The sequence below is a fragment of the Notamacropus eugenii genome, chromosome 1, assembly GCF_028372415.1.
Source record: "Notamacropus eugenii isolate mMacEug1 chromosome 1, mMacEug1.pri_v2, whole genome shotgun sequence".
In the NCBI taxonomy this organism is placed as follows: domain Eukaryota; kingdom Metazoa; phylum Chordata; class Mammalia; order Diprotodontia; family Macropodidae; genus Notamacropus; species Notamacropus eugenii.
In genome coordinates, this window is record NC_092872.1 from 601878918 (window position 1) to 602167275 (window position 288358).

At 38.8% G+C, this 288358-nt stretch overlaps 4 protein-coding genes and 2 long non-coding RNA genes across 13 annotated transcripts; 3 read left to right on the forward strand and 3 right to left on the reverse strand.

Moving 5' to 3' along the window:
- Nucleotides 1–4144: 4144 nt before the first annotated feature.
- On the reverse strand, nt 4145–63232 carry APMAP (adipocyte plasma membrane associated protein). Of its 7 annotated transcripts, none has more exons than XM_072634631.1 (10): nt 63105–63232; nt 62710–62844; nt 40179–40295; nt 32366–32481; nt 25723–25815; nt 24145–24261; nt 15524–15698; nt 10492–10626; nt 8770–8962; nt 4145–5274 (listed from the first exon to the last, which is right to left on the reverse strand). In XM_072634631.1, the coding sequence occupies exons 3-10, from the start codon at nt 40268–40270 to the stop codon at nt 5065–5067; spliced, it is 1131 nt and encodes a 376-aa protein (XP_072490732.1). In that variant the 5' UTR covers nt 40271–40295; nt 62710–62844; nt 63105–63232; the 3' UTR covers nt 4145–5064. The 7 variants fall into 7 exon arrangements, with proteins under 7 accessions (XP_072490732.1, XP_072490733.1, XP_072490731.1 ...); XM_072634632.1 differs by having other exon boundaries at nt 63100–63192; XM_072634630.1 differs by having other exon boundaries at nt 63068–63192.
- Nucleotides 63233–64040: 808 nt separating this feature from the next.
- Nucleotides 64041–129931, reverse strand: ACSS1 (acyl-CoA synthetase short chain family member 1). 2 transcript variants are annotated; one of them, XM_072634625.1, is made up of 14 exons: nt 129437–129931; nt 114594–114690; nt 94176–94375; nt 91849–92024; nt 90731–90883; nt 83701–83848; nt 82003–82140; nt 77396–77488; nt 76229–76341; nt 74936–75062; nt 72942–73069; nt 72678–72741; nt 66290–66408; nt 64041–65316 (listed from the first exon to the last, which is right to left on the reverse strand). In XM_072634625.1, exons 1-14 carry the CDS (start codon nt 129828–129830, stop codon nt 65140–65142), a joined length of 2127 nt encoding a protein of 708 aa, XP_072490726.1. In that variant the 5' UTR covers nt 129831–129931; the 3' UTR covers nt 64041–65139. The 2 variants fall into 2 exon arrangements, with proteins under 2 accessions (XP_072490726.1, XP_072490727.1); XM_072634626.1 differs by lacking the exon at nt 129437–129931 and having other exon boundaries at nt 94176–94407; nt 114594–114660.
- On the forward strand, nt 107422–112178 carry LOC140520616 (uncharacterized). Its single transcript, XR_011972598.1, has 3 exons — nt 107422–107536; nt 110090–110181; nt 112097–112178. It is a non-coding gene; the product is annotated as an uncharacterized lncRNA (long non-coding RNA).
- Nucleotides 128652–134347, forward strand: LOC140520615 (uncharacterized). Its single transcript, XR_011972597.1, has 3 exons — nt 128652–128801; nt 130415–130567; nt 134069–134347. It is a non-coding gene; the product is annotated as an uncharacterized lncRNA (long non-coding RNA).
- Nucleotides 134348–189013: 54666 nt separating this feature from the next.
- VSX1 (visual system homeobox 1) lies at nt 189014–197617 on the reverse strand. Its single transcript, XM_072634637.1, has 5 exons — nt 196758–197617; nt 193677–193755; nt 193021–193144; nt 192057–192237; nt 189014–190186 (listed from the first exon to the last, which is right to left on the reverse strand). Exons 1-5 carry the CDS (start codon nt 197203–197205, stop codon nt 189972–189974), a joined length of 1047 nt encoding a protein of 348 aa, XP_072490738.1. The 5' UTR covers nt 197206–197617; the 3' UTR covers nt 189014–189971.
- Nucleotides 197618–217979: 20362 nt separating this feature from the next.
- Nucleotides 217980–219349, forward strand: LOC140520618 (DNA polymerase beta). Its single transcript, XM_072634638.1, has one exon. It carries the CDS (start codon nt 218180–218182, stop codon nt 219182–219184), a length of 1005 nt encoding a protein of 334 aa, XP_072490739.1. The 5' UTR covers nt 217980–218179; the 3' UTR covers nt 219185–219349.
- Nucleotides 219350–288358: the final 69009 nt, after the last annotated feature.

The following is a 288358-nucleotide window of genomic DNA, read 5'->3' on the forward strand; positions in this document are numbered from 1 at the left end:
GTTTAGATGAAAGGGACAGCTGTTTTTCTAAGAAGGTTTATCACAGGGGCAAAAAGCTAATGACTTTCATATTCCCGTAGCTCTGCAAAAAGAAAAAGAAGATTCAGAGAGAAGGGGATTGCCGGAAGAGAGGGAGCAATTTTGCCTCATATGAACAACCAAGTAATTTGAAAATTGTTTGATAATAGACTGCAATGCATGTAGGCATATACAAAATTCATGTGTATATAACAAAAATACTTGTGACTCCCCTAATTTATAAATTTGGATATGACTCTTGGGAAAATCCTAGTGGAGATCATGAAACTAGATGACTTTTTAGGGTACTTATAAAATTACAACACTGCTAGTATATATTTTGATATTACTCCAGCTTAATTAAATTTCATAGCTTCAGTTCAGGAAGCAGGATCAATTGCTGACTGTTACCAGCAGCATTCACTGAACTATTTCCCCACCTTTCTTAGTTTTACAAGATGAATAAAGTCATCTGTCCTAAAACAGGCAATATCTCAAAACTGAAGTCTCTAACCACCGAAAATTCTTTGGCCATTACCCCCAATTTGTCTTCATAAAGAGATTCAAGTACTGCATTACAATAAAGCATAATTAATTATAAAGTTACACTAAAAACAAATCTTTTGGGTACAATATACACATACAAAAACAGTCATGTTCAAACCTACTAGAGCTTTTGGCTTTTTCCACTAATTCCAAATTTCTAAATAAAGCACAGGAAATGGCAACTTCAGCATGAAAGAGACACTGTAAATATTGATTTGCGGCAAAACTGAGACTCCTTTTCAAAAAATGGTGAATACCAGCATCCCTAGGCTTATTAATGTTTGTGAAAATTAAGGCCTGAAAAGCATAGCTCTTCATCATCCATGTAGGATGCCAGAGATTGACAGAGGTTAAAAGTAATTTGCTACACTAAAAAGTCAACCCTTAAGCATAAATAAGATATTGATTCAACATACTACTATTAAATGACTGTTTTAAAATTTTTTTTAAAAAGGGCTTCTGGAACAATGCTTACCATCAGGCAAAGACACAGAAATCAAGGATTCTGTGTCCCAGCCCACCCAATGGGCTCAGGCCATGGAAGAGCTCAAAAAGAATTTTGAAAATCAAGTTAGAGAGGTGGAGGAAAAACTGGGAAGAGAAGTGAGAGGGATGAAAGAGAAGCATGAAAAGCAGATCAGCTCCCTGCTAAAGGAGAACCAAAAAAATGTTGAAGAAATTAACACCTTGAAAACTAGCCTAACTCAATTGGCAAAAGAGGTTCAAAAAGCCAATGAGGAGAAGAATGCTTTCAAAAGCAGAATTAGCCAAATGGAAAAGGAGGTTCAGAAGCTCACTGAAGAAAATAGTTCTTTCAAAACTAGAATGACACAGATGGATGCTAAGCACTTTGTGAGAAAGACAGATATCACAGAACATAGCGAGAAGATTGGAAAAATGGAAGATAATGTGAAATATCTTATTGGAAAAACAACTGACCTGGAAAATAGATTCAGGAGAGACAATGTAAAAATTCTGGGACTACCTGAAAACCATGATCAAAAGAAAAGCCTAGACATCATCTTCCATGAAATTATCAAGGAAAACTGCCCTGAGATTCTAGAACCAGAAGGCAAAATAAATATTCAAGGAATCCGCAGAACACCACATGAAAGAGATCCAAAAAGAGAAACTCCTAGGAACACTGTGGCCAAATTCCAGAATTCCCAGGTGAAAGAGAAAATATTGCAAGCAGCTAGAAAGAAACAATTCAAGTATTGTGGAAATACAATCAGGATAACACAAGATCTAGCAGCCTCTACATTAAGGGATCGAAGGGCATGGAATAGGATATTCCAGAAGTCAAAGGAACTAGGACTAAAACCAAGAATCACCTACCCAGCAAAACTGAGTATAATACTTCAGGAGAAAAAATGGTCTTTCAATAAAATAGAGGATTTTCAAATTTTCTTGATGAAAAGACCAGAGCTGAAAAGAAAATTTGACTTTCAAACACAAGAATGAAGAGAACCATGAAAAGGTGAACAGCAAAGAGAAGTCATAAGGGACTAACTAAAGTTGAACTGTTTACATTCCTACATGGAAAGACAATATTTGTAACTCTTGAAACATTTCAGTATCTGGGTACTGGGTGGGAGTACACACACACACATGCACACACGCACACATACATAGAGACAGAGTGCACAGAGTGAAATGAAGAGGATGGGATCATATCCTAAAAAAAAAAAAAAAATGAAATCAAGCAGTGAGAGAGAAATATTGGGAGGAGAAAGGGAGAAACTGAATGGGGCAAATTATCTCTCATAAAAGAGGCAAGCAAAAGACTTATTAGTGGAGGGATAAAGAGGGGAGGTGAGAGAAAAACATGAGGTCTACTCTCATCACATTCCACTAAAGGAAAGAATAAAATGCACACTCATTTTGATAGGAAAACCTATTTCACAATACAGGAGAGTGGGGGACAAGGGCACAAGCAGGGTGGGGGGGGGAGAATAGAGGGGAGGGCATGGGGAGGAGAATGCAATCCGAGGTCGACACTCATGGGGAGGGAAAGGATCATAAGAGAACAGAAGTAATGGGGGATAGGATAGGATGGAGGGAAATATAGTTAGTCCTATACAACACAACTATTATGGAAGTCATTTGCAAAACTACACAGATTTGGCCTATATTGAATTGCTTGTTTGCCAAAGGGAAGGGGTGGAGAGGGAGGGAGCTAAAGAAGTTGGAACTCAAAGTGTTAGGATCAACTGTAATGTTCTTACCACTAGGAAATAAGAAATACAGGTTAAGGGGTAAAGAAAGCTATCTGGCCCTACAGAACAAAAGAGAAGACGGAGACAAGGGCAGAGAGGGAGGATAGAAGAGAAAGCAGATTGGTCACAGGGGCAATTAGAATGCTTGGGGTTGGGGGGGGAGGGGATAAAAGGGGAGAAAATTTGTAACCCAAAATTTTGTGAAAATAAATGTTAAAAGTTAAATAAAAAAATAAAATAAAATAAAAAAATAAAAAGGGCTTCTGATTTCATGATGTACAAGGACTGTTAACTGTTTTTATACAGTACCTGTCACATAAGAAACACTAAATAATTGAAATAAACATTCCTCTGTGCACTGAACACCTAAAAGTTCAAGAGTCAATATTAATTATATGCTACACTATGTAGCTTCATAGAGTGAAGATTTTATCTACCTCAATTTCCCATCAGCTTTCCTTACATAAAAAAAGACAGTACATGAGTAACTCAACATAATAGATTAACAGTATAGTCCTATATCCCAGTCACCTAAGGATATGCCTAAAGGTATATTCTGTATGAGGGCAGTCCAGTTAAAAAAAAAAAAGCCAGATAGTGATATAATTAGCACTTATTTGTTGTTGTTCAATCATTTTCAGTCATGTCTGACTCTTCATAACCCCATTTGGAATTTTCCTAGCAAAGATAATGGAGTGGTTTGTCATCTCCTTCTACAGAAGGGTTAACTGACTTGCCTGGGGTCACACAGCTAAGAAGTGTCTAAGGCCAGATTTCATCTCAGGAAGATCAGTCTTCCTGGTGGCAGTTCGGGCACTCTATCCACACTGTACCACCTAGCTGCCTAAGTAGTACGTATTGTTTGTTGTTTAGTTGTTTTTCAGTAGTACTCACTCAGTACATATAGTCTAAGCTTAAAATACAGCTAATTAAATTATCAAACTTGAACACCACATTCTATTTAAAATAGTATCTTTCCCAAAGTACTTCAGCAATTCCCTAATGCATGTCTATAGATCGAAGGGAAAGTGGGGAAAAAAAGAACAGAAAAGCAACATAGCTAGCTACAGGGCTACAAAGAATGGTGAGGAAAGGTAAATGAATTCAAGCAAATTCTTCTGAACTAGGCTGCCTCTCGAGGTATACCACAATTTCCCATGGAAGAGCGTACTATTCTCTTCAAGTGGCATCGTAACTATTAATTTCATACTAAATCTAACATTTCCTCCTAAATAAAAATATGTTAAATGAAAACTGGTCTCCTGATACTAATGTGCAGAATTTAATTTTCAGATATAATTATAATAATTACACTGTATAATAAATAATTTTCTGGGTGACACAGTCAAAAAAGCCAAATATCAGAAAAGCAAATTTAATATATTCATTATTACATAGTTCTTATTCCTGTAGTTTGCCACTAATATAACAGACAACTGCTTGTCAAGATGGTAAGCAATGCAAACATGACATTGGAACATAGTGATTTGAACCATGTCTGCAGTTCTAGATGGAAACAATGTAAAAGACAAACAAATCATGTTCTTCTAAGGAAATCACTGTTGGATTGAATCTACTAGGTGACATTATTCCATTCTAATAGGTAGTTTTTGGAAAGAGTCATTGGTATTGACTCTCAGTGTTATTGAAATAAGCTGACTTTCACCAAAGAACCTTCCTGCAGCACCTAACCTTGAAATAGTTGAAAGGAACTGAGGTATCCTAGAAGCCTTTAGTGCCCCTTGAGAGGTAAAGCTCTGACTACCTAAAAGCTTAGCCAGACAAACCCCTCCAGTTGTGCAGGGGGTGCCTTTCAGATTGCTGCGATCAGGGTTCAAGCATAAATCTTTAAAATGTAACTCTATTTTCCACAGCTTCTTTCTGAGTATAACAAAGCATCCCCTCCCAATGTAGTTCTTAATCCCATTTCACAGATAGCAGAGCTAAGGATGGAAGAACAGAACTGAGAGCAGAACTAAGTTCCTTAAACCGTTTAAGTGTATAAAGGAATTCTCCCTGGAGAACAGCTACACAAGCAGACATCCATCATCTCGTGTGCTCACCTTTAGAGAAGTAAACCAAGATGAAAAGATCCTACCATGGAGAGGTAATCGAGGAGCAGAGTGCTGTGGTATACCCTGCTACACTGTAAAGGGATGACACTGAATATTGGTAAATGCACTTCCATGACTATGGGTAAAGGAACACCCTGGGTACTTAGACCACTAAAATATTTGAGCATAACAATTCCCAGAGCAGTAGCACTAGATTTCTTTGTTGGTTAAAGGAGAGCAAGGTTAAGCTTGCAAAGAAAAGGAGATCTGAAGGAGCCCAAGTAAAGGTGTCCATCCTGTTCATGCACTTCACTAATGTAGGCAGCAACCAGCCCATTGGGATCATGTAAACTTCTCTGGTAGGCTCCATTTTCTCCAAGTTCCAAGACAAGGCTGTATCGAGGCACAAACTTCAACACTGTTTCAGTACTCAATAGCTAGAAAGGAAGTATATTAGAAGACTTTAGTTTCTGATTGATTCTATGGCTTATCTAATTTCACACAATAGTTTCTTAATAGCTCAAATGTTGATACGTAAGGGATCCCCAGATCAATTACAATGAAGAGTACAAAATTATAAATTGGACAAAACATAGTTTAAAAAGATAATTAAATAACTTCTACAAATTGGGTCCAAAAAAAAGAGATATAATTAATTTACAGTGACCTATGGCAGCACATATTAATAAGAACAGTATAACTATTAATAATAACATGCTAAAACTAAATTAATAACAAGTATTAATCTATAAACAAGTAGAAAATATAAACATTTTTATCTTTTTCTGCTTTAAAGACAGAGGATGTTAAGTTGGGAGAGATTCTGTACCAGGCTAACAATAAGGTGTTTGGTCATGGTGAATCTCAAATATCATCACCAAATTATAGGGGAAGAAATTTGTGTCAATGGAGGGAGTACTGGCCCCTTTTGAAATTACAGAACCTTGACATATTGACAAAGTTTCCAGAACCATTGTTGAGATAACTGAAAATCATAATATTATATTGCATGAGGAATTCACCCATTAGAGTAAGTAAAACATTATACGTTGTTTTAATGGTGACCATCAGCAGTTCTAGTGCACACTGTGCCCTGCAACTCTGAAATAAAATAACAGGTTTTCTTTGACCTACAATTCCGGACAACTCCTGTTCCTGAGGCAACAGAAGTCTTAAGGACTTTGAAAAGACCAGCATTCCAAAAAGTGATAGGGCTGAATATTGAGAAAGTAGGGAATGAAGCTTGCAAGCCAAGTTCATTGTTTATCCGTACTGAGTGCTGCTGCTGGAATATACAGGATAAGGTACCTAGAATAGTAGGTTGTTTCTCAATAAATAATTGTTGGCAAATTGCTTCTCAGGAACTTAAGTAACCAGAAATGTCTTTTTTTTTTAATAAAGTTAAAATAAAAAAGTAAACACTCTCCCAGTGGGCATCGTTTTTTTTTCCAATTAATGTTCTATAAAAAATTACAATCCCATTAAATATGATTATTCAGTACAATGCTATAAGCAACACTAAATATGTGTTACATTTTAAATGCACACATTACCATATATACAAGGATAAAATAGGATACTGGTTATTTGACATTATGCTCTATTTTGCCAAGTAAACAGATATTTTCAATGCATTTTAAGAGTAGGCAATGACACATTATCCAGGCCAGTACAAGGAAATACAATGAAGAGGAGTTATCCTTCATAGAATCATATATTCATACACTGAACACAATGGTTCACAGCATTTTACATAATACCACGTAATTACAGTGAAAGCCTTATCACATACAAAGCACTCAGGGAAAGGAGAACATTAAATTCTAAAATAGGATTTAACACCTGAATCAGAGCATTTAAGGTTTCCAAAGTGCTTTCATACCTTATCTTAACTGTGATCACAGCCTAGGCAGGTATGAAGGACAGATATCATCACTATTTTATAGAAAAGGAAACAGAAGCAGAAAGATTATATGACTTGCTCAAAGTCACAGAAAAAGGCAGTGGCAAAACTGAGACTAGAACCCATATCTGTAGGGCTCCTAGTTTATGTGGGGGTTTTTTTTCTATTATAGTTTTTCAGTTTTAACTGGAGTTTCTCCAATTGAAGGAAATATCAAACTTAAGTGCCAATATTGGGCCCATAAACAAAGCAGCAGTTTTCTTGGAATTAACCAAATGGTAAATAATTTTTAGAAAATCATTATTATAAATGTGATTCAAATATAGCATAGCTAATTGGCAGACTGCAAACATTTTAGCCTAATAACTGAATTCAATAAAAAACAGAAGTGCCACAGAATGGGTCACATACAAATATTTTGTGCATATCTTATACTGTTGGAGGGCAGCTGGGTGGCACAGTGGATACAGCACCAGGGGCTGGAGTCAGGAAAACTCATCTTCATGAATTCAAATCTGACCACAGACACTTACTAGCTATGTGACCCTGGGCAAGTCACTTACCCCTGTTTGCCTCAGTTTCCTCATCTATAAAATGACCTGGAGAAGGAAATGGCAAACTACTCTAGGATCTTTGCCAAGAATACCCCAAAAGGGATCATGAAAAATTGGACATGATTGAAAGGACTGAAAAACAACATACTCTTGAAATTCATCATCTCATGAGACTAGGTACTACTTGGCACAATGGGGCATAGAACTGGAGCTACACAGAGGTCTGTCTAGTTCAATCCCATAATCTCATAAAAGACAAAACTTGAGGACATAAGAAATGATTTGTGGGTCATCATACAGGTAAATAAATAGTGCAGCTGGGGTTCAAACCCAAGGTCTCTATCTCCAAATCTATCTTCTTTCCACTCTATCACATGTTAAAATAGAAGTAGACTAAGACTCGATTGATGGATACTCCTAGCTCTACCACTAATCTGTTCAGCTCTGGGCAAATTACTTAATCTACTTAAGCTTCAGTTTTCTCATCTTTAAAATGGAAATGTCAATACCTTATCTATATCACATACATGTTGTGAGAATCAAAACAAAAAAAAAATCAATGAGCACATTAATGCTATGCAAAGTACAAGATATTATATAAATATGAGGTGCTACTATTATTTTACATCACATGAGGGCTTTCATAAGGTAACTATACTCATCAGCTGATGGAAGGGGGTGCTCTGTTGCCATGTCTGTACTCCATATCAAACTCCAATCTGTACCAATAAACTAGAAGAGAGTGGGGGTAGTTCCACAGGTCATGAAGCTGCTACCTGTCAAAGGAGACTAGGAATCCCAACATAACAAGAGTCAATGTGTCAGAGGAGGCTAATGTTTCTACTCTCTGTAGCACAAAACAGTAAGAAAATGTAAGGATGGGGGGGACAAAACAATCCACTCCAATCCACATTTATTAAGCACCTACTGTCTGTAAGTCTTAGGTTTTGAAAACTAAAGTTCTAGGTGTCCAGCTCTTAGATTGTGAGTGTACCTAAATCAAATGAAAAATAATGGAGTCAGTAGAACTATTGCACAATGGATGCCTTATGTTAAAAGTGAGAGACGAGATTTCTATTACAACACCAACCAATTTTTTCCAAATTTAGCGTAAAATAAAATCTGCCTTTAGAACATGAGCATATGAATACACCCTATAATTACACATGCTTCCCTGCCATGGACTTCATTTTTTGTTGTCAGTCTGAAAATAATTTAAATGAGGAAACTGAGGAAGGATATCTCATGTTTTAAACTATACTACTTTATTCTTTCTAAAACCAAATTGCTGTATTAATTTACTCCAATCTTACACTTAATTTCCTATTCTTTAACATGTTCATTTGAATTACTAAATTAACTGACAAAGAACTGTAGAACTATAAAAACAATAGAACTTTTAGTGCTCAAATGGAACTTTGAAATCACAATTGGGTATTTTTCCATTTGTTCACAGAACTAAAGATTTTAGTTACCTTAAAAATTAAACTTTTAATCCATGGTTTTTCTGCTAAGAAATCCATCATAGAAAACCCAGGATTGTGTCGAACAGCTGACATGGCGACCCAGTATCCTCCAGAGCTGCTTGGTCGAATGTTATCTGGAAAACCAGGCATGTTTTCCACAAACATGTCTGCCCCACCTTTCATAAGCCCAGACACATAGAATCTGGAAGGAAAAAAAAAAAAACAGAAATCAAGAGGCTTTACCCCAACCTGACCCTCAGGAAAGGAATCTAAGCTTATGGAAAATTGTAGGAACATCGGAATTTCCATTTTTTAAAAAGCCTTATAGATATAAGCTATATTGGTACAGTGAAAACAGTGCTGATTTTGGAGTCAGAGAACCAGAGTTCAAATCCTGGGTTCATTGCTTTCTACTTGTATAACCTTAGACAAGTCACTCAACTTCTTGGACTACAGTTTCACACAAAGAAACATCTTTCCAACTACCACAATGGCAAGTAAAATAGGATCTTTTGCTGTTTTTGTTTTAGCATAATCAAGTTGTGATTGGGGAGGATCTTTCCCACCCATTGATGGGCCTGTCCATAGTGGGAGTTGTTTTGTAGGAGGGTCTTAAGTACCTTTTGTTTTTTCTGTTGAGACACTGGGTCAGAGGGTTATGCCCTCTAGCTCTAAAACTGTATAAACACTCTGAGGGTAAGGTTTTACTTTGGTACTTAGTTTTTGGAAGGTTTGAGTGTCAGATGAGAGTCTGGGAAGCTGCTAAGCTGCCCCCTCCAACCCACTTTGAAAACCTAGATATTGGTGCTTCCCTTTCTGGTAAACATGTGTGTATGTTTATGATCAGGCAGTCTGGAAGTGCTGTCTGTTGATTTTTTATTTCTCTGAAATTTTTACTTTGATTTTCTGTGATACTTGCTTGATTAAAGTGCCTGATTAAAGTGATTGTTAACCCCTCAAAAGCAGATCAAATAACCTGTAATAGCAGGGCCCCCTGTGTATGTTGGGATGCTTACTGATACAACTACACATAACAGTAAATTAGGGGAAATGAAGTTATCATAAACCATAAAATCTCTAGTCAAAACTAAGAGCACATAAGAAGAATCAGGGAAACAGCTGAATTGGTAGGTCAGAAAAAAGATCTATAATGAAGTAACAGCTTAATCTGTGTAGGATCTTACAGGAACAAATTTTCAACATATATATATGTCTCTCTCTCTCTCTCTCTCTCTCTCTCTCTCTCTCTCTCTCTCTATATATATATATATATATATATATATATATACACAAGAAATTTTTGTTATTCAATTTTTTCAGGCACGTTTGTCTGTGGCCGCACTTGGGGTCTTCTTGGCAAAGATACTGGAGAAGCTTGCTATTTCCTTGTCCAGCTCACTTTACAGATAAGGAAACTGAGGCAAACAGGGTTAAGTAACTTGCCCAGGGTCACACATCCCATAGGTATCTGTCTAAGATCACATCTGAACTCGGGTCTTCCTGATCCCAGGCCCAGCACTCTATCCATTGAGCCATCTAGCTACCATATATATAAGAAATAGGGCATAGAAAATAAAAGTGGCCCTGGATAGTATGGGTTAAAAAAAAAGATAATCTCATTTTTTTATTTATTACTAAAATATTATCAGTAAGTATTTGATAGAAACATAGTGATAGAGGAAAAAGCATAATAAGTAATCCTCATTATCTCATCCTACAAGTATCACATACCTTCTTATTCTTGCCATAGTAGTTTCTGCCACCAAAACAAAATCTTCAGCAGGAGATAACTGAACTCCATTGGGAAACCTTAATCCCTCCATTAAAACCTTTGCTTCTCTTGTTTCAGTATCATATTCTAGCAATCTGAAAAATAGCAAAAAATGAATTGCCAATAATCATTCCCCTTCAACAATATAAAAACAGAGATAAATGGTATTTGATGATGTTCTTAGTAGTATCCTACTCCCCCTACTGAACACTTTAGGAGGTTGATCTGATACTGAAATTCATTCACTTCTCAAGATGAGGTGGGTTCAAATGCCTGATTGAATTACAGATTAACATCAAAGATATATGTTTGGAGCCAAGAGACTACTACTATTGCATAGCAATACCAAACCCAGAAGAGCTTCCATAGGTTCCCTAGCTACCTTATGAGATCCAAGGTTTCCAGATCAAATCAGACACAAATTTAAGCAGACACCTAATAAATGCTTACTGAACTTCTCTACCATCATTACAAAAGTGCCATCACAAAATAGTTCAGAGTTCATTTCTTCAGTAAATCAGAAACATATCTTCTTGACTCATCTAAATAAGATGTCTGTATTTTCCCAGTTCTTCTCATTAGAGGCTTTTTTATACTATCCATTCTACATCTTGTCAATGTTGTCTACCAAACTCCACCCTCAAAATAAAAAGAGAGAGAGAGATTACTGTTGAAATGTCTGTTGTATCCCTGGAATAAACCCAAATCATCTGAATTAATGTTAGACTCTCAGGAACTCTTGAGTACAGGGAGGACCTGAACATCAAAGTAAGCTTTTCAGGTCTATCCCACTCCAGAAGATTCCTGAACCTGGTCTGAATACAAATCAGCATCAATGCCATGCTGAAAAACCTTTTCCTCTAGAATTTCATGGATGCCCAGTTACAAGGTCAATGAAAAAGTCACTTTTGTTTTGCCGTGCTGGGAGTGGTTGGGGCTTCTATAATTTGTAGCTTCCGTTTAGCTGTTCACTGTCACTATCATCTGATAAGATTTGCATTTCCATAATAAACCTTGGTTTCATCCACCAAAAGGGTGTTCACTATCTCACCTGTTGCATCAAAAGCTTGCTTAGAATATTCACAAGATTTTAAAAAACAGTCTTTTTGCACTATAAATGTCCGTTTGCATGTTAAATGAAAAAAAAAATTCCCTTTGTGTAAGGGAAAATACATAGAGGGAAGTCTCTAACGGCAGCAATTCAGGATCACATGAATCTCAGCATGTTTCTGAGACTCCGCAAAACAAAGAGGCCACAGAGCAGAGATGAAATAAGTGGATCCTCTGGACAAAAGATACAATTGCTACACAGGCATATTCACGTATAGCTATCTTCAGTCTGACTAAGAGATCTTTTGCCATTTTTTTCTCAGATGAGATATGATTCTTAGTGGGGGTTTTCTCCTTCATTTTTCTCACTAATTGCTCCAAAATGGGATTCTAATTCATGGAATGTACATATAGAAATTGCTTTTCTTATTCCTTTTTTAAAAGTTTTAGTCCCAATTAAATGTTTTACTTAAAAAATTTTTTTTAAGGTTCCTGTGTTTGGCTTTGTAGAATAAGATGTGGTTTTAAAAGCTCTTCTTAAACAAGAAGCCTCCCATTCAAATGTTTAGATTATATAAGATTCCTTGACATATATAATAATCTTTTACAGATGTAACTGTATGACAATCCTCCAAATATCAAATAAGGAATAAAAGCAGGGTGACAAAGAACCATCAAAAGTGTTCATCATTTTCACAGAAGATGACCAATTTAGAATATAAATGTGAAAGAAATTACTTATATATGATGATATTCTCCAAATGCTGCTTTTTGCAGATGGTGCTGTGCTGATTACATTAAGTGCTGAAAATTACACAAAGCTTTTTCAACAAAATAATCTCCTAAAACTCAAAAGAGATGTGCCTAACAGTCCAGGTGGGAAAACCAAATAAATGATGAATGCACATTATTCAGGCAACAAGACACAGTTGGATGGGCAGCCCACTGGGGTGGCCCATCCCTGCAAATATCTTAACACTGCAGATGGACAATAAGCTAAGTCCAGAATTGAATAAGAATATGGGAAGCATATGGATTGCATTTATGAAACTGCACAACACCTTCAATGATTCCAAATTTCCCCTAAGCCCAAAACCTCCCTTTTAACATCTGCCTTCCTTTATGACTGACTCATAGAACACCACATCTTTAAAAAATCAGACTTACAGGGGACCAGAAAGGCAATGGGAAGATGTATGGTAGGTATAAGAAGGCAACACATGGACAATGACTTTCAAGAAGTGGAGTGATTAGAAAGTGAAGTAAGCCAGGCATGTGGCAAGGATGAGGGATAAGAAACAGAAAGCTCAAATGCTGTATGAGTACCAATGAAACATCTAAAGACCCAGAGAAAGATCTGCAATTTGATGGTTAAGTTGTCAATTAACACCAACAATTATTTCATAGCACAAAATGTGGATGGGTTGTAATCTGTATAGTTGGAAAAATAGCCACTTGGATAAAATCATGCATGCACTTAAGTATTGTGTTCATATGATTATATTTCCACTCTATTTTTCTTCTATGTAAGGAACATTGCTATATCCATGAATAAGTGCTGATAAGCCTGACCTCTTATTCTTGGGAATCTATGTATAATTGATCGAAGTTGCTAGTGAAGTAAGTCTTGAATAATATCCCAAGATAATAAAACTAGGTAACAAAAAGGAATACATAAAAAAATCGTAATTTTAAGCATGTAAATGGGTCTGTAGGATTCTTGCATAATCTGAATTCCCTAGAGAATTCAAATCATATGCTATTAACTAGTTCCAAAAATTAGTCATAATAGGAGAATTCAAATCTCATGCTATTAACTAGCTCTAAAAATTAGTCATGATGGAACTAGTTCCCAATTCATAGTTTCAATATTGAAGTATCTTTGTACTAAGATTAATAAATAAACAATTAAAGGCAACAATTTTGTATGTCTGGCCTTGTGTCCCCTCCCTCTTCAAACAATTGTTTTTGGACTAGCTATCATACAGATATGAAATTTTAAGCAAAGAATTACTGAAGTATAGCCCAACATCATGACTGTCCATTTTCTTCATACCCAATAATTCCATACTAATTTCATACCTTCCCTAGGTCTACCTTATATGGAGATAGGCTAAAACAGACAAACTTGAGAAATACCTAGTGCTTGTGGTGGTCCTACATAATTGTGCCCATATTAATGCTACAAAAAAGTTACATATTTGTTTTCCATCTTATCTTCACAAAAGCCTTCTCCAAGGCTATGCATTCCAGGTAGCAATGAACACTTCCAACTAAACAAATTAAATAATTGTAAGTAAGACTATAAAACACAATTGTACACAGAGCTCTGCTCCCCAAAAAGAAAACTAATATAATGTTTCACCAACAGCAATGTGAAAACTTTATTCAGAAACATCAATCACAGGGGAAAAAATGCCTATTTTATTCATTCAAGAGAAAGGCAAGACTTTCTTGTTTCTTTGTATTTTTTTTTCCATAATTACTACCTATTTAACAAAACCTATTAGGGATCTGTCTCAAAACTGAAATGCTTTCTTCACAACTGTTCCGAGGAGTTATGAATGGAACCAACCTTTCTAAAAAGTAATACAGAAATATATCTATCTATAATATAAAGTTATTAAAATGTTCATACCCTTTAAGCCCAGAGATCTCACTAATGGGTGAACAGACTCACCTTCCTCAGGGAAGTCAAATACAAAAAGAAAGTTTCATTTGTACAACAAAATTTCCTTAGAATCACTTCATGTGGTAGAGAAGAATTGAAAACGCATGTAGATGCCCATCAACTAAAGAATGGCCAAACAAAATGTAGTACATAAATGTATTGGAATATTATTGTACTACAAGAAAGGACACATAAACTAAAGTGAAATAAGCAGAATCAAGGAAACAACTTCAGCAATGACTTCAACAGTATAAAGGGATTTGTATTTTTATAATGAAACTGAATGCTATTTGCCAGGCCTAGAGGCCTGAGGGCTACCCGAGTCTTACCTTACCTATTGCAGGTCTTCGGCTGGCCAAACCGGATAAACGCATGAGAGAAGAGACTTTCCAGAGTCGAACAAGGGTTAGGCTTTATTCAGGGTCCTGGTTACATGTGCAGGGGGAACTCTTCCTGGGGAGCGAGGAATCTCCCCAGGAGGCAAAGATCTTACAGTAAGAGAATGAAAGCAGAAGTGGAAGTGGGGAGAGAGGGGGGAGGGAAGAGCGAAGAGAGAAAAGAGGGAAGAGGGGCCTTCTGTCTTCTAAGGGCCCCTCAGCGCTAAGAGCGCCTTCAGGCTTTCCTGACCCTACTTAAGCTCTCCCGCCACATAGTTTGCACCTGAATACCGTGCCTGTTAGATAACAATAGGTGTGCTCAGATCCGGGCCAATCTCGAGGGTGGGGATGCTCTCTCCCAGGTTTCCCACGGGAAGAGGCGGAAATGCACGAGATAGCTCGGTCTCACACCTCAATTCCCTGCTGTTCCCTGGGGGGCCTCATGAGAACTCTAAGGTTTAGAAGTCCTCACTTTTACCTGCCCGAGACTGTCCACATGGAACTGAGTTTACACCCCCAACAGCTATTGATCATTATAACGACCAAAGCTATTGATCATTATAACGACCAAACTTGGCTCCTGAGAACAGAAAATTCCTGAGAAGTGAAGGCCACAGGTATGATGCACTGTGTTTTACACTATCATCAGATTCAGTTGATGGATTGGTTAGTTTGATCTAACTGCTTTTTTTTTCTTTTTCTTTAAAGTCACTGTTACAAGAGAAAGTTTACCTGGTAGGGGAAATATACATTTAGAAATGATGATGATGCAAAAAGAACAGATGTCATCAATGTTTTTAATGCTCCAGAAGTTCCTTTAAAAGTTATGAACTGTACTTAAGTTACCTTCTTCGATATCTATAATTGAGTAGAAACACAGAGATAAACACTTACCGTCCATCATCTGTACCTTCCATAATCAAGAACAGATAATCTCGTCTTTGCCATTTACTGCTAGAATCCGTAAAATAAATTTTCCTCCCATCCTGAGTAATTGTCAGATCATTCACAAATGACATTTTCTTTCCCTCAATGGGTATTTCGGAAGACAAGAGATGGTTCACTCCACCTGAATGGAAAAAAATAATACCTGGTTTCATTTTAAGCTTGATATTTCTAACCTAAATGTCAAAAAATATGACTTTAAAAACATAAACGCAATTATCTTCAAAAAAAACTAAGGAAGGAGTGAGGAGCCAAGATGGCGGAGTAGAAAGATACACATATGCTAGCTCCGAACCCATATCCCATAAAACACCTGTAAAGAAGAACTCCCAACAAATTCTGGAACAGCAGAAGCCACAGAACAAGCGAGTGGAGATTTCTGTTCCAGAGAGCCCTGAAAAACTGACCCGAAAGGTCCGCCGCGCCCTGCACCCGGAGCAGAGCCCAGCCCTGCCTTCGCCGAGCTGTACCGACAGGAGCAGATCCAAGCAAGCTTCAGAGATGGAGTCTCCAGTGGCCACACAGGTCCCTCCACCCACAGGCGGCAAAGGTCAGTGAGAGAGTCTCTTAGGCTGGCCCAGAGGGGAGTGGGGTGTCCCCCATAACTCAGGCCCCCTCGGGCGGCAGCAGCGGACAAGGGCTCCCAAAGCAGGCAGGAGCCTGGATCCATTGTTGAAGGTCTCTGCATAAACCCCCTGAGGGAAGTGAGCCCCTTGTGGAAGCCCTGTCCCCACTCGAGCACCTGAACTTAATCTCATACTGAAGAGCAGCCCAGCCCCTGCCCAAGCCCTAAGGCTAGGAATCACCATTTGAATCTCAGACCCCAAGCAGATCTGGAGGCGAGGTGGGTGTGGAGAGGACACTCAGAAGTCAAGTAACTGGCTGGGAAAATGCCCAGAAAAGGAGGAAAAAAAAAAAGACCACAGAAGGTTACTTTCTTCGTGAACAGATATCTCCTCCTTTCCTTTCGGGTGAGGAAGAACAATGCTTACCATCAGGGAAAGACATAGAAGTCAAGGCTTCTGTACCCTAAATATCCAAAATAAATATTCAATGGGCTCAGGCCATGGAAGGGCTCAAAAAGGATTTTGAAAATCAAGTTAGAGAGGTGGAGGAAAAACTGGGAAGAGAAATGAGAGAGATGCAAGAAAAGCATGAAAAGCAGGTCAACACCTTGCTAAAGGAGACCCAAAAAAAATGCTGAAGAAAATAACACCTTGAAAAATAGGCTAACTCAATTGGCAAAAGAGGTTCAAAAAGCCAATGAGGAGAAGAATGCTTTCAAAAGCAGAATTAGCCAAATGGAAAAGGAGGTCCAAAAGCTACCTGAAGAAAACAGTTCTTTCAAAATTAGAATGGAACAGATGGAGGCTAATGACTTTATGAGAAACCAAGAAATCACAAAACAAAACTAAAAGAATGAAAAAATGGAAGATAATGTGAAATATCTCGTTGGAAAAACCACTGACCTGGAAAATAGATCCAGGAGAGACAATTTAAAAATTATGAGACTACCTGAAAGCCATGATCAAAAAAAGAGCCTAGACATCATCTTTCATGAAATCATCAAGGAAAACTGCCCTGAGATTCTAGAACCAGAGGGCAAAATAAGTATTCAAGGACTCCACCAATCACCACCTGAAAGAGATCCAAAAAGAGAAACTTCTAGGAACATTGTGGCCAAATTCCAGAGTTCCCAGGTCAAGGAGAAAACATTGCAAGCAGCCAGAAAGAAACAATTCAAGGATTGTGGAAATACAATCAGGATAACACAAGATCTAGCAGCTTCTACAACAAGGGATCAAAGGGTGTGGAATATGATATTCCAGAAGTCAAAGGAACTAGGACTAAAACCAAGAATCACCTACCCAGCAAAACTGAGTATAATACTTCAGGGGAAAACATGGTCTTTCAATGAAATAGAGGACTTTCAAGCATTCTTGATGAAAAGACCAGAGCTGAAAAGAAAATTTGACTTTCAAACACAAGAATGAAGAGAAGCAGAAAAAGGTAAACAGCAAAGAGAAGTCATAAGGGACTTACAAAAGTTGAACTGTTTACATTCCTACATGGAAAGACAATATTTGTAACTCTTGAAACTTTTCAGTATCTGGGTAGTAGGTGGGATTACACACACACGCACACACACACACAGAGACAGAGAGCACAGAGTGAATTGAATAGAATGGGATCATATCTTAAAAAAATGAAATTAAGCGGTGAGAGAGAAATATATTGGGAGGAGAAAGGGAGAAATGGAATGGGGCAAATTATCTCTCATAAAAGAGGCAGGCAAAAGACTTTTTAGTGGAGGGAAAAAGAGGGGAGGTGAGAGAAAAACATGAAGTTTACTCTCATCACATTCCACTAAAGGAAGGAATAAAATGCACACTCATTTTGGTATGAAAACCTATCTTACAATACAGGAAAGTGAGGGAGAAGGGGATAAGCAGGGTGGGGGGGATGATGGAAGGGAGGGCAATGGGAGGAGGGAGCAATTTGAAGTCAACACTTGGGGAGGGACAGGATAAAAAGAGAGAATAGAAGCAATGGGGGGCAGGATAGGATGGAGGGAAATATAGTTAGTCTTACACAACATGACTATTATGGAAGTCATTTGTAAAACTACACAGATATGGCCTGTATTGCATTGCTTGCCTTCCAAAGGGAATGGGTGGGGAGGGAGGGATGAAGAGAAGTTGGAACTCAAAGTTTTAGAAACAACTGTTGAGTACTGTTCTCGCTACTAGGAAATAAGAAATACAGGTAATGGGGTATAGAAAGTTATCTTGCCCTACAAGACAAAAGAGAAGATAGGGACAAGGGAAGGGAGGCATGATAGAAGAGAAGGCAGATTGGTGATAGGGGCAATTAGAATGCTCGGTGTTTTGGGGTGGGGGGAGGGGACAAATGGGGAGAAAATTTGGAACCCAAAATTTTGTGAAAATAAATGTTAAAAGTTCAATAAATAAATAAATAAATAAATGAAGTAATGAAATGTTTAATGTCATGTAAATTAGAAGACTCAAAATTCTGAAGGCTTTTTAAAGTTTTTTTCCTAAAGTACATCAAAATATAATAACATTCTTAGACCACAAATTCACTAAAAGCACATATCCTACACTTCCTCTTTGGCAAGGGTTCTTAACCTTGCATCTATGTATACCCAAAGGAAGTGAAAATAGATTTCAGGAAGTCCGTATATCTTTATTTCAATATAATTTATTTCCTTTGTAAACCTATCTATTTTAGGTATTTAAAAGCATTATACAAAGGTCAAATTGTCAAAGGAGTCCAAGACACATGCAAAAAGATGAGGAACTTCTTTTTTTCAATTTAGTGCCACTGATATGAAAAAATATATAATCAGTAACCATGGAAGTTTTAAAAAATCAACTTAGTTCAAATTTGAGAAAGAAAATATTTTTTAAAACCCTTCATTTTTGTCTGCTTCTAAAATTCAAAGCAAGCCCAAAAATTTGACAAATACAACAAATTTTTTTAGCTTAAGATCTAAATTTTAGTGAATTAAGGGAGGAAAGACAGACACTGACATACACAAAGATAAATGGAGAGAGAAGTAGACACTCCTTCAGAGTCACAGAGACACAACAACAAAATGATATGAAGAGATAGAGACATTCATAAAATAAGACCATCTTATGAACTATTAGATTATTGAGGCTAAAAACTGTTATTTAACAAGCTGTTTTCACAAATGTAGCCTCCTTTGGTACTTGCCCTTCCAGTCAGATAAAATTTAAGAAGAACTACAGAATCCATCTCAATGTTAGTAATACAGATGCCATGTGCAATGTCTTGCATATAAAGATAAATAACCTAAGCTCCTTAAAGGCAAAACTGTTTTGTTTCAGTCTTTGTCCACCTTCCCATTCCACTCCACTACAGAATCACATATACACCATGAGAAAAAATGTGGTGTAGTAAAGAAGCAGTCTTGAAGCCAGGAAGAACAGGGTTCAAGTCCTGACTCTGAAATATACTAGTTTGATGACCACAGACAAGTCACCTAATGTCTCAATGCTTTAGGCACTAAGTCTATAAATTGCAAAGAAAAGGCCAACCTACGTCAATGACTTAAGGGTACTAACTTAGAATCAGAGACTTGGTATTTGAAGGGAGGGATCACCTAGACATCACCTAGTCTAAACTCTTATTTTTACAGATGAGCAAACTGAGGCCAAGAAATTTTAAACAGCTTGCCCAAGATTATGTAATCATGGGATAGTTAATATTGAACAGACCACCTAAGGTGTGGCCACTACTCTTTCAACTCCAAATTGCTTCATGCTTCCCATTATATCAAGCTGTCTCTTACTAATCAAGACGTATGAAAAGACCTTTATAATGAATAAAATGATTTTGATAGAATTCAAGGGAGAACTGAACTGCTTATGATCAGATCTCCTAAATATGGTAAAATGGCAATACTTCCCATACTAACTTAGATACTTAATACAATATACAAAATCTAATATACAATATGCAAAAGTGATATGTTAGTCTATAGAATTAGACAAAGTCAAAGTAAAATTAATATTGAAAAACACAGACAAGAATGTTGAGAACTATGAAAAAGAATACTGGGCAAAGGAGAAATAATAAAGCTGGATATTAAAATGCAACATATAAAATAATTTTTAAAAAAAACTACCTGGCACCGGAAAAAGAATATAGAAAACCCATTAATTGACCTCAATGAATATAAAAGATCACTGCTAAATAAATTCCTCAAATACTAGTGAATGAAATCAATACTCATTAAAAACTAATGGAAAAATTAGATAATTGACAAAAAATGGATTTGGATCCACTCCATATACCACCACAGTAAATTCTTACTAGATCAGTAATCTAAATACTTTTAAATCCTTTTTTTTGAAAAACTGAAAAAAAGAAAAATGTCTCAAAATAGGGAAGAGGGACTTTTAATCAACGAGAAAAATTACTGGAGATAAAACTTAATGGGTTTGATTACATAAAGGGAAAGGGATTTTGCACAGTTAAAAAATTAACGCATGAAGAGAATTACCCTACTAATTACTACTAGTTGGTTGGTTGGTTGCTGTCCTTTGTCTTTGAAGAGAACCAAATGAAATCAACATTGTAAAGTGAAATTTCAACGTGTACAATGGTGGCTGATCAAACCAATATGAGCTCAGCATGCTCTACCACGGGTTGGGCACGTATAGTCCGCTTGAATATTTGGGGTGAATATCCCAAATTTGCGTATCCTGTGTTTACTTTGTGCCGTCTCAATTCCGCTTTGCACAAAGAGCACAGCACCTTTTCTTATGTGCGCACACCATGCTGAGTGGTCCTCCTGTGCCAGTGTCTCCCATGTTGCACAGTCAAATCCAAAGCTCTTGAGAGAGACTTTGAGAGTGTCCTTGTATCATTTCTTCTGGCCACCATGTGATCACCTGCCCCATGCAAGTTCTCCATAAAATAGTCTTTTTGACAAGCATACATTTGGCTTTGAACAACGTGGCCAGCCTATCGGAGCTGCACTCTATGAAGCATAGTTTGAATACTTGGCAATTCAGCTCGAGCAAGGACTTCAGCGTCTGGTACCTCGTCCTGCCAGGTGATCCTCAGAATCTTCCCAAGACAGTTCATATGGAAACAATTCACTCTCCTGGCATGGCACTGGTAGACTGTCCATGTTTCACAGGCATACAACAATGAGGTCAGCACAATGGCTCTGTAGACCTTCAGATGGTAGTCAGTCTAATACCTCTTCTCTCCCAAACTTTTCTTTGGAGCCTCCCAAACACTGAGCTAGCTCTGGCAATGCTTGCATCAACCTCATTGCCAATGTGTACATCCCTGCAAAGTACACTACCAAGGTAAGTGAACTTATCCACAGCATTCAAAACTTCTCCATTTGTTGTAACTTATGGTTCCATATATGGATGGTGTGGTGGTGGCTGATGGAGCATCTGTGCTTTTTTGGTGTTATTAGGCCAAAATTAGCACAGGCAGCAGAGAATTCATCCATACTTTGTTGCATCTCAGCTTCAGAGGCTGCACCGAGATCACAATCATCTGCAAACAGAAAATCATGCACCAATACTCCCTCCACTTTGGTCTTGGCTTGTAGCCTTTTCAAATTGAAGAACTTACCATTAGTACAGTAGTTGACCTTGATGCCATGTTCACCTTCACTGAAAGCATTTGTCAACATGGCTGAACACATCATACTAAAAAGCATGGGAGCAAGCACACAGCCCTGTTTCACTCCATTGGTGACTGGGAAGGCACAAGAACTTTGTCTATTATCCAGAACCTGGGCAAACATGCCATCATGAAACTAACATACAATATTGATGAACTTCTCCAGGCAACCAAATTTTGACATAATTTTTCATAAGCCTTCATGACTAACAGTGTCAAAGACCTTGGTCAGATTCACAAACATTGTGTACAGACCTCTGTTCTGCTCCTGGCATTTCTCTGGGAGTTGTCGGGCAGCAAACACCATATCAACTGTTCCTTGGCCCTTTCTGAAGCCACACTGGCTCTCAGGTACATGACCATCTTCCAGATGAAAGATCAGCCTATTAAGAAGGACTCTAGCAAGAATTCTGCCAGCAATGACTAAGAGAGAGATCTCCCTGTGATTGTCTCAGGACAATCTATTCCCTTTACCCTTATAGAGATGGACAATGGAGGCATCTTTGAACTCCTGGGGGATAAGCTCCTCTTGCCATATAACCTGGAAAATTTCATTCAGCTTTTGTATGAGCAATGGTCCCCCTACCTTGTAAGTCTCAGCTGAAAAAGAATCAGTACCAGGTGCTTTGCCACATGAAAGGAGCCTAATGGCCCTCAAAACCTCTTCTTCAGTTGGAAGTTCAGCTAAAGAGGGATTGACTTCAACCTGAGGTAAATGGTCAATGGCCTCAGCATTGATTGATGATGGTCTGTTGAGAACTCTACGGACGTGTTCAGTCCATCTCTCTAGGATCATGTCCTTATCACTAATCAATGCGGCTCTATCAGCACTGAGTAGTTGTGATGCACCATAAGTTTTTGGTCCATAAATAGCTTTCAGGGAATCATAAAAGTGCTTTGGATTGTTACTGTCAGCATAAAACTGAATTTCATCTGCCTTCTTACTGAGCCAAGAATCCTGCATCTCTCTAAGCTTTGCTTGTACTTTGCTTTTGATGGAATTAAATGCTGCCTTCTTAGAGGTGGATGAACTATCCTGCTGGTAAATCTTGTGGAGTTCTCATTTTTCATTTAGCAGCTTCTGAATTTCCCCATCATTTTCATCAAACCAGTCTTGGTGTTTGTGAGTGTTCTGACCCAGATGAGCAAATGCAGTGCTGTACATCAAATCTCTGAGAGCTGCCCACTCTTTTTCTGCTCCACTGTTGCCAACTGTGTGTTGGCTCAACTTTCCCTCCAAGTCAGCAGCAAACTGTTCACGCTCAGAGAAGAGCTCTAATTTGATGACATTAATTCTTCTGGTAGTCATTTTGCCTTGGGGGCAGCGCTTTTGATGAATGCAAATATTCACCTTGGAAAGGATAAGTCCATGACCAGTCCAGCACTCTGCACCACACATTGCCTTTGTCACTCTCACATCTTGTCTGTCTCTTCTCCTTACAATCACATAATCTATCAGATGCCAAGTAATACTACCAATAATAGTCAAATAGAATGAGTAGACAACTTATGAAAGAAGAAATATAAATTGGTAATAACTGTATGAAAATGCTCAGAATTCTCAAAATAATCAAAGGAATAGAAAATTGAGACAACCTGCATATAGAAAACTATACTCACTAGCATAGCAATTTTTTAAAATTCCAAATTTAGATGGTCTGGAGAAACACTATTTGTAAAATGGCATGCTACTTCAAACATTTTGGAGAGCAATATGACAATATGCAAAAAGAACCTCAAAAGAAATCACACCTTTCAACCCAGTGATCTCATTGCTAGGGCTCTATCCCCAAAACACCATGAAAGGACCTAGATATATAAAAACATTCACAGCTACTCTATTTAGAACATTAAAAAAAAAAACACTGGAAATAACCCATATGACCAATATTTAGAGAACAGCAAATCGTGGAAATTATGAAGCTGTAACAATGAATACATATGAAGCATACAAAGAATAAATGTCTATTACGAGGTGATGCAGAGAAAAAAAATCAACAAAACCAGAACTTTATATATAGTTACTAAACTATATTTTTAAAAAAGGAAAGAAGGAAAACAGAGCCAAAGAAGGCTTCAACTTCAGGGCAGTCCATTAAACTGACATAGAACAAAATTATTTTGTCATTTTCATGTGTTTATTTTGTTGATTATTATTAAGTTTATAGTTTTAAAAATAAAATGTTGAAATGAATTGTTGTAAGTTAATGATTTATATATATATATATTTAAGTGAATGAGAAAACATTGCCGAACGATTTGTTGTAATTCAAATTCCAACGTCTAATGTCTAAAGTCAAGGAATATAAAGTTAATTCAAAGCAAAGTTTGAGATTACCAAAATAATTATAATATAAGAGGTCACAGCATACCTGTACTGGGATCCACTTCAAATATTCCCTGATAAGCATCTACCACAAAAAGTGTACCATTAGGCCCAACTCGTATGCCAAGAGGTCTCCCACAAGCAGGCTCATCTTCTCTGGTTTCTATGAAGACAAATGGAAAGGAATGTTAATTCCCAAACCAGAATTCTACCCATAACAGATTAATTATCTTCCATGGTCTTCATTACTACTCTTTTCCTACACATAATACTAATAATAAAAGACTAATATATAGCTAAGGTTTCACCAGTTTAATGCTGTCTTGTCAGCTCAGTCACGATTTCTGTACAATACACTGACTTATTGAAAGGGTGAGAATGTGCTTAGTAATAACCACCACTATCTAGCTTCATCTTTGTCTTAGGATTTTCAGACTTTTCTCAGTTAATAAAATAAGTTAGTGATAGCCTTCAAAAGCTACCATTTATCTTAGTGGGCTATACCATCTCCCTAACCTAAAGAACTTTTTTCTATTAATCAGAAAACACAAAACTAACCTTTCAAACACAGTTTTATGTCAGTCTATGGATCTATTTTAAGTGTTCAACTTCTGTTTCCAAAAGCTAAATCATTTTTGGACAGTTCCCATTTCAAACAGCTTTCAACTCTATACAGAGTAATGTAACAGCTACAGTGCCATCTAAAAAAAGACAAAGGATTTATGTGGCAACACTGAAGTCTACATTGACTATGAGGTTCACAGAAGAATGATTACTGGTCCATGAAAATGAAGAATGCAGTAGAGGATATTTCCCTATATTAGTACTGTATATAGCATCGATACAACATTCACAGTGCCTATGGTGGCTATGAATATGCCAGCATAGTTCTGAATCGCAAAATATAACAGACTCTTCATATGAAAGACAAAACCAAAACATTTATTCAAACACCAGAAAGCCAAATCCCAAAACCAGAAAACCAAATCCATCATAGCAACAAAGAAATCTACATACAATAACAATGCAAGGGGCACTACCATCCGTCCCAAGCCTTCCCTCTGTCAGGCTTCCCACAAACCAGCTCCCTTAACCAAATCACAAACAGGCTCCCTTAAACAAAATCACAAACAAGATCTCCCACTCACACTAGTTGCTTTCTGCTCTTTCCCAGATCTCACTGCTCTCTTTCACTTCCTCTCATTTCTGCTCCACCCTTCCTGATCCCCCCCTTCCTGTTCCACCCAATCAGCAAGCTCCTCCCACCACAGGCTCCATGTGACTCAGACTTCTAGACCCAGGCAGGTCACAGGGGTCTATTAACGAAGGGAAGGATCTTCCCATTTAAATTATCATTACACTGTACTTTGAGAAAACCAAAGTAAAGAGAAGCTGGGCAGCATGGCTAAAGTTATTCCAGTAGTCATTAGGTCATATGGATAGTCTTAGGCAAGCTGTTAGTAGAACCCACGGTCTCTCAACTTCCTGACCGTTGCTCCTTCCATTGGTAGACCATGCCTCCTTGAAAGTTTATCTGATCTCTAACTTCAAGTAGTTATATGAAATAATTCAGTGTCTCTCCAGAAGATTTCAAGAAATGTATGAGAACTTTTCATTGACTTACTGCAAGGGCCTTTACCAAGTTTGGCAATTGTGATTACTTCTCCATTTTCAAGTTTTACAATCCGACCATCAGCAGTACCAGTAAACAAAACATCTGGAAAAAGATAGGGAGGAGATGTTACTTGACTTCTCTACCAAGTTCCAACATCATAAATATTCATACATCTAATATATGTGATCTTCCAAAATGATGCTCAAAAAAATTACAAATGATTTTTAACTCTTCACTATGCCATAAGATAAAAGGTAGTCATAGGAAAAAAACTTTTTGAGGGCAAAACTCAGCATATTATGCTTAAAGGATTGTCTCTTTGGTCTGAATATAACTCAGGATGCATATGATCAATGGTGAGTGTTTAGAGGAATGCCGAGAGAAAGTCATATAGCCACTAATCTAAACATCAATAGAAAATTAAGGAATACTTCAAAGGACCTGTAATCTCTTGGGTACTCCCTCCAGTAACACAGAACACAACATAACTATGTCTTCTTAGACTGTGTGATTCTTGTCTTTGTCCTCCCACTACAAACTTATGCTATATATGCTATATATACTGGGCCCTTACTGCTATTAGACAATCCTACTATACACCTCCCTTATCAACTCACTATTCCACTCTCCACAGTGGCTCTTCCAAACCTTTTTACCCCTTTTCAAACCTCCTATGAGTTCACTCCCCCTCCCTCCACTCTTTCAGTCAAGAACCTACCTCATATTTTACAGAAAAAAATTGAAGTCATTCACCATGAACTCCCTCTTCTCCCCTCTTCCTCATCTGCTACCACTCAGATGATTTCTGCAACTATCTCCATCATCCCTGTCTCATCTGATGAAATGACTTTACTCCTTTTCAAGCCAACCCCTCCACCTGTTCAAGTGAACCTATTCCAACCCATCTCCTTCAAAAGATTGTCCCTCTGACATCCTCTTTATTTTCAATCTCTTCTGCTCTGTTGGTTCGTTTCCTATTGTCTACAAATATGCACATGCTTCCCATCCTAAAAAAACTTACTACTTGATCCCTCCATCCCCATTAACTACTATCCTATATCTCTCCTGCCCTTTGCAGCTAAAATCCTTGAAAAGACTGTCTTCACCTTAAAAAGGTGCCTCCACTTTCTCTCTCACTGTCTTCTTGTAAGAAGTAAAGCCTTACAATCCAGTTTCCAACTTTATTCCACTGAAACTACTCTCTCCAAAGTTACCAATGTTCTCTTAGTTGCCAAACCCAATGGCCTTTTTTCCTTCACTCTCCTTGATCTCTATGCAGCCTGTGATACTGCTGATCATTCTCTCCTCCTTGATTCTCTCTGCTTTCTAGGTTTTAGAGACATCTCTTTTGGTTTTCCTCCTACCTATCTCACCACTCCTTCTGTGTCTCCTTTGCTGGATGTTCCTCCAGCTCACACCCTCTAACTACAGGTGTACCTCAGGGTTCTATCCAGAGACCTTTGTTCTTCTCCCTCTATACTACTTCACTTAGTGATCTCATCAGCTCCTATGGATTAATTACCATCTCTATGGTAATGATTCTCAAATCTACCAATCCTGCCCCAACTTCTCTGCTGACCTCCAATTTTATATTGCCAGCTGTCCTTCAGACATCTCAAATTAGATGTCCACTAGACATCTTGAACTCAGTATATCCAAAACAGAATTATTTTTCCTCCTAATCTTTTCCCCCTTCCTATCTTCCCTGTTAATACAGGAAGTAATGATTGTTTTAAAAGTTCCAGGTTCTCAGGATGGAAACCCCGTAGTCATCTTGGATTCCTCACTATTTCTCATCCCTATATCCAAGCTGTTGCCAAGATCTGTCCATCTGCAACATCTCTTCAATATGCCCCCTTCTCCCCTCTGCTGCTGCTACCACTTGTGCAGGGCCACAGCACTTCATGCCTTGATTACTGCAATAGCCTGCTGGTGGGTCTGCCTTCCTCAAGTCTCTCCACACCAATTCATACTCCATTCAGTCACTAAAGTGATTTTCCTAAAATGCAAGTCCAGTCATGTAACTTCCTGTTGCCTATAGGAGCAATTACAAAATGCTCTGCTTGGCATTCAAAGCCCTTTACAACCTAGCTTCCTCCTACCTTTCCAGTCTTCTTACACCTTACACCTTCTATGCAGAGACCCTGATCTCCTGACTGTTCCATAAACAAAGCACTCCATCTATTAGCTGTGGGCATTTTCTCTGGCTATTCCCTATATCTGGAATGCTCTCCCTCCTCTGCTCTAACTATTGACCTCTGTGTCTTCCTTTAAGTCCCAACTAAAATTCCACCTTCTGCAGGAAGCCTTCTCCAACCCCTCTTAATTGTAGTGCCTTCCCTCTGTTATTTCTTATTTATCCTGTATATAATTTGCTTTGTATATTTGTTTGCTTCTTGTCTCCCCCACTAGATTATAAGTTCCTGGAAGGAAAAGACTGTCTTTTGCCTCTTTTTGTATCCCCTGTTCTTAAGAATAGTTTTGGTATATATTAGGTACTTAACAAATGATAAATAATCCATTAGAGATCCATTCAATATGTCTGGATGTTACCTATTTAAAATTAACATATGTAATATCCTCTCTGCCTGGAACACATTTCTCCTTATCCACCTGGTGAAAATATTCTCTGCTTTCAAGGTCAAGACCAGGCTTTGTCTAGATCTCCCACATTCCCCTATCAAAACATACCTTGGGTTATGTGTGTGTGTGTGTGTGTGTGTGTGTGTGTAATTTTTCATATTAGGTTATAAACTTCTTTAGGGCAGAGAGTACTGCATTATTCATCATTGTGTCTACATGCTTAGTAAAGGACCTTGGACAAAAAAGGTGTCAACAAATTTCTGCTGAACTAAATGTCAGTCAAGCAAATATAAGGTGGGGTACTCTTTATTCATATCACTATAGATTTAGAACTAGAAGGGATCAAAGGATACCTAATAGAATCCACTGTGTGTGTATATATATGTCACACACATACAAGTACTATGAATACATACTTTTTAATATTTTAGATATACAAAATCCATCATGTAACTTATTGCAAAAGAATCTGCAACTTTCCTTCCTAGAAGACTGATTGCTAAATTAAATTAACCTAGAAATAAAATTTTCTATTTACTTTTAAAAGATCTAGGAAGCACAGTGGATAGAGTACTTTATATGGCATCAGGAAAACCCAAGTTCAAATCCTGCCTCAGACACTTACTAGCTGTGACCCCAGGAAAGTCAATTTAACGTTTCTCAGCTTCAGTATACTCATCTGTAAAATGGGGATAATAGTATCTACCTCACAGGGCTGTGAAGATTAAGGGAGATAGCATGGAAAGTGCTCTGAAAATCGCAAAGTGCTATATAAATGCTATTATTATTATTATTATTATATTATTATTATTAATTGGAAAACTAGAACAGAGAGAAAGAAGCATGACATACCTAAAGAAACAAACAGTTCCACTGCAAAAATCTCTCCATTTAACACCTCCCATGCTCTGAAAGTTTGGACCCAAAGAACCTTCTTGCGCCAGTGTTTATTATTAATGTTGACCAAATGTCACAGAATAACTACTAGAAATTTCTTTCCGTATAAAATATAAAAGTATGATGTTAATGATTGAGAGTCACTGATATGCCCTCCTCCTTGCCAAGGCAAATCCCTCAACATGCACCTTTGATCCTTTCCCATCTTCTCTAGCAGGTTGCCACCACCATCAAAACCCTCCTTCTCTCTAACCTTTGATTATTCCCTGTTTACTGGATCCTTCTGTGCTTACTACAAATATACCCATGAAATCTTTCATCCTTTAAAGAAAAAAAAATCCTCATGGATTCCAACATCCTCACTAACTATTGTCTTATATATCTCCTCTTTTTCTTAGCTAAACTTCTTGAGAAAGCCATTGACACTCTCCTAGATTCTGAATTGCATGCAATCTGACTCTGACCTGGTCATTCAACTGTAACTATTCCCTCCAAAGTCACCAGTGAGCACTCAATTGCTAAATCTAATGGCTTTTTCTCAATCTTCACCCTTCTTGACCTCTCTATAGTATTTGGCAGTGTTGCTCCTTCTGGTTACGCTCTCTTTTCTAGGTTCTACTAGTCTGACAACTCCTTCTCAATCTTCTTTGCTACATCTTTGTCCTGGTCATGGCTATTAACCATGAATGTCTCTCCAGACTCTATCTGGACCTGTGTGATAGGATTAATATTTAACAGCATTTCCCTGATGCAGCTTCTTCTCTGCAAACTCTTATCCCTTCTCTTTTACTAACAAGGTTTATTTTCTCTAAGTGGAGACAAAACTGTCCCCAGGACAAGATTAAATAGGTCCAGCTTCCCTGCCACAGCTTTGTAGTCACATAAGGGTATTAAAAAAAAAAAATCAAAGACACACAAAGTCTGAGCCTCACCCTTTTCTTAATTGCTCAGTGATTTGGGAGAGCCTCTTCTCATTCCAACCTGTTCTAAGTAAGTACTGGCATTGGAGCCACCCTCTTCTGTTGTCTTTTGACCAACTACCTTATCAGTTTCCAGGGATTCAATGATCATCTCTCTATCTATCTATCTATCTATCTATCTATCTATCTATCTATCTATCTATCTATCTATATGTATATATATATGATTCTTAAGCCACATATGACCACTTTTTGAACATCTCAAACTGGACTGGATATCCCAGAGGTATCTCAAATTCAACATATCCAAAAGATAAGTCATTATCTCTTTCACCAAAAAAATTTCTCCTCTTTCCAATTTTCCTAAAGCATACCACCCTCCCAGTCACCCAGATTCACAATCTTCATGCCACCCTCAGCTCTTTACATGTACTTGCCCTACACATCCAATAGTAAGGGCCCGAAATAGATTTTAGAATTAAGAGAAAAGAGGAGAACTGAGGTTTGTGAAGCAGTAGCTAATAATAACAACAGTAATAATAACAACTTTTAAAGCAGTCAAATTCCATCTGAGCTTTTGTCTTTTATTTACTTTTTACCCAAAGAACAAAAACAAAATAAATTTTCTAAAATTCTAAATGTAGTCATTTCTGAAAGAAAATTAAAAGTTGTATTTAATAAAATACTTTACAAGAATACCATACTAACAAAATTTTATGCTTCCATAAAGAAAAATGTCCAATACATTAAAATTATTTTTTCAAGCTAAAATATTGCATAGCTCTGAGCAAAAGATGGCCCAAAATTTGGAAATGGAGACTACCCAAAATAGTCAATCAGGAAAGGAAGGACATAAAAACAGCCTAATAATCAAAGTTTGTCTGCAACTATTTCAATGACAACAAAATTGAGATTTTTGAAGTGATAAACATTATATTTAAGCAATGCAAAGTGATTTACCAAAATGAACTGCTCATTATTTTTCACATTGCTGTAGGGTGCATTATCCTCTTTATTGGTCCATTATTTATTCCTATACATAACTCCAACTTTATATACCCAATAGATACCTGAGATAGAATCTGAGCTACATCGTGATCACTGACTCCCAGTTTATCACTGCAGTAAAATCAATCTTGCTCAGCTAAATTCTTGTACAAATTAAGTCCACACAAGGCTGCTTTTAAGTGAACTTTCTAGATTGGGCAATTACATTCACTCTGTGCTAGGTGGGTGGGGACTTGTTGCCTAGTCTATGAGCTCCAGGGTGAATTGGGTTTAAGGCTTGATCTTTGAGCAAGAAATGTAGCCAGTAAACCCAAAGGAAAAAAGGCAGCTTTTGGCCATGGATTGTGCCTTCCCCTGGGTAGAACACTGGAGAAGAGATGAAGGGAAAGGGGAGGTAAAGGGAGGGAAGAGTTTGATTTTTTTTTTTTTAAATTAAAGGGGCTATCCTTTGAGTAACTACTTAAAGAAGCCCATTCATTGAATGGGTGTATCTCACTCAAAGTGAGAATGTGATAAGACCTTCGCCTGAAAGGGTCAGGGTCTCACATTGCATCCTGGTTCATCTCCAGTCATCCTGATGAATTTAAGGCCACTGGACCCAGATAGCTCAGGAGAAGAAAGTGAGGTTGGTGATCTTGTACAGCCCTCCCTCACTCAAATCAAAGTCAACTGCAAGTCATGTCATCATCTTGATGTCATGGTCCTCTTTGAGAACAAAAGACAAACACAATCCAGATAGGCAAAGAAGTTCTACCAAAAACAGTTAATACACTAATTGGAAATTGTCTCTTCATTTCAACAAAATTAATTAAGAGGAAGGCAAACTGGAGCTAGGCAACAGTTATCCTTTCAATTTTGCAAATAAATTAAACTTTCATAACTAGACCATCAATGTTATTTTTCATCTTCTTGTATTTCAAAAAATACACACACACACACAAAATATATCATGATACCCAGCACAGGTCACCTTCAAATTAATTACTATTAAAATTGGGCTTTCCATTTTAACTGACTAGGCTAAAAATTAAAAACAAGTTGTCCAACTAATTATATAAATATTCCAAAACTAATAAGCAATATAGATTTCTACTTGGAAAGTTGGGAAGCCAACAACATTTGGTACTGCCCCAGAATAGACTTCTTCCAAGAAATAAAAAATAAGTAATGATATTTCTCAGCAAAACAAGAAAATCAGAACAATTTAAAAGTAATGGAAGAATTTAATGGTTTCACATGCTTACCACCAATGCTTGCTATGGACTCCGGGCCAATAAGTTGGTTTTCAAATAACTTTTCTGCCTGTTGCAACTTCACATTTGGTCTCAGAACTCCAAGTAGGAAGGGAGGCTCTTTGAAACTATAAAGGAATGAAATTTAATTTTTTCAAGTAAATAACAAATATAGCAACAAAATATGAATTGAGAGTGTACTATGAACCTAGGACTACATTATTTGATGTAAGAGATACAAAAACTACTAACGTGGTAGTCGTTAGTTACGTTAGCATTACCAATCATAGCTCTATTAATGGAGAAGATGTGTTCCTTAGACATATTTCATTGTCATAAACTTAGTAGAAGTAACCAAAAGCATTAGAAATTATTCAGGAAGAAAACTAAATTATAGAATGAAAACATCATTTAAAACAAAAATGTAAAGCATTAACATTTATGCCAAAACCATTTTATGAATGGCTCAATAATCATTTAACTAAACATGTCTCTTCAAACTTTCAATTCCTGAATAAAAGAGCAAATTCTTCCACCCTCCCTTTTTCTCCCCTAATCACTCCAGTCATCTCAACTTTCTTCTCCCTAAGCCCAATCTATCCCTGAGAACTTTTATTACTCTTTCCACCACATCCTCTAGAACTTCCGTTTTACTATACTCCTCTCAATCCCCTATCACTTCTTATACTTCTCTACATCTTCAAATTGGCTTCCCCTTATGACACATCAAACTTTGCAGTGGTGGCCATGATTCCCATTTCTTCCAGCCTATAAAGCAAGAGAGAGGCACACTTCTTGCTCTCCACTCTCAATTCTGGTCCTTTGTTCTGCAATCACCATTTAATAGTCTTCTTTGAAGCCATGCCAACTATTTATACCACCCTGACCCTATCCTATCTGATGAATCTGCTGACTCCAGAGTCCAGACTTCTATCTTCTTCAGTCCTCCTTTCCACTTTATGTCCTACAAACATCCTATGTGATCCTTCATGTCCTTTTTGATGACCCCCATCATACACTGATCATGTAACTCTTCAACCTTTTCAACTTCTCTACCCTCCAACTGACCTTTATTTTAGCCACACATCCAGGGCACATCTTAGACTTCACCATGCCTTCAAACTATTCTGTCTTCAAGATTTTGTATTCTGAAATTACCCTTTCTGACTACAACTTCCTATCTTTCTATTTCTCCCATGACCTCCTTCCTATTGAACCTGTTCTTTAGTTTTATCATGAACTTGGTCCCTCCTATTTATTTACCCAGTCCTTCATCACATGTTCTAACTTCACTTATTTTCCTATCCATTTGACCCCACAATAAGCTTTATTAACATTGCATTAACATTATTGTATTATGAGAAATGATGAAACACAGTTTCAGAAAAACTTAGGAAAATTTGTATAAACTGATGCAGAATAATGTGATAGTACTGGGAGATCATTTTATTGAACAACAACAATGTTGAAAAACAAGTATGAAAGGCTTAGGAATGATCATGATGATCACCCACAGTTCTAAAGGATTCATACTGAAATATGCTGCCTGTCTACCTCATAGTAGAGAGCCAATAGACTCAAGAGTATAGACAGAGACATAATTTTTTTGGTCATGGCCAATTTGAGAATTTGCTTTATTTGATTACACATGTTTGTAACAAGGGTTTGGGTTTAGTTTTTTGGTGTTTTATTTTGTTTTGTTTTTTTGCTTTCTCAGTTGGGGAGAGGGAAGTTGCAGAAGAAAGGAGACATGATGTGTAAAAAGTCCAAGAGACATAATTTCTGGGTAATTAATCATTTTATCAATTATAGCTACTGAATAATTAATAAAATTATGGTCATTTGGCTTTCTCTCATAAATCTATGACTCCTCATGGAGGCCTCTTGACACTTATATACCCTTGGAAGAGTGGGTGTTCCCAACAGGCAGGAATCAACTCTGATTAACAATTAAAGAAAGAATGAATATTATAATGAGAGGTAGGTTTCTTTCTAATGAGGGGCTGATTCTGATCATATTAATCATGGACAAAGAGAGACTCATCTCAAGCCAAACTACTCTCAATCTTTACAATCTATACAAAAGGATCTATCCTCCACTCGGTAAGTGAACAATGAACTGATAGCAGAGTAAAAATTCCACCTAGACTGGATAAGATCTTCTCATTGGGTAGGGTAAGAAGCACAGTAAAGCACCCAGAGGATTTGTTCAGTCTCATCTATCAGCAATGTCCTTTACAAGGACTGGCTGAATAACCAACAGTGTTTTGTTTCTGAATGAGAAAATAGTTTAAAAAAGAAAGTAAAACAACCTGGATTCCAGCCCCCACCCCCAATAATAATTGGATATTAATATAAGAGAGATTTTCATTTGAAAAGTTTTAAAGTTTTTTTTAATTGCATACACCTTTACCTTTAAATCCCTTATCCGTTAATATTGCACCACTGAGACCTTGTTCACCACTATCAAATAATTTGTACTTCTGCCTTTTCCATTTCATATGCAGATCTACTGATGGATAAATTCACAAAACCGTGTAGACTGGGTCCACTATCAATTCATGCTATCTAATCTCAAATGAGTTCTCCACAGGGCTACGTGATGATGTATTTATTTATTTCTTCCTACCCAAACTCCAAATTTCCTTAATAGTATTCATCATCATCTAAACAACTGGAGAAATATTAATTATTCCTGAGTAAGCCAAGCCAATATCATAAAACTGACAATACTACCTGTTGTAGTTTGGAGTGCTAGGAATCCCTAAATGTAAGAGTATTGGAGGGGTTCTTCCTGGAAAGAATTCAAGCACTCTAGCCTTCTTTCAGTCAAAGCAGTAGGGTTTATTGTCCAGCCAATAGGAGCAGGCTAGATTCCAAGTGAATCTGAAACTTAATGGAGCTAAGACTGATGCTTATATACAAAAAGGCCAGTGAAAGGATCTGGATAGGATTGAGGAGTGGTTGGTATATGAAAATGGGCCAGGTGCAACAGTGAAAGAATATCAAGTAATCTAATTAGGTGATCTAGGTGGGCTGGGGTGAGCCAGTTGCCTTGGGCAGAAGTGCTAGTGATCTGGGTTGCTGAAATGTATTGGAAAATTCAGGGACTGGGTTGCTTTCAAAGACACATGGTCTTTTCCTTTCAGAGGTCCAGGTCCCATCACCCCATCACTACCTAAGTTAATTTACTTTATTCAGTGCCAGGACAATCAAACTAATGAAGTATTATTTTATAAAGCTAGAAAAATAAAATAAAATTCATATGAAAGATCAAAAGGTCAAGACTATCAAAGCAATCAATGAAAAAAATGTTAAGGAGGCCTAGCAGTTTCACATTTCAAACCATATTACAAAATGATAATCATCAAAACAATCTAGCACTGGCTAAGAAATAGAGTGGTGAATCAGTGGAATAGTTTAGGTACACAATACACTAGTAAATGACCATAGTAATCTAGCATTTGATAAACCCAAAGCTTCAAGTTTTGCGGATAAGAACTCAATATTTCATAAAAATTGCTAGGAAAACTGGAAAGCAGTTTAGCAGAAACTAGTATACCAAGATAAGGTTAAAATGGATAAATGATTTAGACATAAAAGATGATACTACAAATAAATTAGGGAAGCAAGGGAAAATGTACCTGTCAGATTTATGGATAAGGAAAGAGTTTATGACCAAACATGAGACAGAGAGGAAATAAGATATTTTAACTATATGACATTAAAAAGCTTTCATGCAAACAAAACTAATAGAACCAAAATTAGAAGGAAAACAGATATTCAGAGAAACAATTTTACAACAAGTTTCTCTGATAAAAGTTTCATTTCTTAAATAGAGAAATGCAAATTGAAACAAATCTGAGGTATTACCTTACACCAATCAGTTTGACTAACAAGCCAGAAAAAACAAATGAGAAAAACTGGAGGGGATATAGAAAAATGGGTACATCAATGCATTGTTGCTGGAGTTGTGAACTGGTCAAACCATTCTAGAGAATAACTTGAAACTATACCCAAAGGGCTATAGAACTATGCATACCCTTTGAACCAAGCAATACTGCTATTAAGTCCTGTATCCCAAAGAGATCAAAGAAAATGGAAAAGGACAAACTTGTAAAAAAATATTTAATAGCATCTTTTTGTGAAGGCAAAGAATTGAAAATCAAGGGGATGCCCATCAATTGGGGAATGGCTGCACAAATTATGGTATAAGATTGTAATGGAATGTTAGTGTGCTATAAGAAATGATAAAAGGTATAGTTTCAGAAAAACCTGGAAAGATTTATATGAACTGATACAAAGTGAGATGAGCAAAACCAGGAGAACACTACACAGTAACAGCAATATTGTAACAAAAATCAACAAGAATCTTTCATACAAATAAAGTCACATCTAAATAACTGGAAAAACATCAGTTGTTCAAGGGTAGGCCGAGCTAATAAAATAAAAATGACAATTCTACCTAAATTAATTTACTTATTCAGTGCCATACCAATCAAACTACCAAAAAGTTTATTTTATACATCCAGAGAAAGAACTATGGAGTTGGATTGCAGAGTGAAGCAGACTCTTTTCTCTTTTGTTTTGTTTTCTTTTGTTTCTCATGGTTTCTCCAATTCATTACAATTCTTTTATGCAACATGACTAATGTGAAAATGTATTTAACAGGAATGTATGTGTAGAATCTATATCAAATTGCATGTCATCTTGGAAAGGGATGGGGGAGAGAAGGGGAGAAAATGTAAAACTTATCAAAGTGAATGCTGAAAACTAAAAATAAATTAACTAATGAAAAAAATCAACAAGAATCAATTTAGCCACTCTGATGAATAAAATAACCCACAAAAATTCCAAAGAACTTATGAAAAAACACTATCTACCTCCAGAGAGAAAACCGATGAATTCTGAGTGCAGACTGAAGCTTATAGTTTTTCACTTTCTTTATTTTTCTTGTTTTTGAAACATGGCTAATATATTAGTTAAAAAAAAAAAAAGAGTACTTATCTTCCTTGACCTCTCTGCAATATCTGACACTTGTAATTCTCACTCCCATAATACCTTCCTCTCTCCTGGCTTCAGGGACGCTGCCCTCTCATAGTTTATTTCCAAAACCTTTGGCTGGTCCTTCTCTAAGTGCTCATACTCCAAAAATACAGGGGCCCTACCCTACGCAAACTTCTTTTCCATCTCTACACACCCCACCTTGGTGATCATGCTTATCCCCACAGTTTTAACTACTAAACTCTCATCTAGAATTATCTAAGAAGATAATTCCCAAATCTCTCTATCTGTAGATCTAACCTTTTTTCCCAAATTCCAGTCTGCCATCTCCAACTGTAAGTAGAACATATCCACCAAGCTCAACGTTTCTAAAACTAAATTTATCATCCTTCTCCCACCCCAACTTCCTTACTTCTGACTCTGTTATCCTCCCAGGAATCCAAGTTTGAAACTTTAGAATCATTTTTTACTTCTCCCTCTCACTCATTCCTCATATCCAATCAATTGCCAAGTCCTATAGTCTCCACAAAATCTCTCATATCCATCTCCGTTGTTCCAATCCAATTGCTGTTCAGGCCTTCATTATTTTTTCCTGGAATGTTTTGATAGACCTCTAAATGATGCTTCCACTTTCTCCCCACTCTTATCTACCCTACAACTTGATGATTGAGTAATGTTCCCAATGTGACCTCTGATCACATCACTGTCCTAACCAAAAGCATTCAGTAACTACACTGACTACCAAAGTCTATACTCCTTAGTCTAGCAATTTATGGAGTATAGCTCCAACCTACTATTTCAACGTTATTCCATAAACCCCTCCTTCACATACTTTATAATGTTGCCAATATACTGACAAAATATTCATGGTACTTATTCTATCACACTTATTTGTGTAAATGTATTGTAAGGTCTCTGAGGGCAAGACCAAATCTTATCATAACAGTTCTAACTAAGGGGGAGCCTTTGAGATTATCTCATCCAATCTCTTCATTTTACTGAGGAAGAAAATTGAAGTTCAGAGAGATTTAACGATTTGACCAAAGTAGGAAATAGCACCTCCTATTAACTACCACAATATCTTGCTCATATCAGGCAATTATTGTGTGCTGAAATGAATTTAATTACTCTGTAACACATAAAAAGCTTCTCTGAACACCCATAGAGAAAATTTTCCAATTATGCTCAATTATGAAAGCAGGACTGCTACACACAGGCAATATTGATTCAAAGTTGACATAACAAAAACTATCAGATATACTATAGTTGCTATGACAGTACAAATTTTTATTGACTTTCTACCAACTACTTTAATAATTTCATTCTCTCCTTTTCTTGCCCTAAATTTACCTCAATAAGTCCTTGTCATCTTTATATTTCTGTTGACTCTCTAGCTCTAATTACATGTATCTATAGCAAAAAAGAAATATAAAACACAAACTGCAACAAATATAAAATACAAACATTTTTCTAAGGTTAAATTAAAAATCATTTTTAAAAATCTATCCTAAAAACATCTCATTTTTTTAATACTATTAGTTCACATCTATTTTGCATATGTAATACGAGTGTTTTAATGGTTCACAGAAAATTTATACATATATTCTTCTATACACATTCATTTCTACTGTAGAGGAATATCTTTTTCCTTCAAAAACCAACTATCTACAGAAAAGTTATGGTCAGAGATTGGCTGTATCAAATACCACAGGCAATACCAATCATTATTTTATATGAAATACTTTTGCCATCTACATGCAGAAAAATCACTAGCCTAAAAGTTTGTATTACTTCAGATTGTTTAAAAGAGGCAAAAGAATCTTAAGAGTTTGAAAGGGGTCTTCAAATTCATCTAATTTGTCTTCCCACCTCATACAGGATTTTCTCCTACAACTGAAGAGACAGTCTTCTATAAAACAGAACATGAAACAGAACTCACTACACCTAAAAGGAAAACCATTCTACTCTCAGGATAGCCTAAATCGTCATAAAGTTTTTCCTTATACTCTACACTGAAATCTGCCTTTCTATAACTTTTCTACTCACTGGTCTTAGTTCTGACCTCTGGAACAACATACACAGAATCAACCTACTTTTTCCAGATGACACCCCTTAAAATATTTTATGACTGCAACTATGCTCCACTCCACCCCCAGTACTCCCAAATCTTTTTTTCTCCAGGTCAAACATCCCCAGTTCCCTCTATCATTTCTCATATAACATAATCCCACCCACTTCACCCTACTCCACTCTACTCTGGACACATTTCAGTTTGTTGCACCCAGAATTGAAAATACTACTCAAGAAATAATGTGACTGTAAAAAAAGGAAGAAATAGTTTGACTAGAGCAGAACACAACTGAACTATTTGCTTTTGGCATTATACATCTATTGACTAAATCTTATTAGCATTTTTAGCAAATTACTAAGGAAAAGTAAGACACTAATCATGTAAAAATATTACATGGATACATAGTAGACTTTAAATAAGTTAAAGTTAATTTCTTTTATGCTTAGCTTTATTCCTACTTCAGAACAAAGCCTGTTTTTCAAATTTAAGCCAATTAAGTTCTACTTAAAGATATTCTTATAACTATAAGAATGGCAGAAATTAGATCATTATACATACATGCATTGTATATAGTACTTTAAACTACTTTTGGCACTCAGGAATTTTTTAAAAATCATCTAAACTCCAAAAATTATGTTCTGTCTCATAATAACTTAACATTAATTATAGATTTGCTTCATCATCCCCTTTTACCCTATTCATTATATTATCTTTAGAAAATCAACGTGGGGAATTGTGAATACAACTCACCTGAGTGGTTGAGGATCAATGGGGCAATTCAGCAGAGTTATCGCCCCAAGCAAGGGAATGGTGAGGGACGCTGCTAGCATCATAAAAGTCATCTGGAAAACTCTACTGCTGTAAGTGCTGCAAAAAATAAAACACACAAACGCGATCAACAGACTACAAAAACAGCTATGAAACCAGATCTCTTTAAACACTATTTCATTGCTAATGAGAGATCAGGAGCAGAAGAGACTCTCACCTAATTTCATCACAAGTGGCTATTTGCTTTTGCTACCTGTGTTAAAGTTTAATACTATTTCCCCTCCCCCCTCCCCAGCCTTTTACCAGCAAGCATGTTGATTTTTTTTGGTTCTTCCAAGTGCTGGAAGCACTAAATTTCCTGGCATATGCCAGACAGTTACTGGCTTTAGCTTTACTACTTTGGAAGAAAGGATGTGGGGAAAGGGTCAAATGAGAAAAGAAGAGGGGATAGAAGGGAACAAGCATTTATTAAGGGTCTATTATGAACCAAGCACTATCCTATGCGCTTTAATCCTGGGGTAGGTGCTATTTTAATCCCCATATTACAACTGAAAAAACTGAGGCAGACAGTACCAAGAAGCTAAAGCTGCATTTGAATTCATGTCTTCCTAACTCCAGGCTTAGCACTCTATCAACCTTGCCACCTAGGCACCATTAAAGAATTGAGTTCTAAATACTGCAGGACAAAGGATCTGCTCAAGTCATAATTTCAGCTGCTCCAAATCATGCTATTTTCATAGCCTCAGCAATACATCTCACAGTAGCGAGAATAAAAACAATTAAAAAAGAATTAGGTGATTTTTCTCAAGACTACATGGGAAGACAGGGAAAACTTACTAGTTTTATTCCAGATTCCTGGTCCCATTTGTACACCACAGCAGATTTAAAAGGAAAAACCAACATACTATTTTAAGGGTGAAATTTGTTGAACTACGCTGTTGTCAAATTTTTTCGATGTGTTGGTTTTGTTGGACTTTTTTACCTCTTTTTTTTACTGTATTTTACAGGAAATAACTCTCTAAGATGAGAAAAAGGGGAAGGATTCAATGGGAAATACATGTAAAAACGAAAAATGTAAGTACTCTAAATAAATTTCTCAAATCTGGTTCACAAGCATAACATTCCATATGCTAAACACTGAGAGGCTGTCAGTGTCTAAAGAAGCACTGGTGGTTTATGTTAGGTGTGTTCATGCTAACACAAGAACATATATTATCATACTGCAGTAACTTCCTAATTGGTTTCTTTAATCTCTCCTGTTTCCAATCCATCTTCCACAAAATTACCAAAATGATTTTCCTAAGGGTGAGTCTAACTTACCCTTAAGTATGTAAATCATCCTGCTCAATAAACTCCAATGATTCCCTGTTGCTTCTAGGATCAAATATAAGCTCCTCTGTTTAGCTTTCAGAGATCTTTATGACCTGGCCCCAACTTACTTCTCCAAACTTATTATATATTATTCCCCTTCCCAAAGTCTGTGGTCTACTCAGAATGGCCTTCTTGCTGTTCTTTACACGTGTCAACCACATCTCCCATCTCCATGCCCCTGTCCCAGCTTTTCCCCATCCCTAGAAAGTTCTCCCACTTCACCTCACCTCTTCCTCTTAAAATCTTTTGTTCTTTTGAAAACTGTTCAAGAAACATTTTCTACACAAGAGAATCTTAACCTGGGAAAAATTTTTTAAAAATATAGATAACTGTATTTCAATATAATCAGTTTCTTTTGTGATCCTTTGTATTTAATTTGATACATTCTGAGAAAGAATCCACAGGTTTCACCAGACTGCCAAAGAGGTCCATGACTCAAAATGGTTAAGAATCCTGTTCTACAAAAAGTTTTCCTGATTCCCTCCCAGTTGCTAGTACCCTTCTCTCACTTTACCTCCAACAACAAAAAAAAATTTGCCATGAATAGTTTGCATGTTTTTGTATACACATATATATGTATTATATGCACATACACATACCTACATTTTTGTATGTGTACATATATATTGTCTCTCCCATAAAAGGACCTTAAAGATAGAGACCATTTCATTGTTTTGCCTCTAATCCCAGCCAGACAAAATTTAATGACAGGTGAGATGGGGGCAAATTGAGTTAATTCAAAAACTGTATTTAAATAAAAGCTACCTGAATTTTTTTTACTAAATAGGAATATCAAACACAATAAAGTTAAAGCAGAAATATAAAGTCCCACTGTTTTTTGGGTTTTTTTTAACAGTGTGACCCTATCAAAAAGTAGTTAATATACTCTAAGTTCCAGGGTGGAAGCATTAATTTGCTTATTTTGAAAATTGAACACAAGAATGTTTTCAAGAATATAATCATCATTAGAGGGTCCCACTGGAATTTTTCAGACGTTAAAACTAAAGCTGATGCAACAGACTAAACAACACCATGTGTTGCAAGAGCTCCCCAGGCAATAATTGCGAAAATCTAATCCCTCATAAGGAAATCTTTCACCGGTCCAACTGTCTTAACCTTTAATAAATTCACAAACTGCTCAGTTCACGTTTTATTGTAAAGAAAGGGGAAATTCATTGTTTCTACATGTAGTAGAAGCCCTACACTTTCTCTACAGCATAACAGAAGTCATCACATGTAGCACAAATGGAGATGGGCTTTAACACATACATGAAGGTTTATTTACCTCAAGTGTATTCCCAGATCTCTAATAAAGTTAACTCTATTAACCATGTTGCATTTATCCTAAAAAAAAAATGTTTTTAACTAGAGGGTGCTGGAGCCAGCTGCAACTGGTACAAGAGCCAAATTTTAAAATTTTAAAACCATTTACACCTCAAAAATTGGCAAACACTACAAACCAGGGCTTGATTTACTGTTTTGATTTCTAGATGTAAGAAAGTGACAAAAAAGATAAATAATGCTGATTATACTTAAAAGTGTGTCATGAGTACATTTTTTTGGAGAGCTAATTGCTAAACATTTACCAATACACATTTGGTTTAACTCTCAAAGAAGACATTAAAGCATTTCACTTAATATTATTTGGTTGCCATCTCACACAAAATGCTGATTATGATCAATACAAAAAATTTGTTGTCAATAGTGTTGTTAGACAACGCCAAATATCTTAACCTGTCAAAGTATTTTTTATAACAGTCAGCCATTATCCTATCAAGCACAGGGTTGTAACCATAACATATTTATAAAATCATAGACTCTGTAGATGGAAGGGATCATTTAGTCCAACCTCCTTCACAACATGGAATTTCACTGTAATAACCCTAATAGTAATTTATACTCTTCCTTGAATTCTTCTAGTAACAAAGAAACCTCATTCCATTTTGTACATCTTCAGTTGTTGGAAATTTCTTCCTGGTACTGAGCCAAAATCTGCTTCCTTGTAGCTTCTACCCATTTCTGTCCTGTGAAAGAATGTACAACAAAAATCCAACCCTAGTTCTATATATCACCTTCAAATAAGTGAAGTTAGTTATCACAGTTCCTTTTTCCTCGCTGCCAAAGCTTTCTCTTTTCCTAGCTAAATAACTCTACTTCCTTCAAAGTCTCATAATAGTACATGGTTCCCAGATCTTTTAACATATTAATTAACCTCATCTGGATAGGTTCCAATTTGTAATGTCCCCTATTAAAATGTGGCATCCAGAATTGAATAACAGAGCTATTCCCTGACAAATACATAGAACAGGATTATTATCTCTCTGGATCTAGAAGTTATACATCTATTAACAAAGCCTAAAATTGTATTAGTTTGGGGTTTTGCGGGGGGGGGGGGGGGGGGGGGGGCAGTTGAGTCACACCATTGGCTCATATTGGGCTTATAACTGGTTCTGTATCTTAGAGCATGAAGTTGATTTGTTGAAACTAAAGACTACATAATTTTTACTAACAAAATGGCTGAACCATTTCATAATGTTTTTCCTTCCTAACTTGTGCAGACATGTCTAGGCCAGAAAAACTGGTACACCTTGCCTTTTAGGTACCTCATGAGATTAGAGAAAATATGTTGTCTTCAATCTCTGGAGAAAATTTCAGCCTCAAGCAGTCTCTCTATCCCTTACCAAAAAAAAATATAAACTAAACAGTTCATATATTCTCTAACAGTAAGTAAACAATCATGATGATACGATTGGATCTACCAAATATTGAAGGCTCAGTCTTGACCTACAAAATTTTCTGTGGACTTATATGGAGAGTTCTACAAGCCAAATTAAAAGGTTTTTCCAGGTCCTCTGACAATGACAGCATGGTCTATTGGAAATGGTACTGTACTCAGAATCAAGAAGATCTAGGTTGGCTGGAGTCCCATGCTTCAGACCAGAGGCAACACACAACTGAGTTCCAATATCCACTTCTATAAACTATAAATAATATCTATAGTACTCCTATCTCACAAAGTTGTTATAATGATCAAATAAAAGTGTGTATACAAAGCACTAAGCAAACGTTAAAGCACTATATAAATGTCACCTATGATCATCATCACCCCACACCAAGACTGAACTGAACAGAAATACTTTTTGTCACGCTGTCATGGACTCAGAAATAGGCTTTTGTTTGACTGGAGAAGACCTGGTGGAGCACCACAGAAACTCTGGGGGAAAAAATGAAGAAACCTGACAGTCTTTCTGGATCAGGGCTTATGTTAACCATATTGCATTAACATATATTAACTATAACAAAGATCAAGGTAATTACTGGAGCTAGAACTACCTGTAAATGTCAAATATGAAGAAAATGTAGAAAGAAGTGATTATAACTTAAATATACCACCATACTTCTCATATTACATTAAACTTTAGAGCAGACCAGAAAACATATTATTTTCATTTTATGGATGAGAAATTTTAGGGGGAAAAAAATTAAGTAATTCAATTTTACTCAACAAGTGGCCAAGCTTGAAAAAGACCCAGGTCTCTTGAGTCATCTCAGTGTTTTTGACTATTCCACACTGCTCATTTACAAGGTTAATAAAAATAATAATAATAACAACAACAAAATCTATTTGGGATAGAGAGTGGAATAGGAAGAAGATAGGAAATCTACTTGAAGGGAAGAGTGGAACAACTACTGAATTTTTTAACAATATTCAACAACTTAATTCATCTTTCGCTTTCTCTCCTATATAGTAAAAAACAAAAAGCTACTGTATGCTATCTATTACATAGTTGCAATCTTCCTAGAAATAACTATGTTTCAAAAGACAATGGTTTCACAGTATACATAATTTTTATTGTCAATTACATTTGTAAAGCATTTAAAAAAGATAGAGTAATAAAAAGCTTTCATTTATATACTAGCAGGCTTCTCTTGCTGATTTTTCCATGTAGAATGGAGGGAATAAAGACTATATCATTCTCCTTCACAGCTCACAGAAATTTAAAGCTATAACAGCAAATATAATGTCTAGAATTACAGCTTTATATATGGGCTTATCTAGCACTGTTCAACTTCTATGTCCATTAAAGAAAACTTTCACTAAATTGGTTCCTTGAATTGTCATTAAGATTAATTTTTCTTTTCATTCCACCACTTACTGTGTAAACTATGAGCAAATCACTTAGCCTCTTAGACTTAAGATACACCTCATATTTAAAACAAATATAATGATTTTTCACCTGTCTGAAAGTAGGGAATTATACTCAATTGTGGTGTCAGGGAATTCTAAGATCTATGATTCTTCTACTCTGTTCTTTTGAATATGTACTTTTATGGATTCATAAAGCATATCTTTCATCCCAACCAAAACCATTCTTAAAGCCATTCTTAAGTGTCAACATATTCCTATTACTACTCTTTTCCTTGATTCTGGACATTGATTTCCTTCTTTATTTCATTTTGATATTTTATAGCACTTGACTTCTGAGCTCACTAAAGAAAATAATCAGAAAAAATGGAAAGACTCCCTAAAATTAACTATTTGGGATAAAAATCTCAGACAAAATCAACATAAATGTGAATGATAGAATGTAAACAATCATAATGTTCTTTATATATTAAAAGACTCTCTCTAAAAAGGAAGGTAAACAGACAATAAGTATGTGGTTGTTAATAAATTTTTCCTGTGAGTTCAAGGCCCTCAATAATGTTTCCCCACCCAGGTGTTACATTAGAGAATATCAATACTGATGTGTAAAAATTGTATCCAAATAATAAGGAGGAAAGGAGGAAAATACAAGGACAGAGAGGCAACAACGACTGATAAAAAAAAGTTAGGAAACCTATCAAAAAAACCCAGTCACTACAAAGTACATATAAGATGAGGCAACAGGATAATACAATCACATTCATTCAGTTTAAACAAATGTAAAGAGTAAATCCCAAAAGAGAAATGTAAGACTAATTTAATTAACTCTGCAATAAAAATGTAACCTTCCCCCTTCCTCCATTCCCATTCTGTCCTAGCGACAGAAGTATGAAGAGAGATCTCAGAATTAGATTAGCCACCTACTACAAACCTCCAAACAATAAAAGATACCTGTTAAAAAAACAATCTACTTCTTTCATCTTTCTTTTCTGAATGTGCCTGAGTAAATCTTTTTTTATATTTGTTGCTACAGATTACTGTGTTCATTGATTAGGATTTTCTATGGAGAATACTATTTTATAGGAAAGAGAACTGGACTAAGCATTAAAAGATGTGACACTTATAAGCTACTTGACTTCAGGCAAATCTCACAATCTCATGGAGCCTGTTCTTCAATTAGAAAATGGGTATTGTGTTTGTCCTGATCATCCAACAACTGTGGAGGATTAAATGAGACAATGAAAGGGAAATTCTTCTTAAATTGTGAAGAGCTATGATACTATATTAGGGCAGCTAATGAATAGATGCCAGGCCTGGAGTCAAAAAGACGCAAGTTCAAATCCAGCCTCAGATACTCACTAATAGTGTGACGCTAAACAACTCTCTTAACCCTGTTTGCCTCAGTTTCCACATTTGTAAAATGAGCTAAAGAAGGAACTGGCGAACCACTCCAGTATCTTTGAAGAAAACTTCAAGTGGGGTCATGAAGAGTTGGACACAACTGAACAATAACAATTTATTACTATTGATATTTCCTATAACTATGCTCAGAGGCCAGCAATAAATGCTAGTAAATACAGTAAATGATGTGCAATGTGGGTTAATGACAAAAATATAATTTGCACATACTGAATATATATTTTGAGGACATCAAACAACTCTTAACTCTGGATCTGCAGTCAAAGGAGGCAAGTTCTAATCGTAGTTTTTCCTTGAGCAATGACTTTGGGCAATGTCACTTCAGATCTCTAGACCTCAGTTTTCCTTACCTGATGTAAAATGTGCAATTCAGACCAAATGGTCTCTCCTTTCCACTTCTAAATCATATGATTATGCACATCATAAAGTACAGGATTCTTATAATCACACACTTTAACATTTACAAAGCACTTTCCTCAAAAAAAAAACCCTCTAAGTCATATTATACAAGTATTATTACACTCATTCTACAAATGAGGGAACTGAGGCTTGGAGAGGTTACATGATTTATCCAATAATTTATTACTAGTAACTGTATGATCTAGGATTCAATGCAGGTCTTACAACTCTTAAGAAGTATACTTACACTACTACTATACCATAATCACTGTTCTCCTCACAAGTCAAGTGTCATTAGAAGGTATTCTCCCAAAACTTAAATTGTCTGGAATCATCACCAATGAGAATATCATTTACTAACCTCTCCCTTCTGCTAAAAAATACCTATCCCTAAAATGCATTATCATTCTTTCACTTGTAAACAATATATGTAAGCTTATTCAGACAGTTCTTATTGCATTTGGTTCACTGTGTGCTATATCACACTATATACTGAGTCAATATCTATATATCCACAGAGGGTTGTAGAAATTTCACTTAATTAAATTGTGATGGGAGTTTTAGATAAAAGCTTCAAATTTAAAAATGACATTGGGATCAAATGTCTACCTAAGTTCTCCTAAATATGGGGTCAAAAGAGCCCTAGCCAAGGGCAGAACATGCCTTCATTCTTTTTTTCTCTCTCTGCAGCATCCTAATGCCATTCTCAATCTCCTTGACCTTTTTGCACCATTTTGACCATTTTGACTGATTGCTCCCTGCTCTGGATACTCTCTTTTCTTGGCTTCCATAAACATTTCACTCATAGCTTTTCTCTTACCTGTCCAACCACTCCTCCTTCCTTCTCCTTTGTTGGATTTTCATCTTTTTCCTGCCCCTTAAACTTGAGTGTCTCCTGAACGTGCTGTTCTTGGCCTTTTCTTCTCTGTTTCTACATCATCTCTCTTGACAATTTCATCTCCTCTACCATAGCATCAATTATCACTTCTGTGCAGATGATTCAAACCAATACCTCCACCCCTAAACCCTCCCTAGAGCATTAATCTCATAATCCAACTGCCTAGTGCCTGTGCCTTAAATGCTTGTCCAAAGCTGAATTTATCTCGCCCTCCCCCCAAAAAAAACTATCTTTAACATTTCTATTTCTGTTGATGACACCATTATTCACTCTCTCATGCAGGTTTCTAATAGGATTCACATTCAATTGCCAAGTCTTGTCAACTCTATCTTCAATTCAATTCAGCAAGCACCATCAAAAGGCAACTCCAAGGGAAAAGTACTGTGCTAGACCTTACATACACAAAGATAAAGATGAAATAGTTCCAGCTTTCAAAGAGTTCGTTTTCTACTGGGTGACACAACAGGTACACAGACAAGCAAAAATAAAATACATACTAAATAAATACACAAAGTAATTTCAGAGTTGACAGGGAAAGATCAGAAAAAACCTCCTGAAAGGAGAGACACTTGATCTGAATCCTAAAGGAGGTTAGGAATTTTAAAAGGCAGAACTGAGGAACATGTACTTTCCATGCATAAGAGATGACCTCTGCAACATCTATTGAATCCATTCCCTAATTTTCTCATTGTCACTACAACATCTCAATTTTAGGCCTTCAATTCTTCTTAACTAAGGTATGGTACAACCCTTCTAACTATTTAGTCTTCCTGACTCATCCTCTCTTCAATCTACCCTTCAAACTACTGCAATTATTTTTATTAATACAGTGCTATAATCACATCATTCCTTCAAAAACCTCTGAGTACCTTCCCAAAGTCTAGCAAAACAGTATAAACTGCAGGTTTTGGCATTCATTTCTAGATATTCACGATCTAGTTGCAATCTACATTTCCTACTTTATTCATATTACTTCTCTTTATCCGATTTGTTTCAGTCAAAATAAAGTATTCCTCATTCCTTCATTCTTGTGCTGCCCTCTTCCACCTCCATACCCTTGCATGTGGCCCAAGTTCAAACCTGGAATAGACCTCTAGCACATCATCATCGCTACCTGCTGAAATCAAGGCCCAATTCGTAGGCATCTCCAATCTGTGATTCACATCATCTTCCACCCAAATCCCTCAAAAGGTGATCTCTCAAAATTCAGAAGGCAAAAGGGACAAGCAGGGCAATGCTATCATTAAATATAACATATACTTTTTAAAAAAGTCAAATTATACATAACAGAGACTCAAGGTCTTGTATAAAATCCTTTTTTTCTATCCTTTGTATATGTAAATGTTTATGTCTGTTTATGTTTGTTAAGGTCACAACAACTTTTTTTTAAGTAATCTCTTCCTCCTTAAATTTCTCGTAGCATTTTGCCAGGGTTCTCATTTGTCCCCTCCCTCATTTCATATTTATTATTGTATGTGTACTTCCACACCGAATTAGATTCAACTCAACAAACATTTGTTAAGAACCTGTGTGATTAAAAAAATAAAATAAAACAACATAACCTATGTAAGTGGCTTAATAAATTTTTAAACTGAATTCTCACCACCACCTCAGAAGTGACCTGTTTCTCCTCAAATTTCTTGTAGCAATTTCTCCTCTTCTCATACTTATTTCTGTGCATGTGTCCCTCACCCATCACTATACCCATTACTACACCTATTAAATTGTAAGGTGATTTAGCGCAAAGCCTAGTTCTTCTTTTGTAGTTAAAGCTCCCCCGGAGTGAGTTGAAAATTAGGTTGTTTAAAGGCACAAGGGTAGAGAAAAGCCTGGGGACAGGTGTGTGTAACCAGAGGCCGGAGGGGTGAGACCAGCCGAGGACAGCAAAGCCAAAGAACCAGGAGGCAGATAAGGAGGAGGAGGAGTATCTGGGGTGACAGAATCCACACTCAGGGTGGCCAAAATCCTAGGAAGCAGGAGCTTCAGGGAAAGAATGAGGGACAAGGGGCAGACGTTCTCTGCGCTCACACGCGCACGCACATGCAAGCATGCACATACATGCACACATACATACATATATACATATATACTCGTGCATGCAAACACAAGCCTCCAAGCCTGGCCCTGGGACCACAGAGCCCACCCCATCCAAAGTCCCGACGGCCGGAAAGGGGTGTCGGGGGAGCCGAAGGATACCGGGCCGAGGCGGCTCGACCTCTACCTGCCCTGCTTGGCCTCCTGCGCCTGGTTGTCCTCAGTGATGACCTGAGGCCGCAGGGGCCGGCGCTGCCGCAGCCCTTCTGCCTCATTCATGGCGCTGATACTGCGGTCTCCCGAAGCCCAGACGGAAGCGACCGACTGCGGCTCCCGCCTAGAGGAAGAGGGGTTCGGGAGCCGTCCGCGGCCCCGCCCCCGCCGGGACGGCCAGCTCCACCCCGGCCCCGCCTCTTCACCTCCGTCCTGCCCGCCCTCGTCTCCTGGAGGGCCTGGGCTCCGCCCCGACATCCCAATAGCCGCCACGGTTGGTTCGGCCACTGGCGCGGAAAGATGACGTCCAACGGCCGAGGCCCGTCGCGTGCCGACCGGCGCTGGGAGATGACGTAAACGGCGGGAAGACAGCCGCGATATTCTTGTTAGTTTCCGTCTTTGCTTCCCAGTCCTGTCTGCCTCTCTCGGTGTCTCCACGGGGCGAGGACCTGGGCCCGGCCCCTCGAAGATGAGTAGTAAAGACAGGAGACCTGTAGGCGAGGCTGGCAGAGCTAAGTCTGGGCCCTGCGGCCCCCTGCCGGGCGGAGGACCCCGGGCAGCTCCCGAGATCCCATCCCCCAGCGGAGAGGGACGGGCCAGGCCACCTGGCAGTTAACGGAGTGGAAGCGAAAGGAAGATGGTGGAACGTCGTTGGATCGAGCTCCTAGTGTCGGGGATTTAAAGTTGGAAGGAGTTCGTGCAGAAATAGAATCCAGCCTCTTTGTTTTACGGGGAGGAGCCGAGGAAGGAACTTCGTAGGCCCACGAGGCCCTAAGCCAGAAGAAGGGGCTGGATTTGAACCCAAGCCCTCCGCCTTTGATGGGGTACTTGTGCTTGGACCCACTTCCTAGATCACGTTTCTACCTCGCCTCAAAGCACCCCCTGACAGCTTTCTCCCCAGCCCAGTGAGGCAAACTATCTTTTCCCTGTTATAAAACACGACCTCGGTAGAATTTCGCTTGTATGAACAGGGCTATCTTGTATCAGTAGAATTATCATGCATTGATTCCCACAATTATGTATACAATCCAGAGGTCAAGCTATAGATGGCAGCTCCCAAAGCTGTCTTGCTGCAGACATAAAAGACCCAAGATACACCACTTAGGAAGCCCCCACCCAGTTTGCCGTAGTATATGACGCCCGTGGCCATGTTTGTTATCACCTAATGGGCATATTGGCCACATTATCCACTCCTTTTCCTAAATAAGCATTAGCATCATTCTTGTTAGTTTGCAATTTCCTTAAGGAGCTCTTCTCCACCGTATTAGCTTTATAATAAAGCTTTGCTAGCTTGACTTAAGGAACGCTTGATTCCACGAGTTCATTCCAGACAACACTCTCCTGTACTTCGGTCCTTGAGGGGTCCCTGAATCTCTAAAGCAGCATCAACTTCAAATCCAATACTTATTCTCCTGTAACATTGTTGGTTTGGACTTAGGGCAACAAGTAGAGTTTACTATGAGAAACATCTTGTCAGTCAACAAGCGTTTCGTTAAACACTTCATATGGGCCAGGCTCTGTGCTAAGTGCTGGAAATACAAACAAAGGCAAGAAAATAAAGTTTTCTGCCCTGGAGAAGGCTACACAAGAGATATATGCAGAGTAGAGAGAAGGTAATCTCAAGTGGAAGGCAGGAGCAGTTAGGGGTGGGGAGGGAGGGGCAGTGACCAGGAAAGGCCTCCTACAAAAAGTAGAATTTGAACTGAGTCTGGAGGGAAACTAGTAAAGAGGTGAACTAGGAAAGTGAATGTCTGTTGTGAGTAAAGGCAGAAAGGTGGAGTTGCCAGATTGTAGAATATGAAAGGGGAGTAAAGTAGTAGGACTGAAAGCTGGAAAAGACAAGGTTTTAAAAAAGCCTTTAAATACTCAGCAGATTACTGCAGTTGACAGTACTGAATTTGAAGGCAGAAAATGTTTTGTCACCTACTATCTATATATGACTCTGGGCAAGTTCCTTAACTTCTCTGAGCCTCAATTTTCTCATATGTTAAAAAAAAAAAAAAAAGAGGGGGTGGTAATTAGGATGGGGAGTGAAGAGTTGCATTAGAAGATCTCTAAGGTCTCTTCTAGCCCCAAATTCTATGTTTTTAGATTTTGCATGTCTGTATTTTATAGGTTTGCAAAATGTTTTTTCATCAGCTTGTTCATTTAAATAAACTATTATCCCCATTTTACAGATAAGGAAACTGAGACTCTAATCCTAACACTAAATGCACACTTGGGCACTTGAACCCAGGTTTTGGAATTCCAAGTCCAGAGTTTCTTCTACTTACTTATATACTTACTATGTTGCCTGTCCAGATAACAGAAATTGTGTTGGATATCCAAAAGATTAATTATTCATCATGTTCCTAAGCAAAAGGCAAAGCAAATAACTGCACATTAAAGCTTTCCTTCTTGAAGTGGTAGCTCGTTTAGAGAATTTTGTTTGGGTTCCTCACAACTCTCTGAGTTGAATAATGTAAGTCTTATCCCCTTTTTACAGATGAGGAAACTGAACCTGAGAGAGGCCAAGTAAGTAACATATTTTTTTTATGTTTTAGATGGATTCATGCTTTTGGAAAAAGTTGGACCAGATATATCTGTGGACTAGATATGATTCTAAATGTCAAGGACTTGAACTTGGAACCCAGGTTTTCTGATACCAATATGTTCTCTGCTATACGAATCTCTATAGCAGAGCTTTCATAAAAAGATTTTCAAAATCCTTCAGAAAATAACTACAGATACATACTATTACTGAGACTACAGTGGAGGGAAAATATAAAAAAAAATGTAATGATGCCTGTCAAGTATTATACTACTATCCACAAACTTTTGTTATTGTTGTTTAGTTGAATACTCTCGTATTCATGGCCCAATTTGGGATTTTCTTGGCAAAGATCCTGGAATAGTTTTCCTTTTCCTTTTCCAGCTCATTTTATAGATGAAGAAACTAAGGCAAACAGGGTTAAATGACTAGCCGAAAACTCACACAACTAGTGCTTGGGGCCAGATTTGAACTCAGGAAGATGAGTCTGACTGATTCCCATCACTCTATACACTGTCATCTAGCTGCCTTAGACACATAGTAGATAAACCCTAAGGATTTGCGTGAGTTACATAGAGGCGTGTGTGTGTGTGTGTGTGTGTGTGTGTGTGTTCGTGTGTTTGTCCTTAGTTGCTGAAGAAGACCATGCCATCAGAGAAATAATGACATGACTTGCACTTGCCTTTGTTTTGACTGAGGGAGGGCTGTGCAGGTCTCCAGCCTCACTTCTCCTCTAGGGCCATCTGAATCCAGGGACCAGATATTCATCAGGATGACTGCAGATGACCCAGGGTGAGGCAATTGGGGTTAAGTGACTTGCCCAAGGTCACACAACTAGTGAGCGTCAAGTGACTGAGGCGAGATTTGAACTTAGGTCCTCCTGACTCCTACACTGGTGCTCTATCCACTGCACCACCTAGCTGCCCCAGACATTCAGCTAGGTGGCACAGTGGACATCAGACTCATCTTCCTGAGTTCAAATCTGGCCTCAGACACTTACTAGCTTTTTTTCACAATGCCTCACAGCTATTGTTAACCCCAGATCTTCTGACTGCCAGCCCAGCACGATCATCTGCTGCCCCTATTGTTATTGTTTATGATGACATCAATAGGTTTGGCCACATAACAGGAAGACAGGACTCATTGGAAAGACTGATGTTGGGAAAGATTGAAGGCAAAAGGAAAAAGGGACAGCAGAGGGCAAGATGGATAGTGTCATGGAAGCAATGAACATAGGCTTGGACAAACTCCAGGAAATAGTGGAGAATAAAAGGACCTGGCATGCTAGAGTCCATGGGGTCACAAAGAATTGAACATGACTGATCAATAACAACATATCAATAGGAAAATTCAAATAGTAATCTAAACTAATAAATCCTAACCAAACTAGATCCTAAAAATGAAATAACTGAATCTTTTGGCTTTCCCTTGCATAATTACCTTTAAAACTACTAGGTGGTGCTAGTATTCCATATAAACAATGTCAAATGACAGCAACAGAATTGAAGAATTCATTTATCTACTTCAGCAAGGCTAGCCCGTATAGGATTCAGGCCTATAACTTTGTTTCAGCAAATATATGTTTCGTGAAATTTAAGTCAGCCTTGCCAATACATTCGTATAGAATTTGGTCTGTTCAGTACATCTGATACTCATGATTCCAAGCAATAATAATAAAAGTAGTATAGGATGCCTTGCTTTTAAGTATTTCTTTGGTAGATTGAGTCCCTTAGATTCTAACATGAGCCCTTAAATCCTTTGGGGAAAATATAATGAATAAATGGGAAAGTGTTCATTAAGCATTTAACTATGTGCCGGGCTATCATAGTAACTCATTTTTATGCAGTGCCTTATCTTTTATGAAGCACTTTTATGGAACAGCCTACTGAGATAGCAGTACAAGTATTATCATCCCCATTTTAGAGTTACATTTCAATTCAACAAGCATTTATTAAGCACTTACTTTGTGTCAAACACTGTGCCAGACCCAGAACTAACTTTCTACTGGAAGAGAAAGCATCTATACAAATAACAAAATACAGAATAAATACAAATTAAATGTGGAAGTGAGTAGTGAAATAACTGGAGGAATCAAGAAGGTCTCATGTAAGAAATGGTGCAGCCCAAGTGAAACCTGAAGGTAACTAGAGACCCCAAGAGGCAGGGATGAAGGACAGCATCCTGGTATAGAGAATGGAGAGTGGAACCCAGCTGTGCAAAGACACACATAAGGGATAGAATGTTCTGCATGGGGAACAGCAAACAGACCAGTCTGGTTGGAAAATAGATTTCATGAGAGATTATATTCAATGGAAGATAGATTACATTATTTCCCAGTGAATATCTCAGTAAATTCCAGTAACTTCTTATCATTTCCAGGATCAAATATAAAATACTATTTGGCATTTAAAGACTTTACCAGTCTTAAATTTCACTCCCTTTCTTCCCACGCTGTGATCCAGTGACACTGGCCTCCTTGCTGGCTGTTCCTTACATAAGACATTCCATCTCCAGATTCTGGGCGTTATCACTGACTTTCCCCCATGCCTGGAATCCTCCTTCCTCATCTTCATTACTTGACTTCCCTCTGCCTACCTTCAAATCCCAACTAAAATCTCATATTCTACAAGAAGTTTGGCAGAGGGAAAAAAGGAGAGGGGGCATTGTAAATGACTCTGAATGCCAAACACAGGGTTTTCTGTTTGATCCTGGAGATGAGAGAGAGCTACTGGAGTTTATTTAGTGGCATGGTCACACTTAATGCTTTAAAAAGATCACTGACAACTTAGTGGAGGCTAGACTGGCATAGGGAGAGATTTTTAGCAGTGAAATCAAGCAGAAGGCTATTGAAATAGCCTGTTCCAAGTGTGAGATAGGGTGAGGAGGAGGAAGGACCTGGGTAACTGAAAGGATGATGGGGTCATCACCAGCTCTAAGGAAGTTTAGAAAAGGGAAAGGTTTGGGGGGAAACAGTGAGCTCAGTTTTGGACATGTTGAGCTTAAAATGTCTACAGGACATGCATTTCAAGATGTCCATTAGTCTGTTGAGTTTTGAGACAAGAGGTCAGCAGACAGGATAGTGATGGATAAATAAATTTTAGAATCATCCCCGTGGAGATAATAATTGACTCCAAGGGAGTTAATGATCTCATAATTTCATCAGGTTTAAATATAAAGAGAGAAGGGGACCCAGGACAAAGCCCTATGGGATACCTATGGTTCGTAGGCATGACTTAGATAAAAATCAAGCAAAGAACACTTAAGAATGAGTGGTCAGAAAGGTAAGAGATGAACCAGGAGAGAGGATCCCGAAAACCTCAAGAGAAGAGAATATCCAGGTGAAGAGGGTGTTCAGTAGTGTCAAAGGCTGCAGGGAGGATATGTTAGTAACTTCCAAAAGAACAGTTTCTGTTGAGAGTTAAAAAGAGAGCAAGAGGGAAAATGGAGGCACAGATTTTAAACAGCCTTCTCAAGGAATTTAGTCACCAAAGGGAAGAGAGATATGGGACGATAACTAGTGGGAGACATTGTCTTATTGGTATGTTGTACAGAAGCTGCTAACAGAGAAGAGTGGAGATGCTAGAAGCAGCTATCTGTTGGAGATGAGATGAAATAGGATCACTTGTGCATACCAAGGGGCTTGCCTTGAACAGGAGAGAGGGGTGAAAAGGGAGCAAATGGAAGGAGGCATCTGAATGGTATCAGATAAACTGAAGGGGAAAGGAGTGAGCACAGGCAAATGGTCTCAGTTTTTTCAGGAAAATATGAGGCAAGGTTCTCAACTGAGAAGGTGGAAGAGGGGACCCTCAGGAAGACTTGAGTGATGAAAAGGTTTGGAAGAGCCATTTTGGTGAGTGGGATAGTGAATTTATTAGGGAGGCGACAAAGGATTGCCAGGAGGCAATAAGGACCTAGCTGAGCTTATGTAATAGGAATTTATAGAGGACCCAGTCTTTTACAACACACTTTTTTTCTCACAACTACCCTATCAGAGAGTAACACGAGTGTTGTTATTTTCTCCTAACAGATAAAGAAACAGGTTCAGAGGTTGACATGTCCATGGTCACAGTTAATAGACTTTAGCTTGAAATACTAAGATATCCCAACTTGTAAGCACAGACTGAAACAACTGAATGTAACGCTTTTCCAGCACACAATACAGTCTCTTCACAATTATCCTTCCTGGGGAATCACTCCCAACTACATTAAGCAATTTCAAGTGCCTTTTACTATTCCAGGTGGTTACTTAATCTGAGTGTGCCAAGGAGTAAAATACATCTACTGAGGACTAATGGGAAGTTGAATAGTGAGTCTGGCCAGGGAGTCAGGAAGACAAATTTAAGTCCTATCTCTAGCATATTGGCTGTGACCCCTGGGAAGTCACTTAATTACTTAATCATAGTGCCTAAGACAGTTCTCCAAAAATTGCAGAATAGCCCATTTAAACTTTGGTAGGGGGAGTTTACTTACCATGAGTTCCCTAAGGCAATAAAATCACAGTCCAGGCCAAAAACAAAAACACACCAAAAAAAAAAAAGCCCATTTAATATTATTAGACCTCTCATATGTCTTCATCTTTTTAAATGGCTTTGTTACTCCTGGAGGAAAGATAACAGATTTGATGGTTTAAGCCTTAAGAATTGGAACCTAAGTGTCACAGTGGATTGAATACTGGGTCTGGAGTCAGGGAGGCCCCTCTTTGTGAATTCAAATCTGGCCTCAGACGTTTACTAGATTTGTGACCCTGAACAAGTCACTTAACCATGTTTGCCTCAGTTCCTCAGTCTGCAAAATGAGCTGGAGAAAAAATGGAAAACTACTCCAGTATCTTTGCCAAGAAAACCCCAAATGGGGTCAAGAAGAGCTGGACATGACTAAAAAACTATTGAACAAGAACAACAAAAAACCTTAAAAAGAGCAAACCCTCAAATATTAGAAGTCTGATTTATTTGTAATACACAAAGTGAAATAGCATTCTATTTTTTGGAGAGCTTTAGTTTCATCCCACTCTTAAACAGATGAAAACTAATCTAGAGAGGCCACACTTTAGGCAAGAGAATCACTTCATTTACTTTTGTCTTCTTTCCTCCCCATCTCCAAGCAAGCTGTCTACCAAGACAGTTCTAGGAAATCAGTCACACCAAAGAGAACAGAGCAGCCTAACTTACCCAGGAGAATCCTTGCCATTCCCAACCACAATTCACCCTAATGTAACTACTGACCTTGTGTTTAAAAAAAAATTAGTTTAAAAATAGTAGCAAGCTTAAAAATCCCTTTTGCCATTTTAAGTTCCAGTAGGAAATGAATGTCAAAATACTCAATTTCTGGTCAGATTTTCTAAGAATAAATAGAATTTATTCCTAAGAGTAGTTAATGTAAGGGCTAAATACTTTTTATGCTGAGTACTTAAGCTATCTGTACAAATAGGAAATAGAAAAGGACAATCTTCAAAAAAGTTTCAAATTGAAGTGTTAAGGAGAAAGTTTGAAATAGCCAGGAAAGCTGTACAGAAAATAAGATCCCAATAAATCATGAGTCAATGGAATGAAATTCTATGTAATATATCAGAATATATCAGAATCTGATATTTCACATATCAGAATCCTGCTTTTATTGCTGTGAATCTAAAATTTTAAAACCTTCATGCTACCACTTTTTAAATACCTTATTTCTTAAATACAAACAAATATACCATGCTATTGAATCTCCAGGGTTGAATTAAGCAGCGATCACAATTCTCCAAGGAAGGGGGAGGGTAGTAACCATTAAAGAAATCATGTCAGAAATAATTGGATTAAATTTAGAGAAATAGAAGGTATTTGTACCCAGAATTAATAACTACTTTTATAATCTGAGTGTATTGTGTATAGTTACAAGCTTCAATTTAAAATTCTTGATTAAGAAGCAGTCATATGTTCCTCACTTTGTTCATCTTAAGGAAGCCCCTTATATATCCATAATATACCTCTCACTCATAGTAAACAAAGACTTCCTTAAGTAAAATCAATGGATTCTTGGACTTAATACATGAAAAGTTGCAGGTGTACAGCTCTAGAGATATTAGCCTATAGGGCTTATTTATACTAAGGAATGAAAAGGTAATGATGAAGGCTTAATCAGAGACATGTCTTTGACATCTCTGAAAGCCAAGGAGGAATCATTCAGGTATATAAATAGAATTAGTGTCCTTTGAAATCACTGATCAAACAAGGATATGTTCTAAGTGAACCATCTAAGATAAACATGAACTTCTCAGTACTTGATGATTATTTCCTAGCTGTGTCATCCTGTTGCATAATGCAGTATGGTGTTGTTTTAGAAATGTTATGCCTCCTAGTGAACAAATGTATAATTGATATGAGACTAAATATGATAAGAGTTGATTACTTCATCTTCTTGTTTCTTATACCACATCCTCAGGTCCCTTGGAAATTATAAAGGAATTTTACCATGTATTGTAAAAAAAAAAAGAAAAGAAAAGAAAATTCAGCTCCGATCATGAACTATATATTTGTTGTCCAAGGACCAGCCTCACTAAATTTCGAGGTTTATCACCAGGTTGGATAGAGGAGGTTTTTGGTCACAGAAGCTTTTAAAGACTACCTGCTAAGTTACAGAGGGGTTGCAATCTGTTGGTGGAGGAATACTCATATTAATAAAATTATAAGTTCTTGAGGTATTTTAACTTCCTTGAAGTATAAAAATAATGTGCATTGCCAAATATACAAAAGAATATTTGAATCTTGGGCTTCTTTGTGCCCAACACAGGTGAAAATGCTAAGAAACTCTCAGGCCAACCCTTTTTGCTAAATATTTCCATAGTAACCAGCAGAACATTAGTAAGTAGCCGGCTACATTAATTTACAAGTAAATACAAAATCATAGGCAAATAAATCTTAAAACTGGAAGGAAGTTTGAAGGTCACCTACTCTAACCTTTTCCATTCAAGAATTTCCTTTACAATATATGAGCCATAAGATCCTATACTTGAATACTTCTACAGCCATAGAGCTCCCTATCAAATGAGGTAACCCATTCCATTTTTTCTATAATTATTATACATTCTTACAATGAAACAAATACTTTCCCCCTGTAACTTCCCCATATTGATTCTAGTTCAACTCTGGGGCTATACAGAATAAATAATCCCTGTTAGACATGAAAGTCCTTAGGAAATAGATTTTTATGTGGCCCTAGTTTAACTCATTTCTCATATGGCATGGTTTGTAGCCCTATCTTCATATGACTTCATATTTTTTCATTATCTCTTCTCTAAAGTACAGAGCCCAGCATGGAACACAGTGTCCCCGATGTGTTCTGACCAACCTAGAATACAGTAGTAAACATTAACAAGTATACAATGTCTGGAATGAGTGAAACAGTGTATCTTAATGACAAAGTATTGTGGGTTTTTGTTTTTTTACTCCTATGATACAATATTAATCCATATTGTTTAAATTCAACTAAAATTTTTTGATATGAGTTGCTGTTAAAGCAGACTTGTCTCCATTCTATACACAGTTGAATTTTTTAACCAAAGGGCATTTTTCTGCTTATCATCTTTCATCTTATTAGATTCATTCACGGTTTCAATACATCAGTAACTTTTTGGATATTGATTCAAAAATTCCAAATCAACAAATACTTAACTTTGGGATGGCTTTTTACGGAAGTATCTGTTGCCAAAATAAAATTGTGTCAACAAACAAATAAATTAAAAAAAACAACAAATACTTAAGCATCTACTAATAATAGATATTTAAATATACTGTACTGGATACTGGGGATGCAAAGACAAAAATATAGCCCTTTTCCTAAAAGAATTTACATTCTACCAGGGAAATACAACATATGCATGTCATAAATACAGAGCACATACATAGGTAACTTCAAGAAGGAGAGAGCACTGAGGGGAATCAGGAAAGGCCTTGTGTAAGACAAGTCACCTAAGCTGTGCTTTGGAGAAAATTTAGGGATTCTGTAAGGTTAAGGTGAGAAAGAAATCCTTTCCAGGTATCAGAACAATACCTCTACTAAGGAAAATAGGAGATGGAGTATCATTTAAAGATTAGCTAGCAGACAAATTCGACTGAAATGGAGATTGCATGAAAGGGGATTATATGAAATAAAACCAGAAAGGTAGCCATGAGTCATATTTAAATGCCAGGTTAAGAGATCTGTATTTAATCCTAGAAGTAACAGGGAGTCACTGAACATTTTTGAATATGGGATTGAAGTAGTTGATGAGCTGTTTTTTGTAATATTAATTGTACAGCTACCAAAATCATTGAGCATTTATTAAGTGTTCCTTACTATATGTATCAGGTAGTGTGTGGAGGACAAATTGGAGAGGAGAGAATGGAAGAAGCAGGGAACCAATGAGAAGGCTATTTAAGTAGTTCAGGGAAAGATAATGAGGGCCTGAACTAGAATAAAGAATGTCAAAGGGAGATAAGCAACAGATGTGAGAGGAGATGTGGGGGTAGAATGGATAACAATTAATAATGATATATGGGATGAGGAAATAGTCAGGGATGATGCCAAGTTTGTGAACATGGGTGGATGGAGGCATGGTGGTGCCCTCAATGGAAATAGGGGCATTCTGGGGGAAAGGGAAATATTAATTCTGTTTTGAACATGTTGAATTTGAGACAACAATAATATGTGACATTTATATAGCACTCTAATGTTTACTAAACAACTTATCTACATATTCATTTGATCTTCCCAACAACCATGAGAAGTAGGCCTTACAAGTAAGATTATACCCATTTTACAGGCAAGAAAAGGGATCAGAGAAAGGTATAGTGACTTGCCTTTGGTTACACAACTAATCAGTGTCTGAGAAGTGATCTGAATCCCTGTCTTCACAATCTAAGTGCCACAGACTAATCGTGTTACCTGTCAAAGATGCTACAAGTCATAAAGGTAAGATGTCTACCAAGTAGCTAGTAAGGTGGAACTAGAGTTCAGGAAAGAGATAGAACTAGATATAGAGAAATGGAGTCATCTTCATAGAAATAATCATTGAACCCATGGTAAAATCCCTAAGAAAGATCTAAAAAGAGGACATGTTAAATATCCTTTCCAGCATTGTGTCATCTGTAAATTTGATAAGCATGTCATTGTGTTTTCATCCAAAATAAAAATGTTGAAATAGTGAACCACTCACAAGATACAAAGCTTTTCATCTTGAATTTCAAGGCTCTTGCCCCTCAGAATTCTTTTTAGTGATAGAGATTATTCCTACAACTCAAACACTTTTTACTACATTTTCTGTACAGTGAAAAATTAGAAATCTGTGTGTGTGCCTACAACATTTTCTGGCAATCATTTCAAGTCCAACTGGTATTCCTAGAACAGGAAATTATAGGATTAGTTACTTAAATTATTCCTAGTACCTCTCCAGGCCTGTGATACAGATAGATTTCCCTCTGCCAATCAAGATTTAACTGCTGCTTTGGACAATAAAATCTCCACCTATGAAGAATTATACCCTTACCATGAAACAGAAAGCCGACCTCCCTTGTCTTCTACCAAAGGTACTCCTTTACTTGAAAGGCCCTAAGCCTCCTCTCCCCAGGATTCAAGGATCATTGACACAGATGCTGCTCCAGCTTCTCAAGTTTTCCAGCACCTAGGAGAAATATTACACCCCACACACGCACCTTTCTTTCTATTTCAGATAGATACTTTAAGGTCAAAAAAATTTTTATATGCAAATAAGCAAAATTCACAGGACAAAACTGAAATGTATAATGTTATCATCCTGTAATATTTCACTTTCCAGAAGGTTTGCTAAAACTAATTCATATATTTCTCCCTTTTGTTTCTATTTCCCACTCTTTTTTAAAACTCACCAGCTTTCCTTTCCCCCTTCACTCTGTATTACCTTACCCTGTCCTGTCCTTTTTCTTTCTTGGGAAGTTACAGTCAAAACTCTGACTGGCTCAAACTTGGTGGCACAATTAAATAAACATTTGTTAAGCATGTGCCAGGCTTTGTGTCCTGAAATACAGAGATTTGAAAAAAAACCAACCAATCATCTCTGTTAACCTGAAAACTTTTATGATCTAATAAACAGGCTACATACAAGTAAGTATGATGCAAAATGCAATGTAATATGGCAAAGAAAAGTTATCTATGAAAATATGAGGGATTGATAACTTTCAGCTAGGGCAATCACAGGAAAATAGGATGCTAACTCTAGAGCTAGAGTTATTTTGCAAAAAAGCCCAGAGAAGTTAGATGACTTGCCAAAGACCATAGAGGTGTACCTCTGTGGAGATAAAACCACTGGTGAAAGCTTCATGGAAATGACATCTGAGCTGGGCCATAAAAGCAACAAAGAAGAAATGCACAGAGGTAGGAGATCACAGAAAGTGTTAGGAGAACACAACTAGTGGTCTGGTTTGTCTGGAACATAGAATGTAAGAAACAGAACAGTATGGGGACGAAGCAGTAATTGTAGGTTGGAAATAAGTTGTGGATAGCTGTGGGCAGCTTGAGGTAAGGTATTATTGCTTTCAAGACATGAGATTTCAGAGGGTTTCCTTCAGCCTTCCTGGTCCGCTAAGAAACCAACTCAGAACAGCACCAAATTTAACTAATATTCTTTGAAAGTATTCTCTTACATTTTATCAACCTTCAGGAACTCAGGCAGTATCCAGCACTATGCTTCTTCATGCCCAGAGAGAACCAAAATGACATCACTATGTTGGGGTCAAGGTACAGTGTATCCAACCGTGGCTGATCAGACCACTACAAACTCAAAAGGCTCTACCACAGGTACATTTGGTTAACATTAAGGTACTTTTATAAAACAGACTTCTGTTTGGTTTTTCATTTGTTATGTTTTTAATTTCTGATCAGAGCTTTGAACTGCCCCTATTTTCCATATACCCCCAACAATGATGTATAGCCAAAAACATTTTTTCAAGAATACAACCAGTTTCTTCCAAGAACATTAGTGCTTATTATAATAGGTCATTTGAATTGTTATTGATTACTTTTGGCAGTGCCACAGTTTGAAACATTAATGACCTGTAACCAAGAAGTATTCTGGAGGAAAGAAAAATCCATCCAGGACAATGCTAAAAAAAATAAATAAAAGTACTGGCCAGAACTTAAGGGCAAACAAGTTTATATCCAAGCTTTTTAGAAAATTAGCTTTGTTCTGTGTGTATAATAAGATGTAGTCCTGATGGGCAAAATGAAATCATTACATATGTTTGAAAGGCATCAATATATAATTAATATGATTATATTGATTAATCAATTTTCAACACTTCTTTCTAAAATTCTTTAGAAGTTATGAGTAAAAGTGTGCCCGTGCCATTCACACTCCACAAGAGTTGAAATGAATTTTTATAACTGCATCTATCTACTCTACAATGATGTTACAAAGAATGTACACAAATAAATTCACACATTAAACTTCTCTGTATACTGTTCTCAAATAAGATAGTATAAAAATAAAGACTCTAGTGCTATTATACTTAGGACCACACAGGAAAAAATATTATTGCTTCTAATTTTAAATCTTCTGAGAAGGCACATTGTAACATTTCCCCTTTTGTATCTCAAGGGGCCACAAATATTTGAGAATGATAAATAAATTCCTTTCACCATCAACCCACTCCCCGAAAACTCAAATTAGATTCCATTTTCATGGAGATGAGTACATCAAAACTTTGGTTTTGCCTTGTCAATAATATTTCTAGTTCCTCTTCCAGGGAAACAAAAGGGGAAAAACACAACAGGCCTTGTGTATGATCACTAGATTCTGTGGTGATTGTGGAGAACTTTTTCCTGATTTGGAAATAAACCAATTTCAGGAATATGTCCTGAGAAAAGATATAAGGAGCTACTGCATTTGGTTTTGGCCAAACACGTTTTTTTGGAACTTCCAGGCTGATGTATGTCTTCTCTATTAAGAGTCAGGTAGCTTGGCTTTTTGTTTCTGATAGGCATTCAAAATTTCAGAAATCACTGAAGGGTCCTCCAGAGTGGTAATATCTCCCAGATCCTGAGTATCGTCAGTGACTATTTTCCTTAAGAGCCGCCTCATGACTTTTCCAGACCGAGTTTTTGGAAGACGTTTTACCACCTAATAAGAAAAAAAAGGGGGGTTGGGGAGAAGAGACACCATTATTAGAATTTGGAAATGATGCCCTGACCATTAGGAACTGAAGCTGGCTATATACTAGGGTGTACTTGAGTGATAAAATGAGAAGGTATTTGCTCTGGACCACCCTACCACCTCAGATAAAAAAGCAATTTTTACAGTTGGTTGATTTTTGTTTCATCCTCAGATCGCTGAGGTAGCAGTTCCCTATGATATGCCATACATATATGTATATACCTTACAGGACGATACTTTCTAGTCATAGTTCTTCCAGGTTTCTGTGTCAGCCTACAATGTAAAACTAATCTTGGAAAGTAGAAAGGGAGCTCAGTGTTGAAAACAACTCAGAGATTAGAACTACCAAATTTTTGGTGGCAATTTAAGGACTTGAGTACTTCCATACACTTTCTTAGCTGGGAAGCACAAATTTCACTCAAATTCACAATTGACTATCATTTATAAATATTTATTTTTTTCTTTAATTTCCCTTGCTTTATGGAAATAGTTGTCTATACCATACAAGTTTCGGTCATGGTAAATAAAAACATCACGTTTAAATACACTTCTCTTGGGCTCCTACATTCCTTCCCTAGTATTCACTGTATTTTATGTGTAAGGAGGTCACTTGGGATAATGGATATAGCTAGAAACCAATACTTCCCACTTAAAATTTTATAACTTTTTTTATAATTTCATAATTTTTATAAATTTTTTTGTACAACAGTATGGTGTTAACAGAGTAAGGTTGGCACCCAAGGCCCCTTCATACCCGAGGATATATAACCTAAGAAGGTCTTAACAGGGCTCTTCTAAGCATACCTTCTACATTCTTCCCTAATTAGTGCCCATAGCATCGAGATCATGAACCACTGGAATATAATAAAAAAGCAAAGACTCTCCACTGAGCTGGAATAAAAAAATTAAATTGTGCAGTTAATAAATGTTTATAACTCACCAGAATTTGATCAGGCACTGCATATTTGGCTATCTTGGCAGCAACAATTGATTTGAGCTCATTCATTATGATGTCTGAATTATCTACACCATCTTTCAGTACTATGAAAGCATATGCAGCTAAAAGAAAAGGAAAGAAATGGAATGTTAGAAGAGATAATTTTCCAAAAACCATTTCTTTTGCTGATTGTAAGTTACTATTAAACCAATAATTTTGACCAAAGTCATTGACAACATAATTGTGTATTAAATGGTAGTTTAAAAATTCTAGCAGAAACACCACCACCATAATGCGAAAGTACCTACACTGCTACCTTTCCCCCAAATTCAAAGATGTGCCTTAGTACTGAGAAACCTTTTATTACTTTGAAATACTAACTAAACAACTTATCACCTAGAATTACAGAATTTTAAAGGTGGAGACTCAGTGACTATCTAATGCAATTCATATACAAAAAAGGAATCCCCACCTCCACCCCGTAAAACGACAAATCATCATCCAGCCTCTGCCTGAAGACCTCTGATGAGTGGAAACATCTCCCAAGGCAAACTATTCCACTTTAGTACAGCTCCAGTTTTTAGGGAGCTTTTCCTGAAATCAAGCCTAAATTTTACTTCTAGTTTTTCCCTCTAGGCCAAAGAGAACAAATCCAACACTTCTTCCACATGACAAGCCTTCACATACTTAGAGAAAGGTATCATCACGTCCTGTGAAGTCTTATCTTCTCCACACTACCTATCCTCAATTCTTTCAACCACTTCTGCTACTACATGAACTCTCTACCCTTCACCTCCTTTGGACATTGCCAGATAAATCTTCTTAAAGCCAAACCCTGATCATATTAGCTCAAAAATGTTCAATAATTTCCCCATTGTCCACAAAATAGTCTCAACCCCAGACTGCTTTTCAATGACTTCTATGATCTGCCTCCAAAACCAAACTAGATTCATTGCCCTTTCCCCAAAAATACTTCATGCTTCCTTGTCCTTTTATGGAATTCCTTTATCTTTCTATCTCCATTTATAAAAATCCAATCATTCCCTCAAGGTCAAGCTGAAATAGTACATTCTCCATGAAGTACTCTCTTCTCCATCAAGTAGGAAATAATCTTGGAATGAACATGAACCAAACTTCTCAATACATTTGCTGGCAAAGCCTGACTTCTAACCAGTCCTACCAAGCTGAGAAAGTCTCCAGGATTAACCTTTATTTGAGAATTAGCCTAATGAATATTAGAGAAGCTTGCCACCAAATAGGCCACATGCTAATAAATTTTTCAGCCAAATTAATTTTCAGTGACAACCTTTCAGCTTAGATAGGTGAAATATCCGCATCAGAGAGTAGGTACTATGATTGATCTTTGTAACTCCTCTTCCCTGAATGTATGTAAGGCCTATGACAGTACTTTGCAGATAACAGGCACTCAATAAATGCTTATTGAATCAAATGAAGTAAAAATGAAACATCACCTGGAAGTTTCTCAAGATGAATTATAGAAAACAATCTCAAGTACTATGAATGATTCTCAAATATCATTTTGGCGTTCTGTAATATCACTACATAATTCATATGACATTTTGATAACTATACATAAGAAGGTACCCATTTTAAAACTATCTCAAAAGTAATTTGGCTTAGCATTCACCCCCAGAATGCTTTGGAAGCTATCTGTGTTTTGAAATACATGGTGAACAAATATTACCTGTGTAACAGCTTTGGAAGGAATATTAACAGGAAGGCCCTAATCACAGGTTCTTGGAATATTCAATTATAGAACGTTCAATACTTTTATTTTTTCTCCAAAGAAATATGTCAAAACTTTCTAGAATTTGTTCTTCCAATCCTTCAACTCTGGCTGAATTGCATGGGCAAGTAGAAACATGAATGTTCATTTGTTGTAGTAGGCTAGAACTGAATTTTTCTCTCTGCCTTTTAACAGCTTGGATGGATTTAAAGGGAGAGAAGGGAAAAAGTTATTCTGATAAATATGGATGAGGGTAGTCCAGAAACTAGGTGGAGAGTACAGGAACCATCATAGAGGGTACAAACCGTAAAGATCATATTATATTAGATATCAATGAACAATGATCCTGAGGGGAAGAGGATCTTTTAGGTTGTAAAAGCTTTAAGGACTGGAGAGAAATTGAGGAAAGAGTGATGGAAATGGGGGAGGCACTATGCTCACATACCCAGAAATCCAGTAGATTCCTTGTCCTTTCTTCCCAATTGCCTGTAACTAAAAATGTCTCAGGTGAGGTGGGGTCAGAACTGAATTTCTGGTAGATGGATCTCTCCTCAAATCTTTCTCCTTATTTCCTTCCCCTTTGGACTTACCTACTTACAGGTCACCAAAGCAAATAAATGTTCAAGCCCTAAAAGGGGTATTCATTCATTCAACAAACATTTACTCTTTCCCTTCTCTCTTTAGAGTAGTATGATAGGTGTGTGGGGAGATATAGCTTACAGTCTATTTAATAGGGGATGAAGATTCAAATAAAATACAAAATAAGTGATATGTGAAGTCAAAGGGAAAAGGAAAATAATTTCTTTCTGTGAGAAGACAAGGGAAAGGGGAGATTTATCCCAAGATAAAGTGGAACAATCAGTCACAGAGAACCATGTTTCCTTTAGCTCAGAGAACAATCATAAAAAGTATTGTAATGTGTTCAAGATAGTGCCCTGGATTTAGACTTTAGAACTAATATGATGAAAGCAAGATAAGGAATTCCTTTCATTTCCAAGCTCTTGGCTATTTGGCAGTCAAAATTTAATCTCTGTACACTGAGAAATCATATAGAGATAAATTTCATACATATGTAATGTTTTCCGTGGCATAAGTACCACAATATTCTTACTTTAGGCTGGATGTCAGCCAGGTGCTGAGGAATCTTTCATCTTTTTAAGGTCCTTATAGGGACTGTATTAACTCATATGAATATCAGCCTCCTATATGCCTCAGGACTTACATCATAATTGACGTAGTTATAGAGCAAAGGAGTTAAGAAACCTCCAAATGCCTATGATATCCCAATATTTAGTCAGCTAATAAATAATTATTTATTAAGTGTCTACCATATACCAGACATTGTGCTAGGTTCTAAGTTTGACAAAGTCAAAGCAATGAAATGATTGCTATGGGCAAGGAACATACATTCTTTCAAAAGAGACTATGTATACATAGATAAGAACACACAAAATAAATACAAGGTAGCTGGGGCATGGGAGGAGGCCCCGGCAGTTGAGATCAGGAAAGGTTTTTTCAGAAGGTGAGCTTTGTCCTGAAGGAAATGAGAGGTTGTATAAGGTAGAGATAAGGAGGAAGTATATTCTATAACTCTGGGTCATGACCCCATATGAGGTCATGACCAGTGGAAAAAGTGGAAAAAGTCGTGCAAATCTATACACACGTGAGGTAGCCAATGCAATGGTACACAAAAGGGGAGTTTAGTGAAGATGGAATGCCATGTATGAGGAACAGAAGAGAATGCCTTCTATGGCTGCACTAGAGAGTGTGAAAAAAGAAGTAATAAAGTAATATGTAATGAAGGAAGAAAAACAGGTTGAAACGCAGTTGAAAGGGGCCTTTAAAAAGAAGGAACTCAAATTTCATCCTAAAGGGAATAGTTTATTGCAGTTTTTTGAATAAGGGAGTGAAATACTATTGTCAGGTTTCCTGATAATCACTGGGCCACAAGGGAGCAAATATGTAAGATTTCTTGAGTAGAGACAAAGAAAAGAGTCTTAACATCTTTTAAAGCCCTTTCAAGAATATATTCTATTTGAAAGCAAACTTTACTGGTATTTGAAGTAAGGAAGAAAGAGAAGAAAGAACTCAAGTGATAGGCTCAAGGGGCCAAGACTATTATCCAATATACCAACAGAGGTTTTAGAATTGGGAAAATATAAGACCATTTATAAATAATCAAAGCTCACATTCATATAGTGATCTATCAGTTATTTTCCTCATAACTGGCCTGTGAGGAAAGTAGTTAGTATACATATTGTTGCCCCATCTTATGGATAAGGAAACTAAGATTCAGAGAGTTTAGGAGGCTGAGTAACTTACCCAAAGTCAAAGACAGCATGGAGCTGCGACTAAAATCCATATTTCCTAAAGTCCAAACTACTTAAGCTGACCATTATTAGACTCTCCATGGCCTGCTGCCAAATTACCTTTGCATCTTTAACTCCTTTTACAAACTTTATTCCCCTTCATTCCCCTTTATTCCTCTTCACAAACTCTACATACCAGCCAAACCAATCTATTCACAAACCTCTAAGAATATCTTATATTTTCCTGGATTTGTGCCTTTGCTCACATGCACTCCATAATTCTTGATTGTCCTCACCATCTACCTATCAAAAATTTTATTCATTCTTCAAAGCTCAACACAAAAATCTCATCTCCCACAAGAAGCCATGGCTGGCTATCCCATGAAGAAGTAATCTCTTGAACTATAAACTCCAATAGCATTCATATATGATACTTATCATATACTACTTATATTTTGGGTCTGGGTGTAGTAAGCATTCAATAAAAATTTTCTGAATGAAATAAAAAAGAATTTCAGCCTCATGTTCCAGCAGTTGACTATTCTAACACATTATAAGACAAAACAAAGCTGGAGAGTTATAGAAATTTTCTTGGCAGTCAAACCAGACTCAAGAATAGAAAAGAGAGATAAAAGATAATAAAGCAACAGGAAACTACTAACTACCTTTGGTGGATTAGAAATTTTCTTCTGTAAGACCTAAGCCCAAAATAGATGAGTAACCAAACATACCACTGGAAAAGGTCTTGAACAGATTTTTGCTTAAAGAAAATTCAGAAATACCATAAAATTATAGCTGTTATATTTAGGAAACAGCAAGAAGGAGAAGAGAAAACTAGAAAGGATAAATGGCAAGGTTGGGGAACCTGCAGCCTCAAGGTCACATGTGGCCTTGCAAGTCCTTAAGTGTGGCTGATGGGGTGGTTGGTGGCATGTACTTGGGCCCCAATTCTAAAATCACATTTCTCTTTAAAAATCACATTTCTCCCTAGCCTCAAAATACTATCTCAGGCAGTTTCTTCCTCAAGGACATAGCCTGCCCTAGCAACAGCCGTTATCGCCTTTCCTGCTCTAGTAGCCAGCTGCACCCATAGAACTCATTAGTTTGAACCAGCTGTGTACTGAACTGGCTGTGTACTGGGTCATAACGACATTTACTACTCACTGACCAGTCATATGTATTCTAGACTTAGACATACCTATACTCCCTTACATTAATTTTGTCTAACAAGACATTGACCAGAAACTTGGCTTTTCCTGATCAGCCCTGACCATTTGTTGACTTAGTGACATTTCTGATCTAAAACCACACCTCCAGCCCACCTCCTTGGGCTATTTTCCAATGAATTTTGGGTAAAATACCTGCACAGTAGATATCAAAAGTGCATGTTCCTTTAAGAACTGACCACTCCTTAACCACTCCCTAAACCCACCCCAAAACACCTAGTTAGCATATTTGGCACAAGTAATACTATAGAATGTACTATATAAACTTTCCCTGTACCCCTTTAAGCTTGCAGGTTCCCTAAGAACTCTTGCCCGCTCAAAAGCGCAATAAATAATGCTTAAGTTCTTGAATCCTTCTCCAGACTACCTGCCCCTGGTACCCAGGTCTTTGTGAGGGTCTCACATCCCCTTTCCAGCCCTTATCACGGCCTTTTGACCGAATCCAAATTTTAACATAAAAATTTGGATTCGGTCAAAAGGCCACACTTAAGGACCTACAAGGTCACATGTGGCCTTAGGTCTCCTCCCCACCCTGAGATAGGGCATACTTAGAAATTTGCCACCCCTTTTTGGCCTTTTTAAAAAATTTTCACTATCTTATCCATGGTCAAATTAGCACACATCAGCAAACTCACAGGAGGTCACCAGGATATTTTACATTTTTGAAGGAAACAGTAATACAAACTTTTAGGTATTTGGCCTTTCTTTTGGAACCATAAAACAAGAAATTTTGGGGACTCTATCATAGGACAGAACAGTAAATAGACTTTGGAAGGAGAAATGCCATGTACTCTTTTCATGAGCATTCAGAGGACATGAGAAGGGCATAACTTCCCCCCAATGATGCTCAAAAGACATTCATTTCTCTAGTACTGCCATCTTCAAATAATACCCATTTAGACTCAAATCAGTTTCAGAAATCTCTTACTACATAGAATGCCTGCCTTTTATATCAAATGATAATTCTCCTCCCGCCTTTTTTTTTTTTGAAAAAAGAATTTGTTTTATACTCTTCTTGTGGTACCTAGGGACCTCTATTTTCTATGTTCCTTCATAATTTGTATATGAAATTAGAATAATTTGTAAATTATCTCTTTTTTAACACTCACCTTCTCCTTTTATGCCATGAGGATAGCCAATCACTGCTGTTTCAGGCACAGAAGGATGGTTAGCCTGATAATACAGAGAGAAAAGAAAAACAGAACATGCAAGACTAGATAAATAACCAAACTCAGTTGATTAATTACATACCTGAATTTGATGTGTACTAACACATCTGCCTCCCACCCCATTACATATGAAGAAATGAAGTGCTGTAGCAGTGTTTGCAGAAGAGGCAATTAGGGAAAAGAGAACTTTTCTTTGTGAATTACCATTGCATCTTCAATCTCTGCAGTTCCTAGTCGATGACCACTGATGTTTATAACATCATCCATCCGGCCAGTTATCTGGTAATATCCTTCCTCAGTCCTATGAGCACCATCTCCAGAGAAATAATAACCTAGTATAGTAAAAGAGCTTGGCATCAGTAAATGCAAACTTGGCCTTGACGTTGAAAAAGTCCTGCCAGAGTTAATATCCTTCCAATGACCCAATCCCATCTTCTTTCTGCTTAAAAACAAAAATTTCAGTGGTCAAACTGAATCATCCCTGGATTCATTATTCTAGAAAATATGATAAATGGCTTAGAAATTAAGAGCTAAGATCAGAATAGCCAAAAAAATGAAATGCATAGAAAAGTATAGCAGAAGGGGACATGGAAGCAAGAGGACACATTTGTTAGTATTTTGTCTAAAGTTAATATACACATTTTTAAAACAAATTATTAATAACTTTGAGCTTATTATTTCATACATGGTCACTTTTTCTCATGGGAATTAAAACTGGAAGGGACACTAGAGATCATCTGGTTTAACCTCCTCACTGCAAAGATGAGGAAACTAAAGCTCAGATGATGGAAATAGCTTGCCCTTAGTCATACATCTGGTCACTGGCACAGCTGGAAGTTGAACGCAGGTCTCCTGATTCCCTAGTTCAGTGTTTTTTCTGTTGTACTTCTTTCCCATCTTCTCCCCACCCTCCCTATGAAAATCTTGAGACTTCTGTCTAGAATGCCTTGTTCTTTCACAGCCCAGCTTATGAAGGATGGGGTTTTTTAAAAGTCATTCTTGTAGGATTTAGAGCTATAAGGAACCCAGGAAATCAGCAAGTTCCACTCCTTTATCCCAAAGAAAACAGAGGCCCAGAGATTTTAAATGACTTGCTCAAAGTTACATAGTTAATATAGTAGCAGTCTTTTCCTTATTGGAAAAGAGGCCGAGAATTCCTCCATCCCCTAGTTACATTACCCACAATAGGTGGTACAGTTGAGGGAGTGCCAGGCCCAGAGTCAGGAAAACATCTTCCTGAGTTCAAATCTGGCCTCAGACACTTACTAACTGGGTGACTCTGGGAAGTCACTTAACTATTTGCCTTAGTTTCCTCATCTGTAAAATGATCTAGAGAAGGAAATGGCAAATGATTCCAGTATCTTTGCCAAGAAAACCCCAAATGGGGTCACAAAGAGTCAGATATGACTGATAAAGGCCTACAATAGGGACTTGCACTTTTGTTAATACATAATGTAATAGGTCAGGAATACAATAGTATTTAGCTAGGACTCTAACCCATCTTATTTATTTCAACATTTTATTTGAATGCTTTCTATGCTAAAGATGCACTCTAATGCCTCACCATGATAAGAAAAATAATCTTGCCTTTTGAAGGCTATACTAGCAGAGTATCAGCTCTAGCAGGTCCTAATAAGCAAGAAATGGTTTCAAGTACAGTCCCAGAGATGGACCTGTTTGTTGTCTATTGCCCAAAAACCAGCCTAAGTAATCCTGGAGGAGTCCTGTCACTAGGTTGACTTCAAGGGGAATGAATTTTTCAGCCACAGGAACTATCTACTAAGTTACAGGATGTTGCAATCTGTGTTCCATTGTTGGAGTGCCTACACTAACAAAATTAAAGATCTTGGAAATACCAAAGTATTTCAGTGTTTGTTTAAAGGTGCCTAAGAAAATGAGGTTCAATTAATATTTCTGAATCATTCTAAGATCCTTGAATGAAAAACACTAAATAAACATTCCTTCTAACAAGGAACAGGAGGTAGTATGTGTTGTCTTTTCAGTTTTAAGTGCAATAATACAAGATGACCCTTTCCTGCCTTAATTATATTTTCCATATTTATTTCTTGGCTCTTTCCTTTAGAAGGTTGGATTTGGCTCATTGGAACTTTCTGAGAAACAAGAAACTGATATTTTGCTGAGTTGAGATTCTGTCACATCCCTAAGCTATGCCAGGTTATCCACTTACACACTCTTACCTGGATAAACTTTGAAGTACTCATCAACAAATCTCTGATGATCTCCAAATATTGTCCTTGCCATGCCAGGCCAAGCCTGAGTAATACACAAAGCACCAGAGGCATCACCACCTTCTATGACTTTTCCCTAAAAGTCAAAAGATCAAAAAAGAAAAAAACACACAAAAAGGCTCAGTAGAAAACAAATCCTAGTGGAGATCTGAAGAGCTAAAGAAGAAGCCTGCAGTCAACATTGTTTTCTTGGTTGTTTGATATGAGGTAGAGAATAAAAAGCACATGCCCCCCAAAAAGAATTCCCTTTGACTCTTCATTTTTGATAGGAACCCCTCCCCCAGACTGAAAATTATTATTAACTGCACGATTAAATGCATTATGCCAGGAATTATATGAAACAAGGTAAAGAAATGTGGTCTATGCCCTTTAGAAGATGTAAATCTAAGGCAAATGACAGTATCAGTGACCTGAAAGAACTTTGAGGGGCATATCATTACCAAATACCATTATAACATGAATTACATATTAACAAAAGAACAAGAGCCTATTGTGGGTGTGAAATGTTATGGTGAAATCACAGGAATTCCTTGTTAATGCTAACTAGGGGCTGGAGGAATTCTCAGCCTCTTTTCTAATAAAGAAAAGACTGGATTTAGCAGGCTAGGCCAGGGTGAAATTGTAGAAGAGGATATTTCACTGAAGTACAATCTCTAATTGTTAGGTTCTAGGAACACTTGCCTCAGAAGGCTATGCATGGAAGACAAAGAAAACTTGAAGCTGCCCATAACCATCCATTACTTGCTGAACTTTTAAAAAAGCTACAAGACATTCTCTTGATATTAGTGATCTCATGTTGGGTGAGCAGGGTGGTAAGAGACCTAGTAACAGCATTTGAGTTGGAATGTGCAGTTCATCTAAAAAATTATCTGGGAGTTATGGTAGAATATAAGTTCGATATGAACCTTGGGTTATGAAGTATGGGGATAATTGGTGTTGGGGAAGAAAAGGCTAGTAGGTCCCATCTGTTCCCAAGCCCTGAGATTGTGTGCAACTCTGGGTCTGGTGCCTGCCCTTCCCCTACGCAATATTATAAATATTTAGGGAACAACAATGAAAGAGACCTTACAGATATTAGAGATCTAAATGTCAGAGTTCTAAGCTCCTACCAGTATTCCTCAATGAGAAAACAGTGCAGCTGGCAGAACACAAGTAGATTCAGTTGTTGAGGCTTGAGCAAGATTGGCATGAAAATGAGGAGGTCTATAAGATGAATAAGGTGTGAGCGGAACTTAAACTCACCTCTTCATCCACCAAAATTGGAGTAATTCCAAAAAAGGGTCTCATAGCCATACCAGGGATGATCTCAGCCCCCTCCTCAGAAGGCCGAGGAGCAATACAAATGCCTCCTGTTTCTATATAAAGAATATTCAAGTAGGGAAAATTGTAAGTTAGCACAGGGAGCAAGTGATGTTTTTTCCTTATCTAGAATTGATTTTAAGGGGCCCAAAGAATGTCATACAATCTCACTCATCCATTCTGCAAACTTCAGAATACATAGAATTATTCCTATTTTATAGATTCATGGTGATTACACACCTGCAAATTCAGGTTTAGGATTTGAATTTTCTGAATTTATACATATTCTGTTTAAGAAAGGAAATGACCAGTAAATATACTGAAAAATTAAGAAATATCAGAAAGCAAATTAAATTTTGTGGTACAATGGCACAGATGACTCCCAATTGCATGAGTTTTTCTGATGCCTCTGTAGTTCCTGCATTTGTCGGACAAAAGCTAAGTTCATTAAAGGACAAAGTAGCATGTTGAAATTTGTATATGTCTTCCAATGACATAATACAGAATTAAATAATGCCTTTTATTCAACAGCAAGTGTAATACACACAAGCATGTGACATACATACACACATGCATGTATAAGCAAGAACAGAATATACAATTTCTCACCTAAATCATTTTTATATTGCTTTGCAGAATCTCTGTGCAGTGTTTGGAAAAACAAAATTACTCTGATTACATAGAATTAGAATGTCCATGCTATTCTGAAACTGATGAGATTATTGTCCATTCAAACTGACCATTCTAACAAATTTCTTCACCAGTCTGGCTTCATCTCTACTCAGACGAACTTTATAGCAGATTGATGATTTCCACTAGCTGTATTCAGCAGATTAGAATGGTCTTCTGCAATAGATGCCCTAACACTGATTCAAATACATATGAGAAAAAGGAAACTATGTTCATTTAAAGGTGAAAAACTAGATAACACAACTTTTCTTACTGGAGTTAAATAAAGATTTAGCATCACAGACATCTTTCTTAAAAAAAATAGGACCATCCTTATTAAAATTCACCTGGGTACATAAAATAGCACGTAACTCACTGCTTCCTCTACCAAACTAATCTTAGCCATCTCTTGACACACTGTTAGTCATAATGCTTTGTTACCTGTTTGCCACCAGGTGTCAACTAGTGTGCACCTGCTATCCCCCACCACCTTGTAGAGCCATTCCCAGGCCTCCTGGTTAATTGGTTCTCCCACTGAAACCAAAACAGTAAAAAAGAATGATGTGAAAATTTCAAGATTTGGGTTCAAGGAAATTAACTGGATTTGTTATCATTTTTTTTATTGATCCTATTTACCATGAACTGCTTTTGTCCTGTAACTGCCCAAGTTATGGCTCTCTTTTCTCTAAACTTCGCTCAGAAATTCAACTGGTCTGTTATAAGTTAAGTTTGAAAACCCATTTCTTCTCATTGCTCTATTCTCGCCTCAAGGGACTCTGTTATGGGGGATCCATGTGCATATCGGGAAGTCTGGTCTAGTATCTTTACACCACCAAGCTATCCTTCAAGGATGTCATGTTTGCTGTCCAAAAAAATCTCGCCCACTCACTATCTTTTGACCTTACAGGTGGGTTCAAACAGTGAACGCATCTTAGTCACAGGAGGGAAGGAAGGGGTTTTGCTAGCCACTCAGTTCCCAACTTTCAACCAATCATATTGTTCCTTCTTGACTCAGGTATATAAACAGTCATATTGTCCTCAACTATATTGTGTCACCTACCCCATTTTACTACTTGTTTGAACCTTGTAAAAATGAGGTAAGTCTTAAGTTTGGCGTCTTAGGTCTAGAAACTGAGTCAAAGATCTATTCTGTTGATAGGTTTGTGCCCTACTAATAAAATGCTATCTTGCTTCAAGAAAATTGAATTTTGTTTAATTTTACTTGCAACAGTTTTGAGTTTGGGTCACTTGCCTTTCCCCCATAGGCAAGATAAAATGAAATTAATCTGTTAAGTGTCAAAAATCTAAAAATATGGTCCCCATCTTTGGCCCCCACATTCAAGCCCCTGGCTTATCCATATGGCTCAAAAGAAGGTAGGATGTGGATACCCTGTCATGACCTATAACATAGTGAATAGAGGTTCCGGATTAATGACCAACCACAGTCACGTTGATATGGGGAGTCCAGAGGCAGAGAGAAATGACAACAGAACTAAGAGGATCAAGTCATAGGGAAATACGGGAACAGAAACTAAGGCACAAGTCAGATTTAAAAAAAAGACAAGACTGTGTATGGGATGAAGCAGAAAATCAAAATGAAAGCCCAAAATCCAGGACCAGAAGCTGTCAGGTCCTTGATTTTTGGCTTCTGTTCTCATTCTAACTCAGAGAAAGAAGATAAGTTCCCCTGAACCAAGGCGGTTGCGAGGAGGGGATGCTACAGTTGTGAAATGGTTCAAGCACTTTCAAAGGAGGTGACTACAACATTTATAGATAATGGGGTCTCATAAAAAAGCAGAACTTTCAAGAAAAATTAATAATATAATGTCAAAATAAAATACTGGTTGTTACAAAAGAGTCTTAGAAATGGGTCCTTCTTACAGAACCATCTTTCAAAGGCTTTACCATGTTATAACATAATTACCTTCTTCGTGAAGCCTTTCCTGATTCCCCAAACTGCTAGTGCTTGCCCTCCCTAACTACCTGTTATTTCACTACTTTCTGCATTTTTGTACTTATTCTTTTTATATAATACATGGCATCCAGGTGGCACAATGGATAGAGCATTGAGCTTGGAATCAGGAAGACTCCTCTTACTAAGTTCAAATCTGGTCTCAGACACTTATTAATTGTATGACCTTGAGCAAGTCACTTAATCCTGCTGCCTCAGTTTCCTCATCTATAAAATGAGCTGGAGAAGGAAATGGCAAACCATAGCAGTGTCTTTGCCAAGAAAATCCAAAACTAGGTCACAAAGAGTCTGACACAATTGAACAACATTTTTTTTATCTTTATTCTATATTTAATTATGAATCAGAGATTAAATTATCCTATATGAGCCATCACCAGGATTGTGTACCTGGAGCTCACCTGCAAATTTCTGAGGGTGCAAGGGACATGGTGGCTCAGCATTTGGATGCATTGGAGATAACAAATTCCCTAAGTGCTTCCAGCCATGTAGTGGGTCAGCACTAAAGGAAATGGTCACTTTGAAATAATGAAGCAATCCCTTCATTGACTGCTGACACAGATGAGCCAGTGACTGAACGGACTTCATAAAAGGAGAGACAACTTCCTACTCATTCTCTTACTTTGACTCTCCCATGTAGGAAATAGTGTGTTCTTTCTCTCAGCTCCCTACAAAGGTGGGAGAGTGGATTGCATTCATTTCTTAACTTTGCTGTCATTTCAACATAGAGCATAGATTCAACTACCCAAGCTTACATGTGGAGCTCTAGCAAGTCTCCACTGTGTTTTCTTTCCTCAGCAAATGATGGAGCTTTTTCCTTCAGGTAGATGTGTCCGGCCTTATACAACCAAGTGAGTTTGAGAGATCTGGAGGTATTGTATCCAATGAGTGAAGCTAACTGCTGGCAAGCAAAGCTTTTCTACTAATAAAAGGGAAAGTCCAAACCCTGACCTGGCTTGTCAAAAGACATGAACTTTGAGTGCAGATTTGAGGTGAAATGTAAAATGCAGAAGAAATATAAAATAATCAGCAGTCCTGCAAGCTCCTTTAAATATCTTTAAGTAGCAATCTCCTGGCCAGGTATTATCACTTCCTCTTGTTTAGTTTAAATATGATTGCCAATCCACACTTGTGAAAGTCGTTTGTGACTTAGCTTATTGTTTGTGTATAGGAAATAAACAAGTCCCATACTTGATTCATATTGTACATTGAGTATCCTTCTATTCTCTCAGAGAAGTCCTAAATGTGAGTGTAAACCTTAACTATAAGTAAATCATTTTTAAGGAACTGAAGGTGGGGTTAACAAGCCAGAGTGTGAGAAAATGGAGCCTACCCCCTCTCTCATTAAAGATCACACACCACCACCCTCAGGACTGAACCCAAGTCAGACTTCATGCCTGTGTCCAGAGCAGAGGGGCCCTTATAGGGAAAGGAGATAAGTATAGTGCTCCAGCCCTATGGATCCAGTAGTTTATTGCTAAGCATTAAACTTATATTTGTATTTGTTTTCTCTCCAATTAGAATGTAAACATTTTGAGAGTAAGGCTTATGGAATTCCCTGAGAAACAAAAGATATATTATGCCAATATATAAATCAAACTACCAGCTAACTAAAGGAATGAATGGCACAGTGACTAGAGCACTGGCCTTGGAGTAAGGAGACCCTGAGTTCAAATACAGCCTCAGACATATACTACTTGTGTGATCCTGGGAAGTCACTTAGTTTCCTCAGCTGTAAAATGGGGGTAACAGCTGCCTCACAGGCTTGTGAGGATCAAATGAGATAGTATTTGTAAAATGTTTAGCACAGGGCCTGGCACATATTAGGTGCTATGTAAATACATATTCTCTCCTCTCCCTCACCAATTCCCACCCAGTAACCTCAATTATCACCTTCCTATAAGTCAGAACCCTAAACAATTGCCTTGGGAATATCAGTGTACCCAGACTACCATTCCTACTTCTAGCCCAGTCCCTACAGCCATCATCAGGGGAAGCAGTTCCCATGGAAAGGGATTAGCCACCTCCATCAACCTACTGGGCAAGCAGTCCAACCTAGCTGAAACAGGAAGGTATCCTGAGAGAGAGATAAGAGGTGGGATGTGTGAGGTAAGTCCAAATACCAACATTATCACTATCTTCCTTTATACTCTACTCAAGATAACCCGAGATCCAAACCCAAGAGCCTTGAGAATAGAAGCTCCCCCAGGACTCCCAGTCCTACCAATCTACACAGCACTCTTTGGGGGAAGAAATCACTGTGGAGAAGGGTCCCATCTTCCTCACCACCATCAAAACCAACCACTGACCAACTAACCCATAGGCAGATAAGCTCAAAAGCCCTGACAGCAACAGCACCTTCCTTCCCAACCCCAATTCACTGGTCCTGCTTCCAGTCCATCCTCCATAGCTTAGGAAGCAACCTGTGCAAAGATGAGACCTGAAAACAGCTTCTGAGAATGATGCAGCAACAGCAACACAAGATAAAAGGGGGAAAGTTCTTGTCACCAAAGTCCTTGGTTCTGTCCAGATGATGCAGTTATCAGAAGCTGATAGGGTTTTATCAGTGCAAAAGACTGTAAAGATAATGCATTGCATCTGTTTTGCTGCTGCACTGTAAGGACCTTGGGTCTTAGAGCTGAATCACTCTCTGTGTGTTGTCTCCCTCGCTGGAATGTGAGCTCATTGAGAGCAAGGACTATCCTTCTCTTCTATTTATCTACCCAGCACTTAGTACAGTTCCTAATTTTTTTTCATTCATCCTTCCTTTGTTTTTGTATTGCTAGTATCCAGCACATAGCATATTGATTAATGATGGTATCAACTCTAAGGCAAGAATAATGTAACTCAGTGTTCCTCAAAAACTACATACTATTTTTTATAAGCATAACATTCAAATATACCCATTAAAACATGTTCCTTCTTCATGAAATGATTGTAATTCAAAATGCAAAATCCATATTTTCTGTTGCTTTTTCAATTATATGATGCTTTACAATACTCACTTATTCCCTAAGTGTATTGAATAAGAAAAACCATACCCCAAACTTCTTCTAACATAAGCAAATGTGTGTCTTACCTGATCCTAAGGTTCTTAAGGAAGATCTGTCATACTTCTTAACCCAAGCATCTCCACAATTCAATAGTACCCGGAAAGCAGTAGGAGCACCATAGAACTGATTAATTTTCAGTCTTTGTACTGTCTCCCAATATCGACCTACAAAAATGCCCCCAAATTCACTGTCATTCCCACAGGTCATAGAATGGTTTTGATAACTCTAAACATTTCTAAATGACAAAACAGTAGCTACCAACAATATGATGCTGGCAGAAGTCTTTTTTCATTTGTTTACTGGGTGATTTAACATATCCTCAGTGCAAAGCTATAAATCTTAGGCTATATTAATATTTTCCTATTGTCTAAGAACACTAAGTCCCCTGTGGATAACATTTTTAGGAAACAAACTTCTCTTGACACTAAATAACCATAACTATCTGGGGGGAAAATACAGAGTTTGAATTAATGTTCCATTGAAAACAGTGATAGCTATATTATATTTTAATAAAAGTTATAAATAAGAATAATCTCCCTGTTAGCATTTTAGAGACTCTCTCATAAAATACACTGTGTTGCCTTAAATTATTCTTTCGTATAAGGGCAGAATTTTCCATTAGATCTGAAGGAACCAATATTCATTTACAAAATAGGATTTCTAGCTGCCCCTGAGACAGGGGAAAATTATAGTCATTATTATAGATATAACTATGACTTAAGAAAACTCAGAATATTTTCCACTCTACAAAAGGATTGACCACAGGGATTTTTGAATAGCCACATTTATAGTATGGTTTACAGATTTACAAAGTATAGTTTATAATTTACAAAAATTTAATGTATCCACAACTTTTCAGAAACACAACTATCAGGTAAAACTCCTAAATTATCTTTGTTACATGATATTAACAATTGGCTACTGTGTCATTTTCTCCATCTTAATGTTGCAGTTTACCAAAAATAACGGTTTGTAGTATTGGTGACTTCAGCAACCAGTTACCTAAGAAGATATTTTAAGTGGATAATTAGTGTCTATTTAGTGCTTAATCAAGAGAAGTATTAAGAACACTAAAAGCACTGAGCATCAAGTCATAAAAACCTAAGCTCAAATTCAGACTCTGCAGATTTCTATTTGGCCCTAATCAGCTCCGAGCCTCTGATAGCTTCTGAGTATCTAATGGTCTCCTTATCTGTAAAATGGAACTGATAATAATACCTATTCTGCAGTCTTCACACGGTTACTAAGAGGATCAAATGAGATAATGGATGTGACCTTTGTAACTATAAAATGCTATACAAGCGTAAGCTTCATTATTCTAATTATTTCCCTTCAGTCAAGGTTCACTGAACTGCCCCTTTCATTTGTTGGCTGGAGAGGGATGAAAAGGAACACACTGTTTCTACTCTGCTGCTCTCACAAGTGAAAAGTAGTATTCTTTGACTGTTTTCCCAAACCTCACTATACCTCCAAATGCTTCTGACCTCCCTTTACAACTCCTAAAACCTCACTGCTTTTCCTCATCCCTCAGATGCTTTTCTGGAGAGTGTTGATTCCCTCCCATTGAAGGTCCTTGAGCATATGCAAGCTAACCACTTTTAAGATATGTACAGGAATTATTTTTCAGGTATTTGTTGGACCAGATATTCTCTGAGGTCTCTTCTGATAATGGAATTCTGTGGGCTTCTACAATCTGATTGCAAAAGGAGATCCGGAGACCTCACCTGCATTGGGATAAACTGGGGTGCTCTCAAACAGGACACTGGTGGCTCCATTGCAGAGTGGACCATACACAACATAGCTATGACCAGTAATCCATCCAATGTCTGCCACGCAGCCAAATATATCTCCTTGTCTGATATCAAACACGTACTGGAAAAAGAACAGATGTTCAGAGATAAGCATAATCATTGTAATGATGAAGAAATAGTCCTTTAGACACAAGGGGCAATCATTTTTCATATCCTGTGTTTGTAAAGTACAAATAGAAAAAAAGGAAAGCCAGTTCAGTAAAGCAATTTAAATTAAAAAATTACAGAGATATTGTGTGTGTTCGTCCTTTGTTGCCAAAGAAGACCATGCCATCAGAGAAGTAATGACATGACTTGCACTTGACTTTGTTTTGAGTGAGGGAGGATGTGCAGGTCACCAGCTTCATTTCTCCTCCAGAGCCATCTGAATCCAGTGACCAGATATTCATCAGGATGACTGGAAATGACCCAGGATGAGGCAATTGGGGTTAAGTGACTTGCCCAAGGTCACACAGCTAGTGAGCGTCAAGTGTCTGAGGTGAGATTTGAACTCAGGTCCCCTGACTCCTACACTGGTGTTTTATCCACTGCACCACCTAGCTGCCCCAACAGAGATATTACATAAATGTCTGTGTTAGGAATAATGGTGATGGTGGTGGTGGCAGTGGTAATGGTGGTAACAGTAGGAGTAATGGTGGTAGTAGTAGCAGTAGTAATGGTGTTGGTGGAATGGCATTTACTTGAGAGGCACGTGACACCAGGGGCTAAGAAGGAGAAGCTAACAAGTCTAAACAAAACTAAAAACTCTGAACTCTAATGTCATGCTCTAATAAACTGAACTATCTAATTCAGACCATAAGATATTGAAATTATGCTGAAATCTCATAGAAGTATGGGCTTATAACTTAGAAATCATTAAGTCCAAACCCCTTCATTTTACAGAAGAGGAAACTGAGGCCCACAAGGTTAAGTGACTTGTCCAAGGTCACACAACTAGTGAGAATCTAAGGCAAAGTTTGAACTTGAATCTGTCTGGCTTCAAGTCCGTTGTTCTATTTTATTAAACACTGCTTCATGTCAGCAACATGTCCTTTCTTTCAAATAGTATTTCCTGAGGAACTTTCTACCAAATGCAACATCCTCTGCATAGGTCACAACATTTCATCAGCTAGAGTAATAATATTTCCATAGTGAAACTTGGGAAAAAAGGAAGATGGAGAGATGTAACAGGAGGGACAGAGGTGGGGGTAGGGCTTAAGGGGAACAAGAGGAATAGAAAAGGCCTGTTACAACTGTTCTCAGAAGTGAAGGAATGGGAATATTGATTCTTTCCATCTTCCTCCCTTCCACCAGGATGTATGTTATCATACAGAGAAGCAGTATGGTGTGCTGGAAAAGACACTAGAGTAAGAGTCAAAAAGATCTGAGTTGTATTCCTGACACTGCCCCATACAGCCATGAACAAGTGATCTACCCTCCATGAGGCTCAGTTTTCTCATCTGTAAAAAGAGAATAATAAGATTTTGACTACCTACCTCATATATTTATTGTGAGTAGAGCTCATTTATGAAAATGAAACACATTATGTAACTATGAGTTATCATCTAATAGTGAGAGAGGAAGACCTGGATTCAAATCCCTCTTCTGATCCATAATGGTTCTAAGTGAATTACTCACCCTCTCAAAGCTCTCAACAAACCCCTAAAACTGTAAAGTACCAACCTGTATTAGCAGAGGGAGTTTCTTCACTTGGAAGTTCTGTATACTAATGAAATCACAGGCACAGTTTGTATGTTACCTTTATTTTTATCTCAGTTTTACCCTTTGTGTAGGGGGTAGGCATTAGAGTTTTGTGTATTCAGGCTACTTCCTAACAATTAATGCTTCATGTAAAAGGAAGGAATGGGGCACTACAACATCCCCTCCATTCCAACACACTGACGCCTCTTTCTGAAAAGCTTTATTAAGCACTTAACACTGTGTTTTAGGAGGTGATGTGGAAGATGACAAGAAGAGGTGAAATCTACTAGAGAAAACAGGATGGAAGCTTAACTGAGTGGGAACCTGGGAAACCAAAAGTTGCTCCAAGCACAGCCCCTAAATGAAGTTACAGGTATAAGGTGTAGGATTTAAGGGGAGCCCTCACGGTGCTCTGGCATTGTCTCTTGAGCCAAATGGAAAGCCACAATGCTTTCAAGTGTGTTCAACTCACAGCATCATATGTATGTCAACATAATTTATATATACCTCCATATATGTGTGTATGTCTATGTGTATATGCTTGTGTATGTCAACATCATTGACTGTTGATTATCTGTTGGCAGGAAGTGATGGTTTCTCCTACTCTCAACAACCCTCCAAATGGCACTTTCCTTATAATAAGACTGCTCTAGGAGCCAAAAAGAACTCAGTGTACACTGCCTGAGGGACAGGCCCAAAGTTTTCATTTATTAAATGCCCTGTAAAGCTCCTTGCACCTAAGTGATCCCCATCTCCTTTATCCCTCTTCTATTATTGAGGTAGCCAGGTGTTTCAGTAGACTGAGCATGGGACTTCGAGTCAAGAAGACCTAAACTTGAATCCTACCTCAAACACTAGCTGTGGGAGCAAATCACTTAACCTTTCTTGAGCTCAAGTTTCCTCATCTGGAAAATGGAGAGGATAGCAGGAGTACCTATCTCATAGAGTTTTGAGGATCAAGTAAGTTAACATATTAAAACACTTTGGAAACCTTAAAATACTGACTGTATCTAGCTGTTATTATCATTTATTTGTTTTCTGCTCAGGTGACAAATCTAGCCCAGGTGAGATTGTAGCATGAGAGAATTTGAGGGAAAAAAAAACCCAGTAACCATTGGATTTAGCTCTCCCAAATGCTCCTTTAAAATGTGAAAAGAGCACCTTCTCCAAGTATAGTATAAAAGAAAAGGAGACATATGCTTCTCTTATTCTGGCCACCATTCTCCATGATTCTGTCAGCTGACTACACTCAGTATCAGAAGACCAAGAGTCAGCATGTCTTCACAGGACCCATAAAACACACCCCACTGACTTTTCTATCATGTTAATATTGGCTGCAAATAATTTTATTTGCAAACATGACTTGTGCTCAGCACATCCTCGTTTGTCACGTAAATGTAAGCCAATGAGAAATCAAATGCCTAAGCAAAGGGCCAGGCAGTTTTCCAAGCAGTAAGTTCCATGATCATTCCCAGAAGGCAGTTAATGACCCCAGTAAAAAGAATTAGCAGTAAATGAAACCAAAGTGAAAGACAGAAACATTTGGGGAGTTGTTAAAATCACACAAGCTTTGCTAGTAGTACGGAAAATGTGGTCATTTCAGAACCTTGAGGACAGTGACTAAGCAGTTCACTGGAGGTCTTCTCTTCTCCCCGTGATCCGAGGAATTCAGAGAAAGCAGGTGGAGTTCTCCATCAATGAGGTAATTATGTAGGACAAGCTATGCTGGCAAAGTCTGGGAGCTCTTTCCTGACATCGCTCTCACTGGTTCATCTCACAATCACACTAGAAGATTAAGCTGGCGCCACCTCTTGCCAGATGGAAAACAAAAGCCCCAGAAGCTGGCAAAACCAATCAAAGAGTCAGCCTTGTATGTTATATTTTTTTTAGGTCTGTTAGTATCCCTGGAGTCTCCGGCTACTGAATACAAAATACCAAACTCAATCCTGAGATGCACTAGGAAACTCACCAGACAAAAAGTACAATCAAGTTACTGTGGTCAAAATTTCTTTAATGCTTGTACTTAAGGGGATGGGAAGTATTTTTAAAAGCGAAAGTTTTTTTTTAATCTGTGCAAAGATAAAAATCTAGGGAGCTGATAAGATCATGATACCTAATATGTCCCAGAGGGTTTTCAAAGGGAAAAGACTTTCATACCACTTAAGGATATAAATTCCTACACCTTTGTCATGGGACCAAGGATTGCTTACTGCATCAGATGACTCAGAGAAGAACCCTGAACTAGGCTGTCCTTTGTCAGTCAGTACCTTTGAGTATGTGATCTTTTTCACAGAAGGGGCTGCTGATCCAATCCCTTCTCCCACACCCTAATCTTTGACACCGATTATTGCATTACTCTATCATCCCGATGATTTTATCTGGAAAAATGATTTTATCTAGACAGAGATCCAACAAAAATGTTAGCTGTTCCATCAATAGCGTACAGAACACATTGAACTTGGGGTCAACGGTCCTGAGTTTGAATATGAATTCTGCCACTACCTGTGCAATCGTGCTTGACAAATCTGGGTCTCCCTTTTCTTGTCTATTAAATGAAAAGGACAAAAGCAGCACTTTGAAAAAAGAAAACAGAGAAGAGTTGCAAAGAGGAACGAGAGCACCCATAAGTGCTCTTGAAATGAACTACATGTGCTTGTGGCAACAAAGGAACTCTGGAAGAAAGAAACACCCTGGGATGATGGGGGAAATAGTAAAGCCTTGGAGGGAAAAAAGGACTCCAACAGAGATGGAGGGGAGGGACAGAGAGGAGAAGTAAGTCCAGCACTGGAGGGAAAAACAAAGCCCATGGCAGGGAACTAGAGAGAAAACCTGGGTGTGAGAGATAGAAGTGAATGAGAATAATTGCCATGACATAGGATTTGTTCCTTTGTTTCCCTACTGTTAAAACTGTTTCGGGGGGGGTGGGGGGGGGGCGGATATTCTGCTATTTGAATTGAGAAGGCCAAGATTAATATCTTGCTTCTAATTCATACTAATTATGTGACCACAGGCAAGTCACTTAACCTCTCAGGTCCAAGACAACTAAATCTAAATCTGCATGGTAGAATTTCCATACCAGGAGTTCTCTACATCAAGCTGTCACAAATATGTACTGAGCTCCTCCCTCCCCCCAAAAAAGATATCCTACATGGGGAATATGGCTTCCCACATAATAATGGTAAAGAATACTATAATAACTCACACGCACACACACACACACACACACACTAAAAGAAATACAGAATTTTTAAGTTCTTAAAATAAACATACTCAATATTGTTTTACAAAATGATATGAGTTCACTCTAGTATAGAATGTAATTACCATATGCTACATTTGTTTTTTGAAAGAGCTAATCCCATTTTGTTTAAGGATTCTGAAATGCTAATGCTAGAGAGGACCTCAACAATCACCTAGTGTAAGCTCTTCCTCCTACAAATGAGGGAATTGAGGCTCAGACGGGTCACAGAACTGGTGACACAGCTGGGCCTAGTATATGGATTTCAACTCCCTCTATATGATGCACTGCACTGCCTTTATCAACATGACTTTAGAAAAGCATTGTGGAATAACGAGAAAAATCTTGGCCAGAAGACTTGAGTCTATGTCCTGAGCATAGACAAGTCTCTGAAACCTCAATCTCTTCACCTACAAAAATGGAGACAACACCTCTCCTGCTTACATTACCCGGTTGCTAAGCTGTAGTTGTGTACGGTTTGTCCTTCATTCCAAAAAGGACTATGACATCAGGGAAATAATGACATAACTTGGAATTGAATTTGATTTGTGTCAGGGAGGACTATACAAAGTCTCTAGCCTCACATTTTCCTCTGGAGCCATTTGGGTCCAGGAGCCAGATATGGTCAGGATGACTGGAGATGGCCCAGGATGCAGTGGGAGACCTTGACCTTTTAAGCTAAGGTCTCTTCAAGTTCTCACTTTGAGTCAGACAACACCCATTTGATGAATGAGCCTTTTTAAGAAGTGAGTAAAGGGATGGCCCTTTTAATAAAATCAAACTGGGAGGAAAAGACCTTCAGGGTTGCTGACTAAAAGAGAAAGTTACTATTTACATTCACTCTGAGCCAGAAGGACTTAAAAAGACCAAAGTCTCCCACTGCAAATTCAATTGCAAGTCATGTCATTATCTACCTGATGTCTTGGTCCTCTTTGAGAACGAAGGACAAACCACAACTGTATTGTTAGGAGGACCCAACAAGAAACATCCCTGAAAGCCCTTAGCAGACTGTGAAGTGCTACATTCAAAGATGTCACAAGCATTATCATTGCAGTATCTTTAAAACAATCCATCACTTCACATTTTCCTTTGCCCTTATCACATTTCTTAATCTCAAAGTGATGAAGCATCTGATGTGAGTATATGGCACCATATTTTTTTCATTAAAATTCAGATGTCATTATAGGCTGATTCCTAAGTATCTTGGAACCAGTGTTAATTCATACCACTGGTTTGATACCATTGAAAGGACAAGCAACTAAGAAACAGAACACAAGAATTCTAGTTCCAGATGTCTCACTAACTAGGTATATGACCTTGTGCATATCACTTTACTGCCTTAAGATTGTTTTCACATCTGCCAGATGGGGAGAATAGTATCTTCCTACCTCACCAGGAAAACTAGGTGGTAAAGTAATTAGAGCACTAGACCTGTACTCAAGAAAACTGGAGTTCAAGTCCATCCTCAGATTCTACCTATGTGACCCTGGTCAAGTCACTTAATCTCTGTTTGTCTCAGTTTCCTCAACTGTAAAATAAAGCTAATAATATTGCTTACCTCCCAGGGTTATTATTGTGAAGATAATATTTGTAAAGTGCCTGTCACATCACAGGTACTTAATAAATGCTTGTTACCTTCCTTCCATCCCTGTTGTAAGGATGAGGTAAGAAAATATATGATGATGATGATGATACATTTGCTTTGAAATGCCCAAGGGATAGTGGTAAAACAGACAGCGGGCTACCATTATAGTCAGGAATTCTGATTAGTGATGTGACCATGTAACCCATCAGGGCCCCAGTCAGGCACTAAAAAGTTCATCCATTTCAGATAACTCAGGATATCTGCTATCAGCAGAAGTAATTTACACACCAAGAAGGATATGGAACATGTTTGGGGGAAGGGGAGACAGAGTTATTATTTAACAGTTAGAGTGGTTCTTAATCTGCAGCAGAGAATTTTAGCCACAAGTCAGGGATTGTATTGTCTTCTTTTTCAATACATAACAGGATTGCAATAAATACCTTATGTGTCACAGCAGCATAGAGCAAATAGCCAGCCTGGGTGTGGACAAGTCCTTTTGGTTTGCCTGTGCTCCCTGAAGTGTAAAGCATAAACAGGGTGTCTTCACTGTCCATGATTTCAGGAGCACACACAGGATTCTCCTTGGCCATCTCCTGACAAGGCAGAGAAAACAAAAAGAATTACACTGGGGAACTGCCAGCTTCTCCCCTAGATTTGGAATCCTCCAACTTGTTTTCTTTGAAACTGATATCTCATTAGTGATCAAAGTTCTCAGCAGGGCTCAAGGAGTGGGAAGAGCCTTGGGGTGAGGAGAGATCTGGGGGGCATTTCTTTCTCTGACCCATAATAACTGTGTGACCATGAGCAAGTTATTTAATCTACCTGAGGCTCAGTTTTCCCATCTGTAACATGGAGTTAATAACTGCAGTTGTTGTCAACAAATGTGATACCATCTTGTAAAGCTTAAAATGCTGTATAAACACCAGTTATTTTTAAGAGGCAATGTGCCATGGTAAAAAAAAGTTTTGAAGTTGGTGTCAGGAGAAGTGGGTTCAAATCCTGCTTTGTACCCTTAGTTGTATGGTAGTCTTGTTCAGCTTTAGAATTGCTACTTTCATAGAGGAAGTGACAGTCCATAAAGCTGCAATCAGAGCCCTGACCAGGACTGGGTTCTCATTGACCAGTCCATTACTGGTTCATTACATTAAAGATTATTTGCAGGTACATCAGTACTGATACACAGATTTAGGATTGTAAAATTAGAGCCAGAAATAACCTCAGAGAAATATAAATCCAAAGTTTATTGCCCAAAAGTAAATTGCCCAAAGTTATACAGGGAGGCCAGTGGAAAAGCAAGGACTTGAACTCAAGTCTTCCAACTCCAAATCCAGTATTCTTTCCACAATTGCAGAGGAGAGATAAAGTCCTGTTTAGGGATTAAAATTCTTATGATTTTCCCTGTGGCCAGATACCTCTATCCAGAATCCCCAGTGAAAACACAAAACCTTCTTGTTAGGGTATATGAAGCTGTAATCAGTTAATCCTTTATTGGAAATCAACTGCTGGGAGAGAAAAAAAGCAACATTAATCCAGAAACCCTGACACTGAATAAACTTACTTCTTCAAGAGGGACATCCAGCTTCCCCAAGTGGGTTTTGTTGTCCGTTCTCTGAGCTACTAAGATATGTTTAATTGTCGGGCAGTTCTTCACAGCTTCATCCACTATCTTCTTCAGCTCGATGATCCGTCCTCCCCGGACTCCTTGGTTGAAGGTGATGACCACTTTGCATTTTGCTAATTAAAAAGATAAATTTGAGGTTGGTCAATTGTATTTCCACTTTGCCACCCAGATTCTGTTCTAATTAGTCACTGCAAATCACAATGCTATAAGCCTACCAAGGAGAATGTCTATCTTTCAGTAATAAGGTTATGTCATTTGCAAGCTTTCTATCCAAAGTAGGGTGTAGCTAGATGGTGCAGTGGATAGAGTGTGAGACTTGGAGTCAGGAAGAATCATCTTCCTGAATTCAAATGTGGTGTCAGACACTCGCTAGCTGTGTGACTCTAAGCAAGTCATCTTACCCTGTTTACCTCAGTTTCCTCATCTATAAAATGAGCTAGAGAAGGGTAAACCACTCCAGTAGCTTCACCAAGAAAATGCCATATGAGGTCAAGAAGACCTGGGCACAACTCAACAACCCATTGCAAATATTCAAAAGGTATAATGTATAGAGTTTAGAGTTATCTTGTCAAACTTGAAAACATCAGAGAGGGGAGGAGTAGGTACTTGTTCTTTATCCACATGTCCTTTAGACTAAGGGTTCTTAACATTTTCTGTGTCTTGGACCCTTTTGGAAATCTAGTGAAGACACTTTTTCAAAACAATATTATTCATAACCAAAGAAAATGCTAAATTTCAGTTAGTGGAAATAAAGATCAAATTTTTCCCATCCAAGTTCACAGACTCCTTGAAATATATCCACAGACCTCTTGGGGATCTAAAGACCCCAGGTTAAGAAGACCTTAGACCAAATATTTCAATAATTCATAATCAACTCTCTATATCAACCTTTGCTCAGCTTTGCATTTTTTTGTCTCTTTTCAAAGATTGGTAATAGTGATGTCAATGCAAGATATTTAAAATGCCCTTCCATTTATTCTGAATTTAGAAGATATCATCCCAATAGATGTGGGTTAAAGAGTCTAGCACTGAGAAGAGTTCACCTTTGTAGATGCCCATACAAATGTTTCCTAATCTTCTCAGTCACAAAAGTCACTCCGGTGTTTGCAAAGATGACATGAGTCTTGAACAGAGTCAGCAAACTACAAACTACCAGATTTAGCCTGCAGGTCCTAGTCTAGGGGATTTCTGCTTGAATGGCTCAGCCTTGAAAGTTGTGGCTGTATACACTGGGTCACTCCTAGTCCCAAATCTCCTAGGGAGATAAGAGAGATAACCCCAGAGTTCAGGCTTACCGTACTTTGGACTCAAGAGCATCTCAATCCAAAATGGACCTCTGGCCTACCTAAAAGCAAATAAGAGCTCTCAAGTATCTTCCTAACCTAGAGCCAGTTTAGACCTCCCAGAGTTATTCTAAAGACCTGCAACCTGCTATCAAGGAACTACTGAGGTCACCTAATCCAACCTTCTTCTTAAATAGATGAGGAACTATAAACCCAAGTAGGTTAAGTTAATTGCCCAATCATACAGATAAACCAGTGGATTTGAACCCAATCCTTCCCAGACTGGTATCAATAAACACCAACTAGAAACATAACTCTTTAGAACTAAAAGGGGTAATAGAGATCATATAGTTCAACCCCCTCATTTTACATACCATTCCTGCCTGCTCCTCTATTTAGTGTGTAACTATAATAACAGACATTTTGGTGATAATCAGACTCTGAGGAAGCTGCTATAGAGACCCAGGACTGGGATAGAAATCTCAGGAAGAGGTGAAGAAGTGCTGCCTGTATGCTCCAAATCTTTAATCTTCATAAAAAGCTGAAGAAAGCTACAATTAACAATTGCTAGAGAGTGGGACAGATGGAACTCATAGCCAGGTAGATTACATGGGAATTTTTGGAAAGATATATTATAGAATTTCTCCTTTTATCCCATATGATCATCATCTCTCACATTTATTCAGCTTTCATATCCACTATCTTATTTCATCCTTTAACAATCCTGTAAAATAGAAGGAGAAGCATTATCGTCCCATTTTATAAATGAGGAATCTGAGGCCTAGGAGAATTAAATGGTTAAATCATACAGCAATCTAATTAGTGACAGAGACAGAACTAAAACCTAGGTGCCTCACCGATTCTGAAAGGTACACTTTCAAACCATGAGGGAAGAACTATGCAGGCTGAATCAGAAAAGAGTCAGAACTACGGGGACCATTGAGTCTCCCCATCCCCTTGTGTCCCCAGAGACATGCTTACCATCATTAATTCTTCCAGCTAAGGACTCAGCACTAAAACCAGCAAAGACGACTGTGTGAATTGCCCCAATTCGGGCACAGGCCAGCATGGCTGCCACAGCCAGTGGAGACACAGGCATGTAGATGGCCACCCTGTCTCCTCGACGTACTCCATGCTTCTTTAATGTGTTGCCCAGGCGGCATGTGGTCTCCAGAAGTTCCCTGTGGCACAGGGAAGAGGTTAACATCGGTAACTATGAAGAGGAGACATAAAGTAAATTTGTCAGGCCAACTAGAATCCCCATAGGCAGAACTGGTTTTGAATATTATGTTCATGCCTAACTTCACAAGGAGATTACTAATTATTTTGGATTTGAGAGTGATCTGTTCTTGGGATATTGAGGTAAAAGTTGCTTTGAATTGGTTTCCAGTACAAGAGTTAGAGTTAGTTTGGGCACCTGAATTCTTTCAAATGGTATCTTCTTATTTGTGAACTTTACAGATAAATATCCCCTTCTAGTAAAAGAGTCTGGGTTGTAATTTTTTAAAAAGGAAAGAAAAGGCTTCTACTTTCTGTATCATTGTATGACATAGGTTACCATCTAGTAGTTCATGAAAAGAACAGGCATGACTCTTACCCCAAATGTCAACCCAACTACAAACACCTTATTTTCAAGTCATGTGGGGTATATTCCTTGGTGTCAGGGAAACAGGGAGGGAAAAAAGGATCATAGCTTTAGAGCTAAAAGAAATGTAGAAGTCATCTAGTCTAGTTCCCTCATTTCACAGATGAGGAAACTGAAGCCCAGTGAGGATAAGGGATTTGCTTAAAGTCATACAGATAACAACAGTGTTGGGATTTGAACCCAGGTCCTCTGCCTCCAAATCCAGTGTTCTTTACATGACACCATGCTGGAGATAATGTTTAATTCAGTGACTGAAGGGGGAGGAATTCAGAGTTATCTAATGAATTAATATAAGCAGACACAAAAGAGATAATATAAAGGAAGGATATAGGAAGAAAAAACTCATCTCCCCTTTTACTCCATTAATAATGCCTCTTTGTGCTAGATACCAAATTGATTTCACTGAATTTCACAAGAGTTTTAACACAATAAGTGTTAAAGAGTGGAAGGGAAAGAATATTTTAAAAACAGAAAGAAGCCCTATAGCTTTACAAGTGCACACAAATACCCCACTGCTTGCAGCTCCCAGCTGCTAATGTGTTCTTGGGAGTGGTTCCTGCAGACATTGACCTCAGTAGGGCATAAATGCATCACTTGACCAAAGGCTAAGAACTAATTAGTGCACCATGACACGTTTTACATCAGTATTTACATAGTTCCTATTATGAGTCTGCTATTTAAAAAAGAATATTAAAAATTCATAGCTGATTAAGTCAATGGGATCCGTAATAATGAAGATGCTGACACTTTTCAAAAAGAAAATATGTATGCATAATGAAAAGAAGGGGAAACGTTATTTCCTGTCTAGCAGAAACCACAAAGAAATGTTATTTCTTATGGGCCCATTGAAAAGGAAGCTAGACCAGAAGATTTACATTTCACCCCAGTGCTAAGGTTGGTTCTACATTATATAAAATGTTCACTATGATTCTGCTACAGTTCATTCCAATGGATTATTTTCAAGAATCATTTCTCCCCAAAGCTTTCAGACTAGGGGCAAAAGCACTGCTAGAAGCCCAGCTACTACTGGAGGAATTGTACCTTTCTTCCAAACCAGTCACCGTAGTGCCCAATATTCCAGAGTCACTCCATCTCATATTAGCAGAGCTAAAAGCAGGAGGCTGCCAGGAGGCTTACACAGAGAAGAGGGTGTCCTTCTCCAAAAGAGCTATGCCATGCAGGGACAGTGGAGGATCCTAGGAAAAACTCTAAGGGGAGGAAGCCCATGTCATTATCCGTTAGCCAGGATCTACTACCAACCAGGGCTGATTGTGCAAATGCAACCTGGAATGGAGAACTAAACTGTGGAGTATACCCAGTATCAAGCAGCAATTGGGGACATGTGCCAGACTCAGGGAGTCCAGAGAGCTCTGTTTCTTCTTCTTTCCTTAATGAGGAATTTATCCCAAATGGAGGAATTCGCAGTTTTAGTTCTTCACGTTAGAGTGAAATACATCAGTATGACAGGGAAAGAGAGATGAGGAATTTGAGAATTAATGAAAAGCTTCAAGCATGTTTAATTTAACTCCCTGTATCAGAGGGAATCTGGTTAAAATTCAATTTAAACCACATCTAGCTCTTGTACATGCTACAACAAAAGTGATTGAGCTCTTTAGTGAGGCAGTCAGAGGAGAAATAAGGGTCAATCAAGGAATTGGGAATAGATGAGTATGTACCTACCCATCATCAGCTATAAAAATCAGCGTGATGTATGACCATCTGCATAGTTCAGTAATTATTTTGGTGCTCTTTGAGAATGAAGAACAACCAAGCAACCAGTTCAGTGATCTGAAATCCATTTGCCTTCATATCAATTCCCCTTCTTGGTGTGGAGGCATTTTATAAAATGAGTTAACAAGTGGGGCATGATAGTTGTATTTAAGTAAATGAAGGGCTGTCATGCGGAAGAGAGGTTACTCATAATTAGGAGTAATGGGTTGAAGCTGAAGAGGCAGGTTTTGTTCAAACTCATCCACCATCTGTTGATGGTCATTTAGTCAAATGAGTGGGAGCATAGCCTGGTGATGAGCAGGGAAGTAACCATGGACAAAGGAGACCCGTGAATGGCCATACCAGAAAAGAGTGCAGCTCTCCTGGGAGGAAATACCTGAGGCCAAATCCCCAGTTGTCCTATACTAGTTATAGCTGATGCCAGGTTATTTGCATACATTTATTCTTTACTTTTCAGTATCAAGACAGATTCTGCAAGGCAAATCTATCTACCTTAGTCTTTTGCGAGTAAGAGCACTCTATAATGGAGAGTAACATTTCTGAAAGGCTAAGGCAACAGACCACAAGCAAGTGCCCCCAGAATGGAAAGGGTAGGTTTGAATATTCACCTGAGGACCAGTCTAGTTAAGGATTTAGCTGGTACTTAGTACAACCTTCACTGGTTGATGGTAAGTGCCAGAAAATTGGCTACTTCATGACGAGTTTTCTGGCCAGGGCAGCTAAACTCACACATGTATACACATACTCATGTGTACACACACACACACACTTGCAGTAATTTAATGTACTTAAAATACATGGTCTCCATGGATTCACATTTTTTCTCAGTGTGTGTAAAAGCACCAGAAATATGTAGACAGTGCATTTGTGGCTGTCAAGGAGAAATTATGAAAACATATCAAATGCAAACTGGGTCCTTGTTCCCCAGTCAGCTACCTTCCAGCCAAAACTAGCTGCTTCATAACAACACAAGGCTACCAAATAGAAAAATCATACATGTATTCTCTCCCCAGTGGATTCATGATCTATATTAGATCAACAGACAAACAGGAAACAGAAAGTGGCTGTTATGCAGGAGAGGGCAGGCAGCAACTTGGTTTTCCAACTTGTAGAAGTTCAAGCTAATGCTGAGTACTTCTGTGTTTATTTAGTTGTCTAACTCATAGAGGTAAGTCACACCTGGTTTTTCAAGGTTATTCTGAAGCAAATTAATTTGAATGGACCCTTTCCCCCCTCTTTCTCTGATTGTAGGTCCAATGAATTATTTAAATTTATTTTTATTTATTCATTTATTTAGATTTATTTTTTAAATTTATTAATTAAATAATTTAAATAAACTATTTAAAATTCTTTATGTATTTTTCCTTTTTAAAAAAGTCTGAAAAGAGTATGTTTTGCTGTAAATATTGTTTAGGATATTTGAGTCTACTAGACATGTGGCTTCTTGAGGGAATCGTGTAAAGTTTTGAAGTGAGGAAAGAGGCAAGATCCTAGTTTTTATCAGGTTGAGCTCAAACCATCCCATTGTCTTTCAGGAGACTTAACTAAAAGGATTTTGTCTATAGATAAATTATATGGTAATTACTCCTTATGTGACCTCAGACAGGTGATTTTACCTCTGCGGAACCTGGTTTCCTCATTCAAAAAGGGGAGTTGGACTAGACAGCCTCTGTGAGCCCTTCCGAGATCTACAACATGATCTAGTTCTTAGAGATAAAACAGGATTCAGTCCTGAGGGGGACAGCTAGGTGGCTCACTGGACCTGGAGTCTGGAAAATGAGCTATATGACTGACCTTGGGCAAATCACTTAACCCTGTTGGCCTCAGGTTCCTCATCAGAAGGAAATGGCAAACTTACCTAGTATCTCTGCCAAAGAAAACCCCCAGTGCGGTCAGGGAGAGGCCAAAATGGATCAACAACAACAAATAGTCCTGAGGCCACTGATCATGTGCTCCAAACCAACCAACTACTTCCTTTTACAGAAGAGGCAATCCTGCCTCTCCTGATCTCCCATTGTTGCCCTTTTTACCCTCGTTTCAAACACTGACTCTACAGCGATGCCTCAACAATCTGTGAACACCAGAGAACTACTCACTTCTTAATGAAATGGGCTTAGCCTGGTATTGCAGTTTATCTCTTCTGAGTAGGTCATCACCCGCCTAGTGTAATTTGAAAGGCCAAGAGAAAAGTTCCTAATGCCCAGGTTCTCAAGATATCAGCCAGGAGGGACCTTAGAGGCCTCTGGTCCATTCCCTTCATGTTACAGATGAGGAAACTGAGGCCTGGGACAGTGGGGTGATTTAGAATCACAGGATTATCAGTCAAGAAGTAGTTAGACAACTAACCATTCTGGAGAACAATTTGATTTGGAACTATGCCCAAAGGGCTATAAAAAATGTGCATACCCTTTGATCCAGCAATACCATTTCAAGGGCTGTATCCCAGAGATCATAAAAATGGGAAAAAGACCCACATGTGTACAAAAATATTTATAGCAGCTCTTTTTGTCACAGCCAAGAACTGGAAGTTGAGGGGATGCCCATCAATTGGGGAATGACTGAACAAGCTGTGGTATATGAATGTAAGGGAATACTATTGTGTTATAAGAAATGACCAACAGGCAGATTTCAGAAAAATCTGAAAAGATTTATATGAACTGATGCTGAAGGAAATGAACAGAGCCAGGAGAACATTATACACAGTAACAGCCACAGTGTGTGAGGACTGTTCTTGGTAGACTTAGCCCTTCACAATGCAAGGACCTAAAACACTTCCAAAGGACTCATGATGCAAAAATGACATCTACATCAAGACAAAGAATTAGGGAGTTGGAACACAAAATGAAGCAGACTATTTTCTCCTTTGTTATGTTTTGTTTCGTTTTTCTCATGGTTTCTCCCATTTGTTTTAATTCTTTTATGCAGCATGACTAATGTGAAAATGTGTTTACCAGGATTGTATGTGTAGAGCCCATATCAAATTGCATGCTGTCTTGGGAAGGGAGGGGGAGAAAAATTGGAGCTTATGGAAGTCATTTTTGAAAACTGAAAACAAATAAATTAATAAATTTGGAGAAAAAAGTAGTTAGACGAGGGGTAGCTAGGTGGTGCACTAATCCGAGTAAGGAGGATATGAACAGTAGTTCAGATCTGACTTTTGACACTTACTAGCTATGTTGCCCTGGGCAAGTCACTTATAACCCCAAATGCCTCAAAAAAAAAAATTTAGTTGGGCCATGAGAGGCCAAATAGTTAATTTTTTTAATATGTGGAAATTGAGACACAAAGAAGTTAGATAATTTGTCCAAGGACACACAAGTAGCGAGTGTCTAAGGAAGAGTTGGACCCCAGATCCTCTGACTAGAAAAGCCAGTGTTCTTTCTACCATTCCACCCTGCTTTTCATGCTGCCACAGAACTACAATACCATCATTAGAGGTTTATTCTTTTAGATTGCCTTCTTTTTTCTGGACTGGAGGTCAAAGAGGCTATGTCCTGGCTCTATCACTTGCTGTGTAACCCAGATATATCCCTTCACATCTCTGGGCATCATTTGCCTCATCTATAAAATGAAAGGGTTAAATCAGATGATCTCTAAGATCCCATCTAGGTGGCACAGTGAATAGAGTGCCAGACCTTGAGTCAGAAAGACCTGAGTTCAAATCTAGCCTCAGACACTAACTGTGTGACCCTGGACAAAGTCACTTAATCTTGTTTGCCTCAGTTTCCTCATCTGTAAAATGAAAGGGTTAAATTAGATAACCACTAAGGTCCCTTTCTAGCTCTGGTGAGGTGTGATTTCCTCATTCTAAGTTGATAATGTCTCAGGGTGATTAATTGTATCCCATGATAAGAAGGACCTAGGAACAGTAGGAATTCTGGGCTTCTGGGGAAGGGGATATGTGACCACTAAAAGCAAACTGAGTAACCAGATAACATTTCTGTTTCTGCTCCTCTTCATTTCCCATGTCCCCTGGCATCAATGTGATCTATGGGTCCATATTATCATTATACACGATGCATCCTCTTATCTCTAGGCACATACCTACTAACCCTCTCTCCCCAGTCACTCTAGCTGTAACAGACGTCAGAGGGATGAGTTAAGAGGAGCAGAGAATTTTCCAACAATACCCCTAGTTTCATGAAACAAGTTGCTCAATTATTCTAATGGCTAGTGAATTACTTTGTTCTGCCAGCAGAGTCTAACTTGTATCTCTTAAACACTCCCAGCAATGCCATAACCCTGGCTAACAGGAAATTAGTTGTTGCTGCCACTTACCCCCAGTTCCTCATAATCAACTGTTCTGTTGCTGCTCTTGAACTCTGTCAGCAAATAAATACCAAAGCAGGAGATGAGCTTCAGGGAAGAGGAAGAAGGAAACACCTTTGTCTCTGATTTCTCAAATTATGATTTCTTTGGAGCTTTTTAAAAATAACCAGAAGGATTTACTCAATGCCATGCTCACCCACTGGAAGCTCCAGGAAAACAAGGCACAACAATGTCTTCTAAGATCTCATGTCCCTGCCCCCATGGGGAAGATATCAATCAATATCTATCAAATGAATCCAGTTCCAAGATTCCCATAAGGCCTAAGTTTTGTCATACTGGATTGATGTCCTAACCAAATTAATGGGTATTTTCTCATATGATACAAGTCCTTTTTCCCAATCATTCCATTAACTTGGAATTTCTAGAAAAGGGATGCAAATTTGGACCAAGTCTGGCATTTTGGATCCCAAATTACCTACAAACCAGATCTTGTTTAACTTTTGTTAGCACTGGAAGGAAAAGGAAAACAATTATCCTCTTTGTCATCAAATCTTCCAGGGTGATAAAAACAGGTATCATTGCTTCTAATATCCTACCCAAAATGAGATATCAAAATTTTAAAAAGTAATAGATGTGAGATTCTATACTTTTTAAACCCTGACTAGTCTGACAATAATACTTCTGAAGGACACAAATCATATCACCTAAGCAATCTTATTTCTCCTCCCTATGACTTCATGAAGCTGATGACAGGAAAATATTAACCTTATTTTTTATAAATAAACTAGATAATACATTGGTTATAACACTGGACTGGAGTCTCTAAGACTTGAGTTAAATTAGACTTCAGACATTTGCTAGTTGTATGACCCTGCACAGGTGTCTTAACCTGTCTGCCTCAGTTTTCTTAACTGTAAAATGTGAGTCAATAATAGTACCTACCGCACAGGGTGTTTGTGAGGATCAAATGACATAAAATTTGTAAAGTCCTTAGCACAGTATCTGGTACACTTGTCGTAGTTCAGTCACTCAGTTGTGTCTGACTCCTCATGATTCTATGCACCATAGCATACCAATACTGTCCACAGAGTTTTCTTAGCAAAGATACCAGAGTGGTTTGCCATTTTCTTCTCCAGTAGATTAAGACAAACAGAAGTTAAATGACTTGCCCAGAGTCACACTGCTAGTAAGTGTCTGGGGTCAGATTTGAACTCATGTCCTCCTGATGCCAACACTCCACTAGACCACCTAGCTCTATCTAGTAAACCACCTAGCTGCCTCAGTCTGGTTCAGAGTAAGTACTTAACGAATGCATGGACATATTGGACCAGATTAGACTGAATTGCACTAGAATGGGCTTAAATATGCTTGATTGGTCCAGAGAGGACTAGACTGGATTGGATTCATTGGATTAGATTGGATTGAATTAGACTAGATTGAACTGGAATGAACTGGATGAGATTGGACCAGATTGGACTAGATTGGACTGGTCTGGACTATATTAGGCCAGACTAAACTACACTGGATTGAACTGAATTACACTGGCCAGAATTGGACTGAGTTGGACCAGGCTGGACTGCATTGAACTGGATTGGATATAAATTTACCAGACTGAACTGAAACAGAACAGATTGGATTATATTATTCTGGCCCAGACTTGATTGGTCCTACCTAGACTAAATTAGACTACACTGAATTAGCTTGGACTAGAGCAGATTAGACCAAGCTTGACAAAATTAGACTAGATTTGACTGGACTACACTAACTTGGACAAGATTGGGCCAGTCTGGATTGGACTGCACTGGGTTGGCCTGGATTAGACTGGTCTGGACCAGATTAGAATGGAATATACTAGATTAGATTGTATTAGCCTGCTCTATACCAGTCTAGATTGGTCTAAACCAGATTTGACCAAATTTGACTGAATTGCACTGTTCTAGACCAGATTAGACTAGATAGGACAAGACTGGTCTAGACCACATTGTATCAGTCTATACTGAATTGGACTGGTCTAGATTGGATTAAAATAATCTGAACAAGATTGTATTAACCTGGATTAGTTTGGACTGAACTGGATTGAATTGGACTCAATTAGATCAGACCCAACTAGATTTGATTTGATAGTCTTGTCCAGCCTGGACTAAATTGGGTTACTTCAGGCTGGACTAGATTGGACCCGACTTGAATGGACTGGATGAGATTGGAATGGATCCTGGACTGAACTAAATTAGATTAGATTGGATGCTGTTTATTTCAGTTATGTGTTTTCTCTAAAGCTGTGTTTCAAAAAAGTTTTTCTACTTAGGAAGTGTATCTAAACTTCCAAATACTGGGGGGAGGAAGAGGAATTGTTTCTCCAATTGTAAGGACCTCTGTTTTGTGCTTTCATTCAAAAGTCCTTCAAAGACAGATTAAGTCTGGAAGAAATTTTATCTTGTTTTTTCTTTTAATTCCTTATTTCCCATTCCTGACTTTTTTTTCCAAAATGGCTGAAGATAATTGAACGACGTGATAATTCCTTACTTGGAATGCAAGGAATATGCATTGATATGAGATGAAGAGGAAGAGAGATGGGGAAATCTCATGACAAGTGCCCTCAATTTTTTTAATGACTATACCACAAGGTCTTCAGATGAGAGGAGAAGGGGAAAAGATACCATGGAAGGCTTGAAGAGAAGAGAAGGTTTGAAACACTTTCTGTGGAAAGTATGATAATCAGTTAGGAAGAAGTAGAGGCATGATTCTTGTGTATTGAAAGCCCAGTTAAGATTACAAAACATAAATTATCTCTCTCCCCTCTAGCAATTTTGCTCTTGTGTTTGCTTCTGGGTCCTAGTCTATTCTAGGTCTATTTGTCTATTTTTTCCAAACCAGTACCAAGTAAATAGATAAAATAGAAGGTGTGGATAACTAATAACATTAAAAATATAAACCAAGTCTTTGTTCTCCCTTCTGTATTTTGTCTATTTTTGAAGAAAAATATTTTCTCTTTTTGGTGAACTCCTTTTGACCAAATAACAACAATAAGAAGAAAGTTCTATGGGAGGAGGCTTCTTCCAGAGGGAATCTTTTAATCCCATATAAATTTTTCCTCCCTAGAGGGTAAGTTTTGATGATTTGCTTATTAGGGCTCATTAGAAAGGATCTGGTTCTAAACATGGGATCAAAACAGAGGGCCCGCCCCTAAGTAACTCTATCTATATCCCTCCTTGACCCTGAGCATATTTTGAGAGTTGTACTTGCTGTATAAAGACTGCAGGGTTTACTCTGGTGTAAAAGGAATTCTTGCAATGTTCAACAGACTAGCTGGCCTCTAAGATCTTTTTCAGACCTATAATCCTGCAATTTTCAGAAGGTAAAACATTTCCCCCCTCTCCCCACTACTCTCCTTTAAAAACAAAAACAGGGAGCATATGGTAGGCAGAAGGCAGGGGAGTGAGTGTGTGTGTGTCCCTCTGAGGCCACATGCGTCAGTTAGATAGTACTGGGGTAGCTCCTGCCACCTCTCTGTAGGACAACAGAAGTATTCTCATCCTGCTGTTACTTCCTGATGTTGCTAATGTTTATGTTTCCTCAGCAGGGAGTCTATTTGAAATTGACTCTCTGGTGCCCTGGAAGAGCATTTCACTTGGACCTTATTCAAGTGGGCTGGCTTTGCAGATGTGTGAAAAAACCATGGTTTTATTTCAGACATGATAATACTTTATGTGAGTGAGTATGGGTCAGAAAAAAGTTCAAGGTCCCCTATCCTCAGGCCTTCTCCAATCTGGCTCTAGTCTATCCTCCCAGCCTCATTTTATACTATTCTACTTTGTGACCTCCCCATCCTAGCCAAACTGGGCTACTCACTTTTCCCTCATTTTTTCCAGTCTACTACTATCTTCTTGCATTTGCATGAACCACCACTTGTGCCTCAAAGAGAATCCCCATATTCCTTTACTTGTTGAAATATTTCCCTTCTATTAAGTTCTAGCTCAAATACCATTTTCTTCACCATCTCATCCAGCTATATTTCTTCCTTTCTTGTGTCTCTCATGCCACACAACATGAATTGTTCTCTGCTATGCACTAATCAAATTCCAAAGTGTGTGTGTATGTGTACATGTTATCCAAATTTCTCAAGGGTCTTTACTGTATATTTTGTCTATTTTTGTAGCAGTGTCAGGAAGACTTGGATTCAAGTCACACCTCTTTAACATACTGGTTTAATAATGCCCTAGGCAACTCTCCCAGAGTGTTAAGTTACAGAGAAGGTCCCTACCTTCACTGGTAGAAGGAGTTGCTTCATCTGTAGGTTCCCTATACCAGTGAAATTACAGGTCCAATCCAGTTATTCATTCCCAGTAAAGAGCACAATACCTTGCATATAACATATACATTATAGATACAAGAGATATAGATACATATATACATACACATACATATATACAAATATATACAATGTGCATATATATGTGTGTGTATATTACATATATATACATGGGGGGAGAGAGAAGAGAGAGAAAGAAATAGATAAGAGGAAGAGAGACGGAGACAGATGAGACTGGAACTCGGTTCTTTCTGGCTTTGAGACTTGCTCTCAATCCCACTCTCCCTCTGAAATAGGATAATTTATTCCTAACATCTTAAAATAAAACACTTAGTGCTGGTTTTCAGCTCTTGAAAAAGGAAAATTAAATTAATGACTAAAACTCACAAAAAGCATCCTCTTTTACTCCAGCAATACTATGGAAAATTACCCATCACTGATGGCTGCAATTTACAGATTGGTGGGTTGCTGTGTTTTGAGGGGTTTTTTTGTCAGCAGTTGTTAGAAGAGAAAAGAACTGCAGAAGCAATTTGTCACATTTTGGGAAAAGTATAAAAAGATTGTCCATTAATGGAAAAACCTTTAATCATAAATCAATACATACATTTTCACAGGAATTTGTTTCTAGATATTGAAGCAGGGGAGAGGGTAGGGCTTAAATCCACGTGAGGGGTTTATTCCTTTTTGGGCATTCTTTTTTGGCAGGTTTGTATTCAGATTCTTTTGGATTTTTAAATTTCAGACTTTTTTAACAGCCAAAGAAAAGAGCTCCTATTTTCTGGGCAGCATCTCTAAAAATATCCATCAATTCATCCCAGGAAACATTAATTAAGCACCTGTTGTATACAGAGAACTATGCTAGGAACACACATGGAAGAAAGGGAAGGTACCTGCTTTCATAGAATTCAAGGGAAACTATCTCAGGTTTAGAGATGGAGCTGGGGCAAGTTGGCTAATTCTTTCCCAGGCTATCATTGTAAGGGGATGCACTTTCTCCCCTTCGGGTCTAACCCCTGCTCAGATCTTGGCTACCACACCTAGGGTTTAACATTATGTTTCTTTGGAGGATACACTTTTCCTCCTCAAGCCTGTTTCTATGACTTCCTCATCCTTTCTGGGGTTTGGGGAATTTGAAGACTCTTGACCATGTTTTGCAGGTTCAGGATGGGCCCTCTGGGAGACAGGCCATTACCTCTTCCTGTGTAACTGTACATGAGATAGATAGTGCTTTGGCATGCCCAGGCTCCTCCCCACCACACAGCCAATTGGCCTGAGCACAATTCCCAAACAGTATTCTGTGACTGCTCAGTTTCAATTCTCTCGCTTATACTCTTGGTATAAACAGCAGCATGGGTTTAAATTTGGAGCCCCAAGTCAGAAAGTTAGAAAAGAGCCTTTTACACTTTATTACAAGATAAATGACCACTTGCTTTGGTGCTAACAAATTGTCTCAGTGTCGTGACTCCTGAGGTTGAAGCTTATGGCCGGAGCTACAAGCCCTGCTGGAAAAAAAGAGGTGAGCAAAGGAAGGCCCCTGGTGCCCTCTCTTAGCCTGAGCTAAATAACTGTGTAAATGGGTAGATATGAACCTGGTTATGCGGGAATGTTAAGGGATTCTTTCTTCTGCTGTTTCAGGCTTAAAAGCAAGATTGGGAATAACGAACTGTGACTCACTCACAACTGGTCTGCCAAGTGAGCTACTGGCAAAGCATTTGGTTGCTGTGCTGTGTGTTTTTCTACATCTAAAGCAGCCTGGAACCGGTAGGCAAGTGGGAAGAGGGGGGGAGAACAACCACCGAGAAAAACAGCTTTGGACTTGCATACATTCTTTCTCCTCTGTATTGGGCCTCTGAAGATTTCTCAACAGGCTTTCATGCCTCTCCAACCTCATCTTCCCCTCTGGTCTCAGGGAAGACAAAGCTGCAATAGACACGTGCAGAGGGGGATTCCCATGAAAACCAAGTGAAAAGGAGTCAGAGTTCATCCCTCCTCTCAAAGGCTGGCTGTCTGCTGCTACTTTTGGGGGCCAGCTCCTAATGCCTTTGGCACATACTAATTTGTGTGGTCAACTTGCTACCTTACATCAGAGGGGTAGATGGGGTGGAAGGAAGATGAATAAATGAATGATTGACACCTAATTAAACTAAAGAAGGATTAAATGCCTGCCTGCTATGGGCAAGGCCCTGAGCTAGACAAGGGGAGACCTAGGATATCTTCATAAAAAACTGAAGCCCAGAAAGATGAAATTATTTGCCCATGGTCACTTCACCAGTCAATCTCAGGGTCATGAGAGTACCTGCTGAAGAAGAATGGCTGCCTTGGTCACCACTGGTCAAAAGTCAGTGTGTTTGCAGTGGGGAAAAACCATGCCCCCTGAATTCAGAGACTGTGAGTTCTCATTTTGACTGTACCTTGGACAAAACACTTCACTTTAGCTAGAACTCATCTAGGCTACCATATTGTACATACGGCATCACTGAGATAAGAGTCACCAACTCTTTTCCTTCCAGTAACATGGAAGACCACTAGGTCTTATCATCTAGCCTACTACTGCCTCCCAAGTTCCTACTGACCTTACCACTTGCTTTGCCCTTTTGCCCTGTGGACTCATAGCACTGTCATGTGACCCACTAAGGTAACCTAAGGATCCCTGGGCTTTGCCAACCATCCAGACATCACACTCTTAGAACTCCCAGGCCTCTTCATCAGCAATGTAACTGAACTGTCTTTTATGTATTGTCTCCTTCAATTAGAGTAAGAGCTTCTTGAAAGCAAGAGGTATCTCAATTTTTCTATGTATATCCCCAGCACTTAACACAGTGCATGGCCAAGAGAACAAATGCTTAATAAGTGCTTTTTCTTCATTAATTCCTCCATTGTCTCACCCTACCTCCTTTTAGGGATCCAATATTTCTGATAAACTAAACTACTCATGTTTCTCTAAGCATGTCCTGTACTTTCTCATCTCTATGCCTCTGTGCCAACTCTTTCCCATGCCAAGAATGCCCTCTCATCTCTGTTCATACCTATCATACCTATCCTTCAAGGTCCACTGCAAATTCGACCTTTTCCATGAAACTTTCCTTAATCTTCCCCAGGAAAATCTGTTCTTTTTCTAAAACATCTGAGAACATTAGGAGAGATCTGTGTGATGCAGAAATGACCACAATCAACAAACTTGCCCAAGGTTATAGACAATGACTTTGTCAGTCTATATCTTTTCATTGCTGGAGTATCAGCCCAATAAAATACAAATGTTGTTTTCCTTGAGGTGGTCTAGGAAGCAGAGGCTCCCTATTCTCAAAAAAATGGACAATTTTGCTTCTCAAACATACTTTCTATTGTCTCACCACCATACATTTGTTTAAACTATTCTTTATGCCTGGAATGTCCTCACTTATTCTGTTGGCCTGTTGAATTCTTGTCCATCCTTTAAAACCCAATTCACACACACCCATCTCCATGAAGCCTTATCTCATTGCCTCACTTGACAAAGGCCTTCCCCGGGCCTCACAGTTTGTTCAAATCACTAGAATCCAATTGTTCTATAATATCGTGCTTCATAGATGTCTGTCCATGTTGGCATCTTATACCCTACTAGGGTATAAGCTCCTCGAGGGAAAAGACCTGTGTCTTAATAACTAAATCTTATCTGGCAAACCTCATTCAGCACAGTGTTCTGTACCTATTCATCATACTTGTACTTTGCCTCAATTATGTATTTATCATCTATACTTGTATTCATTTGTGTACATATACTCTCTCCCATACCAGATTATAAGCACTTTGAGGGCGGGGAGAGTTTTCTTTATATCTTTGCTGGTGATAAATATTTGTCACACAAATGAATGAATGAATGAACGAATGAATGAATGAATGAATTCTAAGGGCTGCATGCCGAAGAGGGAGAGGTGATGCTATATAATTTACTTTGGTGGGAAAGGGAAGATGGAAGGAGGAGGGAGTCAAGAATTATTTGAAATGAAGCTCAGATCATGTTTAATTCCAGTTTCCACCCTCCTTACTTCCACTGCTGAGTCCCTTCCCTCCTGTTTGGCCCATCCAAAATGTCCACTCCCTTAATAGTGAAGCAGCTGCTATACAATAAAGAGTTCTGGTCTTTGGAGCCTGAAAACCTGGGAATGAACCTCAGTTCTGCTACCAACCAGCTGTGTACTTTAATAGACCAAGGGAAGAGTCACCAACTCTCTCATCCTCAGTTTACTCATCTGTGAAATAGGAATCATAATATTTGCATTCCTTATCTCAGTGTTATAAAAAGTGCCTTATAAACCTACATCACCATGTAAGTATCAGATATGACTATCATTCCAAGTATAGAGGGTCAAAACACTGAAGAATAAGATTTTGCTTTCTTTCTTAGACGTAGTAAAGCCCAACGATGTTTTTCTCAATTCAGCAAAATGTGGAAACTCCCCAGACTGAAGCAGGCTTTTTGGCAAAGTAGCACCACAAACAAGCATGTTGATTGTTATGGGCAATCTAATCTCCTATCTATAAAGTAAGCATTTTGATGTTTGTTTTTTTTTCCAGTGGCAATGGTAGGTCTGTGCTGATCACTCATCCTCGTGACCAATGGTATGCTAAGTAAATTGCCTTGCACTTGGTTTCCATTCCCATTGGCATCATCTTAAGTTAGGCCTTTTTTGGATTGCTGCAAGAGCTGGTTATTTATTTACTATAAAGTTCCTAGTGGCCCGTGTGTTAGGTGGGTACATTTCTAAGTTGACTCCTACACTCTTTGGGGATTCCTAACACAGTATGGTATAAGTCTTACCCTTCAAAAAAAGTCAATGGAGAAACAGCACCTGAGCGGGTGATACTGAGATTGAGGAGGAAGTTATGCTTGAAAATATTATTTACATAGAGAATGTTTAAGTTCATTCAAGTTACTTGTGCAAAATTTTGCTTGACTTACAGAAGTTACCACCATCAAAATATTAAATAAATGCTCACAAGGACATATGCGAACAGAATACAGATAATGCAGCAGCAAAGCCCATAAGTCACAGGTAAGTATTTGTAATATCTACGTTAATATGTTCTATTTAAATAATGTCTCTACTTCTAAAGCATAATCTAATCTTTCCCTCATTCGAATCTCACATCTGGGGGACTGTATACTAAAAGAGAAGAGCAGGATGGTGTGGCAAAAAAAGCTCTGAACTTAGACTCAAGTGAGCTGGATTCCAGTCTAGCTATGCCACTCACGAGCAGGGTAGCCTCAGGTAAACTACTTGATGTCTCTGAGCCCCAGGATCTTTGCTTTTAAAAGGACTATAACACACCACCTACCTTACATGGTTGTTATGAGATTAAAATGTATATAAGCATATTCTGTAAATACTTATACAAGAAAAGAAGGAAGGAAACAAACATTTATTTGTTGTTTCACTCATGTCCAACTTTTTATGACCCCATTTGGTGTTTTCTTCACAAAGATACCATAGTGGTTTGTCATTTCCTTCTCAAATTCATTTTGCAGATGAAGAAACTAAGGCAAACAGGGTGAAGTGACTTGCCCACAGTAACACAGCTAGTCTACATCTGAGGCTGGATTTGAACTCAGGAAGATAAGTCTTCCTGACGCTAGGCCCAGCACTCTATCAAGTCACCTAGAAGTATTTAAACATCTATAATATGCCAGACACTGTGCTAAGCTAAGCACTTTACAAATTTTATCTCCTTTGTACAAAAAAAGTGGAATGAAATATGTCAGTAGAGAAATGTATGACAGGAAAGGAAGGTGGGAATTATGGTTAGGAGGAAAATTTTTAACCAAACCAAGGATAGACATGATCACAAAAAAAGAAATAGAAATGAACAATCTTTTACACCAAAATATAGCAATGCAAATAGACTAAGGAGAAAATCTGTCAACTGGAGGAAAAAGTCTTTGTCACCTAAGATTCTGAAATCCTAGAGACAGAGGTATAGATATAGATAAGGAACTAATATAATTATATAAGACCTAGAGCTATTTCTGAGTGAATAATTAATCAAAAGATATGAACAAATAGCTCTCAAAAGGAAAAGAAGGTGGGTTGGTCATGTGATGAAAGTGAGGGATTGCCAGTAGACAGCCTGTGTGCTCCAATGGTATCCAAACAGTGTAGAGAGAACTAGAGGAGGCCCCCCACACTTTTGAGTGTACAGCACTGGCACAGGTCAAGAGGATATGGATGGGCTGTAATCTCACTTGTTGAAGGGAGTACTTATGTGAGTGAGATCACAGATCCATCTGAGTATCATCCTGTCCATGCTCACACAACTTAGCAAGTGGTAACCCTGGGTTTAGAACACAACTCTCTTCCCTCCTAGCTCAGGTGTTCTTCTCCATTCCAGGACCTATGAACTCATGTGTACAAATACAGGAAGGATCTATGTGAGAATTCCATTCAAAAAGAGAGCTATCTTCTATGGTTTATCCTCTAAGTCCTAGGGGGCTGCCTAAGGCATGGAAAAACTACAAAACCTAACAAGGGTGATGTAGCTGACAAGTTATTGGTGTCAAGATTTAGACTCATGTTTTCTTGAATGAGCCCAGCACTCTATCTACTGTCATACACATTGAAGATAGTCTTATGTATAAACTGAGACACAAGGAAATCAAAGGTCATACCATCAAAGGCTCCTAAGGTGACATCTCTTTCACTGTTACTGAATGTGAAAAGACGCTTAGATGCCGATTCTGGGCATGTATTCCTTATTACCTCTGTTTCCCTCTGTCAGTAACATTAGAAGTTATTGACATAGAGAGAGTAAAATCTAAAGCCAGTTCCTCAGAGTCAGTGGGGTAGCCAGGGTTTGTTGACCCTGCTGATTGCTCTTACGCCTCATCTCCATTGGGAAGTAACTCCTGTTTGGGCAGCTGGAATGATCAGTCTTTCCTAAAAGCAGACTACACTCACAATTCATTTTTGGCAGGATGATCAGTACCAATACCTACTTGGACTTCCAGAAATAGAAGCCACAGAAGAAACCTGAAATGACCCGGACAATCATTAACCCAAATCCCACGCTGGACAGTTGGCAATAAAGACGGTCTGTAAATATACTATTCGAACTTTCTTTTCCATCATTAAACAATGAGCAGAGATGGCTTTTCACCTGGGATTGACACTCCCTTATAGTTTACATCAACTTTAAAAGATGTCAGTTAAAGGATATGCATGTATATGTGTGGTTTGCAAGTGTATGTGTGTGAGTGTGTGTGTGTGGAGTGTTTCTTACAGTGAAGAATTTGCTTCTGCTCAGGATTGTAGGTCTCTAGTTTTGTGCACCAATTAATTTAAATTACTCTTGTTTATGCATATCACATGTCATCCTGAAGAGCGTTTCAGGTTTTCTGAGAGTCACGTTACTCAGTGCCACCCACATGAGCAAAATAAAATTAGTGAACATAGCTTAACATTAACTAGGTATTTGTACAATGAAGGACACTTCAAGTGAGAGAGTAAAGATGCAGAGTCAGTATCATATCATAATTCCTGAGCAAACAGACCAAAATCTGAAGCTCAGAGTTGGAAAGGCACCTCAATGGTCAAGCAAGAATCCTACAATATCCCCAGCAAGGGGTCATTCAGCCCCACCTGAAGATCTATCTCTCACTACCCATGTGACTTGGGGCAAATCACTTCACTTTTCTACTCACCTGTACAATGAGGGATTTAGACCTTGGACCTTGAACTAGACGATTTCTAAGGTCCCTTCCAGTTCTAATAGCCCATATTTCTAAGAACTGCAGTGAAAGGCAATTTACTATGGAGGAAGGCAACTATTCAACTGCTTGAGAGCTCTGTTAGGAAGGAGATGTTGGTGTGAGTACTGGGATTCAAAACAGAGTTAGTTTTTAGGAGCATGGAATAGAGAATGCAGCTTCATGGATCAACATTCCAGAAATCAGCAACATTTACTTCTGATTTGATTAAACCATGCTATTCAACACCTGCCTCCAAAGTTGTAGCTCAGCTCAGCCACATTGACCTATGACATGGAGGGCTCATAAATTAGCATGGGTGGGGACAGAGGCAGACAATGTGGCAGCAGGGAATGTACTAAGCGGAAAAAAGACCTGGATTTAATTTACTTTTACTAGTTTTGTAGCTGTGAGTAAGTCACATAACTTCTCAGAACCTTGTTTTCCTCATTTTTAAAATGGCAATAGTATGTACCTCAGAGTCATATTGTGAGGTGCAAATGATATAATGTATATAATGTGCTCTGGGTGTTTTAGAGCACTATAAAAATGTCAAGCTGTGGATTGCTGAGGGTTGTTTAGTTTTGTTTTTGGGGGGAGACCTGTGATTTCAATAAGTAGACTTCTGGTGTGGAAATTCTTTCCACCAATATAAATTGGCTACTCATCTCTAATTTACAGTCATAGAGAGTTGCCTAGGGATTATTATCACCTTCCAGCACTGAAAAAAAAAGCCTCAACAATACAATTTAACAAAGTTAACTACTATGTATGTGGCATAAAGTAAAAACCTAGCCTGATCTAAAAGCAAAACAGGCTTCAGGGAAATAAAAAATGTATAGACTTCCAGGCTAGAATATGGCCCCTTTCACCAACACTAGAAGAACGCATCTAGTAGCAGATGGAAGAAATATCTATTTAAACAAATAGATAAGTGCATAGACCATTACTAGTTTGGGGACCATCCATCAGAAATGCTGTAACAGCAAAAATAATATCTGCTTTCTGTATGTTGTACATACCACTAAAGATTAATAAATCATAACTAATAATAGAAAACAAATCAATAGAGAATCATACAAATTTTGGACGGTTTGGTCTGTGCTTAAAACCTGAACAATAATCAGTTAGTGTCCATATATACTGGAGATTCCTAACTAAATCAATTTCCAAGGCTCATAACATTTAGAAAGGGAACAGTGGTACCTGAAAATATATAATGATGAAGATTAAGTCATTTGTATTTTTTGTGAATCAGTAGAAATAGAATGTGAAAGATAGATTAGGGAGAGATTTTCTGTTGATTGCCTTAAACTCCAGGCTTAGGAATATAGTCCTTACCCAACAGATAATGAAGAGCCATAAAGGCATTACATTAGAGGAGCCAACATAATCAAGACAGTGGCAGTAGGGAGAAGGGAGGAAGGGGAAAGAAATTTTTAAAAGCTGGTCATCTTTCCCTTCCTTTCTCCTCCAGAAATATTCTATCCCCAATCCTCTTAATAGGTTTTTTTTGGGGGGGAGGGGTATTGGAAGGGTTGTTAAACATGGATTTCTAGCCACAAATTATTGTTTTTGCCAAGTTGGAAAGGGGAGGTAGGAAGGAACTTAGTGGGTTTGGCTTTTGGGTTTTTTTTTTCAAAATAGGAGCAATCAAAGAGATAATTTTGCTGTGATAATAAGCATGCTGTTCATTGAAAAGTGACCAGAGAGAATGCATCATACCTGTATGTGATTTTCACTTCTGTACCAGGTTCATCCTTCTCCCAGATCAATGCAATTCTGTCCGGGGACTTCTGCACATGTTGATCCAAGCAGTTTACTGTGTAAAAATTTTTAAAAGGGTTACATGTATTACTTTTTTGGTTTTGGTATTAACAATGAATCAGTGGGACGACTTGTTTAAGTTGGTATACGTAGCACTCTAAAGGAATGGTAACCACTATTGTCACTAAAGTTCTGTATCCACTTGATGAAAGCAAAGGATTGTGGAAAGGTCATGTTCAAAACCTGAAAATAATGATGAGTTCAAGAAATTAAGAATCCACAAAGGTCATTACCCACTTCTCTTCTCAAATGGAAAAGATGAATGCATGCCAGGGAACACTCGAAAGTGGATTGCATTAGTTCTGAAGAAAAAGGAATCATGTCTAATAATACTCCAATACAAATAGGACGTGACTGTTTTCATAATATTGTCTTTGAGGGGAAAGGAGGAAATCTAGAATTAACAAAAACCCAAAACAGCTTTTAGGGTTCTATTCACCAAGGCTCCAAAAAAATTAGCAGGTTCAACACTAAGAAATGATACAGTCACTGGCAAAATCCATTCTGTTGGCTTCTGGGCACTTATCCCCATTACCCCAGCTGTCAGGTCCACATGACCTACCCTTACCAGACATAGGAAGAATTCTTTCATTTATTTTACTGCAAGCCAAAAGGATTAGAAGGTTCCTTTTTTTTGCACATTACGCTAAACAACCTGCTCCCGTCTTCCTTCATTTTCCAGATGAACTAGAACATTTAGCCTTGGTTAATACCAGCTGCCTCTCCCTTCAAACAACTTACTCCTATGATTCGATAATTCCTTTCTGTTGAGATTGGTAAATGTATTTGCAATGATCTATGGAAAGTCGATGTTATTCATAATACTTATGGAACTGCTGGTTCTTATAGCCCTGTTTGCATATACTTCCAGAAAGAAAATTATTCCCAGTGCTTTAGAAACAGGTGGATACGATTTAGGAACATGACAACAGGCATCATGTAGTCCAACTCAGACTTGAAGCAGAAAATCTCTTTAATGTTTCTGATATGTGGTCATTGAGTCTTGACTTGCAACTTCTACCAACAGAGAACTCACTACCTCCCAAAGTAGTTCTCAAAGTATTTAAAGGTAACTTTAATTATTAAGAATTGTTTTCCCCTCCTATCAGTTCTGCATCTATAGCTTCCACTAAAATGCTTCTAGTTATTCCCTTTAGGGACAAGCAAAATAATTCTGGCATGTCTTGTACAAGCCAACCCTTCAAATACTTGAAGACAGTTATCATATGCCTCCTAAGTTTTTCTTCTCTGGGCTAATCATCTCCAGTACTTCCAACTGATCATCATCATTATAACATAAATAGGTTTCTATAGTACTTACAAAATAGTTTCCTCATATCAACCTTCCAAGGTTATACAAGGACTCTTACTTTCACTGCTATGGAAAGAGCAACAACTACTGCTCTCTTTTGGCCCTATGCCAACAGGTCCTGTTGCACAACTAGAAATTTGCTACGTTACCTAAGAAAATTGCAAGATTCCTACAATACAGGTTAATTTTCCCCCTAAAAAAAAAACATAAGGCATAAATCCCTAGCCCAAAACTCCTTGGTTTAATAGACTCCCCATTGCCATGAGAAATCAACATGGAGTCAATAGACTTTTCTGATAAGGCGTGCTATTTTGGCAAATGTAAAGGCAATATGCCCATATGAACTCATGCTACGTCTTTATTGAATATCCTTTCCAAGTTATTACTGAGTAAATTCCTTTTGTCAAGTGTTAAACAGTCTACGAATATCTCCTTTCATTCTAATCCCAAGCCCAAACATACATAATTAAGTCAGGCCTAGCGTAGAACCTACTTCATATCACAGAGCATGATTTCAAATCTTTGTATCCCAGTTAACCTCCTGTAGACACAATCCATCTCTTGTAAATTATCTTTTCCTAAAATCCCACAACCACAATTGAATACAATATTCCAGATATGATTTAATCAGGACAGAAAATAGTGGGACCATCATTTCCTCTGTTCTGGGAAATAATGATAATATACTAGTTGACACAGCCTGTCTTAATCATGTCTAATAGCTCATAAGATCTTTCAATTGTCATTTCAGTCTATTGAATGACTGAATTTAAAAGTCATTAAAACCTTGAGGTCCTTTTCTCACTAAATCTCTGACCTATGCAATTGATATTTTAAACTCAGGTATATAATTTTTCATTTATTCCTATTAAATATCACTTTATTTGGCAATTATCATGCCCTAACATATTTAAGGGTCATAGGAAAAAGTAAATATGAGAATCTGAGAGGCTGTGGTGTTTGGGTTCTATTTTCATGGGCTAAGAAGATCAAAATAGGAGAGACAGGGATTGTACTAGGGAAGAAAGGAGGAGAATAGGAAGAGAATTCATTTATCATGCGACAGAAGTACATAAGATACAGAATATTTGAATATGGAGAAAGGAGTGGGGGAAATGGATATTTCATGAACCTCAGTTTTACCTGAACTGGATAAAAGCAAAGTTGAACACAATTTTACTCACATACACACAGAACTCAAAAGGAAAATAGGAGGGGACCAGGATGAGGAAGGAGGAGAAAGAAACTTAAGAATAAGGGTAGGTTATAGCAAAACAAATTCCATTGTTAGAGAGAGTACCAGTTCAAGAGTACCAGGTCAAGATTAAAAGGAAAGAAAGGAAGAATAAAAACTTGGAATCAGGGTGGTGTAAAAGGAAGAAAAGAGATCTGATAGAGCAGAAACAAACGGTTACACCTATTGCACATGTACTTAGCAAATTCCCTTTCTTTTACTACCTTCTTATTTGCAACAAGGAGATGGAAAAGGAAAATGTACAAGAGGAGAAGATGGAGGGAAATATTAACAATCATAACCATAAACATCAATGGGATGAACTCACCCATAAAGCAGAAAAGGAGAGCAGACTGGACAATAATATACTGTTTACAAGAAACACACTTGAAATAAAAAGTTAAAATGAGGGGCTAGAAGAAAATCTAATATGTTTCAGCTCAGATTAAGCTACAGTAAATATACATAATAAAACATAAGCAGGGAAACTTACATTATGCTTAAAGGCATAATAGATACCAATATCAATACTTTATTAGAAAAAGCCACAACTAGGATGGCACCCTGGGCTTCAGAGACCCTTAAATGGCTCCGTGGGTAGAACACTGAGCCTAGAGTCAGGAAGACCTGAGTTCAAATCCAGCCTCAGAAATTTACTAGCTGTGGTGACCCTGGGCAAGTCACTTGATCTCTATTTACCTCAGTTTCCTCATCTGTAAAAATGATCTGGAGAAGGAAACAGCAAACCATTTCAATATCTTCACCAAGAAAATCCCATGGACAGTATTAGCATGTTATGGCCCACAGGGTGTGAAGAGTCAGGCAGGACAGAACATCAACAACTTGGGCTTTTCCCCCAGCTACCCAGGCCCAAATTTAAAGGATATTGAGAGTACCTGCACTGAGTTACTAGATGGCCTCATTCTCTCTGGTAGATGGCCATTCCTGCAATCAGGTCCTCCTTGATCTAAATATTCTCTTCTCCTTCCTCCTCTGCAAGTAGCCTCACATCATGCCACCCCCCAGAGCTTGGTGTTCTAGGGTCTCTGGTCTCTGCCATGCACTCAGTGGATGTGTCCTAAAGCCTTTCACTCAACAGGATCTTGTCTGCTTGTTGTATTGTCCAAAGTCCTTCCTTATCCCATTCCCCTTCTTGTATATTTCCCCCCAGGCACAAAAATCACCGCTTGTGACTAGTATTAGATTCAGCCTCTCATTCTAGCTTGTCAGAATCTTTCTGGATCTTGATTCTATAATTCAAAATCTGTTTTATTTACTTTCTCCTGCCTGGAGTGGATTCTCCCCTCATTTTTGCTTACAAAAGTTGGGGGGAGGGTTCTTTTCATCCTTCAGGGATGAACTCATAACATAATGAACTCATAATCTTCAGTTTTCAAGCCTGACTGAACTCTTCTTTCTCTGAATTCCTCCAGCACTTAGGATCTGTTAAACAAATTTGGTATTTTTCATATGCTCCCTTGTGGGGTTAATTATGTTTTTACATCTCTGTCCTCTCTCCCCAACTGGACTACAAGATCCTTGAGGGCAGATTCATGTGTCTCAGAATTTTTAATATCCCCACCCCAGTATAACACAGGATTCTTAATATAGTAGGCCTTTAACAATCATTTGTTATTCATGATGATGGTGAACAGAAAGCAACATGAGCTTTCAATCACATAGCTAAAGGTCAAGGAAAAGCTTGGACCCTCAACTGTACAAAGTTTCCCTCCTAGATCTGGGGGAGGTGATAGTATCTATTCTTACTCATTCTGGACCTCTACTCCCTGAGGAAACCAGGTCTCAGGCCTGAATTTGTTTACTAGCCCAAATAATGGCAGAGGGCAAAGAGTTCCTAATTTTAGCAGAACATTCAGAGGGGGGAGGGGACAGGTATAACTTTAATGTCTGGCAGAGGAGAGGAATAAGTATAGGATGGCTGGTTAATTTGTTGAGTGATTATATTCCAGTCAGAAAGTCATGGGTCATATATACACACATAGGTTTACTGGTTCCAGACCCAAATCGGAAACAGTTACACTTCCCTGAGTCTAAAAATAGGGCAAAGTGATTAAATAAGGGGCTGGTTCTATATAGAGGCACCAGTCATGTCTCATCACTTAACAATGGATGTATCCAAGGCCCCTGCTCTAGACTGTCTTCTTTCTCCCTCTTCTCTCTCTTCCTATCTCTCCTTTCTCTCTCCTTTCTTCCCCACCCCTTAATGTGAATATAAGTTCCTTGAGTCCTGGAATATAGTAATGCATGCCTGATGGTCAATTGGTTGATTGATCAATATTCTCAGCTCTCATGGAATCAATTATCACCTCCATCCAAATAATTGCCAGTTCTATGTGTCCAACCTTGATCTCTTCCCTAAGCTACAGTCCTATCACTATATAATAGGCATTTCCCATCAGATATCCCATAGACATCTGAAACCCACCATGTCCAAAACATAGCCTATTATCTTAAAAATAGTTCTTTTGTAGATAGCCCCCTATCCTCCTAGTCTTTCTAGGTGAGTTGGCCTTGTCTCTTAATTCTCTCAACCCCAATATCTATTTGATTTGACCAAGTCTTGACAATTTTACTTCCATAGCTCTCATGTCCCCTCTTCTTTATTCATATGACTACCACCTCATCACCTCTTTTGTAGTGTATTGTGGTTTCCTAAGCAGTCTCCCTAGATCAAACGTCCCCCTCCTCCAATGCACCCTACAAGTAGTTGCCAAAGTAAACTTTCAAAACCACATCTCAGACCATGTCATTGCACTGCTCAGAAAATTCCAAGGGCTTCCTATTGCCTCTAAAGGACAATATAATACAAAACCAAAACCTTTCCGTGACAACTAGGTGGTAAAGTAGATCAAGTGCTAGGCCTAGAGTCAGGAAGATCTGAGTTCAAATATGACCTCAGAGACTTAGCTATGTGACTCTAGGCAATTCACTTAATTTCTGTCTGACTTGGTTTTCTCAACTGTAAAATGGAGATAATAGCACCGACCTGACAGGGTTGACTGGAACATGGGGGGTGTTTAATAAATACATTATTTTCTTCTTTCACAATCTGACTCCAGGCTATGTGTTGCATATTTTCATTCCTACCATTTTCTAGCCAAACTGATCTCCAGCATTAAATCTCCCACCTTGTTCCTTTTCACCTACATCTCAGTCTCTTAGAATCCTCAGCTCCCACCAAAGTCCAGAACAAGTACTTTTTTTCTGATCTTTTTCTATAGATCCAGTAGATCCTCCAAGTTACTAGTACCTCCCTGCCACCCCTTCTCCCTGCAAAATTACATGCATTTAGTTTTTGTAAATGTTGCATTTACTTATATGTCTACACACTTTCCCCTTAGTTGAATTTAAGGTCTTTCAGGATAAAAACTAGTTAATTCTCCTCTTTGTATCTCCAGTACCTTGCATGGTTCTTGGCACATAGTATGTACTTAATAATGGACTGACTAATTGACTGTCAACACTGTTAAGGAATAGCGTGTCCTCCCTGAGCTACAGCATTTAGGTCTGATGAAAGGGAAAAGAAACACAGTAAGCGATTTCCCTCTCCTCTTAGCCAAAGAGAAGATTCTTCACATTTCTCCATGGAGAGTACTTTGCAGACACGGGCCCTAGGGAATATCAAGGAAAGTATTTTCTATCTCACATGTGCTATAAACACATTGACCTTCAATAATTATTCAGTGCCATTGCTGAAAGAAAGTTTCCAGCAGCTGCTGGGAGAATAGCTTTTGAGACAACCAAGTAAAAAGTATTTATAGCAGTAACAAAGAAAGCACACCCTCCACCCATCAGACTGGGCAGTGCAAAAGGAAAATCCACTTCCAAGAATGGTTGGGCAAGAGAGCAACTGCTACTATTAAAGATCCCACTGAGTCTTATCTTCCAAACCACAATGACCTCTTGCCCTCCTGCTGTGCCCCAGCCATAAGGTCTCATCTCCCTTCTGTGCCCTAGCACCAGCACTTTCCCATGCTGCTGCAATTCCTGTTCCAAAGCCCATCCGTATGGGGGAGGGGGGGTAGGCTCTCTCCTTATTGGTGCCCCCTCCTCACCTCTGTCCCCTTACAGTACCTGCTTTCCTTCAAAGCTCCCTTAGCTCAGGCGCTACCTTCTGCATGAAGCCTTTCACAATCTCTCCAGACTTCAATGTGGTCTCCCTACAAATTCTCTTATATGTCATTTGCATATACTTTGTATATATTTTTACATATATATGTATATTTTGGATATATATTTTGGATATATTTTTGGATATATTTTGGACATATTTTTTACTTATCTATGTGAACGTTTTATCAGTGCACACTTCCCCTAACATGCTCCTCCCATCCCCCAGCAGAATGTAAGCTTCTTGTAAGCTTGTCTTTATATCCCCAGTGCTTATCAGGAGACCTTACCTACAGTAGGAGCTTCATAAATGCTCATTGAATTGAAGTCCTTTTATTCTAATATACATGCCCACCAACATACCAGGTGGTACTACCCATCATTTCGTATACCAGTTCTCTCACTTATAACGGTGGATAGAGCACTGGACTAGGAGTCAGAAAGATGAGATTTCAGGTCCCAGCCTAGGTACAAACTAGCTTCATTTTCTCATCTGTAGAATGAGAAAGTGGAGTGGATGACCTCTAAAATCTCTTTAGTGTTAAATCTATGGTTCTATTGTCCTCCCAGCTACATTTACTTACCACTCAGCACCCAAAACAGTGGCAGCCCAGCCATATGTTGGCCTGTTATGGTTGATTATTAATAATATTAAACATTAATAATACCACCAATAAAAAAGTTCAGTAAATCAAATAGCACCCAAATGCACAGGAGAGTTCGTTTAAAGAAATTCTTTTGTGATGTGAATAATTCCTTAGTATCTTTTCTAGATTATTATATTTTCTAGATTATATTAATATAATTCTAGATCATCATATATAGGATTTAAAGTGGGGATGTATTATTACTGCCAATAATAATAACAATAAGAACATTCCCCATCATAATAATAACTCATCTATATAAACATACAAGTTTACACAAAACAAAAGCTAGAGGTGGTTTGCTTCACAAAAGAATGCCTTTAAATAACAAAAGCTGATCTTCCCCCCATTTAAAATAGTATTTGATTTACTAGCATTTCATTTAAATGCAACATTTCGAGAATATACTTTATTTTATTTTAATTTATGGAATAAAACAAGCACTTCCATAATGTAGTATATTAAACAGATGATTGTACATGAAACTGCAAATCTATTACATATAACTTGCTATTCTTTTTAAATATATAATCAAGTTATCATGTAAATTTCTTTTTTTTTCTTTTGTTCTTTCCTCCCCTAAATATATTTTTTTATGAAACAAGGCACTCCTATAACCACTAGGAGAAACCCAGTGTTAGCATCTAGTCATCTTCTAAGGCAGGAGTTCTTAATTTGTGGTCCATAGACCTCCTGAGTCTATGTATGATATGGATTCCATGAGGAAAAAAATTACATCTTTATTTTTACTAACCTCTAACTGAAATTTAGTATTTTCTTTCATTATGAATTTTAAAATATTATTCTGAGAAAGTAGGATTCTCTCTGTCTTTCTCTCTCTCTGTGAGACACACACACACACACACACACTCACGCTGAACCTCTGCTCTAAGGTCTGAGCCTATACTCTTGATTCCATGAAAGTCAGTAGGCAAGGCCCTGAGCAAAACTTAGAGCCCAAGAATTCAATGCCTTGCTGCCTTTCGTGAATGGGCACTTTCATTACTGATGGGTACATCATGATGTACAATACTTGTTGTTCTGACAAAGGAGTCTCAGAGCATACATACAAATACCCTGATGGTTCAGCTGAAAACAAATTATCAGCAATCTGGCTGAAAATAGTAAATGTATACAAACTTGATTTTTGTATACATAAAATGTATACAGATGGAGAACTAAACAGAGAGTTTAGAACGTATGAAAGCCTAGTCAAGTGTTTTTAAAACAGTATTCATCATAACCTGCCATGTTTTTGTTTTTGCCATTTCCTGATGTCTCTGGCATAGATTTACAGACCACACCTCTCAGACATCTGTTGCAGTATCTGTAGCACAACAAAAGTTAGATTTTAGAAACAGAAAAATTGACTTCCCAGGATGCCCCTGCAAGGATAAACACAGAAGTAAGATCATAAATGTAAAAAGATCATACAAACCTCTGCTTTCCAGAGAAGAAACATATGGTTTTCATTCACAGCTATCATTCTCACTACCATCCACCCCACGTGATTTCAATTAAAATTTCCAGGCTCCTTGGCTAGCCCTGACTGGTATAATCTCATCCCTAAATGTGCCCTCCCCTAGAGCAGTGAAACTGGCAAGAGGCCAGAGTGATTTCAGAGCCATATTGGCACTGGACAAATATATGTATTTCTCACACCACCCCCTGCTACTAATCTGTGACAGGCCAAACAGACATAGGTCAGGGTGGTCTCATTCTGTTCGAGATCAAGGGAAACATTGCTCTCTCCCACACTTTTACAAAGAGCTTTCCCAAAGGCAAAAAGCTAAGGTGGTAACATTGTCCCCAACTTTCCCAGCACTCCCTAGCTCTAGCTTCATCTTTCTCTCTTTCTTTCTTTCTTTATGTATTAATAGCTAGACAAACCGAGGCTCTTGTTAACTGGTTCTGTGAAAACACAGAGCTAAAATAGTGTTACAAAGTATGTTCATGTACAAGCTGTAAGTAAAAAAATAAAATAAAATTTAGGTGGGGGAGTAAAGTTCAGGGGAGTAAGCTCCACCATGTTTCAAGTGTTAGCTCAATTCATCACTGATAATCTAATTTTTGTTTTGGGTTACAGACTGAATGGGGCTTTACAAAACAGTGTCAATTGGAGGAATGATATTTGGGGTATGACAGTAGTTGCTTTCAAGAGAACTGTCCCTGTCTCTACCTTTTCAATCTAAATAGATTTGGAGGAAGATGGTAGAGTAAAAAGTATCAAAGAAGCCAGGTTCCTTAAAATTTCTTTAAAATACAAACAGGAACACCAAAAAATAAGTCACAGAAACCTTTTTAAAAAAAAAAAAAGGAAGAGAATTCATCCAAAAGACAATAAGAAAATGAGGTAGGGAGTCCCTTTGCAATATTTGGTAGAAAGAGCAAGAGAAACAAAAAGAAATACTAGATCAGAGGCTACATGGAGAATAGTACAGAAATCCTAAGAAACGTGCTCAAGTGGAGAAGGCACAATCAAAGAATTACAAGAAGATTCAACCTTCCCTTGTTCTAGTTGTGACTATATCCATATTTATACATCTTTATCTATCTATCTATCTAGACTTATCTATCACAAGGAGGGGGTGATGGGAATTCCAGAACCAGAAAAAGTAAAGATTAGGCTGTCAGCTGGAAAAGGACTCTAGAATCAAAGGAGGTTGGGGGGAAGGGGGAAAATCTATCAGTCTCAGAATATTCTAAGCTGTTCCCAGAGAACAGTGTATATGTATTTCTCCTTCATGATCCAGTTTGTAACAAAGCGTGGTGGGCAGGAACAGTCACAAAGAACAAGGAACAGAGGTGGTTAAAGAGAATAGGGAACAGTCAGACCTCTGAGTTCGTAATTCAGCTAGCTTCTTGCAAAGACCAGTTCACCAAGGGGCTAGATCTACTGTCATTTTCTGAATGATTTGGATTTTACCCCTGTATCTGATCCTGAAGAACTGGAAATGGTACTGAAGCAGGAGAAATTAAGAGCCAATGGGCATACAAAAGAAATCTATCTACAGTTAACATAATTTTAAAGGCATGCAGAAATTGATCATCAGGTTCTCAGACAGAAAGATTCCAAACAAATGGGAGAAAATGTAGATTGTGCTTTAACGATAACAAAAGACATCAGTAAATACCAACCCAGATGCCTGCTTTTTCAACTCCATAGTAGTATCTCTTACTTTTAATACCTTACATTTATTAATAATGTTTTAATATATTTAATTGCATGTTAATTATATATAATTAAATATTAATTATGTTTAATATACTATGTTCCAGGCATTTTACAAATATTATCTCCTTTGATCCTCACAGAAACCTTAGGAGGTGGGTGCTATTATCCCCATATTAGAGTTCAGGACACTGAGGCAAACAGCGATTTGCCCAAGTGACTTGCCCAAGATTACACAGCTAGTAAGTGTCTGAAATCGGATTTGAACTCAGATCAGACTCCAGGCCCAGCACTCCATCCCTGTTATCACCTAGCTACCTAACTTTACAAAGCATTTTCCTCACAATAACCCTCAAAGTTAGAGCAAGTAAGTGTATTTTACAAATGAGAAAATTGTGATTTGGAATGTTTTTTGTGACTTGCCCACAATCACATAAGTCGGAGCCAGGACTGAATCACAAGTCTTCTGACTCTATAATCAACAGCTTCTCCAATGTTTTGGTCTTCATATACCCAGCACCCAATCAAGTGCCTTTCACATTGTAGACCTTTAATAAATGCTTGTTGAATGCAACTAGTCCATTGGTATGTTTAGCTTGGATGGGTTGAAAACAACCATGTTGACCCAGAATGAAGAATTTTAAGAGGGCGTATAGCTTCCAGGAATAAGGAGAGGATTGCCCCCTTGAAGTCTGCTCTCATCAGAGCATTCATTTGAAGTGTCATTTTGAGTTCTAAAAGGCATAGATTGTTTAAGAGAATAAAGCAGGGAAGTTCAGTTACAGAAAAAATTGCAACAGTGTAAGTGGGTGAGGTAGTAATGAGACCTTGGACTAAGGTAGTAGAAATAGGAATATCACTGAAGTGATGGATGTGAGCGATATTGAGGCAAAATAGTCAGGACTTATCAATGATTTGATGCTGGAGGCAAAATAGATTTATTAAATTAAATTAAAGATTTATACTGGGTTAACAAAAGATTGGGCAAATATTCATGCCTCTCACTAACATATATTATGAAAGTAGAAGAAGGGGCAGATTTTGGGGGAGGGAAATAAAAAACCAGAGTTGTAGATGTGATGAGCTTATTCAATTTCACAAATAGTGAATGGGCAAGACACTATCCTAGAGGAAATAATGATAGATACATCCTAGACTCTGACATCAAGGAACTTATAGTCCAATGAGAAGGGGAGTCATGCATACAGGTCACTATGATACAAAGGATAAAGGAATAAAAATGAACCAAAGGTGTAGGCAAAGCATCATGAGAAATTTGAAAAGGAAAAGATCACTTTTTGCTTGAACTTCCTAAGCTGGACCTTAAAAGGAGAGCATTTGAATAAAAGCTCCAAAAATGTACGGGGGGAAGGTAGCATGGGGAGTCCAGTTCAGGTATAGGTGGGTGCTATGAGCAAAGACAGGAGGAAAGGAAAGACGAAGATGAGAAAGAGCTCAGATACAGTAATCCTGTGTGACTAAAACTATGTAACACAAAGCATGTGAACAGATAAGCCTGAACATTTAAGTTAAAAACTAAACTAAAATGTGGGCTACACTAAAATAGGACCAGGAATTTATGCTTATTAAGAGGCAAAAGGGAGCCACTGAAGTTTTTTGAGGAGGTGATTTACATGATCAGAACAGTACATTAGGCAACATTATGAAGGGCTGATCAGAAAGGGAATAAACCTGCAGCAGAAAGAGCAGTTAAAAGCCAAAGAATTGAGGCAATAAGAGATGAGTTAAGTCAGAAGCCCTACGGGTGAAGGAGAAGGAATCAATGAAGAGATTGATAATTGAGTCTACGGGACTAGTCAACTGATGAATGAGCGAAGAAAAAATATTTTTTTAATGGCTACAAGATAAGTCTGAGTGACTGGATGGACAGACTAGTCATATGAACATAAACAGACAAATTCGGGAGGTGGGGGAGCCAAATTTGGAAACAAGATCAGTTTAGTTGAGTTTGAGGTGCCAGATGATCATCCTGTTGGAGATGTCCTTTTAAGTTAGGTAATTGGTGATTCAAGTATGGAGCTGAGAAGACAGCTAATGTAGATTTAGACACAGATTTAGGAGTCATCTGTGTAGAAATGATGGTAAAAGCTGTAGGAACAATGATATTGATGAGAAGAACTGGTAAAGAGTAAAGGCAAGAGAAGCAAGGAGAGATCATTGGGGAACACCAGTATTAACGGGTGTAAAAGAGGAGCAAGGAAACAAAGAAGGGACCACAAGAAATGTAACAGGAGAAACAAGCAACTGATCTAGCTCAGCTTCCAGTCCCTATGCAAGAATATACCTGTAGATAAGAATCTGTCTTCTTTATGTTGTTAGAAAGCAAGAGAGCAAGAATATCCAGAAAGAAAGAACAGTCAAGGGCATTAAATGCTACAGAGAGGCTAAAGGTAAAGGATGGGGGGAAGGGAGCAGGGTGGCAAATTACTGAATTTGGCAATATCTTTCATTTGGTATTTCTGGGGGAATCATAGAATCTAGGCCTGGAATGGACCTTAGGGATCGTCTTGTCCAATCTTTCCTTTTTCAAAAAATGGAACAGGCTCAACGATGGGAAATGATTTGACTTGTTACTTAGTAAGTGACAGAGCCAGGACTCAAACTCAGATTCTCTTATTTTAGATTCAATGCTTTTTCTAGTATACCACACTTACTTTCCTGGATTTTGAGTTCTTTTTTCATGTGTATATCTTCTCTCCTGGCTGAATGATATGTTCCTTGATGGCTTGGAACTTGCCTATGACTTTCTATTCCCCTATAAAATGCCTAATCCTATACCTGATACATTCTAAAGGCTGAGACTATATTTGTGGATTGATTGATTCAGCTGATTTCAGTGTTTGAAACTTAGAAATAAAGGGTTTAAGACTCTGTTACTGAAGACTCATCACCAGTGTCAAATCTTAGATATTACTGGCCTTGAAAACGAAGTAGGCATACCTCTTAGGAGGTTGAAATGCACAGACGACCTTATCCTGAAGATAATTATCAGAGTTGCCTAGAAGGCTGAGGAACCTCGTCTCAGCCAGTAAAACATTGTCTGAGCAAGGATATATTTTTGTTTAAGTTTGCTCTGCTCATTGACCAAGGATTTTCCTCTCTTCTTCACCTCTTCTTTGCACTCTACAAGGAAGCATGTATTGTTTGTTTACGTGGGCAGAGTTAATACTTAGGCAACTCCTCCAGCCGCCAATGGCTCCCCGGGGCCTGAGTGATACGTCTGGGTGCTGTGGGACAGCCCGTAAGGCAGGCCAGCTACAAGACTACAGAAGTCGTTTCGTTTTCACTAAGGAGTTTTATTCGGAGTTTATTTACTAGCTTGCATCCCAGGGGCGAAATGAAAAAGAAAAGGAGGAGAGGGAACTGTCTAGATCCTAGGAGAACGGAGTCAAGGGCTCTTCCTAGCTCAAACTTATAACACGGACACAAAGGGAACAGAGAGTTGCGAGGAGTTGCTGGGTGAGGGGTAAGACAAAAGACGGAACCAGGGCGGGGATGTAACTCCCTGGGTTGTCCATTCGAGTCCGCAGGTCCCAGCTAGCTGCCCAGTGCAAACTGATCCCCCACCTAGCCAGCCCAGAACGTAAGGGTAAGTACAAGGTAACTCTAGGGAAGAAAAAAGCGTCCTCTAACAGTCTCCCAAACCTGTCATCCTGGACAGCAGCTGGAAGGACTCGCGCTCTCAACCCGCCCCACATAGCTGGCAGGAAAGCAGCATTCTGGGGTGGAGTGGGGGTGGGGAGAGGGCGCGTGAGTGCACAGAGGAGGTGACAATGGTCAGGAGCTGTCAGAGCTCCCTCGTGCCCTAGAGGTTCTTAGGGGCTTTGTGGGAGGATCTATAGTTTGCAGTGATAAGGTGACGTGGCTCCTGACTTTGCTAGAGACTGTTAAGGATAAATGAGGTAAAAGTGGAGAGAAAGTCGAAGGAAATAGGGACCCCCCGAAGGGTTTCATGGAGAGGATGCGGATGTTGCCGGGGGGGGGGGGAGGGGGGCTATGAATTTGTTGGCCAAATTGCTAGAAGTGTCCAGATTACCGAGGAAATTGTGGCCAGGTTGTAAGGGTTGCTAGGGAGCAGGTGACCAAGGTTGCTAGGGCAAAATGTAGGAATGGACTGGTTGTGGGTTCAAGTAAAAACTAAAATGATGGGAGAAATGGGGAGAAGGAATAGTTCCTGTTACCTCACCCCTTCCCCCAAATGCCAACCCCCATCCTTAGCCTTACCCGACACGTTTAACTGGCCGCCCAGGAACCAGCTAATCTTGCCCTGGTTGAAATCACAGTCCTCGACGGTATGGTAAGGGGTGTCCCACACCAGCGTGTGCTGGGCAAGGCGCCCCCAAAACACTTGGGGCTCTTTGACAGCTTGTTCCCACAGCTTCGCGTAGGTGCTGAGTTTCCTTGACACCGCTGGGGCGGCGCTGCCGGCCCCTTTTCCGGCAGCCCAGAGGCCCGGACCGTGGCCGCCCAGGAACCGGCGATGTAGCTGCAGGGGCAGCCCCGGCCCCCAGCTTCTCGACCCCCCGCATCCTGGCAGCACCCAGAAGCTCCCGCACAGTTTGCGGAGCAGTCCACGGCCCCCACCGCTGCCGGAGGTGCACAGGCTCAGAGCAGTCATAGCGTTTAGCCACCCCCAGACCCGGCTTTCCTGGGGCCCCTCGGATCCTGGCACAGCACCCTAAGACGGCTGCACTTCCAACGCAAAAACTAGAGGAACTCAGCGAGGCGGGGACCGGAGCCAATAACGGGCTCCTCCCACTCTTCTTAGTCCCTCCCAACTGCCAGTTCTTCGGGGAAGGGCGGGGTGGGGGGTGGGGGGGAAGGAGGAGAGAGAGAGATAGTGTGAGAAAGAGAAAGAAGACGTTTAGCTCCCCATTTCCTCTGTAGTGGTAAACTGGAGGGGGCCTGGTAGTGGCTCTCTCCTTCCCTCCTCCTGACTCCCACCTCCTCGTCAGGTCCCTTATTCTTCTGGAGCCCACCTCCCCAAGTTCAGTTATCTTTCCCCCTCCCCACCACCTTTCCTTCTGTCATCTTGGGGGGAGGAGGGAATTAGGGGAGGATATGATCGCAGGAGGAGGAGAATTTAGGGCTTCGAGATCATCGAGGTTCTGAGAGGCAGTCCTCAGTACCTGCTGCTTGGAGGTGATGAAGGCAGTCTTGTGGAATGTCAAGTTGAAGTTTTGCTTTGATTTCATTTTATAGGTTGTTCTTGAGCCTACCAAAATAAGGCTATTATCTGGATCTCATACAATCTTAGATGTAGGAGACACCTTAGGAATCCTTTAGTCCAAAATGGAAGTCCAGAAAGATGATGATTTGTTCAAAGTCACAAAGCTATGGAAGTCCAAAGAATTGGTGAGTGTCTTCTTTCAAGGTCACAAAATTGATAAAGTAAATGAATTGGACTTTGAGCCCATAACTACATGAATCCAGTGCTCTTTCCACTATATCTGTCTTTAAGGGGACGATTGTAGGGATGGAGAGAAAAAGACAGAGACAGAGAGAGATAAACAGATAGACAGAGAAAGAGACAGAAAGAGAATGCTTATTGCCCTTGCTCCCCTGGGGGTGGGTGGTTCCTGCTTCCAGTGTTTCCCCTCTCTAATCCATTCTCCACTCAGCTGCCATCTTAATCATCCAAATGCACAGGCATCACTTTTCTGTCCCAAAACTTTCAAAAGCTCTCTAGCCCTCAAGCTAAGACCATCCACAACTCACTGACCTACTCTTTCAGCCTTAGTTAATAATATTCCTCTTGACATACTCAGTATCCCATCTCCTGTTTCTTTGTCTCTTCCAGCTATCCCTCCTACTTGAAATGCAGTCCTTTCCTCCCTAAAAGATTCCTTCTGTTACTTCAAGGCTCAATTCAGGTGCCATCTTCTCTTGGAAGCGTTCTCTGATGCCTCCCCATTTGTTAATGCTCTTTCCCTTTCTGAAATTCCCTTGAATTTACTTATCTGTATATGTTAAATCTCTCCAGTAGAATGGTAAACTCCTCCAGGACTTTGGCTTTTGTCTTTAAATCCCAGGGCCAAGTACCTCACCTTGCATAATTAGGATATGAAATAAATGTTTATGGAAATGTTGAACCTTGGTGATGTGGAGAAATATATGTCATCAAGTAAACAACTAAATATAAACTCTTTACATATAGTTTTTTTCAGATTGAAAATTCTCTGAATATTTCCCCTACTGCTCTATTTTGCCAACAAAGTACTACAAGCTAAATGTAGTCACAAACAGAGATGCCAGCATAAAGTGGTAGAGATTGAATCATCTAACTACTCACCAGGTAGTCAAACGTTCTTGGAAGTAATCTTTCTAACAAAAAGAGCTGTCCAGCCATGGACATTTAGAAGGTGATGAGTTCCATGAAATGTCCAACTAAGCGAAGACTGAGTGATCACCTATCAGTGATATTGTAAAGGAGATTTTGGTATGGGTTGGAAGACTGAACAAGATGCCCTTTCAAGTCCCTTGCAACTCTAAGATTCTCTCATTCAAAGAAATTATTCCTGGCCTTCAGTTCAAGAGACAACATTGGCAAATGAATCAATATAGAGGACGCTGGAATTCTAACCCAGTTCCTGACAATGACTTGTCAGTCTTAGTTAACTCACTTCACTTTTCCTGGCTTCAGTTTTCCCATAAATTCTTTAAAAAGGAGAAAAGATAAGAGCAGAAAACCAATTTGCCATTACTTTATGACATTTTGGGGAGGCTGCCCTTAATTCAGTGGTTGTTGGTGCAGGACCCAGAAATGAGAAATAGGAATTTGGCTGAGGACGCATTACATAGTTCCTAATCCCCTCTATCATGATCTCCTCTATAGACCTTACTCCCTTACTACAACCTAAGAGGGCAATTTCGAGGAAGGATATAAGAAAGGAACACTCACTACAAATGCCTCTATTCATGTTTTTAAGGATTCCAGATTTCTTAAATTATCCCAGTTTCATAATGATCTCTACTCTACTGGATTCACCTATAAAATTATAAGATCTGAGAACTATAAGGAATCATGAATTCTTCTAGTCAAGGGCTCTCAACCTCTGCCATGGATGGAACCCGCTGGTGGTCTGGTGAAGCCTATGGACCCTTTCTCAGAATAATGTTTTTAATTGCATAAAATAAAGTATATAAGATTAATAAAGGAAAACAATTATATTGAAATGCAGTTATCAAAAAAAAAATTTAAGTTCAAGGACCCCAGATTAAGAACCTCAGATGTTTTTCACCCTCCTGCCTCCAGGCAGGAATATACCATTAGATAAAATCTGTTCCCATACCAGGTCAAGAAGGGATTAAAAGGAAAAGCAGAAAAAATAAAAACCTGTGGGAACAGGTGTCAACTGAGGGGAGTGTGCAGGGGGTACAATGCCATGTTTGGAAAGATTAGGCAGAAATCAAATTATAGACACAAAGCTGAGCAGTATTATTTTATCCTAGGGTCTTCTGAAAGTTTTTAAACAAAGGAGTGATATAGTCACACCTGTGCAGCAAGGAAACGAATTTGGCAGCTGTGGAGAGGGTAAAGAGGAGAAGGGAGAAACTAGGAGCATGGACCTTGTTCTAATACCACCTAGGCCTCAATTTCCTCATTTGTAAAATAAAGGATTCAGACTAGAAAACCTTTGAGGTCTCCGTCAGCTTTGGATCTATGACCCTATGAACCATTGAGTTAGGGCTTAAGTTATTACAGACAAATCTATTAAGAAGCTATTGCAATTGTTCCAGGTGGAAGGAATGAGGGCCTGAATTAAGATAGTGGCTGCATGAGACAGAGAAGTGGACAAATGGAAGAGAAGACTTACAGCTGATTAGATGAGTGTGCTGGAGAGAAAAGAAAAAAAGATGGCTTTACTCTTTGCAAACCTGAGCTAGAAAGATGGGGATACTTTTAAGAGAAATAAATGAGCGGAGCCTAAATGTCAGAGTAGAAGAAAAAAGAAGAGCTGAGCGTTTCCCCACTCCTCCACAAAGATGCAATAAATGCATCAAACTGAGTCCTGACTGGAAAATTCAAGACAAAAAAATTCATAATGAGTCATTTTTTCCAGCTTGAATAGCATAGGGAGACAGATAAAGTTGTCTGTGGACACTAGGGACAAGCCATAAGGACTGTGCCAAAGAGCAAGGAGAGGTCCTAGAGTCATGATGGGGCATTGTGCTCTTGTATAAGATATGGGAAGAGGTGGCAACTAGCAGCTCTGTCACTCACTCCCCAGTTCCTGATCACAAATCCAGGATGGACTGAGAAAATGACTTGCACATAGTGGTGGGATTCCAGGGTAAAGAGACATCTCATGACCTAGTTTGTGTACTGAGCAAGGAAAAAGATCAGTAGCAATTAGTAGCTGTGTGGCTAATGACCCCAAGAGAAGAGCACAGTCTCAATGCCAAATTCAAGGTCAGTCTTAAGCCTACAGAGGCATGATCAGGATCAGAATCTCAGAACTTTCCAGCTAGTCACTTAGATAGTGACTAAGTCCAGAAGCAATCTGCTGAATGTACCAACCAGGGGCAAAACAAAAGGAATATTATATAGATCCAAACCCAGGGCAAGAGTTTGCAGAGCTCAAACTAGAAAACAGTGATCAGACTTTACTCTGAAGTACAGAACTTTCGAAGCACTTAAAACCTGCAGGTACTCAACCAGAACTATTCCTGAGATCCTGGATACATACAACACTCAATATCATAAAAAAATAGAAGTAGACCCCAAGAAGACAAAAGCTTAACCAAGACATTCCCCTCAGAAGTGTATAGAACCTGGCCCTAACAGGAAGTAGACTAGAAGAATGAATAAACATGAAAAGAATGTCACCCAAAAAAAATCTGTTATGTTGACAGGGATGCTCAAGATACAAACCCAGTAGAAGATAATGACTCCCGAACATCTACAAGCAAAGCCTAAACAAAATAAAGCTTGGGCACAAATCTGGCCTGAATTGCTAGAAGAGACAAAGCAAGAGTTTTTGGTAAATTAACTTAAAAACCACACAGGAATCATATGAATACAACTATAAAATATTCTTTATATAAATAAAAACAGATCTAAATAATTGTAGAAACATTAATTGCTCATTGGTAGGCCACGCTGATATAATAAAAATTATACTAATACCTAAATCAATTTCCTTATTTGGTACCAGACCAATCATATTACTAAAGGATTTATATGCTTTATAAAACTAGAAAAAAATAATAAAATCCATCAGGAGGATAAAGCATCAAGAATCACAAGGGAATCAATGAAAAGGAGAAGGATGAAAGGGGTCTAGCAGTCCCAGGTCTCTAATTACTCTACAAAGCATTAATCATCAAAAGAATTAGGGACTGGTTAGGAAATAGAGAGGTTGATCAGTAAGACAGATTAGCTACATAGTATTAAAAACCAATTAGCACAATAGCCTAGTGTTTGATAAATCCAAAGATCCCAGCTACTAGGGCAAGAACTCACTATTCAACAAAAACTATTGGAAAAACTGGAAAGCAGTTTGGCAGTACCTAGATTTAGACCAACATCTCACACCATATGCCAAGATAAGCTCCAACTAGGTTTATGACTTAAAGGACATTATAAGTAAATTAGAGGAAAAAAAGATAAAATTATAGGTCACATGTACAAAGGAAGGTTTCACAGCCAAATGAGATAGAGGATCGCAGAAGGGAAAATATACGATTCTGATTACATAACATTAAAAAAGGCTTTGTACAAACAAAATCAATGCAGCTATAATTAGAAGAGAACAGGTATGAGGGAGGGGAATCTTTGCAGCAAATTTCTCTGATAAACATCTCATTTCTAAGATTTGTAGAAAACTGGTGGAAATTGATAAGAATGAGAACTACTTCCCAATTGATAAATGTTCAAAAGATATAAGCAGGCAGTTTTCAGAGGGAGAAATTCAAGTTATTAATAGCCACATAAAAAGTACTCTGTCTCACCAATAATTAGAAAAATTTAAATCGAAAGAATGCTATAGTTTTATTGCATACTCATCAGATTGGCATGGTTGGGCAAAAAAAAGGAAACTGACAAATGCTAAAACAAAAACAGGTACATTCTTAGTGGAGCTATGAAATGGTCTAGCCATTCTGGAAAGCAATTTGGAACTATGCCCAAAAATCTATCAAAATGTTCAGGTCTTTTGATCCAGCAATACAACTTCTATTACTTGAAAGAAATTAAAGAAAGAAGAAAAGGACCCATATGTAAAAAAATATTTATAGCTGCTCTTTCTGTGGTGACAGTTGGAAAATCAGGAGGTACCCATCAAGTGGGGAATAGCTAAACAAGTTATGGTATATGAATATGATAGAATCCTGTTGTTCTATAATAAATGAAGAAGCAGACTTCAGAAAAACATGAGAAGACTTTTGAGTAAGCTGTGATAAAGTGGGGTAAATAGACTAGAAATAGACTAGAAAAATTTATATAACAACAATAGTATAAAGACAAACAACTTTGAAAGACTTGGGGACTGATGCTCACAATTAGCAGCTACAGTTTCATAGCACTCCTGATGAAATATGCAGCCAATTTCCGGAAGAGAGTTAACAGACTCAGAATATAGATTGATGCACTTTTTTTTAAAACAACGTGGGGATTTGTTTTGCTTGACTACACATGTATGTAACAAGGCATTTTGTTTTTCTTGCTTTCTCAATGGGGTATGGAAGGGGAGGTGAGAGGAAGAGAAGGAAGATTATTTGAAAACTTTAAAAATTTAATTTTAAAAAAAGAAAAATAAAGTGTGAAAGCAGAATGGATTTGGACGGAAATATAACAAGTTCTGCTTCAAATATATTCATTTTGATGCAAAATAAAGGGTATGAGGAAACTGGGGGGAAAAACTCTTTCCTTTGCCAAACTTGTTACATATTTTGCCACTCTAGAATTAAAATATAATCAACAAAATAGATGTTGAAAAGTGGAAGTATTTTGAAAAACCCATTTGTAAGGCAATTTAATTTGGGGAAATACTAGTTTCCCTAAGCTGTGGGGGATAATTTCCTTCAGGAAGGGCATCTGGTAAAAGAATCTCAGAACTCTGAAACTGGAAGAGAACTTAGACATTAATCAAACCCTTTCCTGGAGGGAAGGGTTTGGTCCAGATCCAGATCTGCGATTTCACTAATATAAAAATTCTCCAAATGAAAGCTCCTCTATAGGCACAGGTCATTGACTCATTTGCAGATTCTAGTCTCAGAGGGTTGTCCTAAGCACTGAGAAATTCAATAACCACTGTGCCAGAAGCAATGCCCAAGTTTTTCTAAAGTCACTGTGCCTGCAAAGACAAGAAACAGACTCAGAGATGCAGAGAAGCAAAATCCCTGAAGCCAAACAAAGGAAGGAAAGTTTCTAAGGGAGTGACAAGCAGTTTGTAGATATGACTGGCTGGTTTTTCTCCCTACTAGGAAAAAAGTTCACATTAGCTTTACAGAAAATGACCAGAGGTTTTCAAGGCACAAAACATATGTAACAACAGACCACTGCTGGTCCAGAGGACTGAAGGACACATTTTTCACAAAAAGGCCCCAGCTCTGGACTGGCTCCGATCATGCATAGTCCTGGGGCACGTTAGTCTCTCAAGAGAAGGGGCAGATTTTTTTCTTATTGTCTCTGGCTCTTTACACACCCATACCAAAGGCCTAGGGGAAATCACTTAGAGCTTAGGTTTGGCCCAAATTTAGGATCACCCTAAAGTAAATCAACAAAGTTCCTTCTAGAAAAGTATTCAATAAAATTTATAGAGTACACTTCAACATATCAATATAGAAGTATACATAATATAACTCAGGTATGGGATAGCTATTTTATTTCCTACATACATGAAAAATCCATGAAACATAAACACAAGGTGACAAAGACTGAAACAGTAACCTATAATTTTTTTTGTATTACCCCAGAGGGTTGACATTATTTAGTGGGACTATGAACAACCATTTCACCTTCACTTCAGTTCTGTACTATCTGAACTCCCTCAAGGTATGTATCTTCTAGCAAGCTGGGATTCTTTTGAGCCCCATCCCTGTCCTGAAGGTACCCAAGAGTATTAACTACAAAAAACTCTTTTGAAGCCAGTCATCTGCAAACAAGTAACCCTAGGAATTCCTAAAATACTCTCCCAAAAAGTCCATCTCTCCTGATCACTGTTCAGTCATCTGTACTTGAGGGGGAAAAAATCACAAGCAGACAAAGAAACCGGAGCCCAAATATCCAGACTAAGTATCACGGAGTCAGGACATATACTGGCTACCAAATATCATCAAATCTCATCAAATAACTACAGAGGTAGTTGCTAGGATTGAAAAGAGAGAGTTTTTTGAGAATGGGGAAAATATGGACATATTTGTAGGCAGCAGGGAAGAAGCTAGTAGACAGGGAGAGATTGAAAGTGAGAATGTGGGTTTGACAGAAAGAGGCAATCTATTGGAGGAGATGGGGTGGTATATAATTTGCATTCCACAAAAACCCACAAATCTCCAATAAACATGTCTAACTATGCCTCCTGCATCTTGTACTTGTGAAGCCGATTTTTTTAACCCAGGAATATAACTTTACATTCTTATATATTACGGTATTCTTTATTAGGTTAAACCCAATGACCTAGCCTCTCAACATTTTGGGGGAACCTTAACCCTATCATCCACTGTATCACTCTCAGCTTTGAGTCATGTATAGATGTTATATGTACACTGTCCACACAAATTCTCAGAACCTTCTTCAGCTCTCCACTGGCCATTCCCAGGAACAAAAGCAGTCAGGCACCAAGGGATTACAGTGGGCTTTACCTCACCCTGCCAAAAAAGAATCGCCAGGACCTTACCTCTGATGCTCCTGTTTTTTGTAAGTCTCTCAGGGAGGGAAGGGGGAGGGAAAGTGAAGGGGACAAATCATTTGTTAAGCACCTACTACATGTCAGGCACTATTTTAAGCCCTTTACAAAGGCTCATTTTATGTTCCAGGATAGAAAAAGATACAACATCACCACCCGCCATGAGGTTAGACCTCAAGGGAGAAATTCAATCAGTCTAATCACTTCCCTCCCTCAGGGCTTCTCTCCAAGTGCTGATGCTCTGCTTGAGCTCAGGGCTCAATGGCTGGCATACTCCCACCCCCTTAAACTTTTCCCATCACCAAGATTGTGGGCCCCTCACTGCCATATTCTAGTCCCATTCCCCTTTACTACCTGCCTGATTCTTTTCTCCTGTCCACCTCAAATTCACCTTGCATCATCACTCCAGATCTTTGCCATTATATTCTCGCCTTCTTATGTCCTCTCTGAATGACACACTCCATACTTGACAAACTTCTTTCCTTCCTAAAACCTTTTATTTCTCATTCAGCTCTTCTCCCAGTTCTCACTAAGACCTAGCTCTCTCCTGAGGACAAGGCATTCCTAGCCGCCACTTGTAATTTCACTGATATGCCCTGATTCACATCCTGGTCATTGGATGAGAGTTGGATTTGTTCTTACTTCCCAGTACTACTTCTATGACCATCATTCAATGTTTCCTCCTTTGAGGTTTATGTTATAGAAGAAATTGATCACCCAATCCAGATCCTGATGGCCATTATCTATTGACCCCAAGGACATGCTCCTTCCATTTTAGATGAGTTCAGTGCCTAACTCACAGTCTTTTTTTCCACCTCAAGCTCTGCCCTATTTTACAGGACTTATACATACATATTGATGGTCCTTTGAATACCCTAACTTCTTATTCACTATACTAAATTCCCATAACTTGCTCCTTCTTGCATACTTAACTAGATCTTATATCAATGTTCATAATATGTTCCAAAATTTCTTTATATGATCATAATATGTTGTCATATCACCTTCCCCTTCCCCTATGCTTTACAACCCCAATCCTGTTCTTTGTCTTCACTGTATTGTTAATGGAATTTTAATGGAATTAATTTATTTTTAATGGAATGGGAAGATCTTTTCCATCCATTAATGGACCTATGTGACCTGCTTAAGTCACATGGAAGCCTAAGTCACATGAATTTGAGTCACATGAAGCCTGTGGTGGGAGGAGCTTGCTGAATTGTGGAATAGGACGTGGTAGGGCAGGAAGAGGCGGAGATGGAGCAGAGCTGGGAGGAAATTGGTCAGACCAGTCAGAGTAGGGAAAGACAGAGGAGGCGGGCAGCCAGTATTGTGAGTGTTTGTTTGTGGGAAGGCCTGATAATGTGTATAGGCTTCTTGGTTATTACATGGATTTCTTTGTTGCTAAGAGGGATTTGGCTTTCTGGTGTTTGAATAAATGTTTTAGTCCTGTCTTCCATGTGGAGAGTCTGTTGTATTTTGTGATTCAGCACTATGCTGACGTATTTATGGCCGCAGTAGGCACTGTGGATATCTCACTGGTACTATGCTCACTGTGACCTCCACTCCCTCTGTCCTTTGCCAGCACCATCACCTCTTCCCTGGCTATACTCTCCTCCATTCCCTATCCTTTCTCTTGGTGAACCAGTTGACATCTACACTAGAAGTATCAAACACACAACCTGCTACTGCAAGCAGCCTGTAATACTCCCAACTAATGTGGTTGGGAAATATTTAGCAAAATAAATAAAAATAAAATAACACAGAGAAAACATTACATTGTATGCTTTTATATCTTTTTAAAAATAATTTTTAGTTTTCAACATTCACTTGCTTAAGATTTTGAGCTCCAAATTTTCACCCCCTCCCTCCCCTGCCCCATCCCCAAGAAGGCATGCAATCTGATATAGGCTCTACATATACACTCATATTAAACATTTTCACATTAGTCATGTTGTAAAGAAGAATTAGAACCAATGGAAGGAACCATGACAAAGAAGAAACAAAACAAAAAAGAGAGAGCAAATAGTATGTTTTGATCTGTATTCAAACTCCATCGTGTTTTTCTGGATGTGAATAGCATTTTATATCATCAGTCATTTCCATCATCAGTTCCAGCATCATAATTTGTCTTAGATCCTTGCATTGCTGAGAAGAATTAAGTCTAACAAAGTTAGTCATCGCATAACATTACTGTTACTGTGTACAATGTTCTTGAGTTCTGCTCACTTCACTCATGTAAGTCCTTCCAGGTTTTTCTGAAGTTTGTCTGCTCATCACTTCTTAGAGCACAATAGTATTCCATTGCATTCATATACCACAACTTGTTCAGTCATTCCCCAGTTGATGGACATCCCTTCAATTTCCAATTCTTGGTTACCACAAAAGAGCTGCTAAAAATATTTTTGTACATGTGGGTCCTTTTCCCATTTTTACAGTCTCTTTGAGATACAGACCTAGAAGTGATATTGCTGGATCAAAGGGTAAATAACATTACATTTTAAAATTGTCAGTGCAGAACCTAAAGAATTCCTTACATATGGTTTAGTGGCCCCCATTTCTATTTGAACTGGTCACTACACTGTCCTCTGCTCTTGAATCCCTTGATCTTATACCCTATCATTATCACATATTGTCATATCCCAATCCTGGATTACTCCCACCATCCACTTCCTTCACTCCTGTTCTTGTGCTGCTAATGGAAGTAGAGAAAAATCAAAAAACTGCTCAATGAAGCCACTACAAGTTTATATAATTTCATCTGAGAATTCACTGTAACAAGACAATCATTTTACTCCTTCCCAATTTATTCACTGGTTCTCCTACTTGACTACTCCTCAGTCTCCTGTACTGGATCTTTACCCATGCCATGACCACTAACCATGGGTATCCCCCAAGGCTCTGTATAATTTCATCAGTTCCTATAAGCTGAATTATCATGATTTCCAGATCTATCTATCTATCTATCCAAGTCTTTCTTCTGATCTCTAGTCCTGTGGTTCCAACTGCCATTTGGACATTGCAAACAAGATGTCCTGTAAGCATGTCAAATTTAGCATGTCTAAAACAACATTTATTATCTTTTCCCCTAAAGCCTATCTTTCTTCCTAACATCCCTATTTCTATCAAAAGGACTACCATTCTTCTAGTATCAGGTAACCAAACTCAATATTATCCTTGACTCTTCAGTGTCCCTCACTTATATTGAATAATATGACAAAATGACAAATTATATTGATTTTACCTCCTTATTTCTCATATCTATCTCTTTTCCATCTCTAAGACTATCACCTCTTACCCCTCATCACCTCTATCTTGTGCTACTAAACTATTGCAGTAACCTTCTAATTGGTCTCCCACCTTCCAGGCTCTTTCTTCTCCAGTCTTTTACCAACATGACTGCCATATTGGTATTCCTAAAGCACAGTCTGACCATGTCACTCCCCTCCTTCAAACTTCACTGGCTTCCTCTTACCTCTTGGATAAAATACAAATCTTTCTCTTTGCCAAATAAAACCCTTCCCAGTCAGATTCATTTCATATGACTTCATCATTGTATTTTTCTTCATTTGTCTTCTCCCTTTTCTTTTCTTTTTCTTCTTCCTCCTTCCCTCTCCATATGTCATTCTTTCGCTTCTCTCTATCATCTTCCTCAGATATCTATCTTTCAAAAACCAAGAATTGCCCCAGACAAAACTATGAAATAAAATTCATCTTCCAAAATCTCTGCCTTCACTTTTAATGTTCCCTCACTTCTACTGCCCCACGACTCCTTTTCCAACACTGCCCAGCTTCTGTTATCTTAGACCTTCAAATCCTAACCTGTTCTTCTCTTCTACCCACTCATCCCTGGCTTACCTACACTTTGTCACTGCCATATCCCTTCTGCTACTCAGTAATATTCACCTGCCTGCCCTTCATCCTCTCCAGTGTGCAGTTAATCTAATCAGTCAGTCCATGCTAATTTGCTGATAAGAGTTCTGGGCAACTGGCACATTTTAACTATGACCTTTGAAGTGCCTGCACTTTCACTGATTCAAAAATGACTAAAAGGTGAGAATTTCAAATCATATAGAATACAAAAATGACACAGGTCAGGGAAGAACAGGTAGGCAAAAGTGTTCCCTTCAATCATCCACATTATCCCACTCGTGGCTGAGCCTAATAACCCAATGAGTGAGTAAAATTAATCTAACAAATTATATCTAGCTAGGCCCAGGTTAAGGTTCATTTCTTACAACATTTTCCATCTGTCATGGTACTGTACATACCCTATCTAACTCTTGTTCCGAGAACAGTAATCAAATCTAAATCAATAGTATCACGCTCCAGGAAGGGTATGACTATTGACTGTCCTATGGCTCTACTCCCATTCCCATTACTCCTCAGACAAAATTTCCTTTTTCTGTTCACAATTCCTATAAATGTGTTATATCCCCTGAATTTCACAAAGTCCTTGAGGTCTTCTCACTCTGAATCTTTCATTCCAGCCCCCTGGGGTGTTTTAACCCTGGAAGATTATTCTGCCCCGTGACCTCTGATAGGGAAGTACCCAGGGCAGCCATCTTCCCTCCTTCATCTGTCTCCAGGTTCTACTCCTGCCCCCTGGACTTCTTTTTCCATTCTGCCTCTGAGCCAGTGCCTTCATCCTCCTCCCCTATTTCAAGTCCCTTTTATGTGTTGCCTTCCCCTACTATAATGTAAGCTCACTGAAAGCAGGGACTATTTCTTTGTTTGTAGTTGTGTTCTCAGCACTTAGTTTATTACCTGGTCACAGCAAATATTAGATAAATACTTCCTGATTTCACTTGACTCTAAGGTCCCTTTCACCTCTAAATTTGTGATCCTATAAAAAATATTGTCTATTCCCCACTTTCTACAAAAAAAAAATTCTTCCAGTGAGACCCCTAGTCTGTCTTTTACTTACATATCTAAGCATATATCACAAAATGGAAAAGAATGAGAAACACTCTAGCAAGTCAGAATCTGAGAAATTATAACTTTGGGTTCACTACATGACATTCAAGATTAAAATACCAACAACAATGCCTTGAGTTTGCCCAGTGCTTTCTTCCAATGGCTAAACAACTGACATTTAAAAACACACACACATATATGTTGAATATGAATATATTTTTACATATTCACATTTTATAGATGGAAAATAGAGAAGGCAGGTAAATTGACTCAAGCTCATATGACCAAAGTCAAATCCAGATCTCCAGATTATTGGTTCAGTCATTTCCACACTAATCTGCATGGCCTTTCTTGAGAGTCAAGGTCAGTGTTCCACTGACTGTACACCATTTTATTCCTCAAGGTCAATTTTCTATCTAATCAATCAGTCAACAAGCATTTATTTAGTACGTATTATGTTTAAGGCACAGTTCTAGCACTGAGAATATAAGAATAAAGAAACTGTCTATCCCTGTTCTTGGGAAGAATACATTCTAATGGAAGAGACAAGTATGTAGATATATATGTATGTTCATGAGTACATACATATACATGTGTATACAGCATAAATACAAGTGAATACATGCAAATAAATCCAAAGTGCTTATATATGACGCAATTTGGGAGCAAGAACACCAACAACTGGGAGAATCAGGAAAAGCATCATTTAAAACATCATGATTTAGATGCTTATGGAAGAAGGGTTCTATATAGAAAAGGTGAAGAGGAAGTATGTTCTGGGCATGTAGAACAGTTAGCATAATAATTATAATACTATAAAATCATTTATATAACAATAAAAGGTTTCCAAAGTGTTTTACATATTTTTTCTCATTAGATTCTTACAACAACCCAGTGATATAGGTGCTATTAATATCCTTATTTTCCATATAAAGAAACTAAGACTCGGGCAGGTTAGGTAACTTGCCCAGAGTCATATATCTCGTTAAGTATCTAATACAGAATTTGATCTAAGTCTTCCTGATTCTTACTCTGACAGCCCAGAGATGGCATATGGAGTGCTATGTATAAGGAACAGTGAGAAGTCCAGTTTGGTTGCATTGCAGAGTGCAGGATGGAGGGTAAAGTCCAATGACAGTTTTGAGACCTGGTTGTGTAGGACTTTGAAGGGCTTAACAGAGGAGTAAACATTTTATCTCAGAGGCAAGTCACTCAAGATGATTGAGTAGAGCAGTGATATGGTCAGATTTTAAATTAAGGAAAATTATTTTTGCAGCCATTAGTAGAACTGGCCAGAATGGTGAGAGACTTGAGTAGGTGAGATCAATCAGGATATTTTTGCAACGACCAAGTGAAAGTTGCTGAGGGCCTAAAATAAGGTGTCAGCTGTGGGAGTGGAAAGAAGGGATCAGTTACCAGAGATGTTGTAGAGGTAGAAATGGCAAGATCTGGCAACTGACCACATATGTGGGGTAAGAGGGAATGAGGAGTGAAGGACAATGCCAAGATTACAAAAGCTAGGAGATTAGAAAGATGGTGGTGGCTTCAGCAAAAATAGGGAAGTTTGGAAGGGGGAAGGGTTTGAGGGGGGAAACAGTTCAGTTTTAGAATGCTGAGTTTGAGATGTCTCCAGGATATTCATTTTAAAATATCCAATAGGCAATTAATGATATGGGAATAAAGTTCAAGGGAGAGACTGGGGCTGGATATAAAGATCTGTGAATTGTATGTATAGAGATGATAGTTAAACCCATGGAAGCTGATGAGGTTACCAAGAACACAACTCTCTTTGTGGTGGCAAAGAACTGGAAATTGCGAGGATGCCCATCAGTTGAGGAATGGATGAACAAGTTGTGGTATGTGATTGTGACAGAATACTATTATGCTATGAGAAATGATGATTTTAGAAAAACACATTTAGACTTGAACAAAATAACAAAGAGCAAAATGAGCAGAACCAAGAAAACACTGTATACAGTAACAGCAATATTGTTTTAAGAACAACTTTGAGTAAATAAGTCATTTTGACTATTATAAATACCCAAATTAACTACAAAGGACATTTGAAAGAAGATGCTATCTACATCCGCAGAAAGAACTGATAAATGGAAGTATGTATTAAAAAGTATGTATAAAATGATTTTACATATATGTATGTGTACATACATACATATGTCTTTGTATCTAATGGTAACTATCTCTAGGGCAAGAGGCAAGCAGGAAATAAAAGGGAGAAAAAGAAATTTATATGATAACTATTAAATACTTTAAAAATAGTAAGTTGTACATAATAGATTGTGGTTTCATGTGCAATCATCTTTTTTTAATTATACTATGTTATGGAAATACTTGTTTTATTTTATAAATTAAATATAAAATTTAAAAAAAAATTAAAAGAAGGGCAAGGATAGAACTTTGGAGAATACCCACAATTTAGAGAGAAGGGGCAGCAAAGTAAATAGACAAGGAGCAGTCAGTTAAAAGAAGTAGAATGTTGCCAAAATCCAGAAGAGGAGAGAGTGTCCAGGAGGAGAAACTGGTCAACAGAATCAAATGCAGTAGATAGGCTGAGAAGGATAAAGACTGAGAGAATATCAGCAGGTTCGGCATTTAAGGGATGTTGGTGGCTTTAGAGAGAACAGTTTCTTTTATGTAATAAGGTCAGGAGCTAGACTGCAAAGGATTGAATAGTAGGTGATGGAAGAGAAAGTGGAGGCAGTACAGATGGCTTTTTAAAAAATAGATTCTTATTAATATCTTTTGTTTTTATTGCCTAGATTTTTCCCTGTCTCTTCCCCTCTCCCTACCCCAAAAGAGCTATCCCTTAAAATAAAGGATTTTTAAATGAATATGAGGAAGAAGATAATATTCAACAAACCAAGTAACACTTAAAGGAAAACTAACATTATATGCAGTGTTCTGCACCCATGAAACACTCTTTTCCCCCCATCTCTTCAAAGGAGCAAGAAAAAGTTAAGACAGCTTTTTCTAGCACCATTGGCATGTGATTTTTTCAGCAGTCATTATAAGAGGTACCAGTTACTCATTCTAGAATGAATTAGAATTAGAATTATTATTAGAATTATTAGAATATAATCTGTTTAATGGTAAAGCTATTCTCAATTCAAATTAAACTAATCAACTCTTCATTTCATTAAGCAATGAGTCATCATTAAATAGTAAAAATAGACCTGGACCAGACCTGGTATTTAGTCCACTCTCTACTAGCTAGTGTAGGACCTTGAACAAGTGATCCACAAGGTCATAAAAACTGAGAAACTGCAGAGTAGGAAATGGACCTCTAAAGTCACATAGTCCAGTTCCTCCCCAAATCATTTAACTTATCTGGGTCATGGTTTCCTTATCTCTACCGTAAAGTGTCAGAACTGAATAGCCTCCTGCTCCAAACTTCTGTGTAATGTATCCTATTCATTAGAACCCAGCAAAATCAATAGGAATTTCTTTCTACATTCCCAAAAATTCCTGTTTTTTTCTATTTTCCTTCTCTTTTCTGGAACATAACATGATTACTGTTCAACTTCCTCTCTGCCTCAAAAAAAACTTTTTCCATTCTTTGTCTGTCCTTAGCCACTGGTGTAGGACTAGTCTAAAAGTTTGACCATTTTTAATATTTAAAAACTTAAATTCCCAGTTATGTCCCCATCTCAATTCTAGGATGAAAAGATAGGAATTCCTATTGGGAAAAAGGAGGAAATGCTTACATTGCTTGTAATATCCTTTTTTCCCAGGATTTTCCTTGGAGAATCAACCTCTATTTCTGAAACCTAAACCCAAATAAACTATTCATTTTTCTGGGTCAGAGCTATAACTAGAAATGTTTGTGCCTGGAGCAATGGTGGCAGGGAAAGTAGCAAGGCAGGGGATATCAAGGAGGCAGGGGATATCACTTGGAGGCAAAAGCCCACCCAGGGCTTTACAAACTTTCTGAACTTTTACCTATTAATGGGGGGGGCGGGGTTTGAGGAAGAAGTGGGACAAGGGGCAAGAATTAGGATTGGAAGCAACTATGTTGGGAAGGAAACATGTTCCAGTAATGTACTCTTACTTACTCTTATTGCCCTCTAAATTTCAGTTCCCTGGGATAGTCTCAGGCATCCTTGATAAGTAACAAACCTCAAACCTGTTGCTGAGTTAGGAGGATGTCTACCCCAAGCATGTGAAGACTTTTCCTGGTAGAATTGGCAGATGAGAACAATTTGTTTCAATAGCCAAGAAGGCAGCTAAAACAGGTGCTCTGGAATTCTTAGAGATTGTTCAGACATTGAACACCATAATTGAAGACACTGAAGACACCATAATCATCCACTACATCCCAGGCAATAACCTGGGTTGTCTTGCCACTGGACTTTGATGATTTTGGAAAAGAGGCTGATGGCTTTGTGCAACTCTGCTTCATTTAAATCCAATTCATGCATGAGTCAAGATATCACCCTGTGATGTCATTGGCCCTCTTCAAAAACAAAGGATCAACAACAACTCTTCCTAAAACTGGTTTGTTTTAAAATAGGGACAAAACCAAGACACCATTTCCACACATGCACAATAAAACAGTACCAATGTGCAGATTTGTGTTTTTACTTTGGTTAGAACTGTCAGCATCCTGGGCCTAAATCTAGCAGGATCCTACAGATTTTTTTAAATCCAATGTCTTTTATTAGTTTCTTGAGGGAGGGAGGCTTAAATATTTTTGTGAGGGTGGGGAGAATAGAGGAGAAGAAATGTGTTCTTAGATAGAATAGAAGCCCAAGTTTCCTTAGGTGAAATACTATAAGAAAGAGGGCTTTCTGCTCCATGCCTGAGAAGCATTGCTTGTGTCTCTCAGAAGGCAGAGAAGATGTTTATGTGCTATGTATACTAGGCAGGAAACTTATACAATGAATAACATCATCTTACACTCAAGTCAAAATCATAGAACCTAATATTGGCTGTCATGTTTTGTGATTCATCATTAGCAAAACTTTCATCTGCATTGTGTCAGGCAACCCACATAGCATTTAATTCGTAGCAACTTCGACGGGTAGATCTTGTATTATTAAACTCCTGTTTTACAAATAAGGAAACTCATAAAGGTTAAATAACTTGCCCAAAATCAACTAGTTGGTAAGAGTTAGAAGCTAGAACTAGATCCCAGGTCTACTGACTCCGATTCCAGCACACTGTCCACTATACCATACCTCTCAAGTAATAGAGAAGGTAATTCTAAACCCAAAGGTCTGTTCCACTCCTAAATCTATTGTTGTTGTTGTTATTATCGTTGTTGAGGTAATCAGGATTAAGTGACTTGCCCAAGGTCACACAGCTAGTAAGGGACTGTAAGTACAAGCAAAGTGGGATTTTTGTTGTTTTCTTTTTGGAATTCAGTTTCCCAGACTCAGGCTAAATTGTAAACATCTGAAGGATTAATCACCTTTGAACTCTGATAATTCACCACTGTGCTGCATCACATAGATTTTGTGCCTTCTGGATCTGAGGCAATCAGGGGCCAAGTTTTTGTTATATATTCTGGGAGGCTGGTATTTTGCTTTGGGGGCTCGCTCATGAGAAGGACCTTTGGATTCACTGGACCAGACTCTGGGTAGCCTTTTGTCAAGACCTTACTCCCACACAGAAACACACTACTTAGATGTTGGTATATATAGGTGGTTATATTATTCTGTTTAGACAGCTGGAGGCTTGTCTATTGGATTCTTTCTTGGACTACTTATCTGTAGTTTTCTGTCTGTTAATTAAAGTATGATTTTTGATCCCTTTAAATCTGTCTTTCCTTTAGAAAAGCAGATCAAAGAACCTGTGCTTGCAGTCCACCCTATGTGCTAGTGTGGTTGCTAATACAGTGACTAAGACCAGATTCAACCTCAGGTCCTCCTGACTCCAGGGTAGGTGCTGTATTCACTGTGTCACCCAGCTGCCCTTCTCAATCCATTCTTAAAAGTAAGATAACTGTGTCCTAAGGATTATTGTTCAGTTGTTTCAGTCATATCTGATTCTTTGTGACCCCATTTTTCGGGTTTTCTTGGCAAAGATACCAGAGAGGTTTTGTCATTTCTTTCTCCAGCTCATTTTATAAATGAGGAAACTGAGGCAAAGAAGTTTAAGTGATTTTCCTAGGGTCACACATCTAGTAAGTGTCTGTGGTCAGATCTGATCTCAAGAAGATGAGTCTTCCTGACTCCAGGCCTGGAATTCTATTCACTATGTCACCTAGCTGCCTCTAAAGACAGTCCTAAGCCAGCTGAGCAGGTTATTGGAAGTTCTGCTGCATTACTATGCATATTACCCATGCTGGCAAAACAACAATTGTTGCACTAAATCAGAAAGTACTTGAATTCTTAGATCCTTGTAGTTTTCTTTTTCTCACTTGCCTCCAACTCTTCTCTCTCCTTTCTCAACTGATGACTTTCCTCTTTAACAATACTGCCTCCACTTCACAAAAGCTCCTTCCAATTTCTCCTAGCTGATAAATTATCTCTCCCTAAGGACACTTGGGCTGTGGACCTCTGTTTTTGCTGCTTCCTTAATAGATTCCACTTTAAAGAGGAGACTCAGTTTGCTAATCTAGTGGTTAATCAAGATCCCCAGCTTTTCAAGGCTTACATTTCACAGTTCTGTTCATTCAAAGCTGTGGAATCAACACCTCAACTTCAATTCCTTTCCCACTCATTTGGCACTTTCTGAAGGCACCACACCAGTGCTGCTGATAAATGACTCAGGGAAATAGCCAGAAGAGGAGAAAAGAAGGTGGCACCAGTTGGCTGGTGTTTAAAAAAAATTAATTTTAAAACCCTAGGGTTCATAGCTATTCAAAAAGCCCATAAGCATTCCCAGATTGGACATTCTGGTTTTCTTCTAATCATTTACAATTAAGACGTTGGGGATGGTGGAATCCATCCCTAACCATTGTCTCCTCTGTTCTTCTGTCTCCCTGAAAGGAGTTCTGATGCTCCCTGTTTGTGTCTGAGCAGGGTTTTCTGGGTCTCTTCCAAGCTACAGCAGGAATATCTAAAGATAAAAATATATATATTAAGGTACCATTGCCCAAAACCTTATTGATTCCTTTATATGGAGGAGTAGAAGTGATCACAATACAAGAGAAGAACAAATGAGAGGGAGGAGTTTTTGGTGACAGAAATTTTAAAACGTAAGAAATGACTTGCTGATGACATTCAGATGATTCCCTGTTCATTGTTTTAAAATGAGGTTCCCTTTTTTGAATAAGCAAAAGATTGCCATCTGTTTTTTAAGCCCTTTTATAGTTTTCATATGCAAAAAGGAACAGTCTTACAAGAATCCAGTGGTAATGGAAAATAATTGCTCTAGTTGTCAGGTTTCTTAGAAATAAAAATAATGATCCTAATTCTGAATATTGCTCTAATATCACTGGAATAAAGTGGTAAAAACCACAGGAAAATGAATAAAGAGGAATAGGTGGCTTGTCTTCAAATTTCCCTGGACTTCTGATGGATGAACCACCCAAATTATCTGTGCCCCCCAAAAAACTATTCTAAACTCTGACAGCAAGCAAAATCATCACTAGTGTAAGAAGAATCACAGGAGGCTCAGATCCAATCCAGCTCAGACTCTGTCTAGCTAGGATTCTATCTGGCCCGCTTGTGAATACAAGCGTTACAAATGCTTAGATTCCTTAGGAGGCAACCCAATTTGGCGAATCTTTAATAAATTTTATTTTCTTTGGCTTTAAGAAAGCTTGAGTCAAATTAATTTGAGCATGACCCAGAATGTTGGTTCGTTTATGGTTCCCTGACCGGGAAAGCTGCTAATCTCAAGTTCTTCTGCTAAAACTGGAAGGTATGTAAGCCTCCCCCTCTTCCTATCCCCTACTTGCTCTCCAAGCACCTTGAATTTTTCTTCTCAAGGCTTACTTCCACGTCCTCCTTTAAGGAGGGGGGGTGACTGCCAGCCCCACAGCAAGAAATGGGTCAAAATTCATCAATCCTAAGGAATTCGCCTTTGGGCTGTCTTTTACAAAATTGGAAAAAATTTAACTTCTCTAAAGAACTTAGAAAGAAAAAGTTGATATTCTTTTGCAACACACTTTGGCCTCAGTATTACCTGGAGGACAATGAAGTGTGGTCCATGTTTGGGACCTTACAATGTAATATCCTTTTACAATTACAATTATATTGCCTCCAAAAGGAAAAATGGAAAGAAATACCGTACATAAGGGCCTTTGTCAAACTCTCTCAGGACCCCATTCTCAGAAAACATTGTAAGATGCTTGTAGCTAGAGCTGTCCCACAAAAGGGAAATGGGGGTGAATTGGATGTTTTGGATGATCCCCTGTTTATGGCTCCTAGGGTCTCAGCCTCACTTCCTTCCCTATCTCTGTTCCCAACCCCCGCTCAGTTCCCAGCCATGGAGCTTGCTGAGGTGCCTCCCTCTGCAGCCCCTCTCACTGGGGCAACACTCACTCAGACCTGAGGCCCCACCCCCACAGCAGTCTCTACAATATCACTGCTTGTAACCCACCCCTCCTTGCGGACTCTACCTCAGTCCCCAACTATGGGTCTTGCTTGGCTGCCTCCCTCTGTAGCCCCTCTTGCTGGGGCAACATTCACTCAGGCCTTAGGCCCTGCTCTCTTGGCACTGTCTGGGGCATCTCCCCCTTTGATCCCTACTATTCCTCAGGCACCAGCAGATCTGTCCCCTTGCCAGCCAGATCCCCTGGCCCTGCAGCCTAATCCAGTTCAGCAGGCATTCCCCAATCCCTCCCTCACAAGAAGTGGGACTCCTATCTTCCTCCACAAGCCCCTATCCTGACTGGGCCATCAGGGCTATTTCCCTTGAGAGAAGTGCCTACCCCACCCAGTGGGACAACCAGGGTGCATGTTCCGCTCTCTCTTTCAGATCTCACCCAGATTAAAGAGAAACTGGGGAGATACTTGGAAGACCCCACTAGGTTTACTGAGGGTATTAGGGACATATCCCTACAATTTGAACTTTCCTGGAAGGATCTGCATATTCTTTTTTCTGTCTGTTGTACCCTTGAGGAGAAAGGGAGAATTTGGGAACATGCCCAAAAGTTTGGGGATCGTGTGGCTAGCAATAATCCCATAAAATACCCCCCAGGAGCAGCTGCTGTTCCCACTAGTGACCCCAGATGGAATTATCAAAAGAGTGAGGACAGGGGAAAGAGAGACCTTATGGTAATTTGCCTGTTAGAAGGCTTAAAAACTGCATTTCAAAAACAAGTAAATTTTCAAAAAATTAGGGGAATTACTCAGGGAGAAAAGGAAAACCCTGCCCTTTTTCAAAACCGGCTAGTAGAAGCTATTAAATAGCATACAAATTTGGATCCTGACTCCATAGAAGGGGCAGCAATCCTTAGCATGTATTTTATTAATCAGTCTGCCCCACATATTCAGAGAAAACTGCAGAAATTGGTAATGGGATCCCAAACACCTCAGGCCCAGTTACTGGAGATGGCCTTTGGAGTCTTTAACAACAGAGGTCTAGTTGCAGCCGAGGAAAGGGAACGAAGAAGAAGGGCCAGGGCCAGGGAGCATGCTCAATTCTTGGCTGCTGCCTTGGCCAGGAAAAGACGCAGGGAGCACCCCTCCAGGGTGCCCCCTTGGAGGAACGCTGGCTACTAGGGCAGTGGGAAAACCTGCTTTCGTTGCCACAAGGAAGGTCACTGGTCCAAGGAGTGTCCTCCAGGGCACCCCCCCAGAGGGAGCCCCAGGAATCAATGCCTGTGGAATCATGCCCATGTTACTGATGAGGTTCAGACTCTGGGAACTTCCTTGAGCTCCCCTGGAATCTTCCCACTTAACCTGGCCTTTCATACTCAAATTGAGCTCCCCTTGTATCTCTCCACAGAACCTGGCTTTTCATACTCAAATCTGTGACCATTGTCTTTTATCTCTTGATTGGCCCACCTGCTTCCCATCCAAACCCTCCATTGTCTGCTATCTCCTGATAGCCTCCAGGTGTTTTCAGCCTTTGACCCTCCTGGACTTCTCCTCAAGACCCTTCCTAAACCCCTCCTCCCATCACCCTGGACTACCAGACCACCCCCCCACCCCCACCCCCAGATCCCTCCTATACTCTTTTCTGTATTTAAGTCCCACCTTGCCTCCATGAAGGAGCTCAGATGTAATCCACCTCAGACTCTGTCTAGCTGGGATTGTGTCTGGCCCGCTTGTGAATACAGGCGTTACAAAAGCTTAGGCTCCTTAAGAGGCAACCCAATTAGGCAAATCCTTAATAAACTTTGTTTTCTTTGACTTTAAGAAGGCTTGAGTCGAATTCATTCGAGCACGACCCGGACTGTCGGTATTTTGGGGTCCCCATCACCATAAACCTCATCATTACCAGAAGGGACACTGGAGGAAAGATTGTCCCTCAGGTTGGAAAAGTGGTGGAGCTGCTTCCCAGTACCCTGTCCTCCAGTCTTCTCAAGACTTGGAACATCGGGAAAGCCTGGGTGCTGGCAGTGCTCCCACTTTCTCCACCTCTCTCACCAAGCCCTGGGCAAAAACGAAGGCTGAAGGTAAGGTTACCCACTTTAACATGGCTAAATTCTCTGCTTTAACCAGTCACTCTGGCCCTACCCGTCCATTGACCCTTAAGGTCATAGGCATTGAAGGGGAAACTAAGGAATGTCTCCAGACATATCCCCTCCCCAGCCTGCTTGAGAATCTGTTGTTTAAACACTCCTTCCTTATGCCCTCCTCTGACCCTGCCCCCTTGTTAGGAAGGGACCTAATGGTGAAATTGGGGAGCCGGTTTTCTCTAGTTAAACCTCCCATCTCCCTTTTGCCTCTGTTCACTACATCTTCCCCGGTTTGCTTGAGAGTGTGGGAAACAGGCCAAATATTTGGGACCCTGGAATTCCAGAGAGAGCTACTTCTGCAACCCCAGCCACTGTTAGTCTCCCAGATCCTAAAGTGCTCCCCCATCTCAGCCAGTATCTGATTAAGACTGAGACCTGGGAAGGACCATGACCTTTAATTGAAAAATTCCTTAAATATAGAATCTTTGTTCCTTGTTCATCTCCTTCCAACACTGCAACCCTTCCCACAAAAAGGCCTAATGGAGAATATTCACAATTTATTTTTGCTTTTGAATGTACTTTTCCTGGGGAATCAAGTCCATATCAGCTAATATGGACATTCTTGCCTCAAGGGATTCTAGATTACCCTCATTTATTTGGCCAGGCTTTGGGAAGGGATTTAAGGCACCTGAAACTAGCAGACAGTAGCTTAATTCAGTATGTGCATGATATTCTTATTTGTAGCCCCACCCAGGAGGCTTCTTTGGCTGCTGCCTCAGAAGCCCTTAATTTCTTGGGCATTCAAGGCTATAGGGTCTCTTGGAGCAAAGTCCAGATGGCATGCCAGTCCATAAAGTATCTGGGCCATGAACTCATGCCCACCTCTCTCTCCTTAACCTCTGAGAGAAAAAGGACAATCCTGTCTATCCCTGTTCCAGTCACTAATAAACAAGTTCAAGTGTCTTTAGGCATGACTGGATTTTGTAGACTCTGGATTCCTAACTTTGGTTTTATTGCTAAACTCCTTTATGACCCTACTCAGGACACTGACTCAGACCAGGCTAAAGCTTTTGAGACTCTGAAAACTAATTTGATCACCACCCCATCACTAGACCTACCCAATCTGGGAAAACCTTTCACTTTGTATGTGGATGAAAGGAGAGGACAGGCTTTGGGAGTCTTAACCCATTCCTAAGGACCTGGCCCCAGGCCAGTTGATGTTTTTATTTACTCAAAATATGTTTTCCTTGTTCTATATACCCATGGAACAATCTGGAAAGAAAGGGGATACCTGACAGAAAAAAACTCCCCTATCAAACATGCCCTTCTATGTTTTGGCCTTGCCACAGTCATCTTTAATTCTCTCCTGAGAAATTATCTGTTATGCCAGGGAAATTGTCTTTTCTTTATACTCCTTTTGTACCTGCTTGGTGTGTGTTTGCCTAACCTCCTTGCCAGGTCTGTCTTTTCTAGAGTGCAAGCCATCAGCTTCCAGATGACAGCCCATGCTGTATACCAACCTCCAACTGAATCCAAGGTCTCCAGCCCACTGGACCTGGCACCACCCAGGTTCTGAAGTCTGACCACTTGAACAGGACCCATCAAAGCAGGGACAGCTCTACGCCCCTTTCCAGCAGGAAGAAGTTTCAGAAGCTGAGACCTTTGCCCTTTACCCCAAAAGAATTTGGGTTCCATCTGTTTGAAGGGGGAATGATGAGGTTCAGACTCTGGGAACTTCCTTGAGCTCCCTGGAATCTCCTCACTTAACCTGGCTTTTCATACTCAAATCTGTGGCCATTGTCTGTTACCTCTCAATTGCTCCACCTGCTTCCCACCCAAAACCCTCCATTGTCTGCTATCTCCTGATATCCTCCAGCTGTTTCCAGCCTTTGACTCTCCTTGGATTCCCTCCTTGGACTTCTCCTCAAGACCCTTCCTAAACCCCTCCTCCCATCACCCTGGACTACCAGATCCCACCCCCAGATCCCTCCTATACTCTTTTCTGTATTTAAGTTCCATCTCACCTCCATGAAGGCGCTCAGATGCAATCCAGCTCAGACTCTGTCTAGCTGGAATTCTATCTGGCCCACTTGAGAATACAAGCGTTACAAATGCTTAGGCTCCTTAAGAGGCAACCCAATTTGGTGAATCTTTAATAAACTTTGTTTTCTTTGGCTTTAAAAAAAAAAAAAGAATCACAGGATCTGAGTTGGAAGGGTCCCCCAATGGCCGTCTCATCCAACCCATTTCCCAAAAGAATCTTCACTTAATGAACTCAAGAGGTTGTTATCCAAGTTCAGCCCATTCCCCTTTGGGATGGCTCTAAGTATTTGAATGTTTTCCTTACATCAAGCCTAAATTTCCCTTTTTCTGCTTCTACCCGGTGGCTTTCATATTATGGATTTATATATTTCACATATTATTTTATATTCCTATTATAGGATCATACATTTAGAGCAGGTCCTTTAGAGGTCATCAGTTCAACCCCTTCATTTTATGACTGAAGAAATGGACATTTGTCTAATTTAAATGACCTGCCCTGCTCTCTAGGGCCAAAAACAACTAATGCCTCTAATGCCTCCTCCACATAAGATCCCTTAACATTTTTGAAGAGAGCTGTCAAGTAACCTGGAGTGTCTTCTTTCCCAGGCTAAATACCCTCCGTTCCTTCAAGTGAGTCTTATCAGGCATGACCTTGAGGCTCTTCAATGCCCTAGTCATCTTGCCTGAGATGTACTCCAACTCATCAATAACTTTTCTAAAATTTGGTGTCCAGATCTGAACACAGTACTTTAGAATTTGTCTCATCAGGGTACATGAGAAATCAATAAAAACGGAATAAACCAATAGATAAGAAATCAATATAGAATAAAAACAAGGAAGATGAGAAACCAATAAAAACAGAAGCCAAGCCTTCAGTGTCTGTGAAGGAGGTATCTAACTTCAGATCATTCTGGGGTGAAAGCTGAGGTGGGTGAAAAGCAAGTCACAGACATCAAACCTGTGGAGGGCCAGGGTGGAGTGCGGTTGACAAGATCAGGATAGACCTTCGGGGAAACTGTTCTTTGAGACCGTGCTCATTATCATCCGGAATGGCTCTCCATACCCCCCCCCCCCCCCCAGATGTTGCTGTGAGAAAAACGAGAATTACAGAAAACAAGGGATATGTAAAACAGATGCCCTCTAGGCTCACAGTCTTTAAGATAAGACTGATTAAATCACTAGGGCAGAGTTGCTATTTCTGTCTATTAATACCCTGACCCTCAGATCAATAAATGGAGTTGGTCTATCTTCTCCCACCTTCATACTGTCAAGGAGGTCTTATTTTGTCGTATTTGCTATGTCACATATCCCTTGTTTTCTATAGCAAATTTCTATGATCAAAAAATAGCAAGTGACCAACAAAACCTGTGAGCCCCTTTTGTGTAATCTTACTGGGAAATCTAATATTTTTCTCTGAAATTAGAACATGTTCAGCAATCTAAGTAAACTACTGAAGACTCACCTAAGATGTCCCCATTGTTTAAAAGGATTTTATAAGCAGTAGTGTTTTTCCGTAATCAATCTCTTACTGTTATAAATGTGAGTATTTATTGCACCTTTTTGACTAAAGCATTTTGTGTTATCTAGGAATTCTGTGATAATTAAGAATTTGGTTTGTTCTAGTACTTTGGGCATTCATATTGATGAGGTTCAGACTCTGGGAGCCTCCTTGAGCTCCCCTTGAATCTTCCCACTTAATCTGGCCTTTCTTACTCAAATCTTCCCATTTGTTCCTCAGTCTCAGGAAGCCCGTGGGCTTTTCATTATCATTTCAGGTCTCTTGCACTCCCCATCCTTGATCCCATCAAAACCCCATTCCCCAGGCTGCCGACCACTCCCATCAAGATCTGTATCTATCCACATACTGCCCCTATCTAGGTCTCTGGATTGCCTCACCTGCTTCCCACCCAAAACCCTCCATTGTCTGATATCTCCTGATAGCCTCCAGCTGTTTCCAGCCTTTGACCCTCCTTGGACTTCTCAAGACCCTTCCTAAACCCCTCCTCCCATCACCCTGGACTACCAGATTCCCCCCCCCCCCCCCCCCCATCCCTCCTATACTCTTCTGTATTTAAGTTCCATCTTGCCTCCATGAACTCACTCAGATACAATCCAGCTCCTACTCTGTCTACCTGGGATTCTATCTGGCCCGCTTGTGAATACAAGCGTTACAAATGCTTAGGCTCCTTAAGAGGCAACCCAATTTGGTGAATCTTTAATAAACTTTGTTTTGTTTGGCTTTAAGAAGGCTTGAGTAGAATTCATTCGAGCATGACCCGGACTGTTGGAATCTTGGGGTCACCATCACCCCTCAACCTCTTCAATATCACTTAAGGACATTTTTCATACCAACTAAGCTTTAATGGATTTTAATTTTAAAGGTTTGTTTTTGTTTCAAAGTAAAAAGAGAGCTATCATTTTAAAGGTTTATAAAAGTATAGTGACTGTTAACATCAGGACAAATTTAAAATTTTTAAAACAAAAGAAAATAGTTTTAGCAGAAATATTTTTTTAAAACAATATCTTGTAAAGCCTACTAAATTTTCATTTTCAAGGCAATGTATTGATAAATTAACATGTAAATGATCTATAAAGCAGAAAAGAGCTTGCTCTTTTAATCTGAATTTGTAGTCATTCCATGGCCTAAGCAAAAGTTAAATTTAGTGTTTGAACTTATTAACAACTTAATTTCTAAAAGTTTTTCTTCCAGAGTAAATGTAATCAGAGAAGAAGAAACTAGCCTGTGAAACAATCATGTACATCTATTCAGTGTAAGGTTCAAGTTTGAAATCTCTTGTTTAAGACAATACAGTTAGGCTAGTGAAGAGTGATAACTTGTAAGCTATCTTGTCTATGGTAATCTTGCCACTTAACCTGGTTTTTCATACTCAGATTTGTAGCCAGATCTTCCTGAATCTTCCCACTTAATCTGGCCTTTCATATTCATATCTTTTGCCCTTGACTTAGCCTGGCCTTCCTTTGTCTGTTATGCCAGGGAAATTGTCCTTTATATTCCTTTTGTGCCTGTTTGGTCTTTGTCTAACCTCCATGCCAGGTTTGTCTTTTCCAGAGTGCAAGCCAGCAACTTCCAGATAAACTGCTCAGGCTATGTATCCCTTGAATAGGACCTATTGAGGCAGGGACAGCTCTACATCCAATCTCAGCAGGAAGCAATTTCAGAAGCTGAGACCTTTCATCCCTTACCCCAAAAACATCTTGGGTCCCTTCCCATACTCAACTGCCAGGGCCTATTTTAGAGGGAAATAGACAAGCAGACACCTTGTTCACACTGACAGTTTGAGAAGCACAACATTCCTACAACCAATTTCATCAGTCAGCTTCCATGCTTCGCAGGCAATTTCATATTACTAGAGAGCAAGCAAGAAGCATTGTAGTAACATCTTGTCCACATTGTATTCCATTTTTGCCAGCTCCATCAAATACATCCATCAATCTTAGAGGATGCAATCCTCTTGAAATACGGCAAATGGATGTCACACATGTCCCAGAATTTGGAAGGAATAAATGCCTTCATGTGACTAGACACATATTCAGGTCATAACTATTACCACCCACTGACTGAGGAATCAACAAAATTTGTTATCAATCTGTTCAAGTGTTTTGCAACTCTACACACAGATAATGGTCCAGCTGAAACTAGTCAAGCCTTTACTAAGTTCTGTCTGTCATACAGAATACAGCATAGAACTGGCATCCTATATAATCCTACTGGTCAAGCCATTGTAGAACGTCACAATCATGACATAAAAACTCTCCTCCAAAAACCAAAGAAAGGGGAGAAGGCCAAAGAATAAGGAGAAGAGCTGACATGGTGTTGTATACCTGACACCAGATAGAGAGAGGCTTATGCCTGCTCAAAAATTTCAAAAAGGCAAAACCACCCCTCACTGATTGGAAAAAAGTGAAGGTGAAATGGAGGGACACAAAAACAGGCTCTATGTTAACATGGGGGCAAGGGTATGCTTGTATTTCCACAGGAAATGGTGAAGAAATGATCTGGAAACCAGAAAGAAACATCCGACCTCTGCTATACATTGGAGAAGATAAGGATCAAGGAAAAGAGGAAAGAAAAAAAAGCCAAGACCACAACGAAACCGTTGTCAGACTGACAGGACAATGAAGACACTCATTCTGCTTCTGTGCACCCTCCAGCTGACCACTGCAGCAGAAGGAACTGATTGGGAGGAAGATAGATGGACTTTTTGTACATAATCCGCCTTGGGTTACGGGTGGTGAAATGGTGAGGGAAGATAGAGGAGGTAATCATGACAGCATATGGGTCTAAGGTTTTTGGGAAACAAATTAATAGAGATAGAATTTTTGCTCTTATGATTGGGAAATAACATGCTTTCATTGTACTATCACTGAATGCATTGGTTTTCATATAGCTAACGCTAGCATTATATCTGTAATTATGCGTCCTAGGTTTGCTTTAATGCCTATCAAAAGTAAAGGCTGGGATCTGTCTGTATCTGATCAAACTTTTAATCAATGTTGAAAGTAAGACAAAAAAGATGTATAAGTTGCATTATTTTAGGCATTATAAGCCTTGTGGCAGCATTGGTTTCCTCTGTATCAATTGGTTTATCCGTACATACAATTTAATGGATACTTTAAGGGAAACCATTGTGGTGGTGGGAAACAAAGTTGATGTTTTTGAAACAAGATTGTTCATAAGATGTGATTATAGGTTCATTTCCATTTGTGTTACTCCTGTCCATTGTAATACCACTATATATGATTTATAGATCAGGCCTCCAAGGGAAATCTTGACCCCAAGGAAGCTGCAAGCATGATATGGGATTATGTTGCTAATACAAATTCCTTTCCATCCCTTTTCCATTGGCTCATTTCTATATTACCTCTATCCCTTTGTTTCTCCTATGGCCACCTATTCATAGGGGCCTTCTCTCCCAAGGGTAAGCTTTTCAAACCCAAGTACCTTATCTCCAGTTACAACAAAAGAAAGGGGGAATTGTTGAGGGCCAGGGTGGAGTGCGGTTGACAAGATCAGGATGGACCTTGGGGGAACTGTTCTTTGAGACCATGCTCGTTATCATCCGGAATGGCTCTCCATGCCCCCCAGGTGTTGCTGTCTCAGTGAGACAAACAAGAGAATTACAGAAAACAAGGGATATGTAAAATAGATGCCCTCTAGGCTCACAGTCTTTAAGATAAGCCTGATAAAATCACTAGGGCAGGAGACAAGCAGAATGTCTCGTAGGGTTGCAGTTTTTGTCTATAAACACCCTGACCCTCAGATCAATAAATGGAATTGGTCTATCTTCTCCTGCCTCCCATGTCTTCTTCACCACATCACCGAGCAGTGTGGGGACGCAGGCTGTCCGCAACACAAACCCAAGGTCACCAAGGACAAAATTGTGAAACAGGAAGTGAAAGCAAAATCTAAAAAGAACAAAGAAGAAAACGAAAAGTCAAAGAGATAACTAAAAAAGAAGAAAAATACTACTCTCAGGAAGGAAGAGAAACCTAAAAAGGAAGATATCAAGAAAGAAGAGAGGGAAAAAACCCCAAGAAGTAGATAAAGCAAAAAGCATCACTGAAGGAAATTAAAAACGTGGAAAAGGAAGTTTAAAAGTAAATTAAGAAAGAAGAAAAGGAAATCAAAAGAAGACATTAAAAAGCTTCCTCAAGACACAAAGAAATTGTCTACTTCTGTCTCTGAAGTCAAAAAATCCATATTGAAACCTAAAGGACAGAAGAAGGAAGAGCTCATCAAGAAACAGACCACTACCACTGGTAAAGCCAAAATATCATGACTTTGTTGTTCAGTCATGTCTGAATATTTGTGACCCCATTTGGGGGGTTTCTTGGCAAAAGTACTGGAGAGTTTTGCTGTTTCTTTCTCCAGTTCATTTTACAGATGAAGAAACTGAAGCAAACAGGGTTAAGTGACTTGTCCAGGGTCACATAGCCAGTAAGTATCTGAGATCAGATCTAAACTCAGGAAGACCAGTCTTCCTGACTCTAGACCTGAAACTCTATCCACTGTACCACCTAGCTACCCCCAAATGTCATTATTATTATTAATACTGTTATCATTATTATTCACACTTTACAGATGAGGAAAATGGAGTTGAAAGAGGTTGCCCAGAATCACACAGATAGCACGTGTATGAGGCTAGATTGAAATTCCAGTCTTTCTGATTCCCAAGCCCAGCATTCTATCCAGGGTGTCACCTAAGTTAGGTGCCAATGACAATTAATCTTATTAGATTCATCCCAGTGTTCTAAACTGCCAAGATATGTTGGGGTCTAGACTGTCATCCTGTGTCTTAGAAATCCCTTCCAGCCTTGTGTCATCTGAAAATTTGATAATCATGCTGTCTATGCCTTTATCAAAAAAAAAAAAAAAAAAAAAGGAAAATTGTTAGCATAAATTGTTGAGGTACTCTAATTGGAGACTTGTTCCAAGTTGTTATTGAATAATTAATGACTACTCTGAAGCAGGTCATTCAACCATTTCCAAATCCATTCAGTTGTACCATCATCTATCCCATATGTATCTATCTTTTCCCTAAGAATAAAGTAAGATACTTCATCAAATACTTTTTTTAAAAAATCAGAAAAACTATATCTACCTCATTTCTTTCATCTACTAGCTTACAAATCTTTCAAAAAAGTATATAAGATTAGTATGGTGTGCCTTGTTCTTGATGAAGCCCTTCTGGCTCATCATCACCACTTCTTAACTGTTCACTAACCATCTCCTTAATCAAATATTCTTGAATTTTGCCAGGGATCAATCCAGATCATTGGCCTATGGTTGGCAGATTCTGTTTTCTTCCCTTAAAAAAAAAAAACATAATTGGGACAGCATTTGCCCTTCTCTTGCCCCATTGTATTTCTCCCATTCTGACAATCTTTCAAATAACTGATGGTGGAACCACTCTATCACATACATACAATGACATCTGCTTTTCTCACTACCTAAGGAGATAGTTCATCTGGGCTCGGTGACTTAAATGCAGTAAGGAAAGTTGAGTATCTCTTTATTGTTATTTTTTTTTGGCACACAGTAAGTGCTTAATACATATTTATTGACTTGACTCCCTCCATTGATACTCACCCAAATTTTCCCTACCATGCTTCCCTCCTCTGGTTCTCATTAAACCTCCTTAATACGCAATGTTCACTTTCTAGCCCTTTTGAATAAGGTAAACTCAATACAGGGCTATCATTCAGTCATGACTACAAACCTCAGGTGATATCTGTGAGGCTAAATTTACTTCTTCATGCTAGGAACTCTAATTCCTTTTATCATAAGATCATAGGTGCGGTGCTGAAGGCACCTCAAGATCATGTAATCAAACGCATTTATTTCATGGACTGAAGTTCACAAGTGATTTGCCCAAAGTCACTCTGACAAAAAGCTAACTAGGTTTCCTCTAGCAGGGAGTCATACATCACTACCAGTCTCTTCTTCTGATCCTTTCTCAAAGATCACTCACTACTGAATATGTTATATCATCCTTTGGAGAAAAAGTATCCTCAAAACACACAACTCCCTCCCCTTGAGGAACAGTCTCCAATTTGTTTTTTTAGCTTCAAATATACTTATTCAAATGGCCCTTATTCCCTTACTCCTTTTTGTGACATTCTGCTCTCCAACCTCTTATTCCAGGTGAAGTTTCTCTGTCACTTTAAATCCTTTCTCTATGTTTTTTTTCAAAATCAAAACTCTATGTGTGTATGCACATGTGTATGCATGTGTGTATGTGCATTTATAAAGAATATTTCATTGTCCTAATAACCTGGAGTACAGAGAGGTACTCCTCAAGCCTCTTCACCTCTTCTGAAAGGAGCAATGAAACTGAATATTTACCCAAGGCAGCAGTGGCCTGGCTGTAGTAGAAAAATTACCATCTCAGATTTAACGCAGTCTCTCCAAAAACTTTCCTGGGGAAACTCTATGCCATTTAGGATGTTCTGACTAATCTTTTATGTTGTTTGTAAGTGTTTACAACTGATTTCTTAGGCACTTCCTAATACCTTGATCCTTTTTTTTCATCACCTCTCTATACTCTTAAGCCCTTTTATCACCTCTTAACAACTTGAAAAACACACCCAAACTGCCTTTTCTTTCCTTTTATCTCCACGCTTGCTTGATAGCCACACCTAGTTTTTCTCACAAAGCTACTCTTTTGTTTTCTGGAAGCTGTATAGTACAGTGGAAAGAACCCTGGCTCTTGGAGTCAGAAGATGTGAACTCAAATTCCACTCCAGATATTTATTGTATGTTGGATGATGGACACGACATTTTAATATCTCTGCACCTCCATTTTCTTTTCTGTGAAATAAAGGAGGAGGCACCAGTTGGCTTCTGAGGTCCTTTTTTAGATTTGTGCTAAGACATTTTCTTACCTTGCTTCACTAACTACCAACTACCTGAAATTGTTTTCTTTGGGAATTTGTGTTCAATACTTTTCCTCATTCAGATTAAGCCCTTTACCCTCCCCTAGTCTGAGTTGTGCTCCAACTTGCCTCAAGATTTTTGAGCCTAGTAGATAAAGAACTGGTCTCAGAGCCAACTACAATGCTATTCAAGTCCCATCACTGACAACATACTAGGTGGATATGCTGGAGATATTTCAAACTCAACATGTCCAAAACTGAGCTATTAGCTCTGTGACATTGTGCAAGACTTTGACTTACACCCCACGCAATTCTCTAAGACTACTTGCAAAGAAGGTGGTGGCCTGCATTTGTAAAAGGGAGCTTCCATATTTGGGAGTTCCCTATAAGTAATGAAACCACGGGTCAGGAGAATAATTTAAACAATAACAATACTGTAATAAAACAACTTGGAAAAACTTAAGAACTATGATCAAAACAATGACCATTCATGCTTCTAGATTGTTGTTGTTCATCCTTCACTCTGGAAGAGGACAAATGATGTCAGGAGAGTGATGTCTTGACTTGCAAGGAAATTGGATTTAAGTGAGGCAGAGCTGTGCAAAGTCATCAGCCTCACTATCTCCTCCAGAGTCATCGCAGTCCGGTGGCAAGATATAGGTCAGGAAAACTGGTAATGACCCTGGATAACCACGATTCTAGAAGATGTATGATGAAACATACTATCCTTTATAGAGAAATGATGGATTTAGGGTTCAGAATGAGAGACAGACACATATGTATGTGTGTGCATATAAATATATATTTGTTGTTGCTGAATCATTTCAATCTTGTCCAATTCTCTGGGTTTTTTTACAGACGAGAAATTGAGACAAACAAGGTTAAGTGACTTGCCCAGAATCGCACAGCTAGTAAGTATCTAAGGCTAGATTTGAACTCATGAAGATGAGTCTTCCTGATTCCAAGCCCAGTGCTCTATCCACTGCACCTCCTAGCTGCCCTGGTACATATTTATAGATGTATATCCTATCATATATATATAAAATATATACACACACATATGTACATATACACATATATATTGTATAAAATATATGTACTTTATATGTGTGTAGGTACATCTGTATGTATGTGTGCATACACATGCCACCATTGAAGGGATTGATTTTGATTGACTCCACATTTTTTTTAAAGGAAATTTGGTTTTGTTTTCTTTTTTCCTAATGGGTTAGGAAGTGGAAGGGAATAAAAAATGATTTCTACTCATTTTTTTTTAAATAGAGGGAGGGTGTTAGAGGTGTGAAATATATACACTTTCAGATACAATCTCTGTATTATTAGTTTTATCTTGCTTTATCTTGCTACAAGAGACCTCTCAGAAAGTGGAGGGTGATCTGTAAATGTTTGTAATGGAAAAACAAAGCATGTGAAGAAAACTTAAAAAAGAAATCCCAGGCCAGTTTGTATCCTTACCCTAAAGTTAGTATGGATTAGTTTCAGTTCCCCAAGTGAAGAGCTAGACAGGACCTTAGAGGCCATTAAGAGACCATTAAGTCCAATACCTTTGAAGATCTTAAAGATGAAAAAAAAGTGAGGCACAGCTCACAAGCATCTAGGGTAGCCTTCAAACTTGAGTCTTTCTGGTTGCAGGTCTATCACTCAATCCACTACACCATCTTGTTGAAAATGTATCAAAGAATGACATATATGAGCCAAAAAGAAGTTGAGCCTATCACATCATAAGAGCCTTTCATTACAGGTAGTCATTCAGAGTGTTTCACTTAAGACACCCAAAGGCAGTCCTCCAGTGGGATGAATACTGAAATCAATCCTCAGGCAGGGATTTATGGAAGAACTTTGCGGAGAAGAGGATATTGTCTGTAAGTTACCTCTTCTCCCTTTCTCTTCATCTCAAAACTCTTTATCTTTATCTCCCATTGGTTTCTCTTTTCCTCTATTCTCAGACAAAGTAATAGTTTTTCTCCTTACCAAGGCCAATCTCAATCCATGTGCACTTGATCCCATCCCTATCTGTCTTCTCCAGCAGATTATATCCTCAATCACCCCTTCTCTGTAATGATGTTTCAACCTTTCCCTATCTCCTGGCTCCTTCCTTGCTGTCTTCTTAAATGCTCAACTCTACCCCATCCTTTAAGAGCTTTTAGTAGGCTCTACCATTCCTTCAAGTTATTAAACTATATATCTCCTCCCATTTTCAGCCAAATTCCTTGAAAAAAGATGTTAGCAGTCACTGCCTCCACTTCCTCTGCTCTAACTCACTCTCTAACCCTTGCAATCTGGCTTCTGACTTTATCATTCAACTACACCTGGAAACTGCTCTTACCAAAATTTCTAACAATCTCTTAACTGCCAAATCTGATGGTCATTTCTCAGTTCTCAGTCTGTCTCTGAATTCAACACTGTTGACCACCTTCTCCTGAATACTCTCTCTTTAGGTTTTTGTGACACTAGTCTTACCTTGTTTTTCTCTTACCTATCTGATAAAGCCTTCTACATTTTCTTTACAGGCTCAACAGTTCATCATATACATGAATCCTAAAAGTGGGTGTTATATAGTCACTCCTCTTCTCTCTTTACACCATTAGTTTGTTTTTTTAATTTGTTTTTGTTTCTTCTCACAACTGGGATTAAGTGACTTGTCCAAGGTCACACAGTTAGTATCTCAGACTTGAACTCTGTCCTCCTAACAGGGTTGGTGCTGTAACCATAATGTCACTTAGCTGCCCCTACACCACTGGTTCTTAAACTGGCATCAGCAGGGGTCCATAAGTTGGCATGGAATAAAATGTTTTTACTTCAATATAATTGGTTTCCTTTGTAACCCTTTAAATTTTACTTTATGCATTTAAAAACATTATTAGAAGCATCTGTAGGCTTGACCACACTACCAGAAGTGTTCATGATACACACAAAAAGTTAACCCCATTTCTCCACTCTCTCAGTAACCTCATTAGATCCTATTGGTTTAAACATCTCTAATGCAGATTCCCAGATATAGACAGATGGATGGACAGACGGACAGACAGACAGACAGTCTCTATTCTGACCTTCATTCACACATCACCAACTGCCTGTTGAACATTTCAAACTGGATGTCCTGGGAACATTTCAAATACCACATGTCTAAAACTGAACTGACCTCTCAATTCCAACCCTCTTCCAAACTTTTTTATTTCTGTAGAAGGCACCACCATCCTTCCAGTCTCCAAAGTTCATAACCTCAGTCTTATCCTTGCTTTCCATTCTTTTACTGCCACATATCCAGTTAGTTGTCCAAACTTACCATTTCTACCTCCACAACATTACTCATATCTACCCCCTTCTCTCTACTTAGAAAACTATCACCTTAGTTTAGCAATCATGTCTTGCCTAGATTATTGCAAAATCCTCTGATTGGTCTCCCTGCCTTGAGTCTGTTTCCACCCGAAGACTATCCTACACTCTGCTGCTAAAGTAATTTTCCTTCAAAAGAAGTCTAACCATGTGACTACTCTACTCAATCAATGTGGTGGCTTCCTACTACCTGGGGGATAAAATACAGACTCCTCTGTTTACCTGGTCCCAGTTTATCTTTCCATATTCACTGTATATCACTCCTCCTCCCAAACTTGGTGACCAAGACAAACTCTTTCATTTTGTTTTTCACAGATAACGTTCTCTGTCCTATATCTGTGCCTTTCAACTGTCCATGCCTGAAATACACTCCCTCCTTATCTTTGCCACATAAAGTACTTTTCTTCCTTGAAGAAAACTCAACCACCACTTTCTACGTGAAGTTTTTTCTGGTCTTCCCCCTGTTAGTGCCCCCTCCCAAAGTGCCTTTTATTTGACTACTTTGTATTTGTGCACTTTGTTCTTGTATGTATTTTTATGTATGTACTTACTTTCCTCCCTGTCAGACTGCAAGTTCCTTAAGGATAGAGATTATTTTATTCACTGTATCTGTATTTCTAGCACACAGTGTCTCACATAGAGTAGGTGTTTAATAAATGTTTGTTGATTGATCAGTCAATGGATTGAAAAGACCTAGGCAATAATCACACAGGATGAAATTTCAGGAATGAAGGAGTTGCTATCAGAAGAAGTGGAAGGAGTAGACCACTGATTAGATCAGATCATGGACCCATCAAAAAACAACTAAGAAGATACAGTCAAATGTATTGGAGGAATTATATCAACTCTTTTCCAGTATCTGTAGCTCCTCTTCAGTGGACTTAGCTATGAGAGCTGTCATATTGAGGTTTTAACAGATTTTACTATCTTTTGTTTTTCTATCACCTAGAGTTCTCTTTATACTCAGTCCCTGAGAGCTTATCCCTTATAACAAATTTTGGAAGGAAGGAAGTGAGAAAGGAAGGAGAGGAGGGGAGGGGAGAGGAAAGGAGAAATCAGAAAAACTAATCAGTACATGAAAGAATATCTGATATTGCATGCAATGTTCCACACCGGTGGACCCACACCACCCCACACCACCCCCCCAACTCAACAAAGGAGCTTGTGGAAGGGTCTTCTCATGCTTCTTCTTTGGAGATAAGTGTGTTCTTTTTAATTTTGAAATACATACTTTTGATTGTTTTATGGCTTTTATCTTTCCATTTACATTGGTGTAAATGTTTCTAACATTGGTTTTACATTAATCACACTTATATAGCAAGACTGTATTTTTATATGCTGAACATATACTTTTCAGTGTGTAATGAAGCCTTGCTACAGCTATACTATGTGAAATACAATTAAAGCATATGATACATTTTTGCTCACTTGAAAGGCCATAGCCTAACATTACTAAAATAAGTTATTGTGGAGTTTCACAGTTGCAGTCTTTCTGTCACATGAAGAACAGGTTATTTGTTAAACATATGATTTATTTGATGCCAAATTTGTAGGAATAAAACCATAAAAGTATAATAGTTACATCTGAGAACTTACACTGATGGGGTTTACCAGAAAATCATCGTAGCAAAAACTAGAGAATGACCATCTATAATTATCTTCTCTTAAGAGCTCAACCCAAGTACCACTTTCTACATGATGGCTTCCCTACTTTTCCCTCTTCAAAATACCATATGTTTTTTCTTTTTTTTTTTTTGTTTTGTTTTATTTTGTTTTATTATTTTTTAATGTTTAACAATCACTGCCATACAATTGAGATTTCCCCCCCCCACACATACCCCCCGCTACCCCTCTCCCTCCCCACGACTGCATATAATTCTGTATAGGTTCTGCATATACTTTCCTATTGAGTACATTTTCACTATAGTCATGCTATGTAGTCGGACTAAAATAAATGGAAGAAATCATGTAACAAATCAAAACATGATACACAAAAACATACACATACACAAACATGATCTGCTACATTCTGCAAATGACTTCCATATTTCTTTCTCTGAGTGTGGAAGGCATTTTGCCTTAGAGAACCACCACTGGGATTTTTTTTTTTTTTAAGAAGTTCTTGCGTTATTACAAAATTCCAATTCTACCAGAAAAAACTCTCGCACACTGTGGTCGTTGCTGTGCACAAAGTTCTCCTGGTTCTGCTGCTTTCACTCAGCATCAGGTCATATAAGTCCTTCCAGGCCTCTCTGAAGTCATATGTTTTTTCTATGTACAAGTTATATCACTGCATCCAAAAAAAATGTAAGCTTCTTGAGGGCAAGTACAATTGTGTGTTTGTCTCTGTGTCCCCAGAGACTAAAAAAAAAGGACCTCAAATACAAGTAATCTTTTAATAAACGTTGCTGAATTGAATTATGACCTTGCTTCTTTCTCCAAGTCAATCCCTTATACATTCCCAAGGTCCAAGATTATATTGCCGGGTCTGTTGCTGACTATCCTGTGTATCTTAGGGAAAATATTCACGTGCTTTGGAAAGGAATAATTTTTTAATATGTATCAAAATTCTCTCTATTGACATTAGGCAATAGGGGCCAGAATAATCACTTATATTTAAAAGAAAATCAAACTGTACGTAACAGAGACTCACAGTTTAATATGGAATCCTTTTTATTTTTGTCCAATTATGTCCATGGAAATGCCCATTTTATGGATGTTTAAATTCTTCATAAAGAAAATAAATTATTTTCTAAAAGATAGCACCAGGAAAATAATTAATCGGGAAATGGGGTAGACTGATCAGGTAGCAGGAAAAAAGAATGACAAATTGAGGGGCTGAATGCTACATTAATAGCTGCATGATATCAAAAGATCTAAATTAAGGCTTGTAAAGATTTAAAAGATCTAAATGGAGGAACAGAAGAGAAACTACCATACGATATGGTTCTCTGGACCTGAAAGTTTTATGGAAAGATATTGACAAGAATTATACTGGCTGAGAAGTAAGGATGCAGTGTGATGTACTTTGGTACAAGGAGGATCCACACAGATCCATCAAAATATTAAAATATAACTGATATTTATATAGCGTTTTATGGCTGTATAATATTTTGTTGTTGCCCAGGGTTTCACAGTTGATAACATTTTTAGATATAGTCTCTCCCACAACACTTTGAGATGTTTACAAGGGTTATTATGCCTACTTTCCAGATGGACAAATTGGGCTTGAGAGAGATGGTGACTTGTCCATAACAATAGATATTTAGTGCTAAAACTAGGATTTGAGAACTGAGATCTTTTGATTCCTGGTCCCATGTTCTTTCCACTATGCCACACTGCCTTAACAGTGTTATTTTTTTGTATCCTGGATAGGATTATTTGAATTATTTACATCCATGATTATTATATTACAATACTTTGGTGTATATATTCCTTCTGCTGATATAAATCAAAACCTGTTTTATATGGTCTAATTCTGTATGAGTCTCGTCAATGGCCTTCCAAACATTCTTCATCTAGGACATGATAGAGTCTTTCCTTTAGGTCTTCTAATATTTTGTGGGTGCCAAGGAAGTGCTTAGTCTATTTGTTTCTTATTTCTCTCATTTGATATATGGTTGACCTGTCTCTTTTTCTAATTATACATATGTTTGTTAAATCTGAGAGTTGGGTTGGGTAGATAATGAAGTGCTTTCCAACTCTAAACCTAGCATCCTATGAGATATTCTTGATGGTATCTTTAAAGCACTTCTTTCCGCAAGTCATTGTTATTGATAGGTGCTTACCCCAACCCTAGTCTTTTCATTGTCCTCATAGATTTAACGACAATTTTGGTGCTTTGGAAATACTGGTAATCCTAGACTTACAGCCAGCCCCAGAAAAATGTCAGCATGAATAGATGGAATTTTGTGTCAGAGAGCAGCTTGGAATTAGTGAGATCACTCTGCATTTTCCCCAAAGCAATCTAGCCTAGTCTCTTCCTATGATTCACCTAGTGAAGTGGGCCTAGTTCATTTTTCAGTGTTTGTTGTCGTGTTTCAGATGTGCCCACCTCTTTGTGAATTCATTTAGGGTTTTCTTGGCAAAGATACTGGTTTGTCCTTTTCTTCTTCAGCTCATTTTACAGATGAGGAAACTGAGCCAAATGGGGTTAAGTGACTTTCCCAGGGTCACATAGCTAGAAAGGCCAGATTTGAACTCAGGAAGCTGAATGTTCCTGACTCCAGGACCAGTACTCTATCCCCTGTGCTAACTAGCATTGTTCAGTGTAGCGCAGTAGAAAGGGTGCTACATGGAATAGTCAACTATTTTTTTTAATTGGAATTATGCTTTTAAATATGTTACCAAATTTTGTATCTTCTTTGGTCTATTATTAGTCATATAGCTCCAGGAGGTCAAAGATATATGTACATAATATGCAAATATATGTTTATATGAAGAGAGAGATCTCATATATCCTCATATATGTATGTATATATAAGAAACATGACGTATATAAACACTTAAAACAGCATTTTAAAAAATCAGTGTAATATCAACAAACTAGAAAGAAATTTAGTGCCTATCAAATAGGGATGGATAAACAGATTACGATGTATGAATGTAATGGACTATTTTTACACTGTAAAAAATGGAAAAATATGAAAAATTCAAAGAAATGGGGAGAATTACATGAGCTGAGACAGAGAGAACTAAGCAGAAACAGAAGAGAAATTTACATGATGACAATAAGGTAAAGGAAAGTAACACTGAAAGATTTCAGAACTCTGATCAGTGGAGTAACCAATCATGATCCAAAAGGACCACTGGAGGAGCCAACCTCCTCCCTCTTGGTAAACGGGTACTAGTCTTCAAGGGCAAGATAAGGATCTATTTTCAGAATGACCATGCATTGTATTTATTTCTGCAGCAAATACCTCCCCCTACAAGGCCATTACCCTAACCTGCACCTTCACTCAGTCCTCAAATGGGTCCTCAAGTGAGTGATTGCTAATCTCCCTCTGAGTTCTATAAGGTGACCCTCAAGGGTTAACCATTCTGGAGCTCGCAGGCTCCCATGTGTATGTTTCCTGTTGATTATTAGTTAGTATTTTCCACTACTTTTTAGATAAGGGATTACTGAAATAATATATAATAAACATTATTTGTATATAATACATATTTATATATGCGATATACAAGTTACATATATGATATATAGTATTTGCATACTATATATCATATATACATATACTATGTAGTATATATACTAAATATTATATACATATTCTATGTAGTATATGCATACTATATCTGTGTATATATACATATATAATATACATAGTAAAAACATCACTCCCCACAAAGCTTTAATGTGAACTTCCCCAAATACACATGAGAATCCAGAGGAAAAGCCGACAAACTTATGCGGCAAAGGGGTTACTGGGAAATCTTTCCCTTCATAGACTCTTCATCCAGTTCCACTTGGGTTCTGAGCTCCAAGGGTCAGTCCTTTTTCTGAGTATGAAAGTCTCTGGCACTTCTCTGTTCAAGGAGCAGCACTCTATGAATCTACTTCTTAGAAGGCTATCTTTCTGCGTGCGTACATCTATGTTTATTCTTTTTTTTCTCCCTGCTTCCGGCTAGATGTCTTGTTTGCTCCTGTTGATCCCTTTTCTATGGTGATATGGTGAGTGGAGAGTGGTAAAACTCCCTTCCAACTCACTTTCCCACCCCACGATGCCCTCTGATAATGATGCAAAGCTCCTAAACCTGGAAGCTTTTACCACTCAATTGGCCTATCTCTGAACCAATTATTGAACTTCCTCCTGTTATTGAAAGCCTTCAGTAAATATTCCTTGAGCAAGGTTCTAATAATAACTGTTTGGTTAGCCAGTCAAACTTCCCCTTCTTTCTAGGTTTAAAAGTTCACATCTGAAAGGGTTAGCTGGGTGAAGACAATATTATTTACACATTGTTTAAACCAAATCCTCTTGATTGGTTGGTTGAAATAGGTTGCTGAATCTCCCACCTTATTTTGTTAGAAGGGAGCTCAATGCAAGTACCCAAATACATTGGAGTGGGGGAGAGGGAATGGGGAAGAGTTAGTTACTGGGAAATGACAGTGATTTGTAAATTTTGTAGTATATAAGTTAACTTTTGACAGGGGAATGGTGGAGTCAGTTCTGATGGCTTTTGAGATTGCTAAAATTCTCAGCGTGATCATTTATACTTCAAAAATCCACAACAGCTACAAAATCAGGACTCGATTTATTATTTTAGTTGTCTACATTTTTTAAAGGATTAAGGAGGTAGATTAAACTTTAAAATGTGTCTGAGCACATTTTTTTCCACACAGAGAATCTGAGTGTTAAACATTTACCACCATATCCCTACCCATGTGTATTGTGGGTAAAATTGTCAGTGCCACAACAAGCCAGAACCAAAACCAACCAGAACCAATGCCCCAAAACCATAACCCAAATCCCGTACCATAGATTTAGGAATCATGGAGAGTTTAGAAGGTTCACTAGCAAGGGAGTCCCACCCAAAGGGGACAGAGACTCCCCAAAGGAACCAAAAGACAAAACTTATATAGGTTTCGATTTAGGCAGGAGGCAAATTGGGAATGAGGTATGTAGCATCCCACATGGCTATTGCTGAGTCTAGAAAGAGAGGAAGAGGGCATGTGGTATCCTGTGATTGAACAAATCTCTTCTTGGGGCTAGGCTCTTCTTCAGGTTAGATACCTTTTGTAACCCCACCTTAAGGGATAGAACTGGTCTTGCTGTTTCAGCAGTAAGGAAGGTTGGGATTACAGTACAAACAGGGTCAGGGTTAAGATACAGACAGTAGATAAAATGGAGTTGTTTTAGCTTTCAAGTCTTACGGTCTATCTAATAGACTATACTAACTAAGCTTCAGTAAATATTCCTTGGACAAAGTTCTAATATTTTTCATTTACTCAGATAAAATGGTAGATAAGATAATTAATTTAATGCTGCCAGGTATAAGCTCCATAACCATAGAAGCCATGTCCCTCACAGTACTTAACACAGAGCTTTGCACATAAGTACTCCCTAAATGTTTGTTGAAAGAATGAATGAAAAGAAAGTGGGGAGACAGCATCCACACTGACAAAACCCCACACTCACTGAACTATCTCAAGGAAGAATTTAAATGAATTCAGTTTCTTCAATCATCTTTCACTGTTGACAACTTTTTAAGGTTGAACAACGCTGACACCTTGTGTAGGAATATTGAAATTCCAATAAAAAGCAATTTCTAGTTCATCTGAGGAATCATCTTTGTAATTTCTATATCTCCTTCTGGCCAGTCTTCCATGGAAACCACAGTGGGCACCTTTGAAAACACAACCATCAATGCTCTAGGCGGCATAATGGATAGAGTGTTGAACCTAGAATCTAGAAGAACTGAATTCATATCCAGTCTCAGACTTATTAGATTCAGGACTTCAGGTAAGTTATCAACTCTATTGGCCTCAATTTTTCCTCATCTGTAAAATGAAGATATAGCAGCTACCTCTTAATGTTGATATAAGGATAAAATAAGCTATTGATTATAAAGAGCTTTGTAACTTTAAAGCACTGTATAAATTATAGTGATTATAATTATTCACAATGGAAGCATGTGGTGACCCTTGGTCTCTTGAACTAATCAATGCATATTTGATGAAGGTGTTGCGTAATAGAGAATGCAAAAAGCCCTGTGCCTGCCCTCAAGGAGCTTGTCACCTAGTTTTAGACAGAATTTAGATAGACATTAGATCTATACAAATCAAAAGATAACAAGCAATAGAACGGTGTATATGACAAAAGCCAAATAAATAAACTGTGTAAAAGGTCGATGGAAACTGAGGTTACCAGGCTCAGTGGAAGTCAAGGAAGTCTCCATAGAAGAGGTGAGGTTTTTGTCTGGACCTTGAAGCACAGGCAGTATTTAAATATGTAAAGAGGAATGGATGTTAACATTTAATCCTAATAAAGCAAGAGTCCTGCTCTTCCTTCAGCCTTCTTGATAATAAATTTGGGAAAGGTGGGCTTTCTTTATTCATTCTTCTTGGCGGGAAAGCAATTGGGATTAAGTGACTTGCCCAGGGTCACACAGGTAGTATCTGAGGCCAGATTTTAACTGAGGTCCTCTTGACTCCAGCGACTGAGTTCTATCCATTGGACCACCTAGCTGCCCCAGGGAAGGTGCACTTTAGAAAAGACATAGCCCCTGCACAGCCCGCACTCAAAACAAAGTGCAAGTCATGTCATCATTTCTCTGATGGCATAGTGTTCTTCTGCAACAAAAGACAAATACAAACCCTTTGAATGTACAGTTTGAATCTTATTACACTGAATTATCTTATAACCAAATTTTCACAACAACATTATATTTACTATAACAAAATACCTCCCAGACAGTGGTTCCTAAGTTGTTGCTCAGTCATTTCTGATTCTTTGTGACCCCTTTTGGGAGTTTTCTTGGCAAAGATACTGGAGTGGTTTGCCGTTTCCTTCTCCAGCTCATTTTACAGATGAAGGTTAAGTTACAGGGTTAAAAGACTTGCATAAGGTCACACAACTATCTGAGACTGGATTTGAACTCAGGTCTTTCTGACTCTGGGCCAAGTGCTCAATCTGCTGCACCATCTATCTAGCTGCCCATGTAAATGCTAACTATTATAAAATCTTACCCAAACTTTGGGTAAGGGTTCCTTGACACATGGAGGAACACATTACTGTGCCCTCCTAACAGACCTATAAATAGCAATGACTACAAGACACTAAATTCATGGTCAAATCAGCTTTTTAAGAGGAGACCCTGGGACTCTATCAGGCTACTGCTGGGGAAGCTTCACACACACATATACATGCACACACACACACGCACTAAGGCATAGCTTCCAATTTTAACGAATTTCTATTACCTACTTACTAGGTTTTAAGCTCTGAGAGTTGTTTTTTCAATAGCTGATAAGTTCCCTCTAATTGTGTCTCCCTAAGGTAATACCCCAGTCACCCCACCCTAATTATGGCTCTTCCTCCAGGATACCAGAAGAAGAATAAGGCAAACAAATGCTGAAACATTTTAAATTAAATAAACAAAAGGGTATGTGTAGTACAGCATTATGTGGCTCCAGTAAGAATTGGATGATTCAATTCCACTAAGTTGTATTAAGTATTAAATTAAATAGAAAGTATTAAATTAAAGTATAATGTATTAAATCAATTCCATTAAAATGCCTTTGGAGTGCATGACACAGAAAACATTTCACAATAGAAAAAAAGCATCATGGAGTATTTTTTACATCCTTGTTGCATGCAAATCAATTAGTGCTAAAAGGGTACCCATAAATTGGAGAATGGCTGAACAAATTATGGTATATAATGGAACGTTCTTATACATAAGAAATGATGAAAGACAATTGCATAGAAACTAAGAAAGAATTATATGAACTGATGAAAAATAAAGTAACCAGAATCAGGAGAACAATTTATAAAGTAACAGCATTAGAAAGAAGAACAACTTTGAAAAACTTAAGAATTATGATCAATGCAGTGACCAACCAAAATTCCTAGGATCTATGATAAAACATGCTATCCACCTCCTAAAAAAGAGATGGTGAATTCAAGGTGCAGGATGAGATACCATTTTTTTTTTTTAATGTTGAATGGCCCATGTGGAATTTGTTTTTGCTTAAATATTCACACTTGTTATGAAGACTTCATCTTCTATTTTCAATGGATGGTAGCATGGGTTGAATGGGAAAAATAAATCCTTATTGATTAAAAAAAGCAAACTTCAGAAGAAAGAAATTGATTAGTGTTTGAGATCTGGAAAGCACTCTGCAAATGTTAAGTTAAATTTGGTGATGCAATACAATCCCATCTTTGGCCCATCAAGTTTAGTATAAAGCCTTCGACACTAGAGGGCACCCTTACCAAAATCTTATCATTAACTTCATTTAATCTAACCACCTTTCTATGCGTTCTAGAGCCTGGGGAAAGTACCGTTTCAGAGGAGTATTTATTAAGCAGCTTTGGAAATTCGAATCATACACTCCATGATTCTAACCCACACTGACATGCTCCATTTTGCTATCTGGGGCTCAGAAGCTGAGTGATAAGGGACTAGCTAACAGGGAAGCGGGCAAAAGCCTACAGGCGTTATGAACTTTCATCAGTATTTCAAAAATATAGGATATAAAGAAAATATTTGGATCCCTATGTCAGCAAATCTAATGCTCCTGAAAAGTCTTTCCTGCCATTTCTAGAGTGTTTATCACATTCTAATATGCTGCTAGTTGAGAAGGTTGATGTGTTACTTAGAGGCAGGTAGGCAGGCTCCAGCTAGTTAACAAGTTATATATTGATGATGGTAACCAGAATTCTCATTGATACAGTATGGCACTGTAGGATTTAGAAGGCATTTTCCTTGCAACAACAACTCTGTGAAATATTACAAGTGCTACTTATTCAGTCCTTCGGGAATTCAATACAATCCAATTGAACAAAGTACAAGAGTGAGTTCCATTGGTTTCCTTGTGATGGTAAGAGAAAAACAAAGATGCCACACACCTCCTGTCCCTATCCCACAGGGAGGGAGAACCTCACCCCCCCACCCCATAATAAACATGGTAGTGCTTGAATAAAAAATGAATAGGCGGGCATGGATGAGCTGAGATTTGGTTCATTGGAAGGAACACACACATTATATCCGACCACAGATTTACCTGAGTATCAGTCAATCAATAACAATAATAAATTAAGTACCTATTATGTCTAAGTTAGGTATTATTGCTGTTCAGCCCTTTCAGTCATGTCCAACTCTTTGTGACCCCATTTGGGGTTTTCTTGACAAAAACACTTTCCTCCTCCAGCTCATTTTACAGATGAGGAAACAGACAAACAGGGTTAAGTGACTTTTCCAGGGTCACATAGCTAGTATTTGAGTCTGGATTTGAACCCAGGTCTTTCTTGATTCCAGGACATGTGCTCTATCCCCTTCATCACCTAGATATTGAGGATACAAATGAAAAAAAAAACAAGACATTCTCTGCCTCCATTTCCCCATGTGGCTTGCTTACATCCAATTGCAGTACTGTTTTTGATTATATGCAAGCCACTGTGCTAGGTATTATAGATAAAAGAAAAAGATATTTCATTGTTTTTGATTCTTTGTGACCCCTTTTGGGGATTTTCTTGGCCAAGGTACTGGAGCAGTTTGCCTTATATTCTAGAACCTTATATTCTGCTAGGAGATACAACATGCACTCAGATAAATAGATGCAAGAAAGGGCAGATCAAAGTAACAGAACATCAAATAGACATAATAAATAGACAGTCACAGAAAATGGATTTGAATTATCAGTAAAGAAACTTTCAAAGAAAAAAATTTCTTTTCCAGATGGATTTGAAGGAGAATGACGGCAAACTTCTAAAAAAATAACTCATACCTATACTATGCAAATTATTCTCAAAAATTGAAAAATAAATCACTCTCCCAAATTTCTTTTATGAAATAAATATATGCTCCCAATCACAAATAATAACAGAAAGGTACATCAACACAACCCTGAGGGTTCTCCTTAAGTCCCCTAAATTAAAAGATTTTTAAAAAATATTTGAACAGAAAATGTTGGAGGAGTTGTGGAAAGACAGGCATAAATAACATGTTATTGGCAGACTTGTGAATTTGACACAACCAATCTGGAAAGCAATCAGGAATTTTGCAAAGAAAGTGACCTTTTGACCCAGAGATTCAAACCTTTAAGTATATGCTCCAAGGAAGCTAATGATTTTTTTTTTTAAAGTCCCATATGCAACAAAATATTTATAGTAGCACTTTTTTGTAGTGGCAACGAACTGGGAACAAAGTAGATGTTCACTTATTGAGAAATGATTAAACAAATTGTGGTCCATGAATGTAATGAAATGTTGCTGTGCTATTAGAAACAACAAGCGTGATAAATATGGAAAAGACATATATGAACTGATGTAAAGTAAGGAAAGACAGGAAAATGATATGCATAATTACTACCAAGAATTCAAAAGGAAAAAACTATGCAATCAAAATTGAATGATTCAGAGTTATAATGATCAAGTTTGTCTCTAAAGAAGAGGCATGAAAAGACACCTCTCCTTGCTCCTTTGCAGAAATAGGGATGGAAGAAGTACATGGAATACTACATATAATATCAGACTTTTTTTAAATTTTCAGTATTCTACAATCACTACCATATAACTTAGATTTTTTTTTCCCTCCTTCCCCCCATCTCCCCTGCTCTCTCCCTGAGAGGACATATAATTTTATGTAGGTTCTACACATACATTCCTATTAAATACATTTTCACCATAGTTACGTTGTATAGAAGAATTAAAATGAATGGGAGAAATCATATAACAAACCAAAACTTAATACAAAAGAAAGTGGTCTGCTACATTCTGCGCTTGAATTCCATAGTTCCTTCTCTGGATGTGGAAGGCATTTTGCCTTAAAAGACCATGGAGAATTTTTTAAGTCCTTGCATTGCAATGAAGTTCTAAGTCTACCAGAAAAAAATCCTCTCACACTGTGGTCGTTGCTGTGTATAAAGTTCTCCTGGTTCTGCTCCCTCCCAAGCCTCTGTGAAGTCTTCCTGTCCATCATTTTTTATAGTGCAATAGTATTCCATTACATTCATATACCATAATTTATTCAGCCATTCCCCAATTGACAGGCATCCCCTTGATTTCCAGTTTTTGGCCACCACAAAGAGTGCTGCTATAAATATTTTTGTACATGTGGGACCCTTTCCCATTTTTATGATCTCTTGGGGATATAGTCCTAGAAGTGATATTGCTGGGTCAAAGGGTATGCACATTTTTGTAGCCCTTTGGGCATAGTTCCAAATTGCCCTCCAGAATGGTTGGATCAGTTCACAGCTCCACCAACAATGAGTTAGAGTTCCAACTCTCCCACATCTTCTCCAACATTTATCATCTTCCTCTTTTGTCATGTTAGTCAGTCTGATAGGTGTGATGTGGTACCTCAGAGTTGTTTTGATTTGCATATCTCTAATCAAGTGATTTAGAGCATTTTTTCCATATGACTATAGATAGCTTTAATTTCTTCCTCTGAAAATTGCCTGTTCATATCCTTTGACCATTAGACTTTCTTGATATATTGTTTGGTTTTCCAGAACTTTTTTTCTTCCCTTCTTCAACTTTAATCATAAGGGATGGCTCTTTAAGAGAGGAGGAAAAGAGGAAAATCATGGGGAAGTAGAAGTAATATAAAAAAAAAATCAATACAAATATATTTAAAAAAAACAACTAGGGGGATCCCCAAAAGGCTTATCTTTAGGAAGTGTCCCCTGAGCTGATCCTTGAAGGATGTCAAGGATTCTTAGAATGAGAGGCAAGGAAGATGTTTGTTTCAGGTAAAGAAAGCAGCCTATGCAAAGGCACAGAGATAGGAGAAAGCATATTGAGTTTTGGAAACTATGTGGCCATTTTGACAGGAAAGTAAGGGAGGGCAATATGAAATACCTAAAACACTAGACAGGAATCAGACTGGCTCACCTGAGGCATTTATATGTTATACTACCTACAATAAAGAGCCAATGAAAATTTCTTAAAAAGGGATTTATACAGTCAAACTAATGCCTTAGAAATATTATTTTGGCAACTGTGTGGCCCTTTGGTTAGAAGGGAGACATGGGACACCGGGAGATCAATGAGACCAATTGAGTAGCCTAAGCAGGGGATCAAACTAGGGTGGTAGCAGTATGGATATTGAGAAAAGATTGAATGTAAGAAATTTCAAGATGTAGAATGGACAAGACTTGGCAAATGACTGGATATAGGTGGCTGAAAGAGGGAAGGCAGAGTCAAGAATGGTCTTGAGGTTTGATCCTGGGAGACTAGGAGGATAGTGGTATCCTCAACTGAAATAAAAAGCCTTGGGGGTTGGATGAGTTTAGGGGGAAAGATGATAAATTCTGTTTTAGACACATTGTATTAAGGTGCCTCAAGAACATATAGGTAGAAATGTCCTACAGAGAGCAACAAAGGACTAAAGTTCAAGAAAGGTTAGGGCTGACTACTTTGATCAGTCTTGGGAGTCTTCTGTGACCCAGTGGGAGATGAGATCACTAAGGGGGAGTAAGGAAAGAAAGGAGCCCATTCAGAACCTTAGAAATTTCCATGATCAGAGGGCAGGAAATGGATGATGATCCAGTGAAGGGGATTATAGCAGTAAGTAAGTCCCCAAGAATACCCAGGAGCGCCTGCTGCACAAGTTCTTAGATCTGCCCTTCTAAAAGGAAAGCAACCTTCTCAGAGTGGGGGTGGGTGGGTGGGTGGGGTGTACATATACGTATGTACGTATCTACATACATACATACTCTTTTCGGAGCAGGAAGACACAATCCCTCCTGACCCGATGCCTCATTAGCAGTTAGCAAAAAGTGTGGGCCTTCATAGGAAATAAGCCTCCCCTGCTCAAGCCTCCTTTAATAGCCCCACCTGAGGCCTATCAATGGGCAGGGAAGATTTTTTTAACTCCCATTACAGGGATTGAGAATGAAATTTGGGATTTCATGGGGTCTTCCCTGCACTGACTGAGATCCAACTCCTTTAATACCTTCATAGACAGTTTTTGTGAGTTTCTACCTCTGAAAATTTCCATCACTCTGTGGCCAGTCTGGACAAGCCTCTCCAAGTTTAGGTAGGCTGATCCTCAGACAGCTGATATATAGTTAATTACTTGGGCCTCCAATCAAAGCCATTACACCTTATTATCTTAGTAAGATAATAGGTATAATGTGGGATTCAAACCTGGAACACTTGCATAAGACTTACGTTATTATTGGAGAGAATGATGACTCACTGCTACATTCCTTCCTGAGAAATGGAGTTAGCATGAGAGCTTCAAAGAGGAAAAAACTCTCTCCCTTTCTGCTTCAGGAAATGACACATGTGGTTCTAGATTCTCCTCATGGACCCAAGGAGAAAGAGAACAGACTTTGGAAGATAGAACCAAGGGAAATCCAGGTCTTTAAAATGTTCCTGATTTACAACTAGAGACTTCTAGGAATTTCTCCTTGGATGAGATCAGTGACTCTCTTTTGATTTAACTGAGATATCTTACTCCCAGTGGAGAGATTATTTATTTATTCTAGGTATTGTGTGGTTCCATTCTGCATAATTTCTCTGATTTCTGTTTGCTATCTGTTTGAATAAATAGATTTACTTGCTATTTATTATTTTTGATGGTTTTTTGTGTAACTGGCATTTGGTAGAAAGGGGCTAAGCTTTCATTATAAGCCTCTTTAAAGGATAGTGACCAGGAAAATGGCTCAAATTAAGAAAAAAATTATTCCCCCAAACTAGCAATGTGGGGGAAGAGGACAGATCTAATTATATGTGTGTAAATGTATTTTATACATAAATACGTGTGTATGTATATATGTGTGTATGTATCATTTATATGTATTTATATCTATAATATAAAATTCTAATCTGGTACTTTCCGAGGAAAGGAGAACAGTCAGGCTCATGGCCAAAAATCAATCTCCTTTGGAGAAGTGTGAGCAAGGTTTCCAAAATAGCTATCGAAACCTCTGAGTTGCATTTAGACAAACCCATGGGGATATACAATTAATCTATATGGATCACACACATCCTACATATGGGTCAGAGCTTGAAAGCTGGAAGCACCTCAGAGGCAGCCTAGTCCAATCTCTTCATTTCACATGTGAGGGCCAAGGCAGTTATATGACTTGCCTAAGGTCACATTAGTTAAAATATCAAAGGTAAGATTTTTATTCAGGACCTCTGTTTCCAGGGCTAATGCATTCTGCTATACTGTGCTTGTGCTTTTATGTTATAGAGAACCAGGAATCATCCTCATAAGACAATAAGGCATCAGAGTAGAGCCTTAGTGGAGGAGTTCAAGAATTATTATCCCCATTTTATAGATAGAAAACTGAGGTAGAGATGAGCTAAGCAATTTACCCAGTGTGGGAAACAGAGGAAGGAGTTCTGTTTCCACAGGGTCAAAATTCTCAGCTTTGAGTGGTGATAGGTCAGAGTTGTGACTTAGCATGGTCAGATTAAAGGTCAGCAACTTGTCCCAGGCTTCATGAGCTGTTTTGGGGGAAGCCTATCTCAGAGGACAACATGAAGTCACATGGCTTCAAGGGGCCTGCATTGGTTTTAACAAATTGTAGTCTTCCTGTAGCCTTACTTGGAGCTACCATTCACAGGGAATGAACATAGCAGGCATTCCCTCCTTCTGAAGAGGGGTGGAGCTTTGGCCAAAGTGTTCAATTCCTATGAACTCCACTTTAATAAATTTTCCTTGATACTTTTCAGTGTCAAGAGTGTTTCTAACACCAGTGTCACATGGTCAATGCATGTCAGAACTAGAGTTATAACAGGTTTTCTGACTCCAAGACCATCATATTTTCCATTATGTAACTTTATCTCTCTAATCTATATTAGGAATCCTTCCAAATTGGCCTTACTGGGATTTTAATTTTTTTAAATCACTCTAGATTTTTCCAGCTAAATTTTGTCTGGCAAATAATTTATTTCAAAAATTGGAAATGATTCAGTCCTGCTGTTAATACATGGTCAAGTTCCAATTTCTATATCCCCATGGCCTGAATGACTTGTGAATGGATTAAAGAGGGAAAAGTGTGAAAAATCTGATTTGTTCCTCTTTATTAAATAAGCATTTGATATTGAATCCAATCGCCTCTGTGAAGGCCGACTTTATCAGAGCACCAGTGAGAACCATTCAGTTCAGTCTCTGCCACCAAACTTAACAACTCAGATTTTCTAGAAAATAAAAACACAATGAAACAGAAAACAAAGTAGACTTTGGGGACTTGTTGTTGTCACTGCTGCCCTTTCAAAGGGCTCTTGTCTTGTCTTTGTTTGAGACTAAAGGATATAAGGAAAGGAAAGAAACTTAAAAACTGCCTCCTAGCCACTTCTCCAGACTTACAAAGACTTAGGCTGAGGCCATGTCAGACAATAAACCAAAACCAGTCCAAGGAAGACAACAGCACGATTGATCCAGCAACATTAAGGGTTGAATTCTATCTCCAAATGTCTGAATAAATAGGTTATCTCTATCCAGTCAGCAGCCCCTATAAAAGCTACATATGTACAAAGCTAGAGAGAGAACAACCTAAGCATATGCTGTATATACATATATACACACACACATATGTATATACTGTATTGCTGATGTATAGATATACTGTGTATATGTAACATCTATAAATATACATGTGTATATACATACACATTTTATACACACACATATATACAGAGAGAAAGAGAGAGAAAAAGAGATTGATTGATTGTTGGGCTTGGAGTCAAGAAGACCCAAGTTAAAAATCCAGTTTCAGATACTTAACTATATCACTCTGGGCAAGTCATTTTAACCTCTCAGCCTCACTATCTCATCTGTAAAATGGGGATAATAATAGTACCATCCTCACAAGGCTGGCATGAGCATAAAATGATATAACATTGCATTTGTCAAACCTCAAAATACTATATAAAAGCTAGTTATTGTTATTACCATTATTATTATGTAACCAAAGGAGGTACACTGATATGAACATATCTATTTATGGTGCCACATTTTAGGAAGGATGCTTATAGGCAGGAGAATAATCAGGAGAAGTCATGTAGTATGGGGATTGACCCCTAAATTATAATATGAGGATCAGTTGGAAGAAATTTGCATACTTAGCCTGGAGAAGAGAAAACTTATCAGAAACATGCTACCTAACCCCACACATTTGAAAGGCTGTCATGTAGAATCCAGACTGTTGGTTCTGCTTTCATGTCCCCAGAAGGCAGCATCAGGAGCAAGGGATGGAAATAGCAGAGTGGTTAAGTTAAAGCTTACCATACAGAAAAAACTTATTATCAATTAACGCTCTTCGAAAAGGTAAAAAGGGAGGTAAGGGGAGGACGCAGGTACTGCTGGCATTTCCCCCTCACCGGAGGTCTTAAAGAAGAGATGAAACCCCATTAGACTACAAGCTTCCTCAAAGCAGGACACAGCTAGGTGGTGCAGAGGATAGAGCACCAGTGCAGGAGTCAGGAGGACCTGAGTTCAAATCACCTCAGACACTTGACACTCACCAGCTGGGTGACCTTGGGCAAGTCAGTTAACCCCAACTGCCTCATCCTGGGTCATTTCTAGTCATCCTGATGAATATCTGGTCACTGGTTTCAGATGGCTCTGGAGGAGAAGTGAGGCTGGTGATCTTCACAGCCCTCCCTCACTCAAAACAAAGTCAAGTGCAAGTCATGTCATTATTTCTCTGCTGGCATGGTCTTTGGCAACGAAGGATGAACATATCCATCTTTTACCCTTCCTTTTATCCTGATTGCTTGGCACAGTGCCTGGCACATTGCTGTTGTTCCTGTTCAGTCATTTTAGTCATATCCGGCTCCTTGTTGACCCCATCTGAGGTTTTCTTGGCAAAAATACTAGAAAAGTTTGTCATTTCCTGCTCCAACTCATTTTACAGAGGAGGAAACTGAGGCTAACAGGGTTAAATGACTTGCCCAGGGTCACACAGCTAGTAAGTATCTGAGGCTGGATTTGAATTAATAGACACAATAAATATTTGTTGACTGATGGACCATCCATTGGATTTGTTATAGATGGGATTTTTGTCCAGCTATCAGTTGGATAGCTGTCATCTAAGGTCTTTTCTAACTGTGACTCTGTGATAGCTTCAATCTGCATAAAGTATCCCTTTTGAAATCATCAGCCTTTTTTGAGTGTTCAGCTTGTGTGAGACTGTACAACCACTGAGGATGTTCACTAGAGGCTTTAAGTTACAAACACAAATTTTCAGTTCATGTAGCAAGAAACTACTACTCAGGGTTGGTAAAGTGCTTAGTGGTCTAAAGCTGTCTACAATGCTATGGTTAAAAAAAAAATTTGTGGATGAAAGGGGAATAAAACAAATCCAGACATTTGGCCCATGTGGTAATCATTAGAAAACACTTTCCTGGTTTAACTGAATTATCATTTTTCATAGCATAAGTCATTCTCACTTCTGAAAAAAAGAGTACCTATGACCAAGACAGAAAAGTGTTTTTTTTCATTAGGAGGCCAAGAGTTATGGCAAGGACCCTCCATCACACTCTAGAATATGTAATTATCAGCATATTGATTCATTCAGCATTTTAAAAGCAACACTGGCACTGGACGTACAAATAAAAGTAATGGTCCCATCCCTTAAAGAACTTGCATCGTACAGGGGTGGAAAAGGAAATGATGTGAAAGTGGGAAGTGTTAAAGGCAAAGGGGAAGTCTGGACAAAGTACTGCAAGAACATTTGAAAAGAAAGAACATGTTTCACTTCAGGGATGAGGGAAAGCTTCACAGAGCAGGTAGCAGTAAAGATTTTCCTTGAAGGACAACATAATTCAAAAAAAAAAAAAAAGCCCAGTCGTGTTTGTCTGGAAGAGTATGCAGAAAGGCCTTAGCTGGTGGAAAGAGCTTTGAATATGGATCAGAGCAGCCACAATTGAGCTTAACTTTGCTAATTATTGATGCTGTATGTAAAATTTATATATAAAATTGTCTCTTCCATTGGAATATAAACTCATTGTGAGGATGGGTTGCTTCATTCTTTGCACTTATATTCCTGGAGCCATGCACATAGTAGGCACTTAATACTTGTTAGTTGATTAACCAGGTGGTGACCTCAGCCAATTTATGTAACTTCTCTGGGTTTCAGAATCAAAAATGAATGACCCTACCTTCCACTCTCAATCCTATTAAGTTCTCCATGCCTTGTCTCCTACCCTGAGACACATCACACTGTTTTAAAGGTGAAATTTTTATTAAAGTTAAAATGTTTAAAATTAAAATCAACTGTATGATTCATCTATCCAACAGTAAGTTGGATCAGACAGAATGAGCCCAATTTTCCAACCACGTGGGTGAATAAGTCCTGAACCATGTATCTTAAGATTCTGTCCTAGGGATAAGGAAGACCCATAACCTATAAAAAGATACCAGCTCTGATTCTTCTTTTCAAAAGGAATAGGGACAAGAAACATAATAGAAGGTAAGAGACCATCCCTTTTCCCCCTATAAAATTCTCCACCCTCCCATGTAATATTAAAGAGAGATTTCTCCTGAGATTCAATCAATTTAATTAATAGATTTATTAAGCACCTGCTGTGTACTGGGCACCATGCTGGGTATCATGATGGATTCAAGAATGTATAAGACACTACCTTTGTCCAAAAAGAGCTTACAACCTAATAAGCGAGATGGGGTATATACAAAAGAGGAATCTGGCTCAAATGCCTTATTCAAGAGCTGTGTGACCATGAGCAATACTTTTCACTAATCCTTATCTGTAAAATTGAAACCAGGCCTGCACTCAGGAAGACTCATCTTCCTGAGTTCAAATATGGCCTTAGACACTTATTGTGTGATCCTGGGCAAGTCACTTAACCTTGTTTGCCTCAGTTTCCTCATCTGTAAAATGAACTGGAGAAGGAAATGGCAAACCACTCCAGTATCTTTGCCCAGAACACCCCAAATGGGATCACAAAGATGAAAAATCTTTGTGAAAAATCTTTCTGTGAAAAATGACTGAGCAACAAAAATTGATATAATATATTACCTAAGGCAGCTAGCTGGTAGCCCAGTGGCTAGAGGGCCCAGCCTGGAGTCAGAAAGACCTGAATTCCAATCCAGCTTCAGACACTTAGTAACTATATTACCCTGGATAAGTCACTTAATCCTGTTTGCCTCGCACCTACCTCACAAAGATCTTGTGAAGAACAAATGGGATGTTTGTAAAAAAAAAGAAAAGAAAAGAAAAGAAAAGAAAGAAAAGAAAAAAAAAGAAACATAAAAAAACTTGGTACCCTCCCAGGCACATAATAGGAACCATATAAATGCTCATTCCCTTCTCCCCACCCCCACCCCACAAGAAAGCATTTTATACATCCAAAAGCTCTATAGAATACTAAGTTTTACCATTTTACAGGAATAACTCCAGCAAAAGATGCTGTGAATGGCATATAAACTACCATAAGGAAATCAGAGATGGAGAGGCTCAGTCCAGCTTAGAGAATCCTGCTGTTGTTCAGTCATGCCTGACTCTGTGGCCCCATTTGGGGTTTTCTTGGCAAAGATACTGGAGTGGTTTGTCATTTCCTTCTCTAGCCACTTTTACAGATGAGGGAACTGAGGCAAACAAGGTTAAGTGACTTGCCCAGGATCACATAGTAAGTGTCTAAGGCCATGTTTGAACTCAGGAAGATGAGTCTAACTTCAGGCCTGGAAGTCTATGCACTATGGCACCACCTAGCTGCCCAGCTTAGATAATCAAGGGAAGCTTTATAGAAATGGCATTCCAGGTTGGCCTTGAAAAATCGTTAGAATTTCAATAGACTGAGATCATGGGATTATAGATTTTTAGTTGGAAGGGAAAATAAAAGCCACCTAGTCCAATGCTTTCATTTTACAGATTAAGAAATAATCTCAGAGAGAGTTAAGATCTGTCCAATGTCTGACACAGAGCAGAGCCAGGATTCAATTTCAGTTCTTCTAATCTCAGGCAATGTCCTTTCCTCTACTATGTGATATAAGCTGTAGAACATACAGCCTTCATCAGTGAATAAGGCAGCATGAAGACACAGATAATACATTCAATCTACTGAAATATTTGCATTAAGAAGCAGAATTACACAAAATGTTTATTTATGTGTACATAATAAATAAATGATAAACAAAATACAGGAAAAGGAAACATTCAGAAATTCCAAATACTAAAGTGCTTTTAAACATAAAAAAAGACCAAGGATAGGTCTGATCTCATAATACTGCTATACAGATATCGTAGAATTTTAAAATATTTCCTATGGCATTTCACAAAATACTCTACTTTCAGGAGAAAAGGGAAATGGAGAACATGGCTGTATTTATACAACTTGAGTTGTCTAAATTCTGTTATGTCAAATCCCATTCAGAAGTTTACAAAATTATTGCATATCAGCCAGGAAATAAAATGTGGTCTAAAGCCACATCCATAGCGAAAGGAGGGAAGTATCCTGTAGTCCATAAAGCTGTGTTGATCTTGTCTCCATTTAAAAGACCTATATTTCTTTAATAATTCAGAATGGGTATTTCAGACCAAACCTCCTGGCATACAATGTGTTCGACTGAGTTAAGTGTCCACTATCAGTAAGATGCCTGAGAAACTCTGTACTATCACTTGCCACCAGTTCTCCGAAGAGCAAGCAAAATCTTCCTCCACTTGAATCAACTCACGTGCTTTTTACTGAACTCTTTCCATTCTAAAAGTAGTTGGAAGTTTTTCTAAATTACTAATTTGTCCTTAGCAGCTTTGAAGCTTGGAAAGGAAGTTGTATTGACCTATCTGATCCTGACTCCATGAATAGAAACAAGTACAAGTACAAGTACAACTCAATATACTTCATCTTGGGCGATTTTTAATGTGAAAAATTCTAATGCTAGATATGCAAAGGTCCACAAGTGCGTTGAGAAGGCCCGCTGGAAGTTACATTCCTTCTGAGGCTCCCTCATTCCTCGTTCCCATTGTCCGTTGCCTTTCTTATTGATGCAATGAGCTTTCCTAACATGATCCCAGCATCCAAGACCTTCATTGTGCTTTCTTTTTCTCCTGTTTTGCTGTCCTGGAGAGATCAATAGCAATGTCTTCTGAGCTGTCCATGAGGCTGACTTTTTCAGAGCTCAGCTGAGGCTCTCCGTGCTTTGATTTCAAGTCTTCCTCTGGGTGTTCATAACCCCAGTTTTCTGATACTTTTTCTTCACCTGCTGATTTTCTCATCACATCCATGGATTTTTTGTGCATCCCTTAGAAAAAGACATAGAGACTTAGAGCTGGAAGGAAACTTAGAAATCTTACAGTCTAAACTGATCATTTTACAGGAAGAAACTGGGACCCAAATATTTTTAAAAGTCAGCATTGTTATCATTTTCAGCAGCAGCAGCATCATAAAATCAACCAAATTGTTCAATAAGGTAGGGAAAGGCTTTATTATCATAGTTGGCTTTACAAGTTGATGATCACCTATCCAGCATAATTTAAGGGGTATTAGGATGGCTTCTCTGCCCCTAAAAACTACTTACTCCAAAATTTAAAATTCTACCACTAGAGATTCTTTCCCATGTACTCTTTAATTTCCCAGTTTCTTGATTCAAGACCTTTATTTAATTTCCCAGACTCCAGGCCTTTCCTCCCTGATATGATGTTAGCTGAAAAATGTTTGATAAAGCAAAAAAGCCTTTTATTTGGCCAAGATCACACAGCTGTTAAGTGTCAGAGCACCCAAATCTTCTCTAAACCATACTACTTTTATGCATATTTACTGTACAAAAATGTATTTATTGTAAAACGTTTTTTTTCCATGCCATGCAATTCAAATATAGATGTCTTATCTGTCACTTAAAAAAAAAAATGGTTAGACTTCCCAGGGGGTCCTTTACATTCCAATGAGGGATTTCTAAAATTCGAAAAACTAAAATTCAGAATCATGAGATATTTTAAGGCTGAAACAAACTTGAAAGATCATATAATCTAACCCCCTCTTTTTGTTTTTCTAGATGAAGAAACCTAGACCAGAAAAGTGGTTTTTTTCTAAAGTCACAAAGCCAGATGGTTCTTGATACTGGGCTAGACATAAAGTGTCCTGACTATACAATAGACTATTTTAAGTCATTCATAAAAAATATTAATTTATAATTTTTTTGAATTTTATGCACTTATTGAATTTCTTATAATATAGATATGCCTTACCAAACATACATAATGAGAAAATCTGGATTTTCCCAAAAGAGATGATTATTCACCTTTTTCAAAGTGCTTTACCATAGAACTCCTTTAAATAGTAAGCTTCTTAAGTGCACTTAAAATGATATGGTTTTATAAATTCAATTTACCTATATCTGTCATATAAAGTGTATAGCTCTTTTATTTTTAAGTCTGAAAAATAAATCATTAAGTTCACAACACAAATTAACATCAAGAATGTGTTTATACAATTAAAGAAATGAAAATAATTCAAGGCAAAAGAAATTCTTACAATTAAACACTTTTAAAACCAGAAGGGGCATATTGCATTACCTTAAGTAAATTTTTCTAACTCTTTTGGCTGTTTTTTTAATCTATAAAATGAGTCGGTTGGATTGAGTGTTCTCTAAAATGGCTTCTTTTTTTAAGCTAGGTATTTTCCAGGTGCCAGTTTGTCAGAGGCAACACCCATTCAATAACTAAAGGCTATTCTTATGAATGGAGGCCCAAAATGGTCTAGTTTGCCTTCACAAGTGAATCAGTCTGGGGGTGTCACTTAACTGGACTCCAATGACTCTGGAGGGGAGAGTGCGGCTGATGACCTTGCACAGCTCTGCCTCACTCAAATCCAATTCACTTGCAAGTCAAGACATCACCCTTCTGATATCATTGGTTCTCTTTGAGAATGAAGGGTGAACAACAACAAAATGACTTCTAGTTATAGAAGTTATAGAAGGATTATTTCACAAGATACTTTGATTAAATTCGGTGCATTATTCCTTTATGCTTCACTATCAAGTCAATTATCATTTTATAAATGCATACAATTTTCAGGGCAATAGTTAAACATACACATTATTTTTCTTTCATAAATCCTACCTAAGATGGTGTTAGTAACATTAGCTCTTCAATATTTAGCCAATTCTTTCTTACCAAGTAACCATGGAGCACAGGAGCCCACCAACCCACTCTTGGCAGAGTTGATGATAGATTCAGGGAGTGGTATGGAATGTCTCACCATGGCACCATAGAGACCGTACTCTGCCATGACACTGCTCCTGCCCCAACATTTTTCTCTCTTTCTCCACTTGGCTCTTCTATTTTGAAACCAGACCTAGGTTGGTATTGGAAAGAAACAAATAAAGCATTCCAAGAAGAAGACAAAAGAGGGGAAAAACATGTGATGATGAATGAAAGGCTATTTTATCTGCATATGGAGTTCTTCTTGAAATGGGATAAAATAACCCAAATTTAATGAAAGTGGATTAAATAGCTAAGGAATTTTTCAGAAGAGATATCCAAAATAACAACTCTGTCTGAAAAGTGATAGCCAATTAAAGCGGCAGCCGGTTTCCCTGGAATTTGTGTACATCCTAAGCAAAAGAGAAAAATTGGGTTGATAATATGAAATATATTTTTCTAGTATATTAACATTTTTAAAGAATATTTCATGATTTTTCAGTTTCATTTAACTTTGGTTTTATTGTTATTCTAGGTTTGGAAGACTTTCTTAGGAAAATGAATATAGAAGTCCCACATATAATTTGACTATTGCTAATGTTGCACATTGAAAATTATTCTTTTTTTTTTTTTAACCTAATTGAGGATTCCAAAGGAACATCTCACAGGAAGCAAAATTAAGAGCCCTGGTCTGGGCTTTCGGTCAATCAGATAAAGTCACCCTTAACTGGGTTCAAATTTGAAGAGATACAATAGTAAGGAATTCAAGATATCATTTATAAAGGAAGACATCAGTATCTGGCATTAAATTATACCTGTGTGCTTGTATCTCTCTTTAGAACATGTTAAAAAGTGGAAATGAATTAACGTTTGTGTGTATATTTAAGGAGATATCTGTATATTTTAATCTGGGAAAGGAGAACCTAAACTCAAATACCTGTATTCTGTCTTCTGGAAGCTCAGTTTTTAGAGCTAACATTTCCCTGGCATACACATCTGGATAATGTGCCTCATTGAAAGCCTTTTCCAATTCTTCCAGTTGGTGAGCAGTGAAAACTGTCCTACAGGAGACATGCATATGAATATATAGGTATGGGAAAAACTTAGCTGTTCACCTATGTTGTACTCTTTCTTCCCTCATCCCTTCCCTATTCCACTCTGTTAAAAACCTAGTAATTCATCCTCCCATCCACCAGTCTCCCCATCCCACCCCACCTCCCCCCCTACTGAAATCTTTTCTAGCACTAGACAAGATTTCTTGAAAATTTTAAAGGTTTAATTCTTAGGTTCTCTTCAATGAGTTCCATTCTATTATTCCAGTGATCTTGAGTAAGATAACAAAAAAAACCTACCTCCTCAAACCTTCTCCTAAATGTACTATAAAAGAGACAGCCCATGTCTTCTGAAGCTGATATCATTCCTGTCATCCACCTAAGAGATGTTTCAATTCTTTTCAGTATAATGCCTATGTCTTCTCCATTGTAAACTGTCAAATATTTGCATCCAACCCAGGTCCTGGCTATGTCTATGAAGAATTACAATAATAAGAACTCCAAAAAGGAAAAGAAAACAGTGTCTGTTATTAAACTATACCTATGCCGCCGCTTCTTCCTCTTAATATGTGATGTGGGTGTCTTCAGTTCATTTTTGTCTTCAGACAGACTGTCCTCATCTATTAACATTTGGAGAAAATAAAAAAATATGTGCTTTAAATTTGAAATTATTGTTCAAATTATGTATATGTTTTGATTGCATATACTGAGATTATTAACTAGGCAAAAGAACTGGGTAACTGTAATACATCATTTATATGTATACATATATGCTTAAATACCTTTATAGTATAGAGACAGATACCTATTTATAGATACAGAATTCTCAAGGAGGTCCCAGTTTCCAGGTATTCCTCCCAAAGATAGTAGATTCTTGGGCTAGTTTGGTTGTCCTGGATAATTCTAAAGCAAAGAAAATCCAACCTGCTCAATCATGAACAATAACTAGAGTTGGTCCACTTGTGACTGGCCCCAAGGCAAGAAGATGAAAGGAGTTACTTCCTCTGGAGACCTCAGTCCCCCACACTTCACACCTGGTATCTCTCCACTGACCAGTGCTGAATGGCAGGACCGTAATCACTTTACTGAGCCCACCTCAGAGTCCCCATCGCTGGGGCACATTGCTCTTTTTGGCCCTGATCTTCTCTTTCCAGCTCTCATCTGTGTCCATGTATGTCTCTAGTATGAATTGCCCACAATCCTGAAAAGGCAACACTGATTGTTGAAAAAAAAAAAACTCTTCTGTACTATTCCACCCAAGGGCATGATTGAATAATGACCAGAATAACTAACATTTATATGTTTCTTTAAGGTTTGCAATGCACTTTATAAATATTATCTCATTTGAGCTAAGCTTATTATCACATCTGCAAACACAAGTGAGTAGATGCTATTATTCTCATTTTTCAGATTAAAAAAAAAGAAAACTCTGAGGCAGACAACAGTAAGGTGACTTGTCCAGAGTCACACAACAAGTAATGTCCAAGGCTGAATTTGAACTCAGGTCTTCAGCTTTATCCACCGTGCCACCTAGCTGACCTACCACCAGCTTTGTCTGGCTATCAACTTAAAGATGAGCGATGGAAGAAAGCAGAGGGAGTCAGGCAGCACGGCATAATGGAAAGAACGTTGGATTTGGAATCGGAAGACTTGATATGGTTTAGTGAAAGAACCTGAGATGCAGTCACAGAATTTCAGTATCTCAGAGGTGGACAGGACCTCAGAGGTCATTGAGAGCAACTTTTACTTGAATAAGAACCCCTCGTACCCAAGTGGCTGCCCAGTCTTTGCTTCATCAAGGGAATCAGAGAACCTGTGCTCAAATCCTTGTTCTGCTCCTTATTTGCAAGTTATCTTCCTTCTCTAGGCTTTAATTTTCTCAACTATAAAATGAAAGCTCCAGACTAGATATTCCTTTCTGCTCCTAAATCCTATGAAGAAAAAGCTTGCTCCTCCCCATCCTATACCCATCTAGGCATGAACTTTTCATTCCAGGTTTCTACTATTTTCTAAGTGAGAAAACAGTAAAATCACTGAAATAGCTGACATCTTATCAGATAAACCTTATATATAGAAAGATCTACAAAGGGAGCAATCTACTGAGTGTCTTTCCTGGGGAGATTATGAGATCCCCTAAATGGAACTTTTAGACTCTCCTAAAAGCACTAGTCAAATAGTGAATGTTAAGGGAGTCCAAGGACAGCAATGGATGAAATAGATGTAAATAAGACACCAAAAGAAAGGAAAGTCATGACTAAGTAAAGACAAAATCCTATCACAGTGGTGGTGGTTATTTTTTTTAATCTCCCTTGGGATATAGGAATTCATCAATGTAAAAACTCCCCCCACTAATACAAATCAGGAACTGTCTATGTAGTCACAGAGCTGCCTTAGGCATGGAGAAGTTACATGGATGACTTGTCCAAATTCAAGTGGCTAATAATATGTGCCGCGGCAGAATTTGAACTTGGGTCTTCATGATTACGAAGCTATCATAGACTAGAAGAATGAACTCAAAAGATGAAGGAATGAGGTATGGCGGAACTGCCACATGTAAGGGAAAGAAGCAACACTCAATGAAACCAGGGATTTGTCAGAAGTACCAGTGTAATTAAGCAAGTAGCTGTATTAATAGCAAGAGTACAAGGAATGCCAGGGCTGCTTCCTCTTCCTGACTGAAAAGTCAGGACTTTCAGAAGAGAGAGTGCTTGCCAGCAGAGGACTGCCAAAAGAGGGCAGAGGGAGAAGATCTTCTGACTATGATAGTCTCAAAGAGCCCAGCCCACAAGCCCACTCATTTCCCTAACCCTGACTAACATCAGTTTCCTCAGGTCTCATGACCCTACTTGGGAGACACACAGTCTTGTTCAGAAAAAAAAAACACCAAAGCCCAGGGCTGGCCTAGATTGAGGATTTCTGTACCAGGAGACTGAAGCTAAAATGAGAAACAGCTAAAATTTGCATCTCTGCAGGATCTTGACCTCAGACTCTAGGGGAGCAGAGAGGAAAAGTTCAAAAATACATTTTCACCTCGGGGAGCGGCTCCAGCCCCAGAAGAGGTTAGCCTCTAGGCAGAGGTTAGAGAAAAGAATTTATGTGGCAAGATCATGAGGGAGAATAGCAGAACCTAAGAAAGGAGAGAGAAAAGGTTGCAGGATTTAAATAGCACTAAGTGGGTCTCTTTGGTTTAGGTTTGTGAGAAATATTAAATGATCTAAGCATCTGTTTCAGATTAAAAAACAAAACAAAACGAGATTAAGTGCCATGTCCAAGGTCACATAAAGAGTGGAGTCAGAATTTGCACTCAGGTCCTCTGAATACAAATCCAGAGTTCCAGGCATTGCAACACCGCCCCTAGATAGAACTGGCCATTTGCCCTCTCCTCCTGAATACTCTACCCTTTCTCTGGATCTGGAGAGAAGAGAAACAGAGAAATTTGCCAAAAACTGAAACTCAGGAAGATGTATCTTTTGTCTCAAAGTGAGGGAAGTGAAAGGGGTGAGGGGCAATAGTAAAAGTTGTGGAAAAGGGTTGGTTTTTTTTTTTTTTTAACCCTTTAAGCCCTAGGCTGAGAGAAGTCTAGAGTGAACGAATGGTCCCGCGGGAGGCATGCACAAGTTACCCGAAACGCTTTCCTTGGGCTTTTCAGAGCCCAGCAGGTATCGCTGGTGATGCTCGTGACGCTGGTGATGGGGGTCCGGTCCCCGGGGCTGCAGGAAGGGGATGTCCGTGAGCAGCAAACAGGGGGTCCCACCAGCCGGGGGCTGCTGCGCTGCGAAGCCACAGAAGAAGCCCAGACCTAAGGGCAAGGAGCCCCCGGGTAGAGAGGTCCCCCCAACTCCAGCTCCAGTCCCAGGACCTGGCCCCAGCCCAGTACCAGAGGGGACCTGGCATCCTGAGCCAGCCCCAGGACCACTGGGAGGTTGCAACTCTGCCTCCAAGCCCAGCAAGTCATTGATGGCAAAGCCTTTGGATCGTAAACTGAGAGAAGCCTTCTCATGTCCCGGGCCAATGGGCACCAGCGCCTTGCCCTTGGTTTTGCCATCTGAGCTCGCATCTCGGCCGGTCATGGCTTCGCCCTTCCCTCCCTGGCTTGTCTGTTTGGGGTAGCTTCTGCAGGATCCCGAATACAGATGGAAGAAGAGCGAAGTCGGTCCAGAGCTTTTTATCTGCGTCCTGGGGCCAGTGAAGCAGGGCAGGGGGTGGGGAAGGAGCTTGGCCTCCAATCAGGTCGGGGAAGGGTCCTGTCGCTTTAGGGTCGTCCCGTGCTTTCAATTCCAGAAGATTAATTACTCCCAATTTCCCCACAATCTGATAATACACCTTCCCTTCTCTAGCTCAACTCCCAGCTGCTTCCCCCCTCAGCTCCCAGCTACTACCTCCCCTTCGGAAGTCCCATCCCCCTTTCCCAGGGTCACTTTTTCCTTACTTTCCTCCTCCTTCCCCTTACACGTCCCCCTGCCCAGCTGTCATCTCCTTTCTGGTCCCTTCAATCTGTCCGGGCCAAGCCCGCCCCTCCTCCTACAAACACTGCAGGCTTGGGGGTGGGAAGTGGGGGTGGGGTGGAGTTTCACTTCATTTTACCTCTTCGAAAGAGTAAACCTCAGCTCTACAAACAGTTGAATGTCCACCCCCTCCTCTCCCTGGGACCAATACACCTTGCGTTCTCTTCTGAGACTTCACCTCGAGTTTACAAGGCTTCAGTGCCAAGTCTTTGGTCAGGCTATTCTGATCGAAAACCGTTAACGCCAGATTTACGAGGCTCACTAGCTCTCTCTCCGCCCCCCCTAAAAAATCCCCCAAAATATCCCTAGGTGTTTCCGCCGAGATGTTCATCTGTCTGTCTCCCCGAAGGGAAGGAGGTGGTGGGTGGGTTTCTCTCATTTAGCTCTCTCGCTCCCCAAGCGAAACTGGGTCTTGCTGGTTTGCACAACTCTCCCTTGTCCCCAAGGCTCAAGGCTGAGATTTTTTTTTTTTCTTACTTCAGTTAGCTGGGTCCTTCTCAGTCAATTCTTCCCTAGACCCCAGAAGCTAACGAAAAGGGAAACAGGGTACAATGGGGTTAAACTGAGGGATGGGGAACCTGAGAGTTCCCCGCATCCCAGCTCCTAACACCCTCAGGCTCTCTGGGTTGAAAACCCAACATCTCGCCTTCTTTTGGTTCTTTTTTCGAGAGGGACGCTCTCCATTAGTGCCTGCATTTTCATGGGCCTTTCGAAAACTCCCATGGATAGAGGATTTTGGAGAGAGAAAAATTCGAAAACTTCAAACTTTTTTTAAAAATTCCTACACGTTATCTGCACACGTGCCACTTCATAGGAAAACATGATTTTCAAATAAGCCTAATCATTCTGTCCTCCAGTATTTGCCATAGCCTAATTGGTCTTGGCAAATCTCTCCCCAGTCTAATACAACCTCTCCAAACAGCTGCCAAAATGTTTTCCTAAAGCTTAGTTCTGACCATGTCATCATCCCTTTACTCAATAAACTCCAGTGGCTCCTTATTATCTTTTGACTGGAATAAAAACAAATGCCAATTGAGAATTTAGACCTCTTTACAATCTTTTCCTTCAAACCTTCACAGTCTTCTCCTCTCCTCAACCATACTGCTTAACTTGCCATTTTTCACATAAAGATCTCTCTCCCCCCCTTCCTTCTTTCCTCCCTCCCTTCCTTCTTTCCCACAGCTCTATTTTGTATCTCTCTTTCCCAAACCCTCGAAGCCTTCCCTCCAAAGAACTGAACAGAATATAATGAAATGGAATTTTATGTAAGAAAATGTGGACAAGTTCAAGTTTCTTTCCTCTGTTGACTTCTTAGCTTTCCTCTCACTGACCTACCCACTCTCCCCACCATCCCATCTCCCTAACAGGAGGCACCTAGTAGTTGCACCCACCCTCAGCTCTGCAACAAAAGAAGAGAGGAGAGAATGTGTGGTGTAACCTTATCCATGTCCAAAAGGGACTCCAGTCTTATTCAGTCCATCAGATCCCAGCTCTTGCACCTGGATTGAAATTCCCTGCTTCATCTGTTTATGCAAACGATTTACAAACAGCTTACATCGACTGCTTTAAAGTAGATCTCTCTTTCCCCCACCTCCCTTTTTTTTTTTTGGTACTTTTCTGCTAAACATGCAGATTAAACAAGGGCCTTCTGATAAAGATAATTACAAGAGGACTACGTATTAACTTTACATTATTAAAGAAAGACCCAAATCTCCCTTCGCAAGCTGTTCCTGGGATTAGAAAAACAATAACTTTCATTTGGGATAATTGTAATTTGAATTGCTTGGGTTTAGGATTGGCTTTTGACGATTACGTTTGGCCGGAAAGGGAGGCAGGAATTTCTTTTGAGAAGCTTTACTTTGCTGTATTCAGGTGTAAGAGATGCAGTCAGGTCCCTGCAATCAGCTCTTAGAGGAATGTCAGGAACCTAATTATATGATTTTTCCCACCCAAATTTTGGGTCACTTTCAGCAGCAGATAAACTATGACCAAATCATTATTTAAAACCACGACTCGTCCGATGAGCTATGTGACAGGGCGCTTCAGTTTAAGCAGGAGAGTGTGCATGCTCCCGTGCCAGTTCTGGGTGAAGGGTAAACCTCATCAGGTTTAGGATGGTTTAGATATGGACTTCAAGAAATGCCCCAGAAATATTACCTGCGGAAACAAAACTCACTGCCCGGGCAACGTGGGTTGGGGCATCTCAAGACTCGTAGGTGGGGACATAAAGATTTGGTTTTCCTTCCTTTAGGGCATCTAAATCATCAAAGAGAACAGACAGAGACTGCAGATGTCCAGAAGTATGGGTCCCATTCCCTGGACTTGGAGTCGAATCGCTAGCCAATTCGTTGTTGACTTTAAGCTAGTCACGTCCCTTTCCTGGGCTTCAGTTCCTCCGAGCCTAAAATGAGGACGATGGATTAGGTGCTTTCTGTGGTCCCTTCGAGTTCTCATTGTCTGTGCTTTTGTTTTACGTCGGTTATCACAGATGCAGCTCATCCCAGCCACTCCCTGAGGGGAGGAGGGAAAGAGAGAGACAGACACAGAGAAAGGGACCCAGACACTCAGAGAGAATGAATGAGGATTCTGTATTCATACCATCTTTTCCTATCTTTTCTCACCCACGCTCCCCACCCCTGACGAGGTAGCGCTTCTCCCAGCGGGCTCCCTGATAGCCCGGCAGAGAAAGCCGACCACATTCACTTTTCAAGTTGCGCTGGAGTCCAGTCCCAGTGAGAGGACCGCCCGAGGAGACTTTCACTGTTAAACTAAGAGCAAATCTCTCACAGAAATTGGAAGTGCTAATCCGGCCACCAGCCCCCAACAAATTTCCCATTCGGCCGATGTTAGTGGCTAAAACCCTAATTTTTTGACATCGCCCAGAATCAGCTTAATTTTAGCAGTTTACGCGGAGGCTCAGCTGCCGCCAAGGATGATGAAGCTTTTAACTATGCATATGGTGGAGTCATTTGGAAAGTTTGGGATAAAGCGTTTATAATTGCTCGTAATCAGTTTAGGGAAACATAAAAGCCGAAAACGGGGAGAAAGCCTGCTACAGGGGAATAGGAATAAGAGTTTAAATCCCCCTGTATTCTAAATAGTTGCCTGGGCTACTTCCTGGCCACGTGCGCGGATTGGGGATCCGCGCTGGGCACCCCGAGCAGAGGGAAGACAGGGTGGGGGCTAGTTGATGCCTTCTTCAGAAACTAGGATCACTCCTTCGTTCGAAACACAACACATGCACCTCCACACTCTGAGAGTGCTTGTACACTTTTTATTTGATTTTGTTTTATTTTATTTTGGAATAAATCTGTTAAGGGATATCTTGATCTATGCTCATCAGATAGGATTATATGGGATTAAACTAATCAGTAAATGTTTCTCCGCTCATTATTTTCCCGGGAAGATTTTCAACCCCATTCTCCAACGCCAACGATTATTAATCCCCTAAAGAATATGGCATTTTAAAAATCACTTTTCGCTCTAATTTCTTAGTCCAGGCCCACCCCCGGAGCAGACCTCCGGGAAGAGAATGAACCTTCCCGGTGAGTGTTGCTGAAAGCCAACATTCTAGGCTGGCCATCTACTCCAGAGCAGCAGGCTCCATAGGATCCACAGATGTCCTAAATCAAATCCCATGGTTCCTTACACCTTCTGGGTCCCTCAGTCGCTAAATGCACCGCACTCACTGGGCCTTCAATCATATACAGAATCATAGCTGTTGGGACTCCCAGTGGGAAGTCTCCTAAACCTATATGGGAACAAAACTCCACTCATCAGAGCATCATCGGATTTTCAGGGCCTGAAGAATGTCAGTGAAGCAGTATCTACTATTTTTCAAGGTACCTCATTCTACTGGAGAAGAGTTTTAATGGTTAAGAATTTTTCCTTCCATCAAACCCAAATTTTTCTTTTTGCTCGCTGTTCCTGCTTCTGCCCAAGAGGCCAAATAGAACAAATCGAACCATCTTTCAAATAACTGTGGATCAAATACATTTCACTACTGTCCCTCCAAATCTTTCTGTTTCTGAAACAATGACTTCTTTAAAAAATAAGGGTATAACTTAAGGAATCCCACATAACTTTCTAGCTACTTGTCATTGTGGGTATGCAGGTGATGATATATGTGGAGGGAGAAGTGGATGAGGAGAAGTCAGTGGGAGAACAAGGAGGAGAAGAAAAATTTCCCATAGTTATGTTACATTGGTTACAAAATTAGGTTCAACTTCCAGGTACCACCACCAGCACTGTGAAGTCAAAATTCCCTCAATTTCTTTCTTGGAGTCCTAGAAGGCTATTGAAAGAGTAGTAAATCAGTACTTATCCTTTCCTCAGTGTTTTTGGATGCCGGTTAAAATGGGCATCCAGTGCAGTCTCGGAGTAAAGAGACACAAATGACTAACATTTCTTCTGAAGACATGTAGATTTGGGTGGGGGGGACCCATAAGAATCATACAACAAAACACCTTCCCCTTACAAAAGAGGAAGCAAGTGAAGAAAGCAAAGTGACTTGCCTAGGATCAAGTAAGAGTTGCTGCCAAGCAGTAAGCCTCAGTCTCTTTCTCTCCTCAGTAAAGGTTGTTCTCACATTATATCCAGTGTCCCAAAAGTCTTAGTGCTATTTTAAGCCATTAAAGCTTTTTTTTAAAAAAGCTACTTAAGCTTTAATGGCTTAAAACTGTCCAAAAGCTTCTAAACACCCTGTATCTTCACAGAAACCACCATGACCCCAAGGAAGTCTCTGGGTACTCATTGAAAAAAATTAAATTTTATTTAATTCAACCAACATTTATTAAGTGCCTGCTGTGTTGAGGATACTTTATAAGTTGCTAAAGATACTGAGAAATAAACTCACTGCCTTTACAGTCTAATGGGGCGTGCCGTGGGGGGAGAATGAAAAAAATAAATATAATGCCAAGTAGAATGTGATAGAGGTCAAAGGAGAAATCCAGATAAACTATTCAAGGATATGGAGAGAGAGAAAAAATACTTTCAGATAGGAGGATTTAAAAATTTCTTCATGGAGGAGGTGGCACCTGACCTGGGCCTAAAAGAAAAGACGGATTTTATCAGGTAAATACATGGTGTACAGGCTGAGTTGCAGAGAAGCTTGTAGCATTCTAATTGACTGAGACAAATGTTAAAGAAGAGGAGGGTAATTTAAAAATAAAAATATGTTGTTTTATTGGAATGGCATTGAATATATAAATTAGTTTAGGTAAAATTGTCATTTTTATTATATTGACCCTGCCTACTCATGAACAATTTATATTTCTCCATTGTCATCTAATTAGATGTATAAATCTAAGTTTTTTTATAATAGCTCCTGGGTTGGGTATACAACCAGGTATTTTAATGCTGTCTTGAGTTATTTTAATGGGGTATCTTTTACTATTTCTTCTTGCAGAGTTTTGTTTGTGAGACATAGGAATGCTGACAGTTTATGTGGATTTATTTTATATCCTGATACTTTGCTAAAATTGTTAATTGTTTCAACTAACTTTTTAGTTGAATCTTTAGGATTTTCCAAGTAGATTTGCAGTTTCAGGTGCAATCATCTTTTTTTATTATTATACAATGTTATGGAAGTGCTCGCTTTGTTCCATAAAGTAAAAATAAAAATATTTTTTTTTAAAAAAGATAGGTTGGAGAGAGATTATGGGAAATCTTCAATGCCAGGTGGAGAAGTTTATATTTTATTCTAGAGAACAAAGGAACTGATGAATGTTTTTGAGCAGGGATGTGATACGGTAACACCCAGGCATTAGACAGGTTATTTTGGCATCTGATAAGAGGATAGATAGGAAGCAGCAGAGAACAGAGGCAAAGAAACATGCTAAGAAGCCAATGTAATAGTTGAAATGACAGGTGATAAGGGTATAATCTAGAAGGATAATAATGTGAGTGGTTAGGAAGGGAGGATTTGGAGATAATTGTGAGCCAAGAATCAATAAGATTTAATGACTGATTGAATGTAGTGGGTGAAAAAGATGGAAGAATCAAAGAAGACTTGGCTGGGCAGGCCATCCACAGCCATAGAGAAAAAGCATAGAGTGGAAGATTATGAGTTCAATTTGGGCCATGTTGAGTTTAACATGCTAATAGGATACCCAGAAAGAGATCTCCAGCAAGCAATTGGAAATGTGGAAATCTGGAAATAGTTCAGAAAGAGACTAGTTAGTACTAGATATATAAATCTAAGAGTCATCTGTGAAGAGATGATAATTGAATGCATGAAAATGACTGATTTTTTTTTACAAATAAATTTATTTTTAGTTTGTAACATTTACTTCTGTAACTTCCCTCCCTTTCCCCTTCCCCAAGAAGGTGTGCAATCTAATATAGGCTCTACATATACATTCTTATTAAACATATTTTCACATTAGTCATGTTGTATAGAAGAATTGGAACATATGGGAGGAACTGTGAGAAAGAAAAAAACCAAACAAAAAAGAAAGGAAATAGTATGCTTCGATCAGCATTCAGGTTGAGATTATTAAGGGATAGAATATATTCTACATAAAAAAGAGAATCTAGAACAGATCTTAGGAGACATTTTCCTGATAAAGGGAGGGAGGAGTATGGAGAAGTAGTGAAAAGAACTGACTAGAAGGTGGATAAAGAGACAAGAGAGGTCTATGGTGTGAAAAGTAAAGGCATCGAAAGGCAAAGGCATTGACTATAATAGATAGCATTATTTAGTGATTTATAGCTTATAAAGCTTCCCCATATTATCTCATCTGAGTCTCATAAAAATTCTGAGCAAAAAGTACCACAAGTATGTAGTATTATCCCCATTCTATAGATGAGGAGACTGAAACTAACATGTTAAATAACCTAATCATGCTCCTTACAGCTAATACATTTTGGAGGCAGGATTCAAACCCAGGTCTCTCTGACTACTAAATTTCAAAGAATCAGTATAATCATAGAAGTCAATGTGAACAAAGAGTCTGTGCCTGCTCAGTTGCTAATTGCCACAAGGAATGGGGAGGGGAAAAGAGACAGAAAATCTGGGAAAAACATTGTCTAACAAAGTCAAGAGAACTGGAATTTCTATCAGAATTTGTTTAGATACACTTTATTTTGAGCTTATTAATGATTTTAGCTTCAAGACTGAAACATATAATATATCTGTGAGTGGGCAGCTACTGACATTTTCTAACATTCATCAGTTAATATGGATCAATTGTTTGCTGATAGGCATAATTATTTGCATGTCAATACCAGCTGAAAAAGTGTCCATTGTTTCTGATTCTTTCAACCCCCACCACCAGGTACCCTAGAGGACTGTCCCCTCCCTTTCAACTCCTTTTTATGTGCTGTCTTCCCCAATGACAAAGGGGCAGGGAGGGGAACTTAGAAAATAAGCTCTTAGAGAGCAGGAACTATTTTTTACTTGCTTGTAACCCCACTGCTTAGCACAGTACCTGACACATAGTAAGAGTTTAAAAAATGCTTATTGAATTATTGACACATTTTAGGAATCTTGACACCCCATTAAACTCCTGTCCTAGCTACTTCTCCATTTTACTATTAAACTCCTAGAAAGAGAGGCAAAGTAAAATGCAGAGTGAGAGCCACCATTTTTACCCAGCTCACCCAACATACCTCCTCTTCAATAACTTAGAAAATATGCCAGACTAAATTCTGATCAAGAAAACGTCACATTTTTCCAGACCAGGGCATCTTAGGAAGATAGACAAAGACTTCAGAAAAAACTGGAATTGAGAAGTATTCTAGCACCTAGGGATGGTAACAAGCTGAGAGTGAAGACCATGGCTGGAAGCACTGGGGCAGATGGAGATCTCAAGGGTTCCATGAATGAGTACTAGGAATAGGAATGATGGGGTTCAGACTCTGGGAGCCTCCTTGAGCTCCCCTTGAGTCTCCCCACTTAACTTGGCTTTTCATACTCAAATTGAGTTCTCCTTGAATCTCCCCACACACTCAGATCTGTGGTCATTGTCTGTTATCTCTTGATTGCCCTACCTGCTTCCCACCTAGGCGCTCCGTTGTCTCCTGATTGCCTCCAGCTGTTTCCAGCCTTTGATCCTCCTTGGATTCCCTCCTTGTACTTCTCCTCAAGACTCTCCCTAAAACCATCCTCCTATCACGCTAGACTACCAGAGCACCTCCAGATCCCTCCAAAAGTCTTTTCTGTATTTAGTTCCCTCTCGCCTCTATGGAGGCACTCAGATGCAATCCAGTTTAGACTCTGTCTAGCTGAGATTCTATCTGGCCCGCTTGTGAATACAAACATTACAAATGCTTAGGCTCCTTAAAAGCCAAGCCAATTTGGTGAATCTTTAATAAATTTTGGGTTTTTGTTGGCATTAGGAAGGCTTGAGTCGAATTCATTCAAGCACGACCTGGACTGTCAGTATTTGGGGTCCCCAACACCCCTAAACCTCATCAGGAACAAATGCCAACTGGCAGCTCTGCCTCCCATTATCCAGTTCCTAGTTGTCCTTCCAGGGCAAAGAAGAGCTGTCAAAATTGCAAGAAGTAGAGACCTTCATTGAGTATGGAGCAAGGAACAAGTTACAAAAACTTAGCTGTGTTGCTCTGAGCAAGAGCTGAGGGGGAGACTCCATTTTAACTTTCAGCCCTGCATATAAACTTGCTGTGGAATAACTAGGGCAGGAAACCAGATCCAAAAGGGAGTCCAGAAGTTCAACTACTTTGAACTTCCTAGTGGGCTAACAGAACAGTAAATGAGTCTAGCAGCAACCTATTGAAACTCAACCACACACAATCCAATAAACCAAAACCTGGGTCAGGAACTTGCAGAGCTCATGCCAGATAAGCAGTAAACAAACCTCTCTCCAAATCACATCACCTTGGAAGCACTGAAAATTTGCAAGTGTCCCAAACAGAGCTGTGAAAACAACAAAAGGACATAAAAAGATAGAAGCTCAGACCGACATTCCTCCTCCCCACCCCCAAAAATGAGCAGACTAAATAAAATCCAAAGTCAAAAAGTGGGCTAGAAGGATGAACAAACAAAAAAGAACCCCATCATAATGAGCTACTATGGTAACAGGGAAGCTCAAGATACAAACACAGAAGAAGAGAATGATTTGAAAACATCTACAAGCAAAATCTCAAATAAAAATTCAGATTGGATACAAACCCAACAAGAATTCTTAGAAGAGTTAAAGAAAGAGATAAAATGAGCAAAGAAAGATTTAGAAGGATAAATAAGAGCAAAAATATATGAGACTTATGTGAGAAAGTTATGGAAAGAGAATTAACAGCTTTGTAAAAGAAGTCCAGAACTTTACTAAAGAAAATAACTCCTTAAAAATTAGAATTGGTCAAATGGAGGCTAATATCTCCATGAGACACCAAGAAATAATAAAAATCAAAAGACTGGAAAAAATAGAAGAAAATATGAAACAAATATGACTGGGAAAATGGATTAAGGAGAGATAATTTAAGAATCATTGGAATACCTAAAAGCCATGAACATAAAAAGAGCCTAGACATCATATACCAAGAAATTATATAGGAAAACTGACCACATAGTAGCACTTAGAATCAATTAGGAAAGGAGAAATAGAAAGAATTCACCAGTCACCTCTTGAAGGAAACTCTCAGATGAAAATTCCCAGGAATCATTTTAGCAAAATCCAGTTAGAAATCTTAACTGTAGACATGAATGGAGTAAACTCATTCATAAAATAAAAAAGGATAGCAGAATGGATTAAAAATCAGAATCTAAAAATATGCTATTTATAAGAAACATGCTTGAAACAGAAGGATATACGTAGAATTACAATAAGGGGCTGGAGAAGAATGTATTTCTTCAGTTAAACTAAAAAAGGCAGTGGTGGCAATCATGGTCTCAGACAAGGCAAAAGCAAATTAGATCTAATTAAAAGAGATAAACAAGGAAGCTACATTTTGCTAAAAAAGTACCATAGACATTGAAGCAATATCAATACTGAACATATATGTACCAAATAGCATAGTATCCAAATTCTTAAGGAAATGTTAAATGAGTTACAGGAGGAAATAGACTGTAACAATGAGTATATTGATGAGTTCTTCAATTTACCCCTCTCAGATCTAGATAAATCTAACCATAAAGCAATTAAGAAAGAAGTTAAGGAGATAGTAGAATTTTAGAAACATTAGATATGATAGACTTCTGGAGATTATTGAATGGGAATAGAAAGAAGTATACCCACCCTCAGCTGTACAATGCACCTTCATAAATATTGACCATGTCTTAGGATATAAAAACCTCACAAATGCAGAAAGCCAGAAATATTAACTATACTTTTTTCTGACTATAATGTAATATAAATTATATTCAATAATGGCTCTTTAAAGCATAGATTAAAAATTTTTTTGTAAACTAAATAACTTAATCCTAAAGAATCAGTGTGTCAAAGAACAAATAATAAAAACAATCAATAATTTCATTAAAGATAATGACAACAATGAGACAACATACCAAATTTGTGGGATGTGGCCAAAGCAGTATTGGGGGAGAATTTTATATTTCTGATCACTTACACCATCATCATCATCACAACTAAGATTATATAGTGCTTGCCTAGTGCCAGGCACTGTGCTAAGCACTTTCCAAGTCTTATCCCATTTGAGCCACACAACAACCCTTGAAGATAGGCAATATTATAATCCCCACCAGGAATGAAAGAGAAAGGGTAGATCAATGAGCTGGGCATTCAACTAAAAAACTAGAACAAGAAAAACTCAAATTAAACATCAAAATAGAAATGCTGAAAATCAGAGGACACATAAACAAAATTTAAAGAAATAAAACATGGAACTAATTGATTGTTTAGAACAAATCAAATATATGAACTGTTCACTAATTTGACTTAAACAGAGAAAGAAGAAAAACAAATTATCAATATAAAAAATGAAAAAGGTAAATTCACAATCATTAAAAAGAAAATGAAAACAATTACTAGGAGCTATTTTGTCCATTATATGTCAATTAAACTGACAATCTAAATGAAATAGATGAATATTTACAAAAATATTAACAGAAGAAAAAGAATAACCCTATCTTAGAAATAACCTTACTTAGTTTTATCTTAGAAAAAGAAATTGAACAAGCAATAAATGAGTTCTCTAAGAAAAAGATCCCAGGATTGGGTGGATTTGCAAGAGAATTCTATCTAATATTTAAAGAACAATTGCTTCAAATACTATATAAATTGGGGGGTGAGGGAGTTAAAGAAGGAGTCCTTCTAAATTCCTTCTGCCTTGATACCTAAACCAAGGAGAGTGAAAACAGAGAACAAAAGCTATAGACCAATTTAACAAAGGAATATTGATGCAAAATGTTTTAAATAAAATACTAGCAAGAAGATTACAGTGATATATCAAAAAGATTATACACTATGACCTAACTGGTTTTATAGCAGGAATGACTGGTTCAATATAAGCAAAACTATGAAGAACAATTGACAACATCAATAACAAAAACAACAAAAATTAGGTGATCATTTCAATAGATGCAGAAAAAGCTTTTGACAAAATATAACATCCATTCCTATTAAAAATACCAAAAGGCGCAGAATAAAAGGGGCCATTCTTAAAAAAACAAGAGTAAGCATTATCTATAGTGGAGATAATCTAGAAGACTTTCCAAAAAGATCAGACATGAAGTAAAGATATTCATTGTTACCATTATTATTCAATATTTTATTAGAAATGCTAGATATAAGAATTAAGAGAAGAAAAAGGAATTGAAAGAATAAGCATAGGTATTAAGGATACAAAATTATGACTTTTTGCAGATGATATGATTGTCTAGAGAACCTTCAAGAGTCAACTAAAAAAATTAATCAAAATAACATTAGCAAATTTTCAGGTTATAAAATAAATTCATACAAATCATTAGCATTTCTGCATATCACCAACAAAATCTAGCAGGAAGAGAGAGAAAGTGAAATACTATTTAAAATAACTCAGCAATATAAAACACTTGGAAGTTTACCTGCCAAATCCACACAGGAACCATATGAACACAATTAAAAAAACACTAAAGACAAATCTAAATAAATGGAGAAATATTAATTGCTCATGGGTAGGCTGAGCTAATATAATAAAAATGACAACCTTACTTAAATTAATTTATTTATTCAATGCCATACCAAACTACTAAAGAACTACTTCATGGAGCTAGAACAAATAATGAATAATAGAAGACAATCTGTAGAAACAAAAGGGTAAGAATACCAAGGGAATCAATGGGGAAAATGGGAAGGAAATGAGTCTACTAGTACCAGATTTCAAACAATACTACAAAGCTATAATTATCGAAAAATTTGGTATTAGCTAATAAACGGAGAGGTTGATCAGTGGAGCAGATTAGGTACACAATATGCAGAAGTAAAAGAATATAGTAACCTAGCATTTGATAAACCCAAAGATGGCAGATATTGAGGCAATAACTAATTATCTGCCAAAAACTATTGGAAAAACTTGAAAAATAATCTGGAAGAAACTAGACATAGACAAACATCTCACACCATATGCCAAGATAAGGTCAAAATAGGTACATGATTTAGACATACAGAATGATATAAGCAAATTAGTGAAGCAGAGAAGAAATTACCTGTTAGATCTATGGGTAGGGAAGGAATTCATGACCAAATAAGAGGTAGAGCAGTTCACAGGAGATAAAATGGATATTTTGGTTATCTAAAATTAAAGGATTTTGCACAAATAAAATCAATGCCGCTAAAAAGAGAAGAAAAGCAGAAAACTGGGGGAAACCTTTATGGCAAGTTTCTCTGATAAAGGTCACACTTCTTTAAAAAAAATGAAGAGAACAGAATAAAATCTACAAGGATAAAAGCATTTTCTAACTGATAAATGACCAAAGGACATGAATAGGCAATTTTCAGAGGAAGAAATCCAAATTATCAATAACCATAAAAAAATGTTCTAAATCACTAATAATTACAGAAATACTAATTAAAATAACTCTGAAGTACCACCTCATACCCATCAGATTAAACAAGATGACAAAAAAGGAAAATGTCAAATGCAGGTAAGAATATGAGAGAATAGGCACTCTAATGTACTATTGATGGAGTTGTGAACTAGTCCAGTCATTCCAGAAATCAGTTGTAACTATTCACAACAGGCAATTAAATCGTACATGCCCTTCTACCCAAAAATGCCCCTACTAGCACTATACCCCAAAAGAGCAAAAAAAAAAAAAATAGGAAATGAACCCATATGTATCCAAAAAAATTATAGCAACTCTTTGTTGTAGCAAAGAATTGGAAACTGAGGGAATGCCTATCAATTGGGAAAGGCTGAACAAGTTATGGTATATGAATGTGATGGAATGTCATTGTGCTATACTAAATAATGAAAGAAACAACTTAGAAAAACCTAGGAAGACCTGCATGAACTGATTCAAAGTGAAATGAACATAACCAGGAGAACAATCTACCTAGTAACAACAATATTATAAAGATAGTCAACTTTGAAAGACTTAGTAATTTAGATTAGCCCACAATGACCCACCACAATTCTAAAGGACTGATGATGAAATATGCTATCCACCTCCATATAAAAAAATGATAGACAGAGTTAAATATTTAAATGTTATAAGCACAGCAAAAGAAGGAACATGAGTAATAATTTTACTATGGTGAGAATCAATATGGTTTACCCAGTACAAGTTTTAAAATGATAATGCCCTGCACAAAAACCATCAATGGCTTACTATGGTCTTTAGAATAAAATAAAGACTCCTCATCCTGGCATTTAAGGCCCTCTTCAACCTGGAACTAATCTGCTTTTCCAGCCACATTTCACATCATAGAATCATAGCTCTAGAACTGGAACAGACCTCAAAGTGCATCTAGTCTAATACCTGTTTTGTACATATGTAGAATCGTAGGTCTAGGCAACTTAAAGTGCCTTGCTCAAAGTCACACAGATGCAGAAACTTGATTGTAACCCAGCTGCTTGGATTACAGAATATAGGTTCCTTCCATTGTACCATGGTGCCTGTTCCCTAAACTTGACATGTCCATCACCCATCTTCATGCATTTGCACAGGCCATCAGTCATGCCTAGCATATAATCTCCCTTCATCTCTGACTTTCAGAATCTCTTCCTCCTTTCATGGAATAGCTGAAGTGTTAGCAACACCATCTAGTCTTCCATGATCCTCCATTCTCAAATATGCACTAGGTATTTTGTCTGGATCTCTCCTTTATCCTCATCACTCTCAACCTTTGCTTAAGTGTGTTCATATTGTATCCCTACTGTATTCTTCAAGTAGATTATTAAGCTCCTTGAGTGTTAAGGACCTTTCATTTAGTTTTTGTATCTCTGGCACAGTACCTCAAACACAGCAGGTATTTAATAAATGAATGACCAATAAGGAATTATATTTTGTACTCATAAAAGAGATGAAGTATGGGTAGTGACAACAGCCCTATCGTATAAGACAGGAGACCCTGCAGGGATGGGGAATCACAAGTGGCTCTCTAGGTCGTGAAGTGCAGTGTTTGACTAAACCCAAACTTCACAGAACAAATCTCCTTAATAAAAGAATTTGTCTGGCACAGCCTGGACTCAGTCAAAAGGCTGCACCCAAGGACCTAGAAGGTCATACATGGCCTTGAGATCACAGGTTCCCTACCCTTGCCCTAGCCCTATCTGGGAAACATCTGAATGGATGCCTCCAAGGTACTCTTACCCTTAATTGCAGCCTATGTAGAAATGATGCCGAGTGAAAAACCAAAGGAATTATGTGAATAACTTGAATTTTTCTAAGAAAAGGAAATTTAAATGACTTTCAAAATATCTAAATACTAGAAGCAAAACTGAGTTGGTATGATGTCATTTTTTAAATGCCCAAATACTTGCTTTCATTCTCTCCTATCTGAATGCACACAGATGCAAGCTTTGGTGCTCTTTAAAGATAGAAATACAAACCTTTTGAAAAATGGACAATACATCTATTGACAATGTCAACAACATAGAGTTCCATATATTTCTCCTGTATCTCCCACCAAATGTGATGTGCATTTTCTAAAGAGTCTCTTGATGAGAATAAACACTTCTATATTTCTATGACCTATGATTTTCTTCATGAAGTTGCTCCTTCCACCGATACAAACTATAAATCCTGTCTGACCTTCTGGGTCTTGGAGAACAGCTGTAGCCAGCCAGGTGATATACATTAAATGCTGCCATGGTTCGGAGTGTATTATATACACATATGCACAGACTTTTAAAATGCTCCACTTGCATTTCATTAAGCATCTGGAAGAGCTTCCCTCCCCACCCCCCTTACATTGAGTATTTAGTTTTGCTAATTCCTCATAATACTTTTTCTTCCTTAAGATGTTTCCCTTTAATTAAAACAGAAGAGCAGTTGTGACTTAACCTTTAAAGTCAAACCATGTGTTGATACACAGGCTCTTACAACCACAGTGTCACCAATTAATCAAACTGCTGGAAAGTGTGGGGAAAAGCCAGCTGTCAGGAAGGTTTGGAGTCAATCTCCTAATTAATTACTAATGAGGTTCCGGATCAGCAAATGAGCATTCAGCAGAGCACACATCTATTTGACTCAAGGAAGGCCTGAATTTCAATTCAACAAATATTTATCAAGCATATACTAATAGCAAGTTTTTGGCCTCAGAGCACATGGATAGACAGAATTTAGATCTTTAATAGCCGATGCTTTAAATGTTTGGGTATGGGTTGTTACTACTAAATTTCTATACTTCTGAGGGAGTATTCTGGTAGAGCTGTGTTTCTCATAAACTTGAGGAAATTATCTTTTTTAATGAGAATTCAGGAAAAAAGTCTTTAGGGACACCTATTAAGCCATAAGGAGTTCAGGGTAATCAAATTTTGCTCTTGGGCATGGACGTGGTGGAGGAGGTACAATTCCTCCATACTGTGGGGGGCACTGCACTTTCAAGTGGAAGTTGTAGCCCTTCCCAGTAGTACTCCATCCAGTCAGACTGCCCTCTGTAACACTCCCCCATAATCTTAACCTTAACTCAGGTTAAAGAATTCCCAGGTGAAAGAATTCCCTTAGATCAAGAATTCTCAACTTGGAGTCCAGAAATATTTTGTTTTGTTTTTTTAAATTATGATAACTATGTTGTTGCTGTTCAGTGGTTTCAGCCTTGTCCAACTTTTCATGACCCCTTTTGGGGTTTTCTTGGCAAAGACACTGGAGTGGTTTGCCATTTCCTTCTCCAGCTCATTTCACAGATGAGTAAACTGAGGAAAACAGAATTACATGACAAAGCTAATTTCAGATTTAAACTCATGAAGATGAGACTTTCTGACTTCAGAACCAGACTCTATCCACTGTACCACCTAACTACCCCTATGATAACTGTATTTCATTATGATTGGTTTCCTTTTAAATACAATGTATTTTGATTTAAGCATCTAAAAATATCATTTTGAGAGGAAGTCTATGATCCCTTAACTTCAACAAAAAAAGTTAAGAGACTAACTATATATCTATGTATAATAGCTGCTAAGTAGTGTATCTACTGAGTGCTGGACCTGGAGTTAGGAAGAGCTGATTCAAATTGCCTCAGACAGTACTAGTTGTGTGACCCTGGGTAAGTCATTTAACCTCTGTCTGTCTCAAGGTTGATATAACGGTAAAAATGAGACGATATTTGTAAAGCCCTAAGCAAACCTTAAGGTCATACACTCTAGCTACTATTACTTGTTGCTTCCTTCCAGTAGTATGTAATTTTCTTGTCTACAGGGATAATTTCATTGTCTTTGTACCTCTACTACAGTGCCAGCCACATGGCAGGACATTAATAAATGCATGATCAATTAAATAAAATCTGACTTGTTGACATAGCTCTTCTGAACCTAGTGGTTTCCTTATTTAACTGAGCTCTTAAAGTGCTCTTAGTAAGTCAAAATTATATTTACAGAGTATGACAAAGTGATCAACTGTGTTTGTATTTAGTCTTGACCTCCAAGGATTATTATCTGGGCAGTGGGGAGGGATGGAGGGATGACAGAATTGATTCTAAATAACCTTTAAATATGTCAAGAATCCATGAGGTAAACAGCTAAGTAGAATTGGTTAAGAAAATAACTCTCCATATGGGCAGTCTGCTATTCTTAATTTAATTCTAGAAACATTTATTGTGTCTGTTATTTCAATGCAGTAGAGATGCTTGGGCAAAAATCAAATGGTCTCTGCCCTCTAGGAGTTTATATCTTATTGGGGGATACAACACTTACACAGCTAAGTATTGGCATGATAATTTAAAGAGGCAGCGAACTACCTAGCAGGGAGCAGAGAAGGCTTCATGGATAAGATGGTACGTGCGATGACTCAAGAAAGGCAGGGATGACATGTTCCAGACATTGAGGATGATTTGTGCAAATTCTACTGATTTGAGATGGACATTAGCCAGTGGAAGGACTTTAGCTACAGCATGTACATCACTTTTTTCTTTTGTCTATTTCATAGACACCAAGGTTGTCCCCAGAGAAAATCTGAGAAAATGTCCCTCCATATGGGCAGCTAAGTGGTGCAGTGGATAGTGTCAGACCTGGAGTCAGGAAGACCTGAGTTCAATTCTGGTCTTAAACAATTAGTAGCTGTGTGACCCTGAGCAAGTCACTTAACCCAGTTTGTCTCCATTTCCTCATCTGTAAAATGAGCTAGAGAAGGAAATGGCAAAGCACTCCAGAATCTTTGCCAAGAAGACCCTAAATGGGGTCACAAAGAGTAGGACACAATTGAACAACAACCTCCCTCCACTGCACAGATGGTCAACTAAGGGGTGTAAAATATTGCTTATACTTCCAGACAGGGTCAATGTGTTGCTTAGTTTTTACTGAGATTACTTTACCTTCCTCTCTTAAACCTTTGTTAAAAGGGATGGCTTCCTGGGTAAGAGATTTTTGGAAATTAATGTAATGTTAAAATAAAAGTCATCAATAAAAATAAGACAAATCTTTTTTAGAAAAGAAACTTAACTAAAAATAATGTTCTTGAAATTTTCAGTTTTTCTCAGCTCTACAAATCCCATATAATCTAAGAAAGCTTTACTAAATACTTGCTATGCAAAGCTTTGTGCTAGGAATGCAATGATAAAAATGAAACAGTCACTGACCTTAAGGTGTTTACATTTTATTTGACCTTAAAAGCAATCTAATCTATCCTCCTTCGCTTTACAGGTGATGAGATCAATTCCAAGGTCATACTATACTAAATCATCTTTTCATATATACACGCACAATGTCATGCATAGGTAAGGATGGCAGATTGAATTTATTTCTGTGTATCTCTTTTTAAGAATTTCTTCCCCTCTGCCCTGCACTTCATTAAAGTTTTGCCAACATATGCAGTTGGAAAACTATCTTCAGACCTAGTTTTTATCTAATTAAAGATAATTGAAATGACAGCCAGAGTTATGTGCCTTTATGGGTGCTTGGAAGTTTCAGGCACGTAGCAGAGTTGAGTTGGAGATGACCAACTGTGCCTGGTCACAGACTTACTACAAGACTGTCTGCTTTGATTAACTTGACAAAAGGACTATTATTTTACTGCAACATGCTTGTCTGACTACTTTATCTTACTTGTTCTTGATCACTCTCCCAAAATGTGCTAATTAAACAGAAATCATTAAGTCAATTAGAGAAACACTCATTAAAGGAAGGAGGGAAAGAGAAAAGAAGTAGGAAAGACCTGGAAAGGAGTGTGCAGCTTTATGGATCCCATACAATGGCTGCCTGATGAATTAAGTCAGTAATTCCTGAAAGAAACAAGGTGACCTATATTTAATCATCTAAATTCCTAGAGAGAATGTTGGCAAATGTCAAAGGCCTCTTTTCTCTCAAGTTTAATTCAGAACTAATTGATTTATGCCTACAAAGGAAGTAAGATGTGGGAGATGAATAAAAATTGGCATATAGATATCACCTCAAAGTTTGCAAATTGCTTTATGTCAGTTATCATATTTGAGCCTCATAAAAACCTGAGATAGATATTGAAGACAAAATATTCTCATTTTGTTCATGAGAAAACAGACTGAGAGAGTTTAAATGACTTGGTTGGAACCATATAATATACCTTTTAATTGTCAGGGGCAGACTTTGAGTCAGTTTTCTTGATTTGAAGTTCTGCATACCACCATCCCCATTCCCCTACCTTCCAAGTCATCAACCTTCTAACACACCAAACTACTTCCTTCTTCCAACTCACCAACCTTCAGAGTCACCCATCTTCAAATCCAGTCTTCTTTTCCACTAATCTTTCAACCTACCAATCTTCTGATCTCACCCACCTTCATACCTACCTCACAGAGTTGCTTTAAGGATGAAATATGATCATATTTATGACAACACTTTATACCCATAGAATGTTCTATGTAGGTAGAGGCAACTTGGTGCAGTGAACAGAGGACTGGACTTGGTGAGAAGACCTTAAGTTCAACCCTCACCTTAGACATTTACTAGCTTCCTCTCTATTTCTCAGTTTCTTAGGGCTTGGTGGCCTATAATGTCTTTTTCAGCTCTTAATCTATGATCCTATGTAAAACTACTGTAATTAGATTATAACTTTTGCTACTAGAATATAATTTTCTTGAAGATTACTCAATGCCTTGAGGTGATTATATATTTCTAGAACTATTCTATTTTTTTTGTTTTTTTAAAATAATATTTTATTTTCCCTAATTGCATGAAAAGACAATTTTTAGCATTCATTTTTTAAAAATTTTGAGTTTCAAATTCTCTCCCTCCATCTCTCACTTCCCCCCTCCCTGACACATTAAGCAATTTAATATAGGTTATATATGTGCTCTGGGACTGTTTTATATGGTGCAATGGATAGACTGCTGGACCTGGAATCAGGAAAGACCTGAATTCAAATCCAGCCTCAGACTCATTGGGTAAGTCATTCAATCTCTACCTCATTTTCTTCATCTGAGATAATAATAGTACTTGCCTTCCAGGGTTTCTGTGAGTGTAGAGTGCTTTGAAAATTGTAAAGTGATATATAAATGTTAGCTATTAACTATTATAACAAAAATTGATATTTATATGATAGATATATATGTATACATATACATTTTTTTAATTTTGTGAAACACATTGTGTATGCGATCTCATTTGAATTTTACAATAGTCATCTGAGATAGGAATTAAAGGTATCCCCATTTTACAGAAGAGAAAAACAACCTCAGAGAAGCCAGACATGCAACTTCTGGTCATGTCACTGAATCTCTCTGTCTGTCTCAGTTTCATCTGTAAAATATGAATAATAATAGCACCTGCTCCCAAGATTCCTATTAGTATCAAATGAAATAATATTTGTGGGCGCCCGTCTCCGTCTGTCAGAGCGTCGGGGTCGCCATTGTTACCGCTTCCGACTTCGGTACCTGTTGGAGCCGATGCCCGGCTCCTTGTCGGGGGGCAGCCCTCCCTCACCCCCAGCGAGGTCTCCGTCACCCCGCTAGGCCTCCGGAGACAGAGGTGGGGGAGGCCCCGAGCTGGGGCTGCAGTCCATTCCGCCATGAGCAAAAGGAAGGCGCCGCAGGAGACTCTCAACGTGGGCATCACCGACTTCCTGACGGAGCTTGCAAATTATGAGAGGAATGTGAACCGAGCTATCCATAAGTACAATGCTTACAGAAAAGCAGCCTCTGTGATAGCCAAGTACCCAAGCAAAATAAAGAGTGGAGCAGAAGCAAAGAAACTGGATGGTGTAGGAGCAAAAATTGCTGAGAAGATTGATGAGTTTTTAACTACTGGAAAATTACGTAAACTGGAAAAGATTAGGGAGGATGATACAAGTTCATCCATCAATTTCCTGACACGAGTTAGTGGCATAGGTCCATCTGCTGCAAGGAAGCTTGTTGATGAAGGAATTAAAACATTGGAAGATCTTAGGAAAAATGAACACAAGTTGAACCATCATCAGCGAATTGGGCTAAGATATTTTGAAGACTTTGAAAAAAGAATTCCCAGGGAAGAGATGTTACAAATGCAAGATATTGTATTGAATGAAATTAAGAAAGTTGATCCAAAATATATTGCTACAGTCTGTGGAAGTTTCCGACGAGGTGCAGAATCAAGTGGAGATATGGATATTCTCCTCACCCATCCTAGCTTCACTTCTGAGTCAGCTAAACAGCCTAAGCTGTTGCATCAAGTTGTAGAACAACTACAGAAAGTCCACTTCATCACAGATATTCTGTCAAAGGGGGACACAAAATTTATGGGTGTTTGTCAGCTGTCAAGTGAAGATGAAGATGCATATCCATATAGAAGAATTGATATCAGATTGATTCCCAAGGATCAGTATTACTGTGGTGTTCTTTACTTCACTGGCAGTGATATTTTCAATAAGAATATGAGGGCCCATGCCTTAGAAAAGGGCTTCACAATCAATGAGTATACAATCCGGCCCCTGGGAGTCACAGGAGTTGCTGGAGAACCCCTCCCAGTGGACAGTGAGAAAGACATCTTTGACTATATCCAGTGGAAATACCGAGAACCCAAGGACAGAAGCGAGTGATACCTTTGCCAACGCAAAGAACCACCAGCCAACAGTCTTTATGTCTTGAACTTTATTGTGTAAGGGTCCTTACTGTTTATGGATGATAGCTTCCTTTTCACTTTTAGCCTTGCAGTCATTAAAATATGCAGCACAATCAAAAAAAAAAAAAAAAAAAAAAAGAAATAATATTTGTGAAGCACTATGCAAACTTTAGAACACCACACAAATACTAGCTATTATTATTGACTCCAATGGTCACTTATCTAATAAAAATATCATCAGAAATATTTAAACCAAAGTATTCCAGATTCCAGGGTAGTTAGGTGGCACAGTGGATAGAGTGCCAGGCTTCGAGTCAGGAAGACATCTTCCTGAGTTCAAATCTGACCTGGGACAATGAATTGGAAATTGAGGGGATGCCCATCAATTAAGAAATGGCTGAACAAGTTGTGCCATATGAATGTGACAGAATACTATTGTGTTATAAGAAATTATGAGCAGGGTGGTTTCAGAAAAACCTGGAAAGATTTGCATGAGCTGATGTAAAATGATGTGAGCAGAACCAGGAGAACATCATACACAATAATAGCAATATTGTATAATGATCAGCTGTGAATAACAATTATTCCCAGAAATACAAAAATCTAAGACAGTTCTTAAGGACCTATGATAGAAAATGCTCTCTACCTCCAAGGAAAAAATCTGAATATAGACTAAAGCATGCTGTTTTTTTAAATTTCTTTATTTTTCTTGAGTTTTTTGTCTGTATTTTCTTAACAGATATGAAAATGTTTGGCATGACTATATCTGTATATCCTTTATCAAATGGTTTGCTTTCTCAAAGAGGAGGAAGGGGAGTGAGAGTGGGAGAGAATTTAGAACTCAAAATTGTAAAAAGAAAAAAGGTTAAAAATTCTTTTTACATGTAATTGGGAAAACTAAAATATTTAAAAATTCAAATCTGACTTCAGACACTTACTGTGCGACCTCTGCTTTGGGTTCCTCATTTGTAAATGCGGGATTATCATACCAGCACTTTTCTCTCAGAGTTTTCATGAGGATAAAATGAGTTGATATTTGTAAAATGCTTTGCAAACTTTAAAGTGCTATGTAAATGTTAGTTATTATTCTTATTTTAAAAAGAAAAATAATTCAAATATGTATTATGGATTTCATTTTACCTTATTAATTTCCCAAGAGTATTTTCATTTTAAGAGAGGAGCTTGCAATGCGTTCTTTAATCAAAAAACTAATTCACTAATGGTGGAATTTCAAGGACAGAGGTAGGCAAAAAAAGATATATTTGGTGAAGGAGATTTTTTAATATATATTTTATAATATGTAGATGACTGACCTTATGTAGATAACTCAACCCAAATGTAAGGTTGGCCAACTCTGGGACTTCCAGAGACAGCTTGGTAAAATGGTTAGAGTACCTGACTTTGAGTAAGGAAGAGCTGAATTCAAATCCTGCCTTGGTCGTTTACCCTCTGTGATCCTCTTAACCTCTCTCAGGTCAATATTTTCCAATCAGTAAAATGGTAGTTATAATAGCACCTACCCCTAAAAGGTTATTTATAAGGACCAAAAGGGATAGCATGTGTTAAACATTTTACAGACATAAAAACATCACATAAATGCTTTCATTATTCCCTTTGGAGAGTATCTGTTTACCCTGGAGAAAACTATTGGCATTCATTTAACATTCCGCAAACACTCATTAAGCACCTACTGCAGGCAACTACTAGTGCCTGTTGTTGGGGGAAACTCACACATAAATAAAATAGAACTGTAGTTTCCAATGGAGTTTAATTCCTAATAGATAATAAGTTCTCTATTACCACTTCTTGAACATGGCCATTGCCTGAATGAAGCCCAGTGAAGCCTGTCTCCATTTCCGCACAGAGAAGTTTGTCCTCTGGTTGGAATGACTCTCATGAAGAGTTAATCATGCCAACTGAGGCTAACCATGGGCAAAATAGATAGCTGCCTGCTCTGGGATGGATTGGAGGGGCTCCCTATGGAAACCCCTCCTGTACAAAAGTAACTCCCCACCAGCCTTGTTGTATTCCTGATATTTCCACAACATTTAATCATTTGTTTGGATAAAGGCATCTGAGAGATTTGGGTCTTCATTAGTTAATACCTTAGCCTAAAGTAAGGTATGTAGGTGTTCAAGGGGGATTAACACATCTTGTGTGAAGGTTTGCTGAGCCCTTTTCAGGGCTGCTCATCCACATTCAGCATCCATCCGTCACCCAACTCTCACCTGTGATTCCAAGAAGCTTTAACATGCATAGAACACTCCACTAAACCATCTAGGCAGATGGGCTAAACCAGGTTGAGGGTAACCAATGGGTCACATGCCTGTTGGTGAGTTATGGGCATGTCTACCTCAAGCATGTGAAGACTTTCTCCAGGGAATGGGCAGATGATAACAATTTGTTAAAAGCCAAGAAGGCAGCTGAAGCAGGTGCTGTGGAATGCTTGATTAGGTATTGAAGATGCCAAGATCATCCTTGCATCCCAGGCCACCACCAGTCACCATGATTTTTGTCTTGCCACTGGACTTCAATGACCCTGGAAGAGAGAGTGAGGCTGACAACTTGTGCAGTTCTGCCTCATGAATCAAGACTTCACTCTATGATGTCATTGGTCCTCTTCAAAAACAAAGGACAAACAATAACAGCTTAAAGTACTTTATCATAGACTTTTATAGACTTAGGACAAAAAGAAATATGAAAACAATTGTCCAAAAAATACATTACTAGAAATGATAGTGGTGGAGATGGAGGAACACATAATACATGAACACCATTACATTGGTCACCAACTTAAGTTCAAAGCATAGTACCTGGCACTGAAAAAATTCTGATTGATTGATTGTTTGGTTGACTAAGAGAGGAAGGCCCTTAACACACTGGGTGGGCCCTGGGAAGGACCATACAAAATCACAGAATCACAGAATTTCTGAGTAGGAATGGACCTTATCGGCCATCTAGTCCAACCTATACCTAGAAAGAATCCTTTATACAACACCCCTATCACATGGCTGCCCAGTCTTTACTTTAAAGCTTTCAGTGAAGGAGAATCCCTGAGCCTCCAAAGAAACCTGTTCTACTCTTGGATTGCTCTTATTTTTGGAAAGTTTGTTCCTTACATCAATTTTAAAATAGTTTCTTTGTGACTTTCACCCATTGTTCCTAATTCTGCTTTCTGGGGTCAAGCAGAACAAGTTTTTCCCTTTTGTAAAACAAATCTTAAAATACATGAAAATAGCAATCATGTCTTCCACCATATCCATTACATCCAAATCTTCTCTTCTCCAAAGTTTCTCTAACCAATCCTCATGTGCTGTGAACTTAACACCCTGCACCATCCTAGCTTAGCAGTATCCTTCTGAAAATGTGGATCTAAGAACTTTATAAATATGATCTCATTTGATACTCAAAACAATTCTGCAAGGTAGATGCTATTATTTCCTCTTTTCATAGGTGAGGAAACTGAGGCAGGTAGCAATTAAGTGATTTGCCTGGGTCATACAGTTGCTAAGTATTTAAGACTGGATTTGAACTCACATCTCTCTGCTTCCAGGCCCAGCACTCTATCTACTGTGCTACCTAACAGCCCAGAGGGTGGGAATCTATGAATTGAACCAGGAGGAGATACTTTTTCTACCTCTTTTTCATCCTGGTTTTAAGAAATAGGTCTAAAGTCTCTGTTCGGTTTTGTTTGTCCTTCTCAGTTTCAGGTGCAAGTGGTAATCCCCACCAGACCCAGAAGTTCCAACAATAGTGACCTTGGAGTCAGGATTGCAAGTGAGGTGGTACAGTTGGTCAGCTTGGTAGGAAAGCCCTGAAAGGTATGGAGCCTGTGACTAGAGCCCAAGGTAGGTTTTCAAATTGGAAATTAGAATTGTGTTCTATAGGAACAAAGCTAAGTTAGACCCTTAATGTCTTCCCTCTTCCTAGAGTTTAAAGTAATGCAAAAGGGGAGGGGAAGTATCATTTTTTTTATTAGTTAACTTGTTTATTTTTAATTTTCAACATTCACTTACATAAGTTTTAAATTTTCTCCCATCCCAGTCCCCTCCCTATGCAATCTGATATAGGCTCTATGCATACAATCCCCATTAAACACACTTCCACATTAGTCATGTTGCATAGAAGAATTATAATGAGTGGGAGAAACCATGAGAAAAAAAGAAAATAGTCTACTTCACTCTTCATTATGACTCCATAGTTCTTTCTCTGGATGTGGATGACATTTTCTATCATGAGTCCGTTGGAATTATTTTAGATCCTTGCATTGATGGGAAGGGCTAAGTTGATCAAAATCAGTCATCGCACATTGTTCCTGATACTATGTAAAATGTTCTCCTGGTTCGGCTCACTTCACTCAGCATCAGTTGATATAAGTCTTTCCAGGTTTTTCTGAAGACCATTTGTTCATCTTTTTTTATAGAACAATAGTATTCCATTACATTCATAAACCACAACTTGTTCAGTCATTCCTCAGTTGATGGATATCCTAGAGGGGAAGAATTATGATCCATATGTTGGTGTATTTGTTGTTATACTTTTGAAGTAAAGATTCCTTTGTAAAAGCTAATCTGACTGTTAGTGGCTAAATGGAATTGAAGAGCATGGGATGATCCACTATGATTAAGGAAAGACCATGGTGGGGCTAGAGCTATTTTCAGAGTGCCCAGACACCTTAACAATACAGAACATAGGTAGAACCTTGGGAAGGGGTGAAAGATAGCACTACTTGGCCTTCAGGCAGTCAGGAAAAGGGTAGTCAGTGTTACAGAGACAAGTCTCTCTTAAAAGCTACAGAGCCCACTGGCCACTAGAAGCATTTGGTAGCTTCTTTATTTTTCCCCAAACAGGAGATGGAACATTTTCAACATTCTCAAAAGTGAGGAAGCAATTGTGTCTAGGTAAAGCTATTTTTTTCCTAGAGCAAGCCAGCTTCTCTGGGCTTCAATTCCTTCATGGAATCATGGGATCATAAAACTACAGGACTGGGAGCTAGAGAGGGTTTTAAAGATCATCTTGTTCAATTCCTTGGTTTAGTGGATAGGGTAATATAGGAGGCAAAGAATGGCAATTAGGTAGGTGTAGCCAATCAAAGAGGCTACTCACCACCGCGGTTTATTAGTCCAGAATCAGTTATAGAATACTTTGCCTCCTATAATACCCTCTGTAAATATTTTGGTATATGTGGAACCTCTCTGTCTTTGGCCTCTTTGGAGGCCCAGTGATCAGTTTACCAGGTCAAAGATACAAAGCGTTTAGTAACTTTGGTCCTAAAATTACAAATCAGCTTCCAAAATGATTGGACCAATCCACAGCTCCAGCAATGGTAAAATGTGTTTATCTTCTCATAGTCCCTCTAACACCGATTAATTTCATTTTTTATCATCTTTGACAACTTGATGTGTGTGAAGTGGAAACCTCAAAGTTCTGAATTTGCCTATTAGTAATTTGGAGTATTTCCCGCATTTGTTGACCCAGCTGGAACAGAGGAACTCAAGCAGGTAAGCCCCTGCTTGACCTCTTATCTGCCCCTTCCTCTTTTGTGTCTCCTTTCTTGAGCAGGTGACCAATCTGCAATCTTGTGGTGACTGTGTCCAGGCTTGGTGGTCTACAGTTGCAGCCAGTGGAAATTCGAACCAGAAGAATAACTAACGGCAAACGAAGCTTCTGCACAGGAGAGGACAGCCAGACATGTACCTAGAGTGATTTGAACAGTGCCTAGCTAAGGTGAGGTAAGTTGCCTAATTACCAGTCCTGAAAATTGTTATGTTCTGATGATGTTTAGGATCAGCCTTGCAGAAGGTTATAAAAATAAGTATAGTGTTACTTAATCTTATTCTAATATTGTTTGCTTGTGAGTGCCCTGTGTTTAACATTCTTTTTGTGTTTAGGAATAAATTACCTGTCCCATATCTGATACATATTTTACAATGAATACTTTTTACCCTCCTCCTTTTGGGGGGAGGGGGATTTAACAAGCTAATAAGTGTGAGAACAGGGACCCTCATCCCTTCTTATTAGAGACAGGGCCTATTGATACAATTCCTTGGGTTTAGTACCCTAGGACTAAACTAGGTCCAACATGCATGCCTGGGTCTCCTTGGCGGGAAAAAGAGTGGCACAGTATCCCAGCTCCACTGGACCCAGCAACAACTCCTCAAATCTAGACTAACAATTACACATTATTCAAATGTGGAGTGGGTTACTTGTGGAAATACTAGATTGCCCCCACTAGAGGTTATCAAGTCAGGGCTTAGAAAAGCATTTGTCAAATCTATTGAGCATGGAATTCATATTCAAACAGAGGTTGAATTAAATAACCTCTGACATGCCTTCAGGGATTCTATGACTCTTACAAAAGCAAAGGAAAATGTAGTTTGTCCCATGTCCAGAACACCCATTACCTTTGAGGAAAATGATTTGTCTCTGAGGCTAAGATCTAAGGAGATGCCCAAGAAACTCATATAGAATGACCTCAGTGTATACATGTGGATATGCTCTGGTGGGCAGCAAATGATGAAGTTTTTTGGTTTCAATATGATTCCTCAATCCCTAGGCTGCAGATGTAGCACTATGGGGACTTCCAAATTTATCACCAGAATTATTTCTCCTTTCATTAAGCTCTGAGTTTGATATCTTAGTAATGCAACGTATGGCTTTAAATTATGGAGTGATGACCCCAGAAGAATCTAATAAAAGGAAAGAACATTGGCCTAATATTAAATGACCCCATAGTATCAGACCACAATATTTGCACCTTATGCATAAATCACACTTTTCATTTAAGGATCACTTTAAGAGCACAAACCAATTAACCAACCCATTATCCTTGGGTATCAAGAGTTGGAGGGCAGCTAGTTGACACAATGGATAAAGCATTGGGCCTGAGTTCAAATCTGACATGACCTTGGGCAAACCACTTGATCCTGTTTGCCTCAGTTTCCTCATCTTTAAAATGATCTGGGAAAGGAAATGGCAAACCCCTCCAGTATCTTTGCCAAGAAAACCCCAAAGGGGGTCAGAAAGAGTCAGACACAACTGAAAACAACTAAACAAGTTAAGTGTTGATTATAGAAGGTAAGTTCCTTGAAGTCAGGGATTCTATGATTTTTATTTTCTTTGTATCCCTAGAACCAAGGGCAGTGTCTTGTAAGTATATGGTGAAGATTTGTTAAACTGAATTGCACCCCCTCATTTGAAAGGTAGAAAAACTAAGTATTTGGAGATTAAAAGATACCCCCAATATAGGAAAGAAGGGAAGGAAAGAAGAATAGTCATATCTCTTCATAATTCGAAATCATGGGAACAGATAGCATCTCCAAGCAGCATTTCATTTTCAACAAACATTTATTAAGCACCTCCTGTTTATGGAGAGTTCTGTATGCTCCAATCCTAAGAAAGACCTCTGGATCCCTTTAGCCCTTGTCTCTCCCATTAAAAATTTAAATCCCTTAAGGGGAGGCACTGTCTAGATTTTGTATTTTGTCCTCAGAGTCTATTACATTGCCTGGTACAAAGTAGTTACATAATAAATGCTTGTGGTAATATTGATTTTCTTCACTATTAAATTTCTTGAAAATGTTGTCTACAGCTTTAGGTGTAATCGTTAGTCTCTTCTATGTCATCCATGACCTTCTGTCAAATTTAATGGCCTATGGAGCAGCTGGGTGCTGAAGTGAATAGTGTTGACCTTGAATCAGGAAGACCTGAGCTTGAACCTTGCCTCAGACTTACTAGCTATGTGACCCTGGACAGTTCCCTAAACTCACAGTTTCATTTTCTTCTCTGTAAAAGGGGAGTAATGATAGCACCTCATTTCACAGAGTTGTGACAAGGATCAAATGTTGTAAAACACTTCACAAGTTTTAAGTGATATAGAAGTGCTTGTAAGACTGGTATAGAATCAGGAGTCCTTCTGAACTCTATGCTGCTTTTTTTTGTTTGTTTTTTTAATTTATTTTTTAACACAGTTTATAACAGATAAAGCAATTCAAACTTTTGGTCAGGTGATACATCTTTTTAAAGCATTTACAATATGGACCACAAAAGAATTTTTTTTTTCAAACATAAGCCAACTGAGACACAGATAATATTTATGTTGCTAACTTCACAGTCTCTTGATCTAATTGTCTCCACATTATTACTAAGAATAAAAGGACCCTAACTTATTGTTGTTGGTCTAAAGTCCTATGCCTAATAGCTTAATTTCAGACAACCTCGGATGTTCCTCTACCCATAATCTATAACTGAATAGATCTGGTATTAAGCTTACAAACCCTTTGACTATAGGAAACTGCCACCAAGAGTAGGGACGTTGCAGGGAAACAACATCTCCCCATCTTCATGTCTCTTCCAGGCAGGAGTAGATTGTCCACTTGCATTCAGTCAGGCTTAAAGTCTGCCAGCTGTCAGTGGGAAATTGAGTCCAGAGAATCCCACCTCAGCATGGTGAACAGCTGCTCTTCCACTCTTCCCTTGAGATCACCTACGTAGTTTATACCAGCATCTTATGAGCATACTGGCATCATGTAATGGAGGCTCGGATCACCTTTCTTGCTTCCCATACCTGGAGTTAGACTCAGAAGAACAGTCACTTAGTAGTCCCATAGTATGCTGTTTTTTAATAGCCAACAATGCCTTCCTATCACACACTGGAGTATCCCTTCCCTTAGCTTCAGAGACAATGTGCTATCTTGCTAGGATTTAAACTCTTTGAGGTCAGCATACCTTTTCAATCAATCAATAGGTGTTTATTAATCACTCCCAAATGTCCAGGCATTACACTAAGCTCTGGGGTCACAAAGGAAAACAAATAGTCCTCAAGACCTAGAGGCTCACATTCTAACGGGGAAAAGTTGGCTAAGTGGAAGGAACACTGAACATAGGGTCAGGAAAACCTGAGTTCAAATCCAATCTCAGATACTGACTAGCTTCATAACCCTAAATAAATCACTTAATCTCTGTTTGCCTTAATCCACTGGAGAAGGAAATGCCAAATCAACCCAGCATCTTTGCCAAGAAAACCCCATGGATAGCATTGGCATGCTATGGTCAGACACACCTGAAAAATGACTTGCTGAATTTATACCCACCTGTATATCTGTGTCAACTGTCTATCTATCTCTAAATAGCTATATACATACAATATAGAGAAAGGGTATAAGAAAGGTAACTTTAGAGGGAAATACTTTCATAGTTGGGAGAACAAGCAGAGTCCACTGTAGAAGGTAGCATTTCAGTTGAGTGTTCTAGGAAGCTAAATGGCAGGGAGAACCTTCTAGGAATGAAAGAATAGATGAAGGAAGGAAGGAAGGAAACATTTAGTAACTACTGTGTTAGCAATGGCTATAAGAAGGTAATAGGAAGGTAAAATGGTCCCCGCTCTCAAGTAGATCCCATTCTAATGGGGATTGGGAAAACCAACCATCTGCAAGTCAGATAGAAAAGTCCCATGTACCTTATAGTACAGTGGCAAAGCAGATAGTAGTATTTCTTCTGTAATGCTATTTCCACTGACAAAATCACATCAGTTTCCAATGCTGAATCGCTGACAGCACTAAGGACTTTGGTGGCAAGAACTTTCTTTTCTGAGTCTTTGATATCTGTGGCTGAGGCATCTGAAGAAGCAATTGTCAGGATGCTTCTCCATAGGGGTTGCTTCACAGGATGATGGCTAAAGAGACAATGAGCTAGAACAGGGGTGGGAAACCTGTGACCTTATAGGTCCTCAAGTGTGGTCTTTCAACTGAATCCAAATTTTACAGAGCAAAGGACCTAGAAGGCCACATGTGGACTTAAGGCAGCAGGTTCCCGTCTCCTGGGCTAGAAGCATTGCTATTCCCAAGGCTCTTGGGTTCAAAGCCCTGGACTGTGTCTATGAGGGTCTTCAAGGAGGTGGTAGTCAAGATGGTAATGATGGCCTGACCTACCTGGTACATGCTGGCTCCTATCTCTCCCACTGGGTAATTTGCTGCTTCACTTGCTGCTGGCTTACCTGTTCCATGAGTGGCAGTTGGTTGGCAGCTGATGGGATGACAGACACTCTCTCCATAAGTTGCCTTCCTGAATGATGTCTGTGAGAGCTGGACTGGAATCAGAGCTGGTGGTCTGAGGAGTACTGCCACCCTGGGATTTCTGAGCCTATCTTTCTGTTCATGGCAGTTGTGAGCACTTGTGGCAGGTTCCCCACCCCTGTTCTCATCTGTTGCCTCTTCATTGATAGCATTGGAAACTGATGTGATTTTATCAGTAGAAATGGCATTAGAGAAGATGGGATACTATCTGCTTTGTCACTGTACTATAAAGGTATATGGGACTTTTCTATATGACTTGCAGATGAAACCTTCCACATGTGTGATTTTCCCAACCCCCATTACAATGGAAGTTCCTTGAGGGCTAGGACCATTTCTTTCCTCAATAATGACTGTGGGGGCAGATCTGAAAGCAAGTCTGGTGTTTTAGGGGACAGCACTATTCCCTAGGCTCCTGGACTCAGAGTCCAGCTGTCTCCATCAGGATTTGCAAGTACATGGTGGTCAAGGTGGTGGTACTACTTGGCACATCTTTCTTCCTCTCTCTCCCTCAAGGTACTTTACTAGGCACTGAACTAAGTTGGCTGACAGGAAAGGAGTAATATCCATTGCAAAGGCACAAGATAGAAGACTGGATGTCTGATCATAGGGTGTGAAGGGGAGCATAGAGTAAGAAAATTTGAAAAGTAAGAAGGGGCCAAGTTGTTAAGATCACTTTAAATTCTAAACAGAGAACTTTATATTTTATCCTGAAGATAACAGGGAAACTCTTGGATTTTAAGAGATGAATGATACAGTTAGAGCTATACATTAGCAAAGTCACTTTGGCAGCTGAATTGAAGATGGATTTATCTCCAATTCCCAGGAGATCCAAAAAGTAGAGAGAGATTTGAGGCAAGGAAATAATATTAATATTAAGGCTATTTAAATAGTCCAGGTAAAAGATGATAAAGACCTGAACTAGGGTCATGACCATATGAGTAAAGAGTTGCAGATCTCTTTAAAAGATGCTGAGAATTTAGAGATGACAAGATTTTACAGCTGATTGGATAGATGAGCTGAGGGTGAGAAATCAAAGATGACAAGTATAGGAAGGAGGATCACTGTGTCCTCAGCAGTAATAGGGAAGTTCAGAAGACAGGTGGGGTTTGGAGGAATGATCATGATTAATTGAACATGTTGAGTTTTAGATAACTACAGGAAACTCAATTCAAAGTGTCTAATGGGAAACTGGTAATCTGAGATCAGAGGTCACAAGAAAGACTATGGCTGGATATGTAGATCTGGGAATCATCTGCATAGAGATGATAATTGAAACTTAATTTTTGTCTGTGTATTTTTTGAATATAATAGGGACTTAATAAGGGTTTTTTTAATTGAATAACAATCACATTATTTTTCTGTGCAGTGTGGGGGGAGGGGAAGGCCAAGTTCTACCTATTAAAAAATTACTTGTTTTCTTTTTTTTGCACAATTGGATGTATCCATTTGATACAAACAACACACACCTCTCTTCTAAGAGATATTGATAACTTTAGAGAGAGCAGTTTCAGCTGAATGATGAAGTCAGAAGCCACACTGTAAAGAGTTAAGAAAGGATGGGTTTGGGGTTTGTTTGTGTTTTTTTGCCTCTTTTTGTATCACCAGTGCTTAGTTCAGTGCCTGACACATAGGAAGTTCTTAATAAATGTTTATTGATTTAAAATGAGGAAGGGGTTGTCTGTGAAAGGCCTGAATTATTTCCAGTGAAATAGGAGACAAGTTTATTGAATAAAAAAGTAGGGAAAGTTGTCAAAGATTTGAGGAGAGATAAAAGATTTGGAAAAAACACTTTAGCCAGTGGGATAGTGAGTTAATTTTGTGTTGTTCATTCTTGTTTGACTCTTGGTGACCCCATCTAGGGTTTTCTTGGCAAAGATAGTGGAGTGGTTTGCCATTTCCTTCTCCATCTCATTTTACAGATAAGGAAAGTGAGGCAAACAGGGACAAGTAACTTTCCCAGGGTCACACAAGTAGTAAGTGTTTAAGGCCACATCTGAATTCCGTTCTTTCTGACTCCAGGCCTGGCATTCTATCCACTGTGTCATATAGCTGCCCAATTGACCTAGTATGTCAGGGAGGTGTAAAAAGATTGCCTTATCACAGTGAAGTTCTAATTGAGATTACATAATATAAATGTGTAACAGATCCAGACAGCATGGTTTCATGATTTTCTCCATCTTTATTTTAGTGGCATGTGAGTACAACCAAAGACAACGGATGACAGCAGTAACTTAAGAGATGAGACTTGGCAGGGCAAGATTGGCAATAGGGGAACAAGGGACACATGAGAATAGGATAGTATAGAGTTGAATTGGTTTATCAAAGGGTCATGATAGGGAAAGGAGGATAGTATAGCCAGTACAGGGGTGTTGGCCTGGGAAAGAGCTAAGGGATCAAGGAATTGGAAATCATGGTAAGAATAAAGAACAAGGTTTGGGTTTGCAAGGCAGAGGGAGAAGTAGAATGACAATAGATTGTGATTAGATAAGAGAATTTCAGAATTCATGAACATGGAAGCAGTGACTTTGTGACTGATGACATAATCAAAGGTATGACCATTTCTGTCTATAGGAGACAGGTGAAGGAGTAGGTCATGGGAAATGAGTAAGTTAAGGAATTGGGAAGCTAGAGTGTTTGAGGGTTATATCAATATGAAGTTGAAGTCCATTAGTATTAGGGAAGGAATTGAGCCAGGCACTGAATTCTTTGAGGAAAGGAAGAACGTCCTGAAGGTCATTAGACAAGAGCTACCAAAATTTTGATTGGATGGAAGATATGAATTGGGTGAACCTCAAAGAAGGATAAATTATGATTGATGGTGGTAGAGGGTAAGCTTTGAAGTAGCAATGGAAAATAAAGACTATTCCAACTCCCCTACCATAACCAGTAAGGAGAGGTTTGGGGGAGGGGAGGAGGAAGGAGAGTGAGTAAAAGTACAACCAGTGCTAGAGAGGGAGACCATGAAGGCTATGTCATCAGGAGAGAGCCAGATTTCAAGGACAGTCAGAAGATGGAGGAGGTGAGAAAGGAAGAGATTTAAGATGAAATTCAGTGTGTTAACTATGGAGCAGACATTCCAGAGAGCACAGTGGAAGGGTTGGTTAGCTTTAGAGTAGGCTATTATTAGCGTGTGGAGGATGAGAATAAAGGAGGGGTGGTAAAGAATGAAGAACAGCATTTGAATAATGGCAGCTGAGGAAAGGTTCAGAATCACTGGAATGAGAAAGGTACAACTCAGTGAGAATGTGTCAATTATTGACAAATGAGTTCAGGAAAGTGATCAGTTTCACTAGGGAATTCAGCTTCAGTGTTGCGTCCTCTTGAAGTATTGGGCAGCTGAGGAGAACAGTGGCAAGGGAACTGATAGAAGGGCATTTTTCTCTTTTCCTGGGTGGCAGGCCTGACCAGGAGATGGGTGGAGGAGGCAGAATAGAATGATGTCTCTCTGTCCTCTATAAACAAGAAGGGTCACCTCAGAGTAGGAAAAGACAAGCTTAGGAAATTGGCACATGATGGAATGGTGTCTCTTCAATATCTTTAAATTTTTATCAAATTGTTTTCTTCAGTTAACCTTTGCATCTCCTTTTCCATCTGTCCAATTATTCCTTTTAAGGAATTATTTTCTCTAGTTAGTTTTTATACTTCCTTTCCTTTTTGTCCAATTTTCCCAGTTAGGTTTTGTGCTTCCATTTCCATTTGTTCAATTTTCCTTTTTAAAGAGCTGTTCTCTTCAGTGAATTCTTTTTTCATACTTTCAAAATCGTTGGTCAGTTTTTCTTCCATTTCCTTCTTCAGCTGTTCCAGGAGAGCTGTTTGTGCATGCAAGCAGTTCGTAGTCCCTTCTGAAGTTTCAGATGGGAGTACAGTCTCAATATTGACCTCTTTGGTATTCGTGTTTTGGTCCTTGTCCTCATAGAAAGATTCTATGATCTTTTCCTCTTTGCTTCTTCTTACTCATGATGATGATGCTTTGTGTATTGTGGCCTCTGGTTCTTTCAGCTAAAAGCTAGACAACCTGGTGTTGAGCTGGCTGGTGTGAGATAGCAAAGGGCAAGTGTCTTTTTTCTTTTTTTGTGTGTTTCCCAGTATTAGCCCTGGGGCTGGCTTGTTAAGTGTGAGGGAGGGGTGGTCTGGTCATGGGAGATCTTCTCAGCTGAGCTAGAGCAAAGGCTAGCTCAGTGCTTGATGATCCCACTGCTCGCACCTGGCTGTGAGCACATCTGGCCCTAGTGTGAGTTTCCACACCTCCCCCACCCCCGGGGCTCCTGCCATTCCAGTTCATCTCTGTCACAGTAAGAGGAATCCCCCTTGGTGATCTTCCTAGCCTCAGGTGCTATGAGGCTGTTTGCCCCTTCTGCTGATCCCACTGATCCAGGATTTTTCTGGGGAAATATTTTATGGTTCTTTTGAGATCAACAAGGGGAGGGGGAGAGAGCATTTACCAATCACTCCACCATTTTGGCTCCTGGAGGTTCAAGTAGGTGACTTACAGATGTTTAATCTGTGGGCTAATAGTCTCAGGAGCTGCAGCAGCTGATACCTGGTGCTCAGCAGCTGTCACTGCTCAGCTCTGCTGGTTTCCCAAACTGGGCTGCCACTCTGCCATTCCACTGTGCTGCCACTGCCTCAGGTCACCCCACAGGTTTCCTGCTCAGCCCAGCTGGATGCACTGTGCTATGTGGTGTGGGCTCACACCTGTGGAATATCTCCTTCCCATGGACCTTCCAGTCTGTCATGGTCTGTGAATCTCCCACAGTCTGTCTCTTATTGGATTCTGCACCTCCAAAATTTGATAAGATTCTCTTTTTAGAGATATCTGAAGGAGTTTGTCTAAGAGCTTAGGTGAGTAGTTGTTCTCATTCTGCCATCTTGGCTCCACCCCCTTCAATATCTTTCAAGCAGCCTGGTTATCAGCATACTTTCTGTCTCCCTGTAAGTAAGAAAAGGACAGCTTAGGAGAGTAGGAAAAGGCACCAGATATAGGAACCAGTCATATAATGATGTATGTATTTGTTTTAACACTAAATAGCAAGCATGCCTATACATTTTACCCAGAGAAGTTGACTAAGCCCCTTTTTCTTCCATGGACTCCTGAACAAAGTATGAATTCCTTCTGTTGTGGGTGTTTGATTGGAGTATGCCCATGGGGCATGAATGGGAATAGATCTAGCCCTTATGCAACTCTGGTTTTGTGTTCTAACTCTGAGCATAGGTAACTGAACACCAATCCAGAGATGGACATATCCAGTCTTGTTAGCAACCTTATGAATTCAAGAGTTTTGTAGCTCCTGGGAACCTCAGTCTAGATATCCAAAAGGCAGTTGGACTGGAGCTCAAGAGGACAAGGAGCCAAATATATAGATCTGAGAATCATCTGCAAAGAGATGATAATTTTTGAACCCATGGGAGCCAATTAGATCTCCAAGCAAGGAAGCGTAGAAAAAAAAGAAGAGAGTCTAGGACAGAGCCTTGAGGGACACCTACAGTTAGTGGACAAGATATGGAAGAAGATACAATAGAAAAGAGTGAGAGTTGGTCCTAAGTAGGAAGCCAACCAAGAGAGTACAAAGTCCAAAAAAATCAAGAGAGGAAGAGGATATCTAGGAAGATAAAGAGATCAGCAGTGTCAAATGATGCAGAGAGATCAAGAAGGATGAGATCAAAGAAAAGATTATTAGATTTAACAGTTTTGATATCTTTGAAGAGGGAAGTTTCAGCTGAATGCTTGAGATTGGAAGCCAAATTACAGAACATTTAGAAAATACTGAAAGGAAGTAGAGAAACCAATTGTAGATTACTTTTTCAAGAAATTTAGCTGAGGAGAGAAAAAATAAAGGATGATAGCTGATGGGCATTATGGTATCTAGTGATGAGGTTTTTTTTTTTCATTTTAAAGATGGAGGACAGTTGTATGTATTTGTAGACATGAGGGATAGAGTAGCAGATAGGGATGGATCAAATCACAGAGTAAGTAGGAATGATACTGGAGGTAATATGTTGGAAAATATAGGAGAGATGGGATCAAGACTACCCAGAGAAAGAATAAAGGAAGGAAACAGGCATTTACAGAACATCTACTATGTGCCTGGCCCTATGCTCAGCACTTTACAAATATTATCTCATTTGGTCCTCACAACAGCCCTGGGAGAGAGGTGCTATTATTATTTCCATTTTATTACTGAGGAAACTGAGGCAAACAGAGGTAAGTGTCCATAGTCACATAGTAAGTGCCTAACGTTGAATTTAAGCTCAATTCTTCCTGACTCCAGGCATAGCACTCTGTCCACTATGCCATCCAATTGCCTCCGACAGTTTACAAAGGGTAAACAGAATGGTCATCTCATCTGAGGATGGAATAAAGGAAGGAATAGTTAAGGACAATGTCTGAGGAAAGCAAAATGAAGAGGAGACAAGAGCAACTTCAGATTTTTTAGTGAAAAGTGAAGTGAGGCCCTCAATAGAAAGGTGTGGAATAACTATTGTGGAATGACAATTAGAGAAGATTAAAAGGACTGAAATCAAGGCTCTGTTGAAATAAAATAACATAATTTTTAGTGGACCCAGTCAGCCTGGCTGCTTGACTTTCTCCAGCAGTATTTAGCAGCACACAAGTATTAGGTATTCAAATGTAACCTCTGTGTTTAGATACCTCATTGAGTACAATTATAAGATTTATATCATATATTGTGTACCTATAATCTATATATACATGCACCTGGGAACTGTCAATTTTTTGACTGGGACACATCCTTTCTGGTGTTACAGGCACATCCAATTGAGAACTACATTTCCCATAATTCTTAGAGACCAGAGCACATTCAGTGAAGTTCTCAGGACTCCATTTCTCATCAGATTGTGCACCTTCTGTTCTGTGAGTGGGTCATGAGCAGAACCTAGAGTGTTTAGAGCCACATGGCCCACACTAGTGGGTGGAAGATTGTAGCAAGGGAAGGAGTCACAATATAAAGGAGCAAAAACCTGGATTTTGCCCTTCACAATTGCTATGTACCATTTCAATGTACAGGTCTAAAGGGAAAGAAGTTGCCTCTTTAGTAAGTACAAGTTCATTTTCTTTCACAGGCACTCTAAGCATTCAAGGTACCATCTTAATGTCAGAAACCATGGTAGGTCCCAAGATATAGATTAGACTTCTTAGAAATATCTAGGGTTTGTCTCTTTAGAAATTCCAAGTTAATTTTCTTTCCAAGGCAACACTATAGGTCTGGAAGATTATATAAGCTCCTGGCAGAACTCGACAACAAGGAATTAAAAATTATATTGATTGTTTTTGGACTACTACAAATCCTTTGTTTTTTGCATTTTGTCTATGCAGTGAGACAGAATTAATTTGTCCTATTTCCAATATGCATTGTTATCATGGGTGCTTGTACTGATTATGGGGACATTTTACGCACATTTTGGAGGCCTACACTCAAGTTACATATTGAGGTTTCAAAGGAAACTTGGTGCCAAAAATGTCAAAGAGAATGATTTGGGGGACAGTTCCTCTACCAAAATTAAAACCAATTCTTTTAAACCCATATCAAGTAACAGGTTACCTCTGAAGTTTTCATTCAAGTCTAAATTGGATTAATCTTCGTGCTTAGAACCAGTTCCAACAATAAGCAAATCCAAATCTCAAGAATCCAGCTTCTCCATACTCTTGTAACAAGGCTTATGGAGGTCCTGTGTTCTTGAGATTTAGTTTTTGCTAGAGACAGCTGTTGGCTCAGTGGATAGAGTACAGCATTCCTTGGGTCAGGAGCACCTTACTTCAAATCCAGCCTCAGATACTTTCTATTTGTGTGATGCTCGGCAAGTCACTTGACTTCTTTTTGCCTGACAAAATGGATCCACCGGAGAACCACTTCAATATCTTTGCCAAAAAAATCAAAAGGGGTCACAAAGGGTTAGTCATGACTGAAACATCTAAACAGCAACAAAAAACTTCAAGACCCTACTGATGCTGTGCAAGAACTGAAAGAAAATTACATATATAGAAGGAAGGGAAAGGGTCCTATATATGGTAGAATAGATAAATGATTTCTGTGGGAAAAAATGGGGAGGGGGGACTACTTCTGTCTCTTGGGTCATTCTATTAGCTTTTCCATTGTGACAAAGAAAACATCCAATTATGTTTTCCTCTTTCTCCATTTCAGAAACTTTCTTCTAGTGTGGTATAATGGGCAGCTAGGAGGCAGAATGAATAGAATGCTGTTTCAGATGCTTCACTAGCTGTATCACCCCAGGTAAATCCCTTAGCCCTGTTTGCCTCAGCTTCCTCATATGTAAAAAGAGCTGAAGAAGGAAATGGCCATCCACTCCAATATCTTTGCTAAGAAAATCCCAAATGGGGTCACAGAGAGTCAGACACAACTGGAAAGACTGAACAATAATGGGAAAAGCATTAGGTTTTGAGTCAAGAAAACAGCTCAGATACTGACTCTACCACTTGTTATCCTTCTCACAACAAGCAAATTACAACTACTTTATTTCTAATAGTCTGTTTCCTCACTTGTAAAATGAAGAAAATAATATACTACTGTCACAGAGCTAGTGAGAGAAAGTGCTTTGAAAATCTAAAAATATTATATGTTTACTCTCTCAAATGATAGGCCATGAATTAAAGCAAGTATGTTTTTCTCAGTATTCTAGTAACTGAGGAGGAATAGAACTTATTACTTATAACAAAGGAAAAGGGGGAAATAGAGGGAGAGAGAGAGAGACAGAAAGAGAGAGTTTATTTTGCATAGTTCATCTATGTTATGACGACTCTGGAGTCAATGGGAGCTCTGGAGTTCAGAGAACCTAGTTGAGGAAGGGCAGACTGCAGTAGGACACCAAGAGTAATTCCTCTGAATTAATATAATCGATCCATCAGGCAACAACAGCTTTTGTGGAAGCAAACCTTTCACCTGTTGAATCAAGCAGCAGGAACTTTGATAGTTTTTCTCAAACCTGTCTAAGGCTGTTTTTGTTTTGTTGTACTGTTTGAAAGAGAGCAATAAATCCTTTATTTTCATCCTCTTTATCTCACTGTATTCACAGAGTCTGTGTGTGATTATTTACAGATTCTGGCTTGTTTTCTCGCTTATTTTATTTTTCACTTAACAGCTGCATGTTAAGCATGTGCACACACACACACACACATCCCCCAGCAATGGATTTGCTTGGGATTTCTATAATAAAATATAAGGATTTAGTGCCAAGCACTAAAAGAACCCTCTGCAAAAATAGTATTTTTCAAGTGATTATGAGGCCCAGAACATATTGTTGTATTGGAGGCACTGTGCTGCCCCATCACCGAGAAGCATGGCGACAGATGTCTTGTGTTAATGTTGAATGATTAAATGTCATCGCTGAAGCCACTCCTTCTCTGTGCAGCACGCTCCCTCTTCAGCCACACAATCTGGCTTCAATCTGTTTGTTTTGTTGAAAGCCAGCAGTGTCACCCGATTGTCAACACCCCTACATTTCTATGCGATGTATGTCTTTTCCAAAGGCCAGTCCAGGTCCGACAATGCTTCTCCTCACTCAGGCATCACTCCTCAGATCCCCTTCATTGGAACTCATAGGAATGCAATAGGAATGCATGAAGGATTTGTTACCACTAACTGGGAAATGCCGCAAGTGAACCTAGGCAGGAACAGGGGCAAAACTAATCCTAGGCAAAATTGATAAATAATTAAAACTGATTTTTGCCATTCTCATTATTATCCTTCCTTTGAAATACATCTCTTTCTAACTCCTTCACCATTCTACACTACTATCCAATATCATTATGCTGCCCAGACCTTCCCACTAGGATGCCCCATCAAGGTCCACTGTTCTGATTTAGTTTCAAACATTTCCTCATCCTCAACCTGTACACCCACCCAAAAGTATCTGACCTTATATCCCATTCTCTTGAGTCCCTGTTCTATCTGCTGTCATAAATTAAACCATATAATTTCATAATAGCTATTAAAGTATCAATACTACCAGAAAATAACTCCATTCCTTTCTAGAGATCCTACCTTAACCTGAATAATTTTTGTTGTCGTTCAGTCATGACTAATTCTTTGTGACCCTATTTGAAGTTTTCTCAGCAAATATACAGGAGTAGTTTGTAATTTTCTTCTCCAGATCATTTTACTGATGAGGAAAATGAGACAGACAGTGTTAAGTGACTTGCCCACAGTCACATAACTAGTAAGTGTCTGGGGACAAATTTGAACTCAGGTCTTCCTGACTCCAAACCTGACAGTTTATCTACCTACTTGCCCAACTTGAATAAATAGCTCATGTTCATATTATCCAAAAGAGTTGCTCTCATATTTAGAATCTTAGGCACCATGGTATCCTGCTGAGAAAAATCAAAGGAGATCACTGGATTTAGGGCTAGAGGGAACTATAGAAAGCATCTAATCCAAATGCTTCATTCTACAGATAAGGAAACTGAGATCCAAAGAGATGAAGTGACTTTCTCAAGGACATTTAGGTAGTAAGCAACAGCAGCAGAATTTGAGCCCAAACTTTCTGATTGAATAATTCAAGGTTCTTCCCGTAATACCACACTGGCTCCCTTTTGTGGGAGCCAGAAATGCCCCACAAATCACAATTCACAGAGGATTATGTCTATACTTATAGCAACAAGCACCCTGACACATCCAGAATGACCTGCTGGTACATGTTCTTAGATCTGCTTTTCTAAAAGGAAAGCAACTTCTGAGCAGTCAACAATCTTCTTTAATCACATATACCAACAGAGAAAAATACAAGCAGAAAAATAAAGACCAACAGACAGGGCTTCCAACTGTCTGATGATAAGCAATACATACGTCACAGATCAACAGACCGATTCAATAGTCTGACCATTACATACATACATAGTTACCAGAGAGAGACACACCAACATCTGGGTTTTCAAAGTGGGGGTGCTTCTTAATGGCTACCCAGAGTCTCATCTGCCACAGGAATCTTCTTCCAAAGAGTAAGCCCCCAAAACAAAACTTCCCCTCAGAGTATATATACAGTTTTCAGAACCAGAGAGCGCAAACCTTGAGATCCAATGCCTCATCAATTAATAAAAGGTATGGACCTTCCTACAAAACAAGCGTCCCCTATTCTAGTTTCCCTTAATGGGCATCACATCACAATATTGAATAAGTGGGATTATATTTCTATAATGGTTCTATTTATTTTTAAGATAGTAAAGATAACTTTAAAAGAAAGAATACCTTTGATTTTAAGTGGAAAGTTTACTGAAGCCTTTCTTTCTCTGTCCACCTTTCCACCAAATCTAAAATCGATGATTCTATAATCTCATGATCTTCAAAGGCCCTCTTCCAGTGCCCTTTGGAGGGAGCTGAAACAGTAGGAGATGGATATCTTGTGAGTTTCTAGTCAGCATTCTTAATGGGAGGTTTCAAATGCTAATCTTTCTGGAAATAGCAAGATGCACCAAGTGGTCCCTAGGGGTTTCTTTCTAGCATAGGACTTATGCCCTCATAGTAAATCATATCTATTATAAAATTACCAAGTTTTAAGGGACTCCAACTGGAATCTGATCAAAAATTTCCTGTAGAATATCCCCAATAAGAGGTCATTCAACCTTTGCCTAGAGACCCAATAATGAGGGGAAACTCATTACCTCCCAAGGCAATCCACAGGATTTTGGAGTAACTCCACTTGTTAGAGGGAAAAATTTCCCTACATAGAGTTGAAATCTACTTTTTGCATCTTCTATCCACTGGTCCTATTTCTGCCCTCTGGAGTTGAACAGATTACATCTAATCCCTTTTGCATATGGCAGCCTTTTAAATACCTAAAGATAGTTATACTACCCATCCTGTGTCTTCTCCTTTCTAGACTATCTCCAGAAGAAAAGTTTCATTGATGCTCTTTCTCCAACTCTAAGGTATGGCATTATCTCAGCACAGGGCATAATCTCAAGGCCCTTTAACCTCCTAGTTGCCTTCCTGTCTTCATGGTGGTAGACTCTCAATTCCTTTTTCGTCTCAGCTTTTCACAACAAAATAACTATCCTGATTTTACTATTTTCCATGTGAGTGACTACCCCATTGTGTTAGTGATATTGATAATGATGTCACCCATCCTGAACCGTTTGTCTGCTGTTGTCCTAAGAATCTTTCTAATGTGGTCTTGATGTTATTGTTTCATTGACATAAGAATTAAATGAAAATTAGGGCTGAGACCAATAGAAAGGACTGTTATTGGCTAAGATTTCAACCAGGATTATTTGAGCACACTCTCCCACCTTTTTTTCAGATGGGGAAAGCAAGAGTAACAAACAAAATGGAGTTTCTGAAGGTCTGGGTGAATCAATGAATGAATACTCAGGAGAACTCATGGTATGTATATGGATGGCCATAGCTGCATAAATAACATAAACTACCATAGCTACATGATAAGAATAGAACAGAATTTCTTCTGTCTTCAATATCAATAGTGTTTTGTAAGTAAAGTCTATAACATGAGAATAATATTTGTACTATCTACCTCCCAGAATTGTTGTGAGGAAATTGGTATGCATGTGTGAGTTTATTACTATTGTTAAATTCAACAAGCAAATGTTAAGTACTTACTAGTACAAGATACTATACTAGGTGATGAGGACACAAAGGCAAAAATGAAAAAAAAAATTACAGTTCAGGAACTGGGTTGAAAGTTTGGGGGGGGAGGGATCCAGAGACCATACCTTGTCAATGACATTACCTCCATATCTTGATCCTCTTCAAGAATGAAGGACAAACAGCGACAACTCTCAATGGAAAAAAAAGAAGACTGACATAATAATGTTGTCTGTAAAGAGGTATAAGGAGGAAATGAGGGAACACCAAAAAAAAGAGATAGATTTAAAGCAAACCAAATTGAATGTAGCATATAAATGATGCCTTAGGAATATCATTAATAAATGTTCTCAAGTGTTTCCACGCACTCTATCATCAGCCCTCCCACCTATTTCTGGTTTATCACCACAGTTGTGTGCCCATGGTGACCAAACATCTGTATGATTCCAACTATTTGGTGAAAAATCATTCCCTTTGTTGGTTTGGCATCATAAAGGCCAAGCCATTGCTAGCCTGCCTAAATTTTTATTTCCTTTGATATATGGCTGCTGTATAGATCCATGGCTTCCACCACTCTTAAAGAATTCCCTCTTCAATGTTACAGAAAACAGAGAAAATGAACAATTAATAGCATTGCACAAATCTTAAGAAAGCTCTCCAACTGAGCCCTAATCTCCAACATAACCTGCTATCATATCATATCTAGTCGTTATGATGGTCCCCAAAATTTTAGGAACTTCAGGCAATGAGGATTTTTTCATCAATGAGTGAAACCAAGTTCAAGGAGTTTCCCATGGCTTTCACTTTTCTGTCCTGGTAAAGAGCTGTGCTAAGTTACAAGTTGATAATGGGTTCCTATTAATTATTGATTTTTCTAGATAATACTTGTTAAAGTAGAATTAACACTATTGTTTCTGAACAAATACTGTCCAAATACTGTCTTTAGTAGGCTTGTAATCAGCTTTACCCACTTCTCTTCTAATCTGATTGGAACAGATTTCCTATGAAATCTTTTTTATTATTTTGGTGATATTAAAAGGTCACATATTTGTGTCTGACTCAAACTTTAATCTAAGTTGCTGGAATCAATTTATGGTTATGTGTTCCTAGATGACCAATCCAGGGGCTGAATTGCTGTGCTTTTAATTAAAATAGAAAAAGAAAAGGGAAAACCTCCCTGCATATATAATGGAATTCATGGGGTGATATTAGGTACTGTATTATGGAATACATTTTAGCCTATTTTCCTGAGCCATATATTATGAGTCTCTTCATCATAATGCGTTTTGACCCTCTGCATTTACTCCATCATAATTATCCTTTAATACTCTTATAAATGAACTTTTAGCTTATCTTCCATTAATTCTCAAAACAAGCAAAGCACTAATGTAACAAACAAAGCCATCTAAATAAAGTGTTTAACCCTTTTATGGGTCCTTTCCTCCTTCTGAATAAGAGAAAGATACTGAGAAAAAAGAAAGAAAGAAATTCAAACACAGGTCATTTGAGGGTAGGGCATGTATTTGACCCATAGAAATATTCCTGACCACTTAAATCCAAATGCCCAAGAGTGGAGGTATATACGAATTTATAAACATAAAGGAAGTGATTTTAGAATCCCATTGAATGGAAAATCTCTCCAGGTCATCTGGAGGACAAACTTGTGAAGCAAGAAAAGATAGATGGGGGAACTGGCCAATGAAGGTCCAGTCCTAAGAGGATGCTTGAATTGATTCTTCCCAGTGGGTTATACAGAGCATAGACAGATATTACCTGCCTGTTTGCAGCATAGCTTGTAGGACTTTGATGATCTGATTTTCACCTCTTTTTAATTGAGGGGCTGTTATGATGTGCAGACAAAAGTCTTCTTGACTATAGAGACAGAACTGATGGCACAGGAAGTGCAGAGACAGAAATGAATTCACATACAAAAAGAATGACCTGTGAATTTCTCAGTCTCTTTTCCTTCTTGAGGAGAGTAAGACAAGAACTTCTATGTGCTTCCAGAAGGGGAAAGAACAGTTGCCCTGTCTCCTCCACTCCTCCAGAGTCCATGCGGCCATGAGGACATAGCACCTGTTTCTTTTTTGTTTATGCTTTCCTGATCTTACATAAACAAGTATTCTGAAAGGAGAGTTCTTAGGCAACCACGTGAGCTCAGGAGACCAATCAGAATCCTCAGAGGTCCCAGCAATCATGAGAATCAGTAGCAGAATCCATTAGAGATAATAACAGTGACCACCAGAGTGATATTGACCAGCAGCAAAGAAATCCCCTGCAGGCAGATGTAATAAGATAATCATCACCCAAGAACAGTGGCAGCTTTCTAGATCATGATCCCTTAAGATGAATATAAGGGGATTCTAGAACAGTCCTGATCCTCAGAACTCAAAAGAATATTATGCCTAAGGGTGTAAGTCATGAGAACTCCACAAAGGGAAAGAAAGGATTTCTAGGACCAGAAGTTGAGAAGGTACCACATCACTATGTCTATTCTCTATATCTATTCCTCAGCACCATTGCACTTTAAGTTTGAGTTCTCTCTCCCTAAGTACCTTGTATGTGAAGAGTGTACTTCTAGTTTTGCAAGAGAGATTAGTTTTTAATCATCGTTCTTGCTATACCTTCCCAGTTGATTCCTTTTTAAAAGCTAATAGAATTCAAATGCACCACAGCAATCCCAGAAATGCTCATAATTGCTGCCTGAACCCTAATGGGAAGTTATCATCAACAGCATTCTGGGAACCAGGCCCGTTCCAAATTGTTTTCCAGAACAGACTGGCTCATTCACAGCTCCACCAATAATGCCTTATTGTGCCTTTGCTTCTAACATTTATCATTTTTGTATTTTGTCCCCTTTGTCAATCCATTGAGATAAAACCTCAAAGTTGTTTTAATTTGTATTTATCATATTAGTAGTGAGTTGGTACATTCTTTCATAGCGTGCGTTTTCTCTTTTGAAGACTGTCAATTCATATTCTTTGATCACTTAGACAATGGCAAATGAATCTTTTTTTATCCAAAACATCATTCTAATTCATCGGTCTTGTCCTCTGCTCTGTTCCTGAAAGTTCTGCATCCTTCCAAGGACAGCTGCCACCACCAGGAAGATGGTGATAACCACCAGCAATGACCACCCTCAGCAAAGGTTTCACTGTCACATTAAGGGTCATTTTGGTGTATCACCAAAGAGAGGTTTCAAAAATACAGATCTGACTTTTATTCTTCTACTCAAAACACCTCAAAATTCTTCACTCCTGTTGGGCAACTCTATAATAAAATCAAATTCCTCAGCGTAGCTTTTAAAACCCTGGATGACCTATTTATCATCTACCTTTCAAGTCTTCTCCCTTCACATACTTTTCACTCTTCTATAATCTTCTGTAATAGCACTAGCTATTTTTCCCCATGCCTAGAACGCAAATCCTACTCACTTTTGCTTCTTAACATCCGCTGCTTCCTTCTACGCCTAGCTCAGGTACCACATCCTCTGATTGTTACCACCCTCTTTCTTTTAAAGTAATTTTGTATTAATTTGTATTTACTTTGTGAATTCTTCTTTATACACATCTATCACAACAGTAGAACACAATCTTTTTGAGTACAATGACTTTTATCCTTGTATCTGAGCACCTAACACAGTGCATTGCACACAATAAGTGTTTAATAAATGTTTATTGCATTGAACATATTTTTCCTTCCTTGCTCCTAGTAACAAATGCTTTTTGACTGATTATTTGATTAATCACTCAGTTTACAACAGAAGAAACTGAGGCACAGAGAGGTAAAATGGATGGCATTAAACAGAGGCAAAATGTGAACTTATCTCCCTTGACTTCAAGGCAGCAAGGTGGCATAGAGCATGAAGCCAGGAACACATGAGTTCAAATCTAGCTTCAGATACTTACCAGCTGTAAAACCTTGAGCAAGTCATTTAATTTGCTTCTGTCCCAATTTCCTCAACTGTAAAACACAGATAATAATGGCACCTAAATTCCCAGAGTGGTTGCAAGGATCTACTGAGATAATATTCATAAAGTGCTTGGTACAGTGCCTCACACATAGGAAGAACTTAATAAATTGTTTCTTTCCATTATATCACATTGACTCTTAATACAATGATTTGCACGTAGTAGATGTTCAATAAATAATTTTTTTTTATATTATTAAATTTATTTATTTAACTTTTAACATTCATTTTCACAAAATTTTGGGTTACAAATTTTCTCCCCTTTTCTCCCCTCCCCCCCCAAACACCAAGCATTCTAATTGCCCCTATGACCAATTTGCTCTCTCTTCTATCATCCCTCACTGCCCTTGTCTCCATCTTCTCTTTTGTCCTGTAGGGGCAGATAGCTTTCTATACCCCTTTACCTGTTTTTCTTATTTCCTAGTGGCAAGAACATTACTCGACAGTTGATCCTAACACTTTGAGTTCCAACTTCTCTTCCTCCCTCCCTCCCCACCCCTCCCCTTTGGAAGGCAAGCAATTCAATATAGGCCATCTCTGTGTAGTTTTGCAAATGACTTCCATAATAGTTGTGTTGTATAGGACTAACTATATTTCCCTCCATCCTATCCTGTCCCCCATTACTTCTATTCTCTTTTGATCCTATCCCTCCCCATGAGTGTCGACCTCGAATTGCACTCTCCTCCTCATGCCCTCCCTTCTATCATCCCCCCCACCCTGCTTGTCCCCTTATCCCCCACTTTCCTGTATTGTGAGATAGGTTTTCCTACCAAAATGAGTGTGCACTTTATTCTTTTCTTTAGTGGAATGTGATGAGAGTAGACTTCATGTTTTTCTCTCACCTCCCCTCTTTATCCCTCCACTAATGAGTCTTTTGATTGCCTCTTTTATGAGAGATAACCTGCCCCATTCAATTTCTCCCTTTCTCCTCCCAATATATTTCTCTCTCACTGCTTGATTTCATTTTGTTTTAAAGATATGATCCCATCCTATTCAATTCACTCTGTGCACTCTGTCTCTATGTATGTGAGCGTGTGTGCGCATGTGTAATCCCACCCAGTACCCAGATACTGAAATGTTTCAAGAGTTACAAATATTGTCTTTCCATGTAGGAATGTAAACAGTTCAGCTTTAGTAAGTCCCTTATGACTTCACTTTGCTGTTCACCTTTTCATGGTTCTCTTCATTCTTGTGTTTGAAAGTCAAATTTTCTTTTCAGCTCTGGTCTTTTCATCAAGAATACTTGAAAATCCTCTATTTCATTGAAAGACCATTTTTTCCCCTGAAGTATTATACTCAGTTTTGCTGGGTAGGTGATTCTTGGTTTTAGTCCTAGTTCCTTTGACTTCTGGAATATACTGTTCCATGCCCTTCGATCCCTTAATGTAGAGGCTGCTAGATCTTGTGTTATCCTGATTGTATTTCCACAATACTTGAATTGTTTCTTTCTAGCTGCCTGCAGTATTTTCTCCTTGACCTGGGAACTCTGGAATTTGGCCACAATGTTCCTAGGAGTTTCTCTTTTTGGATCTCTTTCAGGCGGTGTTCTGTGGATTCCTTGAATATTTATTTTGCCCTCTGGTTCTAGAATCTCAGGGCAGTTTTCCTTGATAATTTCATGAAAGATGATGTCTAGGCTCTTCTTTTGATCATGGCTTTCAGGTAGTCCCATAATTTTTAAATTGTCTCTCCTGGATCTATTTTCCAGGTCTGTTGTTTTTCCAATGAGATATTTCACATTATCTTCCATTTTTCCATTCTTCTCTCTTTGTTCTGTGATTTCTTGGTTTTGCATAAAGTCATTAGCCTCCATCTGTGCCATTCTAATTTTGAAAGAACTATTTTCTTCAGTGAGCTTTTGAATCTCCTTTTCCATTTGGCTAATTCTGCTTTTGAAAGCATTCTTCTCCTCATTGGCTTTTTGAACCTCTTTTGCCAATTGAGTTAGGCTAGTTTTCAAGGTGTTAATTTCTTCAACATTTTTTTGGGTCTCCCTTAGCAGGGAGCTGATCTGCTGTTCATGCTTTGACTTCATGTCTCTCATTTCTCTTCCCAGCTTTTCCTCCACCTCTCTAACTTGATTTTCAAAATTCTTTTTGAGCTCTTCCATGGCCTGAGCCCATTGGGTGGGCTGGGACACAGAAGCCTTGATTTCTGTGTCTTTGCCTGATGGTAAGCATTGTTCTTCCTCATCAGAAAGGAAGGGAGGAAATGCCTGTTCGCCAAGAAAGTAACCTTCTATAGTCTTATTTCTTTTCCCTTTTCTGGGCATTTTCCCAGCCAGTGACTTGACCTCTGAATATTTTCCTCACACCCACCTCACCTCCTGATCCTCCCAGCCCGTGTTTGTGGTCTGAGATTCAAATGCTGCTTCCAGCCTCAGGGCTTTTGGCGGGGGCAGGGCTGCTATTCAGTATGAGATTATGTTCTGGTGCTGAGATCGGGGCAGGGCCACCTCTCAGGCTCAGTTCCCTCAGGGGGTTTATGCACAGACCTTCAGCAATGGATTCAGGCTCCCGCCCGCTTGGGGAGCCCCTGTCTGCAGCCGCCTCTCAGCTTCTACCTCCCGGGGGGGGGGGGCTGTATTATGGGGGCACCCCACTCCCCTCTCGACCCGCCAAAGAGACTCTCTCACCCACCCCTGTCACCTGTGGGTGGAGGGACTTGTGCGGCCGCTGGAGATCCCGTCCCTGAAGCCTGCTCGGATCTGTTTCTCTCGGTGCCGCAGCCGTGGCCGCAGCAGGTCTGGGCTGGGCTTTGTGTCTGCAGCGCGACGGACCTTTTGGGAGAGGTTTGCAGATCCCTCTGTGGGTGGAGGGACCCGCGTGGCCGCTGGAGATCCTGTCTGTGAAGCCTGCTCGGATCTTTTCCTCTCGGTGCCGCGGCCGCGGCAGGGCTGCACTCAGCTCCCAGTCCCGGCGCCCAGTCTGCAGCGCGAAGGACCCCCCGCGAGAGGTTTGCAGGTCTCTCTGGAACAGAAATCTCCCTCGCTCCAATGTTCCGTGGCCTCTGGGTGCGGAATTCGCCGTGAGTTACTTCCCTGTAGCCATTCTATGGGTTGTGGGTTCAGATCTATGTGTATGTGCGTCTTTCTACTCCGCCATCTTAGCTCCGCCCCCTCAATAAATAATTTTTAAGTTGAATTTGAATCAAAGTGGCTAAAAGCATCTTCCCAAACATATTTAAATGGTGAATTTTTCTTAAATAGATCACCTTCTACTGCCTAACTTGACATATCAGGAGCCCATCAAATCAATTAAATCCTAAGTATTTATAGGGCACTGATTGTACGCCTAGCACTTCACTAAGGAATATAGAGAAATACAAGACATGATCTCAGCTTTCAGAACACTTACAATCTAAGTAAGAGAACAAAACTAATACACAGCACACTTAAAGGATAATTAACTCCTAAACTCAAAGTCTACATTTCAAATGCAGTAAGAAACTGGTATAATAGAAACAAGAACTAAACAAGAACCATCGCACTCCAAGTAAGGTGACTTTATCCAAATATTTGAATGAACGAAGCATTTTGTAAGCACGTAGTGCATATAAAGCACTCCCTAAGCCCTAGAAATACAAATAAAAAAGTAAAACAATCCCAGCTCTCAAGGAGCTCACCATCTAATAGGGTAGAAAATACATACAGGAAATTCAGTTACAAGTCAAATGTCCCATGGTGCACTAGCAAAGCAGACAGTGGTGCCTCTTCTTTAATGTCCTTTCCACTAATAAAAGCTTATCTGCTTCTGATACCATTTGCCAGTGGCAAAGACTTTGGTGACAAGAACTTTTTTTTACTGGGTCTTCAATAGATGTGCCTGTAACACTTGCAGGAGAAATTGCCAAACTGCTTCTGAACAGAGGTTGCTTCCCAGGATGATGACTAAGGACACCAGGCTGGAAATAATGCCTTTTCTAAGGCTCTTAGGGTCAGGTTCCTGGGCTGTCTCAATTAGGGCCTAAGAAGGGAAGGTTAACAAGGTGGTAGAAGTGGCCTGAGCTGCCAGCAGATGTTGCCTCCTGTCTCTCTCTCTCTCTAAGTGCTTCATTCACCCCATGAGTAACCATTGGTTTGTAGTTGGCTCAGGATGGCTGATCTCTTCTCCCCACAAGTTGCTTCTCCAAACAGAAGCTTTGAAAGCTGGCCTGGAAATAGGACTGCTAGGCTTCAGGGTGGAGAGAAAAAAATAGTCATATAAAAAGGAAGGAAAACAGCATAGCAGTGTCATAGAATCTAAAGAAAGAAAGAGTACCAAGAACTGGAGGGTTAACACTGTCAGATTCATGGAGACTGAGAAAAGAAAAATTGGATTTGGTAATTAGGAGAGGATCTATGGTCTTGGAAAGAGAAGTTTCATTAACGTGGTGGGCCTGGAAGCCAGATTATAGGAAATAGAAAAATGAATGAGGAGTGAGAAGGTAGATAAGGACGTATAAAATACACTTTCCAGAACTTTGGCAGTGAAGGAAAGAAGAGAGGGCTAATGATCCTACTAAAAATAATCTATATAATCTCAAGATGATGGTTTTTAATGCTGTAAATGGGGCTCTATCAAATACTCATAATATTCAAACTACATATAATGAAAAGTTTTCAAAACAGAGACCTAGCAACAGAAATCAAATTCATATGGGAACAAAATAACTTACATATCATCTCTTCTTCTGTCTCCTACAGGAGTTGTATCAGAGATGCTTTCAGTAAGTTTACAGAGGATATGCTTCCATCTTAATACTTTCCTTCAATTACAAAAATCAATACCTTTATTCACCTATGCAACAGTTCATAGAACACTGAATTAAAAAAAAAAATTATATCGGGAGAGTGACTTGCCCCTAGACTGTTTCTATCTGAAACCCATTGAGAAAAATGAGAAGAATCAGGTATTTCATTCACCTTCTAAAAGTCTGTAGAACACTAAATAAAAAGGAATAGTAGCAGGACAGCAGTTTGTCACAGGACCATTTCTATTCAACTTCACTAAAAAAAAAAGATGAGAAGATAAGATAATAATAACTTATCAAAAATTTTATTAAACACTTTCTACGTTACAGGTACTATGTTAACATTATTATTGCTCAGTTGTTTCAGTCATATCTGACTCTTTGTGACCCTATTTAGGGTTATCTTGGCAAAGATACCAGAGTGGTTTGTCATTTCCTTCTCTAGTTCATTTTACAGACGAGGAAACTGAAGCAAATGGGGTTAATTAACTTGCCCAGGGTAACACAGCTAGTAAGTGTCTGAGACTGGATTTGATCTCAGGTCTTCCTGACTCCAGACCTGGCATTCTCTCTACTATGCCACCTAGCTGGATAGAAAGAGGAAACTGGAAGGAGTTTTAGAAAAGATGAAGAGTTTGATATTGGACTCGAGTAACTGCCAGGTAATCCAGGTAGAGATATCTATCATTACTCTGAGAAGGTATCCATAAGATTTACCAGAATTCCAGTGATTTCTGTGATATATGCTTCTGTCACAATCTGCCATGCCTGTGTCATGCATTTATCGTGCTGTATCATGCCTCTGTTTTGTCTGTGTTGCAGATCTGCCATACTTGTGTCATGGCTGTGACATGCATCTGTCATGCCTATGTCATGACACATCTTGCCTCTGAAATGATTGTGCCATGGCTAGGCCATACCTCATCACATATCTGTCACATATTTGTCATGGCTATGTCACAGATCTGTCCCAAACGCCAAGAGCTCCTCTTTTCCTGTATCTCAATAAAGAGGGGTTTTCCCTTCTTATCAGGTTTGCTTGCCTGACTGATGGGGCCAATCTGACCCATTTTATTAACAGTGATGGGCATCACTGTTAATAAACTGGTCTTGCTCAGATAAATGTCCTTCAGTTTCCCTGTTATTTCATTTTATTCACTACAAGGTGACTCTGCTCTGGTCAGAACGTATCTGGAATGTTGTATCCATTTCAGGAGGCATAGGCAATCTGGAGAACCTCCAAAGGGGGAGTGAGGTTGGTGAGGGACTTCAAGACCATGCCAGATGTGAGTTAGCTAAAGGACCTGAGGGTGTTTAACCCAGAGGAGGGAAGATTCATGGTGGGGCATAATAATTCTTTAATATTTGAAGGGCTGGGAGGGCGGAGCCAAGATGGTGGACTAGAAAGACACACTTATGCAGGGTCCTTCCCACAGCCCATAAAATACCTGTAGAGAGACACTCTCAACAAATTTTGGAGCAACAGAAGTGGAGAACAACAGAGTGGAGGAGATTTCCAGCCCACAGTGACCTGAAAGGCCCACGGAAACATTGGTTGCACAGGACATGGAGCCAAGCATGGAGCCCAGCCCAGCCTTGACCTACGAGAAGGACACCTCGGGGGCGGAATCTCCAGTCGCAGTAGGGGGTCCTCAGATCCCTCGGCCTACAGGCCCCAAAGGTCAGTGACAGGGTTTAATCAGCAGGCCAAGAAGAGAGAAGGGCTTTCCCATAGCTCTGGCAGCAGGCAGCAGCCACAAAGCCTGCACAGCAGCCCATACAGAAGCTCCATTGTTGGAGCATAAAAACCCCTGGGAGCACTGAAGAGCTTAGTCTTACCTCAGCCCTGGGTGGAGGCCCTGGGAGAGCTGGTCTTTGTCTCACACTGAATGCTGGCCCTGCCCATCCAGCTTATCTGAAAATCAGCCCCCAGTTCTGACTTGGGAACTGGAGGCCAAGTGGCTGTGGAGAGGTATCTGCTAAGATTCTGGGCACAAAAATCCCTCTCTGTATCCAGACCAGTACACGCTTGATTGTGCCACCTTGTAGGAACTGAGATCTCACAGATTCCCAGAGTTTACCCTACTCTTGACAAAGGACCCAAAAGTCAAGCAACTTGTTGGGAAAATGCCCAAAAAAGGGAAAGAAAGTAAGACCATAGAAGGTTACTTTCTGGGTGAACAGATATCTCCTCCCATCCTTTCAGATGAGGAAGAACAATGCTTACCATCAAGGAAAGACATAAAAGTCAAGGCTTCTGTATCCCAAACACCCAAAATAAATATTCAGTGGGCTCAGGCCATGGAAGAGCTCAAAAAGGATTTTGAAAATCAAGTTAGAGAGGTGGAGGAAAAACTGGGAAGAGAAATGAGAGAGATGCAAGAAAAGCATGAAAAGCAGGTCAACACCTTGCTAAAGGAGACCTCAAAAAAATGCTGAAGAAAATAACACCTTGAAAAATAGGCTAACTCAATTGGCAAAAGAGGTTCAAAAAGCCAATGAGGAGAAGAATGCTTTCAAAAGCAGAATTAGCCAAATGGAAAAGGAGGTCCAAAAGCTCACTGAAGAAAATAGTTCTTTCAAAATTAGAATGGAACAGATGGAGGAATGACTTTATGAGAAACCAAGAAATCACAAAACAAACCAGAAGAATGAAAAAATGGAAGATAATGTGAAATCTCTCATTGGAAAAACAACTGACCTGGAAAATAGATTCAGGAGAGACAATTTAAAAATTATGGGACTACCTGAAAGCCATGATCAAAAAAAGAGCCTAGACATCATCTTTCATGAAATCATCAAGGAAAACTGCCCTGAGATTCTAGAACCAGAGGGCAAAATAAATATTGAAAGAATCCACTGATCACCTCCTGAAAGAGATCCAAAAAGAGAAACTCCTAGGAACATTGTGGCTAAATTCCAGAGTTCCCAGGTCAAGGAGAAAATATTGCAAGCAGCTAGAAAGAAACAATTCAAGTATTGTGGAAATACAATCAGGATAACACAAGATCTAGCAGCTTCTACGTTAAGGGATAGAAGGGCATGGAATAGGATATTCCAGAAGTCAAAGGAACTAGGACTAAAACCAAGAATCACCTACCCAGCAAAACTGAGTATAATATTTCAGGAGGAAAAATGGCCTTTCAATGAAATAGAGGACTTTCAAGCATTCTTGATGAAAAGACCAGAGCTGAAAAGAAAATTTGACTTTCAAACACAAGAATGAAGAGAAGCATGAAAAGGTAAACAGCAAAGAGAAGTCATAAGGGACTTACCAAAGTTGAACTGTTTACATTCCTACATGGAAAGACAATATTTGTAACTCTTGAAACTTTTCAGTATCTGGATAGTTGGTGGGATTACACACACACACACACACACACACACACACACACACACACACAGCACAGAATGAGTTAAATAGGATGGGATCATATCTTAAAAAAATGAAATTATGCAGTGAGAGAGAAATGTATTGGGAGGAGAAAGGGAGAAATGGAATGGGGCAAATTATCTCTCCTAAAAGACGCAAGCAAAAGACTTTTCAGTGGAGGGAAAAAGAAGGGAAGTGAGAGAAAAACATGAAGCTTACTCTCATCACATTCGACTAAAGGAAGGAATAAAATGCAAACTCATTTTGGTATGAAAACCTATCTTACAATACAGGAAAGTGGGGGAGAAGGGGATAGGAGGGATGGGGGGGTTGATGGAGGGGAGGGCAATGGGAGGAGGGAGCAAATTGAGGTCAACACTCTTGGGGAGGAACAGGATCCAAAGAGAGAACAGAAGCAATGGGGGGCAGGATAGGATGGAGGGAAATATAGTTAGTCTTACACAACATGACTATTATGGAAGTCATTTGCAAAACTACAGAGATATGTCCTATATTGAATTGCTTGCTTCCCAAAGGGAATGGGTGGGGAGGGAGGGATGAAGAGAAGTTGGAAGTCAAAGTTTTAGGAACAACTGTTGAGTATTGTTCTTACTACTAGGAAATAAGAAATGCAGGTAATGGGGTGTGGAAAGTTATCTGGCCCTACAGGACAAAAGAGAAGATGGGGACAAGGGAAGGGAGGGATGTTAGAAGAGAGGGCAGATCAGTGATAGGGGAATAAAAAAGAAAAAAAATGAAGGGCTGCCATGTAAATGAAGAATTAGGCTTGTGATTAGCCTCCAAAGGCAAAACCCAAAAGCAATGGGTAGCAGTTGCAGAAAGGCTGGTTAAACTCCACATGAGCACAGCAAGGCTCTGTACTCACTCTTTGGACTCACTGGCTAGCTCTCCCTCTCATGGTTCTAGGCTATCCCTGAGGAGGTAGGGGATATTTTTCTCCAATGCTATGGACTTGAGCCCCTACTTCAGGGTGTTATTTGCAATGTTAACTGACAATGATTAAGGCCCAATTTCACTTAACCAATTGACACCATTTAGCTTTGACAAAGAGATATTTACTTCAAAAACATAGCAAGCACAGAAATTATAAATTATTTCTCACCCAACACCTGATGATACACACTACGCTATGCCACCTTACTCCCTAAGGAGAGTGGACTGAAATTCAGAGCAGATTCTGCAAAGTATTCACCCCACCAAGTTTACATTAGAATTCAGAACTGATGGATAAATCTTAGTAACTCTCCATTGGATGACTGATCTATGATGAATCAAACAGATCACTTGAATCCTTATCATCTCAGCAGAGCACAGAATGTAGCAAAGATTGACTCCTAGACCTTTGATGGTTCACTATTCTGACATTCCAAGCCTACAAGGTCAGAGCTGTCTCTAATACTCTGTCACCACAAGCAGAAAAGAACAAACTCTAAGAGGAAAAGAACAGAGGCTCATGTTCACAAGCCACATGTCAACCCCAGGAGAGGTGTGCCTTGGCCTCTTCCCATCCAGAGGCTTGTAATATGTCCTCAAACTCATCAGTGACAGGGGGATGTCTACCTAAGCATGTGAAGATTCCTCCTCCCCTCCACCTCATCTGAATGGGCAGATGAGAACAATGTGTTCCAATATTCATGAAGGCAGCTAAAGCAGGTGCTGTGAAGTACTTAGAATTTAGTCAGTCATTGAAGATGCCAAGCTCATCTATTGCATCTTGGGCCATCATCAATCATCTTGACTTCTGTCTTGCCACTGGACTTTGACAGATTAAGTGACTTGTCTAAGTTCACACAAGTAGTAAATAGAAAAGCCAAAATTAAATCCTAAATCCTCAGATGGCAAATAGAGCTCTTTCCATGGCACCATATGTACATGAGTAGGCCTTTTTTCTATAATGTGTGAATCATGTCTATATTATCAACACCAAATAAGTAATCCAAGCAAAGAAGACTTCTGCTATCCAAATACAGAAGAAACACTGGAAGTCTAAAAAATGGTAATAATATCTGCTGTTCTATGACTCCTCTTACCCAGCTTGACCCCAAGACCTTGACACAACACTGATGCAGAAAATAGATGTAAAATCCCTGTAAAATCCAGCCCTCTAAAAATAATTTTTGCTAAATATGGTGAATAGAGGAGCTCATTTCTTCTAACACTGAGAGAAATCAGGCCAGAAACTCCCATCCCAGCTGTATTGACTGGAAAATGAACAAAGTTTCTATGAAAAGAGCTAAGTAGCCCTTTTCTATCATGTGTTAGGCCTGATATATGTAAGCAGGGAAGGAGAGAGGTCAGAATAAACTTGAAAAGTATGTGGCATCTGGAGCATGATTGCAAGGAAGAATGTGAACTAGAGGCAGCAGATAGAGACCAAAGTTGATACCTGAGTGTCAAGGTGGTCCTGAGCCAAGCTGAGAGATAGCGGAATAGTAATGATAAGGTATCACTATTACGTTACAGGAAAGAGAACTCCAGAGATAGGATATAAATCCACGGGTGCCAGAGTGTGGGAGTTAGCCAGGACCCCAAGGTTAAGCAGGCAAGCATAGAGAAATAAACTTTCCTCTTCAATGAGGTCCAACTCCACTAAGACCATGTATTCAAGTCATTGACTGGGGAAAGGGGGAAGGAAAGAAGGAAAAGAAGGAACTGAAAATCTACCAAAGTGAGGAATATGACTACTGTCTTACTACAGGAGACAGGCAATTACTAGTCTCTTCTCTGTTCTTTACATGCATTCAAATCTGTTGTATGTCACATGCCTTGTTATCTTGATGATTGCAGGAAAGCAAACGGCCCCTAGAAGTGAGTTAGAAAGGAGTCAAATTCAGATATTCTCAGAGTCCTATTCTCAGTGAGACCTGAAACTTTATTGAGTTATTGCTGATGTCTTCAAATAATCAATATGCATACATTAAGCACCTACAATGTGGCAAGCAATTGCACTAGGGCCAGTGGTGGGGAACCTGCAGCCTCAAGGCCATATGTGGTCCCCTAGGTCCTCAAGTGAGGCCCTTTGAATTCAGTTCTGCGATGTTTGGATTCCCAGGGTTGCACTTGAGGACCTAGGGGGCCACATGTGGCCTCAAGGATGCAGGTAACCCATCCATGTGGCACTAGGGATACAAATTCAAGAGACTGTCCTTGCCCTCAATGAGATCACATTCTACTTGAAGGATACATGTCCACATATGAGTAACTATAAGACATGGAAAATAATACACAATGTTGGGGAATAGGAACTAACAATGAGGGGAAAGAAAAGAGCTTGTTGGAGGAAGTGGCATTTGAGCTGTCTCTTGAAGGGAGTTAGAGATTCCAAAAGGTTGGGGTGAGGAGGTAGAACATTCAAGAAGTGAAGTACAGTCTATACAATTGCCAGAAGTGAAAGTTGAAGCAACATATACATCAGCATGTAATTGGAATAAGAAGCAAGCCAATTTGGCTAAATCATAATTTGCTGGGGGAGCAGGGGAGGGAGTTGTAACTATCTCATAACGATAAAGTGAATCCAAAGGGTGTTAAATGCCACGTAAAAGAGTTTGTCTTTTACCCCAAAGTCTTTGGAAACCAGTGATGCATCTTGAGCAGACAAAAGACAGACTTGAACTTTAGGAATATTAACTTGGAAATTGTGTGAAGAATGAGGAGAAGTGATCAACTAGATGTAGGGAGGTCAATTAGCAGGCTATTGTGATAACCCAGCTGAGTGATGATGAGGGCTGAAATCACTTATCCATTCTCACTGAATCCTTATCTTCCAGTAATCTGCCATCAATCAGTTATTCCATAAAGAATATTTAATCAATAAACATGACCAAATAATCTGGCTTTTTTTTTTTTTACTAGTCTTGTTCATTGGTGCTATTGCTGGTCAAAGTTGGCCTATATGTGTTCATATATTTCAGGGCATAAAAGAAATATTAATAATTTTCTAGTTTTAACTTTTTGTATATAAACTTATGTTTGTTGTCTTATGTTGTAACGTGACCTTTTTCACTCTCTTTCATCTTTATTCCTCTTCTCTGCGATTATTATGGAAAAATGTGACTAATTCTGAGAATGGAAGGGATGAGGACAAATCTTAACTAACAAGGGCAGACAGAATCAGAATCCAAAAAGATCCAGCTAGATCTTGAGTTGAATCTAAAAAGATGAAATTGAGCTGAGATAAATGTGGTATTTTATCTGTAGGTAGAAAAGTCAGCTTCACAAGTAAAAGTAGGTGGAGACAGCAATTCTGAAAAACAGAGTTTTTAGTAGACATAAGTTCTATGTGCTTCAGAAGTATGGTATGGCAGTCAAATAAGCTAAGATGATTTGGAGCTGCATTAAGAAACATAGTCTGTAAGAATAAAGAAGTGATAGTCCCATGCTCCTTTTCTTTGGACAGACCACATCCAGAGTATTTTGTTCAGTTCTGGGCACCACAGTTGAAGAAAGATATTATAAGATAGAGTATCCAGAAGAAGGTAACCAGGAAGTTATAAAAGAAGACTCAGAGAGAGCATGATAGCCAAGTATAAGAAAAAATGTAAATTAGATGAAAAAAACCTGTCATATAAGTGAGATTAGCTTTGCTCTGTTTAAACTGAGTGTGGCAGTGCACACCTGCATTGCTTACTACTAAGCAGGCTGAGGCTGATGGGTCCATCCCTTGAGCTTAGGAGTTTTAAGTTGAAGTAGGGTTGTGTAATACCAATATGGTGTGTCTCCAAGAGCAGCATACCAAAAGGTTGCCTAAAGAGAGATAAACCAGCACAGTCAGAAATAGAGGAGGTCAAAGCTTCCATGCCAGTTAGTAGTGGGATTGGTAGTGGATCAGATTCATGAGTGGCCACTGCATGTCTAGCCTGGATGAAATAGGGAGGTCCCATCACAAAAAAAAAAAAAAAGGACTTGTTCTCTTTGGCCCAAAAGGAAGAACTAGGAGCATTGAGTGGAAATTAACCATAAACTAATTTAAAATTGATGGCAGCAAAAATTTCCTAACAATTAGAGTTATCTGAAAGCAGAATGGATTACCTCAAAGGGGAGTGAGCTCTTCCTCCTCAGAGGTCTTCCAGCAGAGACTGGATAACCATTTGCTGGGTGTGCTACAATGGAGAATTCTTTTATGTCTGAGTTGGACTAGATAGTGCCTTCTCTCGAAGTTTTTGATTCTGTGATTGTTGAAAATCTCATTGAAGAGCGGCGTCAGTGTCCCTATACTTGCCTGCTTCTCCTTTGGATCCTAACTATCTCCCTTGGCTCTTTAGTCCATGGATCTCCATCCTATTTATTGGGTCTCTTTCTTGTAGCTCAACCTAATCATCACTCTCCTCCCAGCTGCTAGCTTGGCTCAGGAACTCCCAGCCACTGGCACCTGCTGTCTCTGTCTAGAGCTACCAGTTCACATTCCTCATCACAACCATGTCCCAGAAGTCCTGTCTCTCCTCATGTTTATTCTTATGCTGAAGCCCCTCTTTCCATTTTTCATCATATCAAGTCTAACACACTTTGGGAAAGACCCACAGAGCTCCTTTCATAAAGATTCTTCCTTGTTCAGTCAGAACAGCTGGGATAGGATCAATGAGCTCCTTATTCACTACATTTAACTCAAATTGTTTTAAGTATTTTCTGATTTAACCTTTTAAAATAAAAGATTTACTTTTTAATAAGCTCCATTCTCCCCTGTTGCCAGGCCTTAGAGAATAGCCTCTTCCATTGTGCAAAGATTATTCCTGGCATAGTCCGACTTTTAGATGAGAAAATAAGATGGGACTGAGATCAGTCAGATCCTTGCTTCTAAGTGCCTAATGTCATAGTATCCCGATATAAAAGGCCATCAAATCCAACCCAACCCCCATTTTATAGTTGAAAATACTGAGATTTTACAAAGTAAAATGACTGGTAGAAGGTCAGATATAGAATAAATGGAAAAGCCAGGATTGAAACTCAGCTCCTCAGGCTCCAAACACAATGTTCTTTCCATTACACCATGTTGCTCATAGTGTCCACTTCCTTACATGTTTCATACAAATGAGAACAACCCTCCTGAAAAGATACAAGTTAAAGTGTTCTCCTACAACCAAGCAGACCAGCTAATCATCCACACCTGCTTCTCAGACTGCCCACAGTGATGTGAATACTGGCACTGCAGTTAGGCTTTTGGCTTCAGTCTCAATGTGAGAATTTTTTCTTTCCTGCCTACAAATGTGCAGGGGTTGATTACCCTGAATAAAAAATGGGGGAGGCATTTTAATAAAGATGAATTGTACTATTCTTGACTTAACCATTTTTCTCAACAATAAATGCTGATAAATTTTGGTGGGACCAGTATAAACCTTGGGTCCAGAGAGGATTATGGCAGCCTATTGATTCAAAAAAGGGTCTAGAAGGCTTCACTAGCCTATGAGGTATATCTGTTTCTTTACCAAAAGTGGGGGACCCAGGCTGCAGTCTCCATGAAGGATTCATGTAATTTCAAGAAAATGCCTGACCTGGAGGGGCTGCACCATCCACCTCCCCAGAGCTGTGTTGACCTGCTTACTCTAGGGCACCATGCCCAACAGGCAAATTTATCCCCCAGAAAAGAAAAAAGGAATTAGGTCCTTGAGACAAAAGGGCTTGCAGTTACATTGGAAACCCTTTTCCATCTACAAAATAACCCTGGGATTGACCTACAAAAACTCCACTGCCTGTTGCCTTGTAGAGACGGGAGGTGGGGGCAGAACTTTGATTGTGCCAGATTAAATCTTCTTTTCCTTACCCAGCAACTCTCCTTTTATAGGAAAAGGCAGATGATAAGTGAACAGATAGATAGAGGTAATAAATAGAGATAGAAAAGCAGATAAAGATAAAAAGTAAAGGCAAATTGATTATTGGGCAGATAGAGACCCATGAAGGAAGATTTGAAAATGTACATTAAATAACTAGAGAAAGAAAATGATTGACTGACAGAGACTGAATGATACAAAGACAGATAAGGTGTGCTTCCTGTGGCTTGAGAGCAGTGGGTAGATGTCTCATTGTTATCATTCTCTTTTATAAGTATTAGTTGTATCAGTGATTTGATCTTTGACCCACTCATTGTTCAGGATATCAAAAGTATTTGGGTTGCAGCTAAAGTAGTCCTCAGAGGAATCATTACATATTTAAAAAATGTATTAGCAAAAAGAAAGAAGAAAGAAAATAATGAAAACGTTCACCCAAAGTAAATAAGAAAATAATTAAATGAAAAGGATAGTCTACAAACACGGTGGGGTAGGTGTGGAATGAATAGGAATGAGGAGGAGTCAAATTAGTTAGCAAAGGATCTATAATTATACAATTATTACAAGATTAATAATGGTGGTGGTGGTAGTGTGGAACAGATAGAAAGGATGCAATCCTTTCTAAAATATTTCTATTCTTTGACTCAGGAACCCCTCTGCTAGGTGTAGTAAGTACTATCCCAAGGTCAAAGACAAAATGAAAGGTCCTACATACAACAAAATATCCAGAATAACAAAGAACTAACTGTAAAGCTGTGGCTAATACAAATTGTGATACATAAACACAATGGAATATCAGTCTTGTGTAAGAAATGATGAATGGGAAGAATTCAGAGAAGCATGAGAAGACATAAAGACTGATGCAAAGCGAAGTCAGCAGTCCCAGAAGTTATTATACACATAATGACTACAACATTGTAAATGGAAAGACCAACACAATGAAACTGAGTATTTTATAATTACAACGACCAAGCTTGGCCCAGAATTAAAGATGAAAAAATGTACTGTCCTCCTTTCTTGGCAGAAGTGGGGGACTACAGACTTTTTAAAAAATCTTTCTTCTTTCTGCTTTCTCACAAGGGATACCTCTCTAGATGGTGGCATATGGTGATCATATATACATACATACATGTATACATAGTTGTATGTGCGTGTGTGTATATATATGTATATATATATATACATACATATATATGAATGGTAGGAAGAAATGATCAAAAAATAAACCCCATTTGGTTAATAAAGTCCTTGGATGATATGGTCAGACAATACTTCAGAGTTAAATCATCAGAGTATACTACTAACTTATGTCCCTGATCATATTCAATAATAAAAGCCAAGTACTATCAGACACACACTTAATTGAGTATTTATATACTCCATCTACCATCAGAGAAAACCCGAGGGTAACACCAAACCATTGTCATCACAGAGCTGGCTACCTCTATCCATTAAATATTTCCCTCTTGTGTATGGAGCACATCTCATTAGTCTAAGGGTTTGGTATATATGTGAGTTTATCCAATTAGATTCTTGGCTCAGCCCCCACTCACCAGAAAAATTTTACCATCTTATCTTTTCTGTTGTTCTTCAATAAAGACAATCATATAAGCATGGCATAGCTATATGCAATTCTTTACTCAGAACCATAGGGGGGAAAAGGAATAAAACCATATAAAACAACCACCATACAGGCTCCTTCCAAAGCAAGTAGCCCAATTTTGTTTTGTTTTGTTTTTTTGGAATGCAGGCAAGAAAAAACCTAAGAGCTCAAGGAACACAGTTCAAGTGTTCTGATTTTAACTGCTTATTTGTCTGTAGGTAAACTACCCCTCAAAAAAAAAAAACTTCAGGAGTTCAAACAGCATAGTTTACATGATCAGATTCTGACCTCCCAACTGCCCCAGGTACTGAAAGGAAAGGGGTGGGGGAAACATAGTAAAGCAACAGAATTTTCAATTGGATCCCAGTCTAGGGTCTGATCATTATTCTAACTCTGGAAAGTTTAAAGGGTGAGAGTCCTCTCTGCTTCTTTTTACATCAGTAAGAAGTAAAAGGATATTGATGAGATGTGATAAGTCTCCCACTCCCATCCAAGCAACCAGGGGGTCACACCAATGCTCTAATGCCACTACTCTTATTTTCTCTTCTCTGTCTTTTGTCCTTCTTGAAAATCCCAGGGGCGGAGCCAAGATGGTGGAGTAGAAAGACGCACATACACATAGCTCCGAACCCACAACCCACAGAACGGCTACAGGGGAGTAACTCACAGCAAATTCTGCACCCAGAGGTCATGGAATATTGGAGCGAGGGAGATTTCTGTTCCGGAGGGACCTGCAAACTTCTCACGGGGGGTCCTTCGCGCTGCAGACTGGGCGCCGGGACTGGGAGCTGAGGGCAGCCCTGCAGCGGCCGCGGCACCGAGAGGAAAAGATCCGAGTGGGCTTCGGGGATGGGATCTCCAGCGGCCACGCGGGTCCCTCCACCCACAGAAGGACCTGCAAACCTCTTGCAAAAGGTCCGTTGCGCTGCAGACGCGGAGCCCAGCCCAGCCCAGACCTGCTGCGGCCATGGCACCAAGAGAAACAGACCCAAGCAGGCTTCAGAGACGGGATCTCCAGCGGTCGCACAAGTCCTTCCGCCCACAGGTGACGGGGGTCGGTGAGAGAGTCTCTTTGGCGGGTCGAGAGGGGAGTGGGGTGCCCCCATGATTCGGGCCCCCCCGGGAGGTAGAAGCTGAGAGGTGGTTGCAGACCAGGGCTCCCCAAGCGGGCAGGAGCCTGGATTCATTGTGGAAGGTCTGTGCATAAACCCCCTGAGGGAACTGAGCCTGAGAGACGGCCCTGCTCCGACCTGACCACCTGAACTTAATTCTCACACTGAATAGCAGCCCTGCCCCCGCCAAAAGCCCTAAGGCTGGAAGCAGCATTTGAATCTCAGTCCCCAAACGCTGGCTGGGAGGACCAGGAGGCGAGGTGGGTGTGAGGAGAATATTCAGAGGTCAAGCCACTGGCTGGGAAAATGCCCAGAAAAGGGAAAAGAAATAAGACTATTGAAGGCTACTTTCTTGGAGAACAGACATTTCCTCCCTTCCTTTCTGAGGAGGAAGAACAATGCTTACCATCAGGCAAAGACACAGAAATCAAGGCTTCTGTGTCCCAGCCCACCCAATGGGCTCAGGCCATGGAAGAGCTCAAAAAGAATTTTGAAAATCAAGTTAGAGAGGTGGAGGAAAAACTGGGCAGAGAAATGAGAGAGATGAAAGAAAAGCATGAAAAGCAGATCAGCTCCCTGCTAAAGGAGACCCAAAAAAATGTTGAAGAAATTAACACCTTGAAAACTAGCCTAACTCAATTGGCAAAAGAGGTTCAAAAAGCCAACGAGGAGAAGAATGCTTTCAAAAGCAGAATTAGCCAAATGGAAAAGGAGATTCAAAAGCTCACTGAAGAAAATAGTTCTTTCAAAACTAGAATGGCACAGATGGAGGCTAAGGACTTTGTGAGAAAGCATGATATCACAATACAAAACCAAAAGAATGGAAAAATGGAAGATAATGTGAAATATCTCATTGGAAAAACAACTGACCTGGAAAATAGATTCAGGAGAGACAATTTAAAAATTTTGGGACTACCTGAAAGCCATGATCAAAAGAAGAGCCTAGACATCATCTTTCATGAAATTATCAAGGAAAACTGCCCTGAGATTCTAGAACCAGAGGGCAAAATAAATATTCAAGGAATCCACAGAACACTGCATGAAAGAGATCCAAAAAGAGAAACTCCTAGGAACATTGTGGCCAAATTCCAGAGTTCCCAGGTCAAGGAGAAAATATTGCAAGCAGCTAGAAAGAAACAATTCAAGTATTGTGGAAATACAATCAGGATAACACAAGATCTAGCAGCCTCTACATTAAGGGATCGAAGGGCATGGAATAGGATATTCCAGAAGTCAAAGGAACTAGGACTAAAACCAAGAATCACCTACCCAGCAAAACTGAGTATAATACTTCAGGGGAAAAAATGGTCTTTCAATGAAATAGAGGATTTTCAAGCATTCTTGATGAAAAGACCAGAGCTGAAAAGAAAATTTGACTTTCAAATACAAGAATGAAGAGAACCATGAAAAGGTGAACAGCAAAGAGAAGTCATAAGGGACTTACTAAAGTTGAACTGTTTACATTCCTACATGGAAAGACAATATTTGTAACTCTTGAAATATTTCAGTATCTGGGTACTGGGTGGGAATACACACACACACATGCACACACGCACACATACATAGAGACAGAGTGCACAGAGTGAATTGAAGAGGATGGGATCATATCTTAAAAAAAAAATGAAATCAAGCAGTGAGAGAGAAATATATTGGGAGGAGAAAGGGAGAAATTGAATGGGGCAAATTATCTCTCATAAAAGAGGCAACCAAAAGACTCATTAGTAGAGGGATAAAGAGGGGAGGTGAGAGAAAAACATGAAGTCTACTCTCATCACATTCCACTAGAGGAAAGAATAAAATGCACACTCATTTTGGTAGGAAAACCTATCTCACAATACAGGAAAGTGGGGGACAAGGGGACAAGCAGGGTGGGGGGGATGATAGAAGAGAGGGCATGGGGAGGAGAATGCAATTCGAGGTCGACACTCATGGGGAGGGATAGGATCAAAAGAGAATAGAAGTAATGGGGGACAGGATAGGATGGAGGGAAATATAGTTAGTCCTATACAACACAACTATTATGGAAGTCATTTGCAAAACTACACAGATTTGGCCTATATTGAATTGCTTGCCTTCCAAAGGGAAGGGGTGGAGAGGGAGGGAGGTAAAGAATTTGGAACTCAAAGTGTTAGGATCAACTGTAATGTTCTTACCACTGGGAAATAAGAAATACAGGTAAAGGGGTATAGAAAGCTATCTGGCCCTACAGGACAAAAGAGAAGACAGAGACAAGGGCAGAGAGGGATGATAGAAGAGAGAGCAGATTGGTCACAGGGGCAATTAGAATGCTTGGGTTGGGGGGGGAGGGGATAAAAGGGGAGAAAATTTGTAACCCAAAATTTTGTGAAAATGAATGTTAAAAGTTAAATAAATAAAAAAACAAACAAACAAACAAAAAATCCCATACTACAGTCTGGTGCAATATCTTACGTCACTTCCTTCCTGCATCTTGGCTGACATTCATTTCCAACAGCTCTTCAGCTCTTTCTGTCATTGCTTCAGGAGCCAAACAGACAGAGCCAACCTGAGAAACAGAGCCCAAGACTTATTTCTCGTGCTGTTTTTACCTTCTCCACCTATCACAGTAGGACAGAGCAGGGAAATGATTGGTAGAAGATCAGACTTGTAGGATGTTTGGGATGAGTGAGAATGAGGCATCAAGGTTGATGTTACAAACCTGGGTGAATGAAAGTATGTTGGAACCTCTGATACCTTTGACACTATCTGTTTTGTCTCCTGAAGCAGTGATTGACAGAGCTGAAGAACAGGTAGAATTGGATGTTGGCCTTGGTGTGGGAAAGAAATGACATGGAATGTGAACCAGACTGTAGCATGGGCTTTCCAAGAAGGACAAAGAACAGAAATAGGGAAGTTTGGATAAGAAGTAACTTTAGGAGGAAAGATAACGAGATGTGATTTTAGGCATTCTTGGGTATCCTTATTAATTGGTTACTAATGACTTGGTCTTCCTCCAAGACGATTGGTGACTGAAAGTAGACTTTTCCTAGAAGAACCTTCTTTTTCACTATAGTATACAAAGGCTAACTGAAATGTCAGTGGTCTCCTGTGGACTTCCAAATTTAAGTGCAGTGTGGGGTTGAATGAAGTGGGAGTGATTTCTCATTCTCCTCTCCCCAGAAGTAGAAAATAGCAATCTGAAAAGGAAGAATGTGATAAATCATCTGTCTTTGTGGTCTGAGAGAGGAATGTATGGGACCTCAAGTTCTTGGTACTTTTTGCCTTCATTTCCTTTTCTGAAGAAGTGCAGTACAGTGGAGAGAACATTGACTTTGGAGTCAGAGGACTTGGGTTCAAATCCTACCTCTGATACTATATTGTGACCTTAGGCAAGTCACAACCTCACTGAGCCTTGGTTTTCTCATCTGTAAAATTAGGGGATGGGAATAAATGACCTCTCTGGTAAGATTACTTCAAAGGTAATCCTGAGATCCTAAAAGATCAAGCATCCCTAAAGTCAAGAACTGGCCTCTAAGAGAAAAAGTATTTCCTCAGTAGCATACTCCCTGGAGAAGGAAGAATATCAACAAAGGATCACTCTGCAGCTGAAGGATGAAAGCCATGCCATAGCAGGGTAAGAGATCTGTGCTTTGCCAACCCTAATATTGCTAAAAGTTGCTTAGACAATGCAGGTCCAAGGTGACTCAGGAGTGTTTGTCAGTTAGTCACCCCAAATATCTCTGCCTGCTTTGGGAAGTTTATTGGGCTTTGTGGTTTGTTTGCAGGGGGAGGATTATTTGTTCATAAGCAATTTATTCATTTTCTGTGGTGGGAAGAAATCTTGGTTGTCCCATACCTAATATCACTGTTGAACGTTGAATGGCTATGAACCAGTGAGGACCCAGTAATCCATTGTTTGGAAAACCTAGAAATGAGCTATACCTTAGCTTTATTCAGATTTTCCCTAGAGTAAAACTCTGGAGTGGGGGCAAAAAACTAGAGAGAGGGAACTGCCCCTTTGGGGTCATCCTCCAGGACTAAACCCAGTCCATGGGAGCCCAGAGCCTCTGAAAGAGAGAATATTCTGGACTGTGGGTTATAGAACAGATTTTTCATCAGGGTCATCTGACCTCCATCATAGGCATGCTCTGAAAGAATTTCCTGAGGGACTAGGCTGAGGGGGAAAAGATAGGCAGCACTCTAATCTTTTCCCTTCAGAGAAGAGAGAAGTTGCTGCAGTGCTCAAGAAGTCATACATAGTGAAAAATGTTCCCTCCCTTTGCCCTGAGTACAGCTAACAAAAGTTAGTTATTTGCTGGGAACCTTGAAAATCTAATACAAAGAATTTCTCAATAAAAAAAAAAGGATGGGGTAGAGAAGGAACTATGGAATTGGATCACAGATAGAAACAGACCATTTTCTTTTGTATTATTTTTTTGTTTTGTTTTATGGTTTCTCCCATTCATTTTAATTCTTCTACACAATATGCATTTAATAGGAATGTATGTGTAGAACCTATATAAGATTGTACACTATCTCAGAGAGGGAGTGGGGAGGGATGGGGGAATGAGGGGGAGAAAGTGGAAAAAAATCTAACATATATGGAAGTGATTGTTGAACACTGAAAACAAATTTTAAAAATTCAATTTAAAAAAAAAGGATGGGGGATGGAAAAGACTACCAGTGGACATCCTCACAGCTGGTTAAGATAGGAAGTAGCAAGAAGGAAGAAGAATACAATTGAGATGTCCAGCAATTCACAGAAGACAAAATCTAAGAAAAGATCCAGTCATAAAATCCAGGGACTCAAATGCTTAAACTATAGGCAACAAGCAAGAGAACCTTGACGTTCTAACAAATAACACAAATTTACACATACTCATGGTGGAATGAAACTCATGACTTAACTTTGACTCTAAATGGATATATCTTACTCAAAAGAAACAGTATAGATAAAAGTGGGAGAAGTAGATACATTAAGAATATATACACATTTCCTTCTGTAATCTACATTGATTGGTAAACTCAGGCTTCTAAAGGATAACATGTCTACAATGTTTGGTTCTAAATTATCACCATAAATTCCTCAAAATATCTTACAGAATGCAACAAACTAACTGGATTGAAACTGTTCAGCACTTAGGAGTGTGTCTTCAGTGCCTAATACAGTGCCTGAACATAGTAGGCACTTAATAAATGTTCATTGAATGAATGGATGAACTGAACTATTATCACAGACAAAACTATTGCCCCAAATTCACTGAACATAACAGATTCAGAAAATTTTTAAAACAATAATGTTAATAGATGCCAGCCTAACAAATATTCATTCTTCAAGCTACATGGAAAGAAAAGTTTTAAAAAAAATTTGCAGATCTAGCACGAGAAGCCAAAATGTATAGGAACAGGACAAGATACTTATCATCCCCCATCTTACTGCCTACTACTGGAGTTTTCCTTAAGATACTTTCTGTTGCCCTACAGAAGATGAGTTTACGTTGCAATATAATGATGATGATGATGATGATGGCAATGATGACAACAACAATACGGACAATTATTCTCTATTTAAAACACACCACCAATAAAATGATATCAAAAACACTTTAAATAAAATGTGGCATTTTCCAGGGAAACAATTTGTCTATTACAGTTCTTCCCAATCCTAAACCAGTATCACTTTTTCTGAATAAAAAAGTATGACTTCAAAGTCAAAGAAGAAGTCACCTCAAAAGATTATATTAATTGCTTCATGACATCAAGTTTTATGGCTCCACTGAAAAACACATTAAAAAGCTTCTTCATCTCATAAAAACCTACTACAGTGATATCAAATTGTCATTTGGACTCAGTAAATGTGAAATTGTTAATGTATACCAAGGGGAAAAAAAGAATCTCAAGCCTTTAAATCTGAAACTAGAGATCAGATGGAACCATGTCCATACCTACAATCTTCTTCAGGCAATACACATTGATCATAAAATTATCAAGGAAAAAAGCTGTGGTTATGCATGTCAGAAGACTCATTGGAACCCTGAGGTCAAAGTTCAATGGGAAAAATACATTTAGAACAATTAACACAGTTCATTAACACAATTCTTATCTTGATGCACACTTCAGGAACACTAAAATGGATGGTAATAGATTTAGAAGGTATCCAAGCAAAAACTGATATAATATTAATGAAAACATTGGGTCCATTCTCCTAAGGAATCTATAGAAATATTAACAAATGAGGAAGATGAATAATAAATATATACTTTTGAAATATGTAACACTTCACAGAACAGTAAAGGCTGACAATAAATGCATGCCACTGGATTTACCAAACATAAACAATAATCCAACCAACAAAAAAGTGTGGAACAAATGGCATGATCATGTGGATCTGCTCACAGAAACAGAAGAGTTTATGATAATAATAATGGCAGCTTGGTAGTGCAATGGATAAAATCAGGAAGACCTAAGTTCAAATCTGGCATTTAGTGTTTTAACATCAGGTTATTGCTACAAGAAATTACAAAAATGTCCTTCAGGACCCTGGACTTAGTGATCAATGCAGATTATGAAAGAAAATAGTAGAAACTGGGTAACATATAGGTTGCAAAATTTTAATACTTTGCAATCGCATAGAAAGACAATGAAGTGGGCAGAATTAGACACCATAATCTTGTTATGCTTCACAAATGAACAGACAATAAATCCACATACTATAAATAAATGCCCTCCTCACTACCCTGGAGAATTCAACAAAACAAGCAGTACTAGAACTAAAGCATCATCACAGATCAAGTTATCCTCTATCAATTAATTAATCAATCAAGAAGTATTTGATAATTGACTACTAATTGCCTGGCACTGTGCTAAGCACTTAAAAGATAAAAGCAAAAATGCTGCCCTCAAGGCTCTCAAAATAGAAACATTTTGCAGAAGAAATCAAAACCAGGTAGGAACAGAAAGAGTTGCATATTATTCCTGTCTGTTCCTGGAGTTGTCTCAAGTTGCTTTCAGATGTCCCAACACTTTTATTCAGTTACAGAAAGCAATCATTTTATCCCCTTCCATGACAGTCTACCCTCACAATCGTTAAAGAACAGCAGCAAAATTGGGATTTGTCCCAGGACTACCTTTATCTGATTTCATCGAATATAATGAAAAATAAGAATAATAATATTAATAATATTTGGCAGTTGTGTAGCACTTTGTTTTTCAAAACACTTTATATACATTATCTCTTCTGATCCTCACAATAATCCTTTGAGTTACGTAAGCACAGGAATTATTGTGCACATTTTACAGATGGGGACAACAAGAATCAGGGAAATGAAGGGATTTACTCATGTTCACACAAGTGTCAGAATACAGTGACACAGTGCAATGTCTATGTACTCAATCCTTTTGTGATGTAGGCAAGTACAAAGGAACTAAGAAAGATGACTTGCCTTAACAGAGGTTGCATTTTGTCTTGTGAGACAACCATGCCAGTACAAGTAAGATTAAATGTAAAGTCTATAATAAAGTCTACGAGTATCATAGGAGCTTAATAACCACTTTAATACTGTAATAATTTATAAAATTCCTCTTTGCCGAATCTTCATGTTCCCATAATGCTTAAGCGCCAAGGGAGCACCCTATTCATTGGAAGAGAAGACTTGGGTCAATGTCCCCAAAGGCTAGATATAAGTTTGACAATGTGCAAGAAAAAAGGAATGTGGAAAGTCTGAGAAGCAGTTACTAAAAGACAAGATTTCTCTCAGATAGTGGTATGATGGGGAAGAAGAGAGAAGGAGAAAATGGCAGCTTCAAGAAGACTTACAAAGACTGACATGCAAGGATGGCAAGATATAGGGTAACTGAATTGTATTGAGAGGGGAGATGGGAGCAGTGCAGAGAGACACAGTATGCAAAAATGATACAACATCTCTAAACTCTAACATCCCATTTGGATTCTATAAATATATGGAATCCATGAACAGAGGTAACAGTTTCACGCAAGGATTCTTATCCCAAGATACAAAGATTCCCAGGGGGTCCATAGCTAAATTTCTGGGATTGCATGAATTTAGAAGAGAAAAAAAAACTACATCTTTAATATAATTAATTTACTTATTTTATTTATTTGAAATCATTATTTTGATAAGAGATCCATAGGCTTCACTCGACTGCCTAAGTGGTTTATGTCTCAAAAGAATGAGAAATGATTATACAGCATAGCTTGCAGCATCAACCTTGTGACTATAAACGGATTGTCTTTTCCCCTGATGTGATGTTGATGAGAAGGGGATGTAATGGGGACTTACCTAAGAGTCTCTCTTAGAGTCCAAGCATGTAGTAGCCTAGGTATGGATGCTGGAAATACTTGCTGCTCAGTTTCATTTCTTGTTTCAACCTTGCTATCCTATTTTATTTTTTTTTTCTTCAAACTAGTGTGATATGACTTGGTTTTATAAAAAGGGGGTAACAGGTTGGGGCTTGTGACCTACAAATTTAAATAGACTGTGACTCAAAGAGTATTGGAATTTACACAAAGGTTTCAGGGTCCTTGTTGGGGTAAGAAGGGATCTAGCTTACTAGTCAATTTTTTTAATGGTCTGGACCTGTGATTTAATTTGTGCTAGGAATTCCCAAAGTGGGAATTATTTTCTACAGATTCAAAAATAGCTACTTATTTGTAGCTTAGGGCCTTAGAAAACTGCCAGTGGCACAGAGAAGTTGTGACTTGCCTATGGTCACATAGGAGTGTGTGTCAGAAACAGGACTTAAACCTAGGTCCTCCTCGTAATTCCAAAGCTGGCTTTTTATCCACTTGCCCTGCTTCTTCTCACAAATTAATTAAATATTTATTACTTCAAGACTCAATGTTGTCCTTTATGTGTTTTAAGTGGATATATTGCTTTGGGGAAGTCCCTTGTATATGAGAAAATGCATATTGTACCACAAGTATTTACTTGGAAATTCTTTGCCATTCATTGAAAAGATATTCTCATAATGAGAAAATACTTAATTCTCATAAAGAAGGCTTTAATGTCTGTAAGTTCATCCCCAGCAACCTGGGCAGGATAGATTATACTTCCTAATGCCCAGCAAAGTATTAAAGAAGATTATTGTAGGAGGTTTGCTATTAAAGGTGTACTACTCCTGACTTAATTTCTCTAACACTTAAAATAGAAAAGAAACTGAAGCTAAACAGTTTTAGTTGTGTGGTTAACCAAGGTATGCCCAAACCGAAGCTCTATCCCAAACCGAAGCTCTATCCCAAACCAAACATTTAATTAGTCATCGGTTACCTATTATTGGCTGCTCTGCTGGTCACTAGTTCAACTTGTTTTCCCTTCAATGTTATTTAATGTTATTTTTCTCCTTGAATCCCATTATATTCTTTCTTGTTAATTTGTAAGCTCCCTACAGGTTTAAAAAAAAAAAGAAACCAGGTAGATATAATAATTACCACAGCTTTAAGAATATTACATTCCTGTGATTTCAAAAATTCTCCTTAAAAGCATTTTCACCTCATTTTAAAGACTGCAATCTCCTCTTTCAGCTTACAGATAAGTGATTTTCTGATTACTGGAGCAATCAAAGCCACCTTGAGAACTTCACATTAGTTTGCCTGATAACATAATCCTTATTCTAGTGAATTGATGCCTTGAAGGATAGTGCTCCCTAATGCCAAAGTGTTAATGGTAGGGAATAAAATCCCAATCTGATTTGACATACAGGGATTTTAGAGGAGGAAACACAGAAGATGGCATAATGCAGGGGCAGAATCATCTGACAGGAAGTGAACTGCTGATCTGCTTATTACATATGCATTTATTGTTCCATTTTCCTGGTGAAATAGCTGGAATTCCTTTCTCAGCATTTGTTCCACAACTGTGGCTAAATAGAATCCTTCATTATGCACAGAATTTAGTTACTAAGGATACTTCTGCATTTTCTAGTGATTATAGTGATGCCTTGGCCCCTAAAGAGGAAAATCAAACTTCACTTATATTTAAAATTATATCTAAAAAGGAATCCCTCTCGGGTAAACAACATAGCTATTCAGACCAAAGGCCAAAATCTAAGTACCCCATTCTTAGTAATAGCTTCACATGAATGTAGAAGCCAGAAGGAAGCAACAATTAGAGATGATGGCCTCAGATGTCTGTGCAGAAATGCACTGTCCAGATGCAAGCAAAATGAACCTTAGGTCCTAATGCAAGGAGGCAAATTTGGCTATCTAGACACCACTGAGACTCGGTAGGATATGACTTATGACCAGAATATGATTCTAGAACATGCCTTGCTTAGCAAGAACAGTTAAGATCAAAGAAAAGGAAGGTAAGGAGGGGAAACCCTTTATATTAGGAAGATACTTTCAAGTGAGAGGCAACCTACACATAGCAAATAGAGTCAGCCTCTCTGTTAGTTCTAATCCCATGTCTGACATGTACTGGCCATGTAGACCAGTTGCCTGACCTCCTCATTTCTCTGACAATCCTCTAAAACTATAACTTGCAAAACAGCTGCTAATCTATAAGGCTGCAATGGTAAAGTGAGTTGCTTCACAGAGTTTCCCTCACACAGGTCAAAAACAACAACAGAAAAATACTGAAACAAGGAAATTCAGGAATCAGAGAATGTGCAGAAGGAAGTAGGGTAAGGATCTAGAAAAGCAGAAAGAGAAACAAGATGGTCTTCAGTGTATACTATAGACCCACCCTGGACAGAAAGAGATACAGAAGCAGGTAATAAGCCTGGAATAGAACGATGATATTAGTAGCAATGGGAGACTTCAATTATTCTGATTTCTACAGAAGCTCTCATTCTACCCAAATCAAGCAGTTAATAATTTCTTAGTTTACTTTAATGACAATTTTGTTCTAATATAGAAGGCTGGTAGGGTTTATGCTGACCATAATGCAGCACCAAAAAAAAAAAATCAATTTGGTGCTGGTAGACATGCATAATACAGCACAAAAGTGAGGTTAATTATAATACCAGCTTCATATAATGCTTTTGTTCTCACTCTCTAATTCCATTTCTATGCCAATCAAGGAACTAAGGGTAGCTTCATTGTACCATCTCACAGGTCTCCTGAGTTTTCGTTGAGTAGAGAAGCCAAATAGTAGTTGAGGATGCAAATGGACACTCAGAGATTTTCTGTGGGTTTAAATGAATTTTCTAACCTCAAAAGAATTAACCTTGAGGAACTTCTGCTGGCTTTTGGTTTGTGTCTAGCTACATGCGGTAGCTCATAGATCTTGGCCATGCACTAAAGGAATGTTAACCCTTCCTTGCAAGGGAAAAACTTACAAACCACTGCAAAAAGCACCAGAAGGCCTAAGAAGACTGAATAGCCAAGGACCAGAAGATGGTAGCAGAGAATAGATCAGAAACTTCAAAACTACCAGAAATGCCCAATGGAAAGCAGAAATGCAACCTTGGCCCAGAAGAGATAATATGGTAGAGATGGGAGATGTGGCACCTAGCAGAGAGAAGTATGATAATTTAGACAGAATGAGAGTTTCAATAAATGTCAGAGGAAATTAGCAACTCTTTGCATTTGGAGGTTCTGGTTGCCATAGCCTGGAATGTGCACTGGATAAACACATTCCTATGTACATGCCCTCCATGTGTGCACCTTCACTACGGTGTTTGCCAGGCCTAGAGGCCTGAGGGCTACCCGAGTCTTACCTTACCTATTGCAGGTCTTCGGCTGGCCAAACCGGATAAACGTATGAGAGAAGAGACTTTCCAGAGTCGAACAAGGGTTAGGCTTTATTCAGGGTCTTGGTTACATGTGCAGGGGGAACTCTTCCTGGGGAGAGGGGAATCTCCCAAGGAGGCAAAGATCTTACAGTAAGAGAATGAAAGCAGAAGTGGAAGTGGGGAGAGAGGGGAGAGGGAAGAAAGAAGAGAGGAGAGAAGGAAGAGGGGCCTTCTGTCCTGTAAGGGCCCCTCCGTGCTAAGAGTGCCTTCAGGCTTTCCTGACCCTACTTATGCTCTCCCGCCACATAGTTTGCACCTGAATACCGTGCCTGTTAGATAACAATAGGTGTGCTCAGATCTGGGCCAATCTCGAGGGCGGGGATGCTCTCTCCCAGCACTTTTCTCACGGGAAGAGGCGGAAATGCACAAGATAGCTCGGTCTCACACCTCAATTCCCTGCTGTTCCCTGGGGGGCCTCATGAGAACTCTAAGGTTTAGAAGTTCTCACCTTTACCCGCCCGAGACTGTCCACATGGAACTGAGCTTACACCCCCAACAGGTGTTCTTAACCTTTGTAACATAAATTCATGGTCCTTTGTGGTGAACTAACCTGTTATGTGCATGAGTTGAATCTTTTCACTTAATATTATGATTTTTTAAATAAATGTCCTTTGTTTTGAACTGATGTATGCTTTGTAAAAACAAAAACACTTCTGGGGGTTCATGAGCTACAGTTTTGATTAGATGGTAAACCACAGAATTCTTTAATTTTGGGGGGCACATGAATGGAGGAAGCCCTATATACTACAATTGGGGGGAGTATAATCTGAGATTTCTACTTTTGAGTTCCCTAGAATGATAAGGACCTATTGAAAACTTTTTTCATTCCTTGATTACAACTGGACAGCAAGGTTTTCAAATGTCACTTTTATGAGCCAAATAAATTCTGAGAATCAAAATTTTCTAGTTAGAAGGGTCTTCAGTCCAACTATTGTCCAGAAAGGAATTCTCACTATAACATGTTTGACAAGTGATCATCTGGCTTCTATCTCCAATGATAAACACCCACTACTTCCTCAGGCACCACATTCCACTTGTGGGAAACTCTTATTCTTAGTAAGTTTTTAGTTTCTGGCATCAAGCCTAAATTTGTCCTTTTGGAATTCCCACCCATTCTCTGTTCTTGGTTCTGTGATCTGGAGTAAAACAAGATGAATCTAATTGCTCTTCCACAAGACAATGTTTTCAAATTCTTGAGGGCAATTGTCAGGTTTCTCCCTGAATCTTTTCTCCTCCAGGCTAAATATTCCCAGTTCCTTCAACAACCCCCATATGGCACAGACACAAATCAAGGCTCCTCACTATCCTGCATGCCCTCCTCTGGATTCTCTCCACTATATCAACATCCTTCCAAAACTATAACACCAAGAACTGAAAATAATAACCTAGATGTCATCAGAAGAGGACAGAGTACAACAGGACTACCATTTTCTTATTAAAGAAAGCTATGCCTTTTTTAATGAAGTCAAGATATAAGTTTTTTTGGCTACCACATCATAATGTTAATAATAATAATATTTATATAGTGCTTCTGCCATACATTGTTCTAAGTGCTTTAACATTATTTTATCATTTGATCTTCACAACAATCCTGAGAGGTAGCTGCTATCCCCATTTTACAAATGAAACTGAAGCAAACAATGGTTAAGTGACTTAACCAAGGTCATACATCTAGGAAGTATCTGAGTTCTCCCTAACTCCAAGCCTGACATTCTATCCATTGCATCACCTATTTGCCTCAACATTTTAACTCAAATTAAATTTGCAATCAAAACTCCCAGATCTTCTTCAAACTAATTGCTGTCTGAAAAACTATGCCTATCCCAGCTTATAATAATCAAGATGATTTTTTTTAACCCAAGTGTATACAGGTAGCCTATATTTGATTTACCAGTTTAATAACCCCATTAAAAATGTTCAATTGTTATGAGCTATTCTTCAGGATACCATTATAACATCCTCTCTGTGCTTACTCTTCTCAACCCTCAATTTCACTGGCTGATCAGGTATCCCAAATGGCAACTGACTACTTCTACCCTCAGAATTCTAGGGGTAAACCTGAAGGATTGTGGCTTCTAATACCGTAACACATAAGTCCCTATCCTGTGTGCTCTTTTCAATATCAATTAACTAGTTGATCTCAATTAGCTTTTACAAAAAGATATTTACTGGAAAAGGCATAACAAGGAGCACCTGGCACTTTAAAAAGTTTTATGAAGAAGGTGGTGGAAGATATGAACTACCTGGAAGTGTTACCATATCTAGCTAAAGTATTCTTACCTTGGGTTCATAACACTCAATGAAGTCTATGAATAGATTTCAGTGGCTCGGTGAATTTGGTTTTTTTTTTTAATATATTTTAAAAGCTATTTCAGAATAATTGACTTTTTTTGTAAGCTTTTGTATTTTATTTTAGACATTTAAAAACATTATTCTAAGAAAAAGTCCATAGACTCCACCAGACTTCCAGAGTGGTCCAAGACGCATACAAAATAATTGAGAAATTTTTATCTAGACAATCTTATGGTCTTTGGAAAAAATATTAAAAGAAGTTAATAAAAAGTTAATGCAAGTGTTGAATAACCTGGAAGGTGCTGGTCTAAAGTTATCCCTTGACAAGTGTCATTTCTGTAGAGTCTGTCAAGTACATGGGTCAAAAAGTAACAAGTACTGAGCTAAAGAAGAAAGAAGCATTCGCCAGTTGGCCACATACAAAGAATCTTTAAGACCTAAAGACTTTCCCTGCCATTTAGTAATAATGATAGAAAATTTGTAACAAACTCTGTTATTTTGACTATGTATATTTGTTACAAGGATCTTTCTTTTCAATTGGGAGAAAAAGGTGAGAGGGAGAAAGAAGTAGAGGATAAGGATTGAAAAAAAATGAGAAAATAGAAGGAAGGCCCAAAGGAATCATAAACAGGATAGTTTTGAAAGTTATATGATGAATTATTGTATAATTGAAAAGTAAAACACAGAGGTTCACAGTTTCTTGTATGATCACCTTCTGTTCTATAATGTATATGAATGAAGGAAATCAAGTATTTATTAAGTGCTTGCTATGAACAAAACTCTCTGCTTAGCATTGGGGAAACAAATAGAAAAGTAAAATAATCTTTACTCTCAAATAACTTTCATCCTAATAGAAAAAAACACAAATATGGAAAGTCTCAAGTTAAATATAAAAGTCCCGAGGTTCTGAGAATGCCACAGCAAATCAGATGGTTCTTCAATTGTCATTATTTGATGTCATTATTCTCAGGGCTGAGGGGAGATGGTGGTAAAGGTGGTGATAGTGGTTTAACTTGCCTAGCACATGCCTCCTCTTCTCTACCTCAGAGTGCCTTTGCTATTTTGGTTCTGTTTATTGGTGGCAAGGGGTCAGTAGCTGGTGGTGATGAGGAGGAAAGTGGGGCCCCTCTCCACAGTGATTTTCCCCTTAATGTTGACTGTGACAACCAGGCTAGAAGCAAGTGTAGTGGTTTGGGTAGCACTACTATTCCCAGGATTCTTAGATTCAGGGTCCTGGACTATTCCCATTAGAGTCTGAAGGGATATAATGGATAAGGTCAGGTGGTAATGGCTTGACTTGCCTGGCACATGCTACTTCTCATTATGATGTCCTGAAAGGACAAGTGTTCTGCATAAATATATCACATTACCCTGGTCATTTTAGGTTGTGCCTACTCTCCCCCATGAACACAATGTGTATATAGAAATGCTCATTTCATTTGGTATTTATTAAGTTCCAAACTGCACGGTGGAGAACTTTGGACAGCGATAGACAATATGAGATACTGGCTGTTTGAGGGGTGGGGGAAATTTGAGGAGTGCCAAAAACCAAGTGGCATCCTGAAGTTTTGCTGAGGGTTCTGTTATCCATGGCTGAAACATCAGTCAATGAGTGAGTGACACAAATGGAACTCTCTGATGAGACCTCAAGAGTCAAGCTGGCCACCTAGCCCATCAGATCTCAAATTGTATTATAAAGCAGCAATTATCAAAACCACTTGGTACTGGCTAAGAAACAGAGAGGTAGACCAGTGGAATATGTTAGGTACTCAAGACACAGTAGTCAATGAATATAGCAATCTACTGTTTGATAAACCCAGCTTCTGGGATAAGAACTCACTGTCTGACAAAAATTGCTGGGAAAACTGGATAACAGCATGGCAGAAACTGGGCACAGACCAATGCCTGACACTGTACACAAGAATAAAGTCCAAATGGGTACATGATCTAGGTATAAAGATTGATATTATAAACAAATTAGTAAAGCAAGGAATAGTGTATTTGTCAGATTTATGGAGAATGGAGAAATTTATGACCTAACAAGAGATAAAGAATATTATGAAGTACAAAATGGATGATTTTGATTACATTAAATTGAAAAGTTTTTGCACAAACAAACCCAAGCAACCAAGATTAGGAGGGAAGCAGAAAACTGGGAAAGAATTTTTGCAACTAGTGTCTGTGATAAAGGCCTCATTCCTAAAATACATAGAGAACTGAGTCATTCCCCAATTGATAAATGGTCAAAGGATATGAACAGACAGTTTTCAGAGGAAGAAATTAAAGATATCTAGTCATATGAAAAAATGCTCTAAATCACTATTGATTAGAGAGACACAAATCAAAACAACTCTGAGGTACCACATCACACCTATCAGATTGGCTAACATGACAAAACTGGAAGATGATAAATGTTGGAGAAGACGTGGGAGAGTTGGAATACTAATACACTGTTGGTGGAGCTGTGAGCTGATCCAACCATTCTGAAGAGCAATTTGGAACTATGCCCAAAGGGCTACAAAAATGTGCATTCCCTTTGACCCAGCAATATCACTTCTAGAACTGTATCCCAAAGAGATCATAAAAATGGGAAAGGGTCCCACATGTACAAAAATATTTATAGCAGCTCTCTTTGTGGTACCCAAAAAACTGGAAATCAAAGGGATACCCATCAACTGGGGAATGACTGAACAAGTTGTGGTATATGAATGTAATGAAATACTATTGTGCTGTAAGAAATGATGAACAGGAAGACTTCAGAGTGGCCTGGAAAGACTTATATGAACTGATGCTGAGTGAAAGAAGCAGAACCAGGAGAACTTTGTACACACCAACAACCACAGTGTGCGAGGAATTTTTCTAATCCTTCACAGCCATGTAAGGACCTAAAAAATTCCCAATGGACTTTAGAGGTAAAATGCTTTCCACATCCAGAGAAAGAACTATGGAATTGGATCACAGAATGAAGCAGACCATTTTCTTTTGTGTTATGTTATGTTTTGTTTTGTTTTATTTTATGGTTTCTCCCATTCATTTTAATTCTTCTATTCAACATGACTATGGTGAAATTGTATTTAATAGGAATATATGTGTACAACCTATATAAGATTGCAAGCCATCTCAGGGAGGGAGGAAAGAGGGATGGGGGAAAGAAGGGGAGGAAGGGGAAAAAAATCTAAGATACATGGAGGTGATTATAGAACACTGAAAACAAAATAAAATAATTACTTAAAAGAAAGAGTCAAGTTGGCCAGGTGGCAAGAAGGGAAAAGAAGTTGTATCATCAAGGTGGAATTTGTTGAACTGCCAAAGTACTAAAAAATATTCTTTCTATGGAAAATATTTAATTGAAAAACTTAGAATTTGCATGCTTTCTGAAGTTTGGTATCTTTTATTGTTTATGGATTTTTATGACCTCCTTTTAAAAGTAAAGCATAATTGCTTGCCTTCTCAATGGGTGAAGGAAGGGCTAGAAAGAGGGGGAGAGAGTTGGAGCTCAAAATGAATGCAATTGATTAATCAATCAATGCATGAATGGATAACTAGATAAATAAGTAAAAGTGCTGCATAGCATAATAAAAAAGGTAATGGATTTACAGTCAAAGATTATGAACTGGAATTCCAGCTCTGCTACAATATGACCTTAGATAAGTCATTTAACTTTGCTGCCCTCCTCTTTCTTCATCAGTAAAATTTTTTGTGCATTTTACTGTGGTGCCTGACTTTCCTGATTCCATTTGTAATTTTCTTGACAAAGATACTGGAGTGATTTCCCATTTCCTTCTCTAGCTCACTTTACAGATGAGAAAACTGAGGGTTAAATGACTTGCCCAGGGTCACACAGTTAGCGTCTCAGGCTATTTGAACTTAAGAAGAAGAGTCTTCCTGACTCCAAGCCTGGCACTCTATCCACTGCCACAACTAACTGCCCCCTCAGTAAAATTAGAGATAAACTCTCAAATCCCTTTGAGATTTAGGTCTATGCTTCTATGATCTCTAAGGTCCCTTCCAGATCTGATATTCTATGATTAGTTAAATGCTTCATTAGTCAATTTGTTGTGTTGGCATGGTGTAAACAAACACCCCTGAGCACTGCTCCTAAGATCAGAGCCAGAAGGGACCTTAGAAATCATCAAGTTCAACCTCTACATTTTGCCAGTAAGGAAACTGAGGCCCAGGAGCACATAGGTAAGTGTCTGAGGTGGGATTTGAAGCCAAGTTTTCCTGACTCTCAGTAATATACTCGAGTTCATTCTTATATTCTCCTCAGAGATGTCTATAGCAGAGTTTAGGTGGGGCAGGGGAGGTAGGGAGAGATGTTGCCATCTCATGAGAAAGGGGAAACGGGACAAAGATGGAAGGAAAAATTAGAGAGTAGTCAGTTAACCAGGCAATAACATTTTCTGATTGCCTCTAGTGAACAGAGATCCAATACAGTCAAGCATATTTTAGAGTGGAAGAGGTAGTAGTCTACCCTCCCCTAATTAAACAAGAAGGCCTGGCACATAATAAGAACTTAATAAAATACTTGTTGGCTGACAAAAGAAATGCTAAATACATAAAAGACTCATAGTGTACATTGATAAGACAATTTAAAACAGAATTGAATAACAACTTATAACTACTATTACAAACATACATTTGGCATTTAAACAACGTGGCTAGCCCATTGGAGTTGCATTCTCTACAGTAGAGTTTGAATGCTTGGCAGTTTAGTTCAAGAAAGGACCTCAGTGTCTAGTACCTCATCCTGCCAGGTGATTTTGAGAATTTTCCTAAGACAATTCAAATGGAAGCAATTCAGTTTCCTGGCATGGCACTGGTATACTGTCCAGGTTTCACAGGCATACAACAGTGAGGTCAGCACAACAGCCTTCAGTTTGGTGGAGCAAATTTTTTCCCTCACATTTTCCTTTGGAGCCTCCCAAACACTAAACTAGATCTGGCAACATGTGCTTGAATCTCATCATGTGTGTGTACATCCCTGGAAAGTATATTGCCAAAGTAAGTGAACTTATCCACAGCATTCAAAATTTCTCCATTTGCTGTAGTTGATGGCTCCACATATGGATAGTGTGGTAGACTATTTTACAGAGAATTCACACAAGGCAAGAACTCACATGGAGTATAGAAGAAGCAATACAAGGACACTCTCAAGGCCTCTCTGAAGAACTTTGGAATTGATTTTGTGATATAGGAGACAGTGGCAAAAGACCTGCCAGCCTGGCATGCCCACACCAAAGAACAAAGCAAGATTTCAATAGCTCAAAAGTGAGATGTGTAAATTTAGAGATATCTCTACTCCAAAATGTTCATGTGAACTATTTGTGCCTGACCTGTGGTACAGCATTCCCAGCTCATACTGGTCTGATCAGCCATAGTCAGACACATCGTATGTTGATTCCTACATAGTGATGTAATTTGGGTCCTCTCTGAGAATGAAGGACAACAACCAACCATTGCAAGCTATTGGGAAGCTGATACTTACACCTCATCAGAGCATAAAGCAGTTTGCATGAGTACTGACTAGACATCTTACATTTCACTTTGAATCTGACCTATCTCCTTCAGAGTTCATGCCTTCTGAGAAGCCAGGCATTGGGCTTGGCTTCTCTTCTTTTTGATGGTTATCTTCTCTAATGAAGAAGCGTCTCTTTCTGTCAATCAGACTCATTCATGGAACTCAAGATCTCCAAACCTCTTAAATTCACAAACTTACTTCCAAGCCTTGACATAACCATCTCAAGAAAGATATTCAAACTCTTATTCAGAAAAGGAAAAATAAAATGGAAAAGGTAGCAGAGGTCCAGGCACAACCTTACCTCATGAAGTCCACACTTTCACATAGAAGCAGCCTTGGGTAAAGGTGAAAGAATACCACCCAACCCCTCACCATCTCATAGGAAATCTAAAGACAGAAAACAATCCTCTGTACAATGGAAATTTAAAGGAAGAGAGGAAGCCAAAAGATGTCTCTCCTTTTAGTCAAGATTGCACCCTTACCCTGCTGTCACTTATGTGAGGCAGGAGAGAATCATGGGGACCACTCAGGGTCTTCTACTTCATAATGAAACAAGTCTTTTCAGTGCTGAGCAATTACATGACCAGAAGCAGCAAGGGAGTTCATCATCTCCAAAGGGTCTAAGTGCTGAGTCACTAAATTAGCCAGCAAAAAACATGCAGGAAATATCTGCACATATTCTGTACAACTTGCATTATGATGCCCTAAGCTTTTTCATTGTTCTTGTAAAAAGTAGCAATGACTTCACTGAGTCAGGCACACTTCCTCATCCCTTTCACTCTTATGACCAGCAAAATGAATGAATGGACAAAATACATTTATTAAGTGTTTACTTTGTGCCAAGTATTGTGCTACACTGGGGATATGAATCTGTGAGTGAAATAATCCCTGTCCTCATGAGCTTATATTCTTTTCCCCCCAAATCTATTAATTTATTTGTTTTCAATTTTCAACAATCACTTCCATCAGTTCCAAATTTTCTCCTCTCCCTTCCTCCCCAAGATGGCATGCAATCTTATATGGGCTCTACACATACATTCCTATTAAACATATTTTCACTTTAGTCATGTTGCAGAGAAGAATTAAAGTGAATAGTAGAAACCATGAGAAAACAAAGTATAGCAAAAGAGAAAATTGTCTGCTTCATTCTGCGTTCCAACTCTGTAGTTCTTTTTCTGAATGTGGATGGCATTTTCCATCATGAGTCCTCTGGGAATGTTTTAGGTCCTTGTATTGCTGTGAAGAGCTAAGTCTATCAAAAACAGTCCTTGCATACTGTGGTTATTATTATATGTAATGTTTTCCTGGTTCTGCTCCCTTCACTCAGCATTAGTTCATATAAGTCTTTCCATGCTTTTCTGAAATCCACCTGTTTGTCACTTCTTATAACACAATAGTATTCCATAACATTCATATACCACAACTTGTTCATTCATTCCCCAGTTGATGGGCAGTGGAGCTTATATTCTAATACAGTGATAACACATTCAAAGGAGTAAGAACCAAAGTAGGAAGTTATAGTCTGAAAAGTCACAGAGATGATGAATCAAACAATAAAACAGTCAACTGGCATTTTCTTTCCAAAAGCTAGGTGGTACACTGCATAGAATGCCAGGCCTAGAGTCAGGAAGACTCATTTTTATGAGTTCAAATTTAGCTTCAGACACTGTGTGTAGGCTGTGTGACCTTGGGCAAATCACCTAACCCTGTTTGCCTCCATTTCATCTATAAAAAGATTTAGAGAAGGAAATGGCAAACCACTCCACTATCTTTGCCAAGACAACCCCAAATAAGGTCATGAAGAGTAGGATACAACTGAACTACAAAATTCCAGAAGCAATGAGAGTGTTGATATGATTATAGAAATGCAGAAAAGTCAGAAGATGGCGGAGTAGAAAGACGCACATACGCTACCTCCGAACCCACTGCCCATAAAATATCTGTAAAGAAAGAACCACCGGCAAATTCTGGAGCAGCAGAAGCCACAGAACAACGGAGCGGATGAGATTTCTGCTCCAGAGAGCCTGAAAACCTCTCGCAAAAGGTCCCTCACGCCCTGGACCCAGAGCAGAGCCCAACCCTGCCTCAGCGGCGCGGCGCAGAAAGGAGTGGATCCGAGCAGGCTTCAGGGACAGAATCTCCAGCAGCCACGCAGGTCCCCCCACCCACAGGTGACAAAGGTTGGTGAGAGGGTCTCTTTGGCGGGTCGAGAGGGGAGTGGGGTGTCCCTATAACTCAGGCCCCCTCAGGAGGCAGCAGTGGGAGCGGCAGCGGACAGGGGCTCCCCAAGCGGGCAGGAGCCTGGATCCATTGTTGAAGGTCTCTGCATAAACCCCCTGAGGGAACTGAGCCCTGTGTGGCAGCCCTGCCCCACCTGAGCACCTCAACTTAATCTCAACACTGAATAGCAGCCCCGCCCCCAACCAAAGCCCTGAGGCTGGGAAGCAGCATTTGAATCTCAGACCCCAAGTGCTGGCTGGGTGGATCTGGAGGCCAGGTGGAGGTGGAGAGGACACTCAGAAGTCAAGTCACTGGCTGGGAAAATGCCTAGAAAAGGGAAAAAAAATAAGACTATAGAAGGTTACTTTCTTAGTGAACAGGCATTTCTTCCCTTCCTTTCTGATGAGGAAGAACAATGCTTACCATCAGGGAAAGACACAGAAGTCAAGGCTTCTGTATCCCAGCCCACTCAATGGGCTCAGGCCATGGAAGAGCTCAAAAAGAATTTTGAAAATCAAGTTAGAGAGGTGAAGGAAAAACTGGGAAGAGAAATGAGTGACATGCAAGCAAAGCATGAAAAACAAGTAAACACCCTGCTAAAGGAGACCCAAAAAAATGCTGAAGAAAATAACACCTTGAAAAATAGGCTAACTCAATTGGCAAAAGAGGTTCAAAAAGCCAATGAGGAGAAGAATGCTTTCAAAAGCAGAATTAGCCAAATGGAAAAGGAGATTCAAAAGCTCACTGAAGAAAATAGTTCTTTCAAAATTAGAATGGAACAGATGGAGGCTAATGACTTTATGAGAAACCAAGAAATCACAAAACAAAACCAAAAGAATGAAAAAATGGAAGAGAATGTGAAATATCTCATTGGAAAAACAACTGACCTGGAGAATAGATCCAGGAGAGACAATTTAAAATTTATGGGCCTACCTGAAAGCCATGATCAAAAAAAGAGCCTAGACATCATCTTTCATGAAATTATCAAGGAAAACTGCCCTGAGATTCTAGAACCAGAGGGCAAAATAAGTGTTCAAGGAATCCACAGAACACCGCCTGAAAGAGATCCAAAAAGAGAAACTCCTAGGAACATTGTGGCCAAATTCCAGAGTTCCCAGGTCAAGGAGAAAATATTGCAAGCAGCTAGAAAGAAACAATTCAAGTATTGTGGAAATACAATCAGGATAACACAAGATCTAGCAGCTTCCACATTAAGGAATCAAAGGGCATGGAATAGGATATTCCAGAAGTCAAAGGAACTAGGACTAAAACCAAGAATCATCTACCTAGCAAAACTGAGTATAATACTTCAGGGGAAAAATTGGTCTTTCAATGAAATAGAGGACTTTCAAACATTCTTGATGAAAAGACCAGAGCTGAAAAGAAAATTTGACTTTCAAACACAAGAATGAAGAGAAGCATGAAAAAGTAAATAGTAAAGAAGTCATAAGAGACTTTACTAAAGTTGAACTGTTTACATTCCTACATGGAAAGACAATATTTGTAACTCTTGAAACTATTCAATATCTGGGTACTAGGTAGGATTACACACACACACACATGCACATGCACACGCACATACACATAGAGACAGAGTGAATTGAAGAGGATGGGATCATATCTTTAAAAAAATGAAATCAAGCAGTGAGAGAGAAATATATTGGGAGGAGAAAGGGAGAAATGGAATGGGGCAAATTATTTCTCATAAAAGAGGCAACCAAAAGACTTATTAGTGGAGGGATAAAGAGGGGAGGTGAGAGAAAAACATAAAGTTTACTCTCATCACATTCCACTAAAGGAAGGAATAAAATGCACACTCATTTTGGTATGAAAACCTATCTTACAATACAGGAAAGTGGGGGATAATGGGATAAGCAGGGTGGGGGGGAGGATGGAAGGGAGGGCATGGGGAGGAGGGAGCAATTTGAGGTCAACACTCATGGGGAGGGACAGGATCAAAAGAGAGAACAGAAGTAATGGGGGACAGGATAGGATGGAGGGAAATATAATTAGTTCTTACACAATACTACTATTATGGAAGTCATTTGCAAAACTACACAGATTTGGCCTATATTGAATTGCTTGCCTTCCAAAGGGAAGGGGTGGGGAGGGAGGGAGGACAAGAAGTTGGAACTCAAAGTTTTAGGAACAACCGTCGAGTACTGTTCTTGCCACTAGGAAATAAGAAATACAGGTAAAGGGGTATAGGATGGAGACAAGGGCAGAGAGGGATGATAGAAGAGAGGGCAGATTGGCAGACAGGGGCAATTAGAATGCTCGGTGTTTTGGGGTGGGGGGAGGGGACAAAAGGAGAGAAAATTTTGAACCCAAAATTTTGTGAAAATGAATGTTAAAAGTTAAATAAATAAATAAAGAAGAAAAAAAAAGAAAAGAAAAGTCAATAACTAGAGTCAAGAGTTCAATTTCTGGGAAGATAACAAAAAAAGGACATAGGAAAATTAACAAATTTACTCACCTCTCCTCTTTATCCATTGGATTATAAGGCCCTTGAGGACAGGAACTGTTTTTTGCCAGTCTTTGTATTCCCAGAGCTTAGCACAGCACTTGACATATAGTAGGTGCTTAATAAATGCTTGATTTATTGGCTTTATTTTATTTCATTAGAATCATAAATTTAGAAATCAAAAGGACCTTACAAATCACTTATTTCAACCTCCTAATTTATAGTTGAGGAAAACTGTGGCCACTAAGAAGTGAAATAATTTACGCAGCTAGTAAGCAACAGGGCTAGGATTTCACACACAGCTTCTTTGGCTATAAATCCATTACTCTTTCCATAACATTATGTTTCAATCTCAGTGGAAGTTTATCCTAAATCTCTAGGAGACTTCAATAATGCTATAGTGCAAGCTACATACCTAGCTAAGAACAGAATCTGATATCTCTCTGACCTACCATCATTATTACTTAAGGTTGAGGAGACAAGGAATTGGAAACCTTTTTTATTTAATATAACCAGAAACACATGTACTCTGCCCTGAAAGACCGAAGTTGTTACAATTCGGGCAAAATCTGTTCAATGATGGATTATCCCAGACAAATTTTTCCCAAATGTTTTACAGTGAGTTCTGGGGCAACTGGGATTTTGTTCTTTGTCTAGCATTCTTTTTCCTAAAGTACTTCTACCAAGTTCTAGAAGTTATTAACTAATTAAATAAAAACATCGCTCACT

Excerpts from the sequence above, each read along its gene's own strand:
- APMAP (XM_072634628.1), bottom strand. The coding sequence starts at position 63,198 with ATGCTTAACAAATGTTTATTTAATTGTGCCACCAAGTTTGAGCCAGTC. Across the intron at positions 32,482-40,178 it reads ATTGATCCTCAACCACTCAG|TTTCAAAGAGCCTCCCTTCC; the intron begins GTGAGTTGTATT and ends ATTCCTTTATAG. Across the intron at positions 25,816-32,365 it reads GTCCATAGCAAGCATTGGTG|ATGTTTTGTTTACTGGTACT; the intron begins GTAAGCATGTGA and ends ATCTTTTTCCAG.
- VSX1 (XM_072634637.1), bottom strand. The coding sequence starts at position 197,205 with ATGACCGGCCGAGATGCGAGCTCAGATGGCAAAACCAAGGGCAAGGCG. Across the intron at positions 193,145-193,676 it reads AGGAAGAAGCGGCGGCATAG|GACAGTTTTCACTGCTCACC; the intron begins GTATAGTTTAAT and ends TGTCTCCTGTAG. Across the intron at positions 192,238-193,020 it reads TTCCAGAAGACAGAATACAG|GTCTGGTTTCAAAATAGAAG; the intron begins GTATTTGAGTTT and ends ATACCAACCTAG.
- LOC140520618 (XM_072634638.1), top strand. The coding sequence starts at position 218,180 with ATGAGCAAAAGGAAGGCGCCGCAGGAGACTCTCAACGTGGGCATCACC.
- ACSS1 (XM_072634625.1), bottom strand. The coding sequence starts at position 129,830 with ATGACTGCTCTGAGCCTGTGCACCTCCGGCAGCGGTGGGGGCCGTGGA. Across the intron at positions 75,063-76,228 it reads CAATTTTGGTGGATGAAGAG|GGAAAAGTCATAGAAGGTGG; the intron begins GTGAGTTTAAGT and ends TTTGACTTTTAG. Across the intron at positions 72,742-72,941 it reads CAGAGATTGAAGATGCAATG|GCTAACCATCCTTCTGTGCC; the intron begins GTAATTCACAAA and ends CTGTATTATCAG.